The 211,496-nt window shown below is 42.5% G+C and overlaps 10 protein-coding genes across 25 annotated transcripts; 3 read left to right on the top strand and 7 right to left on the bottom strand.

Annotated features, from left to right (window-relative positions):
- The first annotated feature begins 3,918 nt into the window (after window positions 1-3,918).
- On the top strand, window positions 3,919-20,154 carry LOC134518253 (glycerol-3-phosphate dehydrogenase [NAD(+)], cytoplasmic-like). Its single transcript, XM_063340760.1, has 8 exons — window positions 3,919-4,077; window positions 9,660-9,837; window positions 11,705-11,845; window positions 13,073-13,211; window positions 14,951-15,063; window positions 16,658-16,891; window positions 17,039-17,145; window positions 18,487-20,154. Exons 1-8 carry the CDS (start codon window positions 4,037-4,039, stop codon window positions 18,581-18,583), a joined length of 1,050 nt encoding a protein of 349 aa, XP_063196830.1. The 5' UTR covers window positions 3,919-4,036; the 3' UTR covers window positions 18,584-20,154.
- A 536-nt stretch (window positions 20,155-20,690) lies between these two features.
- On the bottom strand, window positions 20,691-39,050 carry LMLN (leishmanolysin like peptidase). Its single transcript, XM_063340759.1, has 17 exons — window positions 38,895-39,050; window positions 38,466-38,563; window positions 38,334-38,364; window positions 37,535-37,617; window positions 36,726-36,843; window positions 35,733-35,911; window positions 34,970-35,075; window positions 34,620-34,714; window positions 33,666-33,783; window positions 32,274-32,381; window positions 30,540-30,616; window positions 29,785-29,895; window positions 28,925-29,057; window positions 28,173-28,332; window positions 27,292-27,422; window positions 26,336-26,546; window positions 20,691-24,961 (listed from the first exon to the last, which is right to left on the bottom strand). Exons 1-17 carry the CDS (start codon window positions 39,033-39,035, stop codon window positions 24,867-24,869), a joined length of 1,995 nt encoding a protein of 664 aa, XP_063196829.1. The 5' UTR covers window positions 39,036-39,050; the 3' UTR covers window positions 20,691-24,866.
- A 1,213-nt stretch (window positions 39,051-40,263) lies between these two features.
- LOC134518637 (protein mono-ADP-ribosyltransferase PARP14-like) lies at window positions 40,264-61,826 on the bottom strand. Of its 2 annotated transcripts, XM_063341656.1 has the most exons (19): window positions 61,588-61,711; window positions 60,546-60,564; window positions 60,026-60,165; window positions 59,901-59,934; window positions 58,887-58,979; window positions 57,356-57,622; window positions 55,840-56,076; window positions 52,525-54,791; window positions 50,878-51,114; window positions 50,403-50,624; window positions 49,884-49,947; window positions 48,766-48,915; window positions 47,996-48,058; window positions 46,511-46,678; window positions 45,093-45,275; window positions 44,384-44,980; window positions 43,721-43,866; window positions 42,326-42,500; window positions 40,264-41,539 (listed from the first exon to the last, which is right to left on the bottom strand). In XM_063341656.1, the coding sequence occupies exons 5-19, from the start codon at window positions 58,936-58,938 to the stop codon at window positions 41,250-41,252; spliced, it is 5,118 nt and encodes a 1,705-aa protein (XP_063197726.1). In that variant the 5' UTR covers window positions 58,939-58,979; window positions 59,901-59,934; window positions 60,026-60,165; window positions 60,546-60,564; window positions 61,588-61,711; the 3' UTR covers window positions 40,264-41,249. The 2 variants fall into 2 exon arrangements, with proteins under 2 accessions (XP_063197726.1, XP_063197725.1); XM_063341655.1 differs by lacking the exons at window positions 58,887-58,979; window positions 60,546-60,564 and having other exon boundaries at window positions 61,588-61,826.
- Window positions 61,827-63,962: 2,136 nt separating this feature from the next.
- PARP14 (poly(ADP-ribose) polymerase family member 14) lies at window positions 63,963-83,946 on the bottom strand. Of its 4 annotated transcripts, XM_063341390.1 has the most exons (19): window positions 83,714-83,946; window positions 83,517-83,623; window positions 83,397-83,430; window positions 82,429-82,503; window positions 81,479-81,676; window positions 79,553-79,840; window positions 77,442-77,678; window positions 74,199-76,444; window positions 73,197-73,430; window positions 72,713-72,934; window positions 71,605-71,695; window positions 70,504-70,653; window positions 69,941-70,003; window positions 68,781-68,948; window positions 67,699-67,905; window positions 66,860-67,453; window positions 65,591-65,736; window positions 64,870-65,044; window positions 63,963-64,648 (listed from the first exon to the last, which is right to left on the bottom strand). In XM_063341390.1, the coding sequence occupies exons 1-19, from the start codon at window positions 83,898-83,900 to the stop codon at window positions 64,359-64,361; spliced, it is 5,712 nt and encodes a 1,903-aa protein (XP_063197460.1). In that variant the 5' UTR covers window positions 83,901-83,946; the 3' UTR covers window positions 63,963-64,358. The 4 variants fall into 4 exon arrangements, with proteins under 4 accessions (XP_063197460.1, XP_063197463.1, XP_063197461.1 ...); XM_063341393.1 differs by lacking the exons at window positions 83,397-83,430; window positions 83,714-83,946 and having other exon boundaries at window positions 83,517-83,618; XM_063341391.1 differs by lacking the exons at window positions 82,429-82,503; window positions 83,397-83,430; window positions 83,517-83,623.
- Window positions 83,947-86,010: 2,064 nt separating this feature from the next.
- DTX3L (deltex E3 ubiquitin ligase 3L) lies at window positions 86,011-94,533 on the bottom strand. Its single transcript, XM_063341547.1, has 5 exons — window positions 94,289-94,533; window positions 93,808-94,001; window positions 89,950-91,491; window positions 88,999-89,216; window positions 86,011-87,043 (listed from the first exon to the last, which is right to left on the bottom strand). Exons 1-5 carry the CDS (start codon window positions 94,458-94,460, stop codon window positions 86,974-86,976), a joined length of 2,196 nt encoding a protein of 731 aa, XP_063197617.1. The 5' UTR covers window positions 94,461-94,533; the 3' UTR covers window positions 86,011-86,973.
- Window positions 93,904-107,538, top strand: PARP9 (poly(ADP-ribose) polymerase family member 9). 3 transcript variants are annotated; one of them, XM_063341544.1, is made up of 10 exons: window positions 93,904-94,027; window positions 95,016-95,055; window positions 97,060-97,910; window positions 99,325-99,552; window positions 99,632-99,850; window positions 101,896-101,971; window positions 102,458-102,832; window positions 103,570-103,718; window positions 104,872-105,046; window positions 106,028-107,538. In XM_063341544.1, the coding sequence occupies exons 3-10, from the start codon at window positions 97,068-97,070 to the stop codon at window positions 106,363-106,365; spliced, it is 2,403 nt and encodes an 800-aa protein (XP_063197614.1). In that variant the 5' UTR covers window positions 93,904-94,027; window positions 95,016-95,055; window positions 97,060-97,067; the 3' UTR covers window positions 106,366-107,538. The 3 variants fall into 3 exon arrangements, with proteins under 3 accessions (XP_063197614.1, XP_063197611.1, XP_063197612.1); XM_063341541.1 differs by lacking the exon at window positions 93,904-94,027 and adding an exon at window positions 94,452-94,583 and having other exon boundaries at window positions 95,016-95,169; XM_063341542.1 differs by lacking the exon at window positions 93,904-94,027 and adding an exon at window positions 94,512-94,583.
- On the bottom strand, window positions 97,889-116,010 carry FAIM (Fas apoptotic inhibitory molecule). 8 transcript variants are annotated; one of them, XM_063341558.1, is made up of 8 exons: window positions 115,695-116,010; window positions 113,524-113,581; window positions 112,738-112,873; window positions 112,126-112,354; window positions 110,618-110,667; window positions 108,959-109,162; window positions 103,185-103,365; window positions 97,889-98,027 (listed from the first exon to the last, which is right to left on the bottom strand). In XM_063341558.1, exons 2-6 carry the CDS (start codon window positions 113,565-113,567, stop codon window positions 109,013-109,015), a joined length of 609 nt encoding a protein of 202 aa, XP_063197628.1. In that variant the 5' UTR covers window positions 113,568-113,581; window positions 115,695-116,010; the 3' UTR covers window positions 97,889-98,027; window positions 103,185-103,365; window positions 108,959-109,012. The 8 variants fall into 8 exon arrangements, with proteins under 8 accessions (XP_063197628.1, XP_063197625.1, XP_063197626.1 ...); XM_063341555.1 differs by lacking the exon at window positions 113,524-113,581 and having other exon boundaries at window positions 115,695-115,768; XM_063341556.1 differs by lacking the exons at window positions 113,524-113,581; window positions 115,695-116,010 and adding an exon at window positions 115,452-115,688.
- Window positions 115,894-129,443, top strand: CEP70 (centrosomal protein 70). 2 transcript variants are annotated; one of them, XM_063341548.1, is made up of 18 exons: window positions 115,894-116,021; window positions 116,508-116,598; window positions 116,743-116,866; window positions 117,199-117,379; window positions 117,695-117,864; window positions 119,059-119,118; window positions 119,850-119,949; window positions 120,219-120,307; window positions 120,663-120,737; window positions 121,833-121,935; window positions 122,620-122,790; window positions 123,409-123,555; window positions 124,087-124,255; window positions 125,498-125,612; window positions 125,902-126,030; window positions 126,558-126,637; window positions 127,015-127,398; window positions 128,670-129,443. In XM_063341548.1, the coding sequence occupies exons 1-17, from the start codon at window positions 116,013-116,015 to the stop codon at window positions 127,074-127,076; spliced, it is 1,875 nt and encodes a 624-aa protein (XP_063197618.1). In that variant the 5' UTR covers window positions 115,894-116,012; the 3' UTR covers window positions 127,077-127,398; window positions 128,670-129,443. The 2 variants fall into 2 exon arrangements, with proteins under 2 accessions (XP_063197618.1, XP_063197619.1); XM_063341549.1 differs by lacking the exons at window positions 125,902-126,030; window positions 128,670-129,443 and adding an exon at window positions 128,378-128,498.
- On the bottom strand, window positions 128,437-166,086 carry ESYT3 (extended synaptotagmin 3). 2 transcript variants are annotated; one of them, XM_063341546.1, is made up of 23 exons: window positions 166,072-166,086; window positions 154,933-154,974; window positions 153,920-154,054; window positions 153,264-153,340; window positions 146,745-146,811; window positions 146,060-146,149; window positions 144,926-144,981; window positions 142,103-142,223; window positions 140,935-141,108; window positions 140,327-140,409; window positions 139,815-139,863; window positions 139,074-139,163; window positions 138,148-138,210; window positions 137,983-138,051; window positions 137,051-137,116; window positions 135,598-135,684; window positions 134,614-134,763; window positions 133,654-134,096; window positions 132,388-132,477; window positions 131,687-131,818; window positions 130,084-130,189; window positions 129,462-129,511; window positions 128,437-128,569 (listed from the first exon to the last, which is right to left on the bottom strand). In XM_063341546.1, exons 3-23 carry the CDS (start codon window positions 154,016-154,018, stop codon window positions 128,533-128,535), a joined length of 2,199 nt encoding a protein of 732 aa, XP_063197616.1. In that variant the 5' UTR covers window positions 154,019-154,054; window positions 154,933-154,974; window positions 166,072-166,086; the 3' UTR covers window positions 128,437-128,532. The 2 variants fall into 2 exon arrangements, with proteins under 2 accessions (XP_063197616.1, XP_063197615.1); XM_063341545.1 differs by lacking the exon at window positions 166,072-166,086 and adding an exon at window positions 161,043-161,444.
- An 18,150-nt stretch (window positions 166,087-184,236) lies between these two features.
- CFAP221 (cilia and flagella associated protein 221) lies at window positions 184,237-208,551 on the bottom strand. The gene is made up of 25 exons (XM_063342305.1): window positions 208,475-208,551; window positions 205,963-206,147; window positions 205,419-205,519; window positions 204,321-204,407; window positions 204,119-204,214; window positions 203,556-203,656; window positions 201,033-201,136; window positions 198,782-198,941; window positions 198,134-198,257; window positions 197,936-198,047; window positions 197,452-197,560; window positions 196,805-196,892; window positions 195,362-195,451; window positions 193,877-193,972; window positions 192,349-192,439; window positions 191,584-191,711; window positions 191,063-191,143; window positions 189,950-190,057; window positions 189,630-189,806; window positions 187,994-188,152; window positions 187,489-187,583; window positions 186,870-186,959; window positions 186,548-186,667; window positions 185,175-185,204; window positions 184,237-184,569 (listed from the first exon to the last, which is right to left on the bottom strand). The coding sequence occupies exons 2-25, from the start codon at window positions 206,099-206,101 to the stop codon at window positions 184,446-184,448; spliced, it is 2,610 nt and encodes an 869-aa protein (XP_063198375.1). The 5' UTR covers window positions 206,102-206,147; window positions 208,475-208,551; the 3' UTR covers window positions 184,237-184,445.
- Between the last annotated feature and the right edge of the window lie 2,945 nt (window positions 208,552-211,496).

The raw sequence follows: 211,496 nt of genomic DNA, 5'->3' as shown, positions 1-211,496 counted from the left end.
GAGGAAGCTCGTGTAACCCCAGGGAGCAGAGGCAGCAGAGTCTAATGGGCTAAAGGGCAGGGATGTGGAAATTACCACATGCAACATCACCACAAAACTCAAGAGCTCTTTACCCTTCACTTCTGAAGAGTAAATAACCTCCATCACTGAAATCTGCAGGCATTTTAGCCCAAAATCTGTAGGCCTTTTAGGGCAAATGTTAGCCATGAGTAACAGCAGACATGGAGAGATGCAGAAACCAGGTTAAAGTGCAAGCTAGGTGTGTTATATGTAGACTAACCCAATATATTTCTTTGATAAGATAATTGCATTTGCAGACAAAGGAAAACTAATAACTCCTATCAACCTGGACTTTGGTAAGGCATTTGATTTGATATTACCTAGATAATTATTAGTTAAACTCAGGAAGATGAGGGTTAACATAAACACTACAAAATGCCAAAGGAATAGTATTGGGGGTGAAAACTGCTGATGGGACCGACAGCAAAATTATAGGACTGTAGGAACGGGGCTTACTGAATAATTTCATTAGATAGCTCGGTGCAAGAAATGACTAGTGGGGTAATGAAATTTGCTAACGACAAAGTTGGGAGACTTTTTCAGTAGAGAGGAAATCCTACAGGAAGAATTATATGATTGCTGCGCCCTCATTATAGACATGGGATGAAATGTAACAGCTTAAAATGCAGGGCCGTGCACTGGGAGATTGATGAAATTTCTGGTGTAAATTAAAATTTATCTGCTATGAACAACGGAAGAGGAAGAGCAGCATGCCTGATGTAGTTATTAAAAAGATAAATACAATCTTGTATGTAGCCAGCCACGTATTTCCGGGAACAATAAGTGAATATGTACAAGGCACCAGGTAAAATTCTGCTGAGATTTTAGGGCATCATCATTCAGGTTATCAGTGTCCAGCAAACCTGAATTCATGCTGGAACAGGTGCAGAGAAGTTCCATCTGGGTAATCAGAGGGAGATAAGAGAGCGTGTCTTGCTGAGCTTGGCAAAATGAACGGCGAGGGGGGGGGTCCAATTCTTCTCTGTAAATACATTTGGGGTTTAAGGCGGGCAGAGTGGGAGAACAAGCACCAGGGGAGAAGAATCATTCACATTTATAGACGGCGCTTGTGCTAGAGCAGATAGCCATAAGGTGGATATGGGCATAAATCGGATAGGGAAGGAGGAGAAAGGCTCTCGCTGTGAGAGGAGTAACGGTCTCAAACAGCTTCTCAGTAGGAAAGAGGGGGCAAAAAAATACTAAGTAGCTTTAAGAGGAAGCATGATAAAGCTGTGAGCTGGCAGCAAGAACTGGGCAGTGAGTGTCCTTCCAGGCCCAGCTCCAGCTCACCTGGGGAAGGAGAACAGAGGACTGGCCCTATCCCATACTCACCCAGTTCACCCAAACATCACCAACGTGTGGCCAAGGAAGCAAAGCACGCAACGGCTGTATCTATATGACAGGGCAGAGCATACTGCCCTTTACCTTCCCCTCAACTCCCTCCCTACAGAGCACCCGTCCCCACCTCTCCTCCTTGCCCATGCTCTGCCTGACAAGTTTGATATTTCTCAGTCACAGTTTTTGGCTTTGCCCCCATAGGAAGAGCCACACCCGGCTTAGAAAAAAATGCCCGCCGGCTGCCCTGGCTTTGCCGCACTGACAGAGAGGTTTTTCTGTTTGCAGCACCTGCCAAGTAGAGGAAAACTGTTCGGTTGCGTAAACGCCAGCTGCTGACATGTGCATGACCCATTAGGTGCAGATCAGGTGAGCTTGGGTGGCGGTGGCCTTGAGAGGGGTGTCTTTGCCCTCCCTATTAAGTGGACTGAGCTTTTATGTCTGTTATGTACTAATGACTCACACTTGAGAGGTAGAGCTCGTAGGCTTATGTGAAAAACAAACATTGTGCCTTTGTGGGAAAGAACAGGTCTTTCTCCTTGCCTGATAAAACAACAGTTGTCAGCATCCGCTGCTGTGTGCTATATGGCTTCAGGGCTCTGGAATCTGAGAAGGACCCATTTCCTAGGGCCATTCTGTGTCCCCACACCACACTGCCACTGAGACAGCCTTGGCATCCGAACCTGCCCTGTAAAACTGCCTGCAGACCGCCTGGAACAGTCCTTTGTGCGTGAACGCTCTCCTATCCATCTCCACAGAGCAGTGACAGCACAAATCCAGAGGACAGTTCAGCAGCAGCACAAGTCATCTACTTCCACGGCCAATTCGTGTCACAGATGTATAAGCTAATGTCCCAGGCTGCGTCCTCTGCTCTTCACAAGATCTGCCGTATCCATCTGCCTGCTCATCCCCTGCCAGCTTCTGCGCACCAACCAAATGGTCAGAGCAGCCAGAATGTGGAGGGCACATAAATCCATCAGTCCAGAGGCCACCAAACTGATACAGCTCCCCTTTGTAATTAAAAGCTTCCACATTCATTTAGATGAAACCGTTACAGTCTGCAATACTTATGCACTACTTAGACTAGGGACATCTTCTGTGGCAGGCATTTGTTGCAGAAGCCAGTGCTTCAGTGAGAGTGTCCTCCTGCCCTTGGGGCCTGGGGACTCAGCAGGGCAGAAGAGCTTCCAACAAGCAGAGAAGTCTTGAGGGCTGAACAGGGCAAGGAGGATGACGGCTCCTCCTCTCCTCCTCTTCTCCTCACCTCCACAGTAGATACACCTTCACAGTGGTTGAAGGAGTTAAAGGGAGAAGAGGGGTAAGAGGCACAGAGGAGCTCTACAGCCAGGGAAAGAGTAAATCGTGGTGAACAAGCAGGAGACTGGAGGAAATGCACCTGGAACCAGAGAAAGGCTCTTGTGCTTTGGCTGTGCTCAAACTGTGCATGTGGGTAATGTCTCTTCTCGCAGAGCTGCCCATCAGGCTCCACACGTGCCCAGGGTCCCAGGTACACCTTCCTTTTCAGCAACCTGTCCTGGACATTTTCTCAAGGTATTATATGGCAGGATTTTGCCCTAGTTCATTTATGGTGTCCCCAAACACTCTTGCCATCAGGACGCACCAAATAGCTGAGCCGATGAAGCCGGCAGCAGGTGACCTGAGCATATGTGCACCTCCAGAAACACCCACGGGTTTCTGAAACGCTGGCAACCACCTTCCCTCTGTGAGTCACGGGGTCAGGCGTCCTCATCACACGGAGCCAGAAACCCACCGAGCCAGGCCCCTGGCACAGGGGTAGCAGACGGTGGTCACCACTGAGCCTACAGCCGCCAGCAGGGATGGGAGACCGGGCACAGCAGGACGAGGGGAAGCAGGACAAGCAAGAGCAGGGAAGGAAGAAAACGCAGCTCTCTGCCTCAAAAACGAGAGAGAAAGCTGCTTTGGAGAGGAGACAGGGTGTAGTGGAGGGCTGAGAGGTAAAATGTGGTAATTTGTAGGGCGTTATGGATGATTAGACCGTGTAGGGGAAAAGGAACAACGCTCCGTTTCGTCCTTCCTTGCAGATAACTTTTATTTGATGTCCCATATTAAGAACTGTGATATATTCCATGATTAATCAGCTGAATTTGGCCCTGCGAATGCACTCATAACCCTTCCCTGGGTGCGCTCCTCAACTGTCGGGAGAATTTAAGCCACGATGCGTCTGGCTGGCAGGGCAGGTGGGACCTCGGGATGTTTCCCACTGCCCCTAAGGGCCCAGTTTACACCCCTCCCATCCCTTACCCCACCCCGCAGAAATCCTCGGGGCCGCCGATGGGCAGGAAGGTCCCCACGCAGGTCCTCATCCCCGCGAATTCCCGGAGAAGGCACCGTATTCCCCGTTCCCCCTGCAGGGCACTGAGTGCGCGTCCCCCCTCCCCGCTCTCCCCCGGCGCTGGCAGGGCAGGGACCCCTCCGGGGCTGCGGGCGGAGCCCGGGGCGGGGGGGGGGGGCGGCACTGCCAGCGGGGCTCACGCCCGTCCCTCCCGCAGGCGCCGGGGGCCGGGCCGGCGGGGGCGGTGCTGGCAGGCGGGCCGAGCCGGGCCGGGGAGAGCCGAGCCACTCCGCCGGCAGCAGCGCCGGGCCGAGGGCAGCCCGCAGCATGTCGCCGCTCCGCGTCTGCATCATCGGCTCGGGGAACTGGTGAGTGCCGCAGCGCGGGGGGGGGCACCTGTCCCGTCCGTCCCCCCCCCGCCTCTCCCCTGCCCCACTCCTCCCTTTCCCCCCGTTTCTTTCCTTCTTGCTCCCCGTTTCCCCTTCCTTCCTCGTTTTTCTCCCCCGCCCACCCCCCCCGCAGCGGGTGGCACGCCCGGGGGGCGCTTCGCAACAGGTCCGGTGCGGGGAGCAGCGGGGGCCGGGGGGCGCCGGGCCGGGCGGCGGAGCGTCTCCGCGGTCCCGAACCCGCCGCCCCGATCGCCCCCTGCCTCGGCCGAGCGGGCTGGGCGGGCGGGGGCCAGGGGAGAGGCAGCGGGGCCGGGAAGAGATGAGGGTCCTGCATCGCTGAGGTGCGTGAGGCGTTTAAAGGCTGGTGACAGGACGGCGACAGCCCAGAGGGAGCGGCGCCCCTGCGGCTGTGTGTGCCCGTGGCAGGGCCCAGGCAGCTCAAACAGAAAGCCAACCGCATCCTGGGCTGCATCAAAAGAAGCGTGGCCAGCAGGGCGAGGGAGGCGATTTCTGCCCCTCTACTCTGCTCTGGTGAGGTCCCACCTAGAGAACTGCGTCCAGCTTTGGAGTCCTCAGGACAAGAAGGACATGGAGCTGTTGGAGGGGGTCTACAAACATGATGAGAGGGTTGGAGCACCTCTGCTGTGAGGACAGGCTGGGAGAGTTGGGGTTGTTCAGCCTGGAGAAGAGAAAGCTCCAGGAAGACCTTAATAGCAACCTTTCAGTGTCTGAAGGGGGGCTACAAGAAAGCTGGAGAGGGACTTTTTACAAGGGTACGTAGTGATAGGACGAGGGGTAATGGCTTCAAGCTGGAAGAGGGGAGATTTCGATGAGATATCAAGAAGAAATTTTTCGCTATGAGGGTGGTGAGGCACTGGCACAGGTGGCCAAGAAGCTGTGGCTGCCCCATCCCTGGAGGTGTTCAAGGCCAGGCTGGATGGGGCTTTGGGCAACCTGGTCTAGTGGGAGGTGTCCCTGCCCAGGGCAGGGGGTTTGGAACTAGATGATCTTCCAACCCAAACCATTCTATGATTTCCCACACTCGTAAGAATACGTCAGCTACTGCTCAGTCCTTTCTAGCCTGGTCAAAAGCACGGCTCTCCAGTGCTCCTTGGGTCTGACAGACCCCACTAAGTTGGTAAACCCTGTCTCACTAGATTTCATATCTTACTTTTCTTATGGTTTATGTAAGCTTAGCACAAACAGAACAACACGTATGTACATGCACTTAGGATTAACAAACCCAGCCTCCAGGTAGCTCAGTGGATTCTTTTTGTACAAGGAAAGCAAATGCTTTAAGATTTTAAAAATATCTGACAGCTAAGTGGAAGCAAATGCCAAAAAAAAAATCAATGGATGAGGGATTGGTTGCTTGTGAGCTGCTGAGAACATGACACAGTTAAAGCACGACTCTTTGCCTTCCTGCTTTGCAAAACCAGTCCAGTGCTTTCTGAGCCCCCACACGCATGCTTTTTCCAGATCACAGGCTCTTTGTGCATGACATCGCTCAGACACAGCCCTTCACATGTAACTGCAAAGCTACGTCTTCTTCAGGAACGCACCTGGCTTTCTCTGGCCCCGACAGATGCAGTTCTGCCCCATCATTTCTCACCAGCATTTCACCCGCTGCCAGTTTCACCACATCATCCCTCGCTTCTGTCCCTCCCCTGCTGCCCTCTTCTCCCTCACCACAGGCATCCAAGCCTGCGCAGGCAGCTCGGTGTCACTTCCAAGCCCCTCAACAGCCACGGCTGCACATCCGAGAGTCAGCTTTTGCCTTTGGTCGGCCCACAGCCTTCATCATTCTCTGGCTGCATCCTCAGGCAAGCACCTCCTGCCTTTCCCAAGCAGTCCCCTTGCCATAAGACATTCTCCAAAGCCGCTTAGTTGTCTTCCTTCAGATCTGTGCTCGAGAAGGTTCTCTTCCTTTCACGTATACCTGCAAACTCGGAAAGAGTTATGCCGCAGAGATACAGAGGCCCCAGCTCATTCAATACTATCTACTTACTCGTACTGCCTGTCCACCTGGGCCCATCTCTTGCTTCCCACCAGATACAGAGACTCTAAAATCTTTGGGGAGGAGATAAACATTGCGCTCTGATGTTTAAATCGCATCTATTCATAGCCTCTGTGGTAGAACAGGTTGTCTTAGCACAACATAGGAATATAATGTTTGTCTTTGGCAAACATTTTTTTCTTATGTTCCTCCTGAATATTTGGGTGACAGTTCAGCTCGCTGCTCTTCAGTCTTTCCTGCGGCTCAGAAACGTGGCTGACGCGTGACGCAGCGTGTCGCAATAGTTCGTGTCAGCTGCAGAAGTTCAGCAGGTCACAGGGACTTAGTAAGTCAACAGCGCCAGCAGACTCCCGAGTGATGTGGTTAAGCGAAGTAAGTGCTGCACAGCATTTTGCGGTTGCCAGTCAGGTGCAGGAGGGTTTGTGTTCACGTTAATCGTGGCTCAGTTACCTGTTTTTAAAAATAGAGGTTTAATTCACTGCCTGGCCCATCAGAATCCAAAAGCTCTCCCAGTCTTCTTAGATTCATTTGGACTGCAGGGTCCTCGGCAAAGATCCAGCTTGAACTAGGGTCTTGTCTTCAAGATGGCCAGATGGCCAGGCTTTTTACTGAGGTGCATGGAAGGAAAATGATAGAAGTGGTCGTAAATTGAACCAAAGGAGGTTCTGACTCAATATATAAAGACAGGGGGAAAAAAAAACCCAAACCCTATGAGAATACTAAAGCATTGGGGCAGGTTGCCCAGAGAGGAGGTGGTCCTTGGAGAGCTTTCAAGACTCAACCGAACAAAGCCCTGAGTAACCAACCCATCTGCACTCAATGTTGTTCCCACTTTGGAGACCTCTCACAGTCCCTTCCAACATGAGTGATACTAGAATTTAAAAAATTTAGGGTGGTTTGCTAAGAAAGAGACAGGAGGAAGACACGATCATCTTCAAGTGTCTGAAGGAGAACAAGAATATTCCATCCTTCTAGAATAGAAATGGGCTTGAACTGCAGTAAGAAAGACTTAGGTTAAATGTGAGGATGACCTTTCTAATGCTAAGGGTTGCAAAATCGTGGGATGGGCTGGTTGGGAAAGGGAAGAGACCTGCAATCGCTGAGGTCTTTGAGACCTCCTTGGAAAAACTATTAGGAATGCCATAAGTATATTTGACTGCCTTTTGTATAGGGAAGGGATGAGCTGCTTCATGGCATCCTTTCAGCTCTCATTTCCACCAGATCTGATGTATGCCACAGACGCTTTCGTATTCATATATGTAAATAATGGATCTTATTTGAGTTATTCTACATCAAAGCTTTCCCATTATACTGATAGGAAATCTCCAGATAAAAGCTTTCTTTTTCTTAGCGATATGTAAATCAGTTCCAACGTGAATTAACATAACTGTGGAAAAAAAAAAAAACTGATTGGTAGCTTCCGCTTACTTTTAAAAATTATCTAAGCAGAGTTCTCAGTCTTCTATTAATTTTCACTAAATTGGGTTTTGGAGAAAAAAACCGTGGCAAAGTCTTTATATGTGAACGTTCTTGTTTTTTGACTTTTCCGCCAAGCCCGTGTAGCCTACCGACCACCGCCTTCACAGACAAAGCAACTCTTCCCACGGCTGATCAGTGGTGACTGAATTTTAAATGAACTTAGTAAAACATCAGGTTTATGGACTGTTTGTTTTGTGGCGAGGTGTTTTCCTTGATGACTGTTCAATGTCTTTGAAACATTAAACCCTTTCTCCTCCAATTTCTTGTTCATCTGAAGAGAAGCCAAACGAAAATACTGTCTTTTATGGAGCTACACTTATGGCTGAGAAACCTTCAGAGATGGTGAAGGTACCTTGCCCATAGGAAAATACTTGGGTGGCAGCATCCAAGCGCGGTGGTAATGACAGCTCTGCTGTAAGATCAGATTTATCGGATGAGAGTTGCGAGTCCCATTCAGGATTTCAGAGGTTAGAGCTGGAGTCTGCATCTTTCAACAGAAAAATCATATGAACTTGGTACGTAGCTAGAAAAGTTATTTTTATGGATAGGCTTGAGGTCTAAGTTCTGCATTTAGATCTCAGATTCATCCATAAAAACAACTTTTCTTCTTAAAACACGTTTCTTGTGCTGAGCCACAATTCATCCTCAGCTCAGGCCTTGATTGTCCTCCCTGTTGATAAGTAGAGCAAAAGACCCAGACTGTAAGTAATTTTAGAGATAATACTTCTCTGACAGTAAAGGTTCCCCCCTGAAACACTTCTCTACGTATTTTAAAGGACAAAACCCAATCACCCCTTTTTAGAAAAAAAGCATTACGGCAGCTCAGGATACAGCATATAGTCAACACGCATATGTCAACACTAAGCAGAGTGAAACCTGACCTCGGTAGGATTTCCTTATCGTTCAAGATTAAGATGAAGCCCTTTTATTACTTATTGAGCAATTCAGCCTTGTGCAAACCTGTTACATCAAAAATCCAGTCGAGCCAAGGAGAGCCAGCTACAACGCGGTTTCCCGATGAACCACTGCCAGCACAGACCTACCTGGACTTCGACTTGGGTATAGTTGAGACCTTTGTCAGTTCCAGAAAACACACCGCAGCTAAACCCTGCTCCTGCAGGCGTCTTACAAGCGGGTCAGGGGACAGGAGTGTTGCAACTGCAGCTCCCCTTTCAGTTGTGTTAGTAAAACAGCCAGTACGCAAAAGATTAAAGGAGTATTAAAATGAAAAGGAGGAACAGAGGAGTAAAAATAATCGCCCCGCCTCCCCATAGAATTTAAAGAGCTTTAAGCAACACTTGCAATATTTTCTGCAGGGTTTTTTAATTCTCTCTTGCCAATAAGCGAACGTTTGCAAGGCTGCAGTGGTGATGGGGAAATCAAATTATTGTCTAAACTGAGAGTAAAAAATGCTCAGCACGACTGAAGAAGAGTAAACTGGATGGTTAAAATACCCTCAGGCTGCAACTATTGCAGATCCTGTTACAGTGATAATTACAGCAATATATAAAGAGAAACCATCAGGTTGAAGATTTATTTTTTTTTTTCAAGAAAAGAACAATTTCTGAGGATTTCAGCTCTTACATAAAATCCTTATTGCAACTGCTTGGTTATTGGTAGGAAAGTGGGATGCATCTATTTTAGATGAGATGCACAAAGGCTGTCACAGCAAGATCGTTCAGCGCTGCTTTGCCACCCGGATTATTTTACATTTGTTGGTCTTCAGAAAAAAAGAATTATCCGAGGAGCAAGAGAGATTTTAATCCCAGTTCCTGTATTTTTAGTGCAGTTGATGGTACATCACATTCCCACTCTGTAGTCTTTGATGGGACCGTAGATCCCTTATTACAGTTACGTTTTCTCTGGCTCTACTTTCTGTTTTTAAACTGAGGGGGTTTGGATGGAGAACAGGAGGAATAAAGCTTTCTGATAAACGTAGCAAGCACCTGAACAGCTTTATAGCGCAGGCCTTTTATGAATTATTATGTTTAAAGTAATTTGTGTTTCCAATTCACAATAAAACTCCTTTTTCCCTATTAGTTATTTCTTTCTTTTTTTTTTAAAGGGGATCAGCCATAGCAAGAATCATTGGCAAAAATGTCCAGAAATCCAACAGATTTGATCCTACTGTCAAGATGTGGGTATTTGAAGAGATCATCAATGGAAGAAAACTCTCAGAAATAATCAACCAGGAACATGAAAATGTTAAATATCTGCCTGGATACAAAATACCCAAAAATGTGGTAAGTTGGAAAAAAAAAAATCACTGAAATATTATTATTTTTTATAAGGGAGGCAACATCTGGCAAAATTAAAATTAGGAAGTAATTCACTGCTTCATTCTGATTTGCCACCTAACTGAAATATTTGAAGTGTGCTGAAACAGAACTCACTTCTGTGACGCTTGCTTGTCTCACATGTCACACACAACTTCAAACACCCAGTTGTGTCAGGTGCTGGTAACGCACCATCCTCCTCTCTGGCAGGAATCAGCATAACTCGAGAAATGGCAGGCAGAGATCTGTCTACACAGAGCTGAGGTTGTTTCAAACCCACAACATCTTCTGGAAAAAGAGGGAAAGCTGCTGCTCTCCCTTCTCCTAAAAAAGAAATCAACAGCACAGCTAACAGCTGTGGCTTACAAGGAGGCGAACAATGAGTTATCGGCTCACGGGTGATTTCAGGATAGCAAGACACTGCTATAAATGCTGTAAATTCCACCAAAGATATAAGCTGTTTAATTTTCATGTACATTTAAAACACCAAGTTATGCATCTCTACTTAAATTAATTAGCTTAGATAATTTATCGCTACCGAAGCACGCAGGGTGAGGGCTTTTGGCTGTTCAAGGTTTTCCCAAATGCCACTGTTTTGTGAGTTAAAGTAAGTAGCGCTGCGTTTCTTGAACAGTTGCAGTTGTAAAAGGAAGTTAAGACGTTGCACGTGGTGGGTCTCCTTGCTTGGAGAGTGGTTATATTTAGTACTCCGTTCAGTGCTGCGATTGCATATTTGCACTCCTGTGGTTTGAACTTGGCACACAGTTCTCCTGGGTTACTCGCCCGTTATTTTCACAGCCCTCTAGCAGATCAACAGGCTTGTCCTCAGCACCTGAGATCAGCCTCATCCTCTCTATAGCAAAGTCCGAGGCTCTACTGGCAGAAATCAGCTGGTTGCAGTAAAGCCTGGAGGCACCCTCACATCCTCATCTCCGACTGAGAAAAAAAAACCCAACACCCTAACCTGCAATATTTTGGAGAGACAGGAGCCCTGTTCAGTGCTGCCAGCTTCTGCCCTCCTCCCGCTTTGCCTTTTTCCCGGAGAAGCAGCCTTGCTGGCAGCAGTTCTGGTTCTCCCGGTGGGAATCCCACTTGCTCTAAGGCTGTGTGCTCCAAGGCTGCATCCAAGGGCAACGTTTGCTCTGACTGTAAACTGCTTGTGATAGCAGGCTCAAATTCACCTGCCGTTGCCTCTGTAGCCTGGACTGAGTCGTTGTTCTGAGTAATGCTAGCATTTGGAGGAAGATAGAGCTTGTTAGTTATTAAATGTGTTAGGTACATTTTTCTAACTATTGGCCACGTTACCCATCCCACCCCAAACACGATAATAATCTCTGCCTTTTGATATAATTTATTCCTGAGTAGCTCTCAGCTAGTGACCTATGGAAACTAAAGACTGTCAGAAGAGGCTCTGTCTCGCCACCCTGCTTCATTCCCGTGCTCCCCATTCATTCTAGCAGAACCACACAGGGTTGCTCAGTATCTTCGGGAACCACCTGAAGAAGCAGAATCAGCAAAGGGGCTTCCCAGGCCAGTGCAAGTTGAGGAAGTATATCATCATCTTCCCCAGATTGTCCACAAAGGGATGGGATGGGAGGCAAGTTAAAAATAAAATAATAAAAAAACCCCCCCCAAACCTAATAAAAGCTAGGCTGCTTTAGATATTTCAGAAGAGAGCTGCAGTTGCTCGCATGAAGAGCTAACAGCTCTGCAACAGCGCACGTTAAAATTAAGGACATTTGCAACGCATCTGCAATGGCTTTGGCCCATTGGTATCTTGCAAGGTGCGAGGATTCCTACCTAGGGGTCATTTCAGCTGTCACTCTTGTCCCAGGTGGCTGTACCGGACGTGGTCGAAGCAGCAAACGGGGCAGATATTTTGGTGTTTGTTCTGCCGCATCAATTCATTGGCCAAATCTGCGAGCAGATCGCATGCCAGATAAAACCCGGGACATTTGGGATTTCCCTGATCAAGGTAAGTTGAGGTCGATCTGTACAGGGTAAATAAATAACTACCTTCAACTTGAGGGTGGGAGCTCCAGTCCTCAGCTGTAGGCTCTGCATAAACACGAGCTTTTCTTCCTGCAAGAGTTAAAACTTACCCAGCCTCTGCCAGCCCTACTGCTGCTCCTGTGACCATGGAGAGCAAAGGATGGGGCAACCCATCTGGGCTAAGAGTGACCGCCTTTGCCAGCCATCTTTAGCCTGGATCGGTTCCTACTTGGACCAGCAGGGAGGTGAAAATGGGCAGAGAGAGGGCTACGTAAGCTGGTGCTGCTGCCAGAAAAAATACTCATCAGACTACAGCCTCAATTAACTCTGCGCTGGGAAGGGCGCTGGGTCAAAGTGCCTCTTCCAAGTACATGCTAAAGATGTTCTTGGCAGCATCAAACCAGCACAATAACACTAATGATTTTGCAGAACTGAAGCAATTTCAATCTGGCATGAACTGAGGAATCTCTTTTTAAGGTTAGAGATACCAGATTATCAGAATCTTAGAAGGAATTAACATTTTAAGAGAATCTCAGCCTAAAAGCCAGAGGCAAAGCATAGGAATATAGTCTACCGCTTCTTCTTTTGATTGCATTACAGGAAATATCCAATTTAAAATTGTAATGAAAGAAATGTAATTCAAGTTTTCAGGCTGCAAGACCAGCTCTTCCCCCTTCCCCACCTGCCCCCGAAATTATTTCACAAGCAGCAGTGCATCAAGGAGAGGAAGGTGTGAGAGGAAGGAAATTCCTGCAAATTTACTTCTTTCTTTAGCTTAAAAAAACACCAAGACAGTTCAGTATACTCCTTAATAGCAATGAAGCACTCAGATCAATACTTAGTTTTTGCAAAAAAGTCACTGCTTGGAGGCTTAATTTAAAAGTCTGGTTCTGTACTACAGGAATTTAACACAAAGGCAAAAACCAGCATTAAAGCAAGCCTCAGGACAGCAGCTCTGGATACGAGGCCTCTTGTAGGGTTACCTGGAGTGCCGCTACCTTCTCCCCGAACTTGCCTTGAATTTGCAGTTATCAAAGTACAAACCCAGAGCATTTGTATTAATGGCTAACGCTAGCGAATGTAAGACCCAAATCCTTCCAATTAAAACTGGAGCGCTGCAGGCAATAGGACACCTTCTGCTTTACTAGTGCTCTACTGCTGTCGCTTACCTATTCTATTAGCTTGGCTTTGACTATCGTCTCTTATTCAGGGGATCGATGAGGGTCCTGAAGGCCTGAAGCTCATATCTGACCTCATTCAAGAGAAACTGAAAATAGAAATCAGTGTGCTTATGGGGGCCAACATCGCCAAAGAAGTGGCTGATGAGAAGTTCTGTGAAACCACCATCGGTAACTATTGCAAAGAGCAAATTAGAGCCGCTAGCTGTGGTTTATCCTCACCTGTGGCTGGGCAACAGGAGAACCTCTGGAGGAAGCCGGGGGATGCGATGGGTTCTATGTGGTTCCCAAGTACTGCGGTGCCCACTGAGCTCGTTCAGGAAAGCAGCGTGATTTCCAGGGAGTTCAGTGCTGGCAGGATCAGATCCAAACCGACAGCGGTTTCAGTGCTGGGAGCTAATTTAGTCCATTAAAAAATTACAGTTTAATGTTTCTCTAGGAGTTGGCAAGGGCCACCTTTTGTGTCTGTACAGCTCAACGCTGAGTACGTCGGCAGTTGGTACACTATACAGTCTCGATAGAGAAGTGTAATCAGAAGCTCATATGAGCTCATACTCCCCAAGGTGTATTTCTCCATCTTCAAATTTCTTTGTTTGACAAAAAGCCCAAAAACAAAACAAAACAAAAAAATCAACCCAGTAACGTTCCGTTCTTCCCTCCCGTTCAGACTGCTTGCCAAAACATAGCATCTGATCCTCCCAGAACTGGGTCTGACCTCATTTGGAAAGTTCATCCAGTAGTTTTTAAAATCCATTGATTTTTAAAGTCAGTCGAAATTAAAGTTACATCCTTCCATAGCTAGGGAAGGCAAAAAAAAAAAAAATTGTTGCAATACCGTTCCTTTGCCTTGCAAGTGTTACAGTAATAGTGAAAACCATATCAGTGGGGCATTTGTTGCTGGCAGAGCAACTAAGCACAAATAGGACTAGACATGACTAGGAGAGTTGAGCAATATTCATTTTCTTGGCGGTAATTTAACTACTGCTGGCCCAGTTTGAAGCCACGCTGTGATGACGACTGTGCAAAGAGCTTTCTCCCTCGCTTTTGTCCTTGTGGAAAGCCCTATAGTCCAGAAACCGCCACCTTGAAGAGACTGGGTATTCCCCAACATCAATTATCGTGAAGGATGAGAAGCAAACCCAAAGTTTCTTGTGAGATGGGGTAGAAACCCCACAGCTACCAGAGTGCTATTACCCAGGCTCTTTAATACTCAAAAACAGAGTACCCAGAACCCCTCCAGGAGCAACAGGTAGAAAACGCTACAGGTCCTCACGGCCCAGCTCTCCCTGAAGGAAACCAAGTTGCCTCGTATAAAAATGAATTGACACTCCATTGAAAAGTCTTTGCCCAGCTCACTGCCCTTCCTCTCATTACGTAGGGCGAGCACTGTAATGACATGATACATGACCTCCATAAAATTGGTAACAAAAGTGTTCGAGCAGTGCCACCGTTCAGCTTCATCATCTGTGGATCTTCCTGTAATTGGGAATTAATGGGGCATTAATCATTTGCACCCCATAATAACATTTAGCAATTATACCAGTTTACATTTTCGAAGCAGCAATTATACCATTGTGCTGTACGAAGCGATTTGTAAATGTTATCTTTTGCAAGGTTTGTGGTTATACAAGCTTTCTCAGGCAGAAAGCTGCGTTAGGCGCTACTTACTTTTAAGCTCTTTAGTGTTATTAAGCGATGCTTGGTCAGTGCCCTGGGACTTGCAGACATTTAACACTGGCTTCCAGCAGCTGCTGTGACTGAGCTCACACAAATCTCTTGTTTAGCAACACCCAGTTACTGGGACCACAAAACCTAAAGTCCTCCCTGGGCCCTTATTTCAGGTTTCAGTTAATTGTGTGTACTCTGAAACATTGCAAAAACTCTCTTTCATCCTTCCTTCCTTCCCACAGGGTGCAAAAATGAAAAACAAGGGAAAATCTTTAAAGAACTAATGCAGACCCCCAATTTCAGGATTACCGTGGTGCTTGACTCTGATACAGTGGAGATTTGTGGAGCCTTAAAAGTGAGTAATTTCAAACCAAAATGTTTTTATTAGGGCCAAATTCTCCCGTCACCTGAGTCTTCTGTAAGCCACAGGGTCTAATATGAGTCCTGCCACTTTGTGATTGAGTGAGCATGGACAAGATATGAATTCATGTGCCAGTTTTCCAACCTGTAAAAAAGGGAAAATTTACTTAAAAATACAACTGTTGGCACAGCATTTCAAAATAGTTGTATTTTTATCTTTATTTTGCCAGAGGCACCTCTGCTTCCGAGGGCAGAATTTAGTCCACTGTATTTTCTCGCCTGCATGTTGTAAGCACATGGAACAAAGACTCTTACTACATATTGTAGCTCCCACTAAAAACTTATTTCCATGGGTCAAGTAGTAACCTGCTAGAAAGTTTGCATCAGAAGCGATGCTGTGTGTTGGCAGCGCATCTATCCAGCATTCAGATCGAGATCCCAGGCTGGAGCAGAAACAATACCAAAATCACCAAGTTTCCAATGGGTGAGATTCAGAGTTTGCTTTTAAGCGTACTGAAAGAGACTCCAGCCTGTGATCCGTTGTACTTTTTTATACATTCAATCATTTGTACTTCAATAATTCACCTTTTCTTGGAGGAGGGGGGAATTACTGGCTAGGAAAGAATTGGTCCTGTTCAACCTAACATACAAAAAGAAAAGTTTCTTTACATAAAAAAAAAAAAAAAACCCAAAAAAACCACCAAAACACCAAAAGTTTCTTTTAAAAAAAAAAAACCCAGATTTTACTTTTGGCCACAGACTGGAACTCGGGGAAGGCACAGAGGGGAGTGAGGTTTTTTCTGCTCTGTGGGAAATCTTTGGTCTTCTTGAAATCATTGCTTTGGCATTGCCTTTGCTAAAAAAAAAAAAATAAAAAATAAATATCTGCAGTGGGGCACATGCATGCCTGGAGCAAACACTTCAACGGAAGTACTAGTACATATTACTCAAATACAGTGAACTACACTCATTTAGGGATTTATTTAGGGGCTGGGAATTGTGAGGTGGGAAGGGAGGTGTGCAGGACAATGGTGAAGAGTTGTAAAGATGTTTAAGATCCTGAGCGGTTTGTTTAGAGCTGTAGAAAAGGGCTATTTTACTGACCGTTTTTGCAGGAGAAACCAAAATTTGATCGACTGCAGCACCTGTATGTAGAACCCGTGCCTGTTTAAATCAGAGACACACAGAGAAAACCTAGGAAGGCATGACTTGGTGTGAGGTATTTTAAATAGTTAAAACAGAAAGGTCAGTGAGTCTCACCTTAGAACTAGCAGAAAACCAAACCATTAACTGCATACACGCTACGTGATTGCAATATTACTGTATAAAACAAACTGCTTTGATTTTTTCCTCATGGGAATAACAGTGCATACTTAATAAAAATCTTCCAGAAGTCCAGCTACTTTTGTTCAACACTAACTAGCTGTCCACCTTCTTCATAAGATAAACACGGCTATCGGAAATTGAACCTTGTTCTGATGAAGACAGATTTGTGGGATTTTCGTAAAGCTCAGTGCACGCTCATGAACCTCACGTTTTGCCTGACCGTTTCCTTTCCTCCTCTATATTTCACACTAAACTGTTTGTAGAACATCGTAGCAGTGGGAGCTGGTTTCTGCGACGGACTGGATTTTGGTGATAATACGAAGGCAGCAGTTATACGTTTGGGCCTTATGGAAATGGTGGCCTTTGCCAAGATGTTCTGCAGGGGACCGGTATCAATAGCCACTTTCCTGGAAAGCTGCGGCGTTGCTGACCTTATCACTACCTGCTATGGAGGACGGAACAGAAAAGTAGCAGAAGCCTTTGCTCGCACAGGAAAAGTAAGGATTTTGAAATATTTCACACTAACACGTGAAGAAATCCTTCTGTGTTTTACAAAGGCATCATTAGCTGTTTACCTTCGTGATAACTGCTGGTACGGCAGCAGTATCCCCTCTGACCCAAGTAATCAGTCTCCTCTCTTCTAGTCCATCGAAGAACTGGAAAATGAGATGCTGAACGGACAAAAGCTGCAAGGTCCTCAGACCTCAGCTGAAGTCTACAAGATTCTGAAACAGAAAAATATGATCGATAAGTAAGTGCTTTTATTTTAAAAAAGGGAATCGACAACAAAGGATGAGTGATTCATAACCTCCTTAATGGTACTTGTTCGTTTCCGTAACAACTGCTTTCTACATCTTGGGTCACAGTTAGAGCTCAGCTTAGCCTGACCCCTCATTGCCATGGTCGGTGGAATAGGATGAAGGTTAAACAGTGTCAGAAAAAACAAACCACAGACATATAGGAAACCAAAATAATCCAAAGGAGCTACCCAGACATCCCCGTGCCCCCAGACAAGACTGAAGGCCACGCACACAGTCAGCTTGCAAACATGATCTATGGGTCAAAGAGTTTCTTGTTCTCAGCACGTCACCATTACAGCTTGCAGCAATACTGCTCTCAGCGCAAACCTTAACTAGGTTATCTCAGTATAAAATGCAGGAATATGCTCCTAATCAAAAAATTTTATACATATTGAATAGGTCATATGTGCTGATATCAATGCTTTAGCGCGACAAATAATGCTGAGATAAAAAGTACTTCTAGTTGTTTGGGGAATATAAGGTTATTTATAATTTGAAACCTTTGTCTCAGCTTACACAATAGAAGAGATGAACTTCCCTCCACCCCATTCCCTCTTATACATTAGCAGGACTTAGAGGTCAAACATTGCTAAATGAATACTTTAAAAATAATCCTGTTAGAATTGTAACAGATATAGAAGATTCAAGTAGCATTATCTTTCAAAGAATGAGAGAGAGAGAAAAGCTCATTTTGAGAGGACATGAACTTTAAATCAAAACTTGATCTAATAACTATCGCTATAATTGCACTTAGTTACACACTCAGCTCCAAATCATTCAGTGGACTCATTTTTTACCACATAGTGACTAAAAAAGCTTGCAAAAGGAAAAGAACCCTTTAAGCCATGAAGAAAAAAAAAAATCATTAGACATTTTAATTCTTTTTAGTCTTTTAGATATCAGTAATGAATACAAATAATATATGCATTTTGCATACAGGAGGAAAAAGGGATATTCAATTCAAGATTTTGTCAGTAAATGAAAACATTGGATAGGAATTTTAGCTCCAAAACAGCTCGTCTCTGCTGTCACCCCCCAAAATTGTCCCTCGTTCTTCTTAATTGCCCTAATTTCATTCTTACTGCTTTGTTTTTATACTGTTTTTCTTTTTTTATACTGGACGACTACATCGTCTTCCACAGTAAAGGTACCTCCAAGTTAAAATTCTATTGTAAAGAGAAAGAAAAGTTTTCCGCTTTTCTTTTAATATAACATTAAAAAAAATATTTTGTTTTTTCCATTATAAATGGAATGGAAATGTTTATATTTTCATTGCTACGCACTTCTTTTAGGTTTCCGTTATTTACAACCATCTACAAGATCTGCTACGAGGGTGAATCGATCCAGGATTTCATCATGTGCCTGCAGAACCATCCGGAGCACATGTAGAGATCCGCTCTCCTCACCTGGTCACCTTCTCCTCTTTCCAGGACGCCTGTCCCCTCCACAGCAAATAAAGTAGAGCAACAGGTGGTGTGACAACACTTGCTGTAAAAGCAAGAGAGAATGTATTTCAGTATCCTCATTCTGGGGGTAAAAATCTGCCTTTAATTTCAATATTATACCCAAGGAACAGGAAATGAATGTACAATTTAACAGTATTTGAATGTGGGCATTTGCCTAGAGCTACTTTCTTGTTGATTGAAAACAGTTCCCTTTGTAATTTCCATAACAAGAGCTCAATCCAGCTCACGTGAACCTCAACATTTTGCCTACTAATATTACTTACAGAACAGCACGAGATGCTGAAAAATTGAAGAACTCATTCAAACAGAAAAATTCGAGTAAAAAAACCTAAGTTGACAGCAACAAGATCCAATCACGTGGGCAAATGTTGGGTTTCCATAATTCCCCTCAAACACAAATAACGTTTTGTATTTTGTGACATTTAGCCCTTCCTTGATTTCATTTCCCAGCGTAAGGCTCTTTGGAAAAATGGGTATCGTTACTGTGCTCAGACACATGAATATTCGGTAGATGTATAAATAAAACAGTTTAGGGGGTGGGGATTGGGGATTTATTTTTTTTTGTTTGAAATTTAGGACACTAGGAATCCTCAGTAGCTATCTGACCTTCATTACACTTACTGTATTCTGTTGAAATACACAAAAAAAATGTGGAATAACCAAATACATTTATGTTAGCGTCAGGATTTCTCAGCAAGTCATTAATTGGTACTAGCTGAGAGGGGAGAGCTGGAGGTTGACAAGGAGGGAATATGCACAACTCCAGCTTGTGCAATGCTGTTATTTTGAGGATGTAACAGTGAAAAACCCTCTGTAATACTTGACTTTTTATACACGCATGGAAACGACCGCTGTAGACGCACAGAAATTCTGTAAAATTGCATTTGAAACCGGGCTGCATTTTAACTCCACGGGACTGACGCCCATGCAACTTCCCCATCTCTCCAGACTGCAGACCAATGCCCTGATCCTGCTGTAGCTTAAGCAACGCATCTTACACTCCAGAAGGGAGATCTCTCTACCTACTTCTAAATTTTAAACACAAACTGGTTCATAAACCAGTTGTTTTTGGGTTTTGTTTTCGTTTTTTTTTTTTAGCTACCAATGGCGTTAATTTTAGAAACATGAAAGTTTTTAAACCTTATAGCTGTACTTGGGTAACTTTACATACCTGATGTTTTTCAGAGTTAAAGCCATCTATGAAACGAACAGTGGCACATTTTATAAGCTTTAATACCCTTTTGAAACACTCCTATTTTGAGACAAGGCAAATGAAAAGGAAGAGTAACCTACTTTTGCTTTGTCTGATTTTCCAAAATAGCAGCGAGGAAGGCAAGTGGGTTTTTTAATCTCTCCATGTATTTGCTGACATAATTGCTTAGGGATAAAATAATAAAATAAAAAATCTAGATTATAAAATTGTCTCCAATCTGCATTTTGGAGAAACGTTTTTATGTCTTTCACATTTATCAGAGTTATATATATATATATATATATATATATATTAAAAAAAAGTATTACTTTTAATTATAAATATATTGTAAGAATCTCAGTCTCACAGGTAGCAAAGCTGGCTTGGGTACCAGAAAGGGCAGCTGCAGCATCACTGATCCCTGCCGAAGAGCAGCGAAGGTGGCTCAGCTCCTCCAGCTCCGAGTCCGGTCCCAGCCAGCAGCCCAGGGCTCTGCAGGGCAACGCCAACATTCCTTCCGCTGAAACGGGAATTGCCTGGTCAAATCCTTTACACAAAACAGGGAAATATCATCTTCCATTTCATGTGGAAAAAAAAAAAAAAAAAGACTTAAATATGGCATAATTTTTAAGTATTGCATACATGAGGATAGGATAGAGAATTCAGGAACCTCCTTACCTCACTGTCAGGCTGAACTTCTGATAAGTCACGTATGAGCTAATAATAATATAAAATGTTTTACATTCAAAGTGTATCAATAACAGTTTAATAAAGTGATCAATATGCAGACTCGATGTGATTTCATTTTTCAAAATTGTCACAAAATAAATGACTGTTGTAATGGTGGTCCTTTATCATGCTTATACTTGCAGTTAATAATTGTCAGCTCTCAAGAAAAGGACAAGACGACTCAATTTTCTACAGACATTTTATTGATGAACAATTTTTTCTTCTTTTGTATGACATACTTTTTTTTTTAACACAGTAAAATAAGGAAATTTTTACTCCATAAATAACAAAAATTAGCCCTTATATCTCAATCCAGTCAAAATCTATGTAAAATAGTTTGTTCTATATTTACATTCTGTACCAAAATAGGAAACACATGTTCAAGGTCAGCCAGTTCCCTCACAACAGTTGTTTTATCTCCAAGGTAAGCTTCACATTAAAAAAGGCAATATTTGCACTTTGGAAGTCTGGTAGTGTAAGATCCCATTATTTAATATACAAATAGGCGCAAATCCCGAGGAGCGATACATTCAGCCAAGCGAAAGCTGGTTGTTCAAGCTTGCAGGGGGAAGACCGTGACCTGCTCAGCAGGCTGAAAGTCACGCGTAGGAAATGTGGGGACAACAGGATGAAAGATATTCAAGCAGAAAGATTTGCAGGAAGATTTAAAAACTGTCCCTCGCAAGGGAGTGTGGGTATGTCTGCTCTTAAGTGACATCAGTCTTCCTAATTTACTACTGTGTAGCAGAAAGAATGGGCTGCATTGCACTGACAGTCAATTAATGGGGGTCAAAAATTCTCTTTCAGTAATTAACCTACATCCAAGGCCGTGACAGCCCCCCAAGACTTCAACTCATTTCAAGAGGAACGAATTGCCTGCTTTTCAGTGGAATTTCACTTGCTGCATCCTCCAGCCAAAAGCTATCCTTCCTCCTTGGAATTGTTTGAAACGCTAGAAAAACGTGTTCCTAAAGTATGACTTGCCTCAACTTCTAACTGAAATGCTAGAGATTTGAACCGCCAGGGTAAAAAGAAACCGCAAGATAAATTTACTTCCATAATCAAACATGGAATGTTTTAAAAAGATTAAAACTGCGACATCACATACTGAAAACGTTTCTGCTACAGACAAGCTAACTTGTTTATCTCTTAGCACTATTTCCAGGGCTCCCGCTGCCCTGTCTACTCTGGTGAAAACACAAAGGCTTATTTGGGCTATATTTCAAAGTTTTCACACGCAAGAGATGCAGCAGGATGGACTTGCCACAATATAGTCAGGACACCTAAAGTAGGCACCTGCAAACTTTCTATTTATTTAAAACCAATACCGACTTTTACGGGGAAAACTACACTTAAGGCTACATAACTGATTGGTTTGAGCTACAGTTTTACTGTGTTCTACACTCAAAAATGGCTTATGCTTCCTACTGTGTTTGTTATGCTCTTAAAAACCTGAGACATGTTTTTACTTAATTCCTCTTAAGATGTGGAAGTTCACAGCAGGTTAGAAGACTCAAACAGAACTGAGGTAGTCAGTTTTACTCAAATACTCTTTTTGACAGCCACCAGTTCATTCTCACTTTAAGTTGAACTCGACACATTTCTGGGCAGTTCCAATACGGCTACAGCTGCTCCTGCACTGACGGGTCAGAACGTGTTGGATTTTGCTGGCTAAAGTACCTTCCTCCCCTCAACTTCCCAAAGCCACGGCCAGTTCTGCAGTGCACAGCCAGCTGCAGGGCTGCATGTCAAAGAAATTATGACTGAAATCTCAGATTATTAAGGCAGTAATGGTTTTACTTCACTGGGTTCACTGATGCAGGTACTGGTGAATCTGAGCACAAGAGCTCCGACAGGCAGATACATTTTTCCCTGTAGGTACAATGCACTACAGCCTCTTTCTTTATTTAATGCATACAATTCAGAAGTAGGTAAGCATCGACTTTTTAAGCCATCTTTCAGTTAATTCTCTGGTCGAGAGAATAAAAGAAGAAAAGCCCTCAAGACAAACAACTGTGTAGAGAATAAAAATACTCAATTAAATATGACAAAGTTCACACTTACAGACAGGAGACTAGCATATCAAATACCACACACAATAAATTAACACCAGTAAAAAAGTTTAACAGTTATAAAGTTAACCAGAAAGTTCAGACAGTGCAAATATTTCACAGTAAGAAAAAATAACCAATAATTTCTTTTCAAGTATCAAAAGCATTGTTGTTGAATGATACCATTTAAACTGTATTATTGCACAACAGACAAAAAATACAATATCAACCTCTGGGACCTAAGATGTCTTCTCAAACCTTTATGTTTCTCAAGGAATCAATTTACACCAACTGTTGATTGTGCATATATTAAGATAATTTGCTTATTAATCTGAGTGTTTCTTAATTTGAATTTCTACACATTTAAAGCATTTGATTCCTAATTTATATTGCTTCTCAGAAACACCTACTTAAGGCTAGCCTAGGCCTTGGATAATTCAAAGCAAAATTAACCTGCAGTTAAGAAGGGGAACTAGCCCAGTGCGAGGTACTCTCTCAACTGCGATGCCTTCAGACAGTTGTAGGTTGCAGCTTCCTTGCCTCAGCAGTGTTGTAAGAATTTCTTTAAATAAATAAATAAATAAAAAACCCCAAGTCCAGTAGGCACAAAGATTTTCTTACAATTACAATGGAAGTCCTATTATTAAACAAATTTAGTTGTAGCTAAAGCAATTTTACTCCCTACCCCTTCCATCCCCCTACCCTTCATTTTAGAAAGGGATCTAGTCACTGACAATTCTAACATCACAGCACATTTAAGAAGCAGAGTAACGTCACCTTTCTCCCTATATTTGAGTTTTTTAGTGCACTGGGCACATCTGCTCCCTCAAGTTTAACACTTTTCCAAGAATGAAAACTATCCTAACAGGACAGACAATGGATTGCACCACATAAGAGTTTCTTTTACTCTGAACAGGGTTATTTGTAACACATTATATAGAGTCAGAAACAAATAAAAACATCCTTAAGAGTGTCCTATAGAACAGCTGTCCTTAGCAAGACAGATTTTGCCCATTTCCTTCCTCTTACATATTCTGTCATTCAAGTGATTAATCTTGCACCAAAGTGCGCCCTCGTGTGGTTCAAACTGTCTGATTCTCTAACTTATTACAAATACTCAAATAATCCATAGCATTTGGATTATCAACTATATATCCAAGAAAAAATAGAGGGAGAAAAAAAAAAAAGAAAAAAGACAGTTCAGACTTCTTCACACATTCAGTATAGTTTTTGGTCTAGAGAAGTCAATGTGGTCCTGTAAGATTATAGCTGCCATCGCTACTGGTTTGCCCTTCAAAGTGAGAACAGCTGTGTTTGTGTTCATACTATTTAAAAAAATAATAATGCCATTATTTAAGAAACAAGCCAACAAAATTAAAAGTAATGAGAAAAACTATCCCAATTTTACAGACTGGCTGTCAGTACTGAAATGCATCTGCCTAGCAAATGACTCCGAGAATATTCAAACGTTTCATGTATTGAATTTCACAGTAGAACTGGCACATGCTAAACGAGAATGGGATTTCTAGACAGTTGTCTTGGTTACCAGTCTGGAATTCCACTTTGTGCATGTAGGAAGGTTTAAGTGAACCCCAAGAATTAGCCACTATCCCACAAACTTGTATGAATTCTGAGAAGCCTCAAAGCTGCAGAATCCAGTTGTGGAGACAACTGCCAACCACTGGTCTATCCCACTGAATTATTTCTTCCCCCCATAAGTTGTAAGAATTGACAAAACAAACAAACAATTCCCACACCTGTTTAGGCCTGGTTATTAGTAGTGATAGTAACTGATTTTTACATGGCTTTTGACTAAACCACTGAGGTATATTTCCAGTTTGAGGATGCTTTGCTACCAGTCACACCGATGACATAAAAAAACCAACCCTCAGTTCTATTACAGAAGAGTTCTTGTTTCAAATCTCAACCAAGTTGCCAGGTAGTCTAATGCAGTTGGCATATGAGATCTTGTTAACGTGTCAAAAAAAATCAAAAGGTTGCAATTCAGGAAAATACTGGCACTTACTGAGATGACAAGGTAAATTTTCCTCCTCTCAAACCCTGGCTGCTTTTGTCAGTACCTCCCTGACTACTGTCTGCACCGATACTTGCCAGGAGAGATGAGGTTCAGCAGAAGACAGCTGCCTGCAGAGGCAAAAACTCAGTGCTCCGCAATAAGGAGTGCAACATGATGGTGTATCACCTTGGAACATCTTCTGGACCCATGCTTAACTCTATGCGCAGAGAAATAACCCTGTTAGCAGGGGAATTAAATTAGCCATCAATAGCCAAAGGGTTACAACCAGGCTAGACGAGCAGGAGCATAAGTCTAAAATAAAAAACAAAACACCATAAAGCTTATAAATTTTATATTTAAAGAGAAGATAAAATAACAAAGAGAACACTAGAAAACACCAAAGACCCAAAACACACTTGCAGTAATCTGCACCGATTTATTCTAGCTTTCAAGGCTAGGAATTCAAACCAACCAAGTAACGTGATTATTCCCTTTACAGTTAAATAAATTTCTGCATTCCTTCGCTAATAGCAATTAGAAGAACAAATAAGAAATATTTATTGGTATTGCACAAAAAGAGCAGAAGTTCCCTACGTCATGTCTGTGGAGAAGCTATAGACTCTCAAAAGATTGTTTTATGAATACTTTTCACACACACCCCAAATACATGAATCAGGGAGTTTGTCCATATGGTAGGTAATCACACAGCCATGAGGCTTAAGAAAACCATGGACACTAATGTAAACTTGCACACATAAAACCAGTTGTGTGTGTGTGTATAGATATATATATCTCTCTCTCTATCTCTCTCTCTCTCTAGATAGAGAATATATATATTCTCTCACACATATATATGTGTGAGAGAAACCCCAAGCACGAATTCAGATGGATGCTAGAAGATGTGAACCTCCTGGGTTACAGCTTTCTCATTCTAAAATCTAACCTATAGGACTCATTCCACCAACCATTGAAATGTTGCCATCTCTGAGACAAAATGAAACTATTTGAAATGGCACACACAAACCCAAGTGCACCTCTTTGGAAAAAAAAAAAGTTGAGTGTGCAGGTAAACTGAACAGGTTTATTTTTTCCTTGAAAATTGCAGTAGAGACAGCAGGTCCAGCAATTAAAGAACTGGATAAGGGCTTAAAAATAAGCCACTAGTGCAAAATAGTGTAAAGACTGTTCTCTTTCCTCAAGTGGCTTTTTAGAATGCCATCTCTTCTTACCAAAACATTAACTGGTAGTCAGTGACTTGAGTTTTCCTCCCTCAAAAAGCAAACTGACACCTATCTTTCGTGTTCTGGATTACAGCATTAACATTGTCAACGGGAAGTTACACAAGTGAGAACTCACCGCCGAAGTGATAATTTTGAAGGTTATAATGATACAGCCTCCAAAACACAGACCAGATTTTCTGGTAAACTGCTAGGCTAAAGCTAGATTTCTGGGATGATTACCAGAAGGAGACATGACACGAAGTAGTTACATTTCAGACACATTTCTCCTATGTCAGCCACTATCCTGCACGACTGCACAGTAAAAAGCTGGGCACCTTTGCCATCTTCCGTTAACTCCTACACCTAGTTAACTCCTTTCCTGTTCCCCGACAGTCAGAGCTGACACAAACCTTTAGTTTTCAGATGTTTAATATTAAGTTTCACTTCAGCAAATCAGGCAACCTACCGATTGGTGCAGCTCTTGTTAAGTTAGAAGCTGGAGGATCCCGCTCTGGGGGACAGGAGTCACAGAAGTCCGAACAGGCTGGGCAAATCAGATTCCCAACGTGTATCCAGCCATTCATCTGAATGCTCACAGTTAATACCTGACCTGAGCGGCTGCACAAGTACGCTGTGTCCTTCACCCAAACGTGCAGCCCTTGTGGAGAACAAGAAACCTTAAAATAAAATAAAGACAAGTCTGTATTATGATTTATCAGAAATATGTTTTGGGGTTTAGAGGTTCTTTCAGTAAGTAAATCCTACATGCAGTAAGCAGCCAGTATAGCAGCACACATTAACTGCAAATATTTTAACGCACTCAGAGCAACTATTTGGTCCAGGAATGCTTTAAAGCATTGACTATACTCTTTTTGTGCAATTATGCAGATCATCAATTGAGAAAAGTAAAATTTGGCTTCTGCTAATGACTACTTTTTTTTTTTTTAGAGTTGTGCTGTTGTTGAAAGTGAAGACTTTAGTGAGATAGTCCTGAGGAGACGGAGGATAATGAAAAAATAAGTGACATGTGCACTGTGCTTTCCACCTTTGAAACATCAGAGTGACTAATTAACATTAAGCTTCAACAACAGAAGATTCTTATATAAGTTTTCCTACTTGGCTGTGGATAAACTGTCACAGGAATAATACAGATGAAGTCCTTAGCAAGCCTGGAAGTAACACACCAGCCATCCCAGTAGCCACACGCTTAACTTGTTGCACGATCTAAACTACAGGCTTGTGGTCGGAAGACATTTATTGTCAAAGCATATCATATAATCTAGTGATTTAAGGCAGAGAAGATCATGCGCAGTGTCCAATGCAAAGTTCTAACAGCTCTAACAAGCAGCCTACATTTTATGGCTGACTTTTTCCTTTGGTGTTATTTAAAAAAATAAAGATAAAAACCCAACACATACTTACCTGGTAACATCCACTACCCCAGTCAGGGTAACTGAGTTTCCTCCTGCACTGTTCCATGACAAAAGCAGACTTCTGAATAAGACATACAGAGTTTGGTCCGTATTTCTCTGCACCGTAGTTTTTGGTAGGATCTAAGGTAGAAAGAATATACTGAATTGCAACTTCCTAGGGGAACAGAAACTTAATATGCTATAATTAGTCAATGTCTCCACACTCAATTCAAGGTTTATTTCTGAAATCTCTCAGACCGTTAATCATTATCAATTTAGGAATTATACTGTCTTGAATATAAAGCGGGAAGAAATCCAAGATTTAAAAAAAAAAAAAAAAAAAGCAGCACATTTCATTACAGCTATGGGGATATGTTTGTCCCCAGGATGTGATTGCTGACTTGAGCGCAGAGGGTGTTTATTCGTTTGTTTTGAGACAACTGCACAGACAGGTAATATCCTACAGCACAGCATTCTGGAGCTCCGCAATATTGAAAGTTCATGTACTACCCTAGGAGACAAGCCCTTTTTCTAGTAATTCGCAAAGCTCCTTGCCTTGAACAAAAATCTACAAAGCTGGGAAGTGGAATTATTTTTCAGAGATTCAAAAAACAACCAATGAACCAACACCCTTCCCTGCCCTTTCTCTTACGTTTGCATTACTTAGGGTTAATTTCTGTTCAGCTCTTATGCAATTCTTGTATTAGATGTGAGCATTTGCTTCCTAGGTGTACAAGGTAGTTGTGCTGTGCTTCTCACCCCAGCACAGCTTTTACACAGCTAGTACCGTAAAACTAATTTCACATCCAGTTAGTTTGGATACATAGCAAGACCGTTCCAGATTAGTAAATGTAGTCTCTTAAATACCATACTGAAGTCTTGAAAACTGACCTGGTTGGTTTTCAATTATTCTACAGTCTGAGCTGCGTTGAAATTCACCACTTAAATGCCAACTAAATTCTTGACTAAAGGGACAATAATCAGCAATTTCTACTGAGCCACCATAGTAAGGCAATTCTTCTGCTGGTACTCCACTAAGATTGTCAAAATACTGCAAAACAAAAACAAGCAGTGAAGCAGTTTGCGCAAAGCCAAGTGCACAACTGGTTTTTAAATAGAACCAATCACTACAGCTCTAAGAATATCAGCTGTTACTACTGAGGAATGCTATTAATGGCAATCCATGAACGAGGTGAGCCAGAAGTATTTAGGAATACTTAAATAATACAGAGATTCACATTTACATGCACCGCTCCCCCACCCCACCCCACCCCACCCCACCCCCCGCCCCCAGCTTTGCAATCAGCATTCTCTGGGATGAAAAAGAACAAATTTCTCTGCGTGCAATGACACGAGGCAGACTGGGTGAAGAAATACATCAAACAAAACATTCTGGGGGACTTGTATTATACAGCAGTGTTTCCAATGGCCAAGTGACATCTTTATTGTTTTACTAAGATCACAAGGCGTTTTTTCAGCCTCCAGACTCCTTATAATAAATTAAGCAGACAATTTTTCACAATATCTACTCTCATCTACTAGTTCAGAAGAAAAAAAATAAAATGCAACCACATATAGTCACCTGGCTGCAAAGCACAAGAACGAAAACACTTAGTTACTAGGTAAAGCAAAATCCATTATACCTGATATTCCTGAGGTAACTGCTTTGGAAACTTCTGCAAGTTGCACACTGCTACTGCTCTTTGGTCCTGTCTGCAGGTTAACTGCAAAGGATTACTCCTCAAAGTGTCGCAGTATGGACTGATTAATTGCCTCCTCAAAAAAAAAAGTCACATTAGATCACTTTAACTGTTTTTCATAATTTAACTAAGCAGTCTGTCAAGACTGGCTGTTCCCACTCTCCCCCACACTCGGTCAATCACGCAAAGAAGCACCAACTTCTTCTCTGGAGGCTAATTATTCTTATTTGTCTGGTTATGACCTTTCTAATTTAAAGAATATCAAGCCAGCAAACAAAGTTACAATGCACTCATGTATTTAGTTTTAATGACATTGCTTTGTAAACTTTAAAGAAAAAACATACAAGCAAAACAGACCCACTATGCAGCTGTGTCCTAGAAATTTATGAGTATTGTAACAGACAAACAAGGCAGGCTTTGTTTTGAAGATAGCTGTCATCTCCTTCTGTTGCTTTAAGTACAATTGAGTAATGCAAAATGATACCGGTTGCATTTCCAATTAAAAGGGACAAAATAAGAAAGCAAACACTTTTAGATTAAGTATTCCCCCCACCCCCCAAAACATAGCCCTCTTACAGCATAAATGCATTCTACACCCTAAGATGTTTGTCTCTGTATTTACTGAGTGGGATTCTTCTGTTCTTAATATATTTGGTGTGCTCCTTCTTAGGTGCATTCCAAAGGTACTTGTTAATCTGTATCTACCTCTATTTCTTTTTACTGAGTTGCATTTGAAGGACAAATGTAAAAATCAAAAAGCATCAGGGTTTCCTCTTAATTTTTTAAAAAGACTGTATTCTTACTTTTGTCTCTTTTGGTCAATCCAGAATTTACAGCTCTTCATTACGAAGTCACAGCCTTTATTGCGTCCCCAATCTAATTTCTCTGCCATGCTGTAATTTGCTTTATACCAGCTGTAAAGGTATTTTGAAATGAGAATATAGTTACTTCAAACATTCGTGTTCTGATTAACAAGACAGCAGTTCAAAGAACTTCATACTATGCCTTAAGGTCTTCAAATGAAGAAAAAGGGAAACTGCATCCCTTTCTGCCTACAACAAAATATATTACAATTCCACTATTTTTCAAGTCACAATGAGCTAAAAGAAAATTTTATTGCTTATTTGTTCAACAGCAATGTGTCGTGATCCGCAAAGCAACGATGCATACAGAAAGATGAAATTTTAGACCATTTTGCTTTTCCTCTATGTATGCTTTCTATAGGCAAGAAGAGCTGAAAAAATAATCGATGTTTACTGCATGCAACTGAGAGAAGACTTACAGTAAGAAAAAAAAAGTAAACAGACATTACAAATAATACTATGCATTGAAAAGCATGGTTTTTTAAGGCTAGATTAAGAATGTATGGTTTTTGAAATATGAAAAGAAAAATTAACATACTAGGTATAACTCCGTGTCTGATGTAATGCTAATTATACCAATTATCTACTGTGTTGCAGACAGATAAGCACAAGTGCATCAATTCCAAATAAAATCAAGTACAATGAAAACCAAACATCAATGAACCAAAAAAACCCCCACTCTTATGAATTCTTACCCTGTGTCTTCCATTAATGCTAAGGTGATCCTGGAAAAGACTCGATTTTGTGTATGGGATCCAGTCATCGCTTCATTCTGAAAGTTACCAGTTACTATTAGCAAGCCATGAAAATCGTTATTGTACGAAAATGCTTCCTATGAAAAAGCATTTTATTTCCAGTCCCTTCTTACTCTTGACAATCAAATCCCAACCTCTCTCACAGAAGGAATCAAAGGTGCGGCCCCCTTCCCTGCTCCACCATACAAACTTCAGAATTCTAGAAGTCAGAAATCTCATTCCAAATTCCAGTGAAACCTTATCACCAACGTGTACTCATTTTCCGTTAGGTAAAATAAAACTCTTCCTTCTTCCAGCATATTTATCACACCCCTTCTTCTGTCTCCTTTTGGTAAGCTGAAAGCCAAGCTCATTTACTTGTCTTGTGGAAGACTGATTTTTAATTTACCTGGAATTTCTAGTAGTTCTTTTCAGGAGCGAGGTCCACAGGACACACGTCTAAAGGAGCACAGCACTCCAAAGGAACCTTTATTAGCGTGGAAGTGGAATTTTCCATCTCATTTAAAAATAAATTCACACCATCCTCAAAGAGTGACTCCAGTCACGTTGGAGTTTCCTAATCATCTTATAACTAGCAATTTTAAGACCCATGTCTTTTTTCTACTCATTTTTGTCTGAGAAACTTCAGGCTTACAGCAAAAGTCACTCACCCTTAATTACACAACTCTAGGATTTCTATTACTGAACCTCATCTCATTTCTAGAATTTCTTCAAAACTTATAGTTTTCAAGCCTTCTCTCTCCACTAGTGTACTTAGGTGGAGTTAGCACCAGAAGACTTATTAGCGCCAAATTTGCTATCACTACAATACTCAATGAGAGTTGGACCAAGACCAAAATCAGACCATGTGGGTTATTTTCCAGATAGAAACTTTCTCTGGAAAGGTGTAAAGGAGAAAAGTAATTGTCTCCTTTTTGCTAATCCTATTCAATCCATAGAAGTATCCTCATTCTAATGGCAGTCTTTCCAGTTGGCTTTAAACTACTGTTCCACATCAAAGGTTGCTAAAAAGCAGGAAAAGCTAACAATTTCAGTCTCAAGAAAGATGCATTTTTCAAGATTATTTCCACAAAAAGGTCTCGAAGCATTTCCCTTCTTGTTTACCTCACTGCAGATAACAATGTATCCCTGTACAAAGTGTATCTCTGCCAAAAATATCACACAACACAAAGTTATAAATAAAAATTGGATTAAATGTCAGGAGGAAAGTAAGTGTTTCTTTGGTCAGATGAGGTTCTGGAGTCAAGATGGCAAAAGCTACCCCCAGGGCAAATGAATAAAGATGAGGTCAAGATAATGAATAGACAGAACCATCAAATATTTGATGTATAAGAGGCAGAGGGTGACAAAGTTGAATTGACTCAAAGGAATACACCCTTTCCCCTAAAAAGGGAATATACCTTCTCAAAAGGGTAAATGGCAGACAAAAGTAAGAGACATTTAGTTTTTCAGTAATCAGCTTATCTCACACTCACACTCTGAGACTTAGCAATAAGGAAAAAAGATACATCTATCTAGAAATTGGACATTTAAGTATTTGTAGTACTGTTTGTGATTTATTTCGCTGAGGTTTGATACACCTGCATTTTCAAGGCTCCCGTAGAAACCACTAAAAACAAAGGCAGGGGAGCAGACATTCCCACATCCCCCTGCATTCCTAATATCAGGACTAACCTCCAACAATCTTTTCTCCCAGTGATTGAGCTCAGTACCCATGCCTCCTTGATTTTCAAGCTCCATTCCCTCCAGAATTGGACAATTAAAATGTTTTCGAGCTTCTTCCTAGAAAGAAAACATTTCAACACAACTCTCAAAATATTGAGATGGATACCCATATGCAGTCCTAATCTTCTAGAATTATCTTTTTTAATTAATTCAGCATTTATTTTTCTACAATCTTGTTTTCTTCTGAATGCAAAACACTTCTCCTACTCAGAGGCTGACTAAGCCTGCAAGTACCCCCACACAAACCCTAACAATCTGGCTACTTATCTCCTGGAAATAAAAACATGGAAGTTTACAAGAATAAAACAGCAACAGAACTAGCTGAGAACAGCATGTATACACTGAAGACCATGTAAAAAGGCAACAAGAAACCCAAACAATGTAGGAACACCACAGTCCTGTTTCTGTCAAACGTTTCGGAGAAAAAACACTTTTCTATTAAGAAGCTGAAAGTATCAACTGGTTTTGCATAGGAAAATGTTTTCTGCAAAATATCTGAAAATCTTAAGAGGCATCACAACAATGGTGTGGTCTCACGGTCAGAAGCCCGGCCTTTGCCATGCAGCACTACCTAGGAGCACCTTTAACGCTCTGAACGGTTTGACCAGCACAGCCAATTTTCAAAACAAGGGTAATTAAACCAAGTTTACTCTATATACTGTGTTACAGATTTAAATCAAACAAAAAGATTATTTGTGGCCAAATAGGATTAACACTGTAACTTATTTCCAATCCCTGTTTATTACACTTAAGCATATGTTCTGTCTGGGGCAGGGAGGAGAGTCAGAGGCGTAGGAAGCGATAAAGATTTCCAAGAATACTTGAGGAATTTATTTTTAAACATGACAAAATGTTAACTGCATTATTTTGTAATTGACAGAATTAGAAAAAAAGATAAAAACAATGTTTTTAAAGAAAAAAAGTAGAAAATAGGATGAACTTATAAATTAGAAAAGCAGTGACAACACTATCTCTTAAGGCAACAGGAGTACTCAGTGGCTAAGTCTGTAGGAAAACATCTAAAGAGTAGGATTAAGGTACCTATTCATACCATTTTTGCTTAACCTTTTTATAATTTACTTCCCAGTCCCTTCATTGTCTCTTACTATGTCAATTTATTTATTTCATACGATATCAACCATTTTCCACTTTACTTTGGATACACCCTCTCAACTAATCACACCATCCTAATTGCATAGTCTTTGGGTCACGCTTTCAGGAAAAAGGTACTCAATGTTAGGTTATTACTTCTTAAAGAAGAATAAGAAATATTTATGACCTGAGAATGTGACGGCAACCTTGGCATACAAAATGTAAAAGTTTAAATTAATCCACACTTACAACTACACGAGGTGTTACCAGAAGATACACAGCATGGCGCAGCATTTTGCCACCACGTATGTCCCATAACCTCACTGCTTTATGAACGACTTTATTGCTCCACTGATATAAACCTAGACTGTAAGAAGAACGTTTTGGTTACAAATCTTTCCCACAAATACACGCTACTGTGCAAGGATTTACCTCTGTAAGAAACAGAATCATGAATAATCTCTATACTTACTCTTGCTTTCTGAGGTTTAAATTTATTAGGCAACATTTCTCCTTTGTAAGATATGCATTTATTATATACACAACTCCAATTTAATAAGCCAAAGTAAGAGTATTAAAAAGATGCCTATAGGCTCAAGACATATTTTCTACAGTTACCAAAAGTGTAAGGAATGAAATAAAAATCCTCAGAATTGCTATTATAAAAAGAATGGTGAACAAACCCAAAAGCTCTCTACCCTTCCACCTCCAAAAAAGCCCTTGAAGAACAGTTTTACAATATCAACTAAATGAAGAAAAAAAAACAAAGCAAACTGTTTCAATAACAAGTCAGAAAAATCACGCAGCAGACTACACACTTTTCCAGTTCTGCATAACCATAAACCTTGAATTATATATCTTAAAAACGAACTGCACTGACTACAGAAAATACCAGTCCCAATTTAGTCAGATGTTCAGCAAAAATTGAAATTTAAGCATGGGTAATTTTAATGCTTAACTTCAAGCCTCCTGATAAATGAAATCCTGTCTTAGTCTGTAATATACGTGGATAATATAGGTGCTTAATGCCAATGTAAAGAAAGACTAAAAAAACGCCACACACCAATGTTTCAACGTAATAAAGGCAAAGCATTCTAATAATGGAATCAAGGTGGATTTTCAACAGGCAAGAATACATCCTAAAAAGGCAAGGTGAAAACATCCTTCAATGGAAGTACTGAGAGGGACAAAAGAATAAAATACCTTTCATTAAAAGGAGGGAGTCCATCTGCATATCTTGTTGTCAAAGGTTTTCCGTCATCATCACGGTAAAATGCAAACAGTCCAGCAGAGAAACCCTTCAAGTTAAAAACCAAGCACACTGAAACCTTTGCTGAGACATTCACATACAAAGTCAAATGCCACGAAAGAGTTACCACTCCTGCAGCAAACACTCTGGAAGTACCGCACTTCAAGGCAATTAACACACAAATTGAAGAAGACAAAGCAAGAGATTACATCCACCAAACATCCTTCTCTAGCAGCGAGCTGAAGGTATGTGAGGAAGCAGGCACAAATTTCAGGGAAAAGCATTTTATAACATCAACCCTTACCAGTGCATGGATAATCTCATGTTTCACTGTAGACAACATGCCAACGAATTCCTGAGCTTGCGTTGAAATCATATTTGGACACAAGTTCGCATATCCTGCTATTGGCCTGGAAGAGAGTTTTAAAATTAAGTTGTTTTCAGTAAAACACTAGCAAATTCAAATCATATTCGCTTGAAGAGGCAGAATATTTAAAAGAAAACAGATACTAATGTAAAAAAAAGTTTTTCCAAACAACTTCCCCAGTCACTACTGAACAGTCTGTTAATAATACAGTTACTAGTTTACTGTTGAAATAAGGAGGGATGGAATGGGATCAGTCTCTATATTCAGTATTCTGCACAAGTGTTAGTGACAACAGTATAGGAGATCTGAATTTTAGGTAAGATATTACAGAGGTACAAAGTGCCTGTTACAATGACTACAACCAAAGAGAAACAAAAGCCGCTTAAGTAGGGCCTATTTGCAATCTTCTTTAAATTTGTGAAAGTATCACATTTACTTCAACAGAAGCAGGATCTTGAGAGAAAGTTTAGGCAATAACAGTGGAGGATTAGCTTTGACTTAAATGCCTCAGCTTTGCAAGTTAAGCACTATTTGATTGTTATGTGGTTTTACACGAAGGTAGTGCTTGTCTTTATTTCAATAATGACTTCTACTTTGCTATACTATACAACACAGGCAAACAATTATACTCCACATACGAACAATTTAAAAACCTGAAAGTTTAATTAAAAAAAGAGTTTGTACCAGAGCAAATACTTGCCTGTCCATTTCAGCTTCCAGTTGGCAGTAGGCTGCATATGCGATGATATTTTCATGGCCACACCTTTCAGTAGTGAGAGCACTAACGTAAAGTACAAAGTCAGCATCTCGAACCCCTTCTTGGTCAGGTATACCCGTGGGTCTGCAGTGCCATTCACTCCCATTGCACACCCTGCATTGCTTTGACAATGTTCAAATGGAACAATTAAAATACATTAGCTATGACAGAAATTTTGCATGACAAAATTCAACTAGCCTGAAGCCAACAATAAATCCCACTGCAAGACAGCAGAAGACGGGAAAACTCCCTATGAAGACAGTAAACAAGGTCAGGCCCAAGGAATAACTTTCAAACGACTAGCTCTTTTGATTTATCAGACACTAGGAATGTGGCAGCTTTTGAAAAAAAAGCGCCTGCCAAGCTAGATATCCCAAAATTAGCACCCTTTATTTCCTACAACATAAAAAAAATTGGCTCACAGAAATAGTATATATAAGTAGCAAATGCATTTCACATGTGATCTTGTATGTTTTGAATACTGTAGTTGAAACTTGAAGCTAAGAGAAAGAAAGAAATCTACTGATCACATACTACAGTTTAATCAAACATTCATGCAAGAAAACAAGTCAGAAGCATTTCCAGCGCCGTGTTCCTAGTTCAGTGAATAACCTCTTCAAAAAATATCAACATGTATCATTAATTCTGTGAAAATTTGATTCATTGACCATGGAAAATAATGAATTGATTAGTTGCAATTTAACAAGCTTTAAATCTCATCCTCTTTGTACAGTTCATTATAACACAGGCTCAGAGAACAGTAAATGGTCCAGTTTTATTTAACTTTTGGTTCAACCGCTAAAGTTGCTCTATTCTGTCACTCAAACTTAGCGATCTCCTGCAAACAGGTCACTGTTAGCAATATTAACTTTTTTAGTAATTTCTACATACAATAATACTTCAAAGGTTAAGAAGCACCTGGATGGCTTAGCTTACCTGGAGGTGTTTCTCAGGAACTATAACTGGCCCACATCTCGTATGCTGTGCGCAGGCTCCTAGGCAGTATCTGTGAGGGTCAGCTTTCCTCCTCAAATATTGGTTTGTCGCACACTGCCTTCAATCAAACATGAAAGACAGTCACCACTGGTTTATAATCAAAAAGAAACTGTAGAATAGTCTTACAGCACCCAACAACACTATAATAGAGGTATTTAATGTAACTTCCACAGTGAGAATTGTTAGTTAGCCTGCTCTGGAAGATCTAATGCTTTCAGTTGTTAATGGAGTATCCACAGGTTCAAAGAGAGATTACAAACAGGTTCATAGATAGGGGTACATGTAAAAGAAAACAGGCAGCATAGAATCATAGAATTGTCTAGGTTGGAAGGGACCTTTAAGATCATTGAGTCCAACCATTAACCACCAAACCATGTCCCTCAGCACCACATCTACACATCTTTTAAATACCTCCAGGGATGGCGATTCCACCACTTCCCTGGGCAGCCTGTTCCAATCTTTGATAACCCTTTCTGTGAAGAAATTTTTCCTAATATCCATCCTAAGCCTAAAGGTTTCCTAATATACATCCTAAACCTTAGGATGCCTAAATAAAGGGCACGTGTACCCTTTAACATGTGTTGATCATGGAAGGTTTGTATATTCTCCCTAAATAAGATCTGCTACCAGCACTGGGACAGACGGCTCACTGGTCCAATTCAGGAGAGCATTTCTTACATCTTAGAGTCTATACAACACAATGTTAAACATCAAATATAACAAGCGATTTTCAACAAACTTTCACATACCTGCTTAGTAATATAGTACCCGAGGATTTGCGCACTTGAAATGTCTTCTCCAAATAAGATATAGCTTGTGGAAAAAGCTTGTTCTAAATAGAACAAAAATAAAAGTCACCCAGTAGCAGCGCAGACATAACTCACCTCACAAGCATTAACTACCAAGTTACATGAAACTTGTCAGATGCTGTGGTATAGCAGAATAGCTGAAATATAGACTTCCTAAGAAGTTTAATTGTTATCAATATATCTTAGAAAGATTTTGTTTCAATATTCCCAAATATTTTTTTCAATATTCCCATATTTTGTTATCGGAATAACAAAACGAGAAGTACTAATTTGAATGTACAGCTTCAAAGAGGCTGAATTCATTTCAGCCCTGAACTTACTGGTCACTGGGAACAGTCCATCAGAAATTTCTAGGAGCTCCTCTCTCTCTGCAATCCTCAACCCTGATTGCTGCACTCTTTTACTCCTTACTTGCACAGTATCTCAAAAGAAGCCATGAGAGATATTTGAAGTATTCTTTCTGGTGCCAAAAAACCTTTAAAAACTATATACATATTGCTCACTGAAACCTTTGCACATTGGGATACAGCAAGCACCTACCAAACAATGTTAATCAAAACACTGGAAGTATTTGGTATGGAGGCATAATCTGTACACAAAGCCTTGGTTTCCCTGGCTAGAGGATACGAATTGGCTGGTATTCAAAGCCTTTAATTAAAGGCTTTGGACTGGCAAAGCCTTAACTTCATCCACATAATAAGATATGTACAAATAAAAGAGAGAAGCAAATATGACATACCTTTATAAGGTGCCTTTTCTCAGGTAGCAAACTGTATTTAAAACAAAAGAAAACGTTTGAACAAGCTGTAGTTAATAGGAAATTCATTCTCAGATACGAAGAGAAAAAAAAACCGCACAACATCGTACTCACTCCTCAACACTTCTGTCGTATATAATCTTGATTCTTAGCTGTTGATCCACATTTCTCTTCAAGACATGATTTTCCTTAAGAGGAACTCGATAGACAACCTGGCAGGGAGACGAACAAGACGCTGGATGAGGCAGCTCACCCGGACAGCCGCGACAACCAGCGCTCCCAGGCCCTTCGCTGCCTTTCGTTTCGAGGAGCCGCTTTTTGTCTGTTTTTCAAGCAAAAACCCTTCCCGCCCTTCTCCTCGCGCCCTGCCGCGCCGGTCAGCCACTAAACACCCGCTGAGGAGGGAGGGGGACACCCCGCACGCCTCGGCCCGGGGCAGCCGTGAGGGGACAGACCGGGGCTCCCCTCACAACGCGAGCGGGAAACGGGGGACCCCTCGCCCCTCAGCCCCCGCCGCCTAAGGGGCTCCCGCGGCGGCCCCACCTCCTCGCCGCTGGGCACGCGGTGGTGACAAGAGGAAGAAGAGGAGGGAGAAAGAAGCAGCAGCGCGGCGGCAAAAGCAGCGAGCAGCGGCCGGTAACGGCAGTAGGGCCAGGGGCGCCCGCCGCCCGGCTCGGCGGCCATCTTCGACTGCCTTTCCGCCGCGTCGCCATGGAGGCAGCGCCCTCGGCAGCGGCCCCAGCCAATGGGCGAGCGGGGAAGGGTGGGGCGGAGGCGGCGGGAACTCTTGATTGGGCGCGGCTCGCGGCGGAGCGGGGCCGGGCGGGAGCGCCGCGGTGCAATGCGGCGACAGGCAGGGGAGTGCGGCGACAGGCAGGGGAGCGCGGCGACATACGGCGACATGGACCTTAAAGGTCATGTAGTTCCACCCCCCCGGCCCTGGGCAGGGACACCTCCCACTAGACCAGGCTGCTCAAAGCCCCATCCAGCCTGGCCTTGAACACCTCCAGGGATGGGGCAGCCACAGCTTCTCTGGGCAGCCTGTGCCAGTGCCTCACCACCCTCACAGTAAAGAATTTCTTCATGATATCTAATCTAAATCTACCCTCTTTCAGTTTAAAACCACTACCCCTCGTCCTACCACTCCATTCCCTGATAAAGAGTCCCTCCCCATCTTTCCTGTAGCCCTTCAGGCACTGGAAGGGGCTCTAAGGGGCTTTAGATGTGGTGTTAAGGGATATGGTGTAGGGGAGAACTTTGTAGAGTGGAGCTGATGGTTGGACTCGATGATCCCAAGGGTCTTTTCCAACCTAAATGATTCTATGATCCTAAGGTCTCCCCGGAGCCTTCTCTTCTCCGGGCTTCTCAGGAAGCTTCAGCTGTGACATTGCTGAGACATCACAGAAGGTACCTCACCTCGAACAGGGTGTGAAACAAAGCAAAACAGTGTGTCCTACGTCTTCTTTTGCAGCTGCTGACTTAGAAATAAGATAGCAAAAAAATATAACTTCTGTACAAAAAAATCTATTATTAAGCTGCAGTTTGCTTTAACTGGGAATTTATGCAGGGTGTTCATCTGGAGCGTTGCACCGGCATCTGTGTGAAGAGCAGAAATTTTTTTCATATGCCCACCTACAAATACCATAAGCACTTTTCCCCTTTGCAGGCAACGGGAACATCCCAGCAGGGTTTCAGAGACCCTGGCAGCTATTTGCAGCACGGGGTCCTTTGGAGCCTGCCCGCGCACATCTGTCACACAGGCAATACAAGAACACAATTCTGTCTTCTGAGTCTATTCAGCTTCTCACTATTTATAGCATCACTCTAACATATAAAGATATTCAAACGTAAAGTGACACTTGTGCTTGAAGTGTGTTCCTTTGTGTAAAAACTGAGTCAGTAACACAACACGGCTGTTTGAAACTACTTTTATTAAAACCACACGTATATGGCTTTTGACTGGCAGTTATAAGATTATCACTGAAATTAAGTGTACAGCTTGCAAAGATGTACAAATGCCATTATTTGCTTCTTTTACAGAACTTTTAATATTTTCCAAATGGTTTAAACATGGTAACTGAGTTATGCCCCTATAGCTGACTCTCTCCAAATTGGTAATTCTACAGAAGGGTTAGCGTTTCGGTAATCACCAGAAGAAATTAAAACTCCCCCTTTACTGCCCTTAAAATTCCAGAAGCAATAACTTTGTGTGTGAAAGTTGGATGTACACAATGCAGGGGACCATAGAAAACCCTCTAAGAAATGTGTATGAATACAGGAAATTTATACCTAGAAAGTAACAAAATATCCCCTAACAGCATAAGGAGGGGTGAAACAATGAAGGTAGAGTGTATGCTCAATATTGGATATTTTTCTTCAGGACTCTTAGCACCAACAAGGGCGAATGGATGCCTGAGAATGACTGAAAACTCTGCTGGCGAGAGAGGTTATCCCTCCAACATGGAGCGTTTTTAAATAAATCCTCCACGGGGAGGCAAACAGTTGGTGCCTTATGGTGGTAACTGGAAACAGGAACACGGACGGATGCACTGGCCCACCCTAACACCTCTTACTTCAGGCCACAGGTCAGGCAGAGCAGCTCCCTCTCCTACCAGTCCCCTCTCCCTCGCATAGGAAGAGGTCAGGGGTGTTCTCACAGTTCTTGCCTACACCTCCACATAACTGAATTTAAAACACAAGTATTGAAATAGCACGTTGTAAAATATTTGCTTATCCCGGCCTCATTACATTGATAACTTGAAGGCATACTTAAACACACAGATAGATTAAAAAAAATCACTTAGTTTAAGAAACCTAGATGTAAACAAGAATCAAGAGTTCCCCTGTTAACTCCCACATGTAAAAGGCACTTAATTTTTCCAGACTACTAAGAACATTCTATTTTCTGAAGGTAATAAGGTATTCAGGATAGGCCTGAATATCATTAAATATAACAAACATTTTTGGAGAATCCACATCATCAACCACGCTGTCATACAGGTCAGTAGGATCTGCTGGGTCTTTCGGTGGTGGGGTGATGAGGCCTTTGCACCCAGCACAGTACTGCCCGGTGAGGACCCGAGCCAAGTACATGTATCTTCTGCCATTCATATCCGGTCTGGAATAAGTATTCTGAGCAGAATAACTTGCATCAACGGCAAAGTACGTTCCATTTCCAATGACTGCAGCTGTTTGGAAAGACAACATTTTCAAATAGTGTTCTTACTCCCACAAGAATCTCTAAAGCTCCCCACTTTTTTTTTTTTTTTTTTTAAACTCTGCAGAAGTTATAAATTTGGTTAGAGTTTACACAGCAAATTCTAGTAATAATCCTTTGCACCAGAATCAAATATGAAGCCACTTAGATGTCAGGTAAGTATCAACACCCAGGTTTTGATTGCTCTTTCCTATGGGGAAAAGGGTTCCTCTCTCTGTTTAGCCTTGTTGTTTAGCTTGCAATCCATCAAATTGCAAACCTTCAGAGCTTTTCAACTTAAAATTACTATATAATTATAATTACAGTTTTCTAGTTATGCTTGTGATTGATTGTGCTGTCCTTATCTTTGGAGGCAACAGGAGAAGTATCCGCACCTCTACTTTGCTACAAGCCTTTGTATAAGAAGAGAGGAGATATCAGCAGCTCGTGTTTGGTATCTCAGCTGAGGATGCTGAACAGCAGTCCTTGTTCCTTTCTGTAGGCAGATCATACAAAACATTTCTCAAAAGCTGCCCAGGCTTGATTTCAGAGTAGGTGAGCTTTTACTAGTACCCTTTAGATGGTGGCATTCATCAAGAAGCGATTAACTGAACAGGTTAATTCCTCTCTGTTCGTATAGATTATGCTCCGGAGTTGTTTATCATTTTATTCTCCAACTTTATTCAGTCTTCATGTGGTGCTAACAGCACTGTAACACTGACATTGCCTAGCACCTCATACATGTCTAGGAAATGAACTGCTTTGGATAATGACTCACCATTCTTTCCAGCAAACCCACGATTAAATCCATTGTAGTTGATCGTGCTCAACGAGGACGCAGCTGTCCCGTGGAACAGCCACTTCTCATTACTTTGATACTTGTTCTTTTTACAGAGAGATTTTTTTTTTATTTGGTATGTCTGCCAGAGGAAGGGATTTTGTATTCTTTCAATCTGCAAAGTCACAAAATAGAACTATATTTATACTGGTAGGGACCAATATTTATCATGGCATTAAAACCAAACCAAGCTGCAAGAATGACAGGAACTTTCACCATGCCCCGTTAGCGTGTGGTTTGGGCTGGGGAACCAAATACCTGAGCCTTGTGAAAATTCAGAAACCAGAGCAGCTTACAGGAGATTTTCAAAGTTGATAATTTTTGCCATACATTTGCTAGAGGCAATGATGCAAGATGCCTTCTGTACACCCTAATGATTTTTACTTATTATTTTCTCACTAAAAGGTAGACTGTAGCAATAGCATTTTGTTGAATTTAAGTTTCTCTTCCAGATCTCAGCTTGGAAGTCAAAATTACTTCCTCTACTGTGTAGCTTAGCAACCCGTAAGAAACTCATATACAAAAATAAACTGGTGGGAGGATAGATGTTGTTGGCTCCCTATGCCAACAATGTGAATACAGCTTATCTGCATCAAAGTACAACCTTAAAGGCATTGCTGTAACAGCTTTCCATTTGCAATGGAAAAAGACTTCATGTCATTACCTTATTTTTTCCCATTGTACACTAATATTTTGTTCTATTTGTGTCTTACTGACCACGGTCATTAAATCTCACAATGGAAGAAAATTTTTCAAACACATATTCTCACTCTTAATTTCATCATATCTTCTCCTATTTATCGCTCCTCCTGATTCTGAATAATTCTGTATTCTCCCTGGCAATCAAATCTCTGGGCACTGCGTTGCAGACTTTTCAATAAGCAGAATCAAATCCCGACACTTTAGTTAAAACCAACGCTCTAGCCTAAAAGGCTCTGGGACTGACAGGGAAGAGTAGTAAAAGCATAAAAAGCTTCACGGCCAGTCTGCAAGGACTTCGTATTTTTCTTTGTATTCTGAACGCGTTTGCTCACGCTTCCATTTCAACATAGAATTTCCTAACTGGAAATGCCACCTTAACTAGTGAGAACCACATTAGCTGAACACAGAGCCAGCCTGAAGACCGATGGCCACTGGTTTTGCATTATTAGAAGGCAGAAATGCAAGGCAACTCTTAGGAAATTTGATTTGATTTATATCCACCCTGTAGAGCGCTGGAGACACTGACATATGAAAGGCATATTAGGTTGCAGACACCTTACAAACAAATACTTAGAAAGTATTTGAATGTTTTCAGCCCAAGAATTCACTTTGTTTTCCCCCATAGGATTTCACCTTCTCTATGACAAAGTTGGGACAGGTTTTCCTAAATTTGTTCTGAACTTTCAGGTATTCCTGACATGATGGCTCAAGATTCACCAGTTTGACCCGTTCCTCTTTCATGTCTTCCCACTGCGCAGGGAGCATTATTGACTGCTTATCTGCAAAACAGAGATTGCATTATTATCACAAGATATCTAGCTCAGTTTTGTAGGCACGTCTTACAAACCAACTGCATATAGAGGGTTGAGAGGATGGTACCTTACACAATACTTTATTCCAAGAATACTCCCTCTCTTCAGTACATCACTGGCTCTGTAATTCACTGCTAAGACTTTATAATTTCTCTAGTCAAATTATCCCCATTCCAATATCTAACTAAAACAAGTTTGAAAACCACAGAAGAATTTTACGCATTCTTCATACACCACTTCCTTTGTCAGACTTAAGCATGAAATCTATGCTCACTGGTCACGTGCACACGGATAATATTTGTATTTAAAACAGATGTGATTTCAGTCATACCTGTCACTAATTATGAAACAAAAACTGCTGGGGAGAGGGGACGGATAAAAACGCTATTATTACTTCTTTGGAATGCCTGAGTTTGCATTTATCAGAATTATCATTCTATAATCACTATTAAAGGGTTTTTTTATTAACAAAGCTGTAATTTACCTTCATTCTTTGGCACACGTTGAATGTTTATAGTTTTTCCTTGGTCATCATTAGCCTGTAGAGTATTCAGATCCACATTGTAGTTCTTCTTGTTAATTTTGACAGTAAGATGTGGTTTTTTAGCTATTTGGGCATCCTCCAGCTGCATATTTGTCAGTTTATCAAAAGCAACAAAGTTACCATTACTTCCTGGATACCTCCATTCTACCAGATTATAAACAAGCTCTGCCTTGGATCGTTCTTCTTCAGTATCCTTAATTTTTTGAATCATTTTTTGAACTTCCACAGACACAAAGCAGACATCCCTGCTAATGCCAGAAATTTTAATGTGATGGGGGGAATGTTTATTCTCAAGATGAATGGTAACATGCTTTCTTCTCTGGAGATCTGCCAAAGTGTCAATTTGCCTCTCACCAAAATTTTCAATTAGCTCATCTGAAATAATGTTTTCAAACTGTTCCTTTAAAATTAAATTCTTGATCCACAATTCAGTTGCATCCACATTTTTTTTACTTTCTCCACAAATTTGAAATGTGGCTAAATCAACTTTCTTCTCCAAAACTGTGGGCTTTTTCTTGTCAGTTTTCCCTGAAAATACTATGAAGAAATACATGTTAGTTATTAGTTTTAAATAAAAGATCTTTAGTTTTATGTGCCCATGCACGTGGAAAACCCACCTACTTATATTTAAACGTAGACGCCCACGAACCTGTTATGGATGAATCTGAACTTTCCTTTTTCTTCATGCTTTCATAAAAGTATCTGAGCATATTTGTCTGGAAGATGATGATTTTGATTTTTTTCAAATGCTGTACTGATGTTTTGCTTGCAAATTCCACTATAGCATCCAACATCTCATCAGCGACCTTTGCTGGACTCTGTCCTGCTTGACCTAAACAAAAACAAAAGGCACGTATCAGTGAGGAGTACTTAAATCAAGGCAGCACCCAGAAAACAGAGACCGTGTCCCCAGCTCGTACAGACTGGTGTCCCTCTCTCCTCCCCCCATTATGCTTTCTAATAAAGCCCCAGGCTTAACCTCAGCTTTACAGCTAAGCCTGTGAGCTCCAGGAGCTGACACACTACACAGACCTGGGAAGCCCTTCTGGGATTCGTCCCCATTTACTTTGAGGCTCCAACAAGCACTTCAGCCTTGGCATCACTACTCTATCCCCATCTTTCAACTGGGTACCAAAGTAAAACCAAACCAAAAGCAGCGGAGAATTTTGGCACAAGCCTGCAGCGTATTTCAAGATACAAACAGGAACACCAAGCTCAAAACAACTGCTCTCATTCCCCTACAACAAGGCTGAAGCGCAACCTAAAGCTTATCCTAAAACATTGGTGGGACCCCTGCCAATTCGAGCCACAGCATCCCTTGGACAGCCATCGTGACAGCAGCAGGCAGACGATGTTGTCAATCCAGGGGACCTGCTGTAGCTACCACTGTGGATTCCAAACACTGACCCACACACCAGCTCTGACCCTAAGCCTGGCACACTGAGCAAGGACCAGCTCACAATTTCTTTTTCCAGTCAAGGGGAGCCTTGGTCTGAGAAGGATACCCTGCTTTCCTCAAGCCCTGCTTCCCTAGCTGACCAGAAGCTTAAGCCAAATAAGCTGGCCTGCTTCTAGCCCTCTGCCGGAGCAGGTAGGCTGAAACAAGACCTATAAAAGGTGTGAAGTGCAGGTATTTTGTACTCAGCCCACAGTTTCCATAGCTGGACAGGCAAGGTTTTGATCTCAGGACAACTTCATCTTTCTTTGCCTACAAAGCCCAACGCCAACCTTTCTGTGGCACTGAAATCCCAAAGCTAGGTCTATGGGAAGGTCTAAGGTTTGAAGAAAGGTGGAGGGTGGCCAGCTGAGTCTGTTTTGGGGCAGAATCTTTTATGGAGCAATACCTTTTCTTTACGTGCTCTTGGTCAATCAGTATTGACTGCAGTATTTATACTTTTATAAAAGCAGCATTTTTGAGTGTGCAGGTGGTGTTTGAAACGACTACAATGAAGTTTACAGAGTTTCTTGTACAAGTCTACTGTTAGCCATATCAGAGGTACTAGCTTTGTCCCACTTTTTGAACTATCTCCATCACAGCCTTCATCAGTTTCCCAAGAAAACACAAACCTGTTCCAATTGCTGGGAAGGAGACAGATTTGTACTTCCTTTGCTCACACTCTTCAAGCACAATGGAGACCTCAATCTTCACGTTCTTAGCATTAATCAAGTGCATGATTTTCTTGCACAACAGTTTTCCACCTTGTGTAATAACCATGCCTTTTTCAGACAACCCAGCTGGAAGGGAGAAGATAAAGGAGGAGACATAACATTTTCAAAGTGGCTATCTCTTTCTGATAAGACAGCTGGTTATATTGACGCTACAAGAGAAGTGGAAAAAGTTAAAAAAAACAAACCACTGTGAGCTATATTATCCTGGTTTTGCAGAATTGCTTTGAGAAAGTAATTCAAGTAATTGTGTGTTTTCTAATTTCCCAAGATCTCTGCTACAAAGTAGTTTCCTATTAAGTACAACTTAAGAATTTATGTTGAAATTAAACATAGTGCATTTTTATTTAAAAGCATGCAAATAGAATGTGCACAATTAATTTATATGAGAAATCCTTTCTTAATGCCACTTATTCCTTGAAAGGTCAAACTCTTATTCTGCAGAAGAGCTGAATGGTTAAAATAATACCATTAAGATAACGACCAACTGATCTAAGAACTGTAGTGAGGAATCTTTAAAAAGACATTCATGTTTTTTCAGAGCGCTCACTCATGTTTGATCACAAACACCTCAAAATAGAGTCATATTGTGAGGATGAATGGACTGATGAAGACAGAGTTACATACCACTTTGCTGGGCACAAAGGCAATGACTGATTGTAAGATGCTCTGCATGTGCTGGGATCAGGCTGATAAACAGGGAGAGCTTGCAGAGCTAAAGGCTGGGAAAAATATCCAGGAAACTGCATCTTGAAAGTTAACTTCTGGACTCAGAGCAGGAACATTTTGTTTATGCAACCAGAACGTGTTCCTTTCTGCAGTCGTGGAGGCCAACCACACTGAGTTGGGATTTTGCTGCTCTACCAGAGTGGCAGAATGCAGACTACAGAACTCACGATCAGGGTGATGAGCAGAGTTACATTATTTCAATACAGAGTAATTATGCATTTGTGAATATTAGCTTTTAAAAGCCAGCCCTGCGCATGCTTACACCGAAAGACAGTCTTCCACCACTTTGTTCAGTTTCAAAACTTCAGCTACTTCTGTAGCTGACAATAGATAATCTTAAAAACTATGCTCAAGTCAATGAGGCTGTTTCTGTTCTTAAGTCAAGAACACGCTTGAGTAATTTCAGGGGCAAAGAACTTAAATTACACTAATTTCCCAGCACTTATTAGCATCAGAAAACTGTATCCATCTTCAGTTGTGAACCGAAAAATTCTCAAAGTAGTTGTGAAAACTTTTCAAAATTTCTAAAAGTAAAAGCTATTTTTTCAGATAAAATAATTATACCATCAGAGTAAGGAATTATAAAACAACTTTAAATTTTAAGAGAGGAAAAAACCCCCCAACCTTAATCAAACAAAATAGTATGCTTTAACGTACCATATTGAGCACATTCTTTTTCTACCTGGGAACCAGCAGCATCCATAATTGCTCTGAAGACCCCTTAAATTATACAAGAAAATCATATACATTCAATTAAGTCAAGATAGCTATTTCAACTCAAAACTCTACTCAACTTCTGTACTCTACAAATACCCCAAATTCTCATATGGCAAGATCCCACAAAGTGCAAAACCTTGTCAGTTCCCCTAAGTACCCTCCATGACACATGTACTGGCTGTAAAGAGAACGCCGCCTTTGTTATTGATTAGAAATCATTAAGAATAACTCCTATTTCATTGTTTCACCAGCCAGTAGTATGCCCCTCACCAAACTCTCCGATTGCTTTGCATTGTATCATTTGATGTTTCATGCTTGCAATGCACAATGTCACCAAAGAATCCTCTGCTTGTCACAGATCAATTTACTTAACCAGGGCTTTAGTTTACAGTGAAACATGTTAGAACAAGAGCAGTTTTTCAGAATTACATTCTATCTAAAAAAATCCCTTTTATTCAAGCGTTTTTGTTTTTAAACAAGAAAAATCTGGTCAGATGCCTTCTGTTTGAGTAGTTTGGAAACTAAATGGAATATTCAGGACACAAAAAAAAACCCATTTAAGATCTATTTCCTGACGAATCACAACCCTCAGTCTCTCTCATCTGAAAAATACTTCGTAGAAGTTTCACATATGGACAAATCTTTCCCTTTCCCCCTTCTAAAAACTAGCCCAAACTTACCACTAAAGAACTACATATTGAATAAAATACCTGTTGTGGCATCAAATGTTGAATTTGTTACATTTACAATAACCTCCGTATCCTCCTTGGTAATATCTCCAGTAATTACTTGCAGCGTAACGGAACCGACCTGCATTTCATGAACTCCCAATACTTCAGTTGAAACAGGCCTAACAAAACCTGCAAGTAAAAGAAAAACACCTCAAAACACTCCTCCTCTAGTCTAGGGTATTATTGTGTTCCACTGATGGAAACTTCAACTTATCTTTTTAAGGAATAAGCTCTAGATCAGTTTGATGGACCTACAGAGACTCTGCCTTCCTCTTTACTCCATTTCTGAAAGCAGGAAGGTGCAGTATTTTTCCCATTTAAATAGTGAAAGTGAAACCATTTCTATTTCTGTAAATTCACACAATATAAATTCAGAAAGGACTCCTGGGGTCATCTGATCTGACCAGCTCTGTTTCAGAGTTTCCCGAATCAGCTTTTACAGGAAATGGAGTATCCAGCTTAAGCACTGCCAGTAATACAGATCCCATCACACTACTTTAAGTTATTTCATCTTTACCCTCACAGATATAAAACTGTTCCTTACTTCTAATCTAAACTTATCTAATTCGTATTTTATCTGCACACTCTTAACTTCACCTCACTGATACTGACAGCAACAGAGAAGAGAGCTATATGCTCTTATGAACAAGCCTCTGCCGTTGATGCAGTTCACTCAAACGCTTTTGCTACTGTGTCACACTACAGTCTGTTAATAAACGTAAAGGTAATTATCCATTCTGTGTTATCTCTATATAGGAGACTAAAAGTACAGAAATACATGTTATTTATGGCTTGTTTGGCAACGTGATACCAAGTTCTTACACCCTTTGAGTAGGGCAAACTAATGGTTCTCCTACCAGGATATCCTCTCCCACGTGATACGACTGGCCTCACAAGGAGACAAGCAAGCTCTCAACAAAAGAAATTCCCCTTTAAAACTTCTACAAATGGAGTTTAAGAATGCCAGCCCATTAAGAGGAAAAAACCCGCACTCTGTGTCTTGATGACATTTCGTCTGTTTCCCCGAGAAGTATAAAACCACTTTACAGTTTTTACGTTCTCCCTTGTGTCCCACCTCCTGCCCCTACACAACTTACTTGCCCATGGGGTTGCAGCATTGCAACTTTCAGCTACCCTACGTTCCAGTTCTGTGGTAAACACCTAAGAAGAGAAAAAAGGTACCAAAAACAGTATTTCAGAGTTCATATACTGAATATTTCTATAATTAAGAGTCAGGTAGCTCTTGCTGAGCCATCTGACACGTTTTACAGACATGTTTAGGTATCATTAACAACAGCAGAAGCCTCAGTGTGGACAATGTAATAACAGACACTGCCTTTGCATTGCCAGAACTCCTCTGTCAGAAGATGAGTGAGCATCTACAGGTGTTTACAGTGCCAGCAGCGAGACCAATTTTGTCTGCAGCTTATGCTTGCTGACAGTTTATATTTCAGAGACACCGAATGATAACACTGGAGAGACATCACTCTCACTGGCCCACAGCGGGAAGAAAGTGCTAAATTATTCCCTTAAGAAAGCAATATAACCGAAATATATTGTTAGGGCATAACTAGAACAGTATGTAAGATAGGCAGCTTTGTCCTGAGAAGAACTACCTGAATGTTATCCAGATCTTTTGGACTCAGGAGAAAATGAACTTCCTGGAGAGTCTTCCGAGCATGACTACTACTGAACTCGAACACCTTATCAAACATTAACTCAGAAACAAGGGTTTTAGGATATCCAAATCCTCCAGTTCCAATAGCTGGGAAAGTGATTGAATTCAGTCCAAGTTCTTCAGTTTTCTTTAAGCAGGAGTAGATTATACCTTCTAGAATCTGTAAAACACAGCAAAGATTTCTATTTAAAAAAAAAAAAAAAGACATCATCTATTATTCGTTCCATCGAGACTATGTTGGTATGAGAAAAAGCACTCAGCATATCAAGGCATCTTTAAGGTCACTTAAACAGAAGCAAATGGAGTTGAGTCACCTAAACTAATTATTTCAAATCCTGAAACTTCATGATAGGATTCCAAATAAATCTGTTTTCAAAATCAATTTTATTTTTTTTTAAATAATTAAAAGGTACCTTCAGGGTCTCTCCTGTTAATCCATCCCATGAGGGAACTATGGCATGAAACACGTACTTGCAGGCCAGAGCACATCCACTGGTGCAGAGCACACTCCCTTCATCAGCAAACACTCTATCTATTTCTTTGTCAAACTCTTCTTCAAGTGCTGGTCCAGCCTTTGCCAGCAAGGCTTTGCAAAGAGGCCCCGTGCCAAAATTCAGATCTACGCCAACGCTGTTGACAATAATGTCCGTCTGCAACAAAATTACAACGAAAATATCTATAGCCAGACTTCAAGTAAATATACACATCGACACTAATGGCACTACCAAAGCAATGCACAGCAGAAAAAACAAGATGCCAACAGAGAAATTACCTAGTTTTCAGCACAGCTTCTGCATACTGAGTATTCCTGGACTTGTGGGAAACCTATAGTAGGCAGCATCAGACCCAGTCTGAGTACCAGCCCCACGGTTATCTATGTGCGAGCAGATCATCCATCCAAGCCCTCAGGGGAGGCAAAGCTGTGACTCACCTCATCCTGAGCAGACCCCACAGGTGAAATAAACCCAATGTACAAAGTTTAATGTCCCCTTTCCTTCTTTTCACTGAAGTGGGACTGTCTACACCTTACCAGAAAAGCAGCACCTCCTGCAGCAAAATGAAGTGACGGGAGATGGTTGTGCTTTCGTGAAGTAAACCAGGCAAAGCCCCAAAGCCTGTTTGCTTTGCAGTTCCACTGAAGGTCTTTTAATTACAAAACATTTTAAATATGCATCACATTGAGCTTTTTCACATCTACTATTGCTCTTTTGTTGGAACAGGCTTTGACAGACACCAAAATGGCAACGGAACCAACCAATATTGAAAAAACAGGACAATAATAATAATAATTTAGGGAGATTTTAAACTCCCAAAGCAGAAAAATCAGGGGCAGTTGAGAGAGACAAATTCACCAAGATGCACTTTGCGTCACTGAAGAAAAAAACATACGGGAAAGAAACTAGACAGAGTGTAAATTGAGTTTTGATGGTCTAGATGAGTAGTAATTAAGCTCTTTGTCAGCAAAAAGAACGATAAAAACAAAACGGGGGGAAAATAAGTAGAATCAGGTCTAGACTTTGGCAGAACAATCTAAGCGTGCACCATTCTACAGTGTTGCTTTTCTAGAGGCCAGTAGCTTATTCACAGACTGTGTCTTTAACCCGTCCAAAGAGAAGGGAACTGAGAAACACAAGGTACATCCTCCCTGTTAGCAAGACTCACAACAGCGGCCCAGACAGGTGATGATTTCCTGTAATATCCAACCAGGACAGCCACAGATCACGTAAATACTTTTAGAAAATATTTTAATATTTCCCATTTAGAGAAAAAGCAAACTTGTTTTACATGTTGACCTTAGATCTGGAGAATGAATAAAACCTAGCTGGGAATAAAACACCCCAAAATTCAAAGCTGGCCGCTAGAAACCGCTGCAGAGTGACAGATGCCAACCTGAAATACAGCAGTTTTGCAAGCCTGCATCCATGTTTAGGTAGCACATAGCTGCTGTTTACTTACGTAGCAATCTTCTTGTAAAACAATATAACCTACTGTCGTTCCTTTTCGATTTGAATTTAAAGATGACATCAAGTTAGAAAGGAACCAGAAAATGAAAGACCTACCGTGGCCTCCTGAATGTTTTTCTTCTCCACTCGGATGAGCAGTCCTTCATTTGTCATAACCATCTGCAGATCCTCTTTTCTCTTCTCCTGGCTTTCTCTCAGCTTACCGTTTCCCAGATGCGGTGTTGGCAGTACTGAGGATGTGAACACTGTTTTTACTGTCTCACTCAGAGCCTGAACCGTTTCTTCCGCACCATCCACAAGGTGAACCTCCTTCAAGCTGCTGGCCCCCATGGATTCTTCCAAGGTCTCCTTGATGGAGGATACAATCGAATACGTACACAGTTCCATTGGAAAGCCAAAAATCCCTCCACTTATAGCAGGCAGAGCTATGGAACGATGATTGTATGTTTCAGCTAGTTGTAGACTCTTCTTCACTGTCTTTCTTAACAAGAACACGCACTTTTCTGGGTCATCCTTCCTCCACCTGGGCCCAACGGCGTGAATGACATTCTTGCAGGGGAGTTTCCCAGCGCCGAGAATAACTGCGCACCCAGGCTGCAAACGCCCGTTCCTCCTCACCAGCTCATCACACTCCTGTTGCAGCTCTGGACCAGCCGCTTTGAACAGTGCTTCCGCAAGGCCACCGATGTGTTTTAAGTCTTCATTAGATGCGTTTACCACAACATCAACAGGATAAGTGCACAAGTCAGCCTTATACACTGCTACTACAACTCCATCTGGCAGCACTTTCTTGTAGTAGAGCTTTCTTTGCTCATTGTTGACAACTTTTTCACCCATCTGTTGTTGTTGTTCTTGTTCTTCTTCCAGCCTAATCAAACAGTTAAATTTCTGCTTTGCCTCAAATACACACGAATCTTCCCTCTCAGTGAAGAACTCTCTGGCTCCTGGTGTATTAATTGGCACGCTTTTTAAGTAAAGGGATGAGAGAATTTTTTCAAATGTGGCAGCTGCTTTGGGAACTTCTGCTCTTGATCCACTCAGGGAAATACACAGTGTCTTGGTGTCAAAACATACTGTCACACCTTTCTTCTTCAATTCAAGATAAACACTGGATTTTTCCTTCTCTACAAACTGCACTTCCGCCAGTGACTTAGCCAGGATTACTTTTTCCATGTGTGTGTTTCTATCTATAAAATCATTAAGTTTCTGATACACTTCTGTTACGGGCTTAGAAAAGCCAGCAATAATCACTTTGTTTTCTTTTCCAACAGGTTCATCAATGACTACATTTTCCTGTGGAGAACTGTACTTCTTACGCAAGAAGGCAAGAAGACTACCCCACTGCTGCTTTTTAATGACCTCACCATCCTCCACGTTGATGCACTTTTGCTGTAAGCCTGTCTTTAGTTGCTTTTCTGCTTCTAGAAGATCTTTGGCAGCATTTCCAAATAGCAACACAGTATCACCCTCAAGCTCATAAAAAGCATTAATTTTTTTCCTAGTGAATAATATCTCCGACACTGGTTTATTATCTACATGCTGTAGATAGCAGAAAACATAAGGATCAACGGTGACTGATGTGCGTGGCATATTTAATACCTTTTCTAATAAGTCAGCTTTGACTTTATATACTTCCACAGGTAATCCACACAACTGAACAGTTTTTTTTGTGTCATCGTAAACAATCTTTAAGCACGGACATTCTTTGTGAATATTCTTTTCTAGCCCAGCATTCTTCATAACAGCATACTTCCCTGGGTTCACAGACACATAAATTTCTATGCTTTCTTTATCCTTCTCGCTTTGATTCATGGGTTTTTCCATGCATTTCCTCACTTCCTTCTCTGCACTGTCCACTGCTGCTTTGCTGCCTGCAATCACCACCATCTCCTCAGAAATATCAGTTATGATCAAAGCAACATCTTTCACCAATCTGTTTTTCACATCTTTCCAACCCACTGAATTTACTTTACATTTGATAGCTATGTAAGATGCCATGATACGCGAGAACTCAGCCAAAGCATCTTGCTTCCATGTCTTGACCAACTTAATCTTTGTTTTTTTCTGCTTGGAGAGAGATGATGATGGGCACAACATAATTTCTGGGTTAGCACAGACTATCTGGGGCCATTTTAGCTCACAATGGCAAATTGCCATTTCCTGGTTTATGTCTTGGATCAGTTTAGCCTGCTTTTGTAAAAACTGCCAGACATACGGATCCAGTGGCACCCCAATGGGGTCTGGCATCTTGACAGTTGGTCTTCCTTCTCCATAGAGAGCTGTTCCCAGGGAGTGGTAATATGGATGCACAGAAATCGGTTTCTGTTCCAGTAAATGCTGCTTTTCCAAGACAGTGTTTAGATCTAAAAGTTAGGACACACACATACAAACACACATATACCATTAACTTTAAATCAAGCAAATGACTCTGTTCTTAGAACTATTACATTGAATAAAATAATAATTTTTTTTTTCCATTTGAAAGAGCTGTTTTTACATCTTTCTTATTTCCAAACCACTCTGAGGGGACAAGATAAAAGGCTCGTCTCCAACTACTTTGGTAAATATGCTTGTGCCTGTATTTACCTGTACAGCTACACCTCGCCCTCATTTCCTAAGGAAACCCCACCACAGACCAGGGCCATATCAACGTACTACTATGAAATGCTCCTTACTGCCAACTTAAAATAAAACCCTTTGTGCCAGTGCATTTTCACTTTTTTTTTTTCCATTTCAGTTGGAATGGACAAAGAAAAGGAATTATAATATTGGCACAGACTTAAAACCACATTACAATGATCCAAATTACATATTAACTTAATGTACAAAATATTCTTAAGCAAATTCTGAGAGTCAGAAGAAAAACAATCACCTGGCAGATATCTTTCATTAAAACTAAAGGAATTTACTAAGTCAGGAGTCTCCTAACACAGAGATACTTACTAGAGGTTGCGCTGGCACAAGAACAGGACAGTGATTCAACACAAGGAATAGCAACAAGATTGTTCTTTAGCTCTATTCTTCCCTGATAATCAAGATATCTGACCTTAACCAGTTTCTGAAAGCTCACTGTGATAACTGAAGTCATTGGCAGATCTTGCTTCCTCTACCTGTACGTACAACTTAATGTCGTATTGCAAATAAAAACCTCTGTAAATGGTGAGAAAACACCAGTAGGAACAACCCACGCAGAAAGCAGGTGTCAAAATGAATCTTTAGTAGCATTGAAAAAAAAAAATTCTGAAACCCTAGACGTGCAACAGTATTTCTAAATCCAGAGCACTTCCCAAGAACAGAACAGCGTACACTGGCTTTAGCGACAGTAAGCTTCTCCTAATGCCCAAATTTGCAGTAATTTTCTTTCAAGCCCACCACCCGGGAGCACTGTGGTCAGGCGAAGGACAGTGTTACCTTTGTGATCACAGAAAGTAATGATGGCCGCGTTCTTCTCAGGGAAGAGCTGGACGTCTGACACGGGCCCCCCTCCATTCTGTGGACTCTGAAAGTAAACTGAGATGCACTCTGCGGAAACGCTAGCCGGTACATTTTCAGCCTTGATGCTCCGGGTCAATTCAAGAAGCCTGGCAGTTATTTTCAATTCGTTAACTTTCTTGTTTTGTGAGCACTTCTTGACAAATTCTTCAGCGTCTGTAAACAGAAGAACAGTATGAACTGACCATATTTTCCTGGGTCACCATCAGCCCTGGCAGAGAAATGAGATCAGTCTACTTCTCCCTGTACTTGGAGCAAAACTGTCCTTGGTGCCAAATAACTCTGTGTTGTTACAAAAAAGGAAATGCACAGCGCCATGTTACTTTCTGCTATTCACTACCACTATGTCTGTTCCCCTTATTCACATCTTGATACTTCAATAACTTGCAGAACTCATCTCCACTCGGTCCACTTCTAATTCTTTTCCACCTAACCCAAAATAAGACAGAGACAATGAAACACTCTCATCCAACTTCAATTAATGAAGATGCCACAATTTTCTTTTTTTAGTGTAAGATTTGGATCACGGATATTTTCATGGAGCTGTATTTAAGATTTAAATCTTTCTTGAGAGACTACAGTCCAGGTGTTTTTAAAAACTGTCTAAATCTCCAACAGGAGAAGAATGAAGCTCTGAAAGCTATTACTCATACGTATATGGCCTGGTTTGAGGTAAAACAGAACCAATTTTCTGGTTTGTAATTTTACTTTTTAGCTGGACCTCTTCTAACTGACTAAACTCTGAAATTAATTGCATATTGTTCAGAAACTGTTCACTCTCAGAGTGATAAGACCTGATTATACCAAGGAATGGTATGCACAGAGGCTCCTGCTTATACTTATTGCTATAACAAACACAGTCAGCTAACTTCATTATTTGCCCCGTTAAAGGGTCAGAAGCAGAAAAGCATAGAGGGGTCACACCTGTAGGGAGGAGTGGACAGGAGAGGTGACCCAAAACTGACCAACAGGGTATTCCATCCCATCTGCATCATGCTCAGTATAAAAGCTACGGGGTCAAAAGGTCAACTCTTTCTTCAATGGCTGATGTCCGAGGACAACCGTGTCTATTTGCCTGCTTTTGATTCTGATCTGAGCACTCCTGTCTCCAGATCTGGAATCCTGCTCCTGCCGACACTGACTCCAGTCTGGGACTTTCCCTGTGCCTGCTGGTGACGCAACTGTCATCCTGGGAGCTGGATATGGTTTTGTATATATTGTATACTTTTTCAGTTATTATTATTATTTATTTTTTCATTACTTATTAGTATTTTCATTAATGTTGTTTAGTTCTTTTTCTAAACTTGTAAATCTCTCTATCTCTTCCTCTCCTCTCTTGGCAGGGGGGGAGGGCATCTGTCATTCTGATTGGCCAATCCAGCCAAAACCACGACAATATACACAGAAATGAATGATTGCGTTCATCCTGTCTTACCGATACTTTTTATAAAGGTAGCTACAGCAACATTTATATCAGGTATCACTTCCACAGTGAAGTCATCATCTACTGCCAGGCCGCTGATGCTTTCCAACAGCATACTTAAGCGTTTTAGACTGCATCCTTGTATGTTTTCAAACACCACCGAAGGTGAGGTCTCTGCGGACTTTTCTGCAATGCTCTTCGCAGAGCCAGGTTCCTCCTGGAGTTCATTGTTCGGAACAGAACTCTCTGCTTTCTGCAAGGCTTCTGCATCATCTTCAACTGAAAGAGAAATAAGCCACTTGACATATTGCTACACATTTCCTGGAATAAGCAGATTTTACTTCTTTTTTCTCTCCTTTCCTTTCCCAAGAAAAGAGATCATCTAACCAATCAAATACTGCAGGGTAGCCTGGGACGTTTTGGGATCCAAAACACCTCAGATGAAACATTCTGCAGGGCTGCAGGCAGCTCCTTTGATGGCACAAAAATAGCCATGAGTAAACAGGTCCAAGGTCACTGTTATGCCTCTGTGTTGGAGACATGAATAAAATAAAATAAAATCCATTGAGATAATTTGCCACGGCTGCCCAGGCGCTTGTAAGGGTTGTGAGAGACCCTGCAGCCTCTGCACTGGTTTCTTGGCCCAGGTGCAGGCATAACAAGCCCTAACATAGGCTCAGCATATCCACACGCACCATAGGCCACCAGTAGCTCTGCATGACCCAATGCAAAGCCTCCTGATGACCACTGTGCTGTACCATCACTGTGGCATGACAGCACTGAAGGACCCATGTGCACAGAAAGCTGGCAGGGATGCCACAAAATTTCACAGATAGAAAATATAACAGGGGTTGCCGACCGAGTATCCCAGAAGTCCAGCGGCTGCCGGAGGAAGGCATGTCTCCAGCTTTATGGACAGACGAGGGCAGAGGCGAGAGAGAACCTCCAAATGGGAATGAAGTGCTCCTCCACGTGCCTGAGTAAACTCAGAGTGTCACCCAGGTGTGTGGTGACACTATTTTCCTCCAAGTCATGAAAAACAGTGGTCAGAGAGCGCTGCACGATGGCGGGGGACTGGCACAGGCCAAAGGGCACCCCATGGTGCTCAAGATGGTCATTACTTGCTATCGAAGGCAGGTCTCCACTCGTTGCCTCAAACACACACAAGCAGGAGTGTAAGCCCCTCTCAGTTTGGTAAATCAGCACATCCCTGCACCATGGCAAGGAGACAAGCATCAAATGAAACCCTGGCACTCGCCACCCTCAGTGTAAACCTCCAGGGCCACCATCGGTGGCTGTGGCAGAGGCCACATACGACTGAGGGGAGAGGAGCTCGGTGGAGCAGTTGAACACCTGACCAGGGGCGTAGCAGGGGGCAGGATAATGTTTCTGCTTGTTTTCGCTCAAGAACACCCAAAAATCCCTAAATCCTGGGGTAGCACCCAACAGGCTGGCCATGGGGGACAGCCCCAAGAAGAGGCAGATGTGAGGTGGGAAGACTTGAGCAGGTGGAATCACAAACAGGGAGGCTCTGCCCGCTCACCAGGTTTAGGTCTCCAGAGGAACAACAACAACTGATACCAATCCCATAACATTTTCAGAAGACAGCTGCCTTTGGAGGCTCACCAGCATAAGCCTGACAAGAGGAAAAAAAAAGAAGTAACTGCAGAAGCAACAGCTCTACAGACGCTCGTTAATAATTTCTACATCACCGACACGAATCATCTGCTCCACTATGTCCAATGAAGAAAGTACAAGAAAGCCAAAACCGAAAGCTAGGCTGACCCAACAAAGCAATTAAGAGCAGCATCTGGAGATTTTCACGGTCCTCTCTAGTATAACCAAAAAATAGTAGATGATAACTAAGTCATCTTCAAAATCAGGTACTAATAAGTACCTAATTTTGAAAGAAGGAAAACCACCCAAAACGGCACCGAACAAAACTTAATACAGAAAGGAAAAGATAAGGGGGTAATTACTGAACAACTTCCTGATTAACTGGTCTGTCCTGGGGCAGAGTCCTTAATCTTCACAGATGCAGGGATATTTGTGCGTGCAGCACTGTTTTCTAGATTGCTTTCCAAATCATAAAGCTTAGCAGAATGTTGCAGAAAGAGGACCTAACCGAAGTCACTGAGGTGCTGGGGAGATGCACCGCTTGCCTTTACAGGCTCTCCTAACTGCAAGGAGCACAAAGGCACCAGGCCTGGGCTCAAGACCTTCAATCTAGGTGTTTCTACGTAGATCTTATCTTAGAGCAGTTATGCATGAAAAGGGAACTAAATCCTTCTCTGGAGATGCTCCTCTGATTAAAAAGGCTATTTTAGAAGCTAAAACCAGGCGCGTGGTCTAAGTCTGGCAAGGTGAACTCCACCCTTGGTGACAAAGTCTGCAGTGTCCCTGGCCAGACACCTTTCCCTGTCTCACCCAAGTCAGGCGGCCAAACTCAGAAACTGTCAGCACAAATCGCCACAGAACTGGAGCCACATGTGGAGAGAGGCACCACCATTTTCGTTTTATGAAGAATCAGCACACAGCGTGATGGATAACATCTTACCTTTTGTTTGAAGGTTGCCCATGGAATCCAGAGTCTAAAATAAAATGAAAGCAAAATATCAGTGACTGATTTGACACTCCCACCACTATTTCAAATCTATGGTTAGGATTACAATTTTTATTCACCTTTGTGGGAACTAATTCCTCTTCAAATGCCTCCCCTTCAGCAGCCAGTGCTGTTTCAGGCTCTGTGACAATAAACTTCAATACTCCTTTTTCTCCCAAATACAGCTGATGAGACTGTCTCTCAAGAACTTGTTGCTTCACTAAACAAAACCAAAAAAACCCAGTGACAATCCGATTAGAAATACAGCTTCAAATTACATAGTGCTTTTCCACCATTACATTAGGACACATATACCATCCCACAAAATGTAAGAGCTTTAAACCCGTAATGTTAACACAGTGTGCACAAGGTTTTCCTCCTGAAAAGAAACATAAGAACAGCAGAAGATATTATTTCTGCAAAAAACACCACCAGAGGTGCAAAGCTCAGCTCCACCACACATTTTGTGGCCGGTGTCCGGCGGGCAGCCCTGCACCGAGGCTGCAGCATGAGGGTCCCAGTACCAGCCCCACACCTTGCACACCCGCTTACAGCCAGTGTCAAAAAATAATAGCTCGGGGCTGCATGTCCTGAACTTACCAGCTGGCCGAGTCAGCAACTGGGAAGCATGGCAAGGCAGAGAAAAAAAAAGTGTACATATATATGTTTTTACGCACATACATGTACATGCATGCATATGTATACATTTAACCCAACTGCAGCTGAATGCTATCCACCTTGCTGCAACTTTATATAAATATGTGCACATTATATATGTCATGTTTTTAATATATATGTTTGTAACTACAATATATATTTAAGTTACATTAACATATGCTTTATCATTATTATTATTTATTATTAAAGGGGGCCTACAAGAAAGATGGAGAGGGACTCTTTATCAGAGACAGTAGTGATAGGACGAGGGGTAACGGTTTTAAACTGAAAGAGGGGAGATTTAGATTAAATATCAGGAAGAAATTCTTCACTGTGAGGGTGGTGGGACACTGGCACAGGTTGCCCAGAGAAGCTGTGGCTGCCCCATCCCTGGAGGTGTTCAAGGCCAGGCTGGATGGGGCTTTGAGCAGCCTGGTCTAGTGGGAGGTGTCCCTGCCCAGGGCAGGGGAGTGGAACTGGATGATCTTTAAGGTCCCTTCCAACCCAAACCATTCTATGATTCTATTCTGAGGGCAATCTAGAGAATACTGCTGTGCATCAAAATTAATATATATGCATACATACCTGGTAGGGCGTATTTGTTAACTTATAGAGTTGTTCAAAATGCAATGTAGAGGCTAGTATTAAGCACCGAACTTAATCATATGTATAAGCGACTACACAATACGTATATTGCCTATTATGGGATGTACACGACGTATTATATACTACAGATGTGTACGTTACATGATAGACCGTATATATCGCATCACATGTGATAATCAAGTCAACATATACATTTTAACTGGCAGAAAGTTGCCGCTGGCGAGTTACCGACCCGGCCGCGCTCAGCCCCACAGGCGGCCGAGGCACCGACCCCCTTCCCCGGCCGCCCCGCCCGGGGGGAGGCGCCCTGCCCTGGGCCACGGCGGCCCCCGGACCCGCCTGTCCCCGCCGGTCCCCTCACCCCGCCGCGGCCGCTCACCCTCGGGCTGGGCAAAGCAGACGAGGAGATCCCCGGCGGCGGCGGCGTCCCTCAGCTCGCACTCGCCGCCGCCCGAGCGCCGCTGGCTCTTGAAGTAGCAGAGCAGCTTCTTCCTCAGGGCGGGAGAGGGCTCGGCGGCGCCCCAGTCGCCCCGCACCAGCAGCGGGAAGGCGCACGACCCCCAGCTCGCCATGGTGGCCCGCAGCTCCTCTCAGCGCCGCCTTTCGCTTCCGTTTGGCGGCGGGGCGGGACGGGGCAGGGAGGGGGCGGAGCGGGGAGGGCCGGCCCCGCCGCCTTCGCCCTCAGGCAGGGCCGCGGCCGGGAGCGGGAGGCGAGGCGGGCGCCACCCAGCGCCGCCCTCTGGTCGCCACAAGCCAGTCCCGGGACGGCTTCCTTCCGGACTCCCTGTCACACCTGCGCTCCTCGCCCTGCCAAGGCTTCCTAAAACACCCGGAGCTGCCTCAGGCGCTTGGAAAATGTCCCCTCCCTCCCTGCTAGTGCTGGGAGGAGGAACATGGTCCCCTTGCGCTCCGCCGCCTCCCCGCCGGCCTCTAGGTGGTAACAAACTGGTTCGGAGAAGCGGTGGCTCTCACTCGCCACCTGCACAAAGCCCAGTGCTACGGGCCAAGGTTGGGGCTGGGCCGGCCACTGACGAAGCACAGATGCTATCGACTTCCATTAACTTCTCTTTGCCAGAAGGGGAAGGGAGAGAGACTTAGGGGTTGAGAAAAAAAACAACCCTAAGCCAGCTATAATGAAATATTAATAGTAAAAAGAAAAGATAATAGTAATAATAAGGAAGTAATGAAATATAGTCAAATATATACAAAACCAATGTCGAGCTCGTGGGACGATGATCACGCCACCGGCCGGCACTGGAACTGGACTCAGCAATGGATGGAACTGGATTCAAGAACGTACGGATCAGGATCAAAGGCAGAACAGCCAGAGTCCTCCTCGGACGCCAGCCATTGAAGAAGAAAAGACTTGATCCTTTTGATTCCTCAACTTTATACTGCAAATGATGCAGGCGGGATGGAACACCCCGTTGGCCAGTTTTGGGTCACCTGTCCTGTCCGCTCCTCCCCACAGGTGCAACCCCTCTATGTTCTTCCAGCCCCCGAGCCTGGCACATAACAAAGTTGGCTGACCTTGGTTGTTATAGAAATAGGTCTAAGCAGGAGCGTCTCTGCATACCATTCCTTGCTAAGTAACTATAAACATCAGCTGTTATCACTGCTAGAAGCACTCTCTGAAAAATACGCCGTTAATTTCAGAGAGCACAGTCAGTTAGGAGAGACTTAACTGAGAAGTAAACTTGCTGAAAAGTGGTTTTGTTCTGTCTCAAATCAGGACAGCTGGGCTTGATGCCCTAGGCACCTGTAATGCAAGCCCTGGTGAAAAAACACCTCGGTGTTCTCCACAGCCTCTTGTGGTGATGGAGAAGCTGAGAACAGATGCATTACTGTCTCCTGGAGAGAAAGGTCAGAGGAATAGTACAAGTGACCCATCAGCTGCAGTGAAGCACCCCAAGCCATCACCTCTGCCTCCTGTCACATTGGTGAAACAGTGACTTAATTTATTACAGGGATCAATTAAGTTTATTCATTTTAAAGGCAAAACTTAAGACTTTTGGCCTCCATGCCTATATCTTGATTTCAAGCGATTGGAATACAACAGTCATCATTGTATGTTTGATGTAATCAAAAGCATGAAAGCCCAAAGCGAGTGGTTCCATCACGGGTGATGGCATGGTGTACAAATGAACAACCTGATGCTTATGGCTCTACTGAGATAGTTGCAGGTTTACATTACTTCACACCACCTTCCCTAGAAAACGTGGCCCTCAGCAATGTTTACCTTGCAATGATCATTGCTCGTACAGACACACCAACCCACGGTAAAACTTCAAAGTAATAGCAACCTAACTAACTCTGTAAAGAAAGTAGTGGAAGATTTTATCTTAATTATTTTCCAAATAAGAAGTCAAACCTGATACATTTGGAGGAGTCAAGGGTTTTTAGAATTTGGAAGTGTCGCACCACTCTGCTTTCTCAGTAGAAGATCTTATGATACCTAAAGCTGGGGGGGGTATGTTTTTTTTTCTTCTGCCAACATGCTATATGGTATATGACAACAGAAACACCTTTCCTAGCTCTCTTAGGCAATATATAAGTAACTCATGCAACGTCTATGACCTGCTGTAGACCCTCTTATTAACATGCCAGGGAGAGTTATTCTATTAAAACCAAGCAAATCCATATTTGAGATGTCAAGTTCTTTGAAGGTCATTGGTTTTCAACCAATGTTAAACCTTAGAGGAGGTTTAGACAAACACAAGCCATTAACTACAATTTGTTTATTGTAAACCACCGTATTGTAAATCTTGATGCAGACTATCACTTACAGAGTGTAAGAAGCCATCAGAAATGCAACATCAAGAGGGCAGTGGCTGCAAGAAGATCCCTTCCAATCCTTAGGCGAGCAGGATGTCCATAAGGCTAGGCGGAAAGGCCAATACAGTATATAAAAGACTTGATCCGTAATCCAACGTCGGTTTTCAGTAAAATATTGAGTTCAACTGTTAAACCTGCTCACCTACTCCAAGTGTAAGCAAGCAGTCTATTTCAGTGCTATCAAACATTGCCAGAGCTTGCTTAAATATAAAGAGGCTTTAAGAATTTAATTAGATAAAAATATTTATTGTTCTCACTGTGTATTTTGTTTCACAAAGGCTGAAAGACATGCAATCTTGGCTGCAATCAAAATGCTTATTTAGTGAAAGTGATAAGGTATTCTGGGTAAGCTTGAATGTCATTAAATATGATGAACATGGATGGATTCTTCACATTATCAGTTGAACTATCAAACAGATCTATAGAGTTACTAGTATTTTTTGGTGCTGGAGTAATTGATCCTTTTGTCCCCTGAGAATATTCTCCAACAAGGACTCGAGCCAAGTACATGTACTTCTTCCCATTCATATCTGGTTGAGAGTAGGTGTTGCTGGCAGAATAGCTGGCGTTAACAGCAAAGTACGTTCCGTTTCCAAAGGCTGCAGCTGTAGTCAGAAAAACAAGTGTTTGTGAGTGTTTCAGTAGCAGCAATTGCTTGTCTGCCACCTTCAAAACCTGTGACTCTCTTGACAAGTTTGCTTTTTATTTGTAATAGGGAGATTTAACACAACAAATTTTGCATACAAGGCAGGACTATAGAGATGGCATGGCAAATCAGTCCTAGCCCTATTCAGAAAAACAAGAGTTGTTTTGAAATTCACGTTACCGTGCATTCCAGCATAGCTCCGGTTAAAGCCATGGTTGTTAATTAGGGTTATCGACTCCTTACTTGTCCCATGAAACAAAAGCCTCTCATTATTTGTGTTGCCATTTTTGTTATCCATTTCATGCTTTTTTATTTGGTAGGTCTTCCAAAGAAATTGGTTCTGTACTCTCTCAATCTGCAAAGTTTGAAAATAAGACACATCAATTTTCTTTAGCTTGTGTTATGAAAACAATAGTGTATCAACCATTCAATCTGCTTCCAAGATTCTCCTCCTAGCTCCAATGGATGTACAGCAGGTTATGAACTAAGTTCATCAAATCACTCCAAACTTTGGCATGACAGACAGCAGAACCCAGCCCAAAACACAACAGAAACACTCCATGGGAAACAATATAAGACAGTTTCACAGGTTTCTGGGGCATAGATAACATGCCAACCTGCAAAGCACACATGGCTTAAGCGAGCAAATGCTGTGCCCTACTATAACAAAAACAATTTAAAGAGTGAGCAGTCTCCCTGGATGCCGAAGAAGCAACTGCTTAAAAGTCATTCCAAATACCTCAACAGCAACATTAAACTGATGATGATTAAAGTTGTGGACAGCTATAAAGACTAGTCCAACTTCAGAAATCCCAGTGGAATTTATTTTTCCATTGTTATTAGCATTCTTCATTACTTATTATTACAGTATTTATGCTCAGAAACAATGACACGCTTTTACCTTTTCAATTTTCAATGACTGACAGGTCTTCATAAACCTTTCCTGCACATCTCTATATTCTCTTGTTTCTGGTTTTAGTTCCACTATCTTGAGTCGCTGGTTTTGCATATCATCCCACGTTGCAGGGGGCACTGTTGACTCTTGATCTGCAGAAGAAACATAATCTATCATATTTACCCAAATCCTCCGCTTAAAGTGAAACATGCCCTGCCACAAAGCCTTCTAAAAGCCCATACACCTAGCTCATCACTAGTGCCTACTGGTCTTTGTCAGCCAAGAGCATTCTACGGGTCTTTTACCGGAGGATTAGGACGTTGTAGTTTCCAGTTTGCCACTGCACTGGAAATTGATGTGCCCGAATTGGTAGGCAAATCTGTTCTTCATAGCTGAAAAGGGATCCTTTGCAACATCTGTTACCAGTAGCCTTCCCTGCAAATCAAGTTTTCAAGGACATGGGGCAAATGCAAATTTACCGAGTAGCTAGTTCTCATCAACTAGGAGGCTAGGAGCAAAGCATTTGAACAAGAAGGCTTTAAATTAAAGAGTTCAAGAATATCCTCTCCATCTGAAATGCCCAAGTATTCCCTTTCTTCCCTTATTTCACATGAGGCCTAGTATCTAGGCTGTATTGTCAAACAGTAACGGTGATCCACATGCTACAGACATCCAGCATTATAGGTTCCCTCAACTAGAAGTGGCATTTTTTGGTAAGAGAACAAAAGATAAAAATCTGGAAGTACGTTCAGGAGGCATTACTAAGATACTGGGAGCTGCACAGTTACTTAAACCTGTCCGCTTCCACTTTCAAGCGTTAAGTGGACACAAAAGTTGTCCTCATTAAGATATAAAATGTGCCCCTGCAAAACTGAGTCACAGCAGGACAAGGAAAAATAATACACTGGGAAAAGTCCTGATGGACAAGTAAGAAAATGGGAGCTCTTTCTATTGTAAGGGACCAGAAGAGGGTACATCGCAAGAACAGAAATTAGCTGAGATCTAGAATGACAACTGCTACAAACATCTCATTACTGCTAGTAAGCTTGTAAAGAACCTCAGAACACATTATCTACTTTTCCAAATATTTTAAATAATTGCAGGATTCTTTTATTTTCATTTCCCAATTCAGTTTCTTTCTACATTCTCCAGAAATGGACCTGCGCAAACCACCTAGCAATATTTTGCATATTTTTACCATTTCTTACTCTTAGTAGGCTGGGTGAACCTGGTTTTAACATGGGAACGTCAGTCTGTCAGGATGCTTTTACTTACCTTCAGATTTATCAACACGTACAATGGGTGTACGGTTTCCTTGGTCATCCACAGCATATTTATCATTTATATTCACACTGTATTTTTTCTTATCAATGACAACCGAAACACTTTTCTGCTTCCCCATGAAAGCACTTTCCAAGCGCATATTTGTGAGGCTGTCGAAGGGCACATAGGAGTCCTTTCCAAGATATTTCCACTCAATGAGGTTTTGAAAGAGTTCTGCCCTGATCTCTTCCTGTTTAGCAGCTTTTACCCTGTGGATCATTTCCTGGACATTTGAATAAGCAATCCAGACATCTTTCTCAACACCTGAAATTCGAACACAGTTACTACCCAAATGAAGAGCAATTTTTAATTTCTTTTGTAGGTCACGCAGTTCCTCGCTCTCCGCTTCACCGAAATGAGAGATAAACTCGTCTGTGATTTCTCTTTGAAACTGTTCCTTTAAAATTGCACTTTTCAACCAGTTTTCAGCTTCTTCCACTTTCTTTTTGTTTTCACCACAAATCTGCACAACAGCCAAATCAATTTTCTTCTCCAAAGTCGCTTTGGTTTTTACCTTTGGGGAAGGTTTCTCAGAGCTCCAGAATGCTACATTGAAATACACAAATGTTGTAGTTAATATTAACCACTGTCAGCTGGTGCTAAACAGATTGATCTATAACATGTATCTCATAGAATGGTTTGGGTTGGAAGGGACCTTAAAGATCATCTAGTTCCAACCCCCTGCCCTGGGCAGGGACACCTCCCACTAGACCAGGCTGCTCAAAGTCCCATCCAGCCTGGCCTTGAACACCTCCAGGGATGGGGTATGTATTTAAGCGACATCTACTTACACGTTAACTTGGAAATCAATGACTTGGATGCTGTTTTAGCAGGGTTTTCCCTTTTCTGCATGCTTTTACGGAACACACTCAGCAGATGTGGCTGAAAGATGACAACTTTAACAGTTTTCACAGATGGAGCAGAGTTACTCCTTGCAAAGTCAGTTACTGCATCTATCATGTTGTCAGCCACTACAGCTGGATCACGGCCTGCCTGACCTGAAAAAAATTTATAAACGTTTTGCCTTCAAAGTGTTAACAACTGTTATAAATGGTTAAAACATCTTTAAAAGAAGAGTCATGAACATACCTACAAGCACTTAGATCACAAACAAGTCGGCAATAACTTCAGGCTGGCAATCAAGAAAGGTTTTTATTTATCAGGAAAAGGAGGTTTGAGACCACCTTTCCAGCAAGGGAAAAACAGACGTTTACTTTTGTTGACATGGTGACTGATCAGGTTATGAAGTATATTATACGGCTTGGTTAGCTAATAGGCCACAGGCCTGGCACTCAATGGCACAATAGCCAACTCTTTACTGAAAAAACAAGCGTAGTTTTATTTGTGCAAGAGGTCCCTGCATGCGTGGGGCCCAGTTCTGGATTCCCGGGCTCTAGGGATTTCTACTGATCAAACTGAAAATAACAAAAGAAGAAAAAAGGGACAACCTGGCCTGTTTGACAGGTTGACATTCCATGTGTATCAACCCTACTTGTGCAGCTGCTAGCCAGAGTTGCATCATTTACCCATTTCAGCAATGGAGTAGCAGCTCCCTAGATATTCTCCAGTGAGCTGCCCACATGTATCAGGCTGTTGTGACAAATATTTACGGCTGTCCAGGAAGTACAGACATACCTTCAAATCCCTGTTAGCAAGGCGGCATCAGGTCTAGAGCGCTCCTACTCTTTACACGCTAGCTGACTGCAAGGAGTGAAGCTTTCTAGGTCTTCATAAGCTTCTAATAACAGTTTTAAGGTCTGCAGTTTCTGAATATGTTTTCACCAAAGAATAAACCCTCCAGATAGATCAAACTCATCGCTTGAGCCCCGAGATCAGCAGAATCACATGGACATTTCAAAAGGGAGATGCAGACCTGTCCCAATTGCTGGGAAGATGACAGAGGTGTACTGCTGGAAGGCACACTCCTTAAGCACTTCGGTGACGAGCATCTTGATATCATCTTGGGCAACACAATGAATTATATTTTTGCACGGCAGCTTTCCTGCTTGGGTGATGATATAGCTCTTATTCTGCTGTGAGGCTGAAACAATAAGTAGGAGAACATAATCAACAATGATCCACAATACAGATGTGTCCTAATCCTCATTAGGAGGTAAATGGTGACAAATATACCCCAGGATAAGCTTCAAGTCTCCTTCCACAAATTGTGCAACCCCCTTCTCTCTATTTTCAGTTTCAAGGCACAAGCGTTCATTTTATGTTTGTAAAATATTTGCCTCATTTGGCAAATAAGTTTTGTGGGCCTTTATTTGTCAAGTTTGCTCTGCAGACTCAAAGAACTTCATGCAGACTAGTACTACGCTCTGTCTTCACGCACACACAAGCATGCCATCCACCCTCAGGTGCCTAGCCTGAATTACTCTCTTGGACTGCGCAACAGAGGTTTACCTCTTATCTCCTCCACATAGTCCTTTTCCTTTAGTTGGTCTTCCAAGCTGACCTCCACACCAGCCTCTTTCCCTCTTCCCTTATTTGGTGGGGTTTTAAGCCACATACTTGTCCATCCCTACTCCCCATTCCTTGTATTTGCTGTTCACTAGCTGAATTTGGTCTACAAATAAATGCCTCTTCCGAGGCAGGAACACAACTTCACTAGTTTTCCCTCCTGGTCCCACAGAGGATGTTGTAGTGGGTTGCTAGTTCAGCCAACAGCAAACGTATTTTCCTCACTCTGTAATGACAAAGTAGCATACATTTCTGCAAACATCATCCCTTGCTCATGGCTCTGTTTGATTTGATTTTATCATCAAAAGCTTTACTGGAATAAGAAGATGCAATAATGAATAATTTAGTTCTTTAGATATGCTTAGAAGTCCTCTCTTCTTGAAGATATTTCTTTTCCTCCTCTCATTAGATGTTTTACAAATATCGCATTAACTGATTAAAAACTAGCTGATATAACACAGTGCATAATGCAGACAGATCTACAGCAGGCATCGAGAAAGTATTTCAGCAGATTCTGCGCCATGCATGAACAGCTTCAGAAAGGGGGACGGAAACGTCGTACCATACCTCGTTGAGCACATTCATCTTCAACTGCTTTTCCAGCACCGTTCAGAATGGCTTTGGAGACACCTTAAATGAGAGGAGGCATACGAATCCACTGTTAATGCCATTAAAGTCCCACCGGAGGCAGAACTCACATAATATCTAAAATATTTCAATCCTGCTAACAGCAAAGGTTATGGTTGAAAAGCGCTGTTGCCTAAATTTTAGGCTTATGCTTGTCAATTTGAAGTGATGTCTAAAGTATCTAACAAGTTTCACCAAGGTCAAAACCTCATTGAGGTTTGTCTTCTCTAGTCCAAGAGATGTTCTATAAAAAAAAAAAACACCTTAAAAAATGATTAGTTTTTTTAAGAAGAGTCTTAAGCATGGTATCCTGTAACATAGACTAACAAGAAAAAGAAAGTTTCAGACACTTCCTAATTAAAACTTTGTACCCTAAGAAGCAAAACGGAAACTACACTGTGAAACAAAAAGGGTTTGAAACATTGAAAAGAATACTTCTACACTCCTTATCCAGCCCTTCCAACCACATGTACTATTTTCACACCTAATACCAACTAAAATACCTGCTTTAAGGCTGAAGGTTTGGTTTGTTATGTTTACAATGACATCTGCCTCTTCTTTGGTAATATCGCCTTCTGCCACCGAGAACACAATGGAGCCAATCGTCATTTCACATACATCCTGTGCTGAGGCTGCAGAGGCACCAGGGAGAGCTGCAGGAGAGAAATACAGACCCTGAGCAGAAGGGAGCAATGAGGTAGGAGATAAGGGACTTGTTCATGGGTACAACACCTACGGAGACCACAGTTTGCCTCCAGACTCAGCCCATGAGGAGACTACCTTCCACAAGGAGAATAATTCCTTCTCGCGGGAGTCTCTAATCAACCTTCCCCTATTCCCACCATTGCTATTCATGCCAAGATAGCAGAAAAAAGACCTGTTTTGCCGCACATCTGGTATACAGACGCTACTTTCTGACATTTTATTACATATGCATTTGTGAAACTCCAAAGTAAGAGAGCAGCAAACTTTTCAAGTCTCACTCCCTTGCCTCTCTGTCTCACCGAGTTTTCAGGCAGGTTCTCTGCTGCCCGGCAGGAACTTCTTACCTATGCGCTATTTGTAAAAACTTGATTAAAGTTTTCAACATGTAACTTATTTTCTACACTCTGCAGTTCCATTAGGCTGGATAACACCAAAGATATTTCAGCTTGGTTTTGCTATTCATCTGAACATGTCAAAAATTTAAGAGTTATTCCAAAGAGGCCACTTTAAGACATATAACCAGGAACTTATATCCTGCCTTCCCAGGACACAGGAAGACACCAACCCGTTCACAACCTAATCAAGTACTGCAGCAATAGAAGGAAAAGCCCTAGTTGTGCTCTCGGCACATGATACTTTCTGCTGTCCTGATTTGTAGGGGCGCTATGCAGCTAATAAATCACAGGTACATCATTTTTCTGTTGCAGATGTTATAGACACTCAGCCTGAAAACACCATGTGCTGCCTTTACAGCAGCCACTCCGACTGTTGGACTTTGGGAATGACATGCTCACCAAACAAATATCTAAACATCCATAAGGAATGCATTCCCTGGAATATTTAAAAGAATAATAATAAAAAAATCCACTAGGCACACAACTTCTGTGAAACAGGCTTACCTGTGTCTTCGCTAGCCTTATATGGAGAACTCTTTTGCACTTTAACATCTACAGTAGTTCCACATCTGCTTTTGAGTTCATCTGAAAATTCCTAGAGAAGGAAATTACACATCAACCCCCGTAGAAGTCTTTAGATTACACAGTAGAAATAAAGGTTTGAAAAACGAAGCTAAAACACATTTAGAAAGAGCTTAACGCAAGTTATGTCATACCATCTGCCATAATGGTGATGGCACGTCCTGACACACTGTTGTTCTCAGAAAGCAAAGCTGGCAACAGACAGACCTGATGAATAACCAAGTCAAAGCCCCAGTTACATTCCAGAGGGACACATTAACAGATGGCATCCTTACACTGAGGGGCTAGTTTACGCTCCAACTCAAGTCTTGCAGCTAACACCACCCCTCTTGAAGCACAACAGCTCAGGCTTTGGTGCAGTAGCCTTCATTTTTGGCCCTTCAAAACGTATTAGCTACTGCACAAAATAGCAAGAGTCAACAGATGCAGGAACACTTCTTTGAACATTAATTCACAGCGTGACTGCTCCTCTTTTGAGAGATTCATGTGTGAAATGAGCAACTTGAGCGTGGATATAGAAAATTTGTGCTAATATGGTACTGAAGAAAGGGGAATGTGGAATACTGATACGTTTTCTAATTTAGAATTTTACCAGCACAGCAATTCTAGCATAATTATTCTTCATAAAAAAAAACCCCACACATTAGCATTCCGTTGAAAGCACTCCTTTTTCCAAGACTGAAGACATCTATGCAGGAGCTGCAGCAAATTTATCTGTAGGCAAGTCCTACATTCTGAAGAATTAGGTGACATCGTGAGATAAAGAGTAATTACACTTTTGTCTGTATTATTGCGAGGGAACAGAAAAGGACAGGAAGGGCACAGAGCTGTACAGGACAGGCAGGTGACCATGAGGGGTAGAACCAAAAAGAGAACTTTCAAGTACAGACAAGAGAGACTGTCGGCAAACTTCTTTAGGATAAGAACAAGCACCCTGTGGATTCTTTGGAGATCACGAGATAGCCAAGTATCATGAGAGGGACCCAAATAAACCGGCATGTAATAGAGACAGAAAAACATAGTAACTCACCTGAATATTTGCTGTGTCTTTCGGGTGCAACAGAATGTGAACTTCCTCAAGAGAGCTTACTCCGTTTTTATTACTGAATTCAAACACTTTGTCAAACAGTAATTTAGCAACAACAGACCTTGGGAATCCTAAATTCCCTGTCCCAATCGCTGGGAAAGTAATTGACTTTAAAGACAGTTCCTCAGCAATCTGCAGGCATTTTGTGATGATGTAGCCCAAGACCTGCAAAGCAAAATTATTTTTTCAATTACTCAAAATAATTTTTTGCACTATGTGCAATGTAGCACTTTCCCTTTTAGCTATCTCTTGGTATTAAAATACAATATTCCTTGTGATGTATGCAGTTATATTAGTCAACAAGGGATTCGCCACACATCACCTCTCGTCACCTACGAAACCGTCCCTCATCTCAAAGGAGAAGTTGCATTAAAGCCACTATGAAGCCCAGTCAAATTAGAGTTCAGGCAAATAAAAACCCTTATACCTTTGTAGATGCTTGTTTCTCGGACCATGCAGGTACGACAGCATGAAGCACAACACTGCAACCCAGATTGTAACCTTTTGTTTTCAACACAGATCCTTCCGCAGGTATTTTTCCTTGGCCTTCTTCTTTCAAGCCCATCTGAAGCATTAGCCCTGCCTTGTCCAGCAAAGCTTTCGAGAGCAGCCCTTTATCAAGCTGGAGATCTCTGGTAACACTGATGACAACAACATCTGTCTGAAAAACACACAAGCAAGAACTCTAGATTTTAAGTATCAAATTTAAATTTTGCACCGATTCATCAAATACAGCCTGCCTGCTGATTTAACAAAGTAAGTTTTTGGGACAGCAATCTGAGACGGAACAAGTTTTGGAATAAACCAGAAGTTATGCTCAATTCTAATGCCATGAGCCTGCCCGAAGCAACACAAAAGCTGTGTTAAGAGTGAAATTCATTTCAATTCAATGGGAGAAAGTTAAAATTCTGCATCCTTGTCCTACTTGTTCTGCCTCCATTTGAAAAGTGTTTATGCAAGTTCACTCTCCAAGAGAGCCTCACAGACTGGAAAAATCTGTGTTTGCTGAGGTAAGCAGGACCTCCTGCGTGTGGCTAGTCTAGAGAAAAAGGAGATGCTGAAAACAGACAAGACTGGAGGAAAGCTAAGGAGAAAGAAGCAAGACAAGCAGTAACTTATAAGGGAGAGAAATACAAAGGGCTGCGAACATTGTGTCATGCACTAAATTCCTCAGGAAGGACCTTGATACATGTTTTAATGTGTGTTCTGCCCTGGCCAACTGGAGGAGCTGCATGCACAAGCTATGGGAGGCATCCACTCCTGAAAGGATTTGACAGCCACTATTTCCAGTAACATATCAAACACGTTACATTGCTAATTAAAGATGATGGTCTAAGGCTGGTCATTTCTCCTTTGGCTTTTTTTGTTTGTTTGTTTTTTAACAAAAACACACACTGATTTTTGAAAGCAAGTAATTTAAAACACTTACCGTAGCATCTTCAATGCTTCCTTTTCTCAGTATGATGTCAAGGCCTTCCTCAGTTGTTACCAATGGGAAGCTCTTGCTATTTTCAGTAATTTTTCTTTTCCTAGGCTGAGGAACTGTACTGGTCTGATGCAGTGACCCGTAGGAATCTGGAAACACTTCTGCCAGTGCCTTGCAGAAAGCCTGAACGTTGTTTTGTGCAATATCCACAAGGTGAACCTCCTTCAAGCTGCTGGCCCCCATGGATTCTTCCAAGGTCTCCTTGATGGAGGATACAATCGAATACGTACACAGTTCCATTGGAAAGCCAAAAATCCCTCCACTTATAGCAGGCAGAGCTATGGAACGATGATTGTATGTTTCAGCTAGCTGTAGACTCTTCTTCACTGTCTTTCTTAACAAGAACACGCACTTTTCTGGGTCATCCTTCCTCCACCTGGGCCCAACGGCGTGAATGACATTCTTGCAGGGGAGTTTCCCAGCGCCGAGAATAACTGCGCACCCAGGCTGCAAACGCCCGTTCCTCCTCACCAGCTCATCACACTCCTGTTGCAGCTCTGGACCAGCCGCTTTGAACAGTGCTTCCGCAAGGCCACCGATGTGTTTTAAGTCTTCATTAGATGCGCTTACCACAACATCAACAGGATAAGTGCACAAGTCAGCTCTATAAACAGCTATTACCACTCCACCTATGGTCACCTGCCCATAGGGCTTGCCTATATTACTATGTTCTTGCTGTTCTTCTAGCTCTTCTTCTGACTGCTCTTCCAGCCTGACTAGACACTTAAAGTCCTGTTTCGCAGTGGCAGCAAAAAAGTGTTCTCGCTCTTTGAAATATGACTTGGCTCCTGGCTCTCTAATTACCACACGCTTATAATGCAGGCCAGATAGAATTTGCTCAACTAAGGTGGCTCCCTTCAGCACTTCTCTTCTTGGCCCACTCAAGGATATAACTCTACATTTCTTCTGTGTGCTAAAGTCAACTTTCACACCTTTATTCTGTAAGCCACCCCAAACATTGTTCTTCTCTTTCTCAAAAAACATGATGACTGCCATGGGCTTTCCTCCAATGACCTTTTCTACTTCTGTGTTTTCATCTATAAAGTTGGAAAGTTCCTCAAAGGCTTTTGCTACTGCTTGAGAACAACCAGTAATGATGACCTGAGACTTTGCATGAATGACTGTTACATCTTCATTAGTGCAGTTTCGCTTCGTGAGCGTACTCCATTCCTTCTTCTGGAGGACTGACTCATCCTCCAAAGTAATGCTTTTGTAGTCCAGTTCCTTCTTTATTTCTTCTTCTGCTTTTAGGAGATCTTGAGGAGTGCTCCCTTTCAAGATGACAGCTTCTGTGCCAAGCTCATAAAAGGCACTAATTTGTTTTGACATAAACAGGCTCTGTGACAGGGTTTCATTATCAATTTGCTCTAAAAACTTGAAAATATAGGGGTGGACATTAACTGTTTTCTTTGCCATGTTGCGTACGTTATCTAATATTTCCCCTTTTACTTTATAAACTTCCTCAGGCATTCCACATAGGTTAATTACCTTCTGAAAATGATCATAAGTTATCTGCAGGGCTGGGAACTCTGTACAAATTTTTTCTTCAAGACCAGTACTCTGTAAAATTGCATATTCCCCTGGGCCCATTAGCACCACTTCTTCAGTTTTTTGCTTTTCTCTTTCAATTTTTCTGGTGGCCTTTTCTATCAGAAGCTTCAGTTCTTGTTCAACATTCTTCACAACTTCTTCTTCACCTACTAGAACAAGTAAATTCTTGGAAATATATGGGATAATCGTAACTTCATCGTGGGTAAAGCCGTTTCTAATGGCTTCCCACACCTCTGCGCTTACTTGACATTTAATTGTTTTGTACTTCGATATACTATTTGCAAATGCCACGGAAACATTTCCATTCCATGTCTTGATCAATCGAAATACTAATCTCTTCTGCTCAGACAAAGCAGCTGAAGGATGCAAAGTAACTTCTGGGTTTTTACACTTGGGTTCAGGCCATGTTAGCACACAATTACACTTTGCCATTTCACAAGTTATTGCCTTAGTTAAACTATTATTTCTCTGCAAGTAGTACCAGATATACGGATCCAGAGGCACCGTAATTGGATCTGGCTTCTTTACTTGTGGCCCTTCCTTTCCATATAGAGCTATTCCCAGCGAGATGTAGTAAGGATAGACAGAGATTGGCGTTTTGTTGAGCGAATGCTGCTTTGCCAAGATCTTGGTTACATCTGAAACGAACAAACAAAACCCCAAACAATCAATGCTAGCACTTAAAACCAAAGATCTTCTGGTTGGGTGGTTGTTTTGGTTTTTGTTTTAAACTTTATTTTCTACTGCATTATGTTTGTTATGTCTAAGAATAGTTTTACATTCATTTTCCCCCCTTCCCAGATAGAAATAATTCCAAATTATTGAAGAGTTACTGGTTTTAAATGCCAAAAACTAAGTTAGAGACAGTTAAGAACCAACACTGACCACCTCCAGGAGGAGGTACATATAGCACTGTCTCTGCCCCTACTTCTGTTATATGCTGTATTTGAAGTGCCCAACTCAGCAGTTGCCTGGGCTGTTACTCAGCACTATCAAATCACAGCTCCTCTATTTGCCCCCCAAAGAGCATTAATTTTCTTGAACTTCCCTTCAGCTCTCCCCTCCACTGCAACGCCTCCAGCTTCCCCCTTGTCCTCTGCCTTCCACAGATGTTCATGTTTCTGTCACTGGCTGGATGAGACACAGCACCTGCTCTCCGGCCAAAAAGCCATCCAAGAAATTGTCCTCAGAGGAGCCAGACGGCACACATTGCCACAAGGCAGCTGGTGGCAAAGGTGGAGGGAGGGGAGATGTTTCCTGCACTACATGGGGCTGTGCTTTCTCTACAGAACTCAAACTGTAACCTCAACTCTGTAAGGATCCTGTCCAACCTGCTCCAGGTGAACCTGCTTTGGCAGGGGGCGTTGTACTAGACGACTTCTGAAGGTCCCTTCCAACCCCTACCATTTTGTGATCCTGTGGGTGAAAGACTGTGCATAAAAAGGGAAAAATTCTATGCCTCATGCCCACCTGGTCCATAACTGAAGCTTGCACTCCAGTTAGCACAGATCTGCTGACAAAGTGCCAGCTCTGCTGTTTGACGAGGGCAAAGTAGGCATTTCTCTAGAAAATCCACTTTTTGATCTGTAAAGGAAAGGATCTCAGAGAAATAAAGGCTTCATATCTCTGCATTACCTTTATGGTCACCGAATGTAATGATAGCTGCATCTTCATCAGGCAGCTGCTGAACATCCACCACTTGCGCGCCTCCATTCTTCTTGTTTTCAAAGTAGACAGTTATATAGTCACTGGCTGTGTTCGGTGGTATATTTTCAGCCCTAACACTTCTTGTTAGCTCAAGGCACCGTGCAGTAATATTTTGTTGCTTTGCTCTGTGGTTTTGGTTAAGCTTTTTAGCGAATTCCCCTGCAGCTAGGAAGAGAAGGGAGAACAAAAAAAAAAAAAATTCAAGATCAAACTAGTAGCTTGCTTTTCTACTATGATGTTAGCAGACTATTGCTGCGTGCACTGACCAAAGCACTGAACTACAGAGCACACATCAACTCAGAAGTGCCCACAAAGCTACTTCTTTCCACATATTCAGGATCTGTCACCTAGTATTGACCACGTGGTTGATCACAATTGTCAACTACAACTACCATGGCCAGAATTTGTCACTAGTTTTCCTATGGAGTAGCATTGAGTCTCTTTAACTCCAAAAGAAAACAAGATCATGTTCATTTTGGGGCTATAGCTTTATACACAGCTAATCAGGCACAAGTCAACAGTTCAAATTTGGATTCTTTCAGTTTTATGGTACTTATGATATTTTTGGCTATTTTCCCTCCCTGCCATCATCACAGTAAAAGATAGTCAAGTCACTTTTACGTCTGTCAGCCAAACACACAATTAAGTTTTTAAAGGATCTACTTATTTCCTAGATTTCCAAAGATTTGGGAGTGGACCACGATACAAGAGGCAAATAATTTCTGACTTGTAAAGCAGAAAACCCTACACCCTCTCAGAGACTAAAAGCTTCTTTTGTTTAGTTATACCACGGACTAATCCCTTCACAGTTTTAAGATTTCTGAGCAGCTTTATTCTTACATATTACCAGTAATACAACTATTCCCACTAAGTTGATTCAAACTGGCATATACGTGGTTTTCACCACGTTCTACCTTCTAAAGAGATTTACAATTTTTCCACACAGCAGGCAGAATTCTCTTCTTTCCCGTCCCACCTCCTCACCCAGAATCAAGCATACATAAAATCCCCTTGTCCCTTAAAGGCCTCAATCACAGCAGCACTCAAAGAGTCCTGGAACCAGTTTGCTGCTGTCAGTTTAATTCAGTTCTCCTGGCGCTGCAGTGCTGTTATCTCTACAGCATCAGCGACGGCATTGGCTTACACCAATGCCGAACCTGGTCTTATCACACCACTTACTGTTGCGCATGGCTGGGGATGGAATTTGTTAATAATATGAAACATAAATCTTGGCAGGAAACAGGAATTCCCCCCCAACCTCTCGCTGGTGAGAAGTGGGAGCTGACACCTCTCCGCCACCTGGAAGATGCCTTTGTCATCAATCACTAATAAGGCAGAAGAGAAAGCACTAAAAAACCCACAGTGGGCATGTAGTAGCTTAACAACTAGTTGGTCCTGCAGCATCAAGAAAAATATGGGGTGTTAATTCCACGCTTCGCATAACTGACAGCTGACGCTCTGCGTAAGGACAGCTAGACTTGCCCCAGCATCCCAGGCTCCATCCAGCCCAGCATCCTGTCTCCAGCCACACCAGGGATCTACAGAACAGCTGCAAGAAGATGCTGCTTCCCTAATCCTCTCCCAGCCTCCAATCTAGTACAGCAGATTTCCTAAACCTAATGCTTGTCTATTTAATAGCCTTAAAAAGCTCTGTTCCATGTATTAGTTCAATTTTCCCTCAAATCCATACAAACTTAACTACACGCCTAACACCTCTTGGCAAGGAGAGCCTTTACCATCGATCTGTTCCAAGACCGAGTACATCTTTATGTTGTTTGTATAAACTTAGTTTGGTTTTAGTCCCGTCTGTTCTCTTTACCATCCAAATCAGAGCCAACCCTCTTCTGACTCACACTGGCCTCTACACCTTACAGATAAAAGGTATGTCATTAACTTTAATAGAGTAAATCCTCATTTAAAATGACATAGTATCAGATGAAACTTTAAACCTATGACAGAAAACATTCATTTCCTGCTTAGTCTCCCTCGCACACACGCAAGTAGTTAATAAAAAAAAAAGATCTCCAACTCCTTCTTACCAATATTTCCAGTAAAAGTAACTACAGCAGCACGTATTTCAGGTACCATTTCCACACTGAAGTCACCGTCATCCTCTGACAAGCCACTGATGTTCTCTACCAGCATAATTAACATGCAGTCTTTTACTGTCTCCCGCACATTTTCAAGCACAACTACGGCAGAAGGCTGGGATCGTTGCGAGTCCTCCACTTGGCATGGCTCCTCGGGGGTGTCTGCTTGCCACGGCTTCACAAACAGATCGATTTTCTTCACCGAGTGGTGCTTCCTCTGCAAAACTTCTTGGGCATCTAGTTCCACAGGAAAAACATAGAAAGATGTGATCTCTGATCTTCCCTTCCCACCACAGCAGAGAGACATGTTAAGCTACACTCCGCTTTAAAAATCTGGCCAGACATAGAATCATAGAATCATTTAGGTTGGAAAAGACCCTTGGGATCATCGAGTCCAACCATCAGCTCCACTCTACAAAGTTCTCCGCTACACCATATCCCCTAACACCACATCTGAACGGGTCTTAAACACATCCAGGGATGGTGACTCCACCACCTCCCTGGGCAGCCTATTCCAGGGTATGACCACTCTTTCTGTGAAGAATTTTTTCCTAATGTCCAGCCTAAACCTACCCTGCTGCAGCTTGAACCCATTCCCTCTTGTTCTATCGCTAATTGCCTGTGAGAAGAGACCAGCACCAACCTCTCTACAATGTCCTTTCAAGTAGTTGGAGAGAGTGATGAGGTCTCCCCTCAGCCTCCTCTGCCTCAAACTAAACAGTCCCAGCTCCTTCAATTCTCCAGGCCCTTCACCAGCTTCGTTGCCCTCCTCTGCACTCGCTCCAGCACCTCGATATCTCTCTCCTATTGAGGTGCCCAGAACTGGACACAATACTCAAGGGGTGGCCTCACCAGAGACAATCACCTCCCCACTTCTGCTGGTCACACTATTTCTAATACAAGCCAGGATGGCACTGGCTTTCTTGGCCACCTGGGCACACTGCTGGCTCATGTTCAGCCGCTTGTCAATTTTCTCATGCCACAGAAGAAAGAGAAATAAAGCAAAACCACATCAAAAGTTAGGGTCAGGATAAAAGCTGCTCCCTGATCCAGATGTCCCCAGCCTCCACCAAAGGAAAAAAAAAAAAGTCAGTTACTTTTTGAGGTATGTGCTACCTCCTTTCTACTGCCCTCAAGTACAAGAAAGTGTTCTCCGGATTAGTAACATCTGATAAATAGCAAATAGAGGGTTTTCCATCCTGCTTACCTTGTGTATTTAACAAATATTTAACTACATTTGATTATGTTAAACTATATTTCACTATTTCTCCTGCATAAACAGTTTCCTCTTTTTGCATACATCCTTCACACACTAACAAGTAGCCAACAGCAATTTAGCTTAGAGGAAAAAAACGCAGATAAATTGAGGCTACTTTAAAGTCATTTTCTCCACCGAGGTGAGCATTCACTTCTCTGTCTTAAAAATAAATAAGATTTACTACCTCTTTTCCTCCCGATCTCCAAAACCCTGGCAATGGAAATGAGTATGAAAGAAAATACAACACAATAATATTTACCCACGATCTGCAGTTAATACTGTCCTATGCGTTATCCAGTCTCCTGAACTCTGATTAAAGCTTCCTTATTCTGCAGTGCTCCTGACATCACTTCTCCTGCATAATTCTCTGCGAGCCTTGACCAAGCATTTGGGACAGGTCTAGAGAACCACTTATTCCCCTGGGGTTATCATAAACGCTGTCAGAAACCCACACCTGCACTGGGCAGACAGGCACATTTGCTCTTTTTACATCCTGTCACTCTTTGGGAATAAAACAGCATCTCTGGTGGAGCAACGCTCGCAAAGAGATCCAGCGCCAGCAAAGGCCTGTCTTAAGAGGGAGTTTTGGTAATATAAGACTCAAGATATGACCATACCTTCCTCGTCCTGAAAGGTGATGATCATTTGCTGATCCTTTTTGATGTAGGACTCGATGGGCCCCCCACCAGACTTCTTTTTATTTTCAAAGTACATTTCCACAATCTCATCTTCTATCTCCTCCCCAGAGGCAGTGGTTACTAGTATGGCAGATCTCCTAGAAGTTGCTTTTTCCACTTCCAGTTTCTCACTTGATTCTGAAATGAAAGATCACACCCTAATGCCTCAGGCAAAAGTTAAGAAAAAAAAAAAACCAAGAACGTTATCTTCTAAGCTTTTACACCACAGGTTTTTGTTCAGATCACAGATAAGATCAGGGAAGAGAACAGGCAAATAAACAGTAATTCAGGCAGCGGGTTGGTTTTTTTTTCCCCCCAGAACAGCCATTAAATCCCAAACAAGCTGAGGGTATCACTAGTGTGAGCTGGATCAACAAGTGGGGAGAAAAGGCCTCCATTCATCACCAGGCAAGGTGATGACAACTCTTTTACACACCCACCATTGCTCTTCTGCCTGCGCACCCTCTCCATTCACAGCTGCAGCCCTTGTGTGGGTCATGTGGGTCTACACATGCTGGCTGCCACAGGAGCTCAGCTGTACCTGGGGTACACACCTACTGATGTTCTACCACAGGTCGCCCTGGTGGCAGTTGGGAAGGTCTGGCTGGGGACAGCCTCACCCAGAAGAAAGGCCAGCATTCACTGCATATTCTCCCTAAGGAGATGACCTGTCTGAGGCAGTCAGTGAAGCGGGCAGTTTCCTAAAGGGACTCATACAAAGGGGGGGGAAAAAAAAAATCAATTTCTTTATTTTAGTGCAGAGATAGTGACTTCTACACTACATTAGACAAACACCACAAGGTGACCAGGGCACTATTGCAGCATAAAGGTCAACGAAGACCAATGAAGCAAAAATACACTGGTCTTTGCTTAGTAAGTGGCACACTTACCTGACTTCTCCTGCTGAGCGTGCACAGGAGCCTCCTTATTCTGGCAGGTAGGAGGAGACACCTGGGGTTCATTAACTAGAGATAAATGACAATGCTTTCTCAGTTACTGTGTACTTCAAGAAGAAGGTGGTAGACTGAGGAGCTAACACAGCTTGGATTTAGTTTCATGTGCCATTGCCAGCATCACAGACTTCACTTTTTTTTTTTCTTCAAACTGTATGTTGAATGTGGTTACAGAAACACCCTTTAAACTCAAAAAAAAGCTTCAGGCATAACGTCAAAAATCAAACTGGCACACAGCGGTGCTGCGTGAGCTACTGGGAGCAGGTTCTCCCCTGCATTACAGCACTGCCCTCATACAAATACCATGCCCCAGAACAAGAGCTCTGTTGAGGACACCCCTCTGCTGGAGGGAAGCGCCTTTAGATACCGGGCACATCTGTCATGACGTATCCTGACTCCGCACGACATCGCTACCTGCTAGTTTAGCGCAGCAAGGAACACAGCTAAGTTAGAAAACAAAAGGCAACAGTAACGTCAGACCGTTTTTCTAGCCCATGCCCTCAGTCTTCACCTGTGCTCCACCCTCATTAGCATAAATAAGTCATTTGCACGTAGAGACCAGCGGGTTATGTATGATCAGCAAACGCTGGCCCGCGGGGAGAACAGGTCAGCTAGAACCGTAACAAGAACCGCATGGAAAGTTAGTTCGTTCAGTTTTTCTGCGCGCCTTGGAGCTCGCTTACGGGCTGTTCTTTACGAATTAAATTAATTGTGTGCGTTAGAAAAACAAAACAAAGACACAAAAAAGAAAAACCGCAGGAGAGCACGGGGAACGGAAAACGAAAGAGGACAGCTCAAGGCCAGCCGGCACAAGGAGAGGGATCGGTGGCTGGCTCCGAGCCACGGGGTGGGCCAGCTCCGGGGACTTGTGGCGAGCGCTCCCCCCCGCCCCTCGCAGACCCTACCTGGCGCCTCGGCCCCGCCGGCCCGTCCCGGCTCCTGGAAGCGGAACGAGAGGAGAGTGGTCACCCACGGCCCCGCTCGCCCCCCCCCGTCCCTTCCCTTGCCCTCCCCTCTCGCCTTACCTGCGGGGGGTCGCCGTCCGCGGGCACCTCGGTGACCAGCAGCGACAGCCGCCCGCCGGGCCCGCAGTCGACCTCATGGACCCGCCGCTCCAGCACCCGCCGCCTCACTGCCAACACGACAGGCACCGGTGAGGGGGGGGGGGCGGCCACCACCCCCCCCAAACCGGCCATTAACCTCCCCCGCCGCGGCCGCTCACCCTCAGGCTGGACAAAGCAGACGAGGAGGCCCCCGGTCCCCGTCCGCAGCTCGCACTCGCCGCCGCCCGAGCGCCGCTGGCTCTGGAAGTAGCAGAGCAGCTTCTTCCTCAGGGCGGGCGAGGGCTCGGCGGCGCCCCAGTCGCCCCGCACCAGCAGCGGGAAGGCACCCAGCCGCTGCCCCGCCATGGCCGCCGCCCCGGCCCTCGTCAACCCCCGCCGCTTTCGGTTTCATTTCCCCGGCGGGGAGAGCCCCGCCCCGCCCCGCGACCGCCCCCGGTCCCGGTCCCGGTCGCGCCGGCGGGGGCCAGCCCAGGGGACACGGCCCCGGGGACACGGCCCGCCGCGCAGCTTCCGCAGAGCGGTAGGAGAAGCCTTTTTCTACAAATTCGGCTGTTTTTCCATGCCCCGAGCTTCAAAGGCTTAGGACCGAATGTCACGGACCTCGCTCTTCCCGCGCCACACTTCCAGAAAGAGTCGTGACACGAAGTAAAATCGCCCGTTTCCATCATTCTCCCTCAGAAAATACTTCTACAACTGCACAGGGTTGCAAGGGAGGAGGATTCTCCTCGGACATCGTGCCAGCCAGCAGAGACATTCCTCAGCTGAAGGCTCAGGGCGTCCCCTCGGCATTTGTGGCTGTTTCTTGCTGTGTATTTTATTAATGTGCCCAAATATGAGACACTAAAATAGCAGCTCAATGAACTTCTTTCCTCCCCTACCCGCTGCTAAAAGAATATGGTTGAAAATTGTATGAAATTGTAATGGAACTTTGATTGAACTTTAGCTGAACTCCTGAAATTAAAACTTAATTGGGCCTTTTGCACCTGGACTAGATGTAGAAACAAATAAACTTAATTATACCCTTGCACATCCGCCTGGACTGGATGTAGAAACAATTGACTGAAACTCAGATCAAAGAAACAAGAGTTGTTGACGGGTTACCGTACCCAGAGCTTAGTGAGGGCCCATGGAGGGACTGCGTTCCCCGCCTCTGATCTAAGCATGGGATGACAAGACGTACAATCTTTGGAATGGAGTTTAGATAAAGAGCGTGTCCAAGAGGAGCTTTAGGGGACTATAATACTAAAACACACACCCTCTTGCAAATAATGAGCATGCCAATTAAGGAGATCTCTCAAAATGTTTAAAACATTAACTTGGATGTGTATGTACGGTGAGGGATGGCAAAGGAACTGCAGCTCACCCACCTGCTGTAGCTTATCACTATAAATACTGCCAGAAACCTGAGGCGTACTGGCGGTTGTCAAAAGCCTGGCACCCGATTCTGCAGAATTGAAATATCTCCACAAATAGCACAAATATTGACAAATATCTCGACTCAGTGTGTTGGTTGGTCCTTGCGCACTGGGTGAAGAACTCTTATTTAGGGACAGCATAACTTCACTGAAAGTTCACCGAGGAGAGGGATAACAACCAAATGTCATTAAATATGATGGGCAGGGGTGGATTTCAGCTAAATATAGGTGTCACGAGCGGACCCATGCGGGTGCCTTTTTTTGTCAGGGGTGATTAATCTTATTTTTCCTAATGCGCTGTTGGCGAAGGGACGTGCTCTCCTCCCTTGCTGTAACCCAGGCAAAATTCCTGACTTTTGACTGCAAATCAGGTGGATTTATTCTTAAACCGTACAGCTGTGGTTAGAAAGCAAAGGCCTGTGCAGCTGGTTATAGGATAAAGGCTTGGGAGCTTTTATCCACGGGCTTTTGGGAGCCCGTGACAGTCAACAGGGCTCTGCTGCAAAACTCATCCTGTAAAACCCTGCCCCAGGTGAAATGGGAACCGGTGAACCATCAGGTTGGGGTCTGACATCGCTGAACTGGCTCATTGGGACAGAAAGTGAAACGAGAGACCGAAAGGAGTTGGGGAGATTTGATCTTCCCAGCCTTGCTTCAGTGTGCAGAAAAGCACGGCCGTTTAGAAACAACTGGAACGTTGGTATCTTACTGCACAGAAAAGGGAGGTAATTTGTAACAGTGTAAAATGTGAAAACAAATACAGTAAAACAAAACCACAGCAGGAAAGGCATCCCAGCCCACGTGGAAACCAAACGGCGCCCAACACTACGAAATCTGAAAGTTGAGGTGGTAAAGTAGTACTGCCTAGGCACAATGTGGGAATCTTAAAAAAAAAATAAATAAAAAAAAAAGGAAGTGGCATGGGGGTCCAAATCACGCCAAATCACGGCGTTGCTGGGAAGCTCCTAAATTAAAAAAAAAACCACACAGCTGTACATATCTAGAACAGAAGGAAAATCCTGTACAGAAGAATGCAGAACTGAGCAGATGGTATTTATTTTATTTATTAGTTACATTAATTAGCCGAACAAAAATGGTTTAACTCACTACAAATTATGGCTGCCTTAGGTGAAAGCTATTTGTTTCACACCACAACAAAGGTAATTATCAGGCTATTTAGGCAGTGCAGAGTAGCAACAAAGTATCTTTACAATACAATTTAAACCATATACTGGAAGCAATGGGAAGAATGTAGTTGACTTAAAAGTTGTATTTAAGCTTAAACACGATGGCAGGCACAGAACCGGGACCCCATGACCAGAGATGGCTGCAGACACTGTTACTTTCCATTTGCTCCAACGCGGCTCCGAGTGTTCAGCATTTCTGCAGGCCTAAAAATGCAGCAGCACCCACATAACCCCTCATACATTATCCATGCTAATTTCACATTTTAAACCCAAACTGCTAATGCTGTTTCTACCCTGAAAAGGAAAAGAAGCAAGAGGTCACAGCCTCATTGCAGCTGATGCTATAACAGCTGCATAAAAATCTTCCAGCAGATGGGTTACATGATGCTATCCATGATGACAGACGTAATTACACAAAGCTAAAGTAAGTGTTTGATCAAATAAAAGCTAGTAGTGGATCTATCGGTTTTGGTGGTCGGACTGAATACTTGTGGGAAAAAGTGCATATTGGATTCACTAGTAAAATAAGACACACAATTTGGTATTTGACAAGTGCAACAAGTTCTGATGCTGCACTCACAAGACGCAAATTCTGTAAAGGTTACTCACAGAGTGAAGCATTATTCAAGGAACTAAATGATGTGTAAAACAAACATATGTCATTTGATGAAAAAAAGATTACTGAGCTGACTGCGGAAGACAAGTGATTTAAGTACAGCAGTTGAACAAAGTAACTTCCTTCTTCTTGTATGAACAGTAAATTAACTGCTATGTGTTCAGTTATTACACTTAAGAGCTGACGGTTGTTAAATCTCTTCATTCAATTCCTCTTGCTTTCAATTCTGATCGAACTCGTTGCAGATAATGAGGATCAGGGTAACCAAAACTAGGAGAAGAAAAGAATTGTTAGGGCTACTTCTGCAATGAAGCACTTGACAGTTCTACAGAATCTTCTTATCCAAGTCTTTTAAAACACTTGACAAATTTTATGCATGCACTTCTTACTGTTGTCCCATAGATCATAGGGTTGGAAGGGACCTCTGGAGATCATCTAGTTCAACCCCCCTGCCAGAGCAGGGTCACCCAGAGCAGGTTACACAGGTTCAGGTGGGTTTTGAATGTCTCCATAGTTGGAGACTCCACCACCTCTCTGGGCAGCCTGTTCCAGTGCTCTGCCACCCCCAAAGTAAAGAAGTTCCTCCTCATGTTGAGATGGAACTTCCTATGCTCAAGTTTGTGCCCATTACCTCTTGTCCTGTCCCTGGGCACCGCTGAAAAGAGCCTGGCCCCATCCTCCTGACATCCACCCTTTAAGTATTTATAAGTGTTGATAAGATCCCCCTATTCTACCTTCTTAAAGTACATCATTACTCCAGAGAGAAAACAGACCCTATTTTGCAGGTCAGAGAGGTGGTACAGACAGGGTACAGCTAAAAACTTCAGAAAAGGAGCTGCTGAACTTGGTCGTCCAAAATGACACTAAGATCTTGATTTTCGAAGCTGACTGCTGTCCCACTGGAAATGATGGGGCGCTGGGGTATGCATCTGTCTGAAAATCAGACCTGAGGCGCATCCAAGTCAGCATTCAAAACACAAATATAACGGCACTTCTGGATTTTAAGTAGCGCATTGCCAAAAGTGTGTATGAAGCAAGTGATAACTAGGGAGAGCATTTGGCCAGAGAGGGGGGATAAAGTAAAACTGATACTTTTTGATCTTTTATGATCCCAGCCCAGGAAGGAGGATCTAGGCACCAATCTTTAGAGCTTGCAGGAAGACACCTGCCCCTGGGAGGCTACAACAAGCTCGAAAGGACTGTTCCAAACCTCCCTCTTGTCTCTCTAAGATCCCTTCCAGGAGCTAAACAGTTTACCGATATAATCTGTAGTTAATCATATCTTTAAGAATGGTCAATTGTATGTGCATTAAGGGGTGGAACGTAATGATCCTTACCGGAAGACCATCATACACTGAGGAATTAATGATCCCCATTAACAGTTAACTGGGGCAGACCCAGGCCCGCGCCATGCTGTGCTGTGCTGGACGTACAGTGTGGCCTTCAGGCCTGCGGTGGGCTGTGCACATCCCTTGGCCACAGGACAGAGTCGGCCAGATCAGTCTCAGGGAGGTGCTGCAGGCAGCTCCCGCTCCGTACCCGTGATTACACCACCTGCGTGTCCTTGTCTTTATCTAGAAGTGCAGCAAGTCCTCAAGAAGTGCTGAACAGAGCTGTTTTCTACTAAGAAAATCCTGTAATAGCTCAAACGACCAAAATGGGTTAACCCTTTCTACGGATGGGGTCGGCACGGCATCCTGTGCTCAGACTGGAGGCCCAATGAATGCTGTGCAATTTGGGGTTCCTCACATCTAAGGGGACATAACCATACCTATACTACAATCTCTTTCTTCTTGCTGTTAGCTCTAATAAGTAGACTTTCCAATCGTATTTTACAGTCTGAGTGCTGTCTTTAGTGGGATCATAATGGACCAGCACCTCCTGGAGCAAAACAGCAGGTAAGAGAAGAGGCTGAGATCAGGAGTCCAACCTTAGGTGCTATCAAGAGCTTGCTGTCCTGTGCTCTACTAGAAGTGGTTTCTCATCAGAGTAGGTGTTTTACACAACTCACTGGTGAATGAGTGGCCTGAGGGGCAGCAGAAGACTAAGCTCACCCTTGTTCCACCTATCCGAATTGGTGAAGGTGATTCAAGCCTGGATCCATAGAGCATTCCATGACCACTTTGATACTGACAAAATCTGAAAGCTCTAATGTGGAAAATGTTCAGGGTAGCCTTCCTGACATATCTGAGTAGCAACAAAATTACAAAGTGAAGAGTACTTACTTGGAAGGTCCTCCAATCGTGGAAGTTTTGTGGTGAATATCATTCCATGTGATAACATCTCGTACACCAGTAGTACGTGACTGCCCCACAGTGAAAATCAATTTTTGGTCAAAGGCTCTTCTGAGGAGCTGCAGAATTTCTCGCCCTTCCTTGTTGTCAGGTAAATACGCTATTCGACGAGTTGCACAATAAGGTTTCCCTGGGTTTGGATGGTTGCTCTGTTTTGTAGAAAAACAAACCCAAACCATATTGTATATCATAAATGCTTTGGAAGTGTAAAAAAATCACAGATCCCAGCTGTGGGATAGCATGACAGAAGGACATAGCATGACTGATGACTGATTTTGAGCAGGTTTTTTTCTCATTAGATAATTTCTTCCATATAAGTTTTGTTCACATTTTCTTATCATCACTCATGCATCCAGTGTTATTTTTAAATTTGTTTTTTCCTCTTAGCTCTCCCGAAGGCATGTCTGACTCCTCTGACTTTTTCATTTATCCATTTTCAGTCCTAGTCATCACTCTAAGCACATAAAATAAGCTGATTTCTCACCTGCAAAGCTTACAAGCCAGCCCGCTATTCATTTTTGTCTGATGGTGTCGGCAGCTAAGAGAATGTCTCAGAGAATCCTCATTATACTCACAAAGTTTTGTTTACACAATATCACTCCATAGATCTCAGTTCAGTTATCCCCAATGTACAAATTAAAGACAGGTAGCTCTGTCCTGGTGCATATGAAATGGAGGGCTACCATTCGACTATTTCATTCCTACTATATTACTTAATCGCACCCAAAAATACTGAATTAAATACTTGCATATTTGTACAAAACAAAGAAATGTCTCTCCTGGACATGCATAACAATGATGGAAAAATAGTTAATTTTAGATTCAATATTATTGGTTTTGTTGTGGGAAAAATACCTTTTATGAATCTTTAAATATACTTACAGTTTGAATACCAGCACACATACTATATGTAATCACAATAGTACCACAGTTGGGATAACCAGAGAGAGATGAAGACATCGTTCTAACCGACATTGTTCCCTCTGGTTGGTTTCCTTCCATGAGTCCATAGACGGTATTACAAATAGGACAAGCTTGCTTATAAGTCATGGCCTGGTCAATGCAACTTTTGCAAAACGCATGATTGCACTTTCTCAGAATTTCTTTATTCTTAATTGTCTCCATGCAAATCGGACACACATCTTTGTCATCTTCTTCTGTCTTCACCTTGGACTGTCTTTCAGGAGGAAGATTATTCTTTTGCCTGCCGTTGTATTTCTTCTCAGATGCTTCCGTAACTTCTTGATAGCTGAGATCAGAGGACAGTGGTGTCCTATTTTTAGTTTGTGTTGAGTCCTCAGTGTTAAGAAGGTTCACAATGTGCTTTTCAGCAGCATGAAGATGCTTTGGTAAACCACTTAAGATGAGTTTGTCTTCCTCCTTCTTAAGTTTTACATGCAGATCTTCCAATTGTTTTCCATTAAGTAGTATATTTAATCTTTTCTTCTGATCTTCTGAAAGCTTACAGCTGATGATTTTTTCTCTTAACATTGCAGAGGCATTCTGAAATGCATTGATGAAACTTTCAGTAGCATGTGAAGACATATCAGAAGTTTTGGTCCTAGGCCTAAATATTATGAACACCTTCTGGCCGTATGAACTGTCTTTCTTTTCTACTACTGTATCAAATTTGTCTTTAATGTCTTCAATTTCTTTGCTTAATGTTGTTTCCAACAATTTAAACACAGAAGCATCAACTTCTACTCCATTCCTGTATCTGTACAGTTCAGATGATATTTTCATATTCTTTTCGGTTTGGCTGTCCTCATCCTCCTGTGCTAGAAATTTTTTGGCAGCTAAAATCTCAGTCGCTGGACCACGGAGCAGCAATTGATTCCCTTCCTCTTTGGCAAGAAGATTACTAAACCTGGCATTTAATTTCCTTATTGTCTCATTTAATGTGTAACCATTTGTTAAGGGAATTTTCTCCTGTTTCAGATCTTCTATGCTTTTCTGAAAAGTTCTGATAAATAAATCTTTAGCTTCTTGTATCGATGCAGGACTTTCATCAGAAGTGAAGCACACTGATGTGCTTCCATTGCAATGATCTTTACTTCTTATACGCACTCCAAAACGTTCATGTAGTACTTTGATTTTTTCTTTGCGGGTATGATTGAAATATTCATATAGAGCTGACGGAACTGTAAGCTCATTCATTTCTTCAGTACTCAGACCATTTTCGTCTTCCAAACCCTTCTTACTTTCGGCATGTGAAAAATTATGGTTTGTGTCTTTGCCCGCGAGGATATCCTTAAAGTAGTGATAAGCTTTTTCAATATCAGTAAAATCTCCCGTCAATTGCTCAGAGCCATCAATATTAGGATTTCCTTCTCTTTTTAAATTTGGACATATAACGGTAATTTTCTCCCTTTGCTCTGCAGTGAACATACTGGTATTCAAAGTTGCAGATACTGTAAGAAATATCTAAAGAGAAGACGAGAATATATCAGTAGTTGTTTTTCCTAAGGTTCTCAGCTTGCTGCTTCTGTAATTTGAGGAAGGAAAAGCTCTATATGTCTCAGTAGGGTCAGATTATGATAGATACATTTGTACATAGTGTTTCTTTTACAACATATATATACTGATATCACACACATGTAAGTAAAACAATCAACTGCTAAATCCAATTTGTTAACATCATCAGAATTGCGGGAACAAAGACAATAACTTTGCTACTTAGTTTGAGACTGTGACCAGTACTCCCTACTCCTGACCTCCACCAATGCCATTAGCATAACTAACGGCATTTTATAAGGCTAACGGCCATTCTCTGCAACCAAGCTGGTCACGTATTAGTCCCTTTTCCCCTCATTATCAGGCCCTGAATGTCCTGTGCACCGCATAAATGAAGCAAACACATTTCTTCTTCCCCTCCCTGTCATGCTCAAGGTTCCCAGGCACCAGGCCAACTACTCCCCTCCTTTCAGGCCTTGAAGGTCCCAGGCACCACACCAACCAGGTGGTGATGATCACAGAACAGGGAAGCGTAACAGCATGCAGGGCGCCGCCTACAAAATCAAGCAGTTACAAGCCCTAAGTGGGAGCTTGGCCCTCAACTGCTGCTGGACAGTGAGACCCGCGATCCCCAGGTGGCCAGGGACACCTCCAGCGACCTCTGCTTCCTCCAAGGACTGAGTGAATGACTCATATCCTTTCATGCGTTTTTTGAGTCTAGATAATGATTGTTCTATCAACACAGCAAGCCAAGTATTAAGTTTTGACGTGGTCTGCAGAGGGTCCAGTTGATTAGAAACCACAAGCTAAGCCGTGCTATAAAATTCAGTGCTACACGACTTACAAAACTGTGCCACACTGATTACGCTTGTAGAAATCCTGTGCTATTCTGATCATTAATTCTATGCTTTGCTAATCATAAAATCATGTTACAAAAACATAAAGCTTTAATTGTAACTACAACTTAGGGCCATCACCATTCTGCCAAGGATCTCCAAAGAACCCGTCTGTCCCCTTAGTGCTGGGTGACAGAGACACAACATATCACAGATAAGTTATATCCCATTGTTCTTTAATTATATTGGACTTTCTAGTTTTCTCTTACTATCTTTCTTTAAAAAAGTCCCAAAAGTCACGCTTTAGTAACTCAGGGTTAAGGCAGAAAACAGGATCCTGAAAAATAGTAACAAACACGTTCACGTCTCTACTTGGCGGAGACAGAAGGATAAGGAAATTTGCAGTATACTGCTACAGGTATCAGATAACCACGACGTTAGCACGTGCTGTACTTGAAAAGCTACATCTATGGTACTATGCAGAACAGGGTAAACCCTCTGGGCCAGACATCAGTGTCTTGGCAGAGACACATCTCCATCATATAACTTGCTGCCTGGCCCTAACCCATGTCCCGAACACACAGCTGATCTTTTCTTTTATGTATAACTTTTAGTTCAAAGCGTCTGAAATAACATTTGCTGTGCTACATCCCATCAGAGCAGATTTTTTTAACACTGAGGGATTGAAGTAATTAGGATTTTTTGAAGATACAAAACATGCTGAAATAGTATTAGAGGTCTGCGTAGCTGGAAGGGATCCAAATCTCACAAAATTCTTCCACCTTTTGGGAGCAGTCCTTGGTGCATTCACAGAATCATAGAATGGTTCGGGTTGGAAGGGACCTTAAAGATCATTCAGTTCCACCCCCCTGCCCTGGGCAGGGACACCTCCCACTAGACCAGGCTGCTCAAAGCCCCATCCAGCCTGGCCTTGAACACCTCCAGGGATGGGGCAGCCACAGCTTCTCTGGGCAACCTGTGCCAGTGCCTCACCACCCTTGTAATGAAGAATTTCTTCTTTATATCTGATCTAAATTTACCCTCTTTTAGTTTAAAACCATTACCCTTTGTCGTATCACTACATGCCCTTGTAAAAAGTCCCTCCCCATCTTTCCTGTAGCCCCCTTTAAGTACTGGAAGGGGCTATAAGGTCTCCCCGGAGCCTTCCCTTCTCCAGGCTGAACAACCCCAACTCTCCCAGCCTGTCGTCATAGCAGAGGTGTTGAAACCCACCACAGTGCCGCTCTGGGAAGCGGCAGTTGGCACATGCTGAAGCCATGCTGGAGAACGTGCTGCCTGGGAACATGCCTGGATGACCTGTGACCCAGCACTCCAAAGTCACTCCCTGTCCCCATTTCACTGACATCTGCTTGGCATGAAACACCGAAACAACGCAAAGGACTTGTGGGGCAGGCCATGACACTGCTCGCTGCTGCTCTTCCTGACGTACCTTTTTGGTAATGACTTCTCCTGACGCGTCTCCATGGCCTTCGGCAGCCCGCTGAGGGGAGGATGAGCTGGACGAGGCCTGCGCTGTAACCGGGCTCTTTCCCGCATCCCCTTCTCCCACCTGGATGACAATCCTCAGGCGCCGGGCACCCAATTCCAAGACATGATCCGTGCGGGATTCCACGCTCCTCTTATCTGACCCAATTCGGGGACAGGCAGAGGTAAGGCTGATAAAAGCCACCTGAAAACTCGACGGCAACAGAGACCGCCTGCCCTTTGCCCACCCGCTGCCCGGGGCCGCAGGATAGTGCCCTCGGCGGCCATTTCCCGCCCCCCCACGCCTGAGGGACCTGCGGGCCAACTGATCCCCCCTTCGCCGGGGGTGTCCGGGGCTCAGCCGCCGCTTCGCCCCCTCAGCGGCGGGGCCGTGCCGAGCTGCGGGCAACCCCCGCCCCAGCCCGTCTTGCCCCCCGTCCCCCTACCTCGCTCCTGCTGGAAGTGCACCCAGTAGGTGCCGTGCTCGGGGCCCGCCCGCACCTCGCACTCGCCGCCCCCCGACCGCTTCCCTGACTGGAAGTAGCTCTGGAGCTTGAGCAGCGGCTTCTCGGCGGCGCCGGGGGCCGGGCAGAGTCGCACCAGCAGCGGCGCCGCCATGATGCCCCCGCCGCTTCCCCGCTTTCGCTTTCGCTTCCCGCTCCGCCTCTCCGGGTCGCCGCTCCCCGCCCCGGCTCCCGGCGCTGAGAGGGAGACGGACGCTGGTTAATGGGGATCCTCCAGGTAACAGAGCGGGGCTGGGGAAGGGGGGAGGCGGGTGGCGGCGGGGTCTCCCACCGCCCCGGGGCCGCCCTCCTCAGGGGCGCGGGGTGCTGCGGCCGGCAGCCGCCCTGTGCCACAGGCTGGGACTGGCTCGCCCCTGCCCGCCGACGGGGTCTAGTCACTGGGGGGAAAGAAAAAAAAAAAAGTGGTGTTTTCTGTCACGGAGCTCGGGCTGAGGTAAAAATTCCCGGCATCTCACCCCCCGGCAGGTCCGGAGGCGGGTGTCCGGCCTCCGTTTTAGCGTTTTAAACGGTAGAAAACTTCATAGGGGTCGTTGAAAAGGTGGCGCTTGCAGCAGAACCGCTCCCGTAGGAACGCCGCCCATCGGGCAGTAACGTGTATTTTCTCTTTCTTGTGTTTTGTTGTTTGTTTTGTTGGTTTTTTTTACAACAGAGTTGCAGTGCAGAGAGCTCCACACTGAAGAGCGGTTCAGGTAAGCGTTCTGCCGCCTGCCCAGCGCGTTCCTGCGTTTCAGGTGAAAATTGCTGCAGCTACAGCCAGCAAACGGGAAAACCTCAACGTGGAATAGCCAGAAGCCACCTGAAATGTATGAATTAGGCACGGTTATGAATCAACATTATTATTCATTACTTCAACAGGATTTGCTTGCGTTTCTCTTTCCAAAGCAAGAGTTCAGAAGTGTTTTGATGAATCAGTGTGTATAAGTGCAAAATGTCACGACTCTTTTTACAAGTAGGTAGCGTACCCAGGAGGAAAGTTTGATTAAACTCATACAAATTGATTTAAACTAATTCACATAACTAATGCGTACAGTACTGCTGGTATCTGCCAGGAGAGGGCTGTATAGCCACAGCGATAATGTAAAAACTGCCCCACTCTTCACTGTTATTTTTGTTCCCTAAAAGAAGGGGGTTAAAAAGCCCTTCCAAATTCACAAGTTCCTTACAAAGAAAGAACTTGCTTGTGGGCTGTAAGTGCAGACCAAAGAAGATACACAGAACTAAAGACAAAGCTCAGCGTAAGATCTCTGTGGCATGGTTAAATGAACGTTACGGCAAGCGTTCCTCTGCCGGTGTGGCTGTGTGTCACTGACTCTGCAAAGGCCTGGGGGACTCACCCTTGGATCTTGCTGGGAATCAGTGACACAATGCTGAGAATGCCCTGGAGAGGGCAGGGGCAGGCTTCAGCCCTCTCAGCAAAACAAGCTCAGAGGGGGAGAAGGGGTGTTTTCTGCTTTTACAAGTATTTTGAAGCTCTGATTACGGCATGGCTTTTCACATTGGCTTTCTCTGCTGGAGTTTTAGTGGCAAATGCAGCACAGCACCATGGTGGCACTGCAGACAGTTAACGAAGCCCTGTAACAGGATCCATTTCAAAGACCAAAGGATCCAATTCCCCTCACACTTGTCTGCTTCTTTTTCCTCCTCGCCATTTATTCTCAGGCTATTCAGTTGTGCTGCTGCATCACTCTTTGAGGTTGGTGCTCTAAATCAAATTCAGTTTTGTGGTGTGGTGTTTTTTTTTTTTTCTAATTCAGATTATGTCACTGATTTATTTAAGAATATGTCCCTGGCAATGGTTGTGTCAGCCTAATGGTGGGGAGAATAAACTGTAGGAAAGTAAGAGAGAAAGAGGTAACAAGTAGCAGGAGGAAACACATCTTAACCAAGCTTCCTCCTCAGGTAAACAGTAAGGCAAACCCAAATTCTCAAGTCACCACAGGCTCAGTGATACTGTTGTTGTCATTTAGTGCTTTTGGGGGAAGAATAGGGAAAGAGAAGAGGTCAACCACTTCTAAGGAAAAGGTATTTGCCCAAGGGATCTACAGGCTATATATGATGGTAGTCCTTCTGTTGAGAGTACTCTGAGCAGGCTGTTTGGGGGCTCAGGGCATATTTTACCAGGCCTGACATCTGCCAGGTCACCAGAAGATAATCTGGAAGACAGACTGCCTCAGAGGAGGGTGCGTGGTCTCTCAGAGGACGCAGATCAGCAGCGGGCCACTCCTGAGCCTGGCCTCTGTTCAGTTACAGGAAGGGAGCTGGCTGTTGATGGAAAAGATGAAACTGAAAGTATTCACAGGCTTACAGGAAACAGTGGACAGCATAACACTGACTGTTTCTCAGCATTCAAATATGTTCACCTGCCAGAGCATGCCTGAACTTTTCACTTTCCAGCTGTGATTCATAAGGCATCGGAAGGAAAGAGGAGAAGGTCTTGAAAGATGGGAAAGGAGCTACTAGATGGGGAGGTTAATTTGAACAGAATAGTGAACATGTGAGGCCTTGATTTCTTTGCTTAGTTGGGCTTAGAAAGGCCTATGAAAAGGGGAGAGAGAAGATCAGACTATGACAAAAAATATGAGTTAGTTACAACAGTAGGATAAAATTGAGAGCTATAAACCACACTTCTATATAAAAAGCAATGTTTTGACAGTACTATCTTGAATTTCACTTTATTTTATTCTGTATCCTAGGGCCAAGCATGGTAATGGATGAGGACACCTTGGTGATCCCCATCAATAAAGATGCCTATGAAGCTCTGGAGAAAAGAGAGAACTGTCTAAGTAATCTCATTTACAAAAAGGTTGCTTGTACATTGACCTTCAAAAGTACAAAATGCACTGTTGAAGTATACAGGAAAAAACTAAAGCAAGGAATTGACATTTGCGTTTGTAAGGATGATCTCACAAGACACAAGGCCGATGCTGTGGTGAATGCAGCCAATAAATGTCTAGATCATCAAGGAGGCCTTGCATTAGCCCTTGTGAATGCTGGAGGGCCAGAAATACAAGAGCAAAGCAATCTTCATATTCAAAGGTTTGGAAAACTCGCAACTGGCCAAATAGCAGTGACAGGTGGAGGGAAGCTTCCTTGTAAGAAAATTATTCATGCAGTTGGTCCAATATGGTTGGCTATTGAAAAGGAAAGATGTTGTCACCTACTTCAGGAAGCTATAGTGAATGTTCTGAAGTACGTTAGTGCTCCGGAAAATGATATAAAGTCTGTGGCTATCCCAGCAGTGAGTTCAGGTGTTTTTGGCTTCCCACTCAATTTGTGTGCTCAAGTGATTGTAACGACTATAAAGGAATTTGTTGAAGCGAGTCCACCAAGCTGCCTCAGGGAAATCCGCCTGGTGAACATTTGTGAAGCTACCGTTGCAGAAATGAAGAAGGCCTGTGAAAAGTTTCTGGGCGATACCAGTTCACTTCAGGAAACTCTTACACATCAGGAAGCTCTTTCAGCTTCACCAAGCCAGCCTTCAGCTTTCATCAAACTTGGAGGCGTTCGCTTGCGCATGGTAAGAGGACTCCTTGAAGAGCAGAAGGTAAGTCTGTCCCGTAATATGTTGAACACGGAGTTGCCTCCAAGTCTACGCAGAATTTGGAGCCCAAGAGTTCAGAACACATATCGTATCGGTCCACTAAATAGTTATCTTCTGATCCTGAGGAGAATTTACAAATGGTAAATAAATTATAGTAGCAAGGAGTTGGTTTTTTTCCTAGATGAGTATTAAACATTAGAATGTTTTTATTTCTTAATTTTATATACATGCTGTTATGGGATAATAGGAAGCAGCTAAAGATTCCATGATTAATAATAATATATCCCTGTGTTAATGTTTATCTTATAACATCATGGGAGTTCACGTTTTATCATGCATTCACTAGAAATCTACTCCTTTTTTTTGCCTTGCTTTTTTCCCTATAATTTGTGTTTTTATAGGTGTCACTACTGGAGTTATTCAGCAAACCCTGAAACAGCTGAAAATAACATACAGATGATGTGGAGCTTACCTTTAAACAGTGCATCATTTAAATTCATTCATTTAACTTTTTAGCTAGAAAATATATGAGCTTAGTCACAGTAATCCAACAGAGCTCTTTGACTGGAAACTACATCGCAGGAATGGCATTTGCTTGTAGCAAATACTGTATCTTAAAAACATTCATAATTTTGATTTTAAATAAGTGTCTTAATTTAATAGGAAGTTCATTTTTTTGAGGTGAGAGCAAAGGATGGCAAAGTCGACATTGTGGAGAATTTTATTACGCATTTCTACAGCACTTGAAAGATACCACGTGCCTTCAAGACTACGAGGAAAATATACTTCAAAGTCTTGTCTCTTCAGATAATCTTCAACAATTAAAGTTAGAACAATTACTGCTGTTACCAGCATTCTGTAAACAAGTTTTGTGCATTTTACATATTTAATTTGAAATACAGAAGACCTACTACAGGAATCTGCTGTTTTCACTGGGAATTGGAAGCAACCATAGCTTTGCAGTTCCCCTGTGTGCACTGACCCCGCTAGTTTGGTGATGAGCGCTTGCTACCCTAACACGGGGAGCATCTGCGTGGGCTGGGATAACAGACATAGCCATTGCTCTCTCCTGCTGATTGATAATTGGCTGCAGAATTGCATTTGATGAGGTGCATAGGGGTCACTTTTGTGGCTGCATTAATAATTCTGTTAAATACACTCTGATGGCTTGAACAGATCTTAGGCACACTGTTGGCTTCTGAAAAAAACATATGCATCTGCTGCCACTGGAAGGCGCATACTTTGATGTGTTTCCAGCACTGCCCTTAGTAATAGTAAGAGAACCTTTCCAACAGCTCATCTGCTGCAGTCAGGCTTTTTTAAAGGAATTGTCCCTAGAAAGAGTGTTCTCTATGGTAGCAAAGCTTGCAAATAGTAAACTTGAAGTATACTGAAACTTTGTACTCTTTTCTTTCAGACTACAGCTATTGTTAATTCTGTGTCTGTGAATGGTGACGTTTCCTCTCCAGTTTCAAAAGTGCTGCTGCAAAAAGCGGGTTCAGCTCTTCAGGATGAACTTCAGTTTCATCTTACACATTCTTCGTTATATAAACCACTCATAGTAACAAAAGGGTATAACTTGCCCTGTGAGCTTGTGCTGCACGTTGTATGGCCGCCACACCACCACAGCGTGATACTGTGTGAGGTGATGATCAGTTAGATTGGACTTTAATTGATTTTTGTGTTGAGTCATGTGAGGACTAAAACACTTGTTTTTCTTGCAGGAATTAAAAGCTGCAGTGACAAGATGCCTGTGTTACTTTCGGGACTGTGCCTCTCCCTCAGTTTCTTTTACACCAAATGGGATTTGGTCGTTAATGCTGCCTGTTCATACAGTGGCAGAGATCATGATCGAAGAGGTTTTAAATTTTGCCAGGGCACACCCTAAGCAGAAGATGGAGGTGCAGTTTGTCTTTTGCCCGGATGACTACATTGCCTATCAGGTAACAAATTTGTTGTTAGCTACCAATAAGGAAAACACAGTTTAAAATTGAGTAAGGACTCATAGAATAGTTTGGGTTGGAAGGGACCTTTAAAGGCCATCAAGTCCAACCCCCCTGCAATAAGCAGGGACATCTTCAACTAGACCAGGTTACTCAGAGCCCCATCCAACCTGACCTTGAATTGTAAAAAATGTCTTCCTTCTATCTAGTCTGAATAAACCCTCTTTTGGTTTAAAACCATTACCCCTTGTCCTATTGCAACAGGCTGTACTAAAACATCTGTCCCCATCTTTCCTGTAGGCCCCCTTTAAATACTGGAAGGCAGCTTAAGGTCTCCCCAGAGCTTCCTCTTCTCCAGGCTGAACAACCCCAACTCTCTCAGCCTGTCCTCACAGGAGGGGTGCTCCACCCCGCTGATCATTTTTTGTGCCCCTCCTCTGGACCTGCTCCAACAGGTCCACATCTTTCCTGTGCTGAGGACTCTAGAGCTGGATGCAGTACCCCAGGTGGGGTCTCACCAGAGCAGAGTAGAGGGGCAGAATCCCCTCCCTCGACCTGCTGGCCACCCTTATTTTGATGCAGCCCAGGATAGAGTTGGCCTTCTGGGCTGAGAGTGCACGTTATTGTCTCATGTCCAGCTTTTCATCCACCAGTACCCCCAAGTCCTTCTCACCGTTCAATCCCTTCATCCCCCAGCCTGTATTGATACCAGGGGTTACCCTGACCCAGGTGCAGGACCCTGCACTTGGCCTTATTGAACGTCATGAAGTTCCCATGGGCCCACTTCTTCAGCCTGTCCAGGTAGCTCTGGATGGCATCCTGTCCCTCAGGTGTGTCAGTGGCATCACTCAGCTTGATGTCATCCACAAACTTGCTGAGGGTACACTCGATGCCACTGTCTGTCATTGAAGCTATTGAACAGTACTCATCCCAGTACGGACCCCTGAGGGACACCACTTTTCACTGATCTCCATCTGGACATTGAGCCGTTGATCACTACCCTCTGGATGCAACCATCCAACCAATTCCTCATCCACTGAACAGTCCACCCGTCAAATCCATCTTATCTCTCCAATTTAGAGAGAAGGATGTTGTGGGGGACTGTGTCAAAGGCCTTACAGAAGTCCAGATAGATGACATCTGTAGCTCTTCCCTTGTCCACTGATGTAGTCACTCTATCACAGAAGGCCACTAGGTTGGTCAGGCAGGACTTGCATTTGGTGAAGCCATATTGGCTTTTTCGAATCACCTCCCTGTCCTCCATATGCCTTAGCATAGCTTCTAGGAGGATCTGTTCCTCAGGTCTGTAGTTCCCAGGGTCCTCCTTTCTACCCTTTCTAAAAATGGGTGCAATGTTTCCCTCTTTCCAGTCACTGGGGACTTCACCTGACTGCCATGGCTTTTCAAGTATCATGGAGAGTGGCTTGGCAACTACATCAGCCAATTTCCTCAGGACTCTGGGATGCATTTCATGAGGTCCCATAGACTTATGTATGTTCACAGAGTCGCAGAATGGTTCGGGTTGGAAGGATTGTCTAGTTCCAGCCCCCCTGCCCTGGGCAGGGACACCTCCCACTAGACCAGGCTGCTCAAAGCCTCATCCAGCCTGGCCTTGAACACTTCCAGGGATGGGGCATTGACAACTTCCCTGGGCAACCTGTGCCAGTGCCTCGCCGCTGTTCAGGTTGTTCGGGTTCATGTTCAGGTTCCTCAGTGTTAAGCTGCAAGTAATGAACATCTTTATTATTGACTGTGGTTCCATGAGTTACAGATATGCCACAACCACAAGGAGCTGGTAAAGATGCCGTTCAGTGTGTAAGGTATCTTACCTTGGGAGATGTAGAAGAACAGGAATGCAGTTGATATTGTCAGGAATAAAATTTTGGGAAAAGCTGACAAATGTCAGCTGTTAACAATTTCGGAATTTGGGGGGAAGGTGTGAGTACAGCTGTAAACTGCTTATCTGTTTAACAGAGTTTTGAAGAGACAAATTGCATATTTGACAACAGAGATTGCAACCTGCTCCTGAACTTTTCTCTTTGAAGGTTTTCCAGGGAAAAATTTTTTCAGCAGCACACAAACTGGGAGGAACGCAATATTACAAAAGAAGTGATCTTTTGAGTAAGTAATGAACAGAATGGGCATTTGAAGAAAACGAGCGCTCCAGATTTGAGACTCTGAAAATCACGTTCCTTTAAAAAGAACTTGCATTTAAAATATACTTTAAAAATACTTTAAAATGTATTTACATATGTGTCTTGGGGAAAAGGGGGGGGGGGGAATGTGTGAGCGTTTTGCATTTTTACATTAATAGGAATGGAACTGGGCACTCCCTTTAAGATTTGCAAACATAAAAGTCATCATCAGTGCCTACCCCATTGGAAGTCACTTAGTGGAAGGCAAATAAATTCTGCATGTATGTGTTTTTTTTTTTTCCCTGGAAACCTTACCTACTGGTATCTAATATCTTTTTTTTTTTGAGCATACCAGAAGAGTAGTGTGTTTCTGGCACTGTAACATCTTGCATTACATGCAGAAATTTATGACAGCACTTGAAAGCTTTTCACTCGTCCAATGCACTTGCGTAAAAAAACATCTTTCTTTCAGGTACAGAGTCAAGCAGTCAAAGTGTAAAAGAGACTGCAAATAATGAACCAGCTATTGAACTTAGAGGGAACACAAGTACAGCACTGGAAGCAGCAAAATTGTGGATCCAAAGCGTGGTGCAAATTCAGGAAAGCCACCGTGCTGTTATTGAAAACAACTACATTTTTAGCCTCGGTAAAAAAGAGTTTGCAGAATTATCTCGAGAGCGGCATCCCAGTGTAAGTGTATCAGAAAAAGTGGTAGGTGGACAAGCAAGGCTGGAATTTCAGGGCCCCCCTGACGCTGTGATTGATGCAGTGCTCACAACTGAAAAATTACTGCTTCGTATGCAAGAGGAGACTACAGCCAAACAAGAGGAACTGCTTTGCTTAATGGGTATGTAAAGTAAATAAGTGACTAAGTAAGTAATTATGTGCCTAAATAAGATTAAGTACGAAGCAACGTGTATCTCTGCATTGCTCAGAGTGGACAGATGTGCAGTCAGTTCATGCACACACTGAGCATTGCTTTAATTACCAATATTGCAGTACTTCTATCAAACGAGCCCCGGACAGACCATTGGTTCGCTTTGGTTAGTCCCTTGGCAATATTCCCAGTAGCGCGCAGTTTATACCGGGGCTGGCCGTGGTTGTACAGCCAGCTGTTATCCTGGCTTCCCTCCAGGATAGCGTCACTTTAAAGCCTGCCCACTGGAGACTTACAAAATTAGCACTTAATTAACACGTACCTTTGCCGAGCTCTTTTGCTTGCTACAGCTGTACCACTGTTGCAGGACCCGCCAATGGACTTGTTCTGTGGAGTCCTTGACTTTCATTAGCAGTTGATAGAAGTAGTGTCATTACAAAAAGCTACCGAGTGATCCGTTTTTCCTCGTGGTTGTATAGTCATTCAGTATAGATGCCGTTGGGCTGTGGAGAGATGTAATGGAGAAGATAAATTGCTTTTCTTTGGTATATCTATATCTCAGTCCCTCTCAATATTAGCCTCTGGTATTACTTTGGAGATTATGTAACATTCTTTGTCCTTAACCAAACTACCAAACCAAACCTCCTCCTCGCCTTTGCTTCAGATATTATGATATATGAAATTTTTACTCCCTTATTTCTATCCAGGCCAACCAGAAGCAGATCAGCTTGCAGAAGGACACCTTCACAAGACAAATACTACTAAATGCACCCAGATTTCACTGGTGGAATCACACCTTCAGGAGTTTAAAGACAGACAGAAACAGTTTGAAAAAGCTGGGCTTCGTGTTCTCAAGGTACTAATGAAAAAACTAAATCTCAGTTGATATATTTGAAATAACATGTTTAACGTATGCTTAAAAAACTGAGATGAACTACTTCAATATACTGTTTTTAAAAATTAAGATCAAATTAGCCTAATCCTTAAAAGAGATGTAGTCTTTACTCCTAACAAAAAGTATTTTAAACATAGTGCAAATAATAACTCAAAAAGTGTGCTTAAATTCCGAGAAGTCGTTTTAACTGTACCCTATGTTCTGTCTCTTATTTCATGCTTCAAATGTTCCTTTATGGGGCTCTAGAAATACGCGATTGGTATGTTACGGTGAGGACAATATTCCAGAACACTCAGTGCAGTGTCTGTTTTCTTCTTGTGAGCTTGACACCAAAAATTAGCAACTGGTCAGAGTTATAGAATCATAGAACGGTTTGGGTTAGAAGGGACCTTAAAGCTCATCTAGTTCCAGCCCCCTGCCCTGGGCAGGGACACCTCCCACGAGACCAGGCTGCTCAAAGCCCCATCCAGCCTGGCCTTGAACACCTCCAGGGATGGGGCATCCCTCATGGCCTGACGAGTAGCGTGTTGAAGCTGGGATCTCACTTGGATATCACAGCTTTACCGAACGGGGGGAGGAAGCTGTGCAACACAGAGAAATACAAAAGTTTGTAGACAGGGGTTTGTGTGCCTCGTAGTTCTGTGTGGTGTGATGCTGCACGCAGCCACGCTTCTGAGACACAAGCTGACATCAAGGCCCTCCTATCTGTGTACCTGTTTTTCCCCAAGAGCTGTAAAGTTTTGATCAACGAGAGCTGAGGTCCTCCACGCCTGACAGGACACTGGCAGCTCTTTCCAAGATAATGCTGTGAGCACCCACACAGTTTATTCCCGTGTGTGGTTGATACTCAATGTGTTCAGCACAAGTCAGGTACTGGAAGTCAGTACACCAGGATATATTCCCACTGATTTCACGGAGAGGCACGGGACAGTGGCATGGTTCTTTCTCTGTGGATCAGCTGCACACATCACATACCTTATCCCCTACGTGGTCAATGCATATAAGCTAAATCAAAGCTTCTTACATGGAAGAACAAAGCCTGGACAAGAGCACTCATGGATTTCATGGATATTGGTCTCCGTTTGCTTACTCTACCCTATTATTTATGTTACAGATTGAAAAGATACATAGTCCTCTTCTATCTGCTGCATTCCAACAAATGAAAAAACAAATACAGCAAAACCAAGGCACCTCCAAAATAACCCACAAGTTGTACCAGGGCGTTCCTGCTCAGTTCTGTGGCTTGGTGTGCCAGACTGGATTTCACAGGATGTATTCTCCACCAGCAAGTAATAATTTGCTTTGGCATCTTTAATCAAAATGAACAGTGACTGATTACTAAAGCTGGATTAAAATCAGGGAAAACATGGCATTCCTAAACAAGAACTGTTTCTTATCCACTTTTAGAGTCATATGAGCTTACTTTTATATCTACAGCAAGATTTTCCTGTTTTTGTTTCCTGATACTGTAGAGTCAGGAAGGCTCGGTAGGATAAGCCTGGATTCTAGCCTAGCCCAGACACTGTTGACAGAATTGTTAATATACACAGAACGCTTTAAAACACGTTCAAAGGAATCACAGAAGAATGGAAACTGGAAGGTAGTTCTGAAGGTCACCTATAGTAGACAGATGTTTTCAGAAATGGAAAGAATAAGCATTTAGCGCTTCATCCTGCAATAGCTGAAGGGCGTGATATTTTGCTTATCAGATGCAGAATTGGGATTTCAGGCAATAAACTGTTCAAAAAGTGGAGATTTGCCTCTCCTCATCTATGCAATGTACATGGCACACTTTCAAAGTAATAAATGGGATGATGGTCTAATTTAATTTCTTTCCACTTTTCCATGTGATACTACAACAGCATTTTTATACAGCATTCTCTCTATAAATCCCAAAGCACTTTTTTGTAGTTTGCATTATTAAAATCTTACCTTCTCTGGTGCTTATCAGAGCCCCTAGGACATGGTGACAGAAGTGTTTATATAAATACATTATACCTTGATGTTTCTATCACTGGATTAACAGTTAAATCTGAACAGTCACCGCTGGAGCAGCAGTTAAATTGGAACAGCCATCAGCTATCATTGCTTATGATTTCAAGGATCCACTTAACGCAGACTTACTTGCACGAGGATGGCGCGCATTGAGCAGTAACATAAAATGTCATACTGAATCAAGTAGCAGTCTCTTAGTACTTCCACCCCAAAACAACCAATTGTTAAAGGCTTTTTTAAAAATTTCTTCTGAGTTTTTTTCTTTCTTTTTCCAGAACAAGAATATGGAGCTGGCATCTACTTTAAAAGGAACCTGAAAAGCCTCATCGAGGGTAAAGATATGTGGGAAACAGACTCTAAAATGTACGTGTTTGAGGCTGATGTACTGACAGGCTTATACACTAAAGGGAAGCCTTCCTATATCATTCCACCGGCAGTGGAGGGGGATGCCATTAAGGTATATGACAGCTTAGTAGATGATGTAAGCAATCCTGACACCTTTGTCATTTTCAACAGTATTGCGGCCCTTCCACAATATCTGCTGACTTGTTCCCCGGTGAGGGAGAGGTATAGGGCCCCTGCGGAAACCAGCAGCATCCTGAGTAAGAATTAATCAATCAGAACTGTAGCTATCGTGAAGACCCCCTCAGAACAAAGGCTAGTACTTAGATTTTAAGAGGATGCTCTACCCAGTAACATGCTGTGATCAAAGTGCCTCAGGTAAAGTGCCCTGCAATAGCCGTGAACAAAAAACACTAGTCAGTACCTTAAGGAGATGAGAAAAAAATTATCTGTGAAACAGAAAGGAAAGCATCACAAAATACAGTTTAGCATTTATCCGGTCATTTACTTTATGCCTTAAAACATTCGGAGCATGTGACTATACACCTGATGTTTGCGTAGGTTGTCATTCTTCGTTACGTTTTCTTAACCTGAAATACTGCATATGTTAGTGAACCCAAGAAACCTTGGTTGTGCCTTTGACTCTTACGTTTTCTTCTGACTTAAATAGGTGAATCTATCAGGTGAAAGCTGTTTCCCACTTAGGGACATGCTATTAAATACACAGTTATGACAAATGTGAGGCAATACTTCTAATTTGATTTCTATATTTCTATTTCTAGATTTCTAATTTAGTAGATTTCTAATAGTAGCTGCTGTTACCGTTTTTATCAGTTAAGAGATTCCAAGCATTGTAGATACATGTATTCAAAATAAAAAGTGTGAATGACACTGTCAGCTAACCTGTTGTTTTTCCATACAGTCTTAAGAACATGACTTGGACTGTATTTGAGCATCAGATTTCTCAGTGGTGTTCAATCTCTTTGAAAGGCTACAAAATAGTAGAGAACTGGTTCAAAGTACAACTTGAAATTGCTCTTCGATTAATCTACCTTTACCAATATCTTTTAAAGATGACAGTATCAGCCTTGTAGCCAGGTGTCCCCACATTGCTTCTGTAGTGACCTGAAGGCAGTAAACGGAAAAAGCCGAAGAGCTATTCTACTCCTTTCAATGTAAGAGGGAATTCAGTCCAGCTCTCAGGTACTGTGAAACTTTCTGTACTAAAGCCTGAAACTATGTCTGATGTTAGCAGGGTTTAAAACAAATCTACTACCCCAAAGCGACTACCAGATTTGTCCAATCTGAAGCATTTAAAAGCAGTAGTTATGGCCCAAACTAAGCACCTAAAGGGCTTATAACAGTGCTGTAATACAGAAATAAAGGCTCATCTGTCAATATCAGGTCTGCTTCTAGATTGAAAAGTCACCTATTATTAAAAGTGTGATTACCTGGGGAGAAGGGCTCACATAAAACTAATAAAAAAAAGACATTGTCATATGACAGCATTTCATCCGCCTGTAAAGCACTGTGCTAATGGAGAGCAGTCTGAACTCTGAAATACAGATGAAATTAGCATTTAATAAAACTTTTAATAATAATTTGTTAATGAATCCCCAGCATATTTGTACTGCACCTGCAACCCACAAGACAGTAGTCACAGTGCTAGGAACCACTCAAAAGTCCAAAAGAAATTAAGTTATAAAAGTCTAATTCTGAACTCTAAGTGAGGCTGCAAGTGGAAATTTTTTTTAACCATTGCAAATCAAACACTTAAATGAATATATTCATATCTTTTGTGGTTTTTAAAAATTATTTTTAAGAATAGCTATGTCTACACTGTTGCAAAAGGGTAGCTTTCCTAGTGTGTGATCCTAGTAGGCTCTAGTGTAATGTTAAATGGGGAAAAACCCCCACGAACTTGTAAGAACCGTCTAACACACAAGCCTTGTTCTCACAGAAATCCCAAGGTTGCTTTTAGAGAGTATGCCGGGAGTTTGAAAACAGACTTAAGTCTACTCATATTTTAACTTTTCCATTTAAGCAATGAATTCTCCTCTATTTCTGTCCAATTTTTCCCCATGTTTCTTGATCACACACTACTGCCAGGAAAACACAGAGGTGTAGATTTAAGGTTTGCTAGACAGCATTGAACAAGAATAAGCTCACATTTGAGCTTGCTTCAAGAGGTTTCCTTTTTTAAAGGAGTTTCATGGCACGAATTTTTTTCTTCTGTTTTCTTTTTTGGAAAAACTCAGTACAGACTTTCTGTACCACTGCACCAATTTCTAACAAGCATCAGTTTTCAGAAAACGGTAAGGAATTTTTTTTTTGGCACAATGTAACATCTTTTCTCTTACTTGGAATAAAGAACAGGTCTCATAGCGCAGTATTATTTTAATACTATTACACAAATACTGGTAACAATGTATTTCATTAATAACCTTTTTATTAACTTTGTAATTTGCTTAACTGCATCTGAAAAACATTGGTAGTCAGTTTAATAAAAAAATAATTACTGAGAAAATTTTAACAGCTTACTCGAATGCCCAGCACATGCTTCCTCCTCCCTCCACATACACCCACAGTTTGTAAGAATTCACTCTTACCGAATATTTATCTTCCATTTTATTATAGTGAGATTTTTTTCTAGTGTATCATTTCTACTTCAGTTCACCAGTGTTGTCTTCACTTAGTCATATAATATATATTCTATATATATAGTTTTTTAAAAACTGGTAATGTAAGAGGTTGTATATAATTATTTTCATCTGGTCCTCAAAAAGAATAATTTCATATACAGAAACTAGAAAATAAACCCAGCACAAACAGATGTACCAAGTAGTACATATTAAAATAATTACCACAGTAATTGAAAATTCCTGATCTTAGTCCTACAATAATCAGTTAACTAGAGGCTACTCCACAGCCTCTGGGATTTCTCTGTCACCCACAATAAGGGTATGAATAATTCCTTCCTTTCGTTTTCCACTACTGACAGCCTTAATACAACAGCTGTAATCACCAACACTGAAGTGAGTTTCAGTCCCATCTTCTACAAATTCACCCTGGGAGAAAGGAGACAAGAATGAAAACAAGACATGTGCTATTTCAGTAAAAAAAAAACACAAGCTTGAGTGCATCAGACTGTTTCCAAGGTCAAGATCATTTGTAGTTCCCGCAATTAGAGCGGCCGTAGGTACCTGCGATAAATACAGCGCAAATGCTGAACAAAGCTGCAGAATCTCAGACAGGGCTTTGTCACGGCGTCCAGTTAGAGAGTTGTGGATATTAGATGACAATCAAAATTTCACATAATCAGAAATGGTAAAGTTGAAGTTTGTGAATTAGTATCGTTGATCCACATCAGTAAAACAAAACTAGAAAAGACAGTTTCCTTCCAAGTCGTGCAGTACAGCCAATAAGTACCACACAAACCTATGCTGAAGGGGCAGTAAAACATGAAGTATTTAGTGGTGCCTTCTACAGCAGGATGGAGACACCCCTGAAATGAGTATAACAGTTATGTATTTTGGATACACAGCTCCTGATGCAGTTACGCCACTTCCTGTTATGGATTTTGCCACATGTGGCTGTGTTTTTGTCATCATCTTTGGGACAGTACAAAAATCTGTGTGCTGCTCTAATGTGAGCACAGTTTGACAACTAAACCTGTACTCGTAGCTTGCAAGAATATCTCCTAGTGCATTTATTACATTATAGAAGAGGTTGAGAACCATCAAGAGCAGAAGTTCTGGATCACTGAGAGAGGATGTTTCTTCCACTGATTACTCGAGAAACATTTGGTGACTCTTTTCATCCTATTCTCAAGTATAGCAAAACCGTCAATTTTATGATTTGTACTCATCCAGGGGATTACTTGTGGCAGTACTAATCACGGTGACAACTCCCTGGTAAGAAAGCACATCCTTCAAGGATGGGGAAGCCTATATAGTATGCATATGGAAAGCCATCGTAATATAAAAAGACACCAAATAGATTAAGTCATCTAGCTGTCAACCTGCTCTAAAAATTAATGCAGATGTGACAAAAAGACAAAAGATTTGATTTGTTCCAATGAGACTCTTAAGCCCCAAATGTTAGGGACCATCCCTAGATGGAAAAGAATCATGACCCATAACAGACTATACGTGTTCAACTTTCAGTCACCACTAACACAAGTGGGTTTGCATGAGAGGGCTCTACAGGCCGCCTCAAACTCAAGTCCCTCCCATTCCCTGAAAAGGTTTTTCTCTAAAAACCCTGGATGAGGGACCCAGAAAATTTATTTTGCTTGTCTAAAAAGTGTAAATAAAAGCATAGTTCATCCTTAAACAGGCAGATGTTTGGCATCCTAACTGAAATACCATCAGTTATAAAGGACAGCGAAGGACATCTGAACAGACTAAGAGTTACTGGCTGGCTGTGGTAAAGCGAGGTGATGTGCCCCTCTGTGGCTTATTTCGCTAAGCTTTGGTTATCTGGCTATCACCCGTGAAAAGCTTTTGCCAACGATCACGTACCGCTGTTTCCATTTTTTGACCGTTGCACCACACATCCATAGTGTCCTTTTCTGTGAAAGAAAAAGAAAACAAAAGGTACAAACAACAAGATATTTCCCCACACACACAGAGACAAGAAGATCTAGGAATTTTAAAAATTTACTGTTAAATTTTAATTTCAGTTTCCAAAAGAAGTTCCTAATTAGCCGTAGTACCTGGGCTACAGGGTTTGTTCTAATATTGGAGAGGAGGGTGGCTCTGTCATCCATGGGCAAACAACTTCCGCTATGAACATAAATTTTTACCTCTCCCTAGCCCTGGCTATTAACACTGGGTTGTTCTGAATAATGTCAGAGCTATTCCGACATTCTTAAACTGAAAAAGTTGGAGAGAGAAAAATGAAGTAATTTCTGCTAATTATTTGAGTGCTGTTTATTCAGTGAAGCTCTAATATTTTTTCCGTGTTGGTTTAATTCAAAGCAGCATTATTTAACATCCATCAAACTGTTTGTATTCTTATAATCTCCTTGAAAACCCAAGTACCATTTTAAATATGAATCTTAGGTTTTTCTTCATTTGAAACAGAATATTCTTTTACTTCTCCCAGCACATCCTCCTTAAATTACTTTGCTCTAGAATTCACATTACTGACACTGTCACCCACAGGACATCAGTAAAGAGCTGAACACCGCTTGCCTTTTAGTAAGCATAGGGATGTTAAAAGTCTGTGAGGAGACTATTCTGTTTCTGGCATTAAAAGTGTCTTTCTTCCCTGCCCCGCTTCATCTTGAGGCAGTTCATTCTGTCCTGAGGCTTAAGAAGAAATCATAGCCCAAGATCTCGTCCCCAGGTCTAACCATACAGTAATACCTAAGTGGAAGTTTTCCCACTAGATGTCACGGACAAATTCCTCATGGGATGCCTTCCTCCCAGCTGCTTGTAATGTATTTGGGAAAGAAATGTATTGCCTTCCTATTACGAAAGTGAAAAAAGCCATCTGAAGGTTTTAGATTAAATTAGTAGTTAAGAAGTGAGGCAGAAAAAAGGATGCTGATTAATCTATCAAAAATGTAGAATTACATTGTTGTACTTCTTCAGTTACAGACTCCTTGACTTTGGCTTGATTTTTGGAAGGAAAGCCTGCTACCTGGTTAACAAACTTAGACACACAGCAGCTTTGATCACAACACAAGTAACACCTCTAGAACATGCTTCCCCTGGAGAACTGTCTTGCTAGGGCAGCAATATGGATACAGAAGCTGTAACTCCTTCCAACCTTTTTCTTTATTTTTTTTAAATCTAGACCCCGCTGCTGTAGAACAGAACACTAACAGCAAGCTCATACAGGTGTAACAAGACCATTATTTTTCAGACTGTGTTTGGCATCTAATTCCAAACTTCCAGACCACCCAGGATTTTACACTGCAACAGTACTACCACTGAGCTGTGCTTTCTCTTAATTACCAGCTACTAAATACACACAAGTTTATTCAAAGGCAACAACATGAAGTCATTCAATGTTTACTTACCTAGGACAACTCTATAGTCCGTACCACCCAAGCTCATTATCCAAGTATTGGTTGTTTTTGACCTGTTCTCCATATACTTCTTGAGGCTCTTTCCATTGATGTCCAAAGTATATTCATACGCAAAGCCACTGACTGCATCAATGTTAATAGTAGCTTTTGTTTTGGATGCTCCAACAGTGAATGTTTCTTTACCCACTAATTTAAACATCCATTCTTTTCTTATTTCTTCCTGTAGAATAAAACAAAGACAATGGGTATTAACTGATAAACCTGTATGCATGCTTTAGTATAAAAAAAACCAAAAACAACCCTGAACTAGAACTCGGGAAACAGCTCCGTACTTAACTATTTTTTCATAACGAACAAATACAAAATATTCTGTATGTCTAGAGTGCCTCTGCCCAGGGACAGAAAGCACTTCCCGGATACTCACACCTTAATTGTAACTGAAAAAAGAGAACAATGCTGTTCATTAAATTAGGTAAACTTAAATCAACTGAATACACCTCACTTGCATTTATTAGTTTTTTGTTTGTTCTGACGCCTGTTGCATGGAAGTGCACTTATATAATCTGTATCATAGTGGATTTTGAGCACACACAGCAATTTCACCTTTCCGTCAACATAGACAACACGTTTCCCTGAAGTGGTCCCATGTTCAAATTCAATCTTATGAACACCATCACTTAAAGCTACTTCCCAAACAGCCACCAAATCTGTCATCTTCTCTAAGTGGCTGTACCGAGACCTATGGAAACACCAACAAAGTAAATTAATTATCATTGAAAGATACTGATATCTATAGTTCAAAGCTTTACTGCTTCAGGGCAAGTCACTTTTTACAAATGAAAAATGAGACTTGAAAGAACAAGCTTACACGACTGCTTATATTTTCATGTTTTTCAAACATTCAAATATGACAAAATATCACAAAATATAAACAGACAGTTAAACAGACACACTTTGACAAACACTATACAAAAACATATATATCCATCTAACATCTAAAACTTCCATTTCAGGTGACAGTACGGTTACAAAATTATACTTTGAATTCAGATGCTCCTGGACAGTTCTGCGATTTCTTGGCAGGTGCTAAACCACAATATTTTGATTGGTCTCTGAGAGAGCATTTTAGCCTTTTGAACTTGAAGAATAGTCAGGATGACCAGTTTAGCTATTATCTGTTTTAACAGACTTGCCCGTAATCTTTCTCATAAACATTACCAACGTGATTCAGAAATGCAACCCTGCACACACAACCACCCACAAGGGAGGAGATCTGGCAAGATATCCTTTCATTTAAGTAATTTTAAAAGTTTTGATACAGTCATAAGTGACCACTGGAACTGTGGATATCTTTCCAAATCTGCTCATACCACAGTTCTGATTTTTTACCTTACTTCATCTTCACAGACAGTAATCTCCTCACGGGATGCCATAGTAACCAAAACGGCTTTTAATCCAATTAGCAGCAAGAAAAAAAGAAAAGCAGAATAGCAGCAGCAAAGCATTGAGGCCTAAATTTTCCTTGTTCTGTCCATTTAAGATAAATGACATTTTTAAAAGTGTCACAAACTGCCATGCACTGCCCTATGTATGACGAAATACATATTTTTTCTTCTCAGACAGAAAGGCAAATCTAAGTATTCTTTTACAAAATTACTAAGTGCAATTTATCCTAACTTTATTAGCACATCATAAACGTGTTAGTTATTTGGTGGAAAAATGGTTTGCCTAACTTGTGAGCAAAAGCTCAGAAAGGGACAACTTGACCAAAGCAGGAACCAAACCCAGAGCTGCCCATCTCAGTCACAACCCGTAACGGACTACAGACTGTTGCCACCTCAGAGAAAGTGAAATAGCACAGGCAACAATTTCAACCAACACATTTTTCTAAACCACGGAATTAATTTTCAACAATTGGATTAGCAACCTGGCAATTTAGTCATAAAGTCTATGCGAACCACAAAGAAATCACTTGTTTCTTACTTAGGACATTTTTAGATTATGACTGTGTTTTACAACGCTGATGATATTTTTAATTTATCACTTTCAGCAAACAGTTTAATTTATGTCAGAGCTATCTGCATTAAGTCTGTGCATATCAATAAGCATAATTTACGTAAGTGCAAATAAGTGAATTTTTGATAAGTTGTACTTTTCAGTGAAAAATTAATTAAAAGTAAAGTTGTAAGTTCTAGGGTCTCTCTTCAGCATAACAGAGGATTGTGCATTTAAAAATTAAACCTCCTTCACTCTGACTTAAGCTTCTATTTTAAAACGCACTCAAGTACACTGCCTGTATTACCTTTTGTCAGTAATTACACACATTTCTGTTCATAAACTGAAAAGTAAGTTTTAAGGATTTAATTCTCACAGTAGCGAGCAGCCTACACCACCTAATAAATGCCGAGGAGGTTGTTTTGGTTGTTCCTAAAGTCAGGGGTTGATTTCTGTGACTCCCCTGGCAGATGGGGGGAGTCAGGCGGGGTGTATTCCTGTGCTTCCCCCTTCCCCTGCTCGCCAAACGAGCGTCAGGACAGACCCTCAGGACAGGTCCCTGACAGCTGATGGACACAAGTGGCCTTGGGCACAAAAAGAAGTGCCAGAAGAGGTGGCACCTGGAGCCTCCCCACCACCCCTGAGACTGCGCAACCCCTGGCAGTGCACAGCCCTGCTGTATGAATTTTAGCAGGTAATTTAAGATCAATGCTGAAAGGGTTAGGAAACATGCCAGAACACACAATTTCCTTTTTTTTTTTTTTTTTCCCAAATAAGTCATGGTAATGTGGTAATACATTTATTTATTATTTTTTTTTAATCAAACCTGAACCCAAACACGCCTAGGAGATGCTTCTGCAGAGTTCGCCCTCAGACACCCACTCGCTGGCCCAAATCCAAAGGAAACGGATTTGTACTAACCACCGGCACCCTCATTTCACTGCATTTTCCGTTGAATCAAGTCCGCAGCCCAAAATGAGATTTACTTCTTATTATACAGAAGGGCTTGTTTTGAAAACTAGGATAGGATTAACAGCTCTGCATCCACCTAATCCAGGCCTGCCAGCAGACACCGGGGGGATGGTGCACTATATACGAACTCCAGAGACGGCATATTTCTCCCCACCACCCACGTTTATTGCCAGCAAAGAGGGGTGGGCTGTTTTGAAATTAAATCCTTGACAGCCACCTTTCTAACTCCCTCCTCAAACAGCTTATTGCTGATCGGCGTGAATCCTCCGCACCCCGGGAGGAGACTCCCCCGGGCCGCGCTCGCCTCGGCCTCCAGCCGCAGAGCCCCGCCGGCCCGCAGGCAGGTTTACCGGCACCTCCCGCTCCTCCTCCGGGCCGGGCCCGCAGCAACAGGCGGAACGGCTGCTTCCTCCTCCTCCTCCGGCTGCCAGGCGGTCTCCAAGGAGCCCAGGGAGACGCTCCCTCAGCCCAGGCGGAAAGGTGCCGCGGTGAGAGAGGGCAGTTCCCAGACGCTTAGTCTCCCGCCAGACGGCTGCAGCGCCTGAGGAGAGATCAGACCAGCCCGACCCCGTCGCTCCCGGCCCCGCTCCTACCTCGGCCGGGGCTCTCCTCCCCCTCGGCTCCCCGCGACTCAAAATGGCGGCAGGCGGGCAGCCAGCGCCGCCCCGCGGCCGCCCGCCTGTCTCCCCTCCCCTGACCGCCGTTACCCGCCCGCCGCCCTCCCGACCGGCTCCGCGCCTTCCCGCCGCCGGCAACCCCCTGCAAGATTGTCCCTTGTCGCCGCCCGGGACCTGTTGAAGCTGCTGCCTCCCGGTAACCGACCCCTTTCCTCTCACGCGTCCCGGTGGCCGTCTGTGGGCGGCGGCGCGGCCCGGCCTGCCCCTTCGCGCCGAGAGCGGGCGGCCCTCGCCATGACAGAGGTACCGTGGTGGATCCGAGGTGGCTGTTGTTACTGCTTGGTGGTTAAAAACAGAACAGAAAGGAGAAAAAAAACCAACCAAACAAACCAAATAATAAACCCCCAAAGCGGGCACCCGCCTCCTCTGAGGGGCTTCTCGGGGCTGGGGCGGGGGGTTGAGGCCCAGCCGTGACCTGAAGGCTGGTTGTCTGGGGTTTTAAAAAAGGTAAATTTTATTCATTGCACATGTTCCTCCTTCTAATAGTGATCAGGAAAACTGACTATTCCGTTAAGTATGCTTCCCCCCCTGTATTTTTAGCAGATCCTATGGGAAAATCTCATACGCCTGCCTAGAGTGGCTGGGGCTTCTTGGGAATTTGGGATTAGTTTTATTTTGATTTGGTGGTATTTGCTAGCCTCCAGTGCCGGCACAGCAGGAGGGACAGGAGACCCTGAGCTGGTTTTGGAAATTCAGGTTTGTCTCTTCTTCCCCTTCTCCCAACTGCAGCAGGAGAAAGCAGAATGGGAAAGCCTAAACAAGCTCTTAATGCGTCACGGGTTGAAACCGGTGAGTCTTGCAAGCTGCAGAAATATACCGGGTAAGGAAATGCTAATTTTACAAGTTTTTGTATTTGAAAATAGTAAGCCTAAGTTCTTAAGGCATCTCTAAACGGTAGCAGAGATGTGATCTTCTTCAGCTATTAAAAGCCTTTCATTGTGTCTTTGCTTATTTTTATCTCCAGATATGATTGTCTTAGACAGACAGTCTTCTCTAGGAATAAGACTTGCATTAAAAACGCTGGTGGAAGACACGGATCGACATCAGAAAATGATGCAGGGTCTTATGGAGGCTAATCGTTGTCTTAGGTGAGATGCAGTGGAAGGAACTTACTTGCTAATGCAAAGCAAAAGTATTGTTAGTGTCCGTCTCCTGCCAGGTGGAGCTCTTGTCACATCCGAGGTTTAAGAACTTTTTCTTGAGATTTTTGTACAATATTCAGCAGTGTTGGCCTAGTTACTTTTGAGCTCTTCGTTATTTCATCTGCCGCTGCTTCCCATGCAGACATATTTCCCATACCTGCTGCCACAGACTATTTTTGAGTGTCGTCAGATGTTTGTCAGGCCTATGCTTCCTTCTTTGTCTTTAGTGAAATGTATTTCATTTAAATCAAGTATTTACTTCTTTTTTTTTTTTCCAGAGATGAGATACGACAGGAACGAGGTCGGGCATCTCGACAAGAAAAACGGGCTAATGATTTGGAAAACGTGGTGAAAAACATTAAGTCCAAAATTTGTCAGCTGGAAGATGAGACGATAGCTAAAGTTTGTCAGCAACAGAATCAAGTCAAAGAACTTCAAAAAGATCAACAGCTTTCACAGGTAATTTAGATAGTGCTGTCTGAGGATTCAAACTTTTGACTTGTTTTAAAAGCTCTAGAAATATTTACGTTGATTAAAATAAACATGAGTCATAGAGTTAGTACACTATTTATAGCTAGGATTTTTCAATCCATACGGAATTTTCTAGCGATAACTTAGAAAAATATCTGTATCCTTCTTTCCCTGCCTCTTCAGTATGGCTAAAACCCAAGTACTAAGCTTCCTTGGGACCAGGTGCCTGCTTGGGCATGTACAGTACAGACTCCAGCTTGTGGGTTAGAATAATTTCAGAATGCTCCTGTCACCTATTCACAGGCAAAATATCAACAGCAGCAGGAAAAGCTGAAAGAACAGGAAGAGATTATTGCCCGTTTGCAGAAGGAGCTGTGCAAAGTTGGTATAGAAGAGCAACAGCGTGTTTCCACTCAAAACAAAATGTTCTGTCAGTTTCGCAAAAGAGCTCCCAAGTCTCTTCTAGATCAGCAGTAAGCAATTTTCTTATATTGGTGAATGACCTGTAATGTTAAATGAAGACCACAAAAAAGTGACCAACTGTTCTTGATATTTATATGGGGGGGGGGAAAGCTTGAGACCTTAGGAGTGCAAGCTGAAATGCGAGTTCTTGTAAAGGTACATCAATGCAGTAATTTTTTATTGTATAATAAATGTGCGGTGGATGAATCTATGGCAGAAAGTAAAAAAATTATCAGCCCCTGTATACACTAGGTGTCAGCAAAGAGAAGGGAATGATTACTCTCCTCTGGAACTGCGGTATCTGCTAGGGTGATCTCATCCTGGGGTTCTAACATTTTAAAAAAACCAATAAACACTCCCACCCCTGAAAAAACCTGCCCAGTTTGCAGTCACTTCTGAATTGTGACTGGTTTTTGCGGCTACTGACTGCGGGCTTGCTGTAGGGCTTCCCAGGTACTTCAGTGAGAGTTCTGAGAAAGTGTTCCAAGCCAACGTCTCTTGCTATAATCAGCGATTTGCCAATTCTTAGGCCTCAGGTAGCCATCACTTCATTGTGCTGATGTCGCCTGGTTTTCCAGGCCTGTCTAGTAACAATCCCTTTTAAATGCTTAAATGTGCGCAGCCCTTTTCTCATGCCCTTGCTACATGAGGAGGAGGATCACTAGTTGTGGTTCTCTGTGCTTTCTCATCTGACTCTCCAAAACAGATAGTCTCAGGGTGCTCAAGAGGAAAGGTGGTTTCTCATCTGTTCGGTTTCTTAGTGGCTCTATGTTTTGCAACCACTTTGAAAGCACTTTTAGTTTCTTTGGAGGTGGATGTTCTCGGGCTGTGTGGGACCAGTGCTCTCTGCCTCTCGCGATGGTCGCTGAGCCTGAGCACTCGGGACTGTGCCACGTTGTTAGGATTGCTGGGTAAACACAGTCACAAGATGAGGAGGCTGTCAGGAGGATTTAGCGGTTGTCTCCTCTTGAATAATTTTGCAAGTTTTAGTCTAGTACAGAGTTAATGTCTCTACTTCTCTGTTTTGGAAAACTGTGACTGTGTGCGTTTGATGTGAGAGAGAACCCACTATTTGATTCAGTCCCTTCTGAAGTGCAGCGCAGTTCTATAAGCTGGCCTGTTCCTGTGGGGTGGTCATAGTATCTTTCAGGCATGACTTTTTTGAGAATATCTGACATTCAAAATACCATTTTTTCTTTCTTCAGGTTCCTTTCTCTAATTGATTATTATGAATCTCAAATTAGTCAAATGAAAAAGGAGCTAAGGTAGGTCTCTTCTAATGCCTTATGGCCTTACTATTCAAAATTTTCTTACTACTTACTATTCTTAAAGCTTGTAAGGGTAAATATTCTGTATTCCAGGTGTCACTAGCATGTAAGAAATGGCAAAGGATTGTAATGGTTGTGGAAGTTTGGATTCATCTGGGAAATAGCTGTCAGTCAGGCAAAGCAGCTGCTCAGTCAGGAGGCCAGGAGAGCTGGGAACCTGGGGGTATTTAGACACTTGAGCTATAATTCTTTCTTTTTTCTGGGTTTTTTTTTTTTGGTGGGCTTTTTTGGTTGTTTTTTTTTCTTCCCTTCCTCTTTTGCCGTGGTTCACAGGCAGAAGAATTACTGCATTAGCAGCGCTCAGTCAACTGATCTCCCTAAACAAAAGGAATACCAACTTTTCAGCTCTATGGTGGTGCCTACATGGTACAAAGCAACAAGCAGATACCTGAGACATTCCTATAATTTGAGATTATCATCTTGAAAACTGAAATGGAATTTGCTTGTACTGGAATTTCTCTTGAGGAATAAGTGCACCTAATTAGTATATGAAACAGCTTCCCAGAAATAATAAGAGAAGAGCAGTGGGTCTTAAGACAGAATTTCTATTCTATTTACTCTGTGGTTTATGGAAACATTATTATGATATATAACTGCTAACTAAGCCAATTTAGGTCTTTGAGGTAATCGAATTACAGTAAGCTAAAACAGTTTATTTTTCCCAATAGGCAATATAAAAAAGATGAAGACCAGGTACAGAGAGAAGTGAAAAGCAAGGAAGAATTCTTAAATCTAGATGCTACTCCTAATTATAGAGCACTGCTCACGGTATGGAACTGCTAAGAATAAGTCAGTGCAGATCTCTAAATGGTAACCCTTCAAGAGCCACATAGAAACATATATGTGTTTGATTTTGTGTCCCCATGTTTTTATCTTGTCTTCTTAATTTTTGGCCTCTCTGGGCATGGTGCACTGTCTTTATGCAAAGATTCAGTACTATGTTGTGAGTGGTCTGCTGGGGACTGAGTAGATCTGTGTAATCACAAGTTCTCCACTCTCGTTATGGAATGAGTGAAATAACACAGTCTATGTTGCAGTCTTTCCAGAAACAACTTATTGAAACAAAAGCCAGGAATGAACAGCTTTTGCTTGAAAATATAAATCTCAAGAAAGATTTGGAAATAAGGTGAGAAAGGATAAGTATCATCCTTTTTAAGCGCGCTGTGGTAGGCTTTGCTTTACAAAGAAACCGAAAGCACGAGCAATGGTAAAAGGGTAGCATGAAATCTGCCTTTTTAAAGCGATGTGTAGAAGTAAGATATGGCAGCAACAGTCAACCTTACCTTCTATGCTGTTAATAACAACAACTGCTAATGGTTATTTTGCTGTTTATTGCTGTTGCCATGTAGAAATGTTGCAGAATTTCATTTCAAGATTGATGCTGTGGCACTGGCAAAGCTTTCTTATTATTTCGCTTGGCTGAGTTTTATAGATGCCTTCAAATGCATGACATATAATATGGTACTTTTTCTTTCTAACAGACCAACTGCACAGGAATTAAAACTTTACAAGCACCAAGTGAAGAAACTAGAGAAAACTTTACAGAAAACTATCCAGTAAGTATATTTCTTCAGTAACTTTCATGAACCCTCTGAACTTCTTAAGGCAAAGATACTCCTCAACCTGTAATGTAGACAGCAGCTTATAAAGCATGTACCTTATCACCCTTCCTGGGAGCCTGGTTATGGGCAGCGAATGCTACTCTATCTCTGAAGACACCCCGTGAATCTCTGAAATGATGGCATGGTCTCTGAATCGAGGCCCAACAGTGGCTCTTTTCTATTTCGTCTTTCTGGATTTGATTTGAGTGCTATCACAGGCAATACGGACAGGACCAAACTGTGTTGTTTGCTGTTTTGATAAGCTATAAAGAAAGCCACTGGTTACATTATGGATTATGAATAAGAAAGTACCGAGTTGGCAAAATGTTGCAGCTACTGGAGTTATGTCCATATTATTCTTAGAAATTGACTCCATTTTTTTTCTGGAACATCTCTAAGAAAATACATTGAAGGTATTAGAGATCCAGTATTGACAAAGTGTTTTTATCTGTAATTCACTTAATCATTTGTGCATGTGTATACTGAATGCTAAATATTTTATAGCCTGAAAAAGACGTAATTTAAACTTCAGAAATGTTCCATTACTCATTTTACATTGTGTATACTTAAATGGTCTTTTCTGTCATGCAGTAGGTATGATTTAGATAGTAGTTTTAGAGAAAGTCATCTTGCATTTAACAAGGTTAGTGAGTGATCTATAGTAAGCCAGGAAAGATGTTGAAGCAGAAGCAGATAAAGACTGTGAGTGTGGAATTCGACACTTTTGAGTAAAATTCTGGATTTTAAGTCTTCAGCCGTAGTAGAACCTCTGGTAACAGAACACCTGTACATCGGGTGTTATGCCTTCTAAATTAGCATGCAGTTTGGAATAACCTCAACCTAGAGACTTGGAATAATGTTGTTTACATTAGGTATTATATTCTTCAGCTAGTTCAGTTTGATAGAATTCTATTGCCCGGCATCATAAAGTGGAGATTTTACTTTGTAGGTGTAAGTCTATGTGCTACATAACTGGTTCTGTAGTCAAGGTGAAAGCAGTATCTCCTGCTGAGGCTATTGTGTAACGCACTGTATCTGTTTGGGGTGTAGATCGTCAGGGAGCAGTACTGGAGAAAGAACAGAAGAAAAGAAAGAACCTGAGAGTACCGCAGGAGTAGATCAGCTGCAGGCAGTTGGCCAGCAATACTTACAAGTATGCAAATTTTATCTGTACTCTGTGTTTCTAGCACCGTTAACAATGAAATGTAATACATGAGTTTTGTTTAACTATGTAAACCAAAACATGCTATTTTGAATCTAAGAGTTCATATGAAGTCCTCTACAAAAGATCCATAATGTTCTGGATTTGGCAGCCAATGTAGGCTTCTTCTTAATTGTTCTATCGCAGTGTAAACTACCTGAAGATACAGCAAGGAAGCAGAGACGAGGTTGGCAAACACCAAATCAATTACTTAGCTGAAGTCTTTTCAGGACAGTGGATTTGTGCAAGGTCTTGGACAAAACAGATCCTTCTGTTACTGTTTTAAACATGCCTGAGGAGATAGTGGCTTTTATTTTTCTTTGAATAATAAAAAAAGGAAATATAATAAAACCTAGCAAAATGCAAATGTGGAAGCAACAATGCCTCAAGTGGATAAATGTTAAATATCCCTCAAAGGGAAGTGTATTTGCATTACTTTTACCTATCTTCTAGCTAGTTTATTTTTAAACCTTTCAATCTATTACATATTGAACACATCTGCAAAATTCATTGATAGTAACTTATTGGAGCTATTTATGATGTAATGTTTAGGCAGTCATGACTGTGGTGGAGAGGGATTTTATTATAAAATGACATACATATTTGAGCAATAACATTTGTTATTTGGTGTTGAAGGTGTTGTCCCATATTGATTCTATTTTGCGAAGTCCAAGAGCTCCTCCGTTAATATACAGGCGCAGTAAAGGGCCAGTGCAAAATTATACTAAAGAGAATGGACAGGAATGTGGATTTGAGCACCTTCCGCTTACTATAGAAATGTGGGCAGATCAGCTCATGGCCCTAAAGGTAATGCATTGGTGTACTTTATACTCCTCCTTTAATCCGCTGATGACCCCTTGGTCTCTCCCTACATGTCGGGTTTCTTTCTGCGCGTAGCTTTTGTTACTGCCTGGCTTGGTGTTACATTTTTAAAAAAAATTCTGCTGTCCGCTTATATACCACTTAGTGAAGTGAAATACGTGCAGTGTGCCTACAGGCCAGAGATATTCCTCTGTGTGTATCGTCTACATGTTTGTATTCACTGGCTGAGTCCCTAAGAAGACAGTTCACACACTAATGATGATTCATTCTCTTTCTTGCTTTTGTCTTGCTGGAACAGTAACTTTTTTGATGTAAATACAAGTGAAGTAATTTTGTTTAAAACCAAACTCTCTGTGACCAACACTTATTTCACTGAAACTATAATATATTAAGTACTTCAATTTTCGGACTATCCATGTTCTTTTTAAATCAAACAATGTAAGCAATATACCATGCTTAAATTCCCTGAAAACTAGAACTTTAATGGTCTTCAGTACTGGAATGCTTTTGCACATGAGAAACAGAAAGTCTTCCCGTTTCTGTAATAAAAACAACTTTAAGAAGCTACGAAAGTAAACTGTGTTCCCTCCCTTCTTTTAAAAGGATTTGCATAGGTCCTTGAGAAAACTGTCCCTGGAATTGGTGCCCTGGCACGCTGCAGATCCACAGGATAACAGAGAATCCATACGAGTTGAAGACCTCCAGTTCGTAGTAGATGCAATTTTGGAAGAAATCGAAAATAAGGAAAAGGTAATTCTTACCAGGGGTTTATAATCACGAGTTACTGTGGAACTCTGAAATGCATTCTTCACACGGTGGTTCGATTTGCACATTTGAAAGCCTCGCGGGGTTTAAGAAATAGCTATTTGAATATCTTCAATAGTCAAAGACTATTTTAGCATAATGGCTAAATTCACCTTGGGGAAGACTGCTTTAATCAAAGTCATTTGACCAACAACGAATTTGCATTGCCCTGTAGTCTCAGGTGTTATCCTGTTCTGTCTGTTTCTCAGTCAGCATTGAGAATACGTAAACGTACTTACCAAGCAACAGAAAAGAAAGTTTTCAGAAGAGTATTTTTGGTTTGCTGGATATTTGTGTCTGAAAACTCTCTTTAAAATACGTCTTCAGATTTAAGAATATTTGAAATGCTGTGTTTTAATAAGGGAAGTTATACCCGTTTTTCTTCATAGACAAGTTTTAAGAATTTTCACAGTTTAAAAGAATCCTTGCTTTGTTAAGCAGTAAACGTTAACGAGTTATTCTTTCTGCTTGCTACAGAACAGCCAGACACCGTCCTTGCCAACCCTGTGTGCAATAGTCTCTCACTTCCAGAAGCTGTTTGACGTGAATTCTCTGAGCGGTGTTTATCCACGAATGAATGAGGTTTACACAAAGCTTGGGGAAATGACCAACGCTATGAGAAATCTCCATGAGCTGCTGGAACTAGGTAAAGACTCACCACCTTGCATTTGTTCAGACCCCGTTTCCAAAAGAAAAAGACACGTGAAAAGCTGATCTCTTCGTAGAAAATATGTTGAGCTGCTGAGAAATGAGTAAACTCGGTATATTCTTCACTGGGAAGATAAAAATAGGTTGCTGTCAACTGGGAGTTTAAATAGCAAACCTCCATTATTTGTAAGCCTTTAGCAGTTGCTGAGGAATCTCAGGGAGGCAGAAGAAAGGAATAACAGATGAAATTGAATTTTTATTTATTTTTTTTCCCACAAAGCTTTGTTTCCTCTGAGCTGACTGCGTAATTCTTCTTGACCATCTTTCATTATCTACTTGAAAGATAACAAGTTTAAGAAAAAATAACTCAACCTCTGCTGTAGATTTCTACTCAGTAATTCATTCAAGTGTAATTATGTCCAGTCCTCAGAAACTTCCATCTTACACTGCTAAACTTAATAAAAAAAAAAAAAGTTGTTGAATGTCAAAAACTAAGTGCCAGTACTCAGAGGCACACTTAATTATTTCCCAGTACCCATCCTCCTCTGGTTTGTGCTTCTAGAGAACTTGTTGGGTTTAAATGCTTGGCTGTGCTGTAGGGCGTAGAGCCCGAGAGAAAGGCTCCTCCACTAATAAGGTTTTCTGAGCCTCGTTCAAGGAGGGAAGCAGCCTTCCTGCCTGCAGCCAGCGCAGGAGCCGAGGAGGCCTCGGGTCTCTCCCTAATAATCGCAAACCACTGGAGCTCAGAGGATGCCTTCTCTAAGCCTAGTTCTGAAATTGAGGGAGAAATGGACAAGGAGCATGTTACCTTCACTCACAGCAGGTACCACAACAAGTTCTGGCTGTTAACAGTATTTATGGAGCAGTTTCCTCGGTGGCCTAGCCCCTACACTGTGCTTCTGCTGTGTTACAGGAACCTAATGAATAACCCTTCCTCTCTGTATAACGTCAGTTGGCCGATTTCCACTGACATTGTAGGGTGCACTTTAGTACCATCTCTGCTGTGAAAATACACAGCTCTGACAAGCGCTCTCGCCACTAAAGGATTAGCGAGAGATTGACCATTCCTAGCCGAGATCAGTTCATTTCTAACCACAGGCTTTCTGTGAATGATGGAACTTGTGTGCCTAGACGTGTGAAAACCACATAAAATCTGGGCACCTGTAAGAACTGGATTGTGCCTAAAATACTTTCCTGTTATTAGAGTTACAAGAAAGATGAAGTGTTTGTTTTTCCACAGACAGTTCAGCTCCACCCACTGTGGTAGTGGATACTGTTGGGAAACTGTGTGACATGATTAACGAGAACGTGACTGAGCAGGTACAGCAGCTTCTGGGGACCCAAGACATCCACAGGTATGTGGGGCTCTTCTACTGGTGACCGTTCTTCAAACATCAAATTTAGTAATGGAGAGAACTGGCTAAAACCAATGATACTGAAAGAAACGTCAGTAATTTCTTACAAAGTCAGTGAACTGTGATAGCAAAGGAGTTAAGACTATCCTACGTAAAACAAATCTTGAATACTTTCAAAAGGATAAAGCCAGCAAAGAGAAAAATTAAGGCCAGAAGGTTCCAGAACACCTTGTTGGTTTGGATGGATAAGGTGATCAAATATGCTTATTAAGGATGTGTGTTTCATAAGGAGACAAAGCAAATACTGCACGTGGGTGGGGAGGAGAAAGTGTTGCAAGGTTTCAGCTGTAATACTGAACGTCTCAAGCTGCCTACAAGTATTTTGGGAACTGGACAAATCTTGTTCCGTCTTCAACAGGTGAGAACAACATATACTTCGTAGCAGACTGTTAAACCTCGCATTCAGCATGGGCTCTGCAAACGTAGTAAAAATTAATTGCAGCAGGCAGCAAGTCTGACACACGCTGAGTTAACAATATTAACTCCAACCTTTCTGCACCCCTCACAGCTTTAACTAGAGAATAGCTGCTTATAAAACATTCCCTGCTCCTCCTGTGAGGCAGTTCTATCGGCCACCCCCAGGCGGAATATTTAGCATACACAGACTAATGTTCCCATCTAAAAAGTACCTGGTGCTATGTAAGGAGAAAAGGAAGAATGTATATAGGGCATGAATTGTGAAATTAGAGATCCTCTTTTGACAGCTAACACTTGTTGGCTGCAGGTTTCAGAACCCGAGAACACGTTTTTGGTGTAGATGGTTTTATATACTACTAAGTAGCAGTGTTTTCGGGAAGTCATGACATAGTACGGCAAAACAGCCAAGGAGATGAACTTAAAATGCCCTTGCACCTTTAATCTGACAGTCTCACTTGCACGTTTCAGTATAATCAAGAAGCTAGAAGAACACGAGTGCTTCTTTCCACCATTTCAAGCTCTCATTCAAGACTTGCTTTGTCTTCTAGGTGAGTAGTATTTGCAGTAGTTGTAATTATCTGCATGCCAACGCTTCCTCCTCACTTTAAATAGCTAACACATGTTTTGTTTACTCCCGGTGTGCTAGAACGCAAGGAGAATATGAGGGAAATGAGGGAAGGTGCTAACTTTTGCCTCACTTTCCTCCTCTTTCCTCAGGAAGTGACCAAAATAGTTTGTTGCATATATTCAATCATACTACTCCTAAGAGAAGCTAAATTGAGTTCTTTTCCAAAAGCATTAAAAGGTGTGAGGAGTTTATTTCCTTCACTAGCTGTCTTTCTAACACTTGAGTTAGAATTTTGGCTGAACTTGAAGATGTTCTAGGTCCGTACGCCTTACAGTTTTGCTTTTCATTCTGTTTCAGAGATCAATAACCTGGATGATATTTTACCTACTGTGCGACGTTTGAAATTGGTAGCTAGTTAAGAGTTACTCTGCTTTTCTCTGGCAAGATTCATCGTACCTGTGAATGCTGATGCATATGACATTACAGCTACCTCTAACCTCTGTTACCCTGATCAAGAGTTTCAGACTTTTTGACGTAAATAAAAGCTGCTGCATTTTTTCATTTTTCTTAATTCTTGTTTCATGGTCAATTTAAGAAAAACTTACTCTATCCGCTATCGACTGGTCTACTCGGTCCCAGAGAGAGAACCAACACACTCTGCATCGGTCTGGGAGGCCAAACCCAGCCCAAAGGCAGGCAGACAGACCGTAACCACTAAGCATTTTGCTTGTTGCTGACACAGTAAGTATGAGATAAAGGGCTCTAACTGCCTTAGCCATAACACTCACAGCCTTTGCCTATCTTGGTTTTCTGGAGGGCCTGTTTTAAAACGCTGTTTACATCTTCAGATAAGTTTGGGATGTGAGCAAATTGTTATTCAGTGAGATTGTGCCTGGTCGTGGACTGAGGCAGACTTAGATTAACGTAATCTAGGCCAAAAAGATTTGAAACTTGCTTCAGGTGGTGGTTTATGGGTTTCTGCCTGGCAGGGATTTGAAGCTTCCATGGTCGTATTTCAAAGGTCAGTTTTAGAAAGGCGTAGATCAAGTTTCTTATGCAAGACAGTTAGCAGTTTATTGTACAGGAACAAGTACACCAACCTTCCAAAATATTTTGGTATATTTTGCTCCAATATTAGTTTACAAAACTCTGCTGTTCCTCAGGCAGAACGCTTTGCTGTCAAGATTTACAAGATTTTGAAATGTACTGTAACAAAGAACAAAACGTGTTAAGGCGTCACAAACTATAACCTCAATGACATCTTGGTAAACTAATCTCCCTGCTTTTGGAAGCTCATTATATACATACCTGCAGCCACAATCTGCTACGACACTTCTGAACAGTGAAATTTCAGTTTCTTAAGTTTCTCAAAAAACAGTCACTATTAAGAGTCTTAAACAGTTTCGTTCATCAGGTTCTGTAGCCCTACAGATGAAGAATGCTGTTTAAAAATTTATTCTTCTAAAAGTGCAATGCTTTCATGTTAAACCAACATGAACGGGATCCTGGGGAAACGAGGCTGCCAAGCAAAGCAGTGACACTTAGCTCACAGTCTTAAAATATCTCCAGGTACAACGCTTCCTTAAGACACTATTTGTACTTAAGGGTTCTTTGGGCAAAGATATGCCAGAAACAGCAAAAATAAAGGACTTGTTATTTAGAGACAAATTATTCCCAATGTGGGGCTGATTTTGTTTGTTTCTTTGTTTTTTCACTTCAGTGAGAACTAATCTGGGCAGGATCATTAAATTTACATGTCCTGAGCTGGAGACTGCTTCAAATTTGCAGTGACTGTTCAAAACACGTTAATTACAAAAGAGATCTGTACATCCATAGAAAGTTGAAAAATTAGTAACTTATGTACATGAGAAGAAATCAATTTTTCTTGCGTCTACTCCTTGTCAGCTCATACCTGCAAGACAGACACAATAAATAATTACAGCAGTTTAAGACTGTCTTTAAAGTGGCGCAATAGAGAGAACTTGGGCTGCTTTATTGCTTGTGCTTCCCAGGCGGCGTGGCGAAGGAGCCTTTGGAGATGGCCTCAAACTTCAGCTCTTTACCAGGAGCTTTGGATGCGTCATTTTTCCCCCACTGACATAATTGCCCTAAGCTTACGTGAGACACAGACAGAAGCTGGGCCAGGGCAATTTGGGTTTCCCATCCCACTGGTCAGCGTGGATGGCAACCTCCTGGACTACCTGCATTCCTTGGGCTCCATTGAAGGAGAGGAGGAAGAACTACTGCCATTAACTACAGACGTGGAAGGGGAAAAAACCCTGGTTCTTAATCTTTGCCTCAGACCAGTGCTTAGGGTTTAAGTCTGAACCACAATGAACGTACAAGCAAAACTCTAAGTGGCTTATTATAATAGTTTCTATAAATGCTTTGTAATTAAAATTTTATCATATATATACATATATATGTTGCTGATCAGAGTATTAATTTAGTTAAGATCTTTATCCAAGTTAAAATTTGTTGCAAGGTTGCTTTAATAAACATAATTCTTTCAATTATGTATCCTAGTGGCTTTTATGGTAACTTAAAATATGCTGAAGACTGTAATTGATGTATAGGCCTCTTATTAAAACCATTTCACGGGGCAGGTATTGCACTAGCAACTGGATTAACAAGCAACTTAGATAAAGCTACTAAATTAGTTCAAGTTAGTCCTGAGCTTGCAGGTCAAATATTATTATTGCTCACCAAAATACACGGCCCTTTTACCCGCGCCCCAACACCACTCGCGCAAACTGGCAGCAAAGCAATCAGCAGGGTTTGGGAGCAGGGAGATGCAAACTTACCACTGCGCAAAACCTTTTATTAAGTCCTCCTGCGACAAGTCGATCCGCACCTTTAGAAAGCAAATTTGACGTCTCTGTATATTATTCAGGGTACAAACGGATGAGCCAAGCTAGCGCTCCTCCCAAGGCAGACCCGCTGACGAGTGCTGGGGCTGCAGCTCGGGCTCCGGGCAGAGGAGGTTCCCGCATTCCCAGGACGTAAGCACAAGCCAGCCTCAGCCCTGCAGCGCAGCTTCCCAGCAGCGCTCCTGGGAAATTCATCACTGAAGAAGCGATTCCCAATTTATTTATTTTCACAGAATCAAAGTTGCTCACAAAAAACTTGGCAAATTCTGGGGTATAATCGTGCATCTTCCTCAGCTTCATGTTTGCACTGTCGGAGCCGCTCCCCAACCGGGCAGCAGCGCTTCCCAGGAAACGTGGTTTTATTTCAGGAGCAACTGAATCACATGAGGCCACGCAAGCTCCCACAGGGATACAGCCTGATTTCAGGTGAAAATCTGGCAAAAAGGCTTGTTTCCAGATTGCTAGTCCTACTATTTGAGACTTAGTTCCTGGAACCGCGTTTCAGGGTCACAGGAATGGCTCTGTTAAATCGGCAGCGAAACGTCTTTAAACTTACCTTTCCCAGCTCCTTCCTTTCCTGTGAAATGAATGGCCTGCTGTTTTTCACTGCGATGTCCAGCGTCCTTTTCTTGACGTCTTCCAAAGATTCAAAAAATTCGAACCTAAAAGTAAAGTTTTGAAAGGAGAGTCTTAAGTCAAAAATTAAAATCCTATTAAGCATCGGTGGCCAGAGCGCGGCGACAGAATACAGCATCAGTGGCCAGAGCTTTAACAGAGAAGGAAGACACAGAAAAGGCAATTCTGTAGTTGGATTTTATTCTGATTGTAAGAAATCCCTTCCAGGCCTCATGAAAGACTACGACACTTGTTCAGGCTGTTCACCCTGCCAGAGGGAAGGAGGAAAACATGCATCCATGATGAAATGCTGTTTACCATCATTTTCCCCCCTCATGGAAGATCAGCATGTTTTCCACGCAACCTTTTATTACTCAGAGGAAATAGCTGAGCCACCCCCCCAAGTTTACAAAGTCGGCTTATACCACATTAAGAGAAGACAAAGGCTGAAACCTGTGGCAATTAAATTCTTAATGGCTCTGACTCATGCCTCTGGCACACATCATCTAGTGTCAAGTGAGTTTTGTCCACGCTAAATCATCTACGGTCTGCCCACCTGAATAGCTTTTCCTCAAGTCAGAGTTGTAAAACAGGTAATGTGTTTTGGAGCTCAGTATTGCTCAACCTGCTGCGCTTAATTGCGGATGTACAGGACACCTCAATACCGAGGGTGAGGAAAAAGAGATGCTGTTCCCAGCAGCTGTGCTGGCACTAGATCGGTGGAGTGACGTGAGAATAGGCAGAAGCAAAATCCACCGCTCCAGTGTTTTGAGGGTTAAGCGGCAATATTTTAAAATCTTTTCTTCGTTTCTGACCTGTGCTAACATATACAGAAAGGACCCAACGTAGGAAAAACCTGAGCCACCCAGGATCCCCCAATATTCACATATTTTCACATATGTGTACCTTCCTCTAAATATGGGATTAAAACGACCTCTCAAAAGAGCTCTACTTCTAAGCATCGCTTCTGTTTGGTTTTGCACAGCACAGGTGCCATTTTAGCGGCAGAGCTGTGGACAGGACACTGTCTGCAAAGAGGAGGGAGCGTTTTATCCTGTGCCCACCAGTTCTCAATGACAACATCCATCCGCCTGCCCGAAGAACGGTCCGTTCTCAACGGGCTTCGTATTTCTGCCTTTGGCTTTTAGAAAGGCATCAGAACAAGCACCGGGCAAAGAAGCACGAACAGAGAGAGTAGGCTTTGCGAGGTCCCCAAACGGAAAGACAGACAGGGCGTTCAAGTGGGTAGGGGAACTGCAAAGCAGCAAGCGCAGCCTGCATCCGCTGGGGCCGGGGAAGGGGCTGGGAAGAAGGTGCAGCCTCCTGCAGGGGCACAGGCAACACCACAGGCAGAGCAAGGCCGGCCCCGAGTACCTGCAAATCACAGGTAAAGTGCCTTTTTTTTTTTTTTTTTTCCCCCCAGAAGAACTGCAAACATTGGCAAGACAATCCTTAGGAGCAACGGGAGCATACCTTAGGTAAGTCCTTTCATTATACAGAGATGTCAACTATTTCAGCAGCAATCATAATTAACATTTTCTTACTTTTCATCGTATTGGGGGTTCAGAGTTTTTTTCTTAACGGAAGTCTTCTTCCTGCTTGTCCATCTTCTATCTGGAAGCAGGTATATACGAACGTACGGATCGACTCCACGATTGGAAGAGGGTACTAAGTTTCTGTTAAAAGAAACACAGTGTTGACATGCAAGGCAGCTTCTCCCACTCTGTGTTTTAATACCTTGTCCCTCGTAGAATCAGACCAACCCTTCATGGGCCAAAAACATTTATCTTGGGAGTCGGAATACAAGCAAATAAAACTAAGGACACCAAGCTAAAGAAAGTTTTTACTACTGAGTGTGTGGCCACTTATCAGGGTTCTTAAATTAACACTTACAAATTTAGTCATAGGTGTCAATCCTTGTCGTGACACTTATTGTGACACTCCAAGACATGCATCAGCTGTCAATGCTGTTCAGAGGAAGTTTTGGGTGGATGGAAGTTTAAGTATCTCCACGGAAGTGAGCGTTATTTGCTGGCCACTCCCGCAGACCCACTTCTGGCACTGACCAGAGCTGCTGGCTTCCACCTGCCTGGGCTCAGTGAAGCCGAAGTCAGCCAATGCTAAGGCACCTCGGCTGGGCAGCGCACGCTGCACGTGGTTCCGCTCCAGCTTTGCTGAATGACACAAGCTCCGAGAGCTCTTCCCCTTTCCTTTACAGAGAGACGCGAGCAAACGTCAGCGTTACCTGCAGCCGTTCACCAGCACGACGAGACTCTGCCGTATTGAAGCGTACCGCACGGTCAGCTGAATCTCCCCCAGAGGCATTTCAGTCCCGCTGTAAGACAGTTGCGCAGTCAAAAAGCTTTTAAATACAGCTATTTAACAGACCACATGCCCAGACCTAGCAGCACGAAGCGGGACGCGATGCACCTCCAACTAAAACCAACCTTCAGGGCACTATTCCTCTTCCTGGCATCCTACAGTTTGCTACCTAGAAAGCAGCTGGACCACAGAGGCTCCATAGAAACAACACTCGCATTAGTGCCAGCACCGCCTACCCGGCCTTCTGTACGGGTACCCGATTTCTGTCCCACAAGCATAACTGGCCAAAAAAGCACCAAACTGGCCTGCTGTAGATGGAGCAGCAAAGTGCTGGCTAGCGTGTTACACAGCTCCTGCAAGGATGTCTGCGTATGCAAAATGGGACCTTTTCTATATCTCATTCTGCATGTTACTAAAGTGCTTTCAAATCCAAAACATCGCTTAAAAATGGCTTTAAAGAGGTTTCTAAATGAGGCCCTGCTCAGAGCTAGAGAATTTGCCAGTCCAGAAGTACTAGACTGAACAGCTGGAGTTAGGTTTGATGTTCAGGTTGATAACTGCTCTGATGCTCTCTTAATTGATACCGGCCTTCTTTGTTACTTCAGTTCGTTAAGGATTCTACCAGCTCCATTCTGCGCCCCAGGAGAGACACATCCTCCATCCTCCTCGACAGCGCAGACTACCTGCAGCCTCAGCACTGCGGGAAGGACACACAAAGACACGCAAAGCACACCTGTCCACAAAAACTGTTTGCAGCATTGTGAGAGGCTTCAAAATTTGTTGGGTAAAACACAGCATCCAAAACTTTAAGCAGCCAGATATGCTCATCAAGAGTTTATGGTTTTACAGAAGAGGGGTATTCAGACTTCCAATCTCCTGTTGCTAAAATCATGAGTGTTATGGGACCCAGGATGTTCTGTGTGAGAGGCTCTTAACCAACAAAGCCAACACATGCAGCAGCTCTCAGGAGAGCCAGACAAGGAAACGGTTTCGCTTTACACCTGATCTGAAAATGGCCCTGAAATGTACTTTGCTGTTGACTGGAATACTTAGGCCAATTCTTCATAAGGTGATTTGAGACTCAACACTCCAAATGACTTTGCAGTCTTGAATTCAACTGTATGCAACAGCGACCTGTAAAACCTAAACCTTCCCAAGAGAAGAACAATTGAGCTGGAAGAACACCTACTTCTGAAGCTCCAGATTGCTGCTACTTAATTCAAAGCAAGAAGAAGGCAGAGAACCCAGAGAAGTAACACTGGGTGCAAGCCTCAGCTCCTGTACGACCGGCAAGGTGGGCACCACCGCTGCTCTGGTATGCAACGCTGACGGTGGCTGACGCTCTACATTTTGCTCGTGCCCTGTCTCATTAAGGCCAGCAGCAGTTTCACTTGGTACAGGCGCTGCTGAACTGTCATTTGTGTCCAGGTCTTCTCTGCTGTCCTTTTTCGGCAGGGAATCAAGTGCTGCAGAGTCTTTGCTCACTGGAGGTACTTTTGAGGCTTCTGGTTTTGGTGGAGAGGCAAACTTCTGCTGGTCTCCAACCTTCTCCGCGACACACACGGGACCTTGCTTCGAGGCATTGACACCAGCCTTGACTCTTTGTGGATCGGGTTCTTCAACGTTCAAGGCCTAAAAATCACAAGGGAAAGAAATGAGCGTGGCTCCCAAAGCACTGGGGTTAATGGCAGCATTACCACGTCGGATGAAATTCCATCACAAAACTGTAACAGCAGGAATCTGCCATTAGAGGTGAAAGAAGCCTATGGGATTAGCTGTGACGTTCCCTTCCCTGTATTTAACAATGTCTAAACACTGATCAAGAGCACAGCGAGAAAACAATTCTTCAGCATCAGTCTCTCTCAGTTTAGCAACTTTGATCTCCCAGCTTAGATTTTCTCAGTCCGACTCTTTATTGTCATGAGAAGATTTTCAGCAATGGCACCACACTAAATTTTAGGACGCCTCAGGGATACCTCTCAGCTCCACCATGCACTCTTAATTGCGCTTAAAGACCTTGTCACGCTTCTCCTCTCTACTCATCTATGAAGCAAAGCCGCATTTCTCCTCTCCCACCTTTCATCTCTTTTGCCTGGTTACAATCGGATGCTTCCGCTGGGGAAGCCGAACGTGGCAAAGAACAACTCACCCGCAACACAAGTTTCATCTTAATGAAGCTGTCTGAACTGGAATGATCAAGCTGAAATCTCTGATCCAGAGTCATGTTTGGGTCCTTAAGTAAGTGGGAGAGACATATCACTGAAGTTCCCAGGGCAGTATCCCGATCCTTGTCTTTTATCTAGGGGGGCAAAAAAAAAAAAAAAAAAAAAAAAAAAGGCGTTTATTAGATGGCAAACTGGAACTGGAGCACTGGGAACAGCAAAGCAAGAAGGTATTTCAGACAGAGATCAAAACTGGCTTATTTATTTCAGGACATACGATTGAGTATGGTTATTTCCAAATGGGTGATGCCAATATTTCAGGAGTGTAACGAATTATTATGTTTGGAGTAAAAATCCCATTTCTAACTATGCAGAGAAGGAACTAGCCGAAAAACTAGGCCCTGGGATTTACTTGACTTTCCTTACTTGCTGTGGGGAAAATGTCCCAGGCAGCTGGGAGGACAACTGGTTTAAATCTTTACAAGCTTTTTAGGTAATAGTTTGTTCAGCCTATTTAACCTCAATACACCTTCTAAGTTCAAATCCACTCCTGTAGCTGAGTGAAAAGCCATAGGACTGTCTGTGAGTGCCATGTACGCTAGTGAGATACAGGATTTCTTAACAAGCCACAATACAATAGGACGCTGGTTAAGAATTACGAAGACTGCAATTTCTGACAGCAAAATATTCATGGCTTTACTACACACAGACTTGTATAAAACCTCCTCCGCGCTTTGGAGCCAGAAGTGTCCCATGTTTTGAGCTAAGATATTATGCATTACATGATCCTAGGCCAAAGGTAGACACCAGCATCACCTAACAGAGAATTTCCTGGGCAACAAAAGGTGCTTCTTCTACCTTTTAAATAGGAGGACCCCGGAAACAACCATCACTGAGATCACATCCACCATAAAAGAGGTTTCTCCCTATGGACGTGCACTTGGTCTTCAAAGGAAAGGCTTTTCTCTCACCTCAACATGGAGTGACTGGGAATGAGCACTGTGGACAAAGAAGGTGAAAGCCTGTCCCCATGTGGGATCTTTGCTGAAATTGCAGGTCTGCAACAAGAAGATTGCGGCATGTATGTTAGCTTATTCTGTGAGCAGCAAAGAATACCTGGATGCTGATCACCAGCAAGGGTTATGGTGACCCTTTTATTTTATTCAGTGATGCTACATTCCAGCCGTATGGAGTGAGTGAAATTTCCAGGTCAGAAGCGTGCAGAAGCAAAGTCTCTGGCACAACCAGGACAAATTCCGTGGGGTGTGGAAATGCTGAAGAACGAGTCTGGTGAGCTGGAGCTGGCCCCCGACCAGCGCTGCCAGGACCAGCAGCCTGCCTCACCTGCAGCAAGGCACCGCTCCCTCCCTCCCACCTCTCCGCCCGGGGAGAGCCAGGGTGCTGCTTCCAGCCTGCAGGCACCCAGGGCCACCTCCCAGCGCTGCAGCCAGCTGGAGGGGAAGGGCAGGAAAGCTAGAGGAGCAGCTCGAGGGACGAGTAGGAGGGCACAGCTTCTGCAGCATCCACTTCAAGGATGAAGAGTACGGAAAGCACCCACGGGGGGCTGTGTCTGAGGCTGCTCCATAAACGAGCTGCCTCCACCAGGCCACAAGTGCTGGCAGCAATGGGAAAGGAGCAGGGGAAAGCTGGAAGTCTGACCTAGCTTGGGAGAGGCAGGTGACATGGTGGGCAAAAGGGAAAGGTAAAAAAGGTAAAGGTGCAAGCAGAACCCAGTTTCTGACTGGAGAAAGCAGAAGAAACAAAGGAAAATAGGTGCCAGTCCCGTATGCTTGCGTGTAACCAACGGGATTCATTCCTATTTGTTGGGTGTCCAAAACACATTGGATGTCCACATCCAGCCACGGGGCAAGACTCACAGCAGCTACTGGAGGGCAAGACTCAGCTGTTGCTCATAGACTTCAGGCAAAAATAAATATTAAATAATGAAAAAGGAACTGAAAGTCAAGCGGAGGAGATCCAGATATGCCTTATCCAGGTAAAAAACATTCAGTAAAACTTGTGTGAAACACAGGAGCCAGGAGACTCTGATGAGAGAAGAAATGCCAGCTTGATACAGACTACACCCTGCCCTGAGAAAGGATGAGCCACATGGGAGACCTATCATTTTTTCCTCTGCAACCTCATAGAACTAGGGTATCTTGGTCAAAATGACCTCATGGCCACGAGCACAAAAATACCCATCCGTACAGTAGCAGATCAGGCCGCTACTAATCAAGCACAGCTCAGTGACACAGTGCTTCCACGTGCTGGTTGACCCCCACCTCCTGGCCTCCACAGTGATCACCATAACTACAGCTCTTCCCATCAGTCTCACTAGTCCTACCCTTCCTGGGGACTACTTGGTGATGAACACTTTGTATTTTATGGGTGACTAAGGAAAGCAGAAGAGTCAAACAGCCTCACCTTGCTCTTCTGCATCTTGTTTCCTACCGTGAGCAGGACAAAGGAGGAAGGTTCTCGTTCTGTCTTCTGTAATTTAATACAAGGGGAAAAAGAATAGGGAAAAAAAAAAGAAAAAAAAAAAAAGATATGTTTATAGTTTACAGGAACTAATATTAAACCACCAGTCTTACTTGAAATACGTAGCAATTCCTTTCCAAAAGCAATAATACTGATCTTCTCGTACCATGCTCTTCTGCACTAGTGCACTACAGCTGACAGTCTGGTCTTGGCACAGTGAGAAAAGTGTACACAATGAAGTCTAGAATTAAGGATTATCAAATGTGATGTGTATCACAGTGCTAGTAACTCATCTAAATTGTAAAGATCGCATTTGGGAGGGGAGCTATTCAGAGAGAATGGGAAGCTTTATCCACTGCACAGAGCTGTGGTTGTGCATAGCTTGTTCAAGAAAAAAGGGAGACAATTCTTCCCTACACCTACCATTTACATCACAGTAGCAAAATGCAGTATTTTGAAAAGATAACCTGAAGCAAAGAGAGGAGGCAGGCATGACAGAGTGGCTTCCGTATCCCTCCCATCCCAATGTGGGAGATCAAACTGGAACAGCTCAGCATGGGAAGAACCCCTGCAGCAGCAGAAAGGGTAACATGACTTGCTCTGATGTCTGGAGGCTCTTACTGTCCGAAGTATAAAATAAAAATAAAGACAACGCCACACGCAATCAAGTATTTCTGTGCTGCATTCCCCCTTGGACCTCATAGAGTTTTCCCGGTGTGGGGTGGGCTTTCAACACCTATTTTGAACCCCTGGTCACTTAAGATTCTGACAGTGGAGAGACTTATGTTTTTTAACCACAGCTAGCTTCAGTTGCTATGATACCACATAATCCAGAGTGTTGTTTTGCAAGCATGGGAGAAGAATATAAATTTTACCTTGAGGTACTTGTTATTTTTGATCTTCTTTGCTCCACATTCACCATTTGAATATTCAAAGTGGTTTTTCTGAAATTAGTAAAAGAGTATTTAAAAACAATTACTTTGCAGGCTTTAAAAAAAAAGGTCAGGAGTGAAGGCTGCCTGAACGTGGTTTACACTTACTGGAAGGTTGAAGGCACTGTCCAAGTAGACTATCAGAATAGCTGTAGACAGACCCTTCTTATCCTGCGAAGGCCAGGAAAGATAAAACAAAACAAAACACAAGGTAGGCATGATCACCCATCAAGGACAACGTAAAGCACAACACAAATTCAGAGGACAGTTTCTGAAAGCTAGCAGCTCTTCAGCTTTCTCCTAAAACTTGCAATTTAGAGGAGCACAAGCTGATACAGCATAGCAGTTTTAAGCAGACCGGTGAGAAGAGGTGTAAGTCTTTTCAATTCACTGGCCTTAACGCTCTTTAATCTCTCTCCTGCAGAACTGACTGGATTCCCCAGTGCAGCAAGACACCCAAACACATGCTCAACCACATACACACCAAGAGCAGTAATCCAGCGTCAGCAGAGCAAACCCTGGAAACAAATTTTATTCAATTCAGTGGAACTCAAATGCTTTTGCGTCATTATGAAGCAACAGCATCCCTGGGAGATGGGCTTCATCCGAGCAATTCTGCTGGACAAGTAAGACATCATTTGGAACCATGGCCCTACCGAGCACCAGCGCGGGCTATTTGTCTATGACTAGTAGAGGTTACAGGGGTTCTACACAGATCCTAGATGAAGAGGGACAGGAAAAATTATCAAAGAAGGGAACTGTCAGAGGCCATTTTGCAGTGAGTGAAACAAAGCTTTGCTAATTCAAGCAAAAAGAGCTGCCAGATTTGAGTTACTCCTGAATTACCAAGGGACCTGGAGCAAGCAAACGCCCTTCCTCTGCAGGAGGGGTGGTGGTGGGGAAAATCAGATCAAAATTTTGTCAGAAAACATAAAATCCCATGGATTTGCCTGGGGTTCCTAATTTCACACGCTCCTGTGTTGATCGCTGGACATAGATCAGAGTATCTGAATCATTTAAGCAAATATACTCACCTCACGTAGCTTTTCTTGGTCGTTTACTAGTGAAAGCCACTCCAGTTTTAAATGCAAGTGTCCGCTTGTTGTCTTACTTAAGGGAAACCACTAAATGGAGACAACAAAGAGTAACTTGAGGACTGTGAAGCAGAATAATTTTTGTATATTTGTTGCAGTCTCTGAGACTTACATACAATATACAATATGAATAGTACTTTGAGCGCCTTAGCTTGCATTTTTGACACTTAGATTGTAGTATGTCCACCTACTTAAAAAAAAAAAGCCAGAAAAACGAAAATAAGATACCCATACGCATGCAAAGCACACGGGTATTTCCAACTGCAGCACAAGACAGGCACCCTGGCATCGTTTGCAGAGCGCTGGGTTGCGGGATGAACCACAATAAGATCGGATCATTTCTTCCCTCAGCAATCGGACTGCTTCACCTAACTTTATCTGTATCCTTGCACAAAACACTTGGTACACACAGGACAGGAGATACCAACACAAGATACCCCACTGCCGGCTCAGCGCAACCTCAGGGCTGTCTGAGGTTGCCAGCTTGATTGTAAAAATTATTTTAATGGCTACTTCAAGTCTTCTGAGCGAAGGTATTTTCTTTTTGTGAAAATACCACAGTGGAGGTGTGCAAGGAAGCCTTAACCACACAGAAACAACGTAGTAGCAGAGGGAGAGCACAAATGACAACATCTAAGCATACGTCACCAACCACATTTAGGAGTGAGCTGTGATCTTTACCTCATCAACAGTTCTGTCATTCATTACATCCACTAGGCTTATAAGCAAGCTGAAAGACAAAAAGCAAACATTTCAGTGTATATTTAGGCATTAGTGTATATATACAGCATACTGCTGCTGGGGGAAGGAGGGGAGAAGTAATCGCCACCAAAAAAGCCCACACTCATCTGTTCCAAATAGCAACTTCTACGCACTACCTGTGTGCGTGTGTGCTCGAACGCACTCACACTTCTGAAGTCTCCCCCTTGAATTACTTCCAAAACTAAAATACATTTGAAGTAAACCTCAAATTGTGTAGTAACCATCACTTCTAACGGCTTCCTAGGATTCCCTGCAGGAGTCTGGGCCCATTCTCTACCTTATTCAAAGTTAGTTGTTCTACGAACTAATAACTTGGTATCAATATCTGGACAAAAGGAATAGCTTCCTTCAATATTAAATTTCTGGTATGAATAATCTGTGTGTCCTGTTTAGAGGTTACTGGACCCCAAGCCAGGGTCATGCTAATTTACCTGCCCATAAAGTCATCTTTATCTGGATCTTCATCATACAAGTCCACTTCTAAGTCCTGACCAGGCACTTCATGAACAACAAACTGGAGGAGAAAGAGGTACTGATTAAAAATAAAAAGCATTCGCATAGTTTCATACAGGCTGTGGAGAAGAACACGACACCACAGCTGTATAACACATTATGGACATTCCCTGCTGTTTCATGGCTAAACGTATAACACATACAATTGATTACAGGTGAAGACACTTCCAAACCAGTTTGCTTGTTTCTGAACTACAAGCTACACTCCTCAAACTGGTATCCTAAGAAGAAGAGAAGAATCAATGCTAGAGCAGACTACAGCTGCGCAGACTACTGCACTGATTGTTATTTAAAGCAGTGCTTTGCACCACCTCCAAAAACCCACATATGTAAATCAGATCAACCTGAATGACATTTCAAGTTTGCAATGTAAATTTGAACTTGTTTAAGGGAGAGAAACGCCTCATCAATCAAGTAACAAGGAAGTCCACCTGCTCCAGTGCAGTCAGTTAAGAGAAGGTCCTCCAAGCACAGGGATGTAAACGGCTGTGCATCCTACAGATGGAAAGATCAAAAGATTCAGTACCTCAAACGTCTCATTCCAAATGGGATTAAGATCTCGGGAAACTGTCTTGCTTCGATACTGCACCGTGCCAACGCGAAGAAGAGCATACGGGTCAGACTTCCCCCTGATTGCACCAAGGAAACTGTCTTTCTGGACGAGGTTTTCAGCTTCCAGCAGATGAACCCTTATTACTCCCTGAACAAAATAAGACACAGAATTGGTCATGAAAATGTGATCTTTGAATAATTATAATATGCTACCTCCTAAAACTAGTTATTTCAGGCAGCAAGGGTAGTCATCATGACAGCTTTGCACAGACATGTATTTTGATGCAGTATATTTCAAATTTCAGTTGTATTAAAACACTTTTCCCAACATTTACCTAGGGGAAAAAAAATATCCCAAATTTAAACAGATACACAATCCAATCTAGATAATTGGGTAGGAAATATTCTTCAATTTATATTTAAAACAGAAACATACATATGCATACAGGATTACAGCCACAGTCAAATCAAGTGTGGAATGAAGATCAATTCCCACTGACTAAAGGAGGAATTAAGTATCCATTGGCAGCTTATTATTTTATTGCAGAGTGGCCATTCAACTTCAATTTGGTGATGCAAGTTTGCAATAGGGAGCATTCCTTTGTCATTCATTTATATTTACCGTCATTAATGAGCGCGTCAGGTGTTTGATGGACGAGGGAGGCTGAAGATTTGGATATAACATTTAGAGATCTGAGTGGGATTTTTTTTCCCTGTAATTTTTTCTGTAGCAAAGAGATGTCACCCTCTAAGCTCCCTATTTATACCCCTTCACATAATTAGTAAAAAAATTAAGTAGTCTGACACTCATTGCTCATATATTTACCTTCTCCAACTGAAGAACTGTGGTATTCTCAAATGAGACTGAAGGTTTAAATTGGTAAATGAGCTCAGTGTCTAAATAGACTTCTTATGCCACATATAGAGGGTAGGAGCCCTCAGACCCCACTCCCCCGAATTATAAACTATCCAACATCTGCTTTTATATTTCCCAAATATTACCTACAGGAAGCCTACAATGCACGTGGAAAGAGATGATGAGAGCTGGATCTGCAGGAACCTAACACACTAAGCTTGCGTGCAGCAGCATTGTGGCAAATGTGCAGTCGTTTAACTTAACACTCCTACTGAAAAAAACTCACACGTGGGATAGGGAACCTCAAGTGGGCAATGTTCATGTTCTTCTTCAGAGGCACTGTGATCCTGTTCGGTAGAACGAGACGTGCAGCTATGAAGTCTTGAATTAGTGAGTCCGACATAACACTGCAGGTGGGGGGAAAAGAAAAGGCAACCTAAATCTCTACAATCAATCACAATTTCAGTTAGAATGAAAGAATGAGGCACAGCACAAGACACGGGTGCTGCCAAAGGAGTGACACTGCCTACCTTCACCCAAAGCGTGCCTACATGCCACTGCACGTGGGCAGAAGAAACTTACGTGACATTTAGCTTAGAACAAAAAGAAACGGAGAGGACATTTAACACCAGAATCAATCACCAAAGATGGATGTGGATCACTGTGGAAGGCTAGGCTGTCTCCTATCAATAACTAGCATCTAGTCGAGCTGCTACAGAGGAGAAAATGAGCATGCAGCAGACTCTCAAGATCCCTTTCAATCTTATTCCCTACTGTTCTGCACATAATCGACATTGCCTTGTGGCACACAGGGTGCAGCGCCCACTTGCACACAGAGATGTTCCAGTCCAGCGTTACTAGGACTGGATGTGAATTTGGCTCCAGTAGGTTGTAAGTGATGAATGGGAGCTTAGGCCTTATGATGAGATTGTCATGCACCCAAACAGGTCCTACAAACTTGTGTGCCTTCTGGGTTTCCTTGGGAATGCCGACACCGGAGACGGACAGGTTGAGGAGGGAATCTGGAATTTTCATCATTTCACAGGAAGCTCAAGACCTTGAGGCAGTTTGGTTTTAGACTTAGATCGCGAGCCCTGCGCACACTGCTGTCTGCTCTTGGCCATATGCTGAGACCTTACTGTAAAAATGGAAGGAAAAGCCAGCCACATTCAGAACAAAATGAGTTTGGCTTTTTTTTTTTTCCAGAAGACCAAGCAAAAGATGAGATTCTGTATCTTGATATATTTTGCACTAAGAGGAAAATCTTGTTTGAAGTAACTGGAACTTTGGTACAGAGGAGACAACACTGTTTGAACTGAGGGTACTGTCTGTCTTGGAGTTTAGGGAACTTTCCAGTCTAATCTAAAATTACGCATTTTTAGCCGTTCAGTTCAAATCTTTTCTTTGGAAATGCTCTATGTGTATGGTGGGGGCAACTAATTTGACCTCATTCTCCTGAGCAAGAAGCATATCGCTATCAAGGACCTCCAGTACTTTCCAGGTGATTAATAAAAGGATTTCAATGCACTTGGCACAAGCAGAAGACAATATTAGCAGGGAAACCTGAGAGCACCAAACATCTGAAAGACTTTCATCCTCTTGATAAATCTAGTGCTTACAAGGCAGCTTCTCAGGGTAAGACTGTGCAACAAAATTGTCACATTTCACAGATGAGGCTAGATTGACACAGACAGAAAGTCCTCTCCTACTCCAAACGTAAAACCAGGAGCCTGAAAGCCCTTGTTCAGGCTGTTGGCTTTCCTGTCAAAAAAAAAAAACAAAAACAGGAAGGTTCCAGAATTGTCCCTTCTCTCGAGTCTCGGGGTACGCCCAACTAAACACAGCTTGTACATCAGGACAGACGACTGCATCCAGTTTCTTTACTCTCTCTTAAGTAAGCCCAATTCATTTGAAAGGGAGAGCTCTTGTTCAACCTGTACTTCAGCCTGTTCATGGTCAGGCATGTTTTGCTCCCGGCTTTCATGTGTAGTGCTGATGGACAAGCAAGGGTTGCTGTGTTCAAATCCCTGTGAGAGAACCAGGGAGCAAAAATTTAGGACACCAAATTTGCACTTAATTATGTGAGAGGCTGTAGGTTGGAACACCTACATACCTTCTTCTCCCTGCAAGCACTAAGGAAAGCTGTGTTAGAAAATAACAGATTCATTCCTCTGATAAAAACTGGAGCTCTCAGGGCAAACTTCAGGGCAAAAGGCCACTCTGGCCTCAAATTAGAAAAAATAAAAAGAAAGCTTCCTCTCACTCAACATCAAAGGTCTTCATAGGCCCTTTAATGTATAAACTGGTACCTGAAGTAGCCAGCCACTTCCGATGAGTCTGCAAACCACGAGTTGCAGGGAAAGAAAGAGGAGCCCAAGTATCTGCATTTGCATTTAAAGGGAGAAAGGCAATGGCTGAGTAACAAAATATATTTTGTTCTTGTGTAACATATTTTCTCCTTACACTGAAGAACAAGGAAAAAGCAAATCTCCAATCTGGAGAAACAAATTGAAAGTTACAGTACTGAAAACTGCTAAGATTTTCATCCTTGCTGTGCAAGTTTCAGGTACGAGATGAACCCAAAAGGCATTGGGGAAGAGCTACATTTTGTGAAGAACTTCAAGTGAGAGCAGATTACACAGGAAGAGAACACTTCTAAATCTGATGCAGTTTTCTTTATCGTGGGTTGTATTTCAGTTTGTCAGAGGGACTGCAACTCTGTGATACCTTGCCTTTTTTCTCTTTAAGGTAAACAAATCTAAGCACTGACTGCCAGTCACCTAGATCTACCTCATCTACCTTTGCAAGTAACTGGCACACGGGAAACGGAAGGACTTGTTCTTTAGTTTATAGACCATTGCAGCTTTGGGGATTTACTATTTCCATCTGAAATCTCAAACACAATGAAATGATTGAAGCAATTCTGACAGAACGTAAAAAGCACCCTCCTCAGGTTTTGCAAACTCCACAGCCAGATAATGATGGGATGAGTATCAGCACACCTTTAGACAAAGCTCTTGAGAATAGCTTTAATGATTACTGAAGAACACCATCCCAACTTCCAAAGGCTTTTTAAAGAAAAATGAAGTGAAGCAAAGTAGTCACTCACTTAATCCCTGGGACATCCAGGAGGTTGCTCATGCCTGCCCAGTTGATTTCCAAGTGCTACAAGAAGATCGGGGAGAAAAATTACACAAGACCATTACAATTTATTTCAGAACAAATGCAGAATTTAAAGAGGAAGCAAATGTTTCTCGAAGAAAGCCAGCTGTTTAAAGAAAGCAAAATCTGCACCAGTAAGTGACTGCATCTATACATTAAAACTAACAGCTGGTAGGAATTCCCTTGTCTGTTTTACCTGCCATACCCGAAATGAGGGTATCACTGGGACTTATCCTGCAAGCACAGGGAAAGACAACGTTCAGCCCCTAGCAATGGCCACTGGCAGATGCCCTGGGGTCACGCGCAGTAAATCCCACAGCTCTACCTAGACTTTGAAGTTGTTTCCTCATCCTTTCACTCGGGGTTGGCCTGTGCCCTGAGGCAGGGGCATTTACAAACACCACCTGACTTCAGGAGTCCGTATTTCTAGTCACAAAATAAACAAAGAGGTTTTTTTTCATGTGCTAAAATAATACTGCTATATCTAAACACAAAAACACCTCATCCAAGAGCAAAAATGTATGACGCCCATGAACTCAAGCAGAGCATAATCTACAGGCAAGCAAAGCTGTGTGCTGTAAGATAACTGGTTCTTACAAAACTAGAAGGTTTCTCATATTTTATTAAACCGTAATTCAGCTACAAGGCACATGACATCAAACAGGCAAGGTTTCAAAGCACAACCATGACTGAATGGTCTCCAAGACGACTGCATTTAAAAATCTATGAATGGGAAGATTTAAAACCCACCTGCCAGGAACCTTGCAGCAAAGGCCTATGAAATGGCCACTGTACTGTCACCATCAGAAAGTCCTCCCATTCTTAGAGTGAAGCAAGTAACTTTTTAGGCACTACTGCAGGAGAATAGGGTAAATTCATACCCATCCTCTCCTGGGGTTTAGGAGGAGCATTGAACAATTGGGAATTTGCTATTCAAACACCTGCACGGTGGGGCATTCACAGTCATGCAGTTTGGGTTACCAGCGTTGGAGAGCTTGTGTCACTCACTGAAGACCTACCCATCCATTAAGACAGAACAAGCATCAAGAAGGTGACAGAGGGCAGTTCACTCCTGACTCACCGGTTTCTGCAGAAAAAACAAGGTCACTGCTCCAATAAAAGGTGCATCGGTTAGAAGAGGTTCCAGTATCACCCGCAGCGTCCCATACAACTGCAAACAGAATAGACCACGGAAAACTGAGCATGAAGGTACTCTCAGGGTGCAGTTTCAAAATGGTGAGCTTCTCAGTGATGGAGATAATTTTAAAAATCCCACTTGAAATCATTTTAGTAAAAGTCCCTCCCCCCAAGCCATTGCTATTGATATTGGGCAAAGTTTTCTAAGTTTGTGGAATCTCCCTGCAATCCTGACTGCCATACAACGGAGTGATCTGCCTATTAGTTTTCAACATTCCACAAACAGGTCATTGGTCTGATCTAAACCATTTATGAACACCCTGACAAAACTGGCTCTTTTGAAGTTCTCTACCAACACGCAGCTCCTCTGAACTCCAGTGGCAAAAGGTGGCCTACAGAAGCTTGATGCTCTAGCACTGACCTTAAAGCGTCACACTAAGAAGCTTAAAGGTGGTATTTAGGTGCTTTCCAAGGAAGGCACAATTTCCCCAGCCAAAATATAAGGAGATAAAGCCAATCATTCCAAGCTGGCTAGTTGATGGTTTCCCAGTTGTCATGACCTCCCCGTTGAGACATGTTACCTCCTGCCAAACACAGCCTTGAACAGACAACATTAGCGCTGGACGCACCTGTACGCCTTTCACTCCAAGATTAAATTTCGATATGTCCATGTGAATCTCACAGTCCCCTATGTAACTGAAAGAAAATTCTCACATTATTCCACAGTTTGCAATAATTCAATGAGAAATGTTGGGCTGTACAGAGTATAAAGGAAATTAGTTTAACGGTTGACAAGATGATCCCATGTGCAGAGATGGATTTTCAAGCGACTGAAAAGGGAAAGTTGAACACATTGAACAAGGGTCAGATCTTCACAAGAGATCTTCACCCTGCAGTCACCTGGGATATTGATCTACCTGCAAGATGTCAAAGCAACATCTGTATTTCAAGCTTACTTTTGCATTCTTAAGACTGGCAGTTGGCTGAGGCAAGCTTGCTCCAAGCAGGTGATCAACAGGCTCATTCAACATTCAAAGTCAGAGCAATTGCCCTCTTGCTCCCTTCTCTGCCAAAGGCCTGATCCCACCCCACAACCTTGTGACACAGCTCCCAAGCTGATGCAGAGCCATCCTGCCATTACATACAGGGTGTCCTCACCTTGCCCACAACCAAAAAGCCCACTTGAAAGACAAATTCATCACTAAAAATAGCCCGGTTTCCTTGAGGCTGGATTAAAAGACGACGACTTAGATCAGATTTTGGTCAGTTGCCATAGAGAACATCAGGCTTTAAATAAAATGAATGCTGAGTGCGGTACTTTTGCAATTTGGAAACCACCTTAAGCTTTAATATAAGTAAAAACATCACTTTATGCAGAAACCGATAGCCACTCCCCAGGGAGCAGAACCTAGCAGATTTGTTGATCCCTCTGGCAGAGAACAATTGAAGGGAGCTACCAAGTTCCCTTTCAGTCCTCTGAGAAATAGCTCTTTCTGGATGCAGACACACAAACACCCTGCAGGTAATGCAGGGTGTAAAGGCACCGCAGCATAGTGAATGTGCTGCGCTTGCCACCTGCGTGCATAATTTCACTCCATAATCAAAGCAAAAGGACAAGATTTTTTCTCTGACCACATGTTTATGGGCAAACAGTGCTGCAGTTGCCACTAATTCACACTGTAATTTACACATAGACAGACTCCCTCCTCCTGCCAAAAAAATTGTCAAGAATGTGTAAGCCTGTGAATTTGTCTCCATTTTTGCAAGCAAAGTTCTCAAATATTTGTTTAAAGAGTCACTTAGCAGAACTTAAAAAGCTCATAACTCACAAATTAAAGCCTTTAATGTTAGAGCATTCTCATTTCTTAAATAACCAACCTCACAGGCCATGCCAAAATTAACACAATCTTCTTTACAAGCTAGTCACATAATTAAACAAACTTATTTTTACATTTATTAATTTCTACAATTTTGACATTATCTTACAGCTCATTATATTGGGTGCTAATAGAGCTTTGTCACAATAAAAGTCTAAATGAGAAGCCAAAATGAGTTCCTCAATTTGCAGTAATTAATCCAAGAGGATTTAATTCAGCTGTTGCCAGTGTCCAATACATCAAATAATAGTTGTGGTGTTTCAATTTACAACCTTTATGCATTTCCACACAGTCAAAAACTCTTCCCATCCAGTCCTAGATGTCTCTTTTCTCCAGTAACAGTTCAATACATGCAATCGTGTTTTAAAGTCTAGATGTCAGAGAGGTCTTTACCCCTTTTATCAGAGCCTGAGCCTTTAATTATCCTTAAGTCTGCTTCATACAGGCGTCACCCCCATGCCAGGGTGCTTTGTAGGAAGGATGCACTCTTTGTTCATTAGTTTTACTCCTCATTTCCAGTCCAAGCTGCTCAAGCTTTCGTCTGCCCCCTCTGCTCAGCATCACCTTGCTGTGCTCTCTCTGTCCTCCCCGAAACAGAGCACACCCGAGCCAAACTCAAGCCTTGACACTCAAAAGCATCTCAGGCTTCCTTTAGCACTCTGTCACTATCCACAGGACCATGCTTTACCCACCTGTGGATGGTGGAAAAACCACCCGTTTCTCTCCTAAATCACCTATTGCACAAGGTGATGCAGATAAGCATGCCTGTGCCACGGATGGCAACTGGAGAAGCTTGTACTAGTGCAGGTATCTGTAACTCTTCTATACTTGGGTGCAAAAGCTGGGCCCAGTGTTTACGATACAATGGCAATCCACTGGCTGAGGGCAGGGATGCTAAAAGACACATGCTGACCAGTTTGACTAACCTGTCTATGTATCCCTTTAGAAAAGGCATGTGCAATTCTCCCTCTGTAAAGTAATTCCCCATGGGCCCCATCTTCTCATCGTCCCACATGATAAAAGCCCCCTTTGACCCATCCTTCTCAAGTGCTTTGTGAAGCAGACTACTGCTTAGTCTGCCTGACTTTGGACTTGGGTAAATGAGCAAGCAGTATTAGACAAATAAGAGAGATAAGAAAACGTGACCAAGTACCACAGGGTAGGGGAAAAACTTTTCCCTTTGCCTATCAAGTCAGGCTCCTGAGGGCAAGTGTTCCTCTTCTGCTCAAGATTGACAAGTTTCCAAAATGCTTTTAGTTTCTCATAAGATCCTACAAACTTAGTTAACCCAAACTCCACCAAGCTCAAAGTACTGTTGCACACTTCTTTTGACCACTTTCTTCAGTTCTGCACGAGATGACAGACACTGTCTTTCCAGATTTGAAAACCTGCCAGTTAGGAAGTCCAGAGATTCTCTTAGAAGAGTAAATTGCAATGTGTATATATATTTGTATACATATTATACATATTAATTATTTATAATTATATTATACATATTAATTATTACACTATTCTTCTATCTATCTATTACATCCCATGTACTGTAAATGCCACAGAAGAGCACAGAAACGAAAACTCAAAACATTTCCAATGAAAAATGATTATGAGTACTAAATCAGATTAATGAAGTAGGAAGCAACTGGATTGCAAGATATTCTTCTGGGAGGTAACAGTGCCTTCAAATACTTTGAAACTCTGATGATTATAGCCAATGACTACATGGCTACATAGCAGCTCAGGCAATTGCAGAATTAGCGGGAACAAGAGCAGCTGCAGGAGGTCAAGTGTCTGCACTCAAAAAACTCCCATTTTGAAAAATGCCATTTTGGAGAACATTTCTGGAATGCTTTGACATTAATTCACTTGGAGGATCCAGCTGTCAGCTCCCTATGCTCAGGGGACAGATTCATAATTTAGATCTAGGACAAATTGTTTGGAGATCCCAGAGTATTGCCAGTTTATTTCCAGATGGGATCTCATTTCAGATTTGGGGATTTCAAATCCCAGGGATTTGGCAGGGATCTCATATTTCATTTAGCCATTGCAAGAACCCTGATACTTTCTTATGTGTCATATGAAAGCTGTAGATCTGGCATATTTGCGCTGGAAAACAGATACATGAACAGAATACAGACACCAGGACCTTCAGACAGGTAAATGACAAACTTTACCTGCACAGAAGACCTGAGGATAAGCAGTGACTATCTCAACATTTCTGTTCAGTCCTATAAACTGTGACAAAATTTACACAATTTAATTTACACCAATTGGGTGCATCACCTCAGGAACCGAGCAAAAGATTTTGAAAAGACTTATAGCCTCCATCCTTGCCTTTGCCAAAAGATCTATGTGCCTCACAAGTAATCACCTCTGAGCCTTGGTTTTCCTGACAAAAACTCAAGTATAGTCCTTTCACGTGGGATGGTTAAGAGTGCCATGAGACAGTACTCTACATGACCATTCCCAATGCTCTAATGCTATGGACACGTAAGATGTTGTTAACAGATTTAATTAAAGCAGCATCTCAAGTTCCTTTTGGTAACTCCATGCAATATCAGATCTACTGCATCACTGGCTCTGCTGACAGCTACTGCCCATACAAATAAGGGACCTCTAAGTGCTATTCTTCCACAGTTCCCAAGCAAAGGATGCAGTTTGTGATATCGCATCACAAATTTAACACAGAGGAAAGGAACCTCTTCTTCACACAGCACAGACCTGAACCACAGCATTCAGCGCCGCATCATGTTATGGAGATCAGGAGCACAAATTAAACAAAATGCCTGATGGGCCACGTGTCTACGAGTGGCTATCAAAACCACACAAATGATTCCATACAGACCACAAAGAAAGGCTAAGAGGGAAAGGTTTTTTTTCTACTCCTGTCAATTTTGTGTGTTTTTCCGTGGCCACGTCAAAGACTCTGGGCTTCAGAGACTAGTTGCCTCCTCGATAAAACTGAGCGGAAAAAAAAAATCCCTCCTCCTGTACTGCTGTGAGGCTGAAAGCAAGAAGCATTTACAGAGCACACGGAGATTTCTGGATGCAAGACGCTGGCTAACACAAAGGGTGACTCAGCGCTGGAGCGGGACAGAGCTGCTGTCAAGGCAGGAGTGCCGTCCACCAGGATAACAGCACCCTGCGAGGCGGCTGCTCAGAACCACATGCCGTGGTGAGCCAGCCAACAGGCCACGCTCACGTGGGTTCACCAGCAAGGGAACTCCCACAAAATTACAGCTAGCAAGCACCAAGGCAGAGGAGTCACATTTAGAACATGCAGATATGTTAATCCTTTAATGTCCACTGCAACATAGCTATGCTTCTCCGAAACCTAACCCAAGCCACTACGGTCTCAGCATTGCGAAGTGCACCACGCTGGCACCCACAGCACATCACTCTTTTCTCCAGAGCTGTGATGCCAGGACGCAGCTCTGTGGACACATCCAGCCATTTAAACCTCACCAGCATGCAGCAACCAAGAGGTGGTGTGAAGGGCAGCAGTCTCACATTGGGGCAGCTCAACTCTATCTCCTCTGACCAGCTCTTCTCCAAACACCAGCTGCACTAGTGCAGATGCTCACTGCTAGTCACATAGCTAAGACAGTCTATTTTGTAACGGGGGTTTGCCTCACTCCAGAAAAATGGAGATCGCCCATTTGCTTGAATAAAGAAAGGAAAAAAGCCCTCGTTCCTTCGGCAATCCAGAAAAAGGCAGGTAAGTAACACCACTGCTCATGGATTTGCTTCTCCCCATTCCTTGAAGTGATACACTACCTCCCGCAGACACCGTACGATGCACAACACCCAGCTTTGTTGCAGAAAGTGATGTTAATGTATTAACATAAGAGAAGCAGGGTCCTTAATACAGCTCAGGAGAAGAGAGCCCCATCAGACAGACAAGGTAGTCTGAACACAGAAAATACTTGGGTTATCAGATGACAGTTCAGGTTAAGTTATTGTCAGGATGAGCAACAGAAGTGCTTGGCCAGTTTGGAGATGCTGATGGGTCTGCCAGAGGGACAGGAATGAGGAGGTGGGGGAAGCCCTCTGCAGAGGATTGTTAAAAGACAGTGAAAATGAGTACGTGGGAGAGGCAGCCTGGAGAAGTAGTTTAACAGCAAACGGCAGCAACCTCCTTCAGGGCCTTAAAGGCATCAAATCCCTCGATCTCAACATGGAAAGCACGAATCATTTGCCAAAGGCCCTAAAACTGGTCTAGCCATTACAAAAAGCACTTCACTGACAGCACTGAAGCACAACATGTTCTGGCTGAAAATCAAGCATGTCATTTTGCAGGGAGCAATAGCGCTCTGCCAGGGCTGGGGATGCTGCCACGCCGCTGCCACATTAAGCAGCAGGCACAGTTCTGAGCAGCTCTGTGCTATTGCCAAGACGCTCCATAATTTCACACTGCTTTTTCCTGGCACTACCATGAAGAAAAGCCATTTAAATTAGGCAGCTCCATCGCCCACTAAACTTACAGAGCTACAGCAGCACGCATGTGGTAATTCCCCCAGTAATTCCATTCTCCAGGCTAAGCGAGGAGAGAGTTTAGCTCTGCAGTGGCTCTGATGTTAACAAAACACACAAGTTCATTCAAAACAGCCTGGAAGGTACCAATTGTTTTATCTAATTTTGTTGTTGTTGTTAACAGAGCTAGAGGCATTTTTCTGCTCAGAGAACAGCTGTAATAAAAAAAAGCAAATGTGTTGGGTGGCACATGGAACAAATGGTGAGTAAAACAAGAGGGTTAATCTAGGGGAAGGAATTAAAAAATAAGGAGAAGGAATTAAAAAATACGTAGCACAAGTAGTTCTGGAAGAACTGGAGAGGTTGGACTGAAGAGGAACCGTAATGGGGCAACAGACAGACCAAGCGCCTCCATGCCTGAGAGCTGTCAGAGCTGTCGGAACAGGAAATACAATTCCAAAACTTGGGTTCTTACTGCCATGAATGGCAAAGCCAAGGGACACATTCTTATATCCATGGCAGCAGGGATGGGCCAGAGGAGGTAACACCTAGACCTGTGCAGGTGACACCGCTTTCTGACTCAAAGGCTGATGCACAACATCTCACCTCTGTAAGTATTCAGGACATCCAGCTGGGGAACAGATTATCTCATATCATTCCAGGTTGATATAAGATAATGACCTCTGCACTTCATGCTGATCTTAGTGGACCACGTGTCCAGTCCAGCATGACAATTCTCACACAGGTGTCAAATGGGCAGTGAGTTAAGAACCATCTACATAATCAAGGATGCAATGTTACCATATCTGCAGGTCTAGGATAACTTGTCTTCTGTCGATTTCTTTGGTGTAGGCTTTTATTCCGTTGATTCTAGGGCACTGAAATAAAGACAAACAAGATATGGCATAGTTAATATCTTTCAAATTAAGCCCAAGTGGAAAGTCCTACTCACTTCAATCGATTTGAGTACAGAAGCATTAATTGAAGACTTTGTATTCATTAAAGACTTTGCACAACTGCATGTAAAGTATGAGTAAGCCACACAAGTTTTTCCCTTAAAGCAGTAGTGTGAATGGCCTTGGCAGTCCTCAAATACAGGGCTGGTTGCAAGTAGCCCATGCTGCAAGCCTTATGAAGCACTGAAAACTCCTGCTGGAAGGGTATAACAGAAAGAAATGTGGATATGTGCCCCTTTTTCTATCTCCAGTCCCATGATGCTGACACCTGATGGGAAGAGATGCGTGTCTCCTATATGATCTTTCCTTCACGTTGAAGACGATCAAATAAACACGAGGAGGGAGCAAAGGAGGCAGCAGTGTTGTACCAATACCATTTTGTTAATCATTCAGAGCCATTAAAGTGCTGAACATCAGACTCCAGAACAAATGCTCTCCCCTTTGCATCTGAACTTTTCAGAAAAGATTGAACTGCAAGCATTGCAAAGGTTTCACCACTACCTTCTCGCCAAAGTGGATCTTGGTAAAGGTGCATGTTTTCAGATGTACATTCTTCGCTCTGATTTTTGGTTCAACAACTTCCTTAAATGTTTTTTCCATGATTGTCCCAAAGTATGGCCAAGCCTGTACAAGAACCTAAAGAACCGCAAAAGCAGAAACATGCTGAAGATGCTTTGTATAATATACCTTTTGTTGTGAAACAGACACACACATCATGGAACACCTTGCTATCAATCTCTGTGCTTTTAAAGTCCAAGTCACATTTGTGCTCTTAAGTCACCGTTATGGAAGGATCCATCCCAGTTTCTCAGAAAATGAATTTGTTTTAGGAACTGAAGGGTGAGTTTTCAGCACCATAGAGTCTATTGACTGCTTCTAACCACAGGGGCTGAGCCAGCAAAGCCCAGGGTTAAAGTCTCTAAAGGACGAGAGCTCCTAATTCGTCTAAAGTGTCACAAAGTTCCCTGTAGTTATGTTTATTCAGAGGGAAGTAAGATGAGCTTTTACATCGAAAAGAAAGTTTGCTAAAAAGAAAAACAGGACAGTTATTGGATGTTAATTTGCAAGTTCAGCTGTTTTGCTTTGAATTCCACAGAGTCCAGTTCCAGTGAGAGCTTAGAACTACACCTGCTGATGGGAATACCTCCCTCAGAACTCTCTGGGAACCTGTCTGGTAAGAGGAGATGCCACTACTTTTACTAAAATAATAACACATACCCACATATATATACATCTATACACACATACAAACACTTGCTTTTTTTTTCTTTTAAATCTCCGAATGAATTGTTGTGGTCAAATTCATCAAACCTGTATCAACCAGACACACATTTGGCTCTCACCAAAACTTCAGTGGCAACTCTATATTTAAGTGGCTCCAAGATTTCAGACACTGATATAATTGAGCCGTATTGTAGTGACTTGATAACTTTCTCAGGCTTGGCCAGCAGAGTTTGTGCTGTGATGCAGCTCAGAGCAGATGGCCTCACAAACTGGAGTTCAGAGCTCCTCACCTTGTTCAGCCACTCCACTCGTTCAACATCAGGGAAGTGAACCTGGATGCAAAGAAAGATAAAGTTGAGTGCAACATGCCATCTGTTTCGGCATGCTGCAACATGCAACACGTGTAAAAGACATCACGAAGCGTGGAATAAGTTTTAGAGTAAGCTGAGATCCCTCTTCCCTTTTACATACACACTTGATCATTTACTACCTCCTTGAAAAATTGTAAAAGGTAAATACAATAGTAAAAAATAGTAAAAGGCAAAAGAACACACGTGCACTGATGTACCAGTATGCCTCTGGGCATATTTACATGACTAAAGCAAGGCTCATATCCTGTTTGTGACGTAAAGCAGCATTAGATTTCTCATCCTTCTCTTGGTCACACCTTGAGAAGCCACGAGAACCTGCTTCCCTTCAAGATCACGAGCTGTGCAGGACCTGTTTCCTGTACTGGCTCACCTCAACACCACACTTCAGAAAATAAGAACCTGCTTGGGAAACCCCATTTATTGGTTGTGGCATCATTTCTCCACTAATAGTAGCATGGTGACAGTGGCTTCAGGGAAAAGAAGCCCTGTAAGAGCTCAAACCTATTAGCATACACTATCATGTGTAACCGTCCAGTGTTTTCACCTCTCAGAGCTTTTTAAGATGCTAACGACAAAATAAAATGAAGTAGTCACTCATGCATCATGTTTTCAAGTTGGACACATCAAATGCCAACAAGAAGCGTCTGTGTCCGTTGCAAAATCCCTCCAGTTCCTAGTAGCAATGACTTGTTTAATCACCATCAGGACAGCTGGATATGAGGCCACTCAAGTAACTAACTGATCTCTCAGATCTCACCAAGACGCCGCTGAGTGAAGAGCCACAGTCACCTTACTACAATCACACAGTAAAGTCTTACGGGCGCAGTATTTTCAGCCAGTGCTTTAAGCCGGCAGCAGGTTATTGCAGAAGGGAAGGATGGTGCAGCAGCTTCTCAGAACGGGCACTCAGGCCTTCTCAGCTCTACAAGAGCACCCGGATACAAAGGGACTCCTACTCCGTTGACTGTCATCTAGCCTGACAGTAGTAATTGGGTAGGACAATACATTACCTCCTTATACAAAAGCTGTGAATTACACTCTTCAGTCAAAGGCTTGCTGTTTAATTCGGCAGCTTTCAGAGAGGTGCTCAGAGATGTCTGGATGGAATGGACAGCAGCCTGCTTTTTATTCCAGCTTCAATTATGATTTCAGAGCCCATTTCCCTTGCTCAAATAATGCTTCAAATTACCTCAAATTATTACATTAAAAAAACAAAGTGATATTACCATATTCTTTATATGCAATTTCTTTTGATGCTCTATATAGCAACTTTTCCATTAAACAAGACAACACAAGTTCACTGAAATGTCAGCCTACCCAGCTCTATTTGCATGATAAAGTGAGAATACAGCACAAGAAGGTACAATCAATACTGATAAAACGCTGCTGACATTTTACAGGAAGGCAGATTATGGGATTCAAGGGACCTCCACTTCACCTGCCAGTCTTTCATCTTTCTCCAGAGGGTCCTCCACCAGGGCACATTAATCCCGGGTGGCCTGAAGGCAGCTGGTCCCCAGCTCCAATGCAAGTGCCAAGCACCAGTGTCCCGCAGCGTTTGCTCCACAGCCCTAGATCAGTCACAGGCAGGGTAGAGCAGGGATGGAAGTAGTGTGGCAAGCTGTCCTTCATAAGATCTTACAGAGAGGAGAGGGATGTGACCCAAAAGGAAAGACAGACAGGACAGACCAGGGCAACAGCTGGGCCACCAGATCCCAATGAGAAAGTCACAACCCATGTGTGAGACCCACCAACGTTAAGGTGAGAAACGCAGCACAATATAAACTACTAAAATTGGTTGGGATTATTCACTAGAGCCAAAGTTGCTAGAGATGCAAATGCAAGAAGTGTCCAAGAAGCAAGATGGTGGCCAAGGAGAGCTGGAACAGCACACAAGAGCATCAGGAAACAGGCAAAAACCATTAGGAGGAGGCAGCAGCTAGTCTCACCTTAAGAAAAAGCAAAATTGAATTCACTATTTGAGCCACAGACACCCAAAGCAGACAGCCCAGGGCAAACTCCAAAAGCAATCGCAATGAATCACAGATCCCTGTGTCACACCTCAGATGACTGCTGTGATGGGATTAGCAGCCATTTGTGGTACATCTCCATCCTGCTTGACACCCCCTCATTCGCGTGTCTGAGACACAAGTCCTACCCAGGCAAGCTGTGCCTCAGTTTCCTTTGACAGACGGAAGAAATAGCATTGCTGTAGCTCAAAGGTACCAAAGACCACCAGCAGCTCCCTGGCGAACACAACAGGGCTCTCACTGAGGCAAAAGCCACAGAAATTCTCTGACTACATGCTGCTGGTAAAAAACAGCTTTCTGCCTATTATGAAAGGCCACCAAATTTCAGCGGGTTCCCAGTGTCAAAGGTCAGCTGCACTCAATGGTACGAATTCAGTGAGCAGCTCTGCAGAAGAAGCAGAGCTTGGCACCCACGTGTTGCATCTAGATTATCCATTGACTAGTAAAACATAAGCTCCGAGCAGAGCCTTTCCTACCCACAGGGTATTCCCATAACATGCATGTCCCACTAGCAGATGAGTTAGCCCAGTGACACCACCAAGCTTTCTCCTTGACCCAACATCTTACCCCAAGAACTTACTGTGTCCTAGCATGTCTTGGAAAAAAAAACATCTGCAGTTCCATACATTTTAACCATGTGCTCTGGACTTCAGACAGACTTCTGACCCTTGTTACTGGTGAGGGCCCTGGCAGCAAGGTCTTGTCCTTAAGTTCGTCATCAGTACAGCACAGGTAAGAGAAGCCCAAAACACTTCCTACTAAGTCCAGAACCAGCCACCAAGAGCTGCCAAAGTTAACACTATCCCAGAATAAGACTTAATCCTGTAGCCTTGGGCAAGTCACACTATCAAAAATCAGTTCTCCTCATCTACAAAAGCAGGCATACTTCTTGCCAATATTTTAGGAATGCTGCAAAAATTACTTAGCATTTGAAAAGAGCTTTGAAGATCAAAAACAGTAGGTAAGGGCCAATTACTAGCAAGTAAAGAAAATGTATAAGTTTCTGTATGGCTCCACCTTGCCCTGGAGCAGGCCACACCAACAATCATAGCAATAGCAAAAGCCATGCCTGACACAACAGTGCCATTCTCTTCAAATACGACACAGGAATCTATCCATCAGGGGTTTTTTGGTTTGTTTGGGGTTTTGTTGGGTTTTTTTGGTAGGTTGTGGCTTTTTTTTTTGAGGGACAGGTTTTTTTAACTCCCTGTGCTAGGGTAAAAAAAATAAAGTCTAAATGAGCCTTTTGCATGAACAAGGAATTAACAGGCAAAGTTTTAAAAGGACTGTTCCGTACCCAGTAATATCAATTTCTCCTGGTAAAAGGAATTCAACATCAGGAAGAAACCCAGCATACTTGGATGTTCTCACCTGCAACCTGCTAACAGCTGCAAAAGCAACATGGAGAAGTCACCACCAGCCCCGGGAGCCGGAACACAGGTGGAAGCCCAGCTACCTCTGCTCTGAGCACTGACTGGTTTTACAAAAGTCAGACTAAAGGCTGCACGTGTTGAAGTCAGAAAGTCTGACCTCTCCAACACACAGATCTGACTCGACTCTACGCGAGCAGATTTCCAGCCTGGTTTCCCAAGGAAGCACGGCCTGCCCACATAAGCACAGGAATGCCTCTGTTCCAAACTCGCTGGCTGGTTTCAGCCAAGAAACTGGTGCTGCAAAATAGCCCTGCACATTCCCTGAAACAGATGGTTAAGCAGATGAGGGAAACCCTCCCAGCGTCCTCCCTGAAGGAAAGGCTACAATACGAATGCGTCTCCTAACAACTGATACCACCATGACTGAGGGGAGCCCAAGCCACATTTGAAGGAGCCGCTGCACCGCTCTTAGGAAGAACGGTTTTTAATCAACTAGCACAATCAATGATTGGTCTTAATTCTACACTGGATGGATCTTCCTCATTTTACTACAGGGCACGCAAGGAGACAACTATTTACCAACCCCCTAAGACACGGCCATCACTTCACACCTCCAGAACTTTTCCTAGGATTACAACACTGTAAATCCAACCCATGTTCCCTCTAGCCTGAATTGTATTCCTACTCCCACCTCTGCATGTCAGGAGAGAAGAACGCAAGGGACATTTTTAGAGCTGTTTCAGCTGAAGGCTCATGAACACTGAAAGGCAAAAATTAAAGATTAAAAAACCGATGACACGACAGAGAATAAACTGAACAGACAGCGGGTGAAAATCAGCTTCCAAGACTGGCACAGGGGAGAAGTAGAAGATCTAATCAAGGAAGGGGACAGAAGGAAAATTAAAGCTGAGGAGTTCAAAAAATATCAAGTACAAGTGTGGTGTGGAAGCAAACACCAAGTGATGAAGAAGAAAAGTTACCAACATAGAAAAGGAAAGGTCGAGAAGCAGCAATACAGCTAAAAGCTGAAACTAAAAGCATGTGATGCAGACCCTTTATCCTTGGGTCCTACTTCATGCCTTCCAGCAGCAGCTCCAAGAATTCACAAGTCAGGACTGAGGCCTCTGGAGTGAATCTGACTCCACCTTCTCTGTGAGCAAGCGCCAGGCAGTGGGACACAGAGGTGAGATCCCCCTGAATCCTTCCCTTCTGAAGGAGGCTGAACAGCCCCAGATCCACCAGCCTCTCCTCACACACCAGGAGCTCCAGCCCCTGACCATCTCAGTAGGCCCTGATGGAGTCTCCCTATTTGTCAAACCCCCCCGGTCTTTGGGGTACACAGCGCTCCCAGTGCAGCCTTGTGTATGCCGAGTACAGGGCAATCAATAATCCCTTCCATTGCCCATGCACTAACAAAGTCTGACACTTTCAAACACAAAACCTAAGAACTTTTGAAACTGGGTGTGTGTTTGGGGCAATTCTGATTTTTCAATGATGACTAAGAGACTCAGCTTCTCATTATCAAGATTCAGGGCACCTGAGGATAAAACACACCACTATTCTTACAGCATCAGGGCAAGAGCTGACACCACCACACTCATTAACGTTCTGAGTTGTTTTAAACACTCTGTCAATACAAACAAGCAGAAACCCCATTCAGAAACAGACTTTTGTGCCCGGCAGGAGGGAACATGTGCAGGGAGCTGCACCAGCTCTGCTAGGAGACCCTGGCCTCGCTTCTATGAAGTGCTGCCTGCCTTCATTTCCCCCAGCACTAAGGAGAGCCAAGTGCTGTAGGCTATATAAAACAGTTTGCTGACTATAAATGTCTCCATTACACTCCAACGCTCCTTACAAATAGAGCTCTTTGATATTCTCTTTCTTACAAGAAAAGCATTTCCCTACCAGTCCCTGACATGTTTTTAAATGCTAAGCAAATGCCGATGAAGAAAAAAAAAAAAAATCCTCATCATCCTTTTCCATTAGCCAACCAAGGCTACCCAACAAATAACCAAGGCCGTAGAATAAAATGTGCAGTTAAGATTTTCAAGTTTCTTTACTTTAAACCCTGGAGTGGCTAGGAACAAATGTGAAGAACAAACAGGGGCTAGCTTTCCATACCATATTTTAAAGTTACATATTTGGGTTTTAGCAGGCTGAGAATATTATGTTTATGCATTATTTTTTTTCAGATTACACTAAAAAGACGGGGAGAAAACTTTTCAGATGAGAAGGTCTAAAATAAGTATCCTCTACACCAAAATACCTGCAATGCAACAGCACATATTTGAAAGAAGATTCCTCCAGGGATACAGCAGTCTATTTGACAAGCACGCTTACAGCATCGCGCACATTTCCTGGACTAAAACAACTTCCAGTTTAGCACTCACTTTACTGAGCAAGACTTGAAAGCCAGAGACGTTACTGCTGGGTCCAAGGCATCGCTGCCACCTCTTTTTTTCCCCCCTTCAGCTGCTCACGACGGAACACCTCGCTCCCCGCCGCCCCGCCGGGCGCTCCCCAGCCACCCAAGCCCGCCGCCGGCAGTCCGCCGCATCCCCGCTCCCGGGGGCTCCGAGGATGCTGCGGGGGGATGCGCGGCAGGTGCCCGCCGGTCCTCACTCACCCAAGCCGGCAGCTGCCGGGCGGCCAGCCCCCGGCACACCGCCTCCCGCTCGTCCTCCAGCAGCGCGAAGGCGGCAGCCAGCCGGTCGCGCTTCCACCGCCGGTTGTGTCCCCAGCACAGCCACAGCGCCAGCCCCAGCAGCACCCAGCTGCCGCTCAGCCCCAGGTACCCCGCCAGGTAGACGGGACCGAGCCACAGCAGCGCCCGCCCCGCGGACGAGAGCAGCAGCCGCGGCAGGGCGCCCGGCCGCCGGGCGGCGGGGCGGGAGGCGGCGGCGGGATCCATGGATTCTCGCCGGAGCCCCCCCGGCTCCGAGGGGTCGCCCCTGCCGTGTGCGCCCTCCCCGCTCCGCCGCCACTGCCTCCGCCCGGCGGGGAGGCGCGCCCCGCGCCGCCCGTCCGGCCGCCCGCACTATGGCGCCCCCCAGCGGGCGCGCCGCGGAGCAGCGGCGGGGCAAGCCGCGCCACGGCGCCCCCCGGCGAGCGCGGCGCGGGGGCAGGCGGCCCCGCCGGCCAGCCCGGCTACCACGAGGGGCCAGCCGGCAAGTGGTGCTAGCGGTAGCCAGGTGGGGAGGGGAGAGTCACCGCGCCCGAGCAGGGGAATGGGTGAGAGTGAGGGAACTCATCGCACAGACGGCAGGAACACTGAGGAACCGCTGCTGGAAAGGGGTGGCTCCCACCTTGCCCAAGGGCAGCTGCGCCTCAGGCCGCAAGGTGTGGGATCACCCACCACTGCAAAGGAGGCAGCCCTGGGAGGGTCCTGGATCGCCCCAGTCACTGTGGTCCACTTCCTTCAGTGGACCTCACCAAATCCCAAAGTCATTGCTTGCTGCTTATTATAGAAGGATATGAGTCAGAAACTACCTGTTGGTTCTGGACACTTGCTGCTTGGAAGAATAAGAGTACTTTTTTTCTCCTCCTCTTTTGATTTTGATGGAGATGTTGTAGGGGGTTCAGATTTTGAAATACTGAGAATTACGCATTAGGGAATGCAACTTTGTTTGGGAACCAAAAGGCACTTTTTGAGATCCTTTTACTCCCAGCAATATTAATTCAGTACCTTTATGTATATGCTTTAAGAGACAGGCTGTAATTGTATGGTTCTACACTGTGTTTTCCACTGTGGTTTTCCGTGGATCAGGCAAATTTTGTTTGTTCAACCTCTTTGTTCAGTGGATAAGTCTGGAACATCAGTGAATGATGCCAGCTTTTATTGTGGCCCCTTTTTGACATCAGCTGCACAAGATAACAAATGACGAGCCAGACGCAAACCTCCAAGAAAAGGAAGCTGACCGTGACTGGGGAGAGCTAGGTTTGGCCTCTGCTTTGCCATGGAATTGGTATTTAATTATGGGTCAGTCGATAAATCAAACAATACCACAAGTGATCCTCATTTATACGTTAATCATTGCGCATGACTGATCTGGGATAGAAATCAGTTCAGGCATCTGAAAAAAATCAAGCCCCAAATGCCTCACATTAGACAATCTCATGCATGAGACATCTACTATGAACAGGTACTTTTGGAAACAAACCTCCAAATTTGGAGGAGGCTGCAAGGCAGACAGTATCTGCATGTCCAAAAAGGGATTAGATAAATTCCCAAACAACAACACCCATAAATGTACTCCCTAACACCCTGGGTACAACACTTGTGGATGCTGGGGGAGGTTGAGAGGAAAGGACTTCAGAAAATGTCTGGCCTTATGCTCTCTCCCTAAACAGCAACTCCTGTCGCCACCGAGAGCAGGTGGACCAGTGGTCTGACCCCAGCGAGCATTTCTGTTTGTAAAGCTGGGAAGAAAGACCAGAAACTGATGGATCTAACAGCTGAAAAGCTGTCTGCCCTCTTGATATCACAAATTGAAAAACACATAATGGTTAGCTTGCACAACTACATGTACCAGGAGATAGGTTTACATGCAAAAATACACCTGGTTTTGTTCTAACAGTGACCAAAGGCTGAGGCTGACTTGTTTATTTTTCCCCACTGCCATTTAAAGCTTTATAAAACATTGTCAGTGTGACATTTCAGCCACAGGGTGAAACTTTGCACGGATAATCTCAGCCCCAAAGTCAGACTTTTCAGAAAAACAGAAGCTTCTGAAAAAAAAGAGGGTGGGGAGGCTCTGTTAATGCTTTGAAGCCTTAGAATGTTGCTTTTGCTACCAGGAGAAGCTATAATAAAAGGTAGATCCAGTGTTTTGCTCCTTCAAATTACTACTCTTAGAGAGTTCAAGATACTTAGCTCAGAGAGCTATGCAGTTTAGAAGAACCAACAGGTGGCACCTTATTCAGTAGGAAAAACAGTGGGGCTGCAGTGAAATACATACTGGGTAATTTCATAAATAAACTACAAATTTTTTTTTTCTTATTCTTCACTCAGCTGATCACAAAAGCCTAGGTTCAGGCTAAAGGATAACAAGAGAGCTCCCTCTGTACAGAGGAACAGAGCACCTTCAGTCCTGCAGCGCAGCCCGCAGCTGCTGTTCAGTGACGGAGATGCTTCCAGGAAAGCAGAACTCCATGTCCCAACGCGTACTGTCCCCCAGGACCCTCGGCAACAGCCACGCTCTCTTGAGCACTGCTTGCTCCTTTGCTGACAGCTCTTTACCTTGTAAAGAGGCAATTCCTTCCTAGATCTAAAGAGGTTCTAGGAACTGTAAACAATTACAAAAACAATATAAAATTTCTTTAAACTTTAGCTCATGCTACTTAAAATTTTAAAAGCTGAACAAAAGAAAAAGAGTAGAGGTGAAAAATTACTTGTACCACAACAGGTTGCACAGAGAGCTGTTCTCAAACCAAATACTGTCCTCATGAGAACAAGATAAATCAATAGCTGCTGAGACCTCTGTTAACTCTGTTTATGATGGATAGTAGTTACCCTTTAAAGAATAATTGTTTCCTGTGGTTTTCTGAAATGTCACAGGAAATACTGAATCACCGATCAAGAGGACAACTTAAGACCTATCTATTTCCTATTAGGGAAAGTATGATCTTGACTGCAGCAGACTGCTTTCAAGCACCAAATACCTGAGCCACTTGAAGCCAATCTTATTTCTAATTACCGGGAAATTTAACAACCTGTTTCTCACAATATACGCAGGACAGTCACTAAGGTAATGACCCAAGGCTATTCTGGCTTGTGACAATCTGCACCTCTGATTTAACTTGACTAGACATCACCACTGTAGCTTATTAACACTATGATGAAAGCATATGTTATAGCTGGTTATGACACAGAGATTTTGCAGAAACTGCAGGGCTTTGAAAATGTATTAGTACTAAATTTGCTGTCTCTCAAGCTGGCCATGGTAACTAAGGCAACCCACTTTAAAGGTGGGGAGTTATGAAAAACCACTGCCAACGCTTTTTCTTTTAACTATAGAGAACATGCAAAGGAATTAATCTGAAATATCCATTTAAGTGCATACCTATGTGATATCAAAGAGTTTACTGAAGATGACTTTCTAACTTTCTTGTGGCTTTGGGGTTTGTGACCGGTGTGAAATTCCCTCATCAATGCTAGCAAATACTAGAGGTACACTATGTTTTTTTCTCCGTGCATCCACGCAAAATAGAGAACACTTACGTAAGGATAAAAACCTTACTCCTTGCATTAGCAGAATTACTTCTGTATCAAGACCTGATTAAAGCAATTGCCCCTTTTGCCACTCGTCGTCACTTTACAAGGAATTATTGTTTAGTTTCCTCTGAGTTCAGACTCTCCGTCCATGCACTGTTCACCCTGTCAAGGAAAGACATATCCAGACTCTGCCTATCATAGGGCAAAACCCTTGTATCTACTCCTACTGCCTGTTCTCAAGCAAACGCTCCCACTGAGTTTGGAGTGCATTTCCCCAGGGAAAGCTGTGGCTCCTCCAGAATTTAATTTCTGTCCAGAAATTTAATTTCTGTCCAGAAATTAAATATGGTCTGAGCAGCTAAAATGACCCTGTGTTACATCGTTCATCAAGATTTTTACAAGGGCAGGTAGTGATAGGATGAGGGGTAATGGCTGCAAACTGGAAAAGGGGAGATTGAGATTAGATATCAGGAAGAAATTCCTCACTATGAGGATGGTGAGACACTGGAACAGGTTGCCCAGAGAAGCTGTGGATGCCCCATCCCTGGAGGTGTTCAAGGCCAGGCTGGATGGGGCTTTGGGCAACCTGGTCTAGTGGGAGGTGTCCCTGCCCATTGCAGGGGGCTTGGAACTAGATAGTCTGTAAGGTTCCTTCCAACTTAAACGATTCTGTGATTTTATATATTATTCTGTCTGGAGATGTGTAATTTGGTCTTGAAAAGAACTATGTATGTCCTGTTTTGGCAATCATTCAATTGGCATAGAACAGTACCAATCTCAAGTCTCGCTGTGCGATTCTGACTAGCTAAACCATACCTAGTCTAGGACTAACGGGTATTCTTTATAAACCTGGCCTGGACTAGTAAAGCTACTGAGGAAAACAATCACATGTGGAAGACTGCAAGACCAGGGCTTTAGTTGGGAGTATGTGCAAAGCGGGCTGGGAGTACATGACCCTTGCTTTCAAAGGCTCTGCTTCTCAGTGCTCACCCCCTCGTACCATGTCTTGCGTCTGCTTCGTTCAAGGCTTCTCACTGCTTTTGTACAAGGGGCAGTAAAGAGAGACGCTGAACAGCTGGTACTTCTGGCAATACAACAAACCCAGTAACAGCAATTTATTTCACACATCCACTTGTTCTTTCTGCTGAGGGGCCATTAGTGTCAGGGCAGTGCAGTAGGATGCAGAGTGTGCACTGAAGCACGTAAAAGAGTGGTGTGCCCCAGTGCCCCTTGCCCAGCCTTGCCCTTCCTGCCAGCAAACCCCACACTGCTCTGACACTGCGCATCACAGTGGACGCCTGGGTGAGCAGAGCACTGAGAAAAGCTGTGTCTTGTATACACAAATTATACAACTACACAGATGAGGCACGAGAAAGTGAAAGAATGCAAAGCGCAATCTATTGACGGCAGCAGAGAGAGAGAAAAAATAAGCTTCCCTTACAGTGAGGACAGCATTTTCCAGTCCTTCCGGAGACGACACGTGTGTTGAAGCTGAGACTCTGCTGGCTCTGGGAGATTCAGATTTTCTCACAAAACAGATCAGCACACCTTTTTGTCATCTCACTGACCACGAGCAGTTGGTGCCACCTGCTGAACACAACAGCTTTTATTTCAGAAAGGCAGGCTACAGAAAACAGAGCTAGAGCAGAGCTTATCTGAGAGTAGTTATGACCTATCTGCCTAGGACAGATCCCTGGATGCTGTCACAGGGTGGCTTTGCATCCTGTCATAGCTGTTAGTATGCAGACCAGGTTTGGTAGGTAATTTATAATCTGGATTGAGGAAAAATAATTTCTCACCTGAAAAGCCAAATCTTGCTGAAATTAGACTGTATTTCACATATAACAGAATCAGTGGAGAACTGCAATGAGACAGGGGAAATTCAGTTTATTTTTAAAAGTCTTTGCTGAGTATAACTTCTATTATTGTACTATACATTTTAATCTCAGAAGCACAGCCTGTTAAATCTGTTTGGTTTAAATTTTGTCATTGTTATAACATGAGTTTATTCCATTTTTCTGTTTGAACAATTGTGTCTGTGACAGGATCTCTGAGCACAAGATACAATGTCTTCAGTCTAAAAATAGCACAACACATTTCTTGGAGGGTAAAATATTTTATAGATTTTGTTATGTCAGTTCGTGAAAGGCAAGCAAGAAAATCCCAGGAAAAAAAAATGTCTCCACATCCTTTTAAATCCTTTTCTTCTCTGCTGAGTGAAAGCACATGCTGGTAAAGGCTACTGACACACATTAGGGTGTAAAAATTGCCTTTCAAGTGCATGATGAAGTTCCAGAACAAGCTTACTAATAATTTATAGCCTAGTCTGTAATCTGTACGATTTACCTCTTGCTGTATTTTAAGTGCTTAAAGGACTTCACTGAGCTCACAGAAACCTCCTCTTTAAGGAATTTGAGTGTTCAACCTATGTGAAACACATTAGAAGTGTCAAGCAGTGGAGGAAGAGAATTTATGAACTACAGAACTGCTGTCCCAGCTGGTACCTCCCCATCAACGGTGAAACCAGGAAGGAAAAACTTGGTTAAGTTTCTTGGAGGGCTAAATCTTACTTACCCGACACTTTCTGTTTGAGGTGTCACAAAACAAAGGTTTGGTTTTTTTTATAAACTGTACCTGCTTTACCTAATAACACATCCCCCTGAAGCTAGTTTCTCATACTCAGGCTTTGAAGAAGTAATGAATACATCATCTGCTACATTTTCTCTCCCCAGAAGGAAAGGAGGGAGCTAAAAACTGACACTTTCTGCTCCTTTCTTTCTGCTGCAGGGATCATTCATAACTACACCTTTCATAAAAGTAAATTTTAATAAAGTCCATTTAAAGTACAGATTTGCCTGAGCCCTCTTCATGTCTGCGGTCTGTATTTGACACAGCGTGGGACACAGATCAGATTCAGGCCTACAGAGTAACGAGAGGAGCAATGCACGTGAAACTGAGGAATGCTGTTTGCATTTTTGCCTGCTCAGGCATCCCTTCATCGTAATGGATCCTGACACGGGAACACCTGTCTGCCGTCTCCCACTTGGAGCATGGGCTGCCCAAGACAGCACAGGCCCAGTTTGCAATGGCACAGCCAGGCTGGCACAGGGCTGGAAATTCAGTCAGTCAGAAGCCGCTTTCCTTGAGCCAAGTTATTGCCAAGGAGCAATGACAGCATCTTGCCTCTCTGCGAGGCTATGCCTCCCAGCTCCTGTTGAGTTTCTGCTTAGCGTGCTTAGCTTTTTCTTTGAGAAAGGAAAATACATACAGCCTGACTGAAGAGCTCCCTCTGAAGAGCTCCTACCACCTGTTTTGAGTGTATACTTTCAGCAAAGAGCTGATGCTCTAAAATGAAGATCTGAATTTGGGGAAGTGCTGTCTTCAAAGCTCCAGAAAGGTCACTGAAAAGTCTGTTCACAGCAGAATCAGCACTGAATCCAATAGTGTCCTGAAACCCCCGTGAACAGGCAGAACTGCTCTGTGCCAGAGTGTTGCACTTGAAGACATGTACTAGGTGAATTTTCAGATGACTTTTCCTAGCTCGTCATGAGCCGCTGCAGCACACAAACCAGCTCAAGACTGAAAGAAATTGCACAGTATTGTGGAAATAGGTTACTAAGCCAAAATTGGCTTCCTTTACCCAATGCTTCTCCCTTTGCAGCAATGTGTACCCTAAAACTGAATGAGGTTAGGCACAGAACAACGAATTGTTTGGACTGGGGAAAGACATGATGGTATTAGGTGGGTTTTATAAAACCCAAAGGGACTGAGAAAAACTTAAGGAAAGAGGACAACTTTGGAATAAACTAACACTGCTGCTCAAAAACATAAAATCCCCATCAAGAGGAACATGAGATTACAGTAAACTCAGCAGATTCAAAGCCCACCGCAGACACTTGGCAGCATCCCTGTGACACAGGCAGCTGCGCCCCATGGGCTACACCTGAGCTTTTACTACTGCCCATCCAAAAGGGATGATAGGTGACCTCTCAGCTTGACCATTAAACACAAGGATACTGACAGTCTGTCTTTGGCTAACTGTACCAAACTGCACGGTGTAGTTACAAAGTCCTCCCTAGCTCTGTGCACAAGTAGAAGAGTACCATGGGTCTCTTTTTATAGAGTTTTCCCTCTGCACCTGCTCCAGCTCATTGCTGGCAAGTACCAGCCCAGAGTGCAGACCAGTGGCAAAAGCAATATTCATGCCAAGATTATTTTTAAAATCTTGGAAAGTTTGAAAATTCGCAGAAGATTCCTTCTTTTTAGTGAAAGTCCTACTCCATATCCCAGATGCTCCAGCAGTGAGTATGCTGAATGAGGCCTCCAGGCTGTGTACAACAGCACTTCCTACAATCTCTTAGTGGCCTCTGCTGGCCAGGACTGAGATCCTGGCATCTGTTTAAGTGTTAGCGGTCCTGAATCCAGCTAAGATTTACATAGACATTTTGTTGGTGACAACAGCAGAGACACCATCTACAGCGCTGCATTAACCTGTGAGCATCCCACCTGATGCTGAGCACATTACTCAGCTCAGTCACTGACAGCAATACAACAGCAAGGGCCTTGCTAAATAGCCCAGATTTTCCAAGCCTTTCCTGCTTCACTTTTGTGTGCAGGTGCAGGTATCCCTGCTGATATGGGAGGTTCTCTAAGCTATGTCCTAGAGAAAAGTCTTCCCAATGACTTCTTCTGTCACCGAGAAGTGGTGTGTGGTACCCACTGTGGTAAGTGATAAAAGTGCCTAAGTGGTATGTAAGGGCATAAGTGGTATTATTGAGATTGGCACTCGAGGGTAGACGTCCTTCATTATGGATAAAAAGAGAAGTGCATAGAAAAGTAAGCAAATGCTTAGCACTGAGGAATATCAGAGTGACTAGAAACACATCATTGGCTGTTGCAAACTAATTTGGCTCCATTACATTTAGTGGAGCCAAGTTAATACAGAGCAGATGATCGTTTGACCTGCAGTTCAACATACATAACACTAATGCTATTGAAGCATATTTCCAAGAGTGGAAACTGGGGTAGAGAAGTTCATCAACTGGGCTGGTAATACAATGAGGAATCCTAGCCCGTCTCTGTTTTCCAAGCCAATGTTTGCAGTGTATTTGTGGCCCTAGTCTTGTTCAGAAAGCAGGAGAGAGAGTGTTATCGAACCAGGGAAGTCAGTGCTACATCTGGGCTTGTGCTAACTGGAGTCATTGTTTACTGCTCTTGTGCTTAGACTTCGAAGGTTTAAAAAAACCCAATACATACAACTTCCAAATGAAAATCATATTTTTTGCTTTATGAAAAAGGTAGCAGTTGATATAATCTTGTTCTTTTACGAGTTTCGTTTCCAATGGCAAGTACTGTTCATTCTCAGGGTAAATTCAATTGTTGCATATTAAATGCTTACAAACAGGTGTTTAGGAAGTGGCATTTCAGTGCAACCACTTGGAGCTCTGGACATCAAATTCTTATGTTTTCACTATGTACTTGCACTTGAAAAACACATTTATCTGGAAAAATTAGCTAGCTTCTGCCACTAAGTTTCTAAAACTTCAGGCTCACTACCTTCATTTATAACCATCCTTTACGAGGTCAAATTTAATACACAGGAAATTTAAGGAACAGAATGCTTTTTTCTGAGGAAGTATTTGTCAATGAGAGATGAAATTCTCCCCCTGCAGAGAGAAAGCACAAGCGTCTGTAGTTTCTCACAAGTGGGAAGGAAGGAGGGACACCGTCACAGGCAGAGACAATTTCCTTAACCCAAGCAGGGAACGTTATTAGCAGAAGGGCTATACTGATTTTTGTACTCCTTACTTTTTGTACAGTGCTCTCCTACTGTATGTTTTAGTAGACTCTGAAAGGGCTTGAGATTGGGAAAAAATCAGTAAGAAATGAGCTACCTGCTGTCCAGAAAATAAGAATTTGTATTTCTGTGTTATAGTACACTGTGTTACAGAGGAACCACAGGAGAAAGGACTTTATATCCCTTGGTCTTGGTGTCCTCAGTTTTGAGTCTTGGAACTAGCTTTGTTCACTATAGCCCCTTTTTTTGGCACAACTACTAAGATACCAGTTTTTCACCTGGCTGGAGAGCAGCTGTCATTTCTGATGAATTGCTTCTGTCACCGTATACAAAGGAAAGATCTAGTGGAGGTAAAATTTCTCATATTATCGAAGTAGTCAGCATTTTTTCCCTTAAACAGAGGGTATTTTCAGTGCAATACATTCCATTAGTTGCCTATGGAAAAGCCTGTTGATACAGAAAAGAGAAAGGTTGATTACTTTATCTATCTATCTATCTATCTATCTATCTATCTATCTATCTATAAATAAAAGTATCATCTCTTCCACTCATGAGAATTCCTGTAAAACTGAGGGTTTATATCTTATAAAGAAAAACAAATTAAAACCTTTTCTCCTCCATTATGTCTGTCATGGTTCTAATTAAAAGGTTGAAGGGAGATTTTGCTTTTAGCCTTTTCCTTATTGAGATCAGTTAGAACTTCTGTTTCCCTGCAAGAAAACCAATCATTAGAATGTAAGCTTAAGGTTGCCATTAGCATTGAATTTATGTGTAAACAACTGAGATGATACATGCTACTTTGCAGCCAATCAGTAGTCAAAAATATATCTCCTGGGAAAGACTAGGTGCAAAAGCATAATGTTTTAAAATTTAAAAAAAAGAAAAAAAGAGAGAGAGAAGAATCAGAAAAAACTCCAAGGCAGGAATGTTCTTATCATTCTCTCCCACATAAAAGAGAAATTGTGAATCTTTGGGGAAAATATGAGAGAAGGTTCTTTATGCCATGGGTAACAGAACTGTAGAGCTTCTCACCAAAGGAAACTGGAATGGAAAAAAATTGTGTGGATTCCAGAGGAGACTGGACAGGTGCTGAGAGAAGGGGTTTGTTGAGTTTTAGCACATCAGGCTCAGGAAATCCCTGAGATGAGAACAGTTGGAGACTGGGAGAGTTTTGGGGGAGTATTTTAAGTAATTGTCATTACTCTTCCCTAAACGGTTGCTTATGGATACCGGGATAAGTCTTCGTCTGAACCCCTATGGCCATTCTTATGTTCCCATGTCACAGAGAAATAGGGTGGGGTGCGAAGTCCCCTTATCCCTCTACAGGATGTGATCACAGCTTGGTGCTTTCCATTACACGTTGCTGGGAGGCTGGAAGATGGGAGTAAGGCAAGGGGTAAGTCCACCGCACTGAACCATTCAGCCCAGTGTAGTGGCTGTGCTGTGAGGGCAGCTACCCTCACAGCTGTACACCCCTCTTCCTCACCCTCCCATTTACAGTGGCTGGGGGGGCCAGATGCCAAACCAGGTCTACTTGAAGATGTCCACCAGCAGAACTGCTCCACTGTCTTTTTCATGACATCCACTGTGGCAGCAAGAGAAATTATAGACAGAAATCGAGTCCTGTATAATTCTTTTTTGGGTAGGCTCTTTTGCAAAAGGCTAAAACGTTCCATTTGTTTAAAACAGAGTGTCATCTGGGATGCTTCTTCACCGAGGGCAGGGTGAGAGTGTCCCAATGTAGCCTGTAGGCTAATAGTGGTAACAAAAGCCTGTCCTGCCCCATTTACCAATAAAATGTAGTGAGATGGGATGTACCATTCACAACAGAGTGAGCATGAAAAAGACAAAGATTCTGTTTACTGAGGAAATGTTCTTCTCCTGAACACCACGGCCAATAAAGTCATGATTGATTTCAAACTGGAAACACAATAGTAGCCCTGTTCTTTCTCTTTGTCCAAGCTCTTTTGGATCTGTTTTCTTCCTGGAAATTAGCTGATAGCTAAAAAAATCTCTTTTCTTTCCAGTTCCTGCATTTATTTCTAATATGTTTGTTACCACAAAATCTTTTGATCAGAGGAGCAGAGCAAAGGCCAACTAGACTCAATTATCTCCTTGAAAACTGTTCAGCTTTTCCAGTCGTACTGTGTGATTTTGGTTGTTTTTCAGTAATGCTTTTTCTTATAGAAAATTTTTGGCGATCAAAGTGCAGAAAATACATCCACCGGGGGGCAGGCCTGAATCTGGCAGAACATGCTGAAAAGGCCTAGAAGGAAAGATAAAATGTTACATTCTGCTGAATGGAACCTCTAGTGAGTCAATCAGGACTCAACAGTTAAGAACTGAGACAGTCTTTTTTCTGAAGCAATAGTTTAATGACTTTAGATTTATAATCTATAAAATGAAGGCTCTAATAAGAAGGGTCTGGTAAGGGTTCATGTGTAATTAGAAGGGTCCTAGATGAAGCCTCTGACCTTGACTATAATTAAAATAAACCTATCATGACAATTATTAGTTGAAGTCAGCCAATCCCAACTGGACTTTCAGTTGATCAGGCAACTACCAACTGCATTCAGTGGAACTGAATTCCAAGGCTGAACGTGGCCCACAGGTTTCATGTGTTCTCACAGCAGCACTACGTTCCAGCACGGGCATGTAGGACTTGTGGTCAGAGTTCGCTGGGGCAAAAGGTGCCTCACAGGAGGTCCTTCCGGTGCCTGCAGTCCAGAGGCACATCTGATGTGCACAAGCAGAAGCGGTGTCTGGCTCCACCTCAGACTCACAGCAACACCACAGCCTGGGCGTGCTCAGGAAAGAACTGTTCTGGGTGGGCAGCTGATGCCCCACTCCCTGGACTTGCAATCTGTGCACTCTCTACTGCCAGGTCCCCTACTACTGTGGAGATGGCGCTGCCTCAGAGTTAATCACCTGTGACTGGATCAAATACTTCATCCTGTCCTTGTTTCTAGCAAGGATTGAGTTTGGCTCAGCAGTTTGAGGTACTAAACCTTGAACAATCCAGATATCATGTTTTGCTTTGAGTGCCGTCAATATCAGTACAAAAGGAAAAAGCTTATTTCATGTGACCGCTGAAGATCCCGTATTTAATGCTGCCAGACTTTGTCAACAGTTTTCTTTCAGGCAAACTGAAAACTCCATTTTCTCTTTGCAGTTTTCATGGGAGCATATTAAATGAACTTCCTCCTTTCATCAATGACTCACTCCTGGAAAGGCTATTTCACAAATAGTATCTCCATTCCAAAGGAAACAAGATGTTCCCTCTTACATTACTCAAGTAGCTGCAGACAAACTAAAGTACATTAAGTCAAAAGATTTCAAAATGCATTAGATACATATCTCAGAGACAGTTAGCTTTTTGTCAAATAGTTTTCTGATATGAATTGCTGCCTTTTAATGAAATCACTCAAGCCAAATCCTAAATTCTAGAAATTCTGTGTGCCTGGCTGGAGACACGTTACAATCACATGGAGTCGCTAAGTTCAAACCCTCTTGTGGTGTCTAATGTTGGTCACACAAAATATCTACAGCCTTTTTTGAAAATCTTGCCCATACAGAATGCAGCTAACAGGATTAGACAGAAACTAATACAGTTCCATGGGAATTCTTTCAGCATTTGAAGGCTGCTCTAAATCAGAATCAGGATCTAAATCAGAATATCTCCAATCCGAGATTGCTAACAGACATTGAGATATCTGTTCAAGTCTACAGCTGCAGATTTTACATAAATTAGTATCTGTTTTCTGCAGTGTGAACTTATCTGGAGATGTGAATAAGATGATGATATGGGTACTTCCGTTAATAATGATTACTGATGTGTTTAGAGTTGGACTGCTGCTGATAATCTCATCAAAGAAAAGATGCTAAGAATTCCTCCAACAGTTAAGTCCCCAAATAAACAGTTTGAAACAGGTTACCTTGACCATACGGGTCTGAAAAACAGTCAGGCCTTCTTGCTGAAGAAAATCAGAAGCATAGTCATATCTTTATGCAATGAGAAAAGAGAGAAAGACTTTTACAAGAAAGAAAATATCTCCCTGGCATTGTCTAGTATAATGTAAGAAAATGCAAAACTGTCATGTTACATATCAGTCACAGGAAGAAAGTATTTGTAAATGACTCTTCTGGGGAATATTTGTAAAAGGCAGCACTCCTTAAAGCATTCAGTGGTTCAAGTGTTTTACAAGTGACCAGGAATCTTTCCAGCTGAAGGACAGTCCATTACAGCCAAGTAACTTCCTGAGATCTGGCTACCATGGGTGAAGACAAGAATCATTAACTCCAATATTACATTGAGTGGTAAAATTAAAACATTATTGGAGTCTTCTCCATGAAACTCCAGGTTTGTCCTACTGTTGTCAGTGTAAGAATTTGCCTCAGGTATATTACCTGTAAATAGGCCTTCCAAGAGTGCTCCTGCTTCCAAGAAGGTATTATTCCATTGCTATCAGCGGAAAGCTTTGTGTTGGGTAGTTACGGACACTGTTTCTGTTACACATAGCAAGTGCAGCAAATACTCAAAGGGAACAAGATAAGAGATAGGCAAATGCAGAAATTATGAAACCAAACAAGAATCTGGACATATGCAAGGCTTTCCAGTGCTGAGCTGTATATAAATGACTTCTAACTGATCTGAGTTCTGTCTGCGGGTTAAACAAATAATTGCTGATGTAAATAGTTATTTTTGAGTCTGTGTCACTGTGTCTGGATTTCTTTACTTTCAGGGGTCTGAAATCAGATTGCAAGCATCACTTCCTCACATTTGCATAGTTTAACAGAGACAGACTAGTATATTCACTTGTCTTAAAGATAAGAGAGACTATCATGACCTCTTGCATGGTCAATGTGTTCAGTCTCATCCAGTAACATTTGCTTAAAGCCAAAAAATCCAGTGATTAAACACAGGCACCTCTTTCCATCACAGATGGCTCCCTTTGGTTTTCTTTATCAACATTTTATCAGACTTGCATTGTTCTGATTTGATGAAGAAACTCATTGGGAAAACATTTTTCAACTGACCCACCCTCATGGACTTTATCTATTCTCAGTTCATCCTTTTGGGAAGCACTTTCTTCCACTATCTATCCCCCTTACCTTTTCATCTAATACAGAAAATCCACCTTAGCAGTGACATTCAATTGTACATCAATCTCCAAGTCCTGGAACAGACACTCACTTAAATAATAACCATAATCACAGTAATAATTCATCACTTCTTTCCCAAAAGTACATGAACAGCTTTACTTCTCCTGTGTGAGATGTCATCAGTACACAGAGTGGGAAATTTTGACATCTTTCAGGGTACTTACAGAGTTATGTCGCCGTGTTTCATTAAAAAGGAGATTTGCGCTGTGATCTAGTATGTTTGCAGGGTTGGAAGAGCAGATAGGATAGTTGTGCTTTTCCACTGCCTCCTCCCTGATATTTTTCCACAGCGTTTTTGTTATTTTTAGAGTGATTAGTATAAATTAGTAATGGTACTCTGTCCCTCTGGGAGTCTAACACACTCCAGAGCAATAAGCGCAAACAACCTGTGGGGTCTGAGAGACTGAAAGGAGGACTGTCCACAATCAGCAAGTTGCTGCAATGTCTGAGGTTAAAGATTCCTTTGTTTGCATTCTGGCACAGCACTTTGGCTCAAATCTATGAAGATACTTGGATGCTTCACTGCCAGGGCCATCAAATGAAGTTAGGTACTTGAATTCCTTGCCATCTGCTCCCTCGGTGATTCGCAGCAGCACCTGATGCCATTATAAACACACAGGATTTAACTGCGAACGTTTAACAGCATTTAACAGCAGAACAAAGTAAAGGCTTTCCAAGGAAAGCAGGCTACTGTCAGGCCCCTCATGTGTAATCCCAGCCTAGCAGGATGAAGTGATCTCTCAGGCACCAAGTTCCAATCTATCACCTTAAATATAGGATTATGTCAATGGCAAATGTTTAATGTAGCAAGAAACATCATAGCTTAAAAGGGCTAATAGTAATGCCATTGATGTCAGTGACAAGACAAAATCCGTGTTGTTTTCAGCCAAGGCAGATCAAAGCCAAAACTCAAAACTTCTAAATAAAATTCAGTATGTCACTTTTGCAAAACTAACTTTCGTTTTATCTGCCTATTGGTATAAATGGAGTCTTCTAAATAATGCATCAGGATAATCAACCCAACAATGGCCAGACATAGCCACAATAATCACGCCCAATCCAGATGTGACCAAGAATTTCTTCTGACCAACACAGTGTCTGAGTGTCCAAAGGAAATGGCAGAAAAGTAGTTTTAATGTTAACACGGACTCCGCTGTTTACAGTTTAATTCTTACAGAGGTATTCTGCTACTCCCTTACTGTGCCTTCTTTGGACCAGAAAGCATCAAGGATGACAGCCAGTAATTTCAAATAACACTGACAGGCAGAAGCAATCAAATATACCTAAGCATGGTGATTTTTCAGAGGCTTGATTATTCCCATAAAAACAGGATCAGACCCTAAATCAGTCTTCAGGTGAAGATGGTTCACCTTTACCGATACCAGGAGAGAAATACCAGTTTTAGGACACCAGCAGTAAGTCTGGAGTCTCACAGTATCTGGTGCTGTTATAAATGATCATTTTGCGGATGATTAAGCAACACAGTTTTTAATTGTATATATTTGAAATTAAGGTTCCAGCTTTCATAATTTCATAAAAAAATTGAGAATGTACTTTGAGCATAACTCGCAGCTCAGAAACCAGAAGCAAAAGAGAAAGAAATGCAGGTTGATTAAAAATAATTCAGACAATCTGGAAATCTGTCTTGAGCTTTAAATGTCTGCATTTGGCACTACTGGCTGAAGATCGGGCCAGCAGTTCTGCCTTTTGACACTCATTTGTAACACTGAAATCATATGGACCTCTTCTTCCCTCACCTCCTAAATATGAAGTACAAACACCACCACATTAAAAATTCTATGTGTTCTCAAGAGAGGGCTGGACCAGTTTACATCAGCTGAAGCTTCACGTTGATACCCAGGGCTGCTCTTTCAAATCTCCACTCCTTTTTTTTTTCCTGCTGGTTAATTGAATAATCAGGATTGCTCATTATGTATACTTGTTATTTTTATTCACTGTTACCTTTCAATTCTTAAGATGTAGAGTTGCCCTTTAAAATGCAGGAGTCTTCAAGCACGTCTCTGCTAAGGTGGGAGGTATGACTGCAGCACAAAAAAGCTGTCCATGCTAGTTTTAATTACGGTTGATTTAAATGTGGGTGTTGTGAGCCTCCTTGGGTGCTGCACGCTGCTGTTGGTGACCAGTCCGTACTGAAGCCTGCCTTTTCTGCTACCAGCGTTTGAACTGTTCAGTTTAGCTTTAGTCACCACTCTCAGCAAAAGCGCATGTGAATGCTTATATCAGTAGCATGAATAGAAGCTCACAGCTTCCATATCACCTGCTTTTAGCAAGGCAAGAATGTGACTGCAATAAATTGACTGATAGCAAAATGATGGATGATGCACTGGGAATGGCACTGAAACTGCCCCAGTTTTCCAGTATTTCTAGCGGTGCAGATTAAAAGGGAAGGCTGTGGGACAGGAAACCCTCACAGCGATAGGACCCCAGAACTGTGTTTCTGGTAGGCAGGTTTGAAAGCCAGCTCATCAGTAGGATCTCCATCCCTTTCCAGGAGGAAGGATCCATTGAGGAAGAGTCCATGCAAGCAGCTGGAGAGGTGACTGCAGAAGGGATAAATGTGTGGCCAAGGTGGGTATTACTATCATAGCAGACATAGCTGCTTTGTTCCTTTTCAGTTTTTCTACAGTGTTACCCAACAGCTACTACAAATTAAGCTGTGTTCCAGCAGTGGTTGGAAATACTCCTCACATTGACATGAAGGGATTATTAGCAGGAAGACCTTAACTTCAAAAATTTGAGAGTCCCTGGTCTGTCAGCTACAAGGGGAATCAGAAGCTTTTCGGCTACTAGCTCTGGTGGTGGACATTGCTCATCAGCAACACTTTTCACATCCTGAGCCATATGTGGCCTTCGTGTACCGATATATAAAATGACTGACTGTGATTGCTGACAGTACCTACACAGGGACATCTGTGCCTACTGTGTTAGCAGAAGTAGCAAGTTTGTCGAAAAACGATGCTGCCTGCAGGGAAAGGTGCTTCAGAGGCAGGGAAGCAGAGAGAGAATTGTTTGAAAGCAATTCTCTCTTGATACTTGATGTCCATTTTCAGGGTAACATACAGAGAACTAATCATGCAAATCCAAACTCAAGGGAAATAAGCCTTGGTTTCTTCATCTGGTGCTCTGAAACTCAGCCAATACATGCAACCAATATCCCTGAGGTGACAAAGGGCATTGTTGATTTGTAGGCAATGCATATTGGATTACTGGGGACTCCACACTGTGAAATGATTATAAACCAGTAATTAGCTGGTGATGGAAGTGTAATTTGGTTCAGAATTCTGAAGCCAGACAAAATCAACTGATTAAAAATAATCAGTTAACTCAGTCCCTTGTGCAATTAAAAACTCACAGAACCAGACTGAAGTAGTTAGAAAGGCCTTCTAACAGCAGGAAAAACTGTAACCCTTTAAAAATGTGCTCAACTAACAGTAGGATTGGGTCCTGGAAATTTTATTTCTTTAAAGACAGAAGGACTTGCTACTGCTCTTCACCTTGGAGAGCCCTCACTTAAATGCAGCTTAACCTTTGGACGGTAAAACATGAATGTGCTGTAACTAAACAGTGCCTGGCACAAGTGAGCAGCTCATCAGAAGATGTTATTTTGATGTACCAGTGCTCTGGAAAAATACTTCCTGCAGGTGTTCTGAAATCACCTGGAGTTTTTCAGAAGCAGCTTGATTTAATTTTCAAGTCCCTGCTGTGGGACAGACATAATCTGGGAAGTCCCTCACAACCAATTAGCTTCTGCAGGTGTTAAGTGGCACAAGGTTGCCCTATCAGATGTGTCTGGCTTTTTTTGGCCAAATTGTGTGATTTCTGGATCTTTTTTGTGATTGAAGATATCGCCAAGACATTACACTGGTTTTGGTTTTGATGAATTCAGTTTTCTTAGAGGACACAGAACAACACAGACAATGAAAGGATGGCGCAGTATAGCAGGATTTTTGGGAGACTCCTGACGAATTCCAGCTTTATAGAAACGACACATGTTACTTGAGATGTCCATAGAAATGATGAATCACAAGATAGTTTTGACCAAGTCCTTCAGCCTCTGGGAGCGGTATGAATGGGACTCCATTCCTGGAAAAGACAAGAGGCCTCTTCTGACCACACACTGAGACCCTGCTACTGACAGCACCCTGTACCACAAGGCCCAGAGAAGAACTGGATGTGACTGTAGCACTGCATTTCTAATGGTTCTCCAGCGCCCTACATCAAAGCAGTTACCACTGACCATCCTTTGGCAGCCAGCATCGCTGGAGGAGGTTGGAGAGGCTGCTCAGGCTAGAAGAGCTGATTCCTGTGCCACCAGGTCAAACAGCTGTAGACACTACTGACTCCTTTAAAGTTCCTCTCTGAATGCTTTTTAAATTTCAGCAAAGAAAACCCCAAAGATTTTGAGAAGGCTATCTTATCACTGTATACTGCTAGCTGCAATCGCTCGAAGAAGTTTTATTTCAAGCAACCAGTGTTGGTACTCAGTGTGCAGTCTGACAGCAGGAGAAGCAGAAAACAGAGGAGAAAAAAAAATTAAGCCAATTCTGCCTTAAAATAACTTCTATGCAAAATTTAGATACATCCGTGACACCTCTGGTTTTCAGAGGTCATAGAAGCCCTCAGACATCACCTGTTTGGTGTCTCTACAGGAACCATCTAACTTATGTGCTTACTGATTGCAGAGCAGCACTTGACAATTACACTTACAAAGAAATTTACCCACAACAGTACACAGAGAAGTCCTTATTATTTACCTTTATCCAGCTTTCTAAGGAAATAACACTGTTTATGTATGTCTCACCTGACAAATTCTAAACCTGCTGGCTATTTCCAACCAAACTGAAAGAGCAGGAGAGGTCTCAGCAGAAGTTAATATCCTCCATGGTTAAACAGCTGGAGAGAAGTCTTCACAGTGTTTCCATAAGGCAAAGGATGCAATGTGAGCATAGCTCTTATTAGACACAAGAAAACCTGTGCAGGAGAGAGACCAAATAAATGCCCAGATCACAAGATAAAAATTCAGTTAGAGCTATGAATAACTGAACCTTGTGTTACAAATCCAGAGGTAACAAGGTTTCTTTAGTTTGGGGTTCACGAGACTATTCTTCTGAGATGAAAATATAATTTCACCCACTTCTTTACATCAGACACACACTGCTGTTTTTCTCCCAGCCTTCTTACAAAATATAATTAATTTACATTTTAAAGACCTTGATGGGTTTTCTCTCATCATGGAACAGTAAGTGAGATTAATAACCCAGTTACTGAGCATTTAAGCTCATGGATCATTTCCATATAAAAACATGAAAATTTTCTTCATTTTTAAAATGCACATCTCATTTGATTAAGTGTTAATGCTCATTTCTTATGTAATAACAGGGAGAAAAGCTAAAGCATGAGTCAGTGTTTATTAACCTTGCTAATAAGACAGGCTTTTTCAGTCAAGATGGATATATCTTAATTGGTAAAACTGTTGCATCGTCATTTAGCCAATTAATCCTTTCCAAACAAGGGAAGGAGCAGCAATTTTATTTGCAGTGAATGGAAATAAACTTGTCACATTCTGCATATCAATTTACACATTCTTGTAAGAATGCAGCCCTTTGATTCCCAAAATAAGGCAATCCACAAATTATCATTAGAAAGTATGGAAATATGGCTACATACAACATATTAATTGATCTTAGTTTGCAACTTGTATGTAAACTCAATCTGCACATTCATGGGATTAATCTACAATTGAATGCTGCGTTTCCTTTAAAAGACTGATTTGCATCTTTAGTGAATCTTAAGAAAGCAGATTAAAAGGTGCCTTAATAAACTGTTTCCCACATTTTGTAAAAACATAACCTTAAGGCTGAAGTTTGCACTAATGCTGTTTTAAATAGCACTGATGTTGAATGTTGACATTTCACACAATTGTTATTGAATCCTGCTGGCTGATCCTTAAAAAAGGCCCTATAAAGCATGGAGTGTTTATTAACAGGTATTAGCAGTCTCTTAGAGACAACTATATATGTGTCTTTTATACATAAAAATGCACTCCAAAATTTATGCTCTGGTTCAGTACATTATAAATGATAATCCAGATAAAAACAACTGTCAGAAATATTCCAGTGCACTGGGTAATGTTACACCAAAAGCACAATTTCCATTACATCATTCCTTTTTCTTCTGATTTATTTTCTGTAACACCTTAGTCCTTTTCATGAAACACTGAACAGACATAGAACAGTGAATAATCCCTAACTGCAGGTTATAATTCTTTTAGTTTATATCCCATTTCTGAAAGTGTTCTCAACCAGGAGAATACTTAAGTGGCCTCATATTAAAACCTAAGACTTCTAATTATTTAGGCAAATTTCATGTTCTTAGACACAGCTGTATTTCCTGATATCATCTTGAGAAGAGTCAGCCTCATCTTACGATGTATCCCGCAGGGATATAATGCACAGAGGTCTGTGTATTACTAGCTATCCCTTTGGATTTTAGCAACAATTTAGGGCAAGGTAATAGCTCTTTCTTACCTTCTCTGCACACTGAAACCTGGTCCACAAAAGCCTTAAAACACAGAAAGGAGGATCACTTAAATAGAAAGGAGGTTCATTTCTTTGAAAGCTGGTGTCTGTCACTGGAGAATGGAGAAGCATGACTAATTTCCACTGGGATGACCAGGAAACTCTGTAGAGGAGAAGGGAGGAAAGAGGATACTGCTGCAAGAAAAAGAGACCAACTTTGGTTAATTACCATTGTTTCTGAACACTTATTACATCTTCATTAGACATTGAAAATTTAGCTAATGGATAACAGTTCCTAAGATTTATGTATGTTTGATTTAACCTAAACTGTGAATTATGAACTGTGAATGCTTTCACTGTGAACTGAGACAACGTTTTTGTCATGGTCGCATGAAGAAACCTGCTCAAGTATTAGTGCGCCTCTTAAAAGATCAACTGCTTTCCTCAGGACTTGTAGAAGAAAAAAGCAATGTGTACATATTTAAGCAGTTGTTTGCAGTCAGAGAAACTCTGCAGATATCCAGACCTGCATTCTGAACAATCCCTTGCCAATTAGACAGTTAGCAGAAACTTAACGGCTTTTTATTTCTTTGAAGTGAGCAGAGATAGTATGTAGCTAGTATAATACAGGCTATTCTGCGGCTTTAGTTTCACACTACTGTCCCATTTTCTCTCTCCCTGGGCTTTTTACAGTTTGTCTGCACTGATCTCCTCTCTCTGAAATAAACTTCTTTTCTTACGGTTTTAAGTATGTCTGGAAAGAAGTATGTCTCCTAGGAACATTGTATGTATTGCTGCATTTTCCATGCCTTTTAATCTACAAGATATGTGCTTTTCAGCACAAACAGCCTGTACCACTCTTCAAAAAGAGCCATCAACTCACTATGGATAAAACCAGTTTTGTCTGATCTCCAGCTTACCCACAAGAAAGTAGGAGGCATCTCAGCTGAAAGGTGATATGCTGAGAAATCTCCTTTCCCAGGGAATACACCCCGAGCATTACAGGTCTCTCACAAGGCTCTGGAGTTCATCCACCCAATCCGTGAACCCTTCTGCCAAGAGTGCTGTGCATTTAATTAAATTCCTGAACAGCTAATGAGATCTGCTTGGACATTATCTTTGTGGACAGTATCTGTGTTCAAGTCTTCCTTGCTTTCCACAGAGTGCAAGAGCTCTCCACCCCCAGGTGTAAGAAATCAGGAAAGGAGGGCAAGAAACCCACGTGTCGGAGTTGAGACCTGCGGGTCAAACTAAAGGGCAAGAAGGAAATGCGCAGGCAGGGGAAGCAGGGACACGTATCCTGGAAAGAGTATAGGGACACTGCCTGGCTGTGTAGGGATGGGGTCAGGAAGGCCAAGGCACAGCTGGAGCTGAACTTGGCAAGGGATGCAAAGAATAATAAGGCTTCTACAGGTATGTCAGCCAGAAAGGGAAGATCAAAGAACACATACTCCTCCTATGAGGACAGGCTGAGAGAGTTGGGGTTGTTCAGCCTTGAGAAGCGAAGGCTCCAGGGAGACCTTTTTGCAGTCTTTCAGTACTTAAAGGGGGCCTACAAGAAAGATGGGGACAAACTTTTAGCAGGGCCTGTTGCGACAGGACAACAGGTAATGGTTTTAAACTAAAGGAGGGAAGATTCAGACTAGATATAAGGAAGAAATATTTTACAATGAGGGTGGTGAAACACTGGCACAGGTTGCCCAGAGAGGTGGTAGGTACCCCATCCCTGGAAACATTGAATTGAAGGTCAGGTTGGACGGGGCTCTGAGCAACCTGGTTTAGTTGAAGATGTCCCTGCTCATTGCAGGGGGTTGTTGGACTAGATGGCCTTTAAAGGTCCCTTCCAACCCAGATGATTATATGATTCTATGATTCCCTTTCATTTAAAAACTCAAGTGTATGATTCACAGTCAAGTCTGAGATTTAGTGACTTACCTGCAAAAATTCAAAGACAGGTCATAACTGAAAAACCAAAATCATAAGAATTTGGTCATGAGGACTTTTCACGTTTTATTTGAAAACAGTGGGCTGTAAATTAATTACCAAAGTATTTACACGGTAGTACTGTGGTATTCTGGTCCTTCACACCAGGACAAAATGAGCAGGTACATGGTTGAGGACTCTTCTTGGAGCTATTACTGTGTTTGGAGTAATGGTCACAGTGAGAGTCCTTGACAGAGCTGGCATAACTGGTGGTTCTCTTTGCATAAGAAGCTGCTGACCTCGCTGAACGTAAGTACATGTAGCTGGAACAGAGAAGGCCTCATGCATTAACAGGATAAGCAGTGCCAAACCATGGACTTTGTAAAATTACTCTTATCCCAGAATAAGGGTTTTATTATGTGCTTTCAGCTTCATTTTCTCTACATGTTTTTGAACCTTCTCTCTGAGCTCGTTGTTTTGGGGCTGAAAATGTCCATCTGGATGGTTGTGCAGGTCTCTGCAAGAAGTTTAAAACATCATTTGTATTTATAATAGCCAGGGGAGCTACTTAGGAATGCTGACAAAAACAAAGGAAGAGACACTCATACATAATTTCTCTCTTTTTTATAATAAACATAGAGGCTATTCCATTACTTCCGCAGAACTGTAAAAAGAGTGAAACTGTGAAAAGAACATTCACTCTTGGCTTGGCCATTTAGGAAAGCTAACGATCTGATAAGTAAACACATAGTAGACAGAGTTTTAAATTTTATCTATGAAGGAACATATGCTGTAATGGCCAGAAGAGGAGCACCCACATGAAAAACCGATTTCCCTTAAGGATTAAATGCTGAAACCCCTATAGAGGAGCAATGTGTTCTCTGTCATCTAGTGAAACACCATCCCATTGATAACAACAAAGAACCTTCCAGTGACAAAAGAAAGGATTGGGACTTCATTGTTTGCTAATAAATTGTTGTTTCCTTCTTTACAAAGCCAATCAAATAGGGTAGCTTTCAACAAATAAATAGAGGTGTTAAATATAGAAGAGCATTCTAATTTTTGAAGAAAACATCTAAAACTTCAAAAATAAAAGAACCTTATGTTTATAAAATTACTTACCCAGGAAAAGCGCCATCCAACATTGTATCACTGTGGGAAAAAAGGTCTCTCTTTAGTTACACAAGCTATCCCAAATCCCCGTGTTCTGACAAGCAGTGTGTCAGAAAACGCAAAAAGCAGCACTGAGTCTGACACACCTGCATTTTTACAGAAAATTATTTTCAATCTGTGCTGTAGTAATCACAATAGAGCAATCAGTGTTTTGTCAGAGAGCTCATAATACATAACACTGTTCTAAAGTTTAATGTTGACAGTTGCACAGGATTTCAGTGTCAATCAAATAATTTCTCTCTAAAATTAAAGAAAATGAGACACTCCAATCTCTTGATGACTCTGAAAGTTTCAGGCTATTATGCATATCCTGACGTCTAAGTCACATCACGGCCACTTTAAAGAGGGGGCAACTGAAAGATTAATTCACTTGCTCCAAGTCACACAAGGAAAACACAGGGTTAGAACTCAGCACCTTCTCCTGTGTTGCTCTGCAATCACTTATCCTACCCACACTGCTGCTGCTCAAGACCACTGTCTGTAGTGTCCCACTTACCAGCTCATACACTTCTTTGCATCCTTTCTGCAACATCACGCACCCCCAGGCTTCACACAGTGCATCCACTTCTGCTTCAGCCCCACAGAACTGCTGGGCAATTCTGAAATGCTGCTCTTAAACCATGGTGGTAATCATCAACCCCATCAAAGACCCATTTGTCCCTCAGAGCTTTCCTTGTCCTCAGGTTGCCCCTCAAGGTTTCTCTGCTGAGTTTCAAACTCAGGACATTGGCCTGACAACACTGGAGGCAAAAGGCAGAATTTGGCTCTTACAGCAGCCAGTTTACGACATTTTAGGGAGCAGGTAATTCTGTGTTTATGAATGCAAGTTATTTTACATGCTGTGCTGTATGCCTAAAACACAGTGTTGGTGGAGTGTGAAGCTCAGACAGCTGAGCAAATGTGACCCACTCCTAGGAAAAGCCTGAGAAAAAAGCACCACACCAGGGGGAAATTCTAAGGGCTCACTCCTCTGCCAGCATTAATAAATACCTAACCAAAAGGGTCATTGAAAGGCAAAAGCCACTGGTCCAAGAACATTGAATATCTCTGTGAAGGCAAGAAAACTGCCTCTAGTGTTAGATCATATTGATAAAACTGAAGTCAGAGACATCCAGGCCAGTGTGCCACATTCACAGCTGCTTTCTGAAGTCCAATCCAGAGATTGCATTTGCAGCACAAATTTGCTCAGAGTACAAGATCTGCGTCCCACTTGTGATGGAGCCCTTAGAGCATCTCAGTACAACTTTCTACATAATTCTGCAGGGAATGCTTGTCTTAAGATTCCTTCCCATTCCTCTCCCCTAATTTCAAATTCTACTTACTTTTCTTCTTTTGCTGATTTCTCTTTGCCGTCTTCTGAGAGTGCCTGCCCAATTTGTGGAAATTCAGCTCTCAGCATCTCTGGAGTAAGAACCATTTTGAACTCAGTTTCATCTGTCTCACTAAAAATTAGTAGGACAAATAAGAATTGGGCTTTATCCTTTTAAAAGTATTTTTTAGCCAATAAAAACAAAAGTATGTTTTATGCAAAAAGAACTTTGTGCTTTTGCCACTGAGGATCTCTTGGGATAGGTTTAGACACATCTATACAAGTGGTTAAGACATGATCAATCACGCTGAATACAAAATAGAGGAGAAACTTACTGGTCAATTATGTTCTCCCTGTCTCTCTCAGGTAAGTCACACAGCATTGGTGGTACATGTCTTGGAAGCATATCTAAACTGTAAGGATCCCTGTGATGGATAAGATGAGCAGAGAGTAACTGCACTGAGTGCTTATATTTTGAAGCTTCACAGTAGTTGTAGTTACAATGAAGATTATGTACTTTTAAAAATTCCCGGAAAATCTGACTACACCAGGAACTGCTGCAATATGAGGGAACATGAACCTGAGAGATGTTGCCTACCACAGGGTGTAGGTGCCCATATGTTAAAGGTTTTACTGTTTATACTTGTGCAGGACAGACAGAGTTTGTACCTCCTGGGGTCTTCTAGCACTGAATCAAAAAGCAGTCAGGAGAGATGTTATTGAAAGTCCAGACTGGAACTCTCCTTCTAGGACTAGGCATTTCCTCTAATGATATTGTTCTTAACCCATCCTTCAAGGAGGTCACTAGGGGTTTTCCCCATTGGTTTTGGATTTCTAAGCAGCAATTAATTCCACCTGTAGGCCCATTTTTATCTGCGGGCCTAGTTACTGGTCAATGTAGTTACAGACTACTGGTGCAGGGTACAGGCACTGTATATTCCAATTCTTTCTTACCTAGGTATTGTACTTGTCAATGCAGGAGTGTTAGAAAAAGTGGAATGCACCACTGGCAAGAATCTTCTCCATTCCATTACTCCACAAATCACTTCCTGAAATGACAAGTGCTACAGCAATCAGACCTCTAATGCATAAGGCAGTGGGGAGAGAGGCTTGCAGGACAGAGCATCTGACTTCTTGGCTGAGAATTGAATCTGGGAAGCTGCAGTTCTACACATTTAAAAGATGCTTCCTCCACTGCAAGGTCAGGGAAATACAACAGACAGGGAAAAGAAGGAAAGAGCGGAGAAGTATTCAGGGATAAATAAGAGACATGGATAAAGAGACAAGAACAAGTTATTCTGACCCATGGAGTGACTATTTAGGTGCACACATCATTTATATTTGGCAATATCTTCTGTCTAGGATGACTATTCATCTTTCTTTTTGATTCCTTGGAGCAAATTCTCAGCAAGAACATACCCAAGCCAGATACTCATGCAATAACCCCAAAAGGCCATACCTTGTGATGCAGAAATTTCTTTTGTGTGACTGGAATACTGGATCCTTTGGGGCATTCCTTGGTAAAGGTGTATTTTGGATGAGGACAAAGATGATATTCGATATTTGTTTCAGAATAGGCCAAAGGAGGTAAAACTGGAACTAATCCTGGAGTGGGGTTCTAAAAACAAAGAAGAGATTATTTAAAAACATTGTTCTGAGCACCATAAAGAATTACATTGATGAAGATTCAGTTCTTACAATGAATGTAGTCTCCCCAGATTCACACCTTTATCTCACTGTGACTTTTTTGTTTGGTGTGACCTCCATTTCCTGTCTATTCCCCTCATCAGAGACCCATAATCTGTCTGTTTTATCCATGCTCTCTGCTATCCAAAATACAGCAACTTAGGTGTTGTCTCCAAGTGTGGAAGAAAAAACTATCACCTGATTACTCCAAAATCCATTGCTGATTCTCTGAACAGTTCAGAATCCAAGAATGGGAATTGGCCTCATTGCCACGGAAGCTAGTGAGCATTTTGCCACCTATTTCACTGCACTAGCGTCTGTTTCTGAATAAAGTCTAACACTGGGTAGCATGGGATCTGGCTGTGCCTGGCTCTTACACTGACGTGACAGAGGGATGAATGAGATGCACAGAGGATCTCATCAGTAAGTCCACTGGACTCCTGGCTGCATGCAGCGAGGACAAGTCTATATCGTATATGTTATGCCAAGACCACCAGACTAGCACACTGGGCACTGGGCCATTGCAGCTAAGTAATGCTGAAAGACAGAGCCACCCAAGTCAGGCATGGTGCCACGCTGGCACGGAGGTGCTGCCTGTACCCACGCACAGCACTTCACTGAACTATACAGCTGTCTCTGACTGCTCAGAGACACCTCACGGACCTCCAGGCTATGCTGCGCTGTGTGGGAAATACCTTCTGTAGTTGGTGCCAAGTAGCACAATCTACACGACAATTAAGTAACAGAAAATCTTCCCATGCACGTGGTTGTGATTTTTTGAATCTCTGTGCCTAATAATTTGGAAATGTGGTTTTGGGATGCTATGAGAACTGTTGGAAACTTTAAGGCAGCAGGAAGTAATGTGAGCAAAGGGTTTGACTTCACTTTTCGCAGTTTACCTAAGGATCAGGCAAAACTGTAGTCCCCTAGCTGTAGAGAAGGAAAAGACTGCACCTGTCCTACCTACCTCAACAAGAGCATGAGGTTATAGAAGGACTGAGATGCCAAGATCATGGCTTTTCTTCTAACATTCAAATGGGGAAACAAATGGAGGAGAAGAAGGGAGGGGCCCCATGGTGTTCCAGGAAATCCTGGGATGAGTGACCATTTGTGGAGTGTGAGACTGGGTCTCCAGTTCTCTGCCATCACTGGCAACTTTGTCTTATCATCCCTCCCTGAAACTGATCAAATTCCACGTTAAAGTGAAATGGTGCCCCTCTCAGCAGGATGAGCTCTGTGACTCTTACCTACCAGGGCTTGCACCTTGAAGGATTACTCTCACTCTGGATAGTTTTATATAATAATCTGAGTCAGAAAATTGCCCACCAAATCCACATCAGGCTTCTGATGAAACAAACACCTTTTCCCCTCCTTTCTTAGGTTCTTTGTGGAAGTCAGCGTCTACTTACAAAAATGCGAAGTGGGTTGCTCTCTGTAGGGTAGACTAAAGCTTGGGGAGGAACCAGTTTTAAGAGGCTGATATCCCTTTCTGCTACTTCTTCTGGGGATGGTTTGTGAAAATCCATCCTCTGGGAGACCAGGTCAAGCTGCCCCTCAGGAGAAGCAACTACTTGAACCAACTCATCCTTGAAAAATACAGACGTCAAAGGTTTTCAGAATGTTGTAAGCCTTTTGGTATCAAACTTTTCGACAAAATAAAGCAAATAATTGTAGAAACATAGGGTTGGGAGTGACTTCAGCAAAGTCTGTATTTGAGAGGACTTGTTACCTGGGCGCCCTGCCTCAGTGGTCGGGAAAGTTTTCGAGGTTTGTAACTTGTGGCTGCATAGTGTGTACAAAATGGCTGATACTTCATAATGCTGGAATGCTGAGGAACCTAAGTGCAAAGAAAAAAGATGTGCTGCAGGAGATGACAATAATCACTTCTGATTAACTCATAGCCAGAATGGAACATTCCAGCTTTATCATGGACACATCACATCTTTGTGGTAAAAGATACTTGGATCTTGTAGTAAAAGACACTTTTGTTGTTTGAGATATAATAATTTCAACTGAGGTGATTCATCTCTCTGTCTGGAGAGGACTATTGCTGACTATAAGCTTGTTACTTATGGGAACAGGTGAGAACTGTTTTTAATAAAAGCATGCTGCATCAAAAGAAGCATGGCCAGCAGATTGAGGGAGGTGACTCTGCCCTCTACTCCGCTCTGGTGAGATGCCACCTGGAGAACTATGTCCAGCTCTGGAGCCCTCAGCACAGGAAAAACATGGACCTGTTGGAGTGAGTCCAGAGGAGGACCATGAAGATGATCAGAGGGATGGAGCACCTCTCCTATGAGGGCAGGCTGAGAGGGTTGGGATTGTTCAGCCTGGAGAAAAGAAGGCCCCACAGAGACCTCATAGCCCCTTCCAGTACCGAAAGGGGGCTACAGGAAAGATCAGGAGGGACTCTTTAGCAGGGAGTGGAGCAATAGGACAAGAGGTAATGGCTTTAGACTGAAGGAGGGTAGGTTTAGATTAGATATCAAGAAGAAATTCTTCACTACAAGGGTGGTGAGGCACTGGAACAGGTTGCCCAGAGAAGCTGTGGCTGCCCCATCCCTGGAGGTGTTCAAGGTCAGGCTGGATGGGGCTTTGAGCAGCCTGGTCTAGTGGGAGGTGTCCCTGCCCATGGCAGGGGGTTGGAACTAGATGATCTTTAAGGTCCCTTCCAACCCAAACCATTCTGTGATTCTATGATTCTATGCTAATCATACAGACATATTAAGGCAACATTTCTCTGGGTTACACAGTGGGGTCACTGAATCAGGCAGAAAACATATCTAACTGGACTGGTGAAAGAAGGAAACATGATACAGCTGAGGGAGCTGTACTGACTCACCTTCAAGTCGTAAAAAGGAAGAACGTGTCTGACTTTCACATCTACAGATTCGATAGGAACTAGGCCAAGAGCATCAGGTGCCTGAAAGAATACAGCATTCAAAACCCTGTAATATGGTGGGCATTTTGTTTTGCATTGGCAGCAACCCATCAGCACAGCTACTTGAAAACATACGGAAATAATTATGCATACATTTTGTTTGATCTTTTTCCTGTAATTTCTTGGACTTTTGCATTTCGGTTATTTTTGATTTATTTTCTTCTGCAAAATCATGGATGTTAACTAACTCTGAGCATTAACGCATTACTCAGAATTTTAGAATGCAATTAAGAAAATGCAAAGATTTTTTTATTGTTTTCAGCAGCACCCTTAGTAAATCTGAAGTCCTGAATTAATTTGTTAGAACCCCAGAACACCAGTCACATTATGAAACTTTAATAAAGGCTGGACCTGGGGCCAATATCTTCAACAAAATTCTATGTGTCTTGAGTGTTGGCCACCATTTTAGCTACTATACCTACCAAATCACGTTGAAATTCATGGGAACTGTAAAAGGGAAATTCAAAAGGTAATATACGATCTTCAGATATGCTGGAAGAAAAGCCCTTACATTCTTCACTCTTCTCTGGTTTGCTGAAACTCTTGCTGTCTGTCATGAACGGAAAGCAAATACTAAGATTTTGTAATATATCTTAATACACTGTTTGAAAAATAGAATCAAGCCAAAAAGATATATTTAACATCTTCTTAAAACAGAATGTGTCTAGTAATTTTAATACAAAAAGTAAGTTAATATTTCCTAAAGGCTTTAAATGCCACATCTACAAGATAGCGGACACAATACCTTAACTAGCAGAAAGATCTAATTTCCCCTTTTCTGAAAGGACATCACAGCCCACTCATTCCAGCATGGTCCTCTATCTCATTCCGCTCAGCAAGGCAGATGCAAGTCAGAAGGCCTCTCTTACACCAATTGCCATTACGCCTCTACTTGAAGATGCCCCATGGAAACATTTAAAGTCAGGTTGGACGAGGCTCTGAGCAACCTGATCTAACTGAAGATGTGCCTGCTCATTGCAGGGGCGGGTGGGCTTGATGACCATTAAAGGTCCCTTCAAACCCAACCTATTCTATGATTCTACCACGTCACACCTCTTTTTTGCTGGAAGACTCCTTTGTAAGGACTCTGTCTTTACATTTATATGTAATGCACCTCACACACTGTAGTACAACCTGAATTATCATAATTCATGGCCAAAATATCAACTTGTTCTTCCACTCCTTACCAGACACAGAGCCTTCTGTCAGTCCTCTGGCTTCTCTGGTTAGCCCACGGAACAAAAGTAGTAAACGATTTAGCCGAATCTGAATCACAATCTGAGACAATGATTTTAAAGTTTAATATTAAGCTGAACACTCTAAGATTTACAGCCATAGAAATATACATACATTACAAGTGTATTTATGCTACAGAGCTCACTCAGGTATCTCTATTTCAGAATTTTCGCTGTAGTTTTATGTTTAGGAGGTAGAAAATGGGGAAGGAGAGATGTAGAATGGACCTCAACTCTACAATGACATTACACAACAAAACAGTTCAAACCTTCACTTAGTTTTACAGTTTAATTAGACTTTTTTCGGCTAGGTCCTAATCCTTCAGCTGTGTCTATTGACATATGCAGATTTAACAATTTAACAATTTAAACAGTCAATTGATCAGGGCCATATGAATACTTGTGACTCTGTGAATGAGGAGAATAAGTAGTAACCTGCATTGTTCAATTTGCCTAGTGCCATATATCACAGGGTAGCAATGACGAGCCCTAGATTTTAATACCAAAGGGGCCATTTAGCCACCTCCTTATTTGTGCAACACAGGAAAGAGCATTTCATTTCAGGACCTCTGTATTGAGCCTACTATTGTGAATAGAATGGAGAAGAACATCCAAACTGGATAATAGGAGAGCAGGAAATTTCCTTATTGCTTGCTACATTTAGATTTACTGTGAAAAGAGCAGTGGAGATGCAAGATAATATTTAAACCCAATGAGATAAGTGATTTTACTGATTAGTCTTAGGAGGTCCAACCTCCTGCTCCAAGCATGGTCAGCAGTGAGATCAGAATAGGTTGCTCAGGGTTTTTTATCCAATGTGGTCTTGAAAACATCTAAGGATGTAGACGGTACAACCTCTCTGGGCAACCTGATCCAATGACTGACGGTCCTCATGGTGAAAAAGGCTTTCCTTATACACGGTCTCTACCTCTCTTATTTGAATTTACGCCCATTGTTTCCCGTGTTCCCACCACGTACCATTGCAAAGATTCTGGCTCCATCATCAATAACCACATAATAGATGTGCTGGAAGGTGCTGCTCTCTCCCTCCACTTTCCCTCTGCAGGCTGAGTAAGTGTCTCTTCACAGCGTCTCCTCACAGAGTGAGTGCTCCAGACTCTGAACTTGCTGGTGGCTCTACACTGCACTCACTCCAGCTTACAGATATCCTTCTTGCAGTATGGGCCCAAAACTGGCCACTGTATTCTATATGCATTTTGAAATATTCTCTTTTTTGTGCATTAAGTAATTTTTTAAAAAATCTAAATTCATCTGCATTTGTTTAATATTGATTGCAATACTAAGCACCAGCAGAATCACCAGCTGAAGCACCAGCTGAATACAAAACTTACTTCAGATCCTTATTTCCTATCAAATCCCTGGCTAGCTGTGAAGACCTCTTACGTGCTAGTTTGCACGTTCTTTTGTGCTATTTCCATGGTGTCATGCCATCACACTGCATTCTGGTTGTTCACGTTACCTTGTATGCTGCTTGTTGGAATTTCCTCAACATCCTGTTTCTGTTGTCCCAGGGGTCATTATGGAGCAAGCTGAACGTGGGATGGACGCTTGGATGCTGCATGGTATTTTTTTAAAAACAGAAACAGAAAAGAAAAAGTTCATCCCTTTTACAACCAGACAAGGGAGAAATTTCCTCCAGCCCAAGCCATTCCTTGGCTTGAATTGATATGTTATTTCTAAATGCTGAAATTTAGTCAAAAGAAAATGTCTGCAGTGTTGGCATTTAATCAGAAGCCTGCATTTGCACAGGGCTTAATGGGACGTAATCACTAAATATTTGCAGATGCAGTATGGGGAATACAGATATAATGTAGCATGGTCTGCATCCACTCAAATGACAACCACGTACCTCGACTTAAGTGCAATACACAGGCAGTCAGACAGTGGAGAGAACTGACTAGATCTCTACCAAATACACACTTCACCTTGCACAGATGTGAAGTTGGAATAGCTGTAAGGGCTCAAACCAGGAGCCCAGCAAAACCAGTATCCTGTCTCCAATAACGGCTGATAGTACATACCTGCAGAAGGACAAAAGACCGGAGTAAACTTAGAGTGATAATTCCCCAGAATAACCTCCTCGCATCTAGTGATCTCTGGCTCTGGACATACTTGAGGCAGAGGTGATGTCTCTATATTTAATGCCTTAAATTGTTGGAATACTCTTTGAACACAAACACATCTCTTTCTTGATGCATTAATCTCTTCTCCAGTTTTAAATTAAGGTGACAGAATAATGTTGCACCAGAAGAGACCCCAGTGGCCCCAGAGTACAGTACCTCTCAACAGGAGGGCAGCCACTCAACCAACATTTAGATTAGGAAGGTCCTCAGAACACCAGCTCCATGTAACCCCATGCCATGCCTCACCAAACAATTTTCAGTACTTTGTAACAGGCGTTACGGTATAGTAGACCAACTCCCACAGCTATTCTGTTCCTCAGGAAGACAGCAATTTATAATAGTGCTAACAAAGTTCCTTCAGTGGCAGGGTATCTATTAAACAAAGCTCCCAATAATCCTAGGGAATGTATTTTAGGAAGTACCTCACACCACAGAGAAGGACAAAAAAATCCAAGTACCAGAAATGTTCCTGTCAATCTGACCTGCAGGTAAAGGCTGCATATCTTGGGATATACGTAACCTTATGTTTAGGCATGAGAAAGCTACTCCTGAGAGAACTTTCAGAAAAAAGCAATACAAATGTCAGGTTAGACCTGCAGATTTCCACTTGTCTCTCATATTAGATCAGAACATCAGAAGATGAATTGTGCATGTAGCACAGTGCTTGCCCTACTGTACTAGAAGTAAAACGGGAAATAAGACACTGGCACAGAAATAGGAATATTAGGAGGAAAAGTATTCAGTGCCAAATATCTGTGGCTGTTTGTTAGCTTAGTAGGGGATAATAGCATATAGCAGGCAATAATAACACATAAACAAACCTGGTCAACAGGCCGGATAACACGTCTGAAAGAAACTTTTACTTCGTTCCTTTGAAACTCCCTTTCTGTGATAGGATCTCCTCTTTGGATCTAATTTGTCACCAGGAAGAACAATCACATTAGTACAAAGCATCCAGTGAATTCTTCCCTCCCTTACAACTAGTGGAACGCACTCACAATGTAACATTCTGGAGGTGCTTGACAAAACACAGACTTCGTTCCCTTCTAGGGAGTGATTATTACAACCCTTGAGCAAGTCAAACAAAGTAAAATAATGTCTTTTTGGGTCTGAGTTTCAATCAGATCTCTGCCCTAATGAAACACAGTTTCCTTTGCATAGCCAAAATCAGCCAGAGAGGGGTTACAGAACCAACAGCCTAAGTTAGCACTCAAAGACATCTTCCCAGACGACAGCGCTACAGAAATTTCCTGCAGCTTTCCATGTTCTGTGCACATCTCTGTCATGGTTTCCAATGTTGCCAAACAGTTTGCTACTGATACCACTTCACTTCTTTGAGACCATCTCAAAGTGCTCGGGCATGCTGGATGAACACCAGTGCTTCTTTTCATTGCGCCTCTTCCATCCAGTCCTACTTACCTATTGTTTCATTTCCAGGATACCATTATGTCTTAAACAAAGACCTGGGGTTATTTTGCAGAGTCAAATTCCCATGATTTTCACGGACTGAGGTTTTAGTTAGTACAATGGAAGATAGACCAATTAAATGTTTCCAGGACCGCCACTAGTGTGCACACACATAGTGGCCACTTGAGCAATTGATGGAGGGACAGTAAATACTCTGTGAGGCATAAAGACACTAAAGGTGAACACATCGACAGCATAAGCAAAAACATGGCGCTGTCAGAAAGTTATGGGGGCAACTGTGTAACCAACCAGAGATCTCCAAGCCTCTATGGACAACAGGTAAGTAAATAAATGTTTCTAAACAAAGTTAACATACACCTAATTTAGCGATACAACAATCTCACAATTTAGATCCTCTTTTTACTCACTTCCTCCTTTGTTAGTATTAAATATAATGTTTTAATTAATTCACAGTGCCTAATTCAGTGTGTAAATTAAGCCTTTACCCCATCTATAAATAATTTTACTCCCATAAACAGCTCCTTGGAAGTCAGTGGGATGTCGGAAGGCACTTGAGTATCCAGGAGGCATGATAAGGGGGACAAGCCCCACCTGTCCCTGAGGGTTGTGCCATATGGGGAAAAATATTTCCTGCCACCAAATAATAAAGCTATAACCACAGTAAGAAGTATAGCTAGTGCATGTTTGCATTGATGTATGAAGAAAAACTGAAGATGTAGAGAGCTTGATACAATTCGCTAGTGCACTGCATAATCTGAAAATAGAAGTTTGATTTTAAAATATTATATATAATATAATAAATAATAGAATAGAATAGAAAAACAGCAAAGACTAACCTTGTATTGTTCTTCTTCCCTCTGTCGGTTTTCAATAACCTCTTTTTTAAATTCCACAGAGATAGGATCTTTGCCTTTATGAACTTGCCTGCATTTACAGTGGAGACATGAAAAATGCTTTACTTAATGCATAGTTTGCTTTACTTAAAGACTAACATACTTATTCTCCTCTTCCTAAGGTGTATAAGGGTCCATAACATTCAGCATAAGAGCAGCTTTGTGGATTTCAAATGAAATGACACTGTGCTTACACACATGACTACTTTACTGCTTTACGCCGTTTGACATACGTGTACAATTCTCATCACTCCATTATATGTTTTAGCCTTGATTTATTGACAACCCTGACAAAAGCTTCCTTTGCCCTTACGGGCACAAGATGAGACACCTGAAAGCAAGGTTAGGTGAACAAAGTTTTCAGCACGTTTCTTTCTGAATGCATTGGGTACTACTATGGATTACTACTGAGACTGCTCTTAGGCAGAAGAGAAAAAAATGAAAGTAAACCAACAGTAACTCAGCTGTAAAACAAACCTATCAGGACATGAAATGGCAGCACTATGCACTAGTGGATATTGCATACATCATTCATAGTGGCCTGAGTTAAGCAAACCCCAGTATTGTTCCTGTGGTTAACTAACACTTACCACTTCAGATGATTTGCTTCCTCTTCCTGAATATTTTGTTTGACCTTTAGTTGAAATATGGCTTCCTTCATCTCTCTTGTTTTTATCCCGTCACTGCCTTGGCAAAGGGCTGCAGGAATATCAGAAAGCCATATCACACCTCAAACTAGACTGAATTTTTAATTGCGCAATCCACCCATTATGATAACTGGACTCATTAAGACATAAAGCTATGGCTTCCTTCATCTCTCTTGTTTTTATCCCGTCACTGCCTTGGCAAAGGGCTGCAGGAATATCAGAAAGCCATATCACACCTCAAACTAGACTGAATTTTTAATTGCGCAATCCACCCATTATGATAACTGGACTCACTAAGACATAAAGCTAAGGTAAGATTTCTTACAGAAACTACAATCACATCACCTCAGCAACTGTGAAGCCAAGTTCCTCATCAGAAACCTACAAATAGCGCTAAGAAGAAGTTTATGCTGCTTAATTACATTACCTTCTTTTAAGTCCTTAATCTTTAGTTTGCCTGGTTCCTGATTCAAAACAGTAGCTACAGCATATGGATTTGACAAGTCTGTGGGGAATCTGAGGTTCTGGTATTCAATTTCCTACAAGATATAAATTAATAGGAAGAAACAGAAACAAGAAAGACTTTAAGCCCAGAAAAGCACTTGCGATTATTATCTCTTCACACCTTTACTTTTTGAATAGGCCTTGGTCGTGGTTGGCTGAATTGGTCTCTTCTCCACACCATGGATTTTCCTGCAGACACAGCTTTTTTCTCTGGAAGTCTTCGTTGTTTGTCAAAATGTTCTTTTCTAAGTGTCAGAAGGACAGATATTCTCTTGTAAGTACTCTGTAAATGGCATGTAAATCTAGTACATGCATTTACACCCCTTTTAGATATACAAGGAGACTGGAAATGTGTCTCCCAAGTAACAAGTGGAAACAAAATTTCTAATCTTCAGAGTTCACAAAAAATTAAGTACAGCCCAAAAGACCTTACTGCTCAAAAAATTCTGTATCTTGCAAGGCCTCAGCAATAAGAATGACATAGAAAGGCATAATAGAAGCTGAGGATGCTCAATACTTCTTTAAGGATATGTAACTTCTCATTAGTTTTATTTTGGTACAGTTTCACTTCATCCAGATTAAGGGCGTTGTGAGCACATGATGTAAGAGAGCAGGTACATGCATTAACAGTTAAATTACATTACTGCATTTTAAGTCTCCATAGATACAAACGCTTAAAATGATTACAGCAAAATGGCATGAAATCCTACTACACAGGCATTTTTTAGCACTGGGCAAAAACACTCAAAAATCAGTGAGCCACACATACATCAGACCCAGATGTGGTGTTGATGTTCCTGTGAATACACATACATATGGTTTTGAGTGAAACTGTGAAATCCGTAACTGCATTGTCATATGTGCTGTTCCATACTCAAGTGGGGAATATTTCACAGTTACTTCCACTTTCCCATTGCCTGGAATGATTCCTGTGATTAGAGGAGAAAAACAGTGAGAGTCCATCTAACGTGAGCCCACTTAAGTATGCCGAAATTGATTCTGGACTACATTTTTTAAACAATATCAATGTTTGAATGGATGGCACTAGGCCTGGGAAATATTTCAGGTCTCGAAGTATTTTTCAAGATATTTTGCAATAGCAGAAAGATTTGACAGTAACACTATAATATTTCCTACTGTTGTGAAAATGATTGCCTGTTTACATGTAGAAATTCTTCACTTGCATCTTCCAGTCTGAAGTCTCTGGCACTTCCTGCTTTCATGAACAAAAGCATTATAAGCATATTCCTTTGTGCTCTTCCAAGTTGGGGGAATCATCTGAATTTGATGCATTATTTGTCTCTACTTGTTCTAATTCCCTTATTACCTATTCCATTATTTTCTGAACCGCTTTAACCACCCTTCATATCCCTAAACATTCAGTGCCATCCCACAATATAAGCCCTGATGCTCCTTAGCATTTCTGCAACAAGGAGCTTATTCAGCTCATCAGAAATATTAATTTATCATCTCTGTAATATGACCATTGCCTGGTTTTCTGCATCCTGTAGTTTTAAAGACCAGTTAGTTTCATTGTTGTGTTTTTTTGTTGTGTGCGTGGAACTTGTTAGAGTATTTCATTATTACTGATCTCAGAGCACAGTGGCTTGAATAGGGGCTGAAACTTCTTAGTGCTTTTCAGATGGCCTTCAGCACCTCAGTTTCTAGCTACCAAAGTTTCTGACTTAACTTTTACTGGGTTGATATTTTTTCTGGGATATTTTTGTTCCCCTTTCTCCCAAGAACTAAGCCAACTTAGAAAGCATGAATTAGTTCCAGCCACTTTGTCTATGACCATGCAAAAACCCAAAAACTGCCTCATGAATTTTACAGCTTCTCCCTAGTTTTACTCCATTGTAATATTGTTCCTTTCCTCCTTTGATATATCAAAACTTCTTTAAGCACAAAGAAAGAAAGAATATTATCCTGAAAGAATGACCCAAAACAAGGCAGAAGCATAGTTCATCTTTGTGAACCACGCATCTGATTGATAGAATCCAACTACTACCACTGGAGAATGAAAATCCATCTGAGAAGACAGGGCAAATTCATATCATTGTACATACAGAAACAACAGCAAATAATCAAAGTTTAAATTCCAGTGTCACAAATGGCACTAAGCACCAGATTTATGAAAGTTTTATTTATTTAGATCTTTATATATTTTCATGGAATTGACCAGACTGCCTAAGTGAATTACGCAGCCAGGTCTCACCCACTTACACATTTTTGTCAGAACACCTGGGCACTTACATGCTTCTGCCGGCACCTGACAAATGTAATAATGATAAAAACTGACCTGCAAACAGTTATACCTGCATCGAGACAGAGCCCTCTCCAGCACTAGGCACAAAAATAGCTGAGCACACCGTAGCCAAAAGTCCCTGCCTCTTGGAAAGCCTGTACACAAAGGTCTCGGCTGAATCTAACATCCACTGCCATCCCATGAAACACCTGCAGCAGTGTGCTTTGTGCCCACCACTGCAACAGCTCCTGAAGCAACAGACACGATTCTATCAAATTCTTACAGACCACTAGGGAATAACAGGTACAAGGATATGTTTGATAGAGCAAAGGCCACCTTTTATTTCCTCTGTGCCCCCAATCAAGTAACAGGATGCATACCTATTCCACAAAGACAGATATCTGTTCCTTTAATGGGGCAGGAGCCAGACAGACCCTGGGGAAAGGTGTGATAAAGACAGGAATGCTGGGCTTCCTGCCTCTCTCCTTTCCAAAGGCTGCACTGGCCAAGAGAGAAGACAAAAGCTGGATGGACTGTTTGGGATGTCCCATATTTTGCCAGAGGTCTGTAGCTGGGCATTGACAAAAGAAATCTACCAGCCACAGAAGGCTATTTGCCATGAGGCTGCACAGGACTAATATTTATCAGCGTGCATTTACCTGGAAATGCTCTGAGGCAAAGGCTTTTTCTGTACAGCACTGAATACACTGTCACGAGTAACTACACTTAATGAATACAGATTTAACATTTAGAATTCTAAATAAATTTAACCTACCAAATGTTGGCTGGACAGAGAAGGCTCTGTGAGGCTGAATAAAATCAATGTGGAATTCAAAATCTATTGGACAGCTGCACTGCAACGGGATAACATACTCCTTGCTGACAAGAGAGAAAGGAAGAATGAAATTAATGAAACTACAGTTGATCATCAATTACAAGCTGCAAAATTATATTATACACAACATGCACTGAATTTATCTGTGTTCAGAGGGATAGATTACTTATTAATGTGAAAACAGGCATTCCTCATCGTTCCAAAATAGGAAAATATTTCAGATCTTTCACTCAGTGAGGAAATGAGAGCTAAATCTTGATTTGAATACTGGATATTTTACATCTTGACTTACTTTGTCCTACCCATACAGAATCTGAATTACAGAAAAATTTATACAATTTACTTTTTGAGAAGTTATTTATGTGTATCCTCAAATTCTTACAAACTGCAATATCTAGCAAGTACAAACAATCCGAACTGGAGCAACAATAAGTACAGAACCAGAAATCAGCCTTCTCCCATGGCCCTCCTTGTGGAAGACCATGAGAAAAGACCGTGCAGTCTTCAAAAGTGTTGAAAACTCCAACACATCAGAATGACAGGACTTTAATGACCGTAGAAATAATGATACCATGGCCTGATTTTCATAAAAGCCCTTTATGTCTCATGCTGGTTTTGTGAGGGGTATTAGCACACGTCTTTTCAAGCTGTCTTGCTTTTGTATGCATCTATTTTCATGTATCAAATCGAAACACAAAAGCATTGGTGTAACACCATCCATAATCCTACAAATCAAGACCAATTTACTCAGGCTTATTTATGTTTTTTGTAAACTGTCTGACTGAAATCTTATCCTGCCGATTAGCAAAGAATGCATGTTATATACAGTGTTCCTTTGGAAAGCACATTTTGAAATCCCTAAGGAAATAAACAATAATAGCAAAGTCCTTTTTTGTCTGCCTAAAAATGACCTGTTCATGAAGCAGATGTAACAGCAGACTGGGAAGGCAATTTGTTTTAAGGTGTAGTGCAGCTTGTACAGTAATCAAAGTGCCTAAAAAACAAGACAATTATGCAGCCTGTTGCCTGGTGGACCTTCTGTACCTAAGGAGAAAGCTGCATTGTACAATATAGGTCTTATCCTACACTTACCTAAGTAAAAGGCAGTTTTCCCCTTGACCTCAGTGGTCTATGGATTGAGCCCATAGTCCCTTGGGTTCTGTACAGTATCAAGTATCTCAGAGAGCTTTAATTTTTAGGCAAGTTTTTAATAGCCTAATGATGAAAATTACTGGTAAAAATTAAGGTTTGAAACCATCACTTTTCTCTTCAGGAATTCTTCCAAGTTCCCTCAGGGGCATCTCTGAGGATCCTTGTTGTGTTGAAAAATCTTCCCATTACTTAAAATTTTATCTTGCACTTTGTCTAATCTCTTCTCTGTATTCTAAGAGTATGAAAATTCTGTATGTTTCAGCACTTGTTGTAAAAATGGAGCAAATAAAGAGAATCACATCATGCCTAGAAGCACCCAGAAAGTCAGGACTTATGTTCAGTCCTGTGAGAAAGCTGTAATGTCACTTCTGACAGATTCACTAGTTTAACAGATTAAGGGGAATTAGAAAAACAAATAAACAGAAAGACGCAAATGTTCATTCTACAATGCTGGGCTCATTTTTACTGCAGAATTTTGCTTTTTTCTTCTATGTGCCTTGCGTATTCATATTTCTGTGCTTCAGTAAAATCCATGAGTTACTTCTAACTCACAGGCTAAGACAAAACCTAGCTGCTAAGACCTTCAGCTCCTAGAATTCACTCAAATCTTTACACTAACATAAATCACCATAATTACAACTAATATCAATATACTACAGAACTAATCAACAGGATCTCCCTTCTCCTTTTCCCCTTCCTGGTTCCTGTTAACAATTATTACCTATTACTTCATGAGAACAGTCAATGTTACATCTATGCAACAGACAGAGCAAGATGAAGTCTCTATACCATTTAGAGCTCCACACCAGAAGACTACTTTAAATATTTTTAAATAGAAGAAGCAAATCTAATGCCTGATCGGTCTCTGGACTGAGGATAGCTATTTGCTGTCACTTACACCTACCATTACTAGCTCATACCTTCATTTCCAGAACCTTCATCTTGAAAGGAAGATCCATTCACTTTGGAATTACTAATGCTAAAAAGACATAGCACTTGGGAGCGTACAGATTACGAACTGCAGCCATGTCACTTCACCATAGGATGACTGAAGTGAGTCAGCACCAATTTAGACTAACTGAAACCCCAGTTCTATCTATGTGTATGTTTAGTTTGCACAGCATTTACTTTCCTGTGAATGTGCACTGCGTGCTTAAAACAGTTCATATACGGAATTATTTTGCAGACCAGATGGTAGCTGACTTCCTTAAAGCTTCCAAGATGTTAAGTTGTACAAATACAGGAAAATGAGATTTTTCAGATTTTGTGTGTGTCTCACAAAATGTGGACAAATGTCTGTCCTTAACTGACCTCTTACCAACTGATACATCAGACAGATTTATAAATGATGGAAACTCTACAACATTCACAGCAGGGTAAGCATGTATAGGAACGACTAATGTATCTTCTCCCTGCAAAAAATAAAAAAAAGGGGGTAAATATTTATTTCTTACAACGAATAAATGTTATGGAAAGAAAAAAGTTTCTGTAGTAGTTGGCCAGCAAGTGGGCATAAAACATGTTCAAGATCATCACTGTGTTGCACCTCGGGATATTGATATTCTACTTGTTTTCAGTACCCATCTGTCTTTCCATACTTACAGCAACTACCTAGAACTCCTCCAAGACTGCTCTGCTAAGACATTACATCAGTGTGGCACAAAGGCTGCTCTACTGGCAAATAATTACAGAATAAGGAAGATATTCTACCCACAGCTCTGGCTTAAAATTAAATACTCCAATCCAGACTTACTGGCAATAAACCCATGTGGCTCTAGAAGACTAACTGTACCTTTACTTCATCATTATCATCATGTCGTAATAGTTGTTTCATTCCATTACAACTGTAAAGATATTTTGTAATAAATCCTCACCTGACAGTGAATTCGGATGCAGTCATAGTAATACCGCCACTCATCAGGACAAAAATCAACAGTAACTGCATATGACAAGCCAGGAACAAGCCGGTGCTAGAAAACAACAGAAAATAAGGTAGAACTCAGGAAAAAAGTTGCTTATATGACACAAAACCAGTGCGGCATGCAAAGAACAGTGTGAAGGCTTTCTGACACTTACTGTTTTGTTGTATTTGATCTGAAAATACTTTGTCTGGGGTGGTATTATGTGAAGGTTTATTACATCACCAGAAATATTTATCAGCTTCTGTAGAAAAAAAAGAACCAATACTGCAAAACACTTTACAATAGGTCAATTGAGAATGCCAGCTGTGCTTTTTTTAAGACTACCCATAGCAAAGAAGCTGTATTAAACGAGGAAGTAGTAATTTTTACTTTAGCAGAAATAATTCTGAATATGCTCTGAATTTAAAAGAAAATTATGTAAACCTTGCATCCTGCATTTTTATTCTTTGGAATCAAGTCACAATTCCTTACCTAGGAATAACAGTTAGTCTTGCTAAAGAAGATGCTATTGTTGAATCAAATTCTGGTCCTGTTTTCCTTATGTGCAAAAAGAACAAAAAATGAAACAACCTATTGACTTTGCTTTTACAGACGTCTGAAACAATAGAAATGATGTAATAATCCATGGTTTTGTTTTGGATCACAAAGCAACAAACCTTTGGATGGTGACAGTTCAGACTGTAAAGCCTCCTGCATCTTGTTTACTTTCATTATATCTGGAGAACCTAGTCCACCATAATCACCCAACTTCTGCCTCAAAACACTTACTACATGAATAAAGAAGGCAGACAAAGGGAAAGCAGAGAGAAGAAAAGGAACTACCCAAACCATTCACAAGGAAAGGTAATCGAACCTACACACTGAGTTTCTTTCCTTAGAGTAAATTGCTCTTGGCAGAAGGCCAGAGGTGCTTTCAAAACTTTCCCACTAGTGAACATGTTTGCAGACACAGTGACATTTTGAAAACAGTCTCTTAAGGACTTAAAGCATGAATCCTTGATTCATGACATGCAAGTCATGTATCACTAACACTGCTTGCAGAGACGGGAAACAGAAAGGTAAAACAGAGACTGTAAAGGACAGTGATGCACACAGCATGGTACTCGTCTGCTTTGTTACCACAGGGCCACTGATTTTAAGTGCTGCTTTTTCGAGCACTCCATAGAGCAAAACGATTCATGACCACAAGCAGTCTACTCAGCTTCTGTTATGCTTTTATGAACCCCAAGAGGATCCCTGCTCTGACACTCACCAGTGTCTGTTGGTGATGTTTTCCAACTTCGTACCCTCCATAGTGTAACACAGCAGGCTCAGCCTGTACAACCTTGCTCCTCTGAAGTTCTAAATAAATCTCTACAGATAGATAATAAAACAGGGAGAAAAGGAGACCAGGTGAAACACACATGATGATTGATACTTAGGTATATTTATGTTGCACCCAATGTATTATAGAGAAAATAACAAGAAAGAGATTAAATTTCCTGTGAAGCAGGCGTGACTCTTTAAGGCAGCAGTTAAGGCAGCATCTACTACCCCCGCAGAGCCATTATCCTGTCGCCAGTTTATCTTTTGGCATCATGGCTTTAACAAGCCACCCCAAAACATTAGGGTCAGCCAGGATCAGTACACCCACTGCGTCTTTCCTGACTACCTCTCCTATGATTTGGGCTCGTAGGAAGATGCAATTTAAGCAACAGGATGGGAGTTTTGCCTGTGAGTTGCAAAAAAAAAAAAAAAGCAAAGGGCCTCCTAGGATTGCTCCAAGGCTGGGGAATAGTCAGAGAGCAGAAACTTACTTGATTCCAGCAGGTGATTGGGGACAGCATGTCTTTTTTCAGGTTCCTCCACTAGACTGCCCAGAAGGACGCTGGGTATTTTCTTGAAGGCTTTCTTAGCGATCACGATTTCTGTGGAGGCCGATTGAACCACATCCATGTTAGGACAGAAATGGAGTCCAAAGGGTACTAAAATTCCTTAGCACCTGGGGGTGAATCAAAACAACATAATGATCAAGATATCTTCCCTTGCACTAGTAACATCTGTTGCCTAAAACTGCCAAACATCATTTAGGAGAGGGAGTTACTTTTTCTCCTACTGAAGTACAGAGTGATTCCAGGAAACCTTGCTCCCACTGCAAGCCCTAGCATTTTGGGTGTGTTCATCTGTTCTAGGGCTTATTGGATACAATTGGCTCTCAGGGCTGTGTAAAACATCTCTCTCTTCCTTCACATCTCCCAGCACAGAGAAGGAGAGAAGGTTCTTCTGATAATTCCACTGTCCAAACTGATGTCTGCAGAGATGTTCTTCCAATCTCTCCTGAGTGTTTGGGTTGTTAACTTGCAGATTCATTTTTAATTTTTAAATATTAATATGAGGGATAAGAAAATCGGCATTTGAATCCTTGGTTTGGATAGCATCATCTGGATTATTTGTTTAGTGAAGATAATTGTAAACCCAGAAGGCCACGGGTATCCTGTGTTAAGTAAGCACAGTTATCAGACAATAAACTTCTCTAATGACAAGTGCAAATATTACACAATAAGGACACCAGATACAAACCATCCACAAGAAATTATCTTCATAAATACAGCACATAGCCCTTGGCTCTCCTAAGAATGGGAGAACTGCATGGAGAACAAGACAAGATACTTTTGGACAAAGTACCAAATTCAAAACCATGCTGGGTTTTTCAACCTTCAAGAAGGAGGCTGAAACCCCTTCATTTTCTATTTGTTCTTCATGAACAGGAAGGTGGGTGCGCAGCTCAGGATGGTGCCGCATTAATATCGATGCACAGCTGAAATCACCCAATGCTAGACAATGTAGACTCCTCCTGCCAGGCTCTTGTCCCGAGGCACCTTCCTACTCCTGGAGCAGTGGCACAAAGGCTGATGAGCTGCTTGGACAACTGAGTTTGGTTGCATGATCTACACTGTGGCAGCACTTTAAGATTCAACAGTTCCAAAATTGAATTGTTAGTACCAAGAGCAGTATTGTGTTTGTTTTAACACTCATACTGGCTTGAATGACCTTAAAGGGCCTCAACCTAAAATTAACACTGATCAATAAAAGTTTGAGGGAAGAAAGGCAGAGGGGAGCATCAAAGCAATGCCCAACATGCCTGGATCAGCACTTTTGAGGACTGAAAAGATCTACCTCCCCCATTACAGTTTATGGTCTCATCTCTGGTATTTGTATCGTTTTCTAGTCTGCTTTAGATCTTTCAGGCAGAAGTTGAGAGGTGCTTCAAGCTCATAAAGTGCTGTTTTGATTTATGGTCTTGTGCAGCATTAAATAATAAATAAGCAAGAAGCTTAAAATAATGTGCTACCAGAACCCTGGCCTCAATAATATTTTCCACTCCATGCCTCCAAGTACCAATTTTCCACTTGCAATAGAAAATCTGTAAGAGGAACTGTATTATTGTGCACAACAGTAAATTTCTTCTGAGGTAGCGAGACCAACCAAACTCGAACAAAAACATGCCAAAAAAATTCTAAACATAAGGCTTACATTCTTTCCACTTGGGTTGTTCAACTTGAATTTATACAACCACCATCCTCCTTCTCTTGGTCAGCATTCCCCATCAGAAATAAAAGTTTTGAATACATATTAGCAAAGGATTCCCTGTGTAAGCTTAACAGTAATGTACCATCATCACTCACCAACTTTAATACCACACTGCAGTATTCCTCAAAGGGCTAATGCAGGATGAATGCTTACATGCCAAGGTCCTAGAATCTCTGACTGATAGACTGATGTTTTTTATCAGTTTTCCAGGATACCTGAGCAAAGCCGCCAACAGCATAACTCTGGGGCTACAAAATTCCAGTTCCCTTGCAGGCAATGGCAAAACTCACACAATTTCCCTCAGACCAGGGACAGTATCACCCTCCTTCAGTCTGCGCTTGGGCTTTTTGATTCCTTTGTGTCTCAGAGCTCCTAACACCGCTAGAAAGGGATGCAGTTTAAGGCCATTGCATACTGCCTGAGACTTGCAAAAGCATCGACGTGATTTAGTAGCAATGGAAAACGTGCTTTTAAGGTTCACTCTATATAATTAGGCTAGAAGAGTCTGTCAGCTGGCAGAAGCGTTTACAGCTTCGCAACACGTACCCCTGGCGGTGCCGCACCCTCCGCAACCTCCAGCCTCAGGGCCGGACGTCCCGCCCCAACCCCTTTGGGCCTCTGCAAGCGCCGCGCCACGCCGCAGGCCGACCCAACCCTCCCGCCCTCCGCCCCACGCGTCCTCCCGGCGCGGAGGGAGCCCCTTCTGAGCTCGTTGAGCCCCTCACAAGCGGCTCCCACCTCCGGCAGCCCGATAGCCCCCGCCGGCGGCGCGGCCCGGCGCGGCCCGGCCCTCACCTCAGCGCGGCGGAGGGCCGCGCCGGTTGCTGGGCAACGGGGCAGCCCAACCGGGCCGCACCACTCGCGGCTGAGGGGGGAGTGTGTGTGGTGTGTGCTGGGGAAACCCGCCGCGCTCGGGGGCGCCCATTCCGTGCGGCGCGGGGGGAGATCCCCTGAGGGACGGTGGGGAGCCAGCGCTGCACGTCATCTGGCTCTGATCGGAAAAGTACAAAAAGGAAAAAAACACACCTTTTTTTTTTTTTCTTCCTAGTAAGTGGCGTTTTCAGGATCCACAGTGTGGCCGCAGACACGGCAGAGGCACTTTTTTCTTCAAAAACACTTGTCTATTAACACATAGATTGTTCTTCCTTGATAAGGCTCAAATAAAGGTTCTTCTCTGAGGTGAGGCGACACGAAGCCAGCCGGGATCGAGCGGTGTCCGCCGGGGCCTGTGTTGGCTTAAAACAGACTTTGAAAGTTTCACTGCAATCTTTTAAAAAAGAGACCACCTCTTTCACCACTACCTCTAAATTCTCACTTTTCAGTATTACAGAGCAGTCCCTTGAAACATAATCCTGAACGTATTTTTCAGTGTATTGCTCTTGCCACCAATAATTTTTTAACTTGTACCTGCATGTGTACAGGGGAGAAGGGAAAATACAATTTTCTTCTCTTTTCCTTTCTCCAGACAGGCGACGTGGGTGGATTGACGAGACCGAGAAATGCTGAATTAAAACACGACAGTGTTGCTGCCTTGGGTAGACGCAACCTCTTTTGCTGAAGACCCCCTGGCATCCCTTGTAAGTGTTGTCCCAAACCTGTTAAGCCCTCCAGACTCCCAACAGAGTTGGTGGAGGAGCCAAAGAGAAAGATTAACACCAAAGGAATCTGCGCTAATATCCTGCAGTAGGTAACACAGAAAATACATTTGAGAGTGTTGGCTTCCCTGGCTCCTTCTGCCGTGGGTGTATTTTGTTTGTCTTGGGCATGAATGTGTGTCTGGGACAAACTGTGTTCATATCCCTGCCATTTTTTTCACGGTGTCTTAAATATAGGCTTAATATAGAAAGCCAGAAATATTTCCAGAACTTTTTTTTCTCTTACGTATTCTAAGAATAAAATTCTTCTCTTTCAGCTTTTCTAACATAGACGTAAAATGTGACCAAAAATAGTGCAACACTCGGTTTGAATAAAAAAGGAAGGAAGAAAAACATCAGATCATAAAATTCAGCTCCCAGAACATAGTTCCCATAACTGGTAAAATGTAATTGCTATTAATGACACCTACACCCTTGGTGAGGCTGGGGAGAGATGCCCAGTGATGACAGCATTCAAGCTGAGTTTAGGAGAAAGTTCAGGATCAGCTTCTATACCAGCTTCGTGCGGACTCCAGCAGCTCACTACCCCATTTCACAGCACGTTTTCTGTCAGAGCTGGTCCTCACCTCACCTCTGCATGTGGCCCAGCGTGCTACATCACTCTAAAGGCACTTAACCCCTCAGAGAGGTACCTAAAGCACCTCCTGTCTGCCAAACCTCCTGTCTCAGCCTTCCTCTCCTAGGTACACGCACCTCTTCCTCATAGCTCCATATGCTCTATCTGCCTTTGGTAGAGCTTTGACCATTTCAAACATCAGGGGAGAAAGCAAGTTAGCGTTTTTCCAAACTATCCATTTACTTCAGCTGAGTAAACAGACTAAGGCAGACAATTTATTCTCCACCTGACAAGCTGGGGAGATGGCTGAAATAATTTTCTCTTGCAGAATGGGGAACCCTCGCAGGAGGCTGGGCTGCCTGACTTGGCTCCCCAGGGCAAGGGGAGATGTCTGCAAAGAGACGTTTTTTGCATGGCACAGTTTGGCACTGAAAACAGATTTGCCAAGAGCTTAATCACAGTGTCCCATGCTGAACTTGCTTAGGTCCATGGTTTTGCTGGGTTTTTGTTCTTGTTTCCAAGAAATAGGCCGTGGGAATATAGCACAGCAAATAGGGTGTTAACATGTTTCTCATATTCACCTGCTCTGATGTGGAAGAAGAGATGGATGCTGGTTTACACTGTCACTGTGCAAACAGACAGATGTACATGTGAATTGTGTTTCTGTGGGAGGAGAATCATAGAATCACAGGATGGCTTGGGCTGGAACCCAAAGATCATCTAGTTCCAACCCCCCAGCCATGGGCAGGGACACCTCCCACTAGACCAGGTTACTCAAAGCCCCATCCAGCCTGGCCTTGAACATCTGCAGAAGTTGTGGATGTCCCAGCCCTGGAGGTGTTCAAGGCCATGCACCTCTGGAAAAGCACTCCATAATGTTTCCTGAGAGGTAGCAAATCAGTGGAAAAGGTAGGTGAAAAGAGGGGATTATCTGCAGATTTCCTTGGGAACAGCTAGTATAAATAAAGATTGTGAAGTAGGATTTAAATAGGTGATTGTCACCTCAGTTTATCTCTATATTCCAAACATGAGGTGAAAAATGTGTGTCCTGATTGTCCAGTTGCAACAGGGGCATTACAAACAATTTAATTATTTAGCAAAGAAGGGAGAAAAATGAGTTATTAGATTGAAGCACTAATGGAAAATTGAAGTATTAATAAATAAATATTGACTATCAAAGTTGGTTACTGTTTGAGAAGTAAACAATCTTACAATCAGAGTAATACAAAGCAAAGTCATTTCTTTTATTTACTCCTAAAGTTACAATTAAAAGTCTTTCAAGATTGCATAAACAAATTCTGATGTTTCATTCTTGGTTAATATTACAGGTTTTAAAGAAATTGCAGCAGTGACAAATTTAAAATGGATGTACCGAGTAGGAATGAAGGTAGATGCACACAGCCAAGTGCAACGCTACATTGTTTAATTAAACAAACACCTCGATTCAGGATATGTGAATTCTTGTTAATAATTCTCTATAGTCTGCTGCTGCTTTTAGGTTTCCCAGCCCATGGTGTCTGTCCCACTGCGCTGACATCTGCTGCGCTGC

Source organism: Chroicocephalus ridibundus, chromosome 7 (genome assembly GCF_963924245.1).
Source record: "Chroicocephalus ridibundus chromosome 7, bChrRid1.1, whole genome shotgun sequence".
Classification (NCBI taxonomy): domain Eukaryota; kingdom Metazoa; phylum Chordata; class Aves; order Charadriiformes; family Laridae; genus Chroicocephalus; species Chroicocephalus ridibundus.
The sequence above is the reverse complement of the archived record's forward strand: the minus strand, read 5'-3'. Positions and strand labels throughout refer to the sequence as shown.

Coding starts and splice junctions, on each gene's coding strand:
- LOC134518637 (XM_063341655.1), bottom strand. CDS start 61,780: ATGGCGAGCTGGGGGTCGTGCGCCTTCCCGCTGCTGGTGCGGGGCGAC. Junction 46,679..47,995: donor AAAAGAATGTGCTCAATATG/GTACGTTAAAGC, acceptor TCTCCCTTCCAG/CTGGGTTGTCTGAAAAAGGC. Junction 43,867..44,383: donor ACGTGTGCCAAAGAATGAAG/GTAAATTACAGC, acceptor TCTGTTTTGCAG/ATAAGCAGTCAATAATGCTC.
- PARP14 (XM_063341390.1), bottom strand. CDS start 83,900: ATGGCGGGGCAGCGGCTGGGTGCCTTCCCGCTGCTGGTGCGGGGCGAC. Junction 73,431..74,198: donor GAAGCATTGAAGATGCTACG/GTAAGTGTTTTA, acceptor TGTGTTTTTCAG/ACAGATGTTGTTGTCATCAG. Junction 71,696..72,712: donor AAGACACAGCAAATATTCAG/GTGAGTTACTAT, acceptor TTCCTTCTCTAG/GAATTTTCAGATGAACTCAA.
- CEP70 (XM_063341548.1), top strand. Junction 117,865..119,058: donor AAGTCTCTTCTAGATCAGCA/GTAAGCAATTTT, acceptor TTCTTTCTTCAG/GTTCCTTTCTCTAATTGATT. Junction 126,638..127,014: donor AGACTTGCTTTGTCTTCTAG/GTGAGTAGTATT, acceptor ATTCTGTTTCAG/AGATCAATAACCTGGATGAT.
- CFAP221 (XM_063342305.1), bottom strand. CDS start 206,101: ATGGATGTGGTTCAATCGGCCTCCACAGAAATCGTGATCGCTAAGAAA. Junction 203,657..204,118: donor GCATCCGAATTCACTGTCAG/GTGAGGATTTAT, acceptor TATTTTTTGCAG/GGAGAAGATACATTAGTCGT. Junction 198,258..198,781: donor ACACCACATCTGGGTCTGAT/GTATGTGTGGCT, acceptor TCTGACACTTAG/AAAAGAACATTTTGACAAAC.
- LOC134518253 (XM_063340760.1), top strand. CDS start 4,037: ATGTCGCCGCTCCGCGTCTGCATCATCGGCTCGGGGAACTG. Junction 11,846..13,072: donor TTGGGATTTCCCTGATCAAG/GTAAGTTGAGGT, acceptor TCTCTTATTCAG/GGGATCGATGAGGGTCCTGA. Junction 15,064..16,657: donor AGATTTGTGGAGCCTTAAAA/GTGAGTAATTTC, acceptor AACTGTTTGTAG/AACATCGTAGCAGTGGGAGC.
- LMLN (XM_063340759.1), bottom strand. CDS start 39,035: ATGGCCGCCGAGCCGGGCGGCGGGCGCCCCTGGCCCTACTGCCGTTAC. Junction 38,564..38,894: donor GCGTGCCCAGCGGCGAGGAG/GTGGGGCCGCCG, acceptor TCTCCCTGCCAG/GTTGTCTATCGAGTTCCTCT. Junction 32,382..33,665: donor TGGTAACACCTCGTGTAGTT/GTAAGTGTGGAT, acceptor TTTTCTTTCTAG/GAAGAAGCTCGAAAACATTT.
- ESYT3 (XM_063341545.1), bottom strand. CDS start 161,327: ATGGATCCCGCCGCCGCCTCCCGCCCCGCCGCCCGGCGGCCGGGCGCC. Junction 139,164..139,814: donor ATGACAGAACTGTTGATGAG/GTAAAGATCACA, acceptor GTCTCCATTTAG/TGGTTTCCCTTAAGTAAGAC. Junction 138,052..138,147: donor ACAGTGCCTTCAACCTTCCA/GTAAGTGTAAAC, acceptor TACTAATTTCAG/AAAAACCACTTTGAATATTC.
- PARP9 (XM_063341541.1), top strand. Junction 102,833..103,569: donor GGAACTGCTTTGCTTAATGG/GTATGTAAAGTA, acceptor ATTTCTATCCAG/GCCAACCAGAAGCAGATCAG. Junction 105,047..106,027: donor GATGTATTCTCCACCAGCAA/GTAATAATTTGC, acceptor TTCTTTTTCCAG/AACAAGAATATGGAGCTGGC.
- FAIM (XM_063341550.1), bottom strand. CDS start 113,639: ATGCTTTGCTGCTGCTATTCTGCTTTTCTTTTTTTCTTGCTGCTAATT. Junction 112,874..113,523: donor GTCTGTGAAGATGAAGTAAG/GTAAAAAATCAG, acceptor GTGTTTCCATAG/GTCTCGGTACAGCCACTTAG. Junction 109,163..110,617: donor GTCAAAAAATGGAAACAGCG/GTACGTGATCGT, acceptor CCTTTCTCCCAG/GGTGAATTTGTAGAAGATGG.
- DTX3L (XM_063341547.1), bottom strand. CDS start 94,460: ATGGCGGCGCCGCTGCTGGTGCGACTCTGCCCGGCCCCCGGCGCCGCC. Junction 91,492..93,807: donor GAGAAGTCATTACCAAAAAG/GTACGTCAGGAA, acceptor TCTTCTCTTTAG/ATATTTCTTACAGTATCTGC. Junction 89,217..89,949: donor TGTGTGCTGGTATTCAAACT/GTAAGTATATTT, acceptor TCTACAAAACAG/AGCAACCATCCAAACCCAGG.